General features: G+C 40.2%; 4 protein-coding genes across 9 annotated transcripts in view; 2 read left to right on the top strand and 2 right to left on the bottom strand.

Annotated features, from left to right (window-relative positions):
• The window catches only part of LOC136882355 (organic cation transporter protein), a 113,764-nt gene extending 22,958 nt beyond the window's left edge, over positions 1-90,806 (bottom strand). For both annotated transcript variants that reach the window (XM_067154959.2, XM_068229502.1), the window contains exons 1-8: positions 90,737-90,806; positions 37,743-37,925; positions 32,726-32,954; positions 28,159-28,262; positions 18,079-18,233; positions 17,827-17,995; positions 13,352-13,585; positions 6,283-6,497 (exon numbers count right to left, since the gene is read on the bottom strand). In XM_067154959.2, the coding sequence (XP_067011060.2) occupies positions 6,283-6,497; positions 13,352-13,585; positions 17,827-17,995; positions 18,079-18,233; positions 28,159-28,262; positions 32,726-32,954; positions 37,743-37,885 (1,249 nt within the window). In that variant the 5' untranslated portion in view covers positions 37,886-37,925; positions 90,737-90,806. The remainder of the gene's footprint in view (positions 1-6,282; positions 6,498-13,351; positions 13,586-17,826; positions 17,996-18,078; positions 18,234-28,158; positions 28,263-32,725; positions 32,955-37,742; positions 37,926-90,736) is intronic.
• Positions 90,807-125,552: 34,746 nt separating this feature from the next.
• Positions 125,553-280,417, top strand: LOC136882002 (HIG1 domain family member 1A, mitochondrial). 5 transcript variants are annotated; one of them, XM_067154487.2, is made up of 4 exons: positions 125,553-125,638; positions 226,602-226,802; positions 267,441-267,549; positions 278,738-280,417. In XM_067154487.2, exons 2-4 carry the CDS (start codon positions 226,764-226,766, stop codon positions 278,947-278,949), a joined length of 360 nt encoding a protein of 119 aa, XP_067010588.2. In that variant the 5' UTR covers positions 125,553-125,638; positions 226,602-226,763; the 3' UTR covers positions 278,950-280,417. The 5 variants fall into 5 exon arrangements, with proteins under 5 accessions (XP_067010588.2, XP_067010587.2, XP_067010589.2 ...); XM_067154486.2 differs by lacking the exon at positions 125,553-125,638 and adding an exon at positions 209,109-209,235; XM_067154490.2 differs by lacking the exons at positions 125,553-125,638; positions 226,602-226,802 and adding exons at positions 267,016-267,121; positions 267,327-267,353.
• LOC136882000 (protein TFG) lies at positions 156,829-208,984 on the bottom strand. Its single transcript, XM_067154483.2, has 8 exons — positions 208,711-208,984; positions 208,070-208,171; positions 199,481-199,622; positions 194,756-194,992; positions 187,846-187,977; positions 183,280-183,579; positions 173,208-173,358; positions 156,829-158,468 (listed from the first exon to the last, which is right to left on the bottom strand). Exons 2-8 carry the CDS (start codon positions 208,148-208,150, stop codon positions 158,261-158,263), a joined length of 1,251 nt encoding a protein of 416 aa, XP_067010584.2. The 5' UTR covers positions 208,151-208,171; positions 208,711-208,984; the 3' UTR covers positions 156,829-158,260.
• Positions 209,245-209,994, top strand: Alg14 (ALG14, UDP-N-acetylglucosaminyltransferase subunit). The gene has a single exon (XM_067154485.2). It carries the CDS (start codon positions 209,259-209,261, stop codon positions 209,889-209,891), a length of 633 nt encoding a protein of 210 aa, XP_067010586.1. The 5' UTR covers positions 209,245-209,258; the 3' UTR covers positions 209,892-209,994.
• Positions 280,418-288,358: the final 7,941 nt, after the last annotated feature.

Raw genomic sequence — 288,358 nt, 5'->3', positions numbered from 1 at the left:
AGCAGAATATGATTTTGAACATATGCCATACTGAGTAGAACAATAATTGACAATTGCCATCTGACTCATCTGGTTGCTACCAGATAAATTACACAGCAAAACATAATTTGATTCTCATTCATCATTTTTATAAAACAGACTTAAATGTCCAAAGAGTGTGTAAAACAAAGTGAGAATAGGTGTTCATCCAGTCATCCAGTTTGTTTTTGTTCCAAGTTTGAGAGCTTTAATATCGTGTATGCCCTCTGTAATCATTTATCACACCCTGACACCCATGTGGTATACTCCATTACTCCATACAAGTCTACGGAGGTCACTCTGCGATATCTGTTCCCATTCTTCAACGAGAGCCTGTGAGAGTTCCTGGAGTGTCTGTAGCACAAAAGGATGACCATGAATACATCTGTTAAGCATACCCCTACACATGCCCAATGACATTCAGGTTGGGACTCACCGCTGGCCATTCCATCACATGAATGTAAAACCTTCTTAAGACATATTTGGTGTCACCCGCTACATGCATCCTGCCAGAGTGTGAAATCTGAAAGAAATGGTGGAGGAGGGGGGGAGAAAGATCATAGGGTCTAACTACGAGTACTATTGTTTATTTCTGGCAGTACCCGGTAGGGGAGGTAGTATATAATTTCCCAGTAATTAATTTATCCCCTTCCCCAGATCTTTTTTGTTTGAATTCTGTTGTTATAAAAAGAATGATTGGAAAGTTATTCTGTTGTACACTCCTTAAGTGAATATTGTCCTATTGGCTACCTATCAGAAACACATCCTCTCCAAGAAATACAGGCATAGTATAAGCTAGAGCTACTTAGAGCCATGAAAAAGGAGGAGGGCTTCAAGTAGTTTATATTTTTGCCTGGGTTTCAGATGGATTTGCAAGAGTGAAACATGAACAGTAGGTTGCAGGTGTGGAGTTGCCACCACTACATTGCTTTATTGCTCAAAGTCTGGGACTCATTCCATTATTTCTATATTATGCGTATTATGGTTGATGTTTTTATGAAAATATGCACAGCAAAAACCATAAATTTCAGTAATATATGTGTTCTACACTTTCCTCATTATTTCATAATGAAAGAATCCCCTCACCATGCAATTTTAGTGGAGAGGAACCTTTGAGATAAAATTGTCCGTGGGGTGGGGGGGGAATCCTCCCTTTCTGTCCCGCAATTTCGCACCCTGCGTCCTGCTAATGTATGCATGAGAAAGAATTCAGGGCCAACAACCAGCACATAGTAAAACAAGATCTGGTTGATGTACTCCCTGATGGTAAGGCAGGCATGGACAACGAAAAGGTCTATATGGCTGTCGACGCTATTGCCACCCCACAGCATCACAGAACCTTATGGAAACTTGGCCGCTTGTTGTGCAACACTGGGCAAGTAAAACTCACCAGGGCCTCTCCATACACCTACATGGCCACCACTTTGAGATGATATAGATGTTGATTCCTATAGGGAACCTGAAATATTTGTCCCGAATGAGTAAATTTATAACACCAATATAGTTGGTCCATTTATTTATTTACATTTTATGGCCTTCATTGGACCACTCTAGTCAACTTTATACAAAGAATTTTTTAGTTTCCTGTCCTCCATGGTATGCACTAACCATGCGTCTTGGTGGGTGTACTATTTACCAACTGATGAGCCCAAGTTAGCACAGTGGGGCGAAATGCTGGCAACCAGGAATGAGTGATCTGGAAAATTTATAATGTCAAATAAGGGACCAACTATACTGGTATCACCACTCTGAGTCTGTGAACAGCACAGTTCTCCAATGGTGAAGTTGCCAAGTGATGTGGCTTTTTAATTTTATTTTATACCTGTTAGGTCCTTCAGTTTGCCAAAACTAATTTTGAATAAATACATTTGTGAACCACCTGAACGAGAAAACATATGGTAATAGAATTATACCTGAAAAACAAAAACAGAAGGAAAGGAATCTTTGGGGTCTTGGAGTCTTGGGAATGGAGACCTCAATTTGATTATGGCATCTTCTTTGTTTCTTTCTTGAACTGGATGGGCATTAACTCCAAGTTGAATAAACCACAGGCATCTACTTTTCCCTATGATTTTCTGGTCTTTTTCTGGTATAATTCGATTACAATATGTTTTCTTTTTCAGATATTTTATACATTCATTCATTTATTCAAAATTAGTTTCTGGAGACTGAAGAAAATAACTGAAACTGAAAAGAAATGGCTTCAGACATCACAAATTGACAAGGTTACGGGTGAACAAAAGGCAAGCTGCTTAATGTTGCCGCACTAAGCGAGGCACTCAGACAGGCTGTCTGCATCGTAAGTTCCTTTTGTGTAGCCTGTTCCTTACAGTCTGATCAGATACTGTGACACCTGAGGTCTTGTTGCAGTTCTCTGGCAGTGGCCAACTCAATCAGTGGTGAAACTACTTGGAGTCATTTGTGGCAATGCCTACCCTAAGAAATATGATTAAATAATATAAATACCGTAACATTTATCTGCTGTTGTTATTGTGCTAAAACTACAATAAACTCTATTTAATAATTATCTACTACATGGTTGACAGCAGGCTACGTGCTTTGCTGATCGCTTGCTAGATGGTAACAGCGGACTACTTGCTCCGACACGGAGGCAGCAAATTACGTGACTCACCCAGGAATTTTTGTTTTGTTTGTGTTTCGCCAGCTTGGCGATTGGGAGCGGGATGGTGGAGGAAAGTTAGGTTACCGCCCGTGCCCCTCTCCCCGCTAAGTCTAGGGCCTGTTGAGGCATGCCTCTTCTGCTATTCAAGTGTGTAGAAATTCCTAGCGAGAAGGAGACAATGAAGTATATATTGTTAATTGTGTAAGTGCGCATGCTATTCTTTCGAGTTAGCAGGCAATCAGTGCATTATTAGCAATATTAGTGACAATTCAGACATTGAAACAACCAGTTCAGTTTCTGTGTTTCTGTTGTGTAAAACAAGACAAGACTGACATCATCTGGTTTGAAGCAGGCCCTTTTGGGTGCACTAGGGGAAGCATGTGCCTCCACTTGTATAAATGCCTGCCTTTGGCCTATACTTATTAAAAATTAAGGTTCCTAGAAGGAAACCATCACTGCATTGTCCTACATAGGAGGCTTGCAGTGGTGTCTCAAGGGTACACTAGCGCCAGCATCTTGGAAAGGTGTAGCGTTCCAACTCATGACTCAACTGCTACACTAGGGTGAAACACTGGTAATTTCTTGATTGAAAAAGCCTAAAGACTTAAGCTTAAATATTTTTAACAGTTGCAATCGATGAAATTAAATTTTTAATAATAATGTTCTTTGCTTTACGTCCCATTAACTACATTCAATAATGGACCATTATATTGGTATTATAAATTTACTCATTCGGGACAAACAATTCAGATTCCCTGTAGGAATCAACATCTATAATGAAGGATATTATTACGTGTTTTGAGCTTTTTGGACAGATTCATAAGATGTTGTTTGTAAGATAGTGTGCAATCAAGTGTAATGCCCAAATATTTTGGATGCCAGTTGTGCCGAAGTTCACAATGACAAAAACGTATGTGAAGCTTAATGCCAGATTGGCGATTATTCATGTGAAAACATGACACTTCTGTTTTGTTAGGCATAGAATTCAGTCGCCATTTCTTGAAATACGTTTCAAGTGAAATAAGGTCTCTATGTAGCATTTCTTTTGTCACACTCAGGTCACGATGTTGAGTGGCTAGTGTTATATCATCAGCATACCAGAATTTTCGTGATGATGTTTCTGGGAGATCGGAGATATACAAATTGAACAGTAGGGGAGACAGTACTGATCCTTGAGGTAATCCATTTTTGAGCTTCCTTTCTCTACTCATACTGTTTCCCATACACACTCGAAATCTTCTGTCACTGAGCATATTGTTTATAACCTGCACGATGGTCCTACAGGGTACAATTAGGAGAAGCTTGTAAATTAATCCTTCCCTCCAGACTGTGTCAAATGCTGCTGTAAGATCAATGAATGCAGCTGAGGTCTTGAGTTGTTTCTGGAAACCTGCTTCAATGTGGGATGTCAGTGAAAGCACTTGATCGCAGCAGCTGCGATTTGGCCTGAACCCGGCTTGATCAACTGGAATATGCTGAAAAATAGTTGCGCTGATTCTGTTGTAGATTAGCCTCTCAAAAAGCTTTTAACAGCAACTAAGAAGGGCAGTTGGTCTATAACTGCTTGGGTCATTGGCAGGCTTACCTGGTTTCAAGATGGAAATCACTTTCGTTCATTTTGTTCATGGGAATTTAGAATTTCCATTTGAATTCTGCCAGGAGTTGTCCATTCTGTAGAAGGTCGGTATAAAACCTTGCCAGCCAACTTCTTGCATTCCTTCCCTAAATGAATAAGAAATTCTGGATGAATGCCATCAAAACCTGGAGCTTTATTTGGTTTAACGTCTTTGAGAGCAGCACTGATGTCTTGCACTGTAAACCGTTGTGAATACCTTGATGTGGGTGGTGCTTCTGATTTCAGAGTTTGGAGCTGGCGCCATATGTATTTAGTATGTTTCTTATCTGATGGAGTTTGGGAAGTTGTGACGATGTGAGATGCTACTTCATCCAGAGTAACTCCAGGCTGTTGCTTCATCAAAGGTGTGCTTCCTCCAAGTTTTCTGAGGAGTCCCCAAGCTCTTCTACTGGAATGAGTTAGGTAAATATTCCCCATTGTTTCAATCCACCGTTCTCTCCGGGTAGTATCCATGCTGGAAAGAAGTTCATCAGCTATGTCTTCATCACCACTCTGCAGATATTCGTTATAGAGTGCATCAGTCTCAACATTCCAACCAGTGATGTATTCTTTTCTATGGCCTCTAGGCATACTCTTCTTAGCTGCTATCATGACTGCACCTACGAAACGCTTGTAATTGTTGTGCTTGGGAGCAATCCACCTAACACATTTATCCAGTTCAGTGATGAATGTTGACCAATTTGCTTTTCTGAAGTTCCACCGAGCATGTGGTATTGACCGTACAACAGGAATTTTGATGCCAATATCCACTATAACGGGGCGATGTTGACTGTGGGGAAAATGTCTTAACACTTTACGACTGGTATGTAAGGGCTGTCCTCCCTCATTGCAGCTAACAAAACACAGGTCAGAATAGGAATCCCTGTTCCATGCAGCTGATTGGAAAGTACCAAGATCTTTTGGGTCAAAAAACAGATGGAGATTGTTTATTTCTGTCCATTCTAAGAGTTTCGTTCCACATTCATTGTTATTTGAGTACTTCCATAGTTCGTGATGGCTGTTGAAGTCACCTATATAAACTGCAGGGTGTTGAGCAGTAGGTAGAACGATACTTGGCCACTGTGCGTTTGGGGGTTTATAAATGTTAAAAATAGTAACATCTGCCACTCGCACAGCAACACAATGGATGTCTTCGTTTTCGTTCTGAAAGAGCAGTGAGGCATCTTGGATATTATTACGAACATAAGAAACTATACCATGTGCACTGTGATATGTTGCACCAAGAGCTGTGTAACCATTAATGCGGCCCCTTTTCCAAAACTCTTCTTCATAGGCTGTATGGGTTTCCTGTATAGCCACAGCATCTATATTATTATCCAGGAGAACTTTGGATAGGTAGTCACATTTTGCTCTGCTCATGCTTTCTACGTTAAGCTGGAAGACACGGATGAAAGGTCCAATGTTTGTTGTCTGGTAGCTCTGAAAAGAGCTATTTCCATGAAATACTCTTGTCACTGCTGGGAGATCTTTAAAAAGATAGGTCCAGCAGCCACAGTTATTGCTTTCTTAACACCACCCAGGGGTTACGTGTAGGGCACTTTGTGGTTAATACCTACGGACGTGAAGCAATGTCGACCCCGCCCTAAAGATATTACGACTACACTCAGTTTTAGGGTCGTCCCGCTAGGTGCGCTGGGAATCAATGTCTTGCGATATCTCGCAAAGTGTCATGAATTCTCTATAGTGTATTTGACTATACCGCGACAAACACAAACACCCAGTCCCCGACTCAGGGGAATTAACCAACTATGATTAAAATCTCTGACCTGAAAGGAACCGAACCCAGGACCTTGATCATTCTGCCAAGTAGTTGGATAGATTAATACTACTAGTGCATGAAAAATATATATATTCTGAATCTGCAAAATTTTTGGCAGAACATCAACTCATCGACAGAAGATTTCAAACCCCATATATATATTTAAAAAAATGTTCTTCTGAATACTTGCCCATAACAAATCATTAACAAAGTGAGCAACAGTAGTTTCTCACTGGTTCTGAATACCTGTTGGAATGAAGGGAGTCAATACGAGGGCTAGGCCTGCAAACAGCATACATCCCACAAGAATCTTCTTCCGGCCCCATCTGTTGAGCGTCAGCAGCAAGAAGAGGTAGGCAGGAATCTCCACAGCTCCACAAATGAAGAAGTTAATGTACTGGTTCCCTCCAAGGTTTGAAGTATTCCATGATAGACCATAGTAGGTAATGTTGTTGGCAAACCTAAAACACTCAACGGATATGCAAGTTCTTTTGATAGCATTGTAAAGATCAGTGTCTTTCAGAACAACATTTTAAAACAAATAAGTTAACAAATATCATCATTATAATATACTAGTGAACCCATGCAGCATTCCTTATAAATAGGTCAGATAACTTGTCTTGAAATGTTGATGACATTGCTGGAAAAGCATACAGATCGTTACATGTCATAATGAGGCTACTTAAAGGATGCAATAAAGAATTAAAAGAAAAAAGTTACTAAGTATGGTTCGTCCATTATTGGAATATGCAAACAGTGCTTGGGATCCTCACCAAGAATACCTAATAAAAGAAATAGATAGTGTGCAGAGGAAAGCAGCAAGATTTGTAACAGGGGATTTCAGGAGAAAGAGTAGTGTATCAGAAATGTTAAAGGAACTTGTGCGGGAAACTTTAAGTAAGAGAAGGGAGAAAACTAGACTTATAGGATTATATAGAGCCTATACAAGAGAAGAAGCATGGGGAGATATCCGTGAGAGGCTTCGGTTGGAAAATAATTATATTGGCAGGACAGACCACAAATATAAAATTAGAAGGAATTTTAGCAGAAGCGATTGGGGTAAATTTTCATTCATTGGGAAGGGTGTGAAGGAGTGGAATAGTTTACCAGGGGTAGTGTTTGATCCTTTTCCAAAATCTGTACAGATATTCAAGAAGAGAATAAACAGCAACAGAGAAAATAAATGAAGTGTTAGAGGACATTCGACCAGTGCAGGTTATTGTAAATAAAAATTTAATTCCATCCCCTGGTCTAAGGAGTTTGGACAGTCAAAGTAGGGGACTGCCTGTAGGAGTGAAGTACAGTGGGGACTTCGAGGGCCCTGGGACCGCTACGGTAGCTGTGAAGGCCCTTCAGGAACTCTGAAAAGTGGTGGCAAAAGGGGCTCTGGTTAAGATGCAGCAGGTCATTATGCTACTTAGGTTCCAGAATGGGTAAAAATAAAATAAAATAAAAAATATAAAAAAAAATTATTATAATAAGTAAATAAATGCAATGTAAATTTTAATCTTATACCAGTTGTATAGTATCATTTTTGACTATATTTGTAAGTAGTACAGGAGATATTATAAGTAGAATTTTGTAAACAATATAAATTTATTAAGGATGAGCTATGTGTTTAATAGAAAAAATTGTTAGCGTAAATTGTATAATATTGTATTATAGGAAAATTTTCTTCTCTTGTTAATTTAATATTTAGTGCTTGACAATAATGTATTTTAGTGTACCGTTTGCCACCGAGGTAGACACCTCATTTGCAAATAAAGAAATTTTTGATTTGATTTGAAATGCCTATCGTAGTCGTATTGTTTCGCCTGCCCTTTTCAGTAGTTTTATGAACATTTAATACCAGTACATAACAAATGATCCATTCATAATTTAGTTTATATCACTCCTTTCCACACAATATTCTTTGTGCTTCGACCATTCGACCTTATTTGGATCTTAACATTTTCGAACGATCTTGCCCGAGGTAGTGCAACATATGATTGGCCATAGCTAAATACTGGTTCAGGTAAAGAGACTACCCACTTTTTCAAGCGTTTGTCCCTGTGTTTTACTGTATTAATAGTCGTACAGTTGACTAGTCGACTTGATACCTTCCCGTCTGTTTGTACGTAGAATGTTTTCTCTTAGCAGCATGTTAGTTGTTAGGAAGGTTCTGCCATCTGTTGAGTATATCCAGAAGCTGGGCAAGATCAGAGAATCAAAGAGTATCAGCAGAGAACAGTATTCTTCCATCATCAGAGGAAGTGTATACTCTCTGGCTTCACAGGTAGGAATCATTAATGAAAGTGTTAGTCGCTTAGCAACGTGCTAACTACAGAATGTATTGCGTGTTAGGGTAAGCCTTCCCCTGCAATTATTGGAGTGTAACTTAATGATTTGATCTTGAAAATAAATACATTTCCATTGACTTTTCAAGAAATGCAAGATTTTTCCTGTACTACTGGGATGATTTGGAAGATTTTGGTACAAACTGCACCTTTTAACTCCCTTTGGTTTAAGAGCTTGAGTTTTGTAAAACATGCACAGTACCATAGTCTTTCAGAGCTATGACAATGACAAAGATGTCAGTAGCAATTGTTACTTCATAGTAACTAGACTCAAGATAGAGAGACCCTGTTAGAAATGTAGTTCATTTCAGGACCTCCAGAGTCAAGGAAAAAGGTGTTGAAGAGTTATCTATGGAGGGCAGGCATGATCTACTCAGTATATAGCCATCTTTTTCAAGAAAATTATTAGAGTATTTAGCAATTTCTATCACCTCATGAATGATTCTATGTATAAATTGTTTCTATTTACAAATGTCACAATCAATTATAAAATGAAGGTTTAATCCTCTTTAAAATATGAAATGGTACACATTTTGCCCCTTTTAAAGGGCATCATCAGCCATATCATCACCTCAAATACGGAAGTAGATTAGATATGAGAAAAATTAACATATTGATGATCAAATTTTAAACAGGTACCTGGTTTGGTTTTGAGGTGATGATATGGCTGATGATGCCCTTTAAAAGGGGTGAAACATGTACAATTTCATATTTTGAAGAGGATTAAATCTTGATTTTATGATTGACTGTATTAGATAGGTGGAAGAAAAATAAAAATAAAATACTATTTTTTATATAAATTTTTATATTTTTCACATAAATTACTTTCAATACAGATTTCACAATGATTCTTATAACTTGCAAATGACACAAGCTGCATTAAAAATGATTTGATGGTCATTATGTATGGCATGTTTTGCCATAGCAGATTTCTCTGGCTATCAAAGACGTAAGGTGCCTTTGAGTCTGGTCTTCCTGCCATGCATACAAACTGTCACGAATAGGATTGGTAATATTCTCAGAAGACACAATATCGAGACCATCTTTAAGCCTAATATCTTCATAGGCAATTGCTTGCGATCTCTTAAAGATTCTATTGGTTTAAACTGTGCCGGATTATAAGTGATTCCTTGCTCCTGTGGAATGGTTTGTGTTGGCCAAACACGTAGGAAGGTAGCAACGAGGGTTAAGGAACATTGCAAGTACTTATGTCTCAACTTCATTTTGACTGCTGGAAAGACATCTCCAACATCGCCGTCCAGGCATCCTGGATGGTCTATGGAAAGCTTTCAGGGAGAAATTGGACAGAATTGTCATTTCTGAGCTCTGCAGGAGTTTGTTTCATGGGAAACTTTGATGTCAAGCAATAGTACACAGTGCTGGGGGTGCAATAGAGCGAGGAATCTCATAAGGAGAGTACGCTTGAAAATCAGTCGGATATAAACCAAATGACCTCCTGTATATCCATGGTATCTATCCCCTGCCTGTTGTAAGGGATGATTTAAAGTGGGGACCCCCAGGGGCTCTCAGTTTGGGGGATTGAGATCCCTACCTGCGACTAGCATTGTTTCTACATATTTGAGCCAGCCTCCATACTTTTATCTTTCCTATCTGTTCTGACCCTGACAGCAATGTTAGGTGTGCGAAGCCTAGATTGTCTTTCATTTTCTCACCCTTCATAGCCTTCCCATTCTAATGCCGATACTTTCATTCTTCAAAGGATCTGACCTCTTCCGTTATCTCCTCTGATTAGTGTTAGGAGAGAATGGTTGCTCAGTTGTGCATCTTCACCACCACACCAATCTTGAGATCTGGAGGTCGACACCCTACCACTCATCACCGAGCAAGATGGCTACATGATTTGGGCCAGGTAGCATTCAACTTGCATTTGGGAGATGGTGAGGTGGAACCCCACTATTGTCAGCCCTGAAGATATTTTCTGTGGTTTTCATTTTCACACCAGGCACATGCTGGGGCTGTACCTTAATTAAGGCCATGGTAGCTTCATTCCAAGTCCTAGCCCTTTCCTATCCCACCTTATTCTTCATCCATTCCCTTTTCCAGATTTTCTCTGCCCTCCACCTAGCTGAATCTTTCCACCATACCCCTTCCACTGATATATTGCTATTGACTCCTCTAGTTTCAATACAGTCCATTACAGAGTTCCTCCATCTCATTCCAGGCCATCCCCTAGGCCTCTTTATAGTCACTGTATCCAGGAATGATCTCATTGGAATTCCCTCCTCTGGCATTCTCATCACGTGTCCAAACCATTTCATCTTTGCTATGTCAATCTCATCTTGAAGTTTATAAACTCCCACTCTTCTCCTTATTTCCTCATCCTGTCATATCTTTCCCTGTATGCTCCTTGAAAACTCATTTAGACTGCTTGGACCTACTTTCGTTTTGCTTTTTCAGCATCCAGGCCAGGCCAGCATCCAGGTCTAAAATAAGACGAGTATAAAACCTTCTTGATCTTCATTGACAAATCCTTGTTCCATACAATGTCTGTCACACACAGGTAGAAACTTGTAGAATGCTGTATTCTTAAATAAATTTCTCCACACAAAATTTTATCTTGTGACATCATGCTGCCGAAACCAAACCAAACCAAACCAAATCCCATGGCACAACAGCCTCGAAGGGCCATGGCGTGCTAAGTGATGCCTGCTCAGCCCAAAGGCCTGCAAATTACATATGGTTGACACGACAAATACTCTCGGCCATTATTCTTGGCTTTCTAGACGGGGGCCGCTACCTCACCATCAGATAGATCCTCAATTGTAATCATGTAGTCTGAATGGACCTTGAACCAGCCCTCAGATCCATATAAAAATTCCTGACCTGGCTGAGAATTGAACCCGGGGGCTCCAGGTTAGAGGCAGTCACGCTACCACTGCATTGCAGAGCTGGCTTACACATCATTCTGCCCAAATATTTAAAATCTTTCAGTACTTCAAGAAGCTCTTTTCCTATTTTTATCACTCCCCTGGCTGCTCTATTACCTGTCGTCATACTTTCCACAGCACCAACCTTTGTTCCAAAATATCTTATCTCCTTATTCCACAAATCAACTTGTACATACTTGTATATATATAGATTTTACTTCCTCTCCCATCATCTTCTCTTTGACATTGTGTAGAATTCTATCCATGAGATAATGAAGAGTAATTGGGACAATACATTTCCCATCTTAAGCATTTCTCAACTCCAAATCATTTGGTTTGACCTACTTTGGTTCTGACACAGGTTTCACAATTTTGATATAATGCTATTACAATGTATGAAGGCATATCAAATGTAAATGAGAATTTGAAAATCCCACTGCTGTTAGTAATAATTCTGAGGCAGGATTTGCGAAGAATGTTGGTGGCAGTGTCTGGAGGAGGATTCGCATGCATGAATGATGGTGGAGAGCTGGGCTGCTTCAGTACGCTATGAGTGAGCAAGAGGTGCACATGTCTGTTGCACAACTGATCGTTATAAAATTTCTCGCCAAATAGAGCACCAAACCTTCCAAAATTTTGTGACGGCTCCGTGCACAGTTTGGGGAAGAAACACTTCCTCAGACTCGAGTGTATAAATGGGCTAAAAATGTTTTGGCAGGAAGAAAGGCTGTAGAAAATGAACCACATGAAAGGAGACCACGGACAAGCATCACTGCAGACAACATTGTTGCCATTTGTTGTATTATTGGTGAAGATCGGTGAATAAAAATTTTGCAAATGGTTTTAGCCATAGGAATAAGTTACGGAAGTGTTCAAACCATCATCCAAGATGAACTCCATTTCAGAAAATTGTCTGTCAGGTGGGTTCTTTATCTCCTCAACCAGGAACAAACACTTTACACTAGGAAGTTTGTCAGAGACTCTTGCGTCACTACGAGGAGGAAGGAGAGGATTTCTTGCATCGTATTGTGACTTGTGATGAAACTTGGGTGCATCATTACACCCCAGAGTTGAAGCAAGCAAGCAAGCAAGCATGGAGTGGCGGCAAAGAGAAGAAGCAGGTCCGGTCAAGGCCAAAACATGCCCATCTGCTGGAAAGGTGCTTGCAACTGTTTTCTGGGACTCTGCGGGTGTTTTGCTGGTGGATTTTCTTCACAAAAAAAAAAAAAAAGGACAATTAATGCAACCTATTACCGTTGCATTTTGGATGAAGTAAAAGCTGCATATTGCAACAAGCGATGCCGGCAACCGATCTGAAATGTCATTCTTCTCCATGACAACCAGAGTTGAAGCCAGCAAGCATGGAGTGGCGGCAAAGAGAAGAAGCAGGTCTGGTCAAGGCCAAAACATGCCCGTCTGCTGGAAAGGTGCTTGCAACTGTTTTCTGGGACTCTGCGGGTGTTTTGTTGGTGGATTTTCTTCACAAAAAAAAAGGACAATTAATGCAACCTATTACCGTTGCATTTTGGATGAAGCAAAAGCTGCATATTGCAACAAGCGATGCCGGCAACCGATCTGAAATTTCATTCTTCTCCATGACAATGCAAGGCCACATACTGCTGCTTTAACGTGGGAAAAACTGGAGAAAATTCACTGGACACCTCTGGAACATCCTCTGTACAGTCCAGATTTATCGCCCTGCAACTACCATTTGTTTGGACCACTCAGAAAAGACCTGGGAGGACAGTGGTTCAATGATGATGATGTAAGTGTAGAAGAGTTTGTGAGCAAATGGCTTCACACATGTCCCCCTTCTTTCTATCAGGACAGCATCAAAATCTTACCAATCTGATGGAGAAAATGTGTATCGAAGGCAGGACGCTATGTAGAAAAGTGACCTCTATATGTGTGTTATTTTTGGTTGATGCAGTCAATTAAAAAAAAAAAAAAAAAAAAAAAGTCCTGTTTATATTTGATCCGCCCTCGTACATTGCCAAAATACTGTCTGAAAAAAGTCTGCCACTGATCCAGGTAGAAACTACCACTACTTTTTATCCATCTTATGAATTAGATTCATCATTAGGTACATACCAATTAAAGAAGATATTTAGCGTTCTCTTCCTCATGTTTGGGTGCCGAAACAAATCGAGCACAGTAGCAGTCTCTACAGGCGGTTGCTCCTTCTCGCTTGCAGAGGGAAGTAGTCCTTCCAACATCTCATCTGGAATTGTCACGTTATTCTCCTTTGCTGCAGACAGGAGCACCTTCTTTGCTTCATCAATACGACCCTTGGTGATCAGCCACCGCGCTGACTCTGGGATGAACCTGTGGATGACAACATTGGTGTCTCATATACATGAAATACTGTTCTCTATGAGTGAAAAATAAAAAATAAACATAGGTGTGCTCAAACAATACTGAAATAATCTAGGCTGTAGTCGATTGTTGGGCATAAATATGTATAAATTGAAGGGCTTATTTCCAAAGTGATGCATCTCTTAGAAACACAATTTTTTCAGTCCTGAAGGCCTTACATCCTTACAGGCACGATGGCTGTAGCAGAACAGAAAGAGCAACGGGTGATCAGTTGTCTCTCTCCACCAAGGCAGGTTGATGTACATTGGGCTCCTTAATATTTCAACCATCGGCTGAAGAACAGTCAATCAGCGACCACCCCTCTAGCATGGCGGACCAATAGGCAAGCAGCGCACCGCAGTCTGCACACTACTTCATTCCACTGCGAGTTTCACTACTATCGAAGTCAGTCGGAACCCTTGATAATATATGGAAAATAAAGGATGCCGCCTAATCAATACTTTTTTATTGTACTTGTAATTCTTACAGTACCGGTTTCGGGCTATTGGCCATCATCAGCTGGTTAGTGTTAATACCTTGCATTAATTACATTACATAGTCTGAAGGAGGATGCCATCTTTGATTAGCATATCCGGATATGTCTAAAGGGGCATATAAGTTGTTGTGATTTTATAATTTAAATTGCAGTGTGTAATTGTAAATGACTTTGGAGTTTGAATTGCAATTATAAAAAACCTAAAGTTAAGAACTATTCAGTTATACAAACACATGAAACACATTAAAATATGCTAAAAACATGTATAAAGCACTGATTAATTTGTATGTTTTGTCTTGCCTATATCTCCTTGTTTCTAGGTAGAGTCTTATAACTACTCCCCACTTTTATCATTCCTTTTCAACCTCCCTTGGTCAACTCTTGTTCTTTTACAGTATTAGGTTTGCAAGGTCTAGGGAGTCTTTTTCATATTCACACCCTTTGTGGCCCTTAACCCTTAAATGCACAGCACTGTATATATGCAAATGATAATTTACTTGCTTGTCATACCTACTTTATGATTTTACGAGTGTGCATTTACTTCTAACATGCAGATGAACGTGCTAGGAGTCACTAATGTATTCAAAAATGATATTCCTTGCTAAACAGCAGGAGCAAAGTATACAGTTTAAAACAGTTGAGGTAAAACAAATAAAATATTGATTACCTCAGAAAATTTGTGAGCAAGGTTTGAAGTGTGGCATTAGCTACAGAAATCATAGAGCTTTGCATATACCGGTGTAAAAAATTCAAAACTCAAACCATTTTAACTGATCCAAATAAATAAAATACATTTATTTTGACAAATAATTTTTAAATAATTTTATGATAATTATGTGGGCTATGGCTATGGGAGCAGGAATTCAGAAGGGGAACATCTCCTAGACTTCTGCATAAGAAACTGTTTGGTAGTAAAAAAAGCAGTTGGTTCAACAAAAGTGTCAGTCACAATATTACCCGTTACAGCTGGAATGGAAAGGACAAGACAGTCATTGACTATGTCATTACAGACAAAGAAAGAAGTATACTTGTGACTGATGTCAAGTTGATTCCAAGTGAGAACCTCAATAGCGACCACCGGTTATTAGTTTGTTTTTTTTTTTTTTTTTTTTTGCTAGTTGTTTTACGTCGCACCGACACAGATAGGTCTTATGGCGACGATGAGACAGGGAGGGGCTAGGAGTGGGAAGGAAGCGGCCGTGGCCTTAATTAAGGTACAGCCCCAGCATTTACCTGGTGTGAAAATGGGAAACCACGGAAAACCATCTTCAGGGCTGCCGACAGTGGGGTTCGAACCTACTATCTCCCGAATACTGGATACTGGCCGCACTTAAGTGACTGCAGCTATCGAGCTCGGTCCGGTTATTAGTAGCAGATCTAAAAGACATTAATGTACTAAAGATAACAAACAGAAAATTACCTTAGATTAAGGTGGGGAAACTACAACAGATTGGAAAAAGAGGACCGACTATCATGATCGTATAAGAGAACAACAGCCTACGGAAGAAGTAGAGAGTGGTAAGGTAGAGTGGGCAAGATTTAAAACCACCTTGATAAAAGAAGCAATAGAGGTTTGCGGGAAGACAAGTCCGAGAGTAAGGGAAAGAGAGACACCCTACTGCAATAAAAGAGTAAGATCCTCAATAAAGGAAAGGAACATAGCACGAAAAGAATGAGATAGAGAGAAATTCAAGCCAGAAGAGGTAAGAGACGAGGGGAAGATCAGAGACCTCGAGCAAGTTTACCGGGACAGCAAAACTGAGAGTTAAAAAGAGTAGTAGAAGAGGAGAAGATAAAATGCTGGGAGAAATTTACTCAAAAAGGAAGACAGCAGAGGCAATATGAAACTATTGTTAACAGTGATCAAAAACAAAAGGAATTCAGTTGAAACCATCAAAGCAATTGAAGATCCTAATGGAAACCTGGCCAGGAAAGAAAAGGACATCAGAGAGGTTCTGAGGAATCATTTTGATCATGCATTGAACAGGACACAAGCAGATCAGAGAACAAAAAAAATCAGCTGTTGAAACCTGCACAGAGGAACCTCCCATTACATGGGCAGAAATAGAAGCAGTGGTTAAGAAGATGTCACAAGGGAAATCCCTAGGATTCGAAGTCAGCACGGACATGATTAAAGCGGCAGGAGTCCAGGGTTTACAGTGGCTGCACAGAGTGCTTAATGCAGTTTGGAAAGGTGGCAAGATACCTACTGATTGGAGCAAGAATGTCATTATCCCCTGTTTAAGAAAGGAAATCACCAAAAATGCTCCAACTACTAGTGAATAACACTCCTTTCTCATGGGCTTAAGATTCACGACAAAATCTTAGAGAGCAGATTGCGAGTCATCTTAGAGCCACAATTTGAAGAGGAACAGTATGGCTTCAGGCCAAGTATTGGGAAAAAGGCAAAGATCTGTTTATGGTTTTCCTTGACATTGAGAAGGCATATGACAGCATTGCAAGAGAGAAGATATGGGAATGGCTGAGAAAAAGGAATGTGCCAGAGGGACTGGTGAGGAAAGTACGAGTACGAGTATTGCACCAGCTGTGTGCGATTGGGTGATGGACATTCATCCTGGTTCAAGACCGAAAGTGGAGTCCAGCAAGGCAGTGCACTATCCCCATTATTGTTTATCACCATCATAGATGTCATAATGAAGAACATCATTATTATGAACTTTTAACTCACTACTTGTTACCATATTTAAAAACTGGACATTCGTAAAAACTATAATAAGGATTGATTATAAGACTTTGTCATAAGAGTACTTATAACTACTGTCTTCCATTTGCTAGTCTGTTTTAGACATTTGTACCTACTACAGTATCCTATTATTTATATTTTAAGCCTTCGTTAAAATCTATGAATAAGAACAATCAGGATCCTGATTATTCATTCTTTCAGGTATGAGATCTATTTCTTAAATTTAAATAAAAAACTCATTTATTGAATAGGTGGAATTTATAATCTAGTATTATTCTTTGACTTTACAAACCACTTAGTCGAGCAGCTCGTCTTCTTTCTCCCAAATCTTCCCAGCCCAAACTTTGCAACATTTTTATGATGCTACTCTTTTGTCAGAAATCACCCAGAACAAATCAAGCTGCTTTTCTTTGGACTTTTTCCAGTTCTTGAATCAAGTAATCCTGATGAGGGTCCCATACACGGGAAGCATAGGCCTACTCTAGATGGGGTCTTACTAGAGTATATAAGCTATAAGCACTGAGGCTACCATCAGTGGCCACTGTCTCAGATGGATAGGACATGTCCATCGCATGAGTGAAACCAGGCTTCCTCGTCAACTTCTGTATGATGAATTCTGTTCTGGCACAAGACCACATCAAGGCCCTTTCAGGCATTTCAAGGATCAGCTAAAACTACTATGAAAAGAGCTGCAATTAACACTCAATCCTGGGATACGCTTGCTGACAATTATACACATTGGTGCCACCCTGTTTCTACATCAGTTTTGGTGTTTGAAGAGGAATGACAGAGGATAAACGACAAGCACTGTTGCTCCGTCAAGCTCAGTTCTGCCCTCCCCCAACCATTTCATGTGATCTGTGTGGATGTATGTTTCATGCCAAGATTGGGCATATGAGTCATATGATACATATTCACAAAGCTTTGTGAGTTTGAAAATGTAAACTGCTGAAGAGTATGTTTACTTGGATATGAGTTGCACCAGTCTTTCAATTCTCCTGCAATACATACCACCAGTAGATGAGGAAGACAGTTCCTGGGAGTGTGAGGGCCACCTGCAGAATCCTCCAGTCCTTAATGAAGTAGGCAAGAACTGCAGTAAAGATGTAACCCAGGGTGAAGAACATCTGAACGACAACTCCGGCAAAGAGTCGCTTACTGGGACCCACCATCTCCATGGCTGCACAGCGGAAGAAGAGGTTCATATATATATATACAAAAGTTTATAAAAGTAAGAGACTGTAGGCCGTGAGTGAGACTCACCTAGGACGTAAGCGACGAGGAAGACGCCCGAGGAGGACAGGCCGACCACCAGACGTAAGATCAGGAAGGAGATGTATTCTGGGGACAGGGCTACTAACGTTCCAGTTACCACTTGTAGCACCAGCGAGACGAAGAAGATGGGCCTACGACCATACCTGAAACAGGAAAATTAGTCTTGTTTGGAGGATCAGAAGTATTGCAAGGGTAGCACATTCCTGTTTCTTTCTTGGAGCTCTGGGTTTGATTCCTGGTCGGTCCTTCCCATGTGGGCGTGAACCGTAGAATATATCTACAGCATTGCCAGACTTCCAACTTGGGAGTGAAAGTTGGCGATCATGGTTCTTCTAGCTGAGTCGGAAATTGCCTCCACTCACTTGAGGCAGCCTCATCACTTTCATCTTTCATTTTTTTTTTTTTTTTTTTTTTTTAAACATCGCAACGACACAGATAGGTCTTAAGGTGATGATGGGACAAGAAGGGGTCACCCATCACTTCAATGCAGATTCTTCCCAGCTTCCTAGATTAACTTTCCTACCAATAGTCTTATCGATCAAATTTGTGCTCACTACCAGTGATGCAGTTCTACAAAGAAAAGTGCCCTGGCGCTCTAAATTGTAAGATGTAACCATAGGAAAATCTTGGTTGGGGGTTTATTGCTCCTTTCAAATTATTATTATTATTATTATTATTATTATTATTATTATTATTATTATTATTATTATTATTATTATTATTATTATTATTATTATTATTATTATTATTATTATTATTATTATTATTATTATTATTATTATTATTATTATTATTATTATCATCATCATTATCATGATTATCATTATTATTATCATTATCATCATCATCATCATCATCATCATCATCATCATTATTTCGGCTATGTGAAACATTACAGTAATCTTAATAGACCAGCCTAGAAAAAGAAGTATTATTCATTTCTTAAGATCATGGAATCCTCAGTGGGAATATACTGTTTCATTACAGATAAGAAAATAAAAATCTGTCTATCTGTTGTTTGTCCAACCCTTGTCTCGTCTCTCTACGGGGTCAGCTATGAGGCGAGATGAATCTGTCATGCCCTTTCTAACGTCAGCCTCAGAGAGTTAATTAGATCAAAATATAAAATCAAAATCTCTTTATTTGCAAATGAGGAGTCTACCTCGGTGGCAAATGGTACACTAAAATACATTATTGTCAAGCACTAAATTTTAAATTAACAGGAGACAAAGAAAATTTTCCTAGAATACAATATTATACAATTTACGCTAATAATTTTTTCTATTAAACACACACATCATCCTTAATAAATTTATATTGTTTACAAAATTCTACTTATAATATCTTATAAACATAGTCAACTCATATACAGTACGGTATGTGAAATTCTAATAATACTATACAACTGGTATAAGATTAAAATTAACACTGAATTTATTTACATATTTAAATTTTACCCATTTTGGAACCTAAGGAGCATAACGACCTGCTGCGTCTTAACCAGAGCCCCTTTTGCCACCACTTTTCAGAGTTCCTGAAGGGCCTTCACAGCTACCGTAGCGGTCCCAGGGCCCTCGAAGTCCCCACTGTACTTCACCCCTACAGGCAGTCCCCTACTTTGGCTGTCCAAACTCCTTAGACCAGGGGATGGAATTAATTTAATCACACACATTTTTTATTTACAATATCCTGCACTGGTCGAATGCCCTCTAACATTTAATTTATTATCTCTGTTGTTGTTTATTCTCTTCTTGAATATCTGTACAGATTTTGGAAAAGGATCAAACACTACCCCTGGTAAACTGTGATATATGATAGTAGGAAGGGAGAGGGGTGAAACCCAGTGTTGGCACATAATCTACTCCTGTCGAATAACACCAAGGGGTCTGCCCAAGGCTTAACGTTCCCATCCAACAGACGAATCACCATGAACAGTGTCATATGCCGTCACTCCATATGAGCACTGCGGAGAGGTTTGGAATTTAATCCAAGCTTTTGTCATGCAATCTAGTGGTTAGAAACTCTATACCACCACCTCTCCTATCCTGCTGGCCAACATTCTGAAGGTGAAAATTTTTTGACCAACGGGCCTAGAACCGGCTAACCTCGGTGTCAGACCGTTTAGACTTCAGCACCTTAACAATCATGGCCACCAGGCAGACTTAATAGTATATAATTTATTATTACCTGTAAATATGATGTATAAATCTGATGTAATGTTGTGCAACTCAGGGTAAGTTTCTAGAACAACACACCTTTGTCACTCGAGTTTTATAGAATATTCCATCCATTTGTACATAGGTTATTGGAGACTCGAGAAGATACAAGAAAGCATGTTGTGTCATACTTTTCTAGAAGCCTGGCCAGGCAATGTATATAAAAGAACAGTCTTTGGTTGTTTAGACGAGTTAAGTATGTGAACTCATGTTGTGGTTTTACAATTGAAGTGGTTACATTCTGAAGGTGAATTTTTTTCGACCAACGGGAATTGAACCGACTAACCACGGTGTCAGACCATTTAGACTTCAATGCCTTAACGATCATAGCCACTAGGTGGGCTAAAAAAAAAATCTATCTATATACACCGGTATATAAAATAAGAGTTTGGTATGCACATTGCTCAGAATTTGAAAAAACATGGTATTTCTGTATCGGTAGTGTCTACAGTAACAAGGAAATGCATTTTTAAAATTTTCTAATCATCTCTGTCTGCCTTATCTGTATGTACGTGCCTCCTGACTGCTAGAGCAGTTGACCAGAGTGAAAGGGTTAATCAAAACTTACCAGTTCAAAGTAAGGCCCATATTTCCTCTTTATCTGCACAATAATCCTTGTTTTGAGAGATGAGTTTCCATTTATTTGATTTGGTTACATGATGCTCCTGAAGCCAAGATGTTACATATGGCAACACGTTCCACTTAAGTATAGGGGCTCCATTTAATTTAATGAACATCAGAGATGTAATTCTGTTCTTTTTATCTGTTAAAATGTTGTTATAAATGTTGATTCTCATAGGGGATTGGTATTATTGTTAAAATGTTGTTCATTGAACTAAATCCACATTTGCATTTCGAGGAACTACACAGAAGTGAAATGATACAGTCCATCAGTGGCTTTAATTGAGTTGGGTATTTATTTCCACAGTTCTGTAGATAGTCCAGGGGAATGCTTTGTCAAAAAAAAATTAAGGTTTAAAAATGTTTCATTCTGGAAATTCAGATGCCAATGCATGAAAATCACTATGATAATTACACTGTGACTATTAGGTAGCTATTGCTGAGCCCAAGCACAGCTCTATACTGACTGGTCTGGCTGATAATGTGTGTTGGTAAGTAAGGGTTACAACCTAACAATGATTGCCCAATAAGTGGTTAGTCTGGCATTGCTACAAGCCTACAACAATAGATATCCTGCCTATACAGGGAAACCATTTGACCTGCAATATCTGCATTCCTCTTCAGTTTGAGATAAACTTGAGTGAACATGTCTGAGCATAAATTATATTTTCAATTTTTATCTAAAAGTAGTGTCCTGACACCACCAGGCTAGGGCCATTCAGCACTGATACACACCACAATGATCATAAAACTGATCTCCAGTCTCCATCCACACTCATCCTCATTAAATCAATTATGAGGCTAAAATATTTTTATTTTATTTTTTATGTTTTTTTTACAAAAATATGTATTTTTAAGATGTGGAAAACAACTTTTTAATATTTGAATTTAAAAATTGAATTCAAATTCAATCTTTTAATCCTTCTAAAGTTGAGATTAAATATATATTCATTTTTTCTGTTCTAGTGCTTAAAGTGAATGATGATTTATTCACTTTATACTTTGAAACACAGTCTCTGCTGGATCATCAATGTCAGTTGTAATAGGTAAGTATAATTCAATTTCTGTAACTAATGGACCCTTCACCTATTGAAATTTTCCAAAAAATGACCTAGTTTGATCATATTGTTGCATGGTTGTACTAGCCTACACATCTTGTTTACTTGATGCATATATTCTACAGAACTTCCATAAGGAGATACTGTATCTTGTTCACTACAGCTCTGACCTGGCATCAAGCAATATCCATCTCTTCAGACCATAGAAAAGTACTGAATAAATGTCGATTCATGACTGGCTCAGTAAACTTAGTCGAGTTTTACTTAAACTGCTTTCTTCTATAATTTTTTTATTATTTTATTTTATTTATTTATTGATAAATAGGGTTCCAGAGAGCAAGAGCTCTGTCAAGAGGAACAATACATAGATAATCACAACAATGGCAGATTAACGCATAAGGTCTAAACATGAAAGATTAATTATAGTGGTTTTACATATACTTTAAGTATCACAATTTACCTAATGGATAGGATTATATTAAGTGGATTATTATCAGAGTAACAATACAGGAGGATTTCTTGGTATATCATATAGGGACTATGAGAAAAATAATCTTAATCAATTATTGTTTTAGTGCTGCAGGGTCAGCTTTTTGGGTCAATGAATGCTATTTTGTGTGGTCTTGTACATCCTTGGGCTTAAGACTGACTCTTTAAGTCTTAACACTTCGAAGACAAGCGCCGTGTGTCGATGATAATGTTATATATATGCTTATATATCCGCTTCAACGTACTACAAACGTTAGCAGAGTGCTGGAACTCATTCTGCAGTGGTTGTAGTTCATTAAAAACTACCAGGTAGCAGCACATCATCGGAACCTAATTCTATTATGATACTGATGTTTTTAATATGCATTATGAAAATTTAAAAATATTTAAAGTAGAAAAAAGGTTTTGGATTTATTTATAAAAGTTAGTGGTTTTGCTCCAATTTTGAAAAACAAGGTATGCATGCATTGCTCAAATGTTGCTGAATCCAATATAGGTTTGTGACTAAGTAAAGTTATCAGTTATTTGTGTATAAAAATGTGAAAACGCACTAAAATGCTCAGTCCACAGTGTAAGATCTAACTTCACCTGCTCAGTCTTCCATGTGTTAATTCACTGTATATTGCCTGTCCTTCTTTGTCATCCTTTGTGGCATTGGCCTTTAATATCCAAATGGAGGACAGAGTTGGAAACTGTGCCAGATGCTGCATGCTGAACATGGCCGTACCATCAGAGGTGGTTCTCTGTCAATTTTTCCACAATTGGCCCTCTATTCATCTGTTGCTGAATTTTGTCATTCCTGACGTGGTTGATAGGGACGATGCCTATTGCTCAGTTAGACATTCTTACTTCCATGGTGAGTAGCTGACATTCAAGAGCTTTTGTAGGCTGGTTGGCCTTCAACTTCATGCAGTGCAGTGGTCATACAACAGCCTGATCTATCTTTGACTTGAGGCAAAGTGGTAACTTTTGGTCACAAAGGACGCCTGTGATCTCATTCCAATCACATCTAGGTTGCATTTATCCTTGCTCCCACTTCATTGCTGATGCTTCCATCACTCTGTTGATGACATTCAAGGTACCCAAAGCTTTATGTTTTAACTAGATTCTCTCAAGTGTCCCCGGTACTGTTGCTCAGATTAGTGCCTAGATAGGGTGACCAGATGCAGATAGATATAAAAAAGAGGTAAAAACTATTTTAAAAGGAGGACAATGCTAGAAAAAAAAAGAACACAAAAATCCTCCAGTGAGTGTCTGCATTTAGACATATATTCCCATTTTCACATACATAAACATAATTTATCCCTTTCCATATTATAGGTAAATTCTTACAAAATTTAAACAATTAAACTAATTTACACACCTTGCTGGTACTCTTCTGAAGATTCAGTTGCCTTCAGGAGTTTTGCTGTTTCTAAATATCTCCACATATATATAAAACGCTAACGTGTATGTTTCACAGAACTCAAGAGGAAGTTAAAAGATGCGGTTTGTACTAAAAATCTTCCAAATCGTCTCAATAGAACAGGGGAAATCTTGCATTTCTTGAAAAACCAACAGAAATATATTTATTTTATTTTATTCATTTAATTACAAAGACGCACCAAGATTTGGATCCACCTTGATGGATAGATTGTCACTAGACAACAGCGACTTACTCTGTATCATGACATTCCGGTAAGAAATGTTTAAATAGGAGGATGGAAACACGCCTCCATGTTTTATGAAGAACCTTTCTTGGTAGGAGTTTCATGTAACTAGGCAACTCATTGACAAGGAATCTGTTCATTTTCGCACCAGATGGAAAAACAAAGAATGTAATATATTCACCCGAGTTGCAATGAACATCATGCAAATAAATCGCCATTTACCTATATAAGCATATAGAAATGGTCTGATCAAATTAATAGACATAGGAATGAAAAAATAGAACATATTTACAGTAATTATTTGTTTTGTAAGTCAACTTATAAGTACGGTAAATGTAATAAGAAATATATAAAATTAATAACAAAACATCAAAAAGTAATGAAATAAAAATTGCATAAAGTAGAATTAATTAAAAAACACCTTTTATTTATTAAGGCATAGCAGTGCATGCTGAGTACTTTTAAAATGATACACATGTAAATTCCTTTAGATTATATTCAACCATTAAGAGGATTTTCACAGATATCACTTTGAAACAGTTCCTATTGTCCGTCCATTGTGCTGAAATCTTTTTATAATTGTATTGTGGTCTGGTATAGAAAAAAAAAAATTCTTCAAATTTTAATGACTCTGAACCACAATCAACTGACTTAACATGAATTGACATCCTTTGCCCATTTCTGAGTGCAAGGTAACTTGTTAAAGTCAAAGTCATTACTGCTCTCATTCAAGAATTGTTTGAAACTGCAGAACTGATATCATCATCAATAATGAATTTGAAGGAATTTAGACCCAGTTTGAATATCCAGAATAAATATTGCAACAATTAAAAAAATTCAAATGAAAATTAATTAAATGTATTTTCTTATTGTCCTCGTGGATTAATCTGTACGCTGAAACTTTGTGGTTTTCCTACAGTTAGGACAGCTATCCATAGTGGATTGTCCCTTAATATCACTTTTCAGCACCATTCATTTAAAAACAGGATTCCTTCAAACCCTGGTTATCTCCTATCGCTTGTCAGGCCGTCAGCTGTCACACATTAATGTAGCAGTGTTCTGACGGGGTATTGCTGAGAGAGGAGAATGCAGTATACAGAGTAATAGATAGTGTCTATTGTCACAATACAAGGCATGCATAGAATAATCACATGTACTGTATATCCGTAGTCACATTTCTGTATATCGATACTGATGCAATTATGTAATGGAGTAGTATAATTTGAAAATAATTCTCTAAACCCATGGATAAATAGTGAAAATATTGAGCTCAATTAGTAGGTGGTGCTATTATTATTCTGATTTGTGTGGTGTGGCTATATACGCTGGTATTTCGATTTATGAAATTGTTTACGTCTATTATTATTATCTACATAGTTATGTATGACAGGTTGTCAGTACAGACTTTATTTGTTATAAATCATGGTCATATAATTTATTATTTGTGTGTTGTATGATCTGTCTTGTGTAACAGAACGTGTGGGGTTATGTCACGATACTTCTGCTGTATGTTTTTTAATACAAGTTTATTTAATGTAAGGACACGCAATTAATAGTATACAATTTATTGTGTTTGTCCAACCCTTGTCCCGTTTCCCTATGGTGTCAGGCATGAGGTGAGATGAATCTGTCGTGGCGGGTTTTTATGACCGGATGCCCTTCCTGGCGTCAACCTCATCAGAGGAGTTAATGAGAGATGAAATGAATGACGTGATATATGATAGTAGGGAGAGGGTGAAACCCGGTGCTGACACATAGCCTACTCTTATTGAATAGCACCAAGGGGTCTGCTCAAGGCTTAACATCCCCATCTGATGCATGAATCACCATCAACAGCGTCGTACGCCCTCACTCCATATAAGCACTGCGGAGAGGTTTGGAATTTAATCCAGACTTTTGGCACGCAATCTAGTGATTAGAAAGTGTATACCACCACCTCCCCTACCCTGCCGGCCAACATTCTGATGGTGAAAATTTTTTTTGACCAACGGGTGTCAGACCGTTTAGACTTCAGCGCCTTAATGATCATGGCCACCAGGCGGGCTTAATAGCATATAATTTATTATTACCTGTAAATATGATGCATAAATCTGATGTAATGTTGTGCAATACAGGGTAAGTTTCTAGAACAACACTCCTTTGTCACTTGAGTATTATAGAATATTCCATCCATTTGTACATAGGTTATTGAAGACTCGAGAAGATACGAGAAAATGTGTTGTGTCATACTTTTCTGGAAGCCTGGCCAGGCAAGGTATATAAAAGAACAGTCTTGGGTTGTTAAGACGAGTGAAGTATGCAAACTCATGTTGTGGTTTTACTGTTGAAGTGGTTACGTTGTGTTGGTACCAGATGTGATCTTGTTCAGTGTTCCGTAGTCGATTGAGTTCAAGCTGGTGGCTCATTTGATGTGCAACTATTAACGTGTATATAATTTGTAAATAAAACAGTGTACACAAGTGACAGCATCTCGTGTGTGAGTCTTTGTGAATACAACAATACAACATCGATGATTCCGTCGCGTAATGAAGAATACTCATAAAAGCGAAGTAGTAAAACAGATTACCCCAAAATAAGCAGATTAAAAAAAGGAGGACTTGTCCGGATAAAAGAGCGCGTCTAGATATTCTGTTTTCCTGATGTTCGTATGAAGGTTAGTTTGGGAGAAATGGTTGTTCCTTTCTTCAACTTGGCATGCAGTTTCATTTGGATGACATCTGTGAGTGCTACATTGTCTGCATACAGGGGGGTCCAAGGAACGCTCTGTCACAGATTAGGTAAGAATATTAGCCCTCTCAGAGGTACTAGCCAAGAGTGCCACACACTTTTTGTCTTATTTGCAACTCTCTGGAAAAAAATCATTACTCTCTCAATTTATACCAGTTTTCAGTAATTTTTTTCTATGGCATAAAAGGAATGTCTGTTTGAATTAATGGAACTTTTATATATAAAGTATTTATAGTTCAAATTAAAATATATCATGAATTTTTTTTAAAAATTCAGAGAATGAAAATCCACATTTTAAGGTAAATGTGTAGTTCTAAAAAATTGGTATGACATGCTAACTGTTGATATTTCTTGTAGTACACCCTCTTGACTGTCATCTTGGATCAAATTATCTCATTTGGAATGATAATACGTAGAAAAAATCAAAATTTAAGCTATACGTTGAACATCATGGGGAGGGACATGTTTTGGTAGGTACGGTAACTGGAGAAAACGGTGAGATGGTTGGTATGGAAATCGCTATCAGGGGTAACTTCACTGAATAATGGCAATATGCTGATATTGTTAACACTGATATTATCATGGAATTCTTTGTTACTTTGCAAATTATCCTAACCATGGCAATTAGCGGTTTGCCACTTAAAAAATCATTTTCTGAACCACTCTTACTGACTATAACCTCACTAGAAGGGTCTTGAACACTATTATGAAGTCCAGTTCACTTGGAAAAATAAAAAACATAATCATCACCATTCCCTGAACTATTTATGTAATACCTAGATCAACATCGTTTGTAAACACTTCGTCACCTACATCCACTATCACTGTTTACACGTGCGAGAGATGTGCAGACACAACCTTCACATATTTAAATATTCGTCACATGAAAACAAATAATTTTATGTGGCTCCTAGTGGTAAATTTGGAGGCCACACACCTTCCTTGATAAGAATATACTGATACATGCTACCATATATTGGAAAAGGAAGAACTACTACGGTTTCTAAATGAGTCAGCACAAGGGATGAAATATCATTCCTGGCACTTCCAGATAGTTCATGGACTAATGAAAAATCATTCCTTGGTGCTCAAAGAGTTAATGATCACAATAAAGAGCAACGTGACAGTGCTGAACCTTGGCAGATGCAGGCATTTACAGGAAAGTATTATTTATTGATGAATTATATTTACCTATAACCTTGGTATCTAATTTATTGATTTAATACATTCAAATTACTACACAGAGCTCAGAATATCCAAAAATCTGTGTCTTGCAATACAATGACTGTCGAAGGTGGAGAGACATACCTGTCAGAGAGTGCACCAAAGAAGGTAGCCCCGAGCAGAACTCCCGCCATGACAAAAGCATCGGCTGTTGGTCTCAACCACTCACGGTCACACACAAGATCCCACTGAACAGTAATGAGATAAACGAGTGTTAACGACTGATGATTCAAGACTAGAATGTTATAAGAATGGTTTGTTTTGGGAGGGATTTGGGATATGTTTAGAGGAACATCACCTTCATTTTTATATGTCTGAGCATGAGAAGATACACAGTTAAGAAAAGGGGGAAATAAATAAATTACATGGCACCTTAAAACCATAGCACCAAATAAAACATGAGATGAACTGCGCCAATACAAAAAAAATGAACATCAGGTTGGGCAACGTGACTACTAAGATAAAGGAATGTGGAGTGGGTCTGGGAAACCTACCAGGGCCATTGGGATATGAAGGCTGCAGGTTTCCAGAAAAATCAACGGTGATCCCTTGATTCACAATGTTATTTTCCAAAAAAAAAAAAAAAAAAAAACATTACAAAGAAAATTTGGAACAAAATCCATCTATCCAAATAATCCAGTTACGATATTTCCAAAATACAAATTAGATGTAGTTACCAAGAGCTTTCCTCTTAGGCCAAGAGGTTAACTAAAGATATCTTAATGTAATGCAACTTCTACAATACAATTTTGAGGCTAAGAGGGACCACAGGATACAAATACAATATTAAATGAAAGTTAACACGCTCTCTGCCAATAGCGCCACATAATGGAAATAGGGGGAAATGAGAAATATTTAAACTTGGCGCAGAGGCCAGTTCAACTGGCTCCCATACCAAAAACACTTCTGATGTGGGGCAGAAGAAAAACTAGCGTGCATCAAGTGGTACGGGGTTACTAGAGGCAAACCCTGAGGGAAATTAAATTAATCTACAAATTACATGTTTTGCAAAACTAAAGGAAAGGGGAATGTCTCCAAAGCAAACAGGCAGGCCCAGCTGAAAAGCTAAGGCATCTGAGTAATTGAGTGGCAAGTCCGGGCGAGTAGGGTAAACTCCTATGTGAAAATACAAGAGAACATTAAATATAAATTAAGGTGGAACTGAAACCAACAGTGCTTACTCCAAGGTAGCCCATCCCGGAGGATTCGCTGATGTGCATCTGATCACTGGACTGATGAGGAAACAAAAGACCCTGAAATCTCGCCTCATTCTCTTAAGAAGACAAGGCTGGCCCTGGTGTGATCACCGAGTGACCAATCAGAGCACAGGAGTTTTCCTATCGCCACCCAGATCCACCAATCAAAATCCTTTATCATGTCGCGATGTTTTCACAATATTCTAGAACCTCACCTAACTCTAATCGCGAACTTTCCCATCTTCCAAAATTAGTAAAGACATGCTTCTAGAATCGACAGGGGCCGACACACGCTGTTCTGGAAGTCTGCGTGACAAAATTTTCCAGAACATTATAGAATATCACACAATAATAATAATAATAATAATAATAATAATAATAATAATTTACAATCTAGTAGTTACATTTCCAAATTTAGGTAGATAACGGGAATACAAATAAAATATTATACAATAATATTTTACACCCTGCTTTCCATACTTCCACCCAGTTGTAAACTGTTTTCCATGAAGGTGCTTGTTCTCCACAGACTGCCACCAAGTCGTATAGTGATATATATCTCTCTCTCTCTCTCTCTCTCTCTCTCTCTCTCTCTCTCTGTGTGTGTGTGTGTGTGTATGGTACAAGTCAGCCCATGCAAAATAGGTTGATGTTGCCTTCAACAAGAGGTGCGGGATTATTTCAGGTTGTTTGAGGCCAAATCCCATCAATAAAGTGAACTATCTGGTTGGGATTGCTGCATCTGATATCAGAAGAGAAGTGGCTACCAACAATGAAAGGAGAAAATCATCTAATATGACCTCACACCCGCTCTACGGATATCAACCTGCTGAAAGGAGATTAAAATCGAGAAAGAGCTTCCTAACAACTACTCAACCGTTACAAGGAACAGTTGCAAAAGCATGAGTTGCCATGTGGAAGGAGAGAACTAGTAATTTGAATGGGTGGAACCAAAGGAATCTCTACCTCCTGGCCACACAGAGAACTGGCCAAGCTGGAAGTCCCTGAAAAGACTGTGAGCTGAAGTTGCAAGAATAAGGGACAACTAATGTACTGTAAGTGGCATTTTCCGACCAAGACAATTCTATGTAATTGTGGTAAATTTCAAACAATACAACATCTCTTATGTTGTCTGTTGTGCCCATCCAGACGTATAACTAATGATTTGACTCAAATTAATCCAAATCCTCTAGAAGTGGCTAAGTTTTGGATAGGAACTGTTTGAAGTTACCTGATGAATACATGTTTGTGTACTTGTGTCCATTTCATGCTTCTTAATTTTTATGTTTTCATGCTTCATATTTTGTATTTCTGACACAACTCCACCATTGTCCAGTCCCAAGTCTGGAATGGGAAAAGAGTGTTAGCTGGCTTGGCAACCAGCTGTAAAAACTGCTAACCCAGAGTATCGAGCAGCAGTAAATAACTCGACCCCCATAAGGGCCAACGGTTTCGGGCGGATGAACCACTTTGGGTGGGGTGATGATCCCCTCAGTGTAGGAAATGACACTGGAACCCATTATCTGTATCTTTGGCCCAACAGAAAAATGGATTGAGGAACCTCCTTTTTGTGGTTCTCATTGGTCGTGGAGGCAGATGAGGTCATGCCAGATGGACTGGCTGTGAAGGTGCAACTCAATGGCATTTCGAGTCTGTGGCAGTCCGTTGCAGTTGTGGTACTAGAACCTGCATGTCGCATTTCATTTGTGCCGCAGGCTATAGTTCCGAGATCATAGTGTGTGGGTCAGTTCCTTGCAAGCTGCGATCCACCTTAAACAAAATCCCACTTGTGGCAATTTTTCCTGCTGTCACGCCCTTCAACTCAAGTCCAACAGCGATAGGATAAGGATGGTGGAGGCAGGAATTCGGGTGAAACTGTAAGCCTCTAGTTCAGACCTGCACGTTGGCAGCAGATGTGTGATGGTCATCTTTCTGAGACCCCATGACTACTCAGGAATTTGGTTCTGCATCTGTGTTTGGGCAGGCCCATTTAGGATCACCACTGCCCACCCTGAATGGGAAAGGTCCTAGAAAATGTGGGCTAAACATCGGTAGTCACACTCTCAGCTGGCTGGGAGGCCGCACCCAGCAGGTCACACCTTATGTGGTCAAAAAATGAAGATTACCAAAACTTTGATTGTAGGAACCTGGAATGTTTGAACCCTACTTGATTTGAAAGACAATAACAGACCTCAAAGAAGAACAGCACTTGTCACTCATGAGCTTGGACAAATGAACTTTAATATTGCTGCCTTAATTGAAACCAGACTGTCTAGCGAAGGTAAACTTATAGAGTTCAGCTCAGGCTACACAATCTTCTGGAAGAGAAAAGATGAAGGAGAACACAATATTCATGGTGTGGATTCGCTGTGAAGACCACATTGGTGAATGATTATCAGCTAACTCCAACTGCTGTCAGCAGAAGAATTATGACTCTCCAAATTCCACTCTCTGGAGCCAAATCTATGACACTCATCTCCGCATATGCTCCTACCTTGGATGCTGATATAGAAGCTAAAGACCAATTCTACAACCTGCTGAGCACTACCATCACCAAAGTACCACCAAGAGACAAACTCTTACTACTTGGCGTTTTTCACTGCTAGAGTTGGTGAAGATCACCATCTGTTGGGCAATGTGATGGGAAAACATGGACTTGGCAACTGTAATGCCAATGGTCTACTGCTCCTTAGTTTATGTGCTGAACATGAACTCCTTATTACTAATACTCAGTTTCACCTGCCTAATCGCTACAAGACCACTTGGATGCATCCTCGCTAAAAGCACTGGCTCATCCTTTATTATATCAACAGGCAATGTGATAAGAACGATGTCCTTGTTACAAGGACTACAAGAAACATCGATGACTGCTGGTCAGATCATAAGCTCCTTTTTTGCCGGCTGAAAATCTCAATCTGTTGCAAACCAGAAAGATCCATCCTCAACCTGCCCAGAAAGAAATTCGATACTTCTAAACTCAAATTGAATCCATTGCTACAGGTTACAGAAATGCAACCTCATACAAACTGGCTAGTCTTCCAGTCAGCAGTAATATTACAAATCAGGAATGGGCGACGCTTCAGAAGGTCATCACTGAGTCAGCTGAGGAAGCAATTGGTTTTGTGAGGAAAAAAAGACAAGACTGATTTCATGAAAATAATGAAGAAATTACATGATCAATGCCAAACAGGGAGCCCATGTATTCTGTCTTCAAGATCCATTAGATAGGTCAATTGTGACACCATGATTCCAGAGAAGCTCAATCAGTTTGCAGTTGGGGGTTTGAGAGGGGTACATCATGTTTTTCAATTTTCTCCTCTGCATGGAGTAAGTTGAGTGATTAGAAGCAAGGAAAGAATTGAAAAACATGTTATACCCCTCTCAAACACCCTTGACAGCACCACAGCCCACCCACTTGCTTCGTTTTATAGAATCCCAGTGCCACTAGTTCTCACCTCAGTGACAGCACTACTGGAGAACTGAGAGTGGTCGTATACATAATTTTCACACTTCACACTGCTGCTGGCTGGAGACCCACTCTCCATGTACTGGCGACTGAAGTTGGCATCCAGTCTCCGACATGACGACCAGCGTTTTTTCTTGCTGTCCCATGGCAATGTCATGTTGAGCTCCCACCCAGGCAAATTATACGTGGCATTCTCCCCTTCATATGGTAACAAACATCTGCAATATAAAATATTCTTAGTAATAATAATGATAAAATATCAAACAGAGAGGTACTACAAGGTCAACTGGATTTGTTGAATAATAGAAAGGATAGAAATAATGTACAAATCAAGCCATATTAAAGAAAAATAGGAGCATCGGAAGGAATACATACAAACACAATAAACATAATGACATGAACACAATGCAATGACAGGTCAGTGCGGGAAAAGGGGGAAAGGGAAAGAAAAAGGACAAGGAGTTCTTTTTTTACAAGTTGCTTTTTTTGTTGCCCTGACATTGATAGGTCTTATGGTGACAGTGGGATAGGAAAGTGCTAGGAGTGAGAAAGAAGTGGCTGTGGTCTTAATTAAGACACAGCCCCAATATCTGCCTGCTGTGAAAATGGGAAAGCACGGAAAACCATCATCAGGGCTGCCGATAGTGTGGTTTGAACCCACTATCTCCCGAATGCAAGCTGAAAGCTTCACGACGCTAATCGCACGGCCAACGTGCTCGGTTCGACAAGGACAATCTCCGCATTTTCATACACTGCCATCTTCAAATAGATCTTGCTTCCTTGATGCCCGTAATGCTCCTCTTTATTTCATTGTCTAAGAGCGTGTAGTCCATCATTGATTTTCTACACGACACTCTACTGTACCAGGTTATTTTAAGGCTCTCTTTCTTTTTGAACTAAGAGTTTCCAACTGTTGTGTACAACATGTCAAAAGTACAACATGAACAATATTTGATAATACCAATAAAATTTCTATAATTTTGCAAGTTGGACACAAAGTGCTGTCTTGAAATACTTCTGATGGGTAATAAATACACTATTTACAAAATTCTGCATTGCCAGGACATAAACAAAAAACAAGAGTCTGTTATTCTGTATAGAGTAATATATAAGTTACAAGATTGTGAGCAACTGCAAAATGACCTTGATAATGTTGTGAAATGGACAGTAGGCAATGGTATGATGATAAACAGGGTTGAAAGTCAGGTTATGAGTTTCAGAAATAGGTGAAGTCCTCTCAGTTTTAATTACTGTGTTGATGGGGTGAAAGTTACTTTAGGGGATCATTGTAAGTACTGTACCTAGATGTTAATATGAGGAAAGATCTTCATTGGGGTAACCACATAAATGAGATTGTAAATAAAGGGTACGGATCTCTGCACATGGGGTTGTAGTAAGGATGTAAAGGAGGGGCCATACAAATCTCTGGTAAGACCCCAACTAGAGTATGGTTCCAGTGTGTGGGACCCTCACCAGGATTACTTGATTCAAGAACTGGAAGAAATCCAAAGAAAAACAGCTCAATTTTCTTGGGTGATTTCCGACAAAAGGGTTGCAACGTTTGGTCTGGGAAGACTCAGGGAAAAGGAGACGAGCTGCTCGACTAATGATATGTTCCGAGCTGTCAGTGGAGAGACGACGTGGAATGACATTAGTAGATGAATAAGTTTGAGTGGTGTCTTTAAAAGTTGGAATTCAAGAGGACAAATTGGGGCAAATATTTGTTTATAGGAAGGGGAGTTAGGGACTGGACTAACTTACCAAGGGAGATGTTCAATAAATTTCCAATTTCTTTGCAGTCATTTAAGAAAAGGCTAGGAAAACAACAGATAGGGAATCTGCCACCTGGGTGACTGTCCTAAATGCAGATCAGGATTGATTGATTGTTTGATTGATTGATTGATTGATTGATTGATTGATTGATTGATTGATTGATTGATTGATTGATTGATTTTCATTATGTGACCACATTATACAAAACTGTCTTTCTTAAGTAGTGTTGGTAGCACAAAAGGGTCTGGGAGTTGGTCCCTGAGGATGGCCACGCAGAAAGCAATCAGGAGTGGACTGAGGTTATTCATTTACTGCCAAAAATTTTCAGAAAGTCATAATAATTCTGTAAATGCTATGCAACAAAATGTATTAAAATATGTTAAATAATAGTGATAATAATAACATCAGGCGGGTTGGCCATGCAGTTATGGGCACGCAGTTATGGGCACGCAGTTATGGGCACGCAGTAGTGAGCTTGCATCCAGGAGATAGTTGGTTTGAAACCCACTGGGTTTCCATGGTTTCCCATTTCCACACCCGGCAAATGCTGGAGCTGTACCTTAATTAAGGCCATGGCCTCTTCCTTTCAACTCCTAGGCCTTTCCTTTCCCATCGTTGCCATAAGAACTATCTGCATCGGTGCGACGTAAAGCAAGTTGTTTATTTTTTATTTTATTTTTTTTTTTGCTAGGGGCTTTACGTCGCACCGACACAGATAGGTCTTATGGCGACGATGGGATAGGAAAGGCCTAGGAGTTGGAAGGAAGCGGCCGTGGCCTTAATTAAGGTACAGCCCCAGCATTTGCCTGGTGTGAAAATGGGAAATCACGGAAAACCATCTTCAGGGCTGCCGATAGTGGGATTCGAACCTACTATCTCCCGGATGCAAGCTCACAGTTGCGCGCCTCTACGCGCACGGCCAACTCGCCCGGTCAAGTTGTTTATAAAGAAATTAGGGAGGAGAGTAGAATTCAAGCTAGCGAAATGAAATATCTAGGAAGTATGATAGGAAAGACAGAGTGAGAAACAAAGATGCAGAGAGGAAGTCAAAATGAAAAACCTACATGAGAGAATTGATAGGAATAAACTAAGATGGTTTGGACATGATGGAGGAGAAAAAAATACCAAAGCAGATGATGGAGATGAAGTTCGAGGGAAGGAAAGTGAGAGGGAGACTTAGAATGAGGTGGATCAATACAATAAAGGGGATTGGACTGTGACAATGATGGAAGAGGAATGGTGGAAGGAGAGAGGAAGGTGGAGAAGTGTCATAAATGCTGTGACCCAGCAGGAGCTGGACAAGGGGAAACAACAACAACTACAACTACTACTACATAGCCCAAACCAGGAAGCACACAATTTGCCACAATGTGCACAACTATAATTGGAATGTTGAACGAGAAACTTCTTCTCATAACTTCCCTTTCTTTCCTTCATTGTCTCATGTCAATCTTAGTGTGTCACCATACCAGTGTTCTCCAAGATGTGTGGTTCAGAGATGATGCCTCTCAGTTATTAATCTGATAGTGCACCTCATGATATTTGCTTTAATCACATATTAAAAGTGGTTTCTTCGAGCTCCGATATCACATTTACCCAGTGATAATTCAGAATATAGTATTTGTTTGGGAAGGCAGCAATGGTGGTGGTGGTGGTGGTGATTATCGTTTTAAGAGGAAGTCAACTGGGCAACCATAGGCAAGTAGACCACCTGACCTTTCCAGCGCAATTGCCGTTGTACAATCATAGCTTCAACAGTTGAGGATTTGTTTCATCCAAGACACTGACATTTGTACGTTGTCTTGCTAAGTTATTCTAGACATAATTGGTGATACTGTTCCAGCCTTTTTAAATGTAGCCTATAGGTTGTCTAGCATTCACACCTGTATAACAAGACAGGAATTACAACTGAATTGTATACAAGAATTTTGATCCAAATAACTGGTGCAGAAACAAAGTGAATAGAATTCTTTGAGATGCATCGATACCACAGAATGTTGAAGGCGAGATGCAATGGTGTTACATTAGGGTCTGCAAGGTATGCAATGAAGACAGGCCCAGGGCCCATAAATAAACAAATAAACAATTAAACAAATAAATAAATGAATAAATAAATAAATAAATAAATAAATAAATAAATAAATAAATAAATAAATAAATAAATAAATAAATAAATAAATAAATAAATAAATAAATAAATAAATAAATAAATAAATAAATAACTAACTAAATAAATAAATAAATAAATAAATAAATAAATAAATAAATAAATAAATAAATAAATAACTTTACCCTTCATAGAGGTGACATTGTGATGTGTTTGTAGAATGGGCTGAAAGCGCTTTAAAAAAAAAAAAATTTACAGTGTCTTTGTAGAGTAATAGTAGGATGGTTGTATCTGCCTGCAAGTGTTATCGTTATTGTTATTGTGTTGGCTCTAAGACAGCTGACTCAGTGGCACGCTCTCTCACAAATATTTGTGCCAAGTTATTATTAAAGAAGCAATGAAAATTGCTATTAAAATATCAAATTTTAGACCTAATTATTTCTGTTGCACTTTCTGCCAAAAAACTATAATTGAAATCACCAATGGCTGCATCCCAGATAGTACACTGTATAGTCCATTTTCCTCAGAATCAAATGGAAATACAGTAAAGTTTTAAAAATGTAAGGTTGAAAGATAGAACATATATTTATTTACTTTGACCCTACAAAATATTTAACTATCAAAATAAAATCTATGAATATATTCATTTGTTTTGTAATCTTGTAGGTAATCCTTTTTATATATCAAATGGATTTACACTGGATTGAAGTATTTGCTGTAGTTAAATTTGTGTGTGTTATTGATAGGTGTTATACAATTTCTTTGAGGGGTCCAATTTTGTTTCCTGCAGGCTGGCTCGTATCATATTCATTATGTCTCTGGTGAGATGGGTAGATTGGCTTACAAATGAAGAGATACTGAATCAAACAGGTTAAGAGAAGAACAATTTGTCAAAACGTGACTGCACAAATAGATTGTTAAGAGATACCTTTGTGAGATCAAGCACCATGTCTTCATCCTGGTAAAGATCTACCCAGTACCAAAGTCAGATCAAGCCATCATTTTTTCCTATGACATTCAGACTTCTTCAGATTTCCTGGCATGACGAATTTTGCAGCCGCTCATTGTATCTTTTCATGCAGAAGAACTCTTCAATCTATCCTCATTTAGAGTAAGAGATACTCACCTGTGATCTGCCTTAGCCTGGAGAAACACTCCAGAGAGTTTGTGTAGAGCACAAGATATAGCAGGTAGACATAGCAGTAGATAGATTCTCTGCTGATACCTGCCGAACTCCCCAAGCCGCCGTAAGATGTCTTCGTAGGCCATTCTCAAAATCTGCTCATATTTGTACAGGGGTTCTCATTTCCTGAAAGAGAAAGGCATTTGACTTCAAGAGACTATTATTGTCAAGTTCTTTTCTCTGAGTTTATAAGTAATAGAAAGGGTCAAACAAGTGATGAAGATAGTCATATATATAGGCTTATAGTACTCATGTCCTTCATTACACATACACATCAGTGAACTTAGAAACAAAATTCAACAATAAATGTATATTATCAATTTTTCGATCAGTCACTACTGATCTGCATTTAGGGCAGTCACCCAAATGGCAAATTCCCTGTCTGTTGTTTTCCTAGTCTTTTCTTAAATTATTTTTAAAAATTGGAAATTTATTGAACATCTCCCTTGGTAAGTTATTCTAATCCTTAACTCCCCTCCCTATAAAAGAATATTTGTCCCTTCTCCCCTTGAATTCCAACTTTATCTTCATATTGTGACCTTTCCTACTTTTGAAAACACCACTCAAACTTATTCGTCTACTAATGTCGTTCCATGCCATCTTTCCACTGATAGCTCGGAACATATCGCTTATAACAATTTACAATCTTCATCATGTGTGTCTGTTAAGTCATCAGCCCAGAGGCTGGTTGGATCCTCAAATAGCATCACCAAAGGCTATGCAGTTACAAGGAAACTGCAAAAATCAATGGCAGAGCCCAAATGAGGCGTACTAGGCAAGATGAGGAGTGAGGTAGTTTGCCATTGCTTTCCTTTTAATCTTGTGCATTTTCATAGAGGTTGAACATGCTCTGTTTCTTTGTTTCTTCATCCAAAAAAGCGGCGATTGGGAATTGGAAGTGCGGGGGAGGGAGGGGCACAGGAATGTATAGACAATAACAAGTACCGGAGATCTGGGGAATACCGTTGGGGTTACACAACAAATTGGTAAAGATAAAAAGCTACAAAACGGTAGATTTTTTATGCTCTCTGAGCAAATTTTGACAGAGAATTAAAGAGTGGTCTGTGGTGTAGTGATTAGTGTGGCTGCCAGGCCTGAGTTCTATTCCCGGTCTGCCACAAAATTTGAAAAGTGGTACGAGAGCTGGAACGGGGTCCACTAAGCCTCGAGTAGAGGGGCTTCGATTCCCACCTCACCCACCCTCAAAGTGGTTTTCCGTGGTTTTCCACCTCCCCAGGCAAATACCGGTATGATACCTAACTTAAGGCAATGGCCGCTTCCTTGCCCTCTTCTTTGTCTATCCCTTCCAATCTTCCCATCCCCCCACAAGGCCCCTGTTCAGCATAGCAGGTGAAGCCACCTGGGAAAGGTACTGGTCTTCCTCCCTCGTTGTATCCCTCGACCCAAAGTCTCATGCTCCAGGACACTGCCCTAGAGGTGGTAGAGTTGGGATCCCTCACTGATTCCGAGGGAAAAACCAACCCTGGTCGGTAAACGGATTAAAAAAGAAAGAAAGAAAGAAATTAAAGATTGACTATTTGCCAAGTTAACTGCGATAATAATAGTTTATCTGAGATTTTGATTTGATAAAACTTTCACCAAAGGAACAATAACAAATGTGCACAAAACTAAGGTTTAGTGCCATCAAATACAGTAGAGACAATACGCGACACTCTGCGAGATATTGACGGACAGCGATTAGAGCTCTGTCTAGTGGAGTGACCTGGTAGTTACTGATTCTGTCATAAGAGCACGTGTATTTTTTTGTGAAGTTTTTGGTGTTATTTATATGTTTGCATTAAGTTGACATAAGTAAATAGTAGCGTGTCATTCCTTAATATCTCCTCTCAATATGAGTGGAAAGATATATGCTACGTTTGGTTGCAATTATTATGAAGCACAGAAGGATTCGTGGTCTTTCTTCAGTTTCCCTCGTCACAAGAAAATGTAAGTACATATTGTGTTTGCATAGATATTCTTCCAGTTACAAAGAGATTTGTATAGTACTTCCAACATTTCTGACCTGCGCGATCCATATTTTAACTGGTTTAAAATATAATCTTATTTTATTTTATAGTGCAGCAGTTTGTGTTCCAAGTTACCCCATTTGGAATGCCGTAATGCGTTGTGCACTGAAGGAAATATAGGTGATTTAAGAAATTTATATATTTTGTTGAAACATTATGACGATGCAAATTTGCTTTACCCTAATGTAATGGCAAGTATTGCTTATAGGGAAATTTTGAATGTTCTTGAGGGTAAATTTATAGATTTTCTTTCTGTTAGTAGGCTTCAAGTTAAAAAAGGAAAATTGTCCAGCTCTTAAATATTAGTTTGTGTCTTAATGTGGATACAATGCTTTTAAATGAGAAAAAAGACAATTCTAGCCGTGAAAGTTCAGGTAGGAATACTAAAGCTAAAAAAGTAATGCATAAATGAAAGATCAAGCCATTTCACAGCAGTCCATTTCACATCTTGGTTATATGTCTAATTTCAGTCTTTAAATAATAACCTGTTAAATAAATTTTCATTTATTTATCCAGAATTGCTTTAGTGACACTTTCTTTCTAGACGTAATTTATTTATCCATTTCCGTATATGCATTTCCATTGATATTTGTTTTTAGCGTTAATTATCAGGTCACGCCACTAGGAGCGCCACTTGCGAATTGTCTCCCATTTTAACAAGGCTAAATCCGGAAGTGTCGCGTATTGTCTCTACTGTATTTGGTGCCATCGAAAGAGTACCTCAGATACTAATCGCGCTCCTACTTGCTGATACACTAGTCTCCACTGCTTGCTGTGACGCTGTACGTATCGGTTAACTGCGCGAATGGCATTCTGTGATATTTCCGCTTATTTTTTTTAATATACAAAGAAATTAAAGGAAAGAATTAGCTGCCGGTAATAGACAACCGGGTTTGTATAAATTCCTTTTTTTATAATATTTCCTCATTTACGGTGGCTAAAATAGAATACATTTCTTATTTTTCTCCAAAAAGTGAGAGAGGAACCGATTCCCCCCCCCTTCCGCCCTAATTGTAATTATTTAAGAAAAGACTAACAACATATAGTGAATCTCCCACCTGGGCGACTGCTCTAAATGCAAAATGAAATGCGTATGGCTTTTAGTGCCGGGAGTGTCCGAGGACGCGTCGTGATGAGGATGAAATGATGATGAAGATGACACATACAGCGAGCCCCCGTGTCAGCGAAATTAACCAATTATGGTTAAAATTCCTGACCCTGTCGGGAATCGAACCCGGGACCCAGGTGGCCAAAGGCCAGCACGCTAACCATTCAGCCATGGAGCCGCCCTTAATGCAGATCAGTGGGTTTGACTGAACACACGAACGTGTAATGAAAAGTGGCAACAACGCATTCTGCTTGATGCGCCGCTTGTTAATAAATATTCTAATGCGCGATGCAGTGGCTACATTATTTATATAGTATACATAGTCACTGTAATACGCGATAATAGAGTTCCGCTTCATTTCATCATCATCATCATCATCATCATCATCTGTTTACCCTCCAGGGTCGGCTTTTCCCTCGGACACAGCGAGGGATCCCACCTCTACCGCCTCAAGGGCAGTGTCCTGGAGCTTCAGACTCTTGGGCGGGGATACAACTGGGGAGAATGACCAGTACCTCGCCTAGGAGGCCTCACCTGCTATGCTGAACAGGGGCCTTGTGGAGGGATGGGAAGATTGGAAGGGATAGGCAAGGAAGAGGGAAGGAAGCGGCCGTGGCCTTATGTTAGGTACCATCCCGGCATTCGCCTGGAGGAGAAACGGAAAACCACTTCCAGGATGGCTGAGATGGGAATCGAACCCACCTCTACTCAGTTGACCTCCCGAGGCTGAGTGGACCCCGTTCCAGCCCTCATACCACTTTTTCAAATTTCGTGGCCTCCGGAGGTGGCAGCTAATCACGCTAACCACTACACCACAGAGGCGGGCGCTTCATTTCATCGAGTGCTAAAAACGACTAAACGGTCCACAGAGGACATCTGGATTGTGGAACGATTAGGAAGTTCGAGAAAGGGTCGAATATGACACGTGTGGTTCCGGGGTTTGGTATAGTCTAAAGCATAGTATCTGAGCAGAACGACGGACTAGCAGATATCGTCCACAAAAAACCACTCCGAACGAGGACCGCTATATACTCGTAATAGTGAAGAGCAATAAATACTACACTGCGTGTCACTTTGCACAAGAGCAAAGCGGCAGGGAATTCAGACTGTCGCGGTTTACTGCAGCCAGAAGACAACGCAGAGGTAGCTTGTTTGCCTGACGACCAGAACAACATAGCCCTGTAATACGTTTACAGTGGGGCAGAGTACACAAGGACTGAACATCAGAGCGGAGTGGAGCAGTTGTTTTCGTTCTTTCTCCGGAGACCTCCGGTAGTCCTCCGAGCCCGTCTCTGTGCTGGATTGAGCAGGACGCACACTGCTGGACGTCGGGCAAACAGCCCTGATGTTCTGAGCCTCCGGTACACAGTTTGCCGGGAAACGGCAAACCCTGAGACGGCTGCAAGCTCCGCTGACAATTGCCTTGCAGATGCACTCCGATTTCGTCGGGCTGTTATGGCCAGATATCGGTCCAGCTGTGGGGTGGTTACCCTTGGTCGACCTGGTACTGGCCTACGACTAACATCTCCTGTGTCTCGAAATCGTCTCCAAAGCCTGGAAATGACACTTTGTGGCACATTCAAGGATACGGCGACTTCGGTCTGTGTCTGGTCTGCTTCCAGGCGGCCGAGTATTCTACCATGCAAAATGGGGTCCAAATGGCGTCGTTGTGCCATTATGTTATCACGTTCACCATTAGACTACACTCCGCACACTATAAAAGGGCAAACACGACTGAGGGAATATGAGGCTCAGGCACTGGCTGAGTTTACCTTGCCGCTACGCCGCTAGTCAAAGCAGGGAAGACTCCTTTCTTATACAGAGCGAACACATAAGGTTGGTAGGTGCATACAGTATGTCGTGCGATTTGCGGTCTATTTCCTGTTGCCCTGCTTACTCGTAACTTATGCTTAACTTTTGGACAGTAGCGTAGTGTGGAGATTCATAACTGGTTATAATTGTTTGTGTTTAAAGATGTGTGTGTGTGTGTGTGTGTGCGCGCGCGTGCGTGCATTTATTAGGCCATCCAGAAATAAATTAGAGTAATGAAACAAATGGAGTTTTATTCGTAACAGTATCATCGGGTTTCCTAGCGCAGTTCTGCTCGGAGACTCCAGCTATCCTTTAAAATCTTGACTTATACCACCAGTAAACCAAGATAGTGGTGGTGATGATTTTTGTTTTAAGAGGAAGTACAACTATAATAGGTAACCATCATCTATATAACACTAACCAGATAGAAAAATGGAAGGGATCTGACACTTCGAAAAATGAAGTTATCGGCCAAAGAAAGAGAAGGGTGCCAGATATCAACTCAGTGACCCATGGTCGCCAACCCGCGCTCCCAAACTGAGAGCCCCTGGGGCCCCTTTTAGTTGCCTCTTACGACAGGCAGGGGATACCGTGAGTTTTTTCCTACCGCCCCCTCCCGCAGGGGGTAATAAACCAAGATTTTGCTAGTCCACCTCAATAGATATGTTTAAGAGCACATGAAATAAAAAAATAAAAAATATAACAAGGAGGGTTATAGTGTGCAAAAGTCTGCGAATAGTTGACGGTTGAACTCAATCACTTTCCACAAACAAACTTTCTTCTCTCACATTATTTTCACTTCTTTTATCCATTCTCATATGTATCAAAGTCACAACAACGAAAATATCAAGTGAGCCTATCGAACATATGGATTAAAAGCCGGTTGTAGTCAAGCACTAGCCTACTGCTGGGAACAAGCACAAACCGAGAACATATTATGCATCAGACCAATTCTAACCTCCATTTGCATCAGCTGACTAACAAATAATATTATGAGTGAAGATATTTTATTAGTCATGTGTAAATCTTTATGAAACAGAATTTGGTTAACTAATGATTATTTTTATGAGTTCTAATATTATTAGGTAATAATATTAGTTAGTTTTATGAAACAGGGCCCTGGGGATATTAATATAAATTAAAGAGTTTTACAATCATGTATGAAGGTCTAAAGTTGAACATAGGCCCTAGTACAGATTAGAAATTTTTTCATTGGTTCCTTTGCCAAGGTGGTCTTTTCTGAAGACAGGGTGGCAAGTATGTGAAGAATAACATATCCCTGGTGCACTCACAAGCCTACGTTTAACAGGATGTACGGTAAGTCAATTCGATGAGTACAAATACTGGAGAGGATGCGATTCTATTATGTAGGTGCTTGAGCTGAGGGAGCTGAAAATGTGTTCAGAAAAGGGTTTCTAATGGTGTAAAGTAGAAGTGCGAATTTAGGCCAGAATGGGTGGTTAGAAAGTGAAGAATGAATATTAGATTTGCTGCGCCTTGTGAGAACTAAGGGTCTGTTGTAGGTGTTGATATTTACAGTAGTAATGAAATGGTAACAGACCGAATTAGATCATCGACTGTAGGTGATTGAAAAAGGGATATAGGTGGATCAATGGTTCTGATAGGGGCTATGAGTTCTGGTCGATTTTGAGGAGGCATACGGCAGCGGCAAGTATACACTGCGTGATTACCTCCACAGGTATGAGTTTTGTGCGTATTGGGTGTAAAGTGATCTTGATTGCAATGTCTGTATTTAGGAGTCTTGGCGGTACACTGAATGGTGGTATAATTATCGTAGATGAAACAGGGCTCACACCAGATGGCTTGTGGAGGTGGGGCGCGAGATGATTCCACTTTATGGTAGTGTCTATGTATGGAGACTCTTCTGGCCAAGACACGTTCGACATCTTCGGGCGATGGCAAAAGAATTCTTGATTCTAAATGCTTTCTTGACTGGAGTGCCTTCAGCGTGGAGTTCGGAGATTGTTTTTTCTGTAATAGAGAGGTCAACACCTCGCATTACACGGTTAAGAAGGCTGTAGCGTGGTGGAGAGCGGGGAATTTTGATGGGTTGAGGTGGGAGTAGTTGAAAATGGGTACTTGATTCAAGTTAGTGAGATCCTATTGCAGTGGTGAATTGAGTAGTCGCGGTGTCCCATTAACTTGAACGATGACTCCAGTTGTCGTTCGTCGGATGTCCACTATATCCTAACGGTGCATTTTAAATCTGAGCAGGGTGGAGAAAATGGCGTGGGGAGATTGGAACTCGGCGGCAAGGTTGGAGAGTAGAAATGAATGCGTTCCTGAGAGTATATGCTGGAGCAAACGGGAATGATTGATGGGGCGTCCCCCAGTGAAGCTGGTGACATGGGAAGAAATCTGGCCTGGTAGTCAGGAGCGGCCGAGTGGTAAGCTGCTGCGGCTGTTTGACTGAATTCAGTAGCGGCGATGGTGGTGGTGGTGGTCGTCGTCGTCGTTGCTGTAGTGGTAACTGGGCAATAAGGTGAATAGCGAAACATGACGGAGATTGATTTTACTGGAGTCTGAGGAAATTCGGTATTGCTGACGATGGGCTCGCCCTAGGTTATACCTCTCGGAGGTTCTTCTGTCCTCCTGGTCAGACCACTTTTTAATAGGGAATGCTCTGCGTGTCTGAGTTACGGTGTAAAAAAACCGTTGGACGGCGAAGTATCTCATCGAGTTCTTCTTTACTCCCATTGAATAGGATTGCGGTGTTATCCATATATCTGTGATAATGTATGATTTTGTTTATAAGTGGGTGTCCTAAAGTAAATAATGTTTTCTATGTCAATGAAAATGTCTGTCAGGTATCCTGACAAGCTAGATCTCTTTGCTCTGGCAAATTATTTAAATATAGCATATGCTTAAATAGTATATAAAATGCTACATTTTGTCGTCCAATCTCGTTATCCTACGAATACATTTATTGAAATGGTCCGCATTTATTGAATGAAAACAACATTCAGACACAGCCGTGTGGTTGAAACGTACCTGCTGCACTGCTACAGTTAGTCTCTACTTGCTGAACCTGTAGTTATATGTTCTACCGTGAACTACCATGCATGCATGCACTCTAGGCATTCTGGTACCATTTGAGCCTGCCATAACTGGTCTAAAGTAAGTCGGTAGATACAGAGTGGGTCTCGGCCCATAAGTGGCCACGGCTGGTCCGTGGTCCAACAGCTCTGCATTCTGACCGGCCAGCCGAGCAGAGGAGGGGTGGCCACGGCTCTACCGTGACTCTACGTCTCTGCATTCGGGAGACGGGACAGGGCTTGACCTCACGGCTGGCCGCAACCGTCGGCTGTCCTGAGAATGGTTTTCCGTGGTTTTCCATTCTCCTGCACTAAGGTGAATGCCGGGACAGTTCCTAGTGTAGGCCACGGCCGCCAACCCCCTCACCTTCTCCGAGCATCTCCTTCACCCTAACAAATATCCCGGCCTGAGAGACGGCGTTACCGTCTAGTAGTAGTAGTAGTAGTAGCAGTAGTAGCCTAAATTAAGTGGGAGAGAGTATTCTGTAGTCTACGCACGCTATTCTGAGTTCGAGGTGTTCGCTTAAAAGAGGGATGTTTGACAGATGTTCCGATGAGAAATAAAATCGGTCTTTTGAATAAGGCCCGTTTAAAAAAGTACGGAGTTCATCTGGGGAAATTCCAGCAGTGCTTTTGCTTTTATCGCTGTAGTACCGTATTGTACTTAATGTTCACTTCCTTCGTAGGAGTTCGTTATGGTTCGGAAACGTGTCGCTTAGTAATTGCATTTTATCGGCAAACATGATTACGAAACCCTTGTACTTGCGGCAGTAAAAATAGTTTAAAACTGCAAACAGAATTGTGTAAGAAACTGATCTAAGGAAAAAGAATCAGCGCATTTTATTTAGGGATTATGGAAATAAATGAATGGAATTTTGCTCCTGAAGTAATTAATTACATCTAGACTAATAAATGGAAATATAATTGTAGCATTCTACAAATATAGACATACAGGATACTGACATACTGCATAGAGTAATCAATAAATTACCGGTAGAGGATATATGCCCAAAAATAAGGACAGTACGTTTAAGATAAAGACAACACCAAAAGGTTGAAGCTTTCAGATATTTAAGAGAGTGGCTTGATATGAGGAATGATAAAAAAACAGGGTGTGGAGGCGAGATTAATGAAAATTAAGGCAGCCTGCATTTAGACTCTTGAGACGTACGATAAGAGAGCACTATCATGGGGAGCTAAGACACTACCAGGCTGTTGTAAGACCAGAGATTTTATATACTGTAGGTCAGAAACGCTGGGCTTGAGAAATAAAATCTCAAAACGAGACTGGAGAAACTAGAACGAAGGATAGGTAGAAAGATCTTAAGGACGCATTAAAAAAGGAATGAACATGGAAGCTCAGAACACGAAGTAGTGCATAACAAGGTGGGCAAAGTAACGGACGTCATCAGGAAAAGGAGGCTGACTTTCTTCGGTAATCCTAGATGGCACCAGGCAGTGGCCGATGATTTGAGGCTGAGCGGGATAACGGAACAAGATGTCCTAGATACACATATTTAAACAAAAATTCCAGAATTTGATGAGTCAAAACGACTTCCCTGGTCAGAGGGCAGAAGAAATGCTCACATTAAGAGAATGAAGGGCATGTGGACAAGGATACGTAAACATGGTTGTAAACTTGAATGAACGTTCTCCAATGAGGCCGTAACGATGTTAATTTTTTTTAGAGGATTGTGAGCAACTACAAAAAGAACTCGACGAGATGTGAGATGGACGGTGTGCTGATAAGAGGGGCGAAAAGTCAGGTTGTAAGGAAAGTCGCTTCAGTTTAAATCACTGTGTTGGAGTGAATGTACCTCGGTGTCAATAGGAGAAAAGATCTTCATTGGAGTAATCACGTATTCGGGATTGTAAATAAAGATTACAGATCTCTTTGTCCGACTCGTTGGCTGAACGGTCAGCGTAATGGCCTTCGGTTCAGAGGGTCCTGGTTTCGATTCCCGGCCGGGTCGGGGATTTTAACCTTAATTGGTTAATTCCAATGGCACGGGGGCTGGGTGTATGTGTTGTCTTCATCATCATTTCATCCTCATCACGACGCGCAGGTCGTCTATGGGAGTCAAATAGAAAGACCTGCACCTGGAGAGCCGAACCCGTCCTGGGATATCCCGGCACTAAAAGCCATACGACATTTCATTACAGATCTCTTCGTATGGTTGTCGGAGTATTTCGGCTTTGTAGTAAGGATGTGAAGGAGGAGGACATATAAGTCACTGGTAAGATCACAATTGTGGTATGGTTCCTGTGTATGGAATCCTCACCAAGATAACTGCAACATATCCAAAGGAAAGCAGCACGATTTGTTCCGTATCATTTCAGACAAACGCGTAGTGTTACGAAAATGTTGCAAACTTCAGAATGGGAAGACTTGGGAGTAAGGAGACGAGCTGTTCGACTAAGCGGGATGTTCCGAGCTGTCAGTGGAGAGATGGCGCCATTCATTTCGTCTCATTAACTCCCGTGATGAGGTTGACGTCATGAAGGGCAACCGATCGTAAAAATTCGTTTCGAAGATTCATCTCACCTCGTACCCTACCCCGTATCCACAAAGTCCAACCTCGGTACAACATAATTTCTGGGGGCTGGAAAGAAACGTATCATTTGTTACGATTAGGGAGTATACTAAGAACTGAGTACAAAACAATATTATATGCTATGAAAGGATATTTTATTATCATTTATTTATTTATTTATTTATTTATTTATTTATTTATTTATTTTTCTTTCTTTCTTTCTTTCTTTCTTTCTTTCTTAATCGGTTTACCCTCCAGGGTTGGTTTTTCCCTCGGAGTCAGTGAGGGATCCCACCTCTACCACCTCAAGGGCAGTGTCCTGGAGCGTGAGATATTAGATCGGGGGTATACAACTCGGAAGGAGGACCAGTACCTCGCCCAGGCGACCTCACCTGCTATTCTGAACTGGGAACTTATGGGGGTGGGAAGATCGGAAGAGATAGGCAAGGAAGAGAGAAGGAAGCGGCCGTGGCCTTAGGATGAGGTACCATCCCAGCATTTGCATGGAGGAGAAGTGGGGGAACCACGGAAAAGCACTTCGAGGATGACTGAGGTGGGTATCGAACCCCCCCCCCCCCCCTCTACTCAGTTGAGTGGACTCCGTTGAATGAGTGTATAACGATGCATAACTATACCACGTCCGTTGGTATAATTTGTACGAGGACGAGCAGATTTGCCATCTTTAAACCGTGATAATTCGAGACTTGGAATTACATCTACTCATCTTGTACATGCAAAGTCGTCCCATTAGCCTCTTGAAATTCACGCAGTTACGCAACCCACCTAAAACTGATAATCCTTAAGGTCGATATTGCGCTGTTTGTTTCTTATTAAGTCAGCAAAGTAAAACCGAGGCGGAGTAGCTAAAACGGTAGAGGGCTGGCACTTCTGACTCCCAAAGTTGGCAAGTTCGAACCTGACTCAGTCCAGTGCTATTTGAAGGTGAAGTACGCCAGCCTCGTGTCGGTAGAATTACCGGTGCATGAAAGCACACCTACAGACGAAAATTGCTACAACTTGACGTCTCCGAACACTGTAAAAAGTAGTTAGTGGGAAGATCAAAAGATTAACAATGTAAAGCGAGCACTTGCACAGAAAAGCAAAGTGTCAAGTTTCAATTTGGGAAAATCGAATGATCATAATTATGTCTTTCAATAACATCAATACCCCACATCACAGCCATCTGTGCGTATCAGTCATGGCCTGCACGGTTGCTAGGTAACATTGCCTTGCCATTCATGCAAACAGGGTCTTCTCTCTTATAAACCCAGACCGAACTCACGGTGTTTGTACTCTGCGCTACGGCAGCTGCCTCAGCTAAACTTACGTTGCGTGCCGCCGCCCTGCTTTAAGCGAGTAACTTATACACTCTTATACAGGGTGAAGCGTAATTCGCGCACTCGGGCGTCGCAGCGCGACTCCTCACATGCCAGCAATAAAAAAATGTCTGTTACAAAATTTCGTCTTCCGAGTATATTCGGCAGAAAAACGACGTTGAAGAGTAGCAATCTGGCAACACCGTAACCACATGTAGGGTAACTACCTCTGTCAGCAGAAGTTAGTCGTACTGTACAGTTGGTGCAGTTGATAGCGTTTCGGGTTAGCATGCAGGAGGTCGAGTGGTCGATCCTGCGTTGAGGCGTATGTTTTTTATTTCGTAAATGTAGTCCGGGTGGTATGGTATCTGGCATCTTAAATCGTCAACAGCGATTGCAGTGGGTCCTCTAGAAACCATTTGCACTTACATACTACGATTCTAGAAATGGACGAACAATCGTTTTCATTGGTCAGCTTTGAAAGGCGCCCTTTCCACGTCGTGGGCGTGAATTTATTCGCACCACTTCATCTACTAGATGTGAAACCTGTTTGTTTCATCTGTCTATTACTTATTAGTCTAACCAGGTATTTGTTGTTTCAGCGTTACAAAATGTTGTAAATGTAGGACACGTGTGATCTCAGAAACGGTGTCTTACTGTATTACAGTAGGTAATGTCAGATGGAAATTAGCAAATAAAAAACGCGCCTCAACCCAGGATCGAACCATCGACCTCCTGCATGCCAACTCAAAACTCTACGCACTGCACCAACTGTACAGCACGACGAGGACGTGCTGACAGCAGTAGTTACCCTACATATGGTTACAGTGTTGCCAGATTGCTACTCTTCAACGTCCGTTTTCTACGTGCTTTGCTGGCGAGATGTAGTGTTTATAGTGCACTATGTCTTCCGGTACGGGCTGGAATAAATTTGTTACTTTCATTGCCCTGTCTCAGTCTCATCCTTGGCTTTGACAATATGAAAGTGACTGAGGTATGAGTGATGCTAGTAATACCATTCCTTATGCAGCCAGTCCCTGTTATGAATGGTGTGAAAATATCGCTCATAGGGTCAGTTGGTGCATGCATTTCAGTGGGCTTGGCAGACTGATATGTAATAGCAACTTCTGGCTCAGTGAGGAAAGCAACGGGAAACTACCTCATTCCTCACTTCCCTAGTATGCCTCTTCAGTGACGCCTAGGCTGTTTATGGCAGCTGTTGGCGGAGCTGTGGAGGATCAAACCAGCCTTCGGGCTGAATACCCAACATACATACATATTCGCAAGACGAAAATTTGTAAGATACATTTTTTTATTGCTGGCATGTGAGGAGTCGCGCTGCGATGCCCGAGTGCGCGAATTACGCTTCACCCTGTATAGAACATAGAACATCTCTTTATTGCCCACCCTAGTTTACACCATCGGCTTACAGACAATAAAGGCAGAGCGAAACAAAAACACACAAAAGCAAACAAACAATATCTACTATCTCTCTTATAAACTACTTAACTACATCACTAAATCTACTGAGCTGCCTCTAACATGGGCGGATATCCTAACCGCTTGTTAGGGCACCCCCTACATCAACTCTAACGTGCTAACTATATATACACTCTTATATGAAATCTTACCTTGTAAAAGATGCTGGAAGTGTCCTTCCTGGTAACCACAATCTGACTGACGCGAGTGAGTTCTGCCACTGTAATGTTTCTGATTTAATTCGTAATGTTTTCTTTCACTTCCTCCAATGTGTGAGTATTTGTTCGATACACTTTTTTCTTCCAGTTTACCCCACAAGTGAAAATCATACCCTGTTAGATTTGCAGAACGAGGGGGAAATAGACCAGTACTGATCACTCTGTCTGCAAACACTTCCGAGACTGTAAGAAGGGAATCGTCTGCTGTATGAGCAGGGGCTGAATCTTGTTGAAACCACCCACGCGATTTTTCTTCTTTCGTTAATTGATGGCGTCAAAATGTCATCTTGGGTACCTCTCTGCATTTATTGTCGTCTCGAAAAAATAGGCCCAATTATTCGTCCTGCACTAACAGCACACCAAACACCAATCTTCCTGTCATAAATGAGGGACTTCATAAACACCATTAGGATTTTCTGCACACCAATAGCGAGAGTTATGAATGTTCACAAGACCATTAAGATGAAACCAGAACTTTTACATACGAAAATGCGGTGTTGCCATGATAACTGTCTCACCATGTTAACAGCTGAGATTCCGACTGACGACTTGCTTGCCAGGTTAAACACGTACAGGCTGCTTGCAAGGTCAAGAACTATGCGCGCGCCTCTCATACTGCGGCTGCCGTAGCCCAGAGTACAAACTCCGTACGTTCGGTCTGGGTTTATAAGAGATACCCTATACTTACATCACAGCCTGCACGATTGCTAGGTTACATTTCCGTTACACATTTTGCGACGGTTTTCTTCAAGCGACCCCCGGCTATTGAAACATAATATTTATGTCAAAACAACTATAATGCAATCTTCGCGCCATGGTGCAAGGGCCATTCCACAAACATACTGTTTATTGCGTGCTTTCGTAATATAGCATGCGGCAAAACAGACCGTACTGAAATTATATAGCAATTTGCTTTACGTCGCACCGACACAGATAGGTCTTATGGCGACGATGAGGTAGGAAAGGCCTAGGAGTGAGGAGGATGCAGCCGTCGCCTTAATTAAGGTACAGCCGTAGCATTTGCATGGTGTGAAATTGGGGAAACCACGGAAAACCATCTTCAGGGTTGCCGACAGTGGGGTTCGGTACTGAAATTACAAACATGCTCCGATTATAGAGATACGCCATTATAAGATGCAACATGGCGACGGCAATACGTATCTAACTGCGTCGGTATGGAATGTGTACAAAATGTGTACCCGTCACGCAGGATACTGTAGATTGTCGAACATATTGATGAACGCAGATTGGTCTAAGGGTACAAAAAATTACTACTCCATCTCCCGTAAACTGGGAACATTCCTGACCGAAAAACGGAATCTTTCAACATGCCCCGAATTAGGAAAGATGGTATAGTCATTTTTATGTCCTTGCGGCGTAATTTACATTCCCTTCCGTTAGTACATTTTATTGCTGGGAGCTGCATGCAGTATTTGCTTCTCATCTATTATAAACTCTAGAAATTCAGGACAGCTTAAATAAAAAATTTAAAAATAAATGTGAATTACTATTTTCAGTTCTACACTGCACTTGTTCCACTGATGGAACAATCATTATTTGGCAACAATGTATTTAATTCGTGGATAACAACAAACCTAATTCGGGAAATTTCACACCCCGAAAACCTTTCACCTGGGACGCAGCGAATGTTGCCCAGGTTCGAGAACATTTGGGAGAGGGGGCAAGCTTATGGTGGGTCGAATGGAAATCTTAAAAGTGTAATACAAATTCGAAATGTCGCGTCGTGGTTCTGTCCGTTGGTAGTACTGTTGCTAAGGCTTTACCGAATATCCTATAGACAGCATCGTCCAGACAAGCAAACACCATGGTTGCGTTCACAAAATACTACTCTCCAACTCCGAGTAAACTCGGAGTTAACTCTATCCGTTCATAAAAGTAAGGAGTTAACTCTACAAGGCGTTCAGAAAATGCTTTCGAGTTAACTTAGAGTATACTCTTTTTACTCTGCGTAAATAGGTGGGTAGATTTAACTCGACATGCGCAGTAATGCATTCATTGGTAGCGGTGAAAAATATTAACTGCGACTATATTGACATGGCAATGAATTCAAATTATTTTCTAGTTGTTGACAAAGAAGGGCGTTATGTATTGAATAAAGAAGGGGATATTTTCGTTTAAAACAGGAAAAATAGGCACCGTGCCAATTTTAATAAACGGCGGAAATAACATGATTGAATTTTTATAAGAATACCCATGTTATGAATGAGCAGCTGATTTAATAACTTTATGAGATTTCCTTGGGAAAATGCAACCAACTTTTTAATATTTTAGATGACCTTCTGAATTAAACCATTTAATTATACGATCAGAAATACCACACAGTGCATTTATAATTCTCACGAAACCGATCTGTACGAATCAGGTGCTAAGAGCCAAATTACAACCAGAATTTTGTTTTGTTTTGGGTCTTGCAATGGTCTTCCTCGTTTCCCGATTTTGGATTTAGAAAGTTTAGGGCCAATGACTCTGAGTAGATGTTCGAATGCTGATCCGGCAATCGGAAATGTTGTTTAAATTCAGTTTCGTCGTAGTTGTTAACAACATAATCTTTACAGTTAAGTTGTCCTAAATGGCTTATCGTGCACCAGTGCGGAACCGATGTTTTGGTATTCATCATCAATGTAATCAGATTGTTCCTACGAGGTAAAGAATAACGGATAGTGTTTTAAGGCACAACTTGGTGAGGAAAGTAGTAATAACTCATATAGCACGCTGCTATGAAGAAACTCGCCTGGAAATTAGACATTAAATTCCTCGCAAATGAGGTTATGGTAAAACAAATAACGTCCTTAATTGATTAGCCATATTCTGTTACTCTGTATTCACTCGAAGTGTTCACAAAATACCGTTACTCAGAGTTAACTTTACCAGTTACTCCGCGATACTCTACTCTACTCCAACTCTACTCGGAGTCGTATTTTGTGAACGCAGCCCATGAAGTATACCAGGGTAACAATGGCCGCCCCCATTCAGACATCACGAAAGAAGTATAGTGGTCTATTATTCGGTTTTTGTGTAGTGAATACACGAAACTTATTGAAATTCATCGCCAAATGTCGATTCAGTATTTGAGCACTTCACATTGAACAAAATGAACTCTAGCGGCACCATCTTTTCTCTTTGTGTTTTGGGGGTTGAGAGTGAAGTTAAAATCAAGCCACACAAAGGAAAATGAATTTCCCATCAACTAAAGTACGAGATCTCATTAGGTAATGTTATTGTGGCGGATATGTACTTACAACGTAGAACATCCACCATATTTACCAGACGTCGCCCATAGTGATTACCACGCGCTTGGGTCACTCAGGGAGGCAAGGGAGGAAAGCCGTTTCGTTCGGATGAAGAAGACGGCGATGCATGACTGGCTGTGCAGAAAACCAAAGGTTTTTCTTTTATGATTTGCTTTACGTTGCACAGATAGGTCTTATGGCAACGATGGGATAGGAAAGGGCTAGGAGTGGGAAGTGGCCGTGGCCTTAGTTAAGGTACAGCCCCAGCATTTGCCTGGCGTGAAAATGGAAAACCACGGAAAACCATCTTCAGGGCTGCCGACAGTGGGGTTCGAACCCGCTATCTCACAGCTGCGTGCCATTAACCGCACGGCCAACTCGCCCGGTGGTTTTATTTTTGTAAAGGAATCCATGCACTTTGTAAGTGCTGGCGGACTTGCATTGAACGCAACGGTGACCACGCACAAAAGTGATACAGTTCTGTGCCATTTTCGCTCAAAATGTTTGGGGACTGTGTCGAAGCCATGACCGGGTTATTTGGGCGTACGACGCGTCAGCCGAACATTTAATTAACGGTATAGTTAATTATTGCTGTAATTGCAGTCAGTTGAGGGACATGCCCGAACACGATGGTCATGCGCCGCCGCTGGCTCTAGCTTCCACACCTAACACCCTCACAGAGGCACTGAGCCCCTACTCTGTTCAAATCCATACAAGTCTGTCAATTATATCAGTTAATATTTTTTGATGCTGTTCACGACAAGTGAGTGCCTAAGTTTTTAGAGAAATAAAAATCTATGGCCTATTCGGTGTAACCTGCTACCCGATGTAAAGAAAACCAGAGTATCCTGCCGCCGAGAAAACTCTTTGATTATTTAGAAATGTCTTGCCACGTGGAGAGGTGTACAGTGAACTACGAAATGTGGAAAGAATGATATTCATTCGACGATATTATCCGTACGAACTAATTGCGTAAAAGCGACAATTTCGTCGAGATTGAACCTACAATATTACATTCGCAGAAACAAACCGCACAGAGCCACGTGATGGAGTCTTGTATTGCCAATATAACTCTGAATAAATAGCACAAGGATAGACAGAAATGACTCACAAATTATCAGTACACTCAATGTACGTTCGCCTCATTTGTGGTCTTCCATCAGTGATGCCATTCGCTCCATATGCATCCTCACATACACTTGACGATGATGAAGCATTTTCACTAATTATGAACTGGTCAACTAAACCAAACCAAACCAAACCAAATCCAACCCCATGGCGCAACAGCCCTAGAGGATCATAACCTACTAAGCGACCGTTGCTCAGCCCAAAGGCCTGCAGACTACGAGATGTCGTGTGGTCGGCAAGACGAATCCTCTAGACCGTTGGTCTTGGCTTCCTGTACCGTGGAACTGGTCAGTCACAAATTCCTAATCCCGAACTCATCAAATTGTCCCTCTACCTTCACGACATGTTCGATACACGCCTGCCCCTTCTCAGCTGTAACATGAGATAGTCCTTCGTTAACTAAGGCATGTAAGTGCCTTAACCTAAAAGGTGCGTTGTGCTCGTTAACATTACTTGTTGATACTCTGGTCAATTATGCCGTAACGAATTGATTTCTTGCACCGCTAATGTCGGATACTTTTACAAGAAATGTTGGAACACGTTTAAAACCAACTGTTTTTCACTACTTTTACAGGCTTGCCAGACCGATGTTTCTCAACTTCCGTCATCTTAACACAACGACCCTATTGTTGATTTAACACAAATGTACGCTCAGTTTGATTTGATGCAATATTTTACATACGAAACAATTCCCTCTTCCCCCACTTAAAAATTACTAACTAAAGTTATAGTACAAATGTAATATTCTAGAATGCATTTAATTAAGTTTAAAAACCGTAAATTTTATAAAACAGACAATATGAGTTGAACAACGCTGCAGAGCCGGCAGCCAATCAGATTACGACCTTTTCACGTGTATTTGTTTACATCGGGCAGCTGGTTACATCGAACAGATTATACATCAAACAGTTAACAATTATTTGATAATATTTGTCTTCAAATTCGTAAAACCAAGAATTATGTATGCATAATTGTCTATGTGTCTGATTTATGATATAATACGTATATAAATTCGATTTAAAACAGCTTAATTCACGTCTGCCAATCGCATTTGGACCTTCTGCATCGGAGACGTCGAGAACCTAGCTACAGTGCTGGTAACAGTTTCGAATATTTAGCATGTATTCATTTTTCAAGATGAAGTAATACAACCATACGGCAGTTAATAGAGGATCTCTCAAAGTGGTTTTAAATGTCCTGCGAATAAATGAATGTCTTTTTCCGCAGTTGCAGATGGCGTGCAGAGTAGGCCTTTGGTGTGACAGAGTTTGCTCGACCAAATTCAGTGACGCAATCAATACATTGACGTTATTTCAATCAATTACAGTCACTACTGATCTGCATTTAGGGCAGTCACCCAGATGGAAGAGTCCCTATCTGTTGTTTTCCTAGCCTTTTCTTAAATGATTGCAAAGAAACTGGAAAATTTTTGAACATCTCCGTTGGTAAGTTTTTCCAATCACTAACTCCCCTTCCTATAAACGAATATTTACCCCAATTTGTTCTCTTGAATTCCAACTTTATCTTCATATTGTGATCTTTCCTGCTTTTAAAGACACCACTCAATCTTATTCGTCTACTAATGTCATTCCACGCCATCTCTCCACTGACAGCTCGGAATATTCCACTTAGTCGAGCAACTGGTCTCCTTTCTCCCAAGTCTTTCCAGACCAAACTTTGCAACTTTTTTTAACGCTCCTCTTTTGTTGGAAATCATCCAGAACAAATCGAGCTGCTTTTTTTTCAGTTCTTGAATCAAGTAATCATGGTGAAGATCCCATACACTGGAACCATATTCTAGTTGAGGTCTTACCAGATACGTATATGCCCTGTACTTTACATCATTACTACAACCCCTAAATACCCTCATAACCATGTGCAGAGATCTGTACAATTTATTTACAACTACATTTATATTATTACCCCATTGAAGATGTTTCCTTATATTAACACCTAGGAACTGTCACCCCCATCAACGCAATAATTAAATCTGAGAAGACTTTTTCCTATTTCCTTTTTTCCTTTTAACCCCGTTTGTCATCGTACCATTGCCTACTGTCCATCTCACATTATCGAGGTCATTTTACAGTTGCTTACAGTCTTCTAACAAATTTATTATTCTGCACAGTATAACATCATACGCAAAAAGCCTTATCTCTGATTCTACTTCTTTACTCATATCATTTCTATATATAAGAAAACATAAAGGTCCAATAATACTGCCTTGAGGAATTCCCTAAGAATGTTCCATCCATCTGGGAAACTCTAATGAGGTCTGGCATTGGCTACGGATGTCGTGGATGATCAAAAACAACCGTTTTCGACCTGTTCCATGTATTCACAATGCAGTCCATGTCCGGTGAATTTGCTGGCCAGTTCATATACTGTAATTGATACCCGCCTGTCTCACGAAGCTCATCACTCTTGCACCTTGATGAGAGCGAGCATTGTCGTCGATGAAAATTAATTCAGCACCATATGCATGCCTGAAGGGTTGTGCAAATGGTCGAAGAATTACATCGGTATACCGCTGGGCAGTTAACGTCCCTTGAATTGATATCAAAGGTGTACGGCAGCCATGCATAATCCCAAGAGCAATACATTACCTCCAAATGCATGCATCTCTTGAATATGCTAGTACATTCCACCGCGTCCTTTATGTCTCCACACCCTTTGTCATCGTGTATCTGGTCTAGGTTATATCCGTGTTTCACCTGAAAACATGACGTTACGCCATTCGTCCAACCTCTAATTTATATGTTGGAGGGGTTGTCTCAACGTGCAATGCCAAAAACATTGAGAAGGTACCGTGAGACCAATGATGTGGCTGACAGACCGAGGAAATGTCGACCAAGGGTGGAAGCGCCACGTCAAGGTCGGAATACCCGCGTAACAGTGCAGAGAACAACTTCGACTTCTCAACCATTACGAGATGACTTCTTGAGGGCAACCGGGGTCCGTGTATCTTCTCAAACTGCATAGTGCCTCCTCTCAACACGATGACGATTCTCTGGAGGAACACGTCGAATCGGTCGAAATGACCTTAATTGGGCATTATGTAGCCAACAGATTGAGCAAATACACGGACCCCGGTTGCCCTCAAGAAGTCATCTCGTAATTGTTGAACAGTCGAAGTTGGTCTCCTCTGCACTGTTATGCGGATATACCGACCTTGACGTGGCGTTTTCACCGTTGGTCGACATTCCCTCGGTCTGTCAGCCACATCATTGGTCTCACGGCACCTTTTCAATATTTTTGGCACTCCATGTTGGGTAACCCAAACAAGGCGTGAAACTGCTGCTTGTGTATGTCCACCCTGAAGCAATGCCACAATTCTGGCTCGGTCAGACTGGGCAATATGCAGTGCAAATGGAATGTGAACATTAGCTGAAGATCGTGCTGCGCTATGTACAATATTATCGGTCTTCGCCCCAGGAATACAGACCGTGGGCGGTGTTAGCTGTAAACAAGCAATTACGTTACTTGTGTGTATACAATTCTCTCTACAACTTGCAACATACACACACCCTACACACGACGTGCCTAATCCCACAATATTCAAAACTTTTAAAAAATGGATCTGTTTTGGGGCTGGGGTCTATCTGGAATTAGCGTCAGTAATTCTGTGGTGTTTGGTCAGAAGATGTTATCTCCGAAAATGCTGTTTTGAGATATAAGCATTTTTGTTTTCCATTTTAATTTGAAAATCAGAATTCTGGTAAAAATATAAATGCAAATGAAAATGTTATGCATTAGCATGTTTTTAATTATATTCATGTGATTATGTTTTTATATACACTGCCGGAAAAAATAGTACACACTCTTAGAGTTTTCCAATTCACTCAAGATTTATTGTTGAAACAGTGCATATTGAGTATATGAAATGATTGCATTTGCAGATCAATAGCTCAAGCGGTACTGAGGTACCAGGTGTCGATCCATGCTGAAACACCTGTATTAGTACGGGGTATATCTTCCACGGGCGGCAATGCAAGCTCTGATTCTGGCATTCATTCGATCATACTGTCTTGGGATACACTATTCTACGCCTGTTCGACCTGTTCACGTGGTTCTGCACGAGTTGTGGGTTGACGAGTCTCACGTGTCAGTTGTCGTCCCATCATATCCCACTTGTGCTCGATGGGAGACAAGTCCGTAGGACGTGCTGGCCAGGAATGTTGCTGTACGTCTTGCAGAGCACGTTGAGTTTCACGCGCAGTGCGTGAGCGAGCATTATCCTGTTAGAACAACACATCACCTTCCTGTTGCAAGAATGGCAAAGGAACGGGTCTTACAACATTCTGCAGGTACCAAGCGCTGGTCAGCGTTCCCTCCACAATTACCAAAGGTGAACGAGAGTTGAAGCTTATAGCACCCCACACCGTAAGGCCTGGGGTGAGGCCAGTGCGTCTTGGACGAATGCACTCGACGAAACAGCACTCGTCAGGTCTACGTCGTACGCGCGAACGACCATCACTTGCGTGCAAGCAGAATCTGCGTTCATCGCTGAAAACCACGGCCCACCATTCCATCTTCCAAGTGATCCTCTGACGGCACCAGTCGAGCCGTCGATGCTGTGGCGTGAGTGGAAGACGGGCTATAGGTGTGCGTGCCCGTAGTCCCACTGCTAATAACCGGTTGGCAACAGTTCGTGTTGACACTTCTGGACTCACAAACCCTCTTATCTGCGCTGTGATAGCTGTACGATCTGCCACTGCTGCCCTTACAATACGACGATCTTGACGGACGTCTGTGCTGCGTAAACGTCCAGAACCTCATCTACGGGTGTGAGAATGTTCACGTGACCATGGCAACCAGCATCGTTGCACAACTGACGCAGCACGTCCAACTTGTGTGGCAACTCTTCGAAAGGACCATCCCGCCACTCGGAAGGCCACAATTTGATCCCTGTCAAACTCTATCAGTTGGTTGTAGGAAGCACGAGTGCATCTCCGTGGCATGGCGCCTGTTTGCTTCACTCCTTTACATCACACTGAGCCTTATGGTTGTAAACATTCCCTATTAAAGGGTACACGCAGATGGCGCTCTAGCAGCTATGTCACTGTGCTGTCTGTTGGCGCACGGCGTTGAAACCATTATCAGTACATCTACTATCGCCCAGGTGGCATCTGCCGTCATCGGATCAAAATCGATGTCGTCTTTCCAGGTGTACTTTTTCTGGGAGTTGTAGTTTCTAAATTGCATTAATTAAAAAGAAATGGAGTAATCATGGTCTCATCAAATTATGTTGTCCACGATCAGAATATGTTATATCCATCTTTATTTATCTTGTTAATACAAACTGACTGTTGCAAATCACGTATAAGTGGAACGCAATATAAAGTGGAATGAGCATTGTCATTTTTGTATAAAATTACATATATTTCACTTTTAAGAAGCCTACATGCTTAACAACTTTCAATAATTGTACAGTATGTCCAACTGAAAGAAAAACGAAGTACTTCGTTTCAAATTAACTCTTCATCACTATCACTCACACAGATAGTAGCATTTCTGAAGCACGAAGTTCCTGGTAGAATCTATGGTACAGAAGATCAATAAGCCTTTTTTTTTTTTTTTTTTGCTAGTGGCTTCACGTCGTACCGACACAGATAGGTCTTATGGCCTAGGAGTTGGAAGGAAGCGGCCGTGGCCTTAATTTAGGTACAGCTCAAGCATTTGCCTGGTGTGAAAATGGGAAACCACGGAAAACCATCTTCAGGGCTGCCGACAGTGGGATTCGAACCCGCTATCTCCAGGATGCAAGCTCACAGCCGCGCGCCTCTAACCGCATGGCCAACTCGCCCGCTTAATAAGCTTTAACATGGACAGCAGATCATCATACTACTTCTTGTGAATCACTAGTTCCTCATATGCAACGGGTAAATGCATGTTTTCCTTTGACAGTTGTCCTCTTCTGTTTATAGTACAATTTCTGAAAAACACCCCATTCTGAAGTGAATACTTGAATTTAAATTCTCTAATCTCCTTGGTGACATGCCGCCAGAAAATATTACTACAAACAAATAGATTTTTTATGTATTAATCGTCCTAGTGAAATTTAATATTCATTTTTATCCCGTCTAGTATTTGAAGAAATAGATTACTTACCAACAGCTGCTTATTGCTGCGGCTTTTAAGTACAGCCTCTACCATTCTTTTACTACGAAAGAAGTCGCTCATTATGGATGTTAAAGCAACATATGAATCACAAACAAGAAGTCTTAACAAATGATTGATGCTATGACCTAAGAATGCTATGTCTGACAACTTAAAATAAGCAATGCCAACCTATGTAGTAACATTTAATTTGATCCTAACATAATAACTCCCTTTGGTTATATTATATAAGGTGGACAATGGTTTCGTCTATATACATAAGTGCTCTTGTCAGGATATCACCAAAACGAAATTGCAATATTGACAGTTATCACGTTTAGACCAACGCTGTAGTGAGGGCTTAGGAACAGATAGAGATATCAGGTCTATACAAAACGAAGGAGGATTGTTTAATTCACCTAACTACTGTCTTGGCACAGAAAGGCCATTTTTGGAGTTATCATGTTCTGACAAAACGCCACAGAATTTGGCGTAGACAATTTTGCGTGGACAGAAAACCAACACTATAGTCATCTACATCAACAGCATCACCAGCAAGTACAGCAAGAAAAACCGCTACAACCCCATTCGTCCACCAACTCACCAGTTTCTGTAAGTAAACACGTACTTCAGCCAGCTCGCCTTAGATATGTTTCCAATGATACCTCAGTACACAGTGTTGACGATAACATGTCTAGTAAAGAATGACGTTTATTCCTATAACGAACACACAAACTTCATCAGTGTCAAATGAATAGCGCCGCTCACGTTCACCACCAGAAACGCCATCAACCAAACGTCACTGCCTGTTTGCGTCAACGCAGAACGGAAGGCGCTATGTAATAGACATTCCGACTCATAACAGATTTGAACCGCTTAATGATCTCAACTACGTGAGTGACTTAACTGCATCGCAAACAACTTCAGTTCTCAAAGAAAAAATTCCACCGATATGCTTATCTGAGATTAACAGTCATCAGCTATTGATAAAGGACATTCGAACCGTTGTACACTATGACTTTCATGCGCAACTAAATGGGAAACTAGTGAAAGTATTAACAACAAACACAACAACAACAACAACAGATTTACATTCGTTAACTGCCTGCTTCGATTCTGTTAATCAGTAATATTACACTTACCGTAATCCAGCCGATTATATGTTTTCGGTCGTCATCCGTAACGTACCTTTACATAAGGTGACACGATTTCTAAACAAAAACATACAATCACCCCACTGTGTGCAGTTGAACTCGAAAACAATAATGACGGCAAAGTGATACTAAAATTAACCAAACTTACTCACAACATTGTAAGAGGTGAATTACGTCATTACAATGGAGATATTCCCCAATACGCACGTTGTAAAAATTATGGGCACACAAAAAAATATTGCTTCTTGGAACCGACGTGTGTACGATACGCAGGTAAACATCATTACTTCGAATGCCATATTCCAACATTCGAACCCGCACAATGTGTGAACTGCATCCAAAATCATTTTTTAAAAAGAAAGTAACTGTGTCGTACCGAAACCAACAAAATTCACCCGACTGGCAACGATTGCAACTGGATCTTTCACACAAATAACAACCAGAACCAAGAAATCGCCACCGAAAACAATCACACATTCAACCCTCTCCCCCATCCCCAAATAGTTTCTCCCCTACCCCATTCCTAAGCACCACCATAATCCAACCCTTTACCTCCAAGCAATAATTCCTACGCCTCTACCATAAGCTCATCACCATTAAGGCAACATCAACATAGGCAACCTGAACACAAAGCACAAATTCCACCTCCTAACCATTCTCAACCCGATTTTTCTCCCAGTTTACCAGCATCCTCCAGTCTTTAATCCTGTCTTAGCTTCCACAACTTCCAGAAATTATCCTATCTAGTATATAATCCATCTTCTATCATGGATAATAACCTCCGTCGACCAGTTACTCAGTTAATTCTCCTAAATTGGAACGCAAATGATATACGAAAAAAATAAGCAACATTCGCTAACTTTATACGCACTCATCACACTCATTATATTGATGTAGTTTGTATTACAGAGATATATCTCTTGCCAAACGAAGTTTTCCAAAATCCCTGGTTACTCAATTATCGCATGAACAGTAAATCAGAAATTGCCTCCGATGGAGCAGCAGTTCTCACCCGGAAGAGTATTTCTCATGACAGCGTGTAATTACCATATCTCCCCAGTGTGGAGACAGTTGGCATTAAACCCCTTTGTAGCGATAATCCGGATTTGGGTTTGATTAAGCGCCCATAAACCACCAAAGCATAAACTTAACGAAAAACTCTTCGAATTACTACTCACCAAATACAGTCCTTAAGAACCTCATTAACAAGCTCTCGCCTACTTCGCTTCAGTTTTAAAAACAGCGCATCGACTCCACCACTTTCTTACATCCTGGAAAGTGTCAGAAATTATATACAGTAGTTTTCTGTGAACCCAACAAACTGCCCAACAACCCTTCAAGCTATAGACCTATCAGTCTTCTTCCAACTTTGTGTCAAAACTGTTCGAGAAAAGTATTCACCGGAGAATATCTAACTATGTTCATCATAATATCTTACCAGAGATTCAGTTCGACCTTCGCTCTAAACACTCTACCGTTCATTAACTTTTTGCGAGTCACTGAAGCCATTACTGCTAATTACAAACACAAGGAATACACGACCGCGATATTTCTCGACATAGCCCACGCCTTTGGTACTGTATGGCACGATGGCTTTAATTTGAATCTATACCGCACTGGCCTTCCTCACTATCTAATCACTATCATCGAAAGTTTCTTGACAGACCGATAATTTGTCGTCCATGTTGGTAGAATTAATTTAACACCCAGAAGAATAACAACAGGAGTACGACAGGGACCAATTCTATCCCCACTTCTCTTCCATGTTTTCACCTCATATATTGCTGAATTTCCATACTTTTGCACAGTAAGGTATGCCGATTACACCGTGATCTGCAAAATACTGCAAACACATTACAAACATATTTTGCTTAGTTGACGATTTGGTTCACGAAGTTTCCTTAATGCCACAAAAACAGGCGCAAAAATACTCCTCTTCAACCGTACAATGAAAGTACTCATTAACTATCCGCGGTGACTCCTGTAAAGCACCTCGGGTTAGTCCTAGATACACGTCTTACTTGTCATGCTCATATTACAAGACGTACCAGCCTGACAGACGCTCGTCTTCGCAAACTGTATCCCTGAAATGAAATGGCGTATGGCTTTTAGTGGCGGGAGTGTCCGAGGACATGTTCGGCTCGCCAGGTGCAGGTCTTTTGGTTTTACACCCGTAGGCGACCTGCGCGTCATGATGAAGACGACACATACACCCAGCCCCAGTGCCAGCGAAATTAACCAATGATGGTTAAAATTCACAACCCTGCCGGGAATCGAACCCGGGACCCCTGTGACCAAAGGTCAGCACGCTAACCATTTAGCCATGGAGCCGGACACTGTATCGCTTACTTAACACGAAACTCTCACTCGCAATGGACTGATCAATTCTATTACATAAATCTCTCTTGCGCCCCATCAAAATATGCCTGCCCGGTATGGGGAGCAGCGGTAGAACTCTAGGATATACCGACGCTAGAAAATAACACATTACATGGCGACTTTAGATATATACACGTTACCTTAAAATGCTTGTAGAGGATAGACGTGTTCATTATGAATGACATGAACACACCTAGCCCACCCCAAAGAGTACATTTACTTTTATAACCTAATGAAATGTTGCACGCACCATTGTCCATTAGTTGAGGAGCTACTAGCACTGTCATTGGCTGACATCAATGGGAAATGACGTCATTCCTAGAAATCAACACTCTCAGACCAGTACCGACTAATACTACAGGCCTTACAACAGATGTGTCGTGAGGTATGTGACGTCACGGGGATAGGCAGACGTGGCCAGTCGACGACCCAGCGTTTAGATCACAGCAAAGAGAGAGATTCCTTGGCGGTGAAAGGAGGAACTAAGCATAGTAGAGGTGCCAACGTCTATTATTTCACCCCACGTATGGAATATTAATTCCACGCTCAGCATCGTAAATAAATGTGATTATAATGAACTACAAAGAACAGCGAAGTTCATTAATGAATAAAAACGGTTAAATGTATTTCGAACCAATTTATTTTCCCTTCCCTGCCTCTTCACCTGGAGAAAAATTGAAGTTTCCATGTTGGCACCCCTATTGTAATGAGTATCATCAAACATGGCTGCTATGTTGAGTTGTGCGTGAGGAACATGCGACTAAATAATGCTGTGCTGAATCTGTTTAATACTGGCGTATGGTCGAAATAATTAGTGTAGTGTACCGGTATTACAGTTCGTAAAAGAATGGTGTTTAAATGTTCCGTTCCCCGCTGCAGGGGAAATTATGATAAAGGATCCCGTGTAGCTGTGTTTTCCTTCCCAAGCGATGAAGGACTTCGCAAGATATGGGTTAACGCAATACGCCGAGACAATTTCCAGGTCACGCAGAATTCAAAGGTAAGCTCAGTACTTTTATTTTGAAAATTCTGTTCGTTTTAGGTTGTGAGCTCTTATTTTTCACTTAAAGGTCTAGGAAGCTTGTTATACCGTATTCATTATCTCTCAAACTGAACCAGGTGATAAATGTGAACATTTAAGATTTATAATATTTGAGTCTAAGACCACCCTAATTTGAACCACACACATCAAGTTGCTGTCCTGTTCCACATTTTAACTGCCCACCTTGAGATGATTATCCGTAGTTAATTAATTACCTCACTGTTTTCTAAGGTACTGGCATAACAAATTAGACTTTTCTTTTTCTTTTTAAGGTCTGTGAACTGCATTTCAGTGAGGACCAAATCCTGAGGCATAGTGACTGCTATGACAGTAAGACTGGAAATAAGTATTGTATACCTCTTCAGAAACCTCGTCTGAAACAGGGAGCAGTGCCAACAATTATGCCCAACTGCCCCTCTTATCTCTCTTCCACTTCTTCGTGTAGAGAGAGTGGTGATCAAAGAAGAGAAAGGTTGGAAAACAGGGATCTTGAAACAGCATTAGCAGAAAGTTTGAAAACCCATGCTCAGTACCAAGACAAAAGGAATTTCACAGACTTTCAAGGTTTTCTTCAATGTCTCCCTAATATCCAAATTTTAGATGACTGGATCTGTGTTAAATCAGAATCTAATGTTTCATTTGTCCTACTCGAGACATGCAATATTCCCACACTCCTAGCCTCCATTGTGGTAAAAAGTGACCTGAGTATGTCCTTACATGTGGGGAAAATGGAACTTAATAACCTAGATAAAAGAAAGTTTCCTATAATAGTTAGTAATATCAATGATGTAGCAGACAGTATGTTCAAACATGATAAGATTGGACGATTAGAAAATCAGGATTTTATAAAAGATCATTTTCAGTTTATTAAGGACAGTTTAATGAAGTTATCAGAGCTACTTAAAGGAGAAGAATCTAGTTTGATCAACTTTATATGTGAACAGTTACTGTCATTTAATTTACCCAAGAATCATTATTCTTATTCATCAGATTTCCTCATTTTTTGCAGCATTTTATTTTCTATTTCACCTCATGCATATAGATTTATGAGAAGTTCAGGCTATTTGATACTGCCCCATCCCAACACACTGCATAAAATTTGCTCAGCATATAATACCAAATTGACAAGAATTTTCTCCTTTATATAAGGCAGAAATATAAATTTCTTAGTGTATCAGATAATATTGTTTCACTAATGGTTGATGAAATCCATCTGAAACCTTACCTAGATTATACTGGTGGTAACATACTAGGTGCTGCATATAATTCCTCAAATGCTGCTGCTAGTGCTCAAGTTTTTATGATTCAAAGTTTATTGTCATCATTCAAAGATGTAGTACACATACTTCCAGTCAAGAACCTCAATGGTGAGGGTCTGTTTCAATTTATTAAGAAAGTGGTTTGTGGATTACATGCAATAGGTTTTAAGGTCATATGCATTGTAACTGACAATAATGCACTCAACAGAAGGGCTATGTCTTTTTTTGCCTCACCACCAAAATTATCAATTGTTTATAGGCACCCATGTGATGACAACAAGCCTCTTTTCTATGTGTTAGATTCTGTTCACATTCTCAAATGTATTAGAAACAATTGGCTTAACCAAAAAGATGTTGATCAGTCGATAATGTATCCCTCATTTGAGACATTTCCACAAGACACTGAGTTAGCAGTGGCCAAATTCTCAGCCATTAAGACACTTCATGACATTGAGAGTACTCAGATTGTAAAATATGCCAACAGGCTGAACTTGAAGTCACTATTTCCTACCAATCTTGAACGTCAAAATGTAAAACTTGTACTGAATGTTTTCAATGAAATGACTATTCAGGGGCTGGAAGCTCTTGGAGAAAGCAACAGAATTGTAAATTTTAAGGCAACTGCCACTTTCATTAAATTAATTTGTACATGTTGGAGAATTGTAAATGTAGGATCACCTGGTAGAGATATTCGTTTTAAGGATATCTGTCAAAAACCATTGTCAAATCCAAGTGATGAAAATTTCATATTTCTGGAACGTTTCTTGTGTTGATTAGATTTCTGGAAAAATTTACCAAACCGTGCAAGTGCTCTGTCAAATGAAACACATCTAGCCATATCACATACTACTCATGCCCTTTTAGAAATCACTAAATACTGTACTCAAGAGCTGAATTTCAAATACCTTTTGCCAGGTAAAATTCAAACAGATGCACTTGAAGCACGATTTGGTAAGTACAGAACAATGGCTGGATCTCAGTACCTAATATCTCTGCGACAAGTATTTGAAATTGAATCAAAGATAAGAATTCAAACTCTATTGTCATTGAAAATTGCATCTAATGCTTTTGGTGAAATTGATCTGGACCTGGATTCATTTGAATGTGATCTCAGACTGGATGACTTTGAGGCTAGTCCCCCAGATGTTGACCTTTACTGTGTAGATGTCAGTGAAGACCAGCTTTTATCCATTCAGGAATATTTGCCTGTTATCACATATTTGTCAGGATATTGTGTAAGAGCAGTTCTTCGAAGGTTGAAGTGTGAAATTTGTAAAACATCACTCGTTTTGGATAGAACGTTATCATTAACAGATGATCAAGGTAATTATGAGCTTATAAAAAGTGTTGACAGGGGGGGGGGGGGGGCTGCATTGTCCCAACCCAGAAGTTGTTAATGCCATTATTTTCACTTACTTGACTGTCAAAACCTTGGTATCTGAGAAGTATGAATACTTGTTTATGAAGCACCCATCACAGCAAAATTTAGTTGTAACATTGGCAATGTCTGTGATTAGAAAAGAAGGTGTACTTCTTGTGGAGTTGCCATGTACTCAAGATGACCATACTCATGAAAAAATTCTCTCTTACATTGTAAAAACAGGATGTAACATATTCCTTAATAATTATGTTAAGAAACTTAATAATGTCCAGAGTCGCATACATACAAAGAGGAGGAAGCTTAACAGTCTCATAGGTTAAGGGTACTAAATTATCTTGTAATAGAGTGGTTCTACAGTAAGAGGATGAAATGTTATAATGTAGGCATACCCTGTAAACTTGGCTATTATGTTGTCATATTCCACCCTTTAGTCAGTGATAAACTGGTTCAGATATTTTCATAAATGCAGTGTAGTGTAATTCAAAAAGTGTCATATTTTCAAAGTGTTCTTCAATTAATATAAAGTGTTCATTCCTATCAGAATGGCAACAGAACCAGAAGATGTATGTGTTCCTGCAAAGGAGAAAAAAATCTTTAAATTTTAAAGTACTGCCTTAGTGAAAAACTTAGTAGTTCACTTTCAAGCTCTATGCCAAGGTTGAAATTGAAATTAAATCACATCATGTTTTTAATGAACCTAAATCTTTGCACAGTTTCATTAATGAGTTTCCTTGAAAAATATTAGGTGCTTGCATACCCTTTTAAATGTGTCTTGTAATTTTAAGAATTAATATCTTGCAGTGACTATGGTTTGGATGCATGATTATATTACCATGTATGCTGTAAATTATTTCTTAAAAATATATACTCCAAACCTTTGCATATTTCTATTGACAATGAAAAAATATTTTTCAAACATTATCTAAATGGCCAGTGGTACTTTATAGCCAAGTTAAAATATTTTCAAATAGATACTTTTAATTTTTGACATGTTGAGTTTGAGAGTACATAATTTAGTATCAGTACTTCCATGTAATCTGAATTTAATCAGGCATTTCTGGGCTCTAATTTTGTGATATTATTAAGCCCATGTACTCATATTCTGAGTGTATTGTTGTTGATTCACTGTTTCAAGGTTAGTCTATTGCCATAAAAGACTTTACTTCCATAATCCTAATTGTACGCTAGTCTCTAAGTTAACTTGTCTTCAACAAAACATATTTAAAAATTTTCTTGTAATCTGAGAAAAATTTTAAATTTCTTATGCTAAGATTTTTTTTTTCCATATTATGCTATTTTCTTAGTTAGCCAGCCTAATTTGTCTTCCACAAAAAAAAATAGATTTAACATCTTTCTTGCAATTTGTGCAAAATATGCACTTGTTGGAATGTTTAGATTTCTTTTGCTTAGAATTTTTCCTATGTTATGCCAGTTTCTAAGTTAAATTGTCTTCCATAAAAACATATTTAACACTTTTCTTGCAATTTGAGCAAAATATGTTTAAAACAGTGTGTTGGAGAGAAAGAGAGCTTTTACATTAACGGAATGTGATTGACAGGGTATTACTTGAAAAGTAAAAAATTAAGTTAATTACTGCATCTTGCCACTAATGGAGAAAAGAAATACGGAACATCTAGGACAAATGTCAGATTATTTCACTGGAAGACTTAAGGAAAATTTCAGTGGATTTTCAGTAATGTTTGTGGAATTATTATATTCTCATTCTTATTATTAAACATTGAAAATTTACAGGATTTAATTTCACCTAAATAAACAAATGAGTTTAAAGAAGTTTCTGTGAGAAAATTCCCTTGATTAAGAGTTAACAGTTCAGAAATGTGTATTGATGTAATGTTTGTACAGAAGAATTAAGTTATTTAACTAAAACTATGTTATTATTGTTAAATTGTTGTATTTCCTGTTATGAATTCCAGCATAATTTCTTCATCCTCTGTGAATCATTCCCTCCTTTGTATTCCATTTTTCATTTGTAACTAATTATTTCCATTATGTATAATATCCGATTTGTTTCTAAGTCAGCACTAAGACAGAAATATTTACCAAAATAGTAAAAATAAAATGTTCTAAATAAGAAATAAAGGGAGGTTTCCGGCACGTTAAAGAGTCTTAAATGGGACGAAATTCCAGTTTACTTTGGCTTATAATTAGTAGTATATACGAAAGACCTTGATTATTAATTAATATAATTATTTTATTTTCCAGTAAAATGTTAACTGATACTTCATGAGTAAAACGTTGGTTAATTACTAATCACCAAGGGTCATAAAATTATTATTAACTAAAAAATGGTAACAATCAAATTAAAACCCCTTATTGTTATTTACTATCAATCTGAACTTTTACGAAATTTCCAGAAAACGGAGTGCGCCATCTCTCCGCCTTTCTTCTGCTTTAATTGGTCTCGGTACAACTGAATGTGCTTTAATACCCTGAAAGAGCATCTTTTGAAAACGTTTTGTAAAGCTCACAAGTTCTCATCATCAAAGTAATTCGTTCAACAACCACTGAAGTGCCGTTGCGCGCTTCAGGAGTGACTGCCTATCCTTGTGACGTCATCAGCCGTGCTGTGAGGCCTGTTGTATTAGTAGGTACTGCTCAGACAGTAGCGTAGCCAGGATCGGCCAATGGGGGGGGGGGGGGGGGTTTACAGTTACAAAATTAAGATATAACATAATGAAAGTGCTTGTGCTTGTGCGTGTCTGGTACGCGCATGCATGACTGTAATAAGGATACTGATACAAGAGTGAATTACTGTATGTGATATTCAGATTGCAATACACTACAAAATTCTTACTTTAAAATACAGAACAAGAACAATATGATCGAGGTCAGCAGTTTTATCTCAAACGGTATGTTCAGTTTACAATCTAAAATCTAATTTTCGAGGCTTCCTAGAAAATAAATTTAACACATCTGTTGGTTTTACAACTATGTCTCTGTGAATGTTCAAGGGAGCCAACCCGTTGAGTCGACTTTCACTTGTGGTATTTCTGAGGTAGGTTTTAAGGCGTCTTAATGTTGAAAATGATCTCTCACTGGCTGCAGTGGTGACAGGTAGGGTGGCAAACACTCTCAACAAGCAGTAGATTGCAGGGAGTTTATCTTGATCACATAAAAAATGTTTATTGTTTACTGTCAGTTTCTATTTATTTTCTTTTTGTGAAAGTTCAATGGGGGGGGGGTTCTAACCCCCAGTAACCCCCCCTGGCTACGCCCCTGCTCTCAGATACCGTTACTAACCCGCGGAAAATAAAAACACAAGTAAATAAAAGCTGTAAATAAAACAGTGCGGAATAGAGAACAAGAATATTTAGATATGAAACTTATCCGGCATACTTAATTAAATGAACTCCTTTCACTCTTTTACTCTAGGACATGCTAGAGGCCTAAGAGCGGCAACTTCACTAATTCAGTTTTTCGCCACTATGCAACGTAGAATGCGCTGCCGGACCTAGGCAAGCTAGACTAATCAATGTCTTTGTCACTATACGGCATATTTCGTTAATTCAGCTTTTCGCCACTATGGAACGCAGAGTGCTCTACTCCCCCCCCCCCCCTAGGGAATACTAAGTCAGGACAATGAAGGAAATACACCCCCGTTCACTTTCACTAACCAGGAGTGCGTGATCCAATGGCTGACACGAAACGCAGGGCTCACTCCCGTCGAGAGCTTTTTTGTTAAACGCGTTAGACTAATTGCTTTTTGTCACAAGCCAGGATGTGCGTAAATTAATGAAGAAAATGCACCCCAGATCTTCGAAATTATTCTGGAAAGGAATGAAACCAAATGCACTATAGAGAATACGTGCCATTTTGCGAGATATCGCAAGACATTGATTGCCAGCGCACCTAGCGAGACGGCCTTGAAACTGAGGGTAGTAGTGCACTATACATTATGAATTATGCCGAAAGTGTCAGGTTCCAAGTCGTCTTTAATTAAAAAGTCGTAACAGGAGTTACCCCATTTCACATCGGATGGTAAAATTATATTCTGTGACGTTTGCAGCAAAAAGGTGACAAAACTTGTTTTATATTTCCCACTAACGAGTTATTATCAATTTAGCAAAATAAACATGGTTTTTAATTGATGCTTATTAAAATACGTAAAATTTAAGCTGCCTAAAAATTATCAGAACCTATTTGAGAGTATATTTTAGGCAGCCAAAATAACTTTTAAACACTTAATAATCCGAGGTCTAGTAATCCCTGTTGCATGTTTCTGTGGTGGTTGGGTGTGTGTTGTGTTGCCTGAATATGAAGAGAAACGTGTTGAACAAACACAAACACCCAGTCCTCGAGCCAGAATAATGAATTAGACGCGATTAAAATCCCAGATCCGGCTGGGAATAGAATACGGGACCTTCTGAACCGAAGTCCTCAACGCTGACCATTCAGCCAAAGATTCGGACAAAACGAAATCATTATTGAGTTTCATTACTTCTATTCAACTTTCGTAGTAGAGCAAAGCAAAACTCATTATTTGGTTTCATTATTTCTACCAGTTTTAAAATGCAACTTTTGTAGTTTCAATCTTGCCGCCTGATGTTTAAGGTCGGGCCGCCAGGTGCGCCGCTGTCAAAACGTATGTGTCTCAGTTTAGTACGGGAGAATACGGAAGTGTCCAGTATTGTCTATAGGCCTTGACGAAACTACCAATCCTCAACTCGCAGCCTCCACACACAACCATAGCCATTGTCGAGGTAAGCAATTGTCAGCCCCATCCTACAACAGTTACTGTAGTAAACACCTAATGTCGCCCACAACGGCACTCCTGTGAACTATCAACAAACGAACATCACCCTGCATCGCCACTCTCGTTGCGGAAGAAGACTGGTCTCTGTTTCCCAGAGTTGTGATGGAGCAGGATCGCACAGCTATTTACATTTTGCTTTAAGTCGCACCGCCACTGACAGGTCTTATGGCAACTATGGGATAGGAAAGGCCTAGGAGTGGGAAGGAAGCGGCCGTGGCCTTAATTAAGGTACAGCCCATGGGCGCCCATGCCCGGGGCAACGTCTCCCCCCCCCCCCCCCCACTAGCTCTCAGGGAAAGGAAAAAATCGAATATAGTCAGGCGTTTTTCTTTCAAGAAAATTATTTAAAAATCAGTATTACGTAGAAGTGATAGGGGATACCGTGTGTGGTATTCTACAGTGGAATGCAAGTCGCCATTCATCTACCCTCCCACCCCCTACAAACGATCCTATGGGCGCCCTTTGTACAGCCCCAGCATTTGCCTGATGTGAAAATTGGAATACACGGAAAACCATCTTCAGGGCTGTCGGCAGTGGGGTTCGAACCCACTGTCTTCCGGATACAAGCTACCAGCTGCGCGCCCCTAAACCGCACGGCCAACTCGTCCGGTGCACAGCTAACTAAAACGTCTACAGACTTTCCAAAATGAAGTATTCGGCATAATTACCAGTGTTCCCCGGTTTGTACGTAACCAACAACTGCACAAAGAAACGGGTATTTCACCAATTCATAAATACGTTCGATTAACGGTGAAAAAGAAGACGATGAAGTGACGAAAGACTCCCTTGATCTCGGATGCCCTACTTTTGCCGACCCGGAAGAAACCTAAATGTGATGTCCTAAAATGTCCTAACCCATAAAACTCATCAGCAATAACATTGTACTGATTATTATGGTTACTTGTACCCATGGTTTTATTTTCAGAGTTGGAGTCTGACAGTTGAGTGGCATAGCGCTGAACTACAGCAAATAAGCAAACACTACCAAACAATGTTGACAAGAATAGGCAGTGAATCATTCTATCTTTCATTCTCTAAAGCTTTATTATATTTTCAAAATACTGGAACGCACGCGATAGCATGAATAACATATTTTTGAGTTTAAAGCGATGATAAAAATTCGGCTGTAAGTTCAAATATGTCGTAATGCCTTTCCTCAAAAGCTACATAATTGTGATCAACAGACTACGTAAAATCATAACGGGAATATTTGACGAGGGACAGAATAATTAAATGCTGGGAACCACAAAGCATATTTTAAAAAAACACAACCAAAATAACCAGTTCATAACTCAGTGACAATCACTACCAACAACAACTAAACTCACCTAAAAGTAACCTTCAAACAATAACTATGAATAAACTAACAGTAAACTAATTATGGATGGTGGAAATTATAAATCTACACATGGAATGAAATAAAAAAAATCTCTGATAATACAAATACTGTATGCACACACAATGGTACAATCATTACAGGAAACGGGTATAAAACAGAATTTGCCAGGAAAGGACACCAAGGGACAATGAGAAATAAAAACTCGATTAAGCCCCATAAACATGTTACCATGACAATAACACGCCATTTCCCAAACACCAGCCAATGTCAAACTCCAACTCTTGAAAAAATACCTCTAAATGTGCTATGTCTCTTCTGCTGCCACTCATATTCGGTAGATTGCATTACTGTTGCAATTACAAAACAACGGATACGCAACAGCTTATCCGAGTTAACAACCAAGTATGGAGGGTGTTCAGCCAAAATTATAATTGTATTTATATAGATATGTCAGTTATTTTGAACTTCAAATGCAATTTATTGAAACATCACCTTAACAAATAAAATATTAACGGTAAACATTTGACATTTCTTGTTTTGACCCGGTATTATACCAGGTGTATGCATAAGTATTTTCCGGTTTCAGTAAGAGATTGCACCAACGAACAGTTCGCAGCGTATGAATTTGATACATACGTCAGTTTGCTCATCTGACAATAACCTACCAACACACGCAAGAGTGATAACCATGCTTTGTGTCTGGTGGGACCAGGGCGGTATTGTGTATTATGAACTGTTGAAGTCTGGCGAAACTGTTAATGCACAACGCTATCGCCAACAAATGTGATTAATTTAAATCAAGCATTGATCAAAAGACGACCGGAATGGGCCAGAAGACATGGCAAAGTGATTTTGTTACACGACAATGCGCCGTCTCACACAGCAAAACCAGTGAAAGACACCTTGAAATCGCTTGGATGCAACATCCTTCCGCACCCGCCGAACTTCCCCGACCTGGCGCCACCTGAGTATCACCTATTCGCATCAATAAAACACGCATTCGTAGAGCAGCACTTCAGTAATTTCGAGGAAGTTGGAAAATGGCTCGACGAATGGTTTGCCGCACAAGACAAGCAGTTTTTCTAGCATGGTATTCTTAACTTACCTGAAGGAAGGGCGAAGTGAGTAGAAGCCGATGGCCAATATTTTGAATAAACAAAAAATGAATTTCCCTTGAGAATTACGTGTTTTCTTTACCACAAAAACCGGCAAAAACTTATGTATATACCTGGTAGCTATGGCACTGCCAATCAATCACCACTGATCTGCACATATGGCTGTCGCCCCGGTGGCAGAGTCCATATCACCTGTTTTCTTAAACTATTTCAAAGAAGTTCGAAATGTATTCAACATTTCCTTGGCAAATTATTCCAATCCCAAATTCCTCTTCCTATAAACAAATATTTGCCCGAATTTGCTTCCATATTATACTATTTCTTTCTTTCTTTCTTTTAAAAAACTCGAGCTTATTCGTCTACTAATGCCATTCGAAGACATCTCTCCACAGTGTAACTTTTCGATGGCTACCCATAAATAATAATGAAATATCATCAATAAATTATATAAATAAATAACTGAATAAATAAAATTGAAATAAATTAAATTAATAAGCATAATTAATCGAGTTGTCCATAGTATGGGCGCCAGAGTTCACCAGAATGGATCCCTCGAATTTTGATAGAGCATGATAAACTTTATATCCCAGGGCGTGTACATATGCTGCGTACTGGTACATCTGCTGCAGGCCTTACCTAACCTCCTGAAAACAACTAAATAGGTAGGAACTGCACCTAGGTTCATCAATAACTCCACTGATTCTAAAATAGCTAACTATATTCTTAACAACATCCGTGCATGAGCACCTCATCAACACACAAAATTATACATATAATACACGCATAAAATATTGCTGGAAGACTCCATATTTACAACAACAACAACAATGAAAAACAGTGGGAAAACGAAAGCGAGAACTAAACTACCATTTGTAGATAGTCCGATGAACAATGTACATATATGAAGATAAATACCCTTCACTGTCTCTATATCAATTCGACTTACCGATTCTCATAATCGGCAGTTATCACATCACACAGATACTGTACCTCGTAATACTGTGTTCACAGACTTTAACACTTGTAAAGATACATATATTTTAGTAACACACGCTTGTCGATCCTCAACATAATTTATGGAAAGTCTGAGATAGCTTTCACCAACATATAATGCCAGACCTCCACAAGTACTACAACACTTAATGCGTACGCCCTCCACAATTTGTTGATCAGCCACTTCCCACGAACATAACAAGACTACGCTCCACGAACGTTTGAAGTCCAGTCCATTGCAGCCGTGTCACTCCAGTACCGTGTATCAGCACTACTTCCTTCCCGTACAGTGTGTCAGTTGTGGTTCTTGTCCGTACCGAGTGGTTCTCTTATACAGTGTCACTGGTTATAGTTGTCTTCCTTCTCGTTCCTTTACAATGTCACCGGTTGCCGCCGTATGATCAACCTGTATAGACATCAACATCCCCCTCCTCTCAGATGATACGTCTGGATTGGTGCTTGCCAGCCAATCATGAGTGAACCTCTTGTAAAGACCATGCCCTGAACTTCTCCTCTCTCCCAAGAGATAAACAAACTCTGGGGTTTATTACATGAGTCAACGAAATTCCCTAATACAACAACAAGCTCATCTCATTAGGCTGGGATATATACATGACTCATGGAATATCCCGACACAAGCACATCACAACAAACACTGGGGTAGCCACATGACTCATCCAAATTACCAGAGTTATTAAAGCAATGTTTTCCCACTCGTGCAAAACAAATTACTCATACCTACATATGTGGATATCTTCCAGCTTACAAATATAAATGGCAAAATATACAAATGAAATACTGATAATAATAATAATAATAATAATAATAAATCGAATACTGACAATAATATCTCTAACTGCTACATATAATTCGGGGGTGTGATATATGTACTATCACAACTGACAGCACGCAACATAACGCTTAGCCGAGCAGCTCGCCTCTTTACTCCCAAATCCTCCCAGCCCAAAGTTCGAAACATTTTCTTAACACTTTTGTCGGAAGTCACCCAGAAAAATTGCTCTGCTCTCCTTTGGATCTTTTCAAGTCCTCGAACCAAGGACTCGTGTTGAAGGGTCTATATTTTCTAATTGGGGGTCTTATCAGTTACTTATGCACCCTCTGTTTTACATCCTTATTATAATTCCCAAATACCCTCGATAACTATGTGAAAAGATATGTAACCTTTACTAGCCAACGGCCATACAACGTTGAATACACCGGTTCTCGTACAATCACCGCAGTTAAGCAACATTGAGCGTGGTCAGTATTTGGATGGGTTACCACTTGGGAAGTGTAGGGGACAACGCGTCCGCCTGTCACCCGGCGGCCCGGGTTCGATTCCCGGCAGAGTCAGGGGTTCTTAATTATAAATGATTAATATCCCTGGCCTAGCGACTGGGTGTTTGTGTCTCTCTTAACGTTCTTTTCCTCACATTCAACACTCTACACTTCCGCAATTACAATTACACGCAGGGGGGTTGCAAGTAGTGGCAAAAGATCTACAGAGGTCGACGCCACGAACAAATATATTTTTATAAAAATAAAAAATAAAAAACCACCTTTATTAACAACCTCATTAATGCGGTTACCCCAATGAAGATCTTTCCTTAACTATTTCCAGCGATCCTGGAGAGCTTCTTTCAACCCATCGACACAGTAATAATCCGAGCTCGACATTTGCATTAGTTACCCATGGGTGAGAGAATATTGTTTTCAAGTTATATCTGTTTATCACACTTGCGTCAAACCTAATTTCTAGTTTCAAGACAAGCTGTTATCTGTTTTCCCGTGATGTAACGGACACAAAAATTGAACTGAACTCATATTCGACTTTTGTATATCCTACATAGTCTGAGATGAAAACGAAGGATGAGTCAAAATTTCGAACTGTACAGATAAAATATAATAATTTTACTAATGTAGATATAAACAGAGTCCGTGCAGAGGGTGTTGAATTCGAGTTCCGGGGATTTTAGCTACGTCTGATTAATTCCTCTGAGTCTGGGACTTGATGTTTTGTGTTTGTCACGATTCAGACGTCTTCATTCACACACAGTCTACCTCCACGTTAGCTCTAATAGCTGCCGTCCTTGGAGGCCCGGGTACGATTCTCGAGACTGCCAGAGATTTAAGATTGGCACGAGAGCTGATGCGAGGTTAAATAGGTACTGGCAATTCATCTCCATCATACGTGTTCCTAATAAGAGCAGCACCACTTTAAGGAGCGCGAAGACACGAGTTCATTATTTTCATGCAATCTACTGTATAACTGTGAGGTTTTACAGTCTGTTAAAGCTTATTCAGAATAACAACAATTATTTGAAAATACCTGTAAAAACAGATTATAGGGCCTACCTGGAAGATATCATTTGATTTAAAACGGAATGACATGTTTTGTTCTTGAAAGAACAATCAGATTTTTTCAAATCACACATTATTATTATTATTATTATTATTATTATTATTATTATTATTATTATTATTATTATTATTATTATTATTATTAGTCTGTTGTTATAAATTGATGAATTTTTGGATAACTGTAAAGACATTTATTTTTAATTTCTCTGTACACCTCTCTTATAACATTGTTGAAATGTTTGAATTATAATGATGTATTGATTCTGTTTTTCCTCCTCCTCAGTCGTCCTTCGAAGGTGTGCATAGAATTTGTATATAAATATCTCCACACTTGTTCACAATATTCAACAATTCATTAATTTTTTAAAAAGTGTGATTTTAAATGTTTTCTTTCTCAGATATTTTCTAAATGTATTTATTCTGAATTAGTTTCGACAGACTGAAATCCGACTCCTTAGCTGAGTCGTCAGCGTACTGCCCTTCGCTTCAGATGGTTCCGGTTCAATTCCCGGCACCGTCGGGGATTTTAATCGCTTCTGATTAATTCTCCTACATCGGTGACTAAGTGTTTGTGTCTGTCCCAATACTCTCCCCTTCATATTAAGGCAATACACGGCATTACCAACCACGCAATAGTGATTACATCCCACCATACTGGTTGATGTCAGGAAGGGCAGCCAGCCGTAAAACAGGGCCGGTCCACATGTATGACGCAGTTCGCACCTGCGACCGTACAGGTGTGGGAAAAGCGGTGGAAGGAGAAGTTTCGACAGAGTGAAGAACCTCACAGTTGTAGAGTAACTAAATGGAAACTGAAAAGAAATGGCTTTTACTTTAACAAACATGCAATGATGGGAGAAGTAGACGAAACAAGTAAGTGGACTGAATTACAGTTAAATTAGAAAAATTTTACTGAATTAGAATTACAAGTTATTTTTTCAACAGGTAATCAGTAACATTACAATTATTTTACAGAACGCTAGTCTTAAAGAAATCGGTGACTTTTTTTTTCATTGGACTGAAATAATACGAAGTTTGCAAGGAAAATGTATTACTTCATTTCGTGATTTTTTTTTAAAGCATAGGTACATTATGCCTGGTGTCCGGCTCCATGGCTAAATGGTTAGCGTGCTGGACTTTGGTCTTAGTAGGCATATCACTCATATTGTCGAAAATTAAATCAACGAAAGCCTCAATATCCGCTCTTTTTCCACCTTTCTCAGACACGATCAGGATCAGCTGTTCCCTGATTCACTGCCACTTTGATGCCTTTGCTAGACACTAAAGAGGATAAAATCGACACCACACTGAACGAATCAATGCGGCAGTGGTCACTAATTGCGCTATTGCCAGATTTATTTCCTTCTAGGATCTTCAATCAGTAAACTGGAGAAAGTTGATCGGGTTTAGGTTTTCGGCAACGCACTCTGGAATTAAAGTTGATTGGCAATCAGCTGATCTGCCATTAAGGACTGATGTGATGGACCTTTCTGCAACCGGGCATTTGTGACTTCCATCACTAGGTGAGACTACACATAAGGATGTAAACGATGTAAAGGAGATGGCATATAAGTCTCTGGTAAGACCTCAACTAAAGTATGTTTCCAGTGTATGTGACCCTCACTAGGATTACCTGATTCAAGAACTGAAAAAAATCCAAAGTAAAGCAGCTCGATTTGTTCTGGATGATTTCCGACAAAAGAGTAGCGTTACAAAAATGTTGCAAAGTTTGGGCTGGGAAGAATTGAGAGAAAGAAGAAGAGCTGCTCGACTAAATGGTATGTTCCGAGCTGTCAGTGGAGAGATGGCGTGGAATGACATTAGTAGACGAATACGTTTGAGTGGCGTTTATAAAAGTAGGAAAGATTACAATATGAAGATAACGTTGGAATTCAAGAGGACAAACTGAGGCAAATATTCATTTATAGGAAGGGGAGTTACGGATTGGAAAAACTTACCAAGGGGGATGTTCAATAAATTTCCAATTTCTTTGAAATCATTTTAGAAAAAGCTAGGAAAACAACAGATAGGGAATCTGCCACCTGGGCGACTGCCCTAAATGCAGATCAGTATTGATTGATTGATTGATTGATTGATTGATTGATTGATTGATTGATTGATTGATTGATTGATTGATTGATTGATTGATTGATTGATTGAACAGACGGGCTGTGTTAGCTGAGTTAGTTGTTGCTGCTTTATGTATTTACATGTTTGTTTTCTGAGCACTATTTTCGTTGTTCCTTTATTTTTTGTAAGTTAAACAGTGGCTAGTTGTACAGTTATATTATGTATTGAATATGTGCATTTGTTGAGCTTATTATCAGAAACGGATGAATTTGTTGGTGATAATGGAATCTCATATTTATCGGCAACGGAGCGTTCTGTCTTAAATGCTCTTATTATTAGCACGAGCTTACGAACGGGTCAAAGTTCATCAATTGCATTAGGCCTACATGTTTTATTAAACACCCAGCCTGTATGAAAGGGCGATGTGCCGCAGATGGAGGTAACTATGACAACGCAGCGTACTTCGTAGTTACTACTTTCGCCGCTCAAATGTCGGACTCCAACTCTCGTGGGCCCAACTATAGGAGTGGGAAGGAAGCGGCCGTGGCCTTGAAAAAGTTATCTTCATCATTTATTCTTTCCCCGTTTCTGATTCCCTGCGATGAATCGTGTAACAATTATTAGAATGTAACGATTATAATTTTACTTGAAAACCTACAACCTGTTTTCCAGTCAGTGACCGGGTCAGGGATGGAATGAATGAAGCCCCATCTTACAGCGAGGATAGGAATTGTGCCGGCTGCCGAGGCCTGTCGCACTCCTCTGGGGCAATGATTAATGACTGACAGATGAAATGAAATGATAATGGAGAGTGTTGCTGGAATGAAAGATGACATAGAAAACCGGAGTACCCGGAGAAATACCTGTCCCCCCTCCGCTTTGTCCAGCTCAAATCTCACATAGAGTCACCGGGATTTGAACCACGCAACCCAGCGGTGCGAGGCCGACGAGCTGCAGCCTGAGCCACGGAGGCTTCTATAATTTTACTTCAAGAAGTAAATTACAATTTAAAATAACATTTTGGAAAAAGTAACGATTATAAGTAAAAATTATTAGGAATGTAATTGTTACTAGTACCGGGCGAGTTGGCCATGCGGTTAGGTGCGCACAGCTGTAGGCTTGCATCCGGGAGATAGTGGGTTCGAACCCCACTGTTTGCAGCCCTGAAGATGGTTTTCCGTGGTTTACTCTTTTCACACCAGGCGAATGCTGGGGCTGTACCTTAATTAAGGCGTTGCCAGTAAGTACTCCATTACTTCCCAACTCTGCAAACATACCATACTATGTGATAAAAAGATCCCTGTGAAACTTACCTGACTTATATCGCACTGTTGTAATGCCTGGTGTACACCATCAGTCTTTTCTTTCTTTCAGTTAATTCAATACTTCACAAGAAAAATTGTCAAATCTTGTCAAAGACTGTTCAAACTGCTCAAGGTTTGACAAGATCTGAAAAGATTTGGCAAGGTTTGATAGCAGTTTGGTTTAACATGGAGGAAAAGCAAAGAGCAATTGTGGTTCTTGGACTAGCAGTGGAACGTATTCTTAAAAAGAAGATAAACATGCAATAAACCATACTTTACATGGAGAAAATATTAATGCGATTATCTTCATCATAATTTTTGTAATGTATTTACTGCAGAGGTTACGTTATATTGCAGGTCAGTGGCGTTGTACGGAAGCGAATGCTGACCAACTGTTAAGATCATAACAAAAAAATTACATGCAATGGAAATGAACGTGTTAAATGCTAGGAAGGAAGACTCCATGATAAGGGCACGAGCGGAGAGCCCAGCCCACTTGTGTGTCAGCAATAGCGTTCAGCTTTTAGGTAAATAGGAAAAGACCTAGAGGAAGGCGAAAACAAAGATGGATAGACACAATCAACAGTGATATGAGAGCTACAAAGCTAAGGTCATCTGATAAAGTGGAGACAGCTTTCTAGAAGAACAGTCCTTGGAACTCGAAGCGGGAAAATGCCAGGAATAAGAAGAGAACACGCTACCAACCACCACAGCAACACGCAATAGTGAAGACATCCCTGCACATAGGGTTGGAGTCAGGAAGAGCATTCAGCCGTAAAACATGAGCAACCCTACCAGTGTGTGGGAAATGCAGCAGCAGAAGAAGAAAAAACTGACAGACTTACTAACAGTGGCGCCTGGTGCATATGGTCACAGGGTCACGTGCCCTCCCAATAAACATGAATATTTTAATTTTTTCTTCTCAAGACATTATACACAGGAGGACGCAGGTTTTAAACTCATAAGGAAGGGGACTATTACTTTTAAACTGCGAAATCTGGCTTCAGGATAGAGCGTACTTTTGTATAAATCAGCTCCCGGTCACAACACCCCTGTGACCGTAGAGCAGTACATTGTCTCCAAACGTAGCCGCTAGCTGTGTTTCTTGGGGAAGAGGTCTGTTGTAATGAGAGAGCCTCGGTCACATGCAAACAGCGACCGAGAAGTGTAGCAGGTAGTTTTCTGGGAAAAAAGAAAAGAAAGCTGTACAGTACACTGACTTTTCTTATTTTTATTTTTATTAATTGACCTTTGTTGGTACAACATTTGGCCATCCTCCATGTACAAGGAACACTCACAGCACACATGCAAAAATATATATAAGAATGAAAACCAAATTGCCAGTCTTCAAGTAGAGAACACTACACTGAATCTCTCTTCAGGGAGAAGAGGGGGATAACAAACAAAACACAAAACAAGTCCACTGACTTGTATTTCCGAGTGTGCTGTTGAAAGTAGTACTACAATGCTACCAATGACTACTGTGAAAAGAGAAAGATTTTTACCGAGCGAGTTACCCGTGCGGTTAGGGTCACACAGGTGTGAGCTTGAATTCGGGAGATAGTGGGTTCGAACCGCATTGATGGCAGCCCTGAAGATGTTTTTTCGTGGTTTCCCATTATCACACCAGGAAAATGCTGAGGCTGTACTTTAATAAAGGCCACTCAGCCAGTTCCCACCCCTCCGTCAATGAAAACCTTCAATGAAACAATGAAATGGCGTATGCCCGGGAGTGTCCGAGGACATGCTCGGCTCGCCAGGTGCAGGTCTTTTTATTTGACTCCCGTAGGCGACCTGCGCCTCAGCCCCCGTACCAGCGAAATTAACCAACCATGTTTAAAATTCCCGACCCTGCCGGGAATCGAACCCGGGACCCCTGTGATCCAAGGCCAGCACGCTAACCATTTAACCATGGAGCCAGACAAAATCTTCGATGTGTAAGTGCGACGTTAAACAAGTAACCAAAAACAGAAAGGTATATCTTTACATTAGATAGAATAAAGATATTCCTGAGTAGTACACTGGCAAGTGAGAGGTAAAAATCGAGACATTTGCTACAGCTAAAGAAAGAAAGAAAGAAAGAAAGAAAGAAAGAAAGAAGGAAGGAAGGAAGGAAGGAAGGAAGGAAGGAAGGAAGGAAGGAAAGTGGGATATAACGTTAATGATAAGATAAGGATGGGTGTGTTTTGGCATAAAGTCTTTTGTTGTTTGTACTTACATGTGTAAATATGTGTGAGTATTTTAGAATTAAACCGTAACGTGACCCTCCTACACGGAACTCGACGAGCCGCCACTGCTTACCGACTATCTACATGATACATATACAAATAGTACTTACAGTTAGTATAATAAAGCCAAACAAACCAAAACACGCACAAAGAGAAAAGCAAACTCAGAAAACAAATTTTCACAAGTACGTAAACTGGTATAAAACTAAATCCCTCACTCATACCTGCAGTTCCCTTAAACATGTTTCTCTTATCTAATCGCAGTTCGCCACTTAATTAAGATTAATTACATATGCCCTTCCGGCATCATTGATCCTGCCTGATTGCACTTTTTTTTTTTTACTTTAATGTCTGTTACGTTGACACATACTCAATTTTATTTTATTATTTGCAGAAACGTCAGTCACTTCAACAGACATGGCAGAACACTTTTTAATGTTATAGCATATCAAAATATGATTTTAGGATTGTTAAAAGAGGTTAAGACCGGCGCCATGGTCTAGGGGTAGCGTGCCTGCCTCTTACCTAGTCTCCCCATGTTGGATTTCCGGGCAGTTCAGGGATTTTTATCCGGGTCTGTGTGCTGATTCCAGGGCCACTCAGCCTTCGTGATTACAATTGAACAGCTACCTAACCCTGATATAACTGTCGCGGTCTAGAAAGCTGAGAATAATGGCCGATAGGATTCGTCGCACTGACCACGCGGCACCCCGTAATCTGCAGGCCTTCGGGCTTAGCAGCGATTGCTTGGTAGACAAAGACCCATCAGGGCTGAGTTACCATGGGGTTTGTTTGTTTGTTAATAATATTATTGTGTTTACGTCCCTCTAAATACTTTGAAGGTTTACGGAGACGCCGAGGTGCCGGAACATTGTCCCGCAGGAGTTCGTTTACATGCCAATAAATCTACCTACACGAGGCTGACGTGTTTGAACATCTTCAAATACCACCTGACTGAGCCAGGATCGAACCTGCCAAGTTGAGGTCAACCGGGCGAGTTGGCCGTGCGCGTAGAGGCGCGCGGCTGTGAGCTTGCATCCGGGAGATAGTAGGTTCGAATCCCACTATCGGCAGCCCTGAAGATGGTTTTCCGTGGTTTCCCATTTTCACACCAGGCAAATGCTGGGGCTGTACCTTAATTAAGGCCACGGCCGCTTCCTTCCAACTCCTAGGCATTTCCTATCCCATCGTCGCCATAAGACCTATCTGTGTCGGTGCGACGTAAAGCCCCTAGCAAAAAAAAAAAAAAAAGTTGAGGTCAGAAGGCCAGCGCCTCAAACGACTGAGCCACTCAGCCCGCCTTGTTTGTTTTGTTTTGTTTTAAAGGAGGTTAAAATTGTAACTTTAATATTAACAGATTCTTGAAGCACAGCATTGCAATTATTATTTCAGCATCACCATAACAAATGAACTCGCCAGTGGCATTAGGGACGCTACATCAAAAGGTAATCAAAGTCTCCTGCGAATGTCACAAGCACTTCCAAGTCTAACTTGAGCTTGAGTGGGATGCATAAATGAGATGAAAATGGTTGTTTATTGTCATCTGTTGTAGAATGTAGTCATGGTCATTTATTTTAGTTACTAGCATATGTAGACCGACCCGTTCTTCGCACGGGAATCGGTAATCTATTTCATGATTCCTTAATGAATTTATGCTAAGTTACATGCCTGAATTCAAACGTTGAATACGGCATGTTAAACTGATATTCTCCTATGAAAGCACGTGGCAGTAACGTGAAATACGACAAAGCTGAACAAAGTGGAGACAGAATGGGGTAGATCATAGAGTTTGTTGAACGATACAGTTCCTGGTCCGAAGCTGGGCGTAATTATCCCTATTTCTCGGTTACATATTGTTCATCTGAAACTATCACTGTGGCTGAAGAATCATGAAATCAGTCGTAGACGATGACCTCTCTTATTATCTGTTCTATCGTCCGACTCGTTGGCTGAATGGTCAGCGTACTGGCCTTCGGTTCAGAGGGTTCCGGGTTCGATTCCCGGCCGGGTCGGGGATTTTAACCTTCATTGGTTAATCCCAATGGCTCTCGGGCTGGGTGTTCGTGCTGTCCCCAACATTCCTGCAACTCACACACCACACATAACACTATCCTCCACCATAGTAACACGCAGTTACCTACACATGGCAGATGCCGCCCACCCTCATCGGAGGGTCTGCCTTACAAGGGCTGCACTCGGCTAGAAATAGCCACACGAAATTAAATTTTTATCTGTTCTATCGAAAAGAGTAAAATGGCTCTTCAGTTAAACTATTTAACCCAACCTGAAATGATATGACACCCTGTAAAAAACAGTCCATTAATGATAACTCCCTTGTTATCCTCCCATCGTAAAGGTGCAACGAGAAAAAACGTTTTAGGAATTGGTTACCATTAAGGCTGGTAGATTGCCATTAAGTTTGGTTGTGTATATCGTGTGGGAGTGCAAAATCACGGTTTCGGTTTCCAGTCATTTCAGGGATTTAGAAACAATATTGGCCCTAAAACCTACCCAAGGACAGGTGAATTCTTAATATGAAGTTTGGTATTTTTTTTTCTATTTGTTTTACGTCGCACCGACACAGATAGGTCTTATGGCGACGATGGGATAAGATAGGCCTAGGAATGGGAAGGAAGCGGCCGTGGCCTTAATTAATGTACAGCCCCAGCATTTGCCTGGTGTGAAAATGGGAAACCACGGAAAACCATCCTCAGGGCTGCCGACAGTGGGGTTCGAACCCAGTATCTCCCGATTACTGGATACTGGCCGCACTTAAGCGACTGCAGCTATCGAGCTCGGTAGGTAGAAATTTTTATCCATTAGTTTTCAAGTTATAAGAACTCGGACAAACAGACACCAAAGCTAAAAAGTATGCAGATGGTCATTATTACACCTGAAACGGATAACAGAATGAAAATTTCGCCAAATTAGTCAATGTACAGACACACGCTCGTTACGATTTTATTTATATAGAAGAAGGTTTAATCTACTCCAGAATATTCTAGGTTTGCCAAATGATACAAAACAAAACACAGTAAAAATTTTGATGAAAGATGATAAAATCAGATTAATCTTAAAAATAATATAAGTTATAATTAACCATGTTAAGAGACATGAACTCCATATGAATGATGTCGAAGAATTTTTAGGTTATATCCTTTACGGATTTTTTTTTTCATTTTATCGTAACCGTTCTCGTCTCTAATATAACGGTCACCGTTGTATTTCTCGGGGACTCGATTTTGATTCCCGGTAGGCACTGTCAGAAATGTAATATTGGCAGGAGGGCTGGTGTGTGGTTAAACAGGTCCACTTTTATTGGCGGGCGTGTCTCAGAAGAGCTGCACCACCTTACGACGAGGAGACGAATTTACGTTCAAGTTATAATTTACTATTTCAGCACTGATATAGGCCTTGCCAGTGACAGTGATTTAATTCGTAATAGTATTAGTTACTTAATAATGAATTGATATTTTAATTTGAATTTAGTCTTCTGTTTTACATATTGTTCTTACAACGTTAATATTGCCTCTTTAAACAATTTTAAGAATTTGCTTTTACGTCTTATAGTCTTAGGGCGAAGATAGGGTAGGAAAAAGGGCAAGGGGTGGGAAGGAAGCGACCGGGACCAGAATTAGGACACAGCTCCAGCATCTGCCCGGTTTGAAAATGGGAAACCACGGAAAACCGTCTTCAGGGCTGCCGACAGTGGGGTTCTAACCCACTATCTCCCGAATGAAAGCTCACAGCTGCGCGACCCTAACCGCGCGGCCAACTCTCTCGGTATTGCCTATTTCATCTTGATTGTAATATCAGTAGTACTAATCTCACTCATATGTAAGTTTATATACTCGTAATCACGTTTTATGTTCTGGTTGCTGTAAAACAAAGTAGCTTACTCTGTAATGCATGGAAAATAGTGAAATCTAACCAGCATATAGCAAGAATTGATCCCACGAAGTGGACAAGGGTGGAAACTGAATGGTACCGCAGAGAGGCACGAGATGCATTCATACGGGTTGCGGGATCAGTTTGGATGAGGACTACACGTGAAAGAGGAATTTGGAAGAAGCTGCTGGAGGCTAATATGGATTTTGGACGTCAAAATGTAAAATGTCGTTTTGAGTTTTCCAGCAATTATGATTCTTTCATCCATTCTCAGTTCTTAATAAAATATCACATATAAAACATTTATCAAGAATATTGAGCCTGTAGTTTTGTAAGCCATAGTGTTAAGTATTGGAAATATTTAAGTTGTGTTTGAAACTGTACATGATGCTGGATTTAGAATGAGTATTTCGTGTAATATATTTTCCCCCCATGGAACTGCTTTTCGTACTCGAGTTGTTGTGTAGTATGTTTTTAACTTTACTTTATTATCACTGGTAGTGTTAAGCTAGTATTAAGTTCAACCTATAGTATTGTGAGCCGTAGTGTTAAGCACTGTAAATACTTAAGTTGTGTGTGAATTTGTATATGATGGTGCTGGATTTAGAATGTTAAACTAGTAGAAATTCTTGTAATATTTTCTTTCCATATATTTGCTTGTTGTACTCTTGTTGTTTGCCTGTTTGTTTGTTTGTTTGTTTGTTTGTTTGTTGTTGAGTAATTATGTTAACTTTACTTTATTATTACATTACTTTAAGTGACCATTGCCACCGGGAATTTTCCCATTTGCAATGTATTTGTTAATAATAAATAGGAAGGTCAACTACTTTGGAGCTTCTGGATTTGTAATGTCTTCGTTTATACTTTTGCCGTAACACAATTGAAAACATTTTTCAATAATAATAATAATAATAATAAAATGTCGTATGGCTTTTAGTGCCGGGATACCCCAGGACGGGTTCGGCTCGCCAGGTGCAGGTCTTTCTATTTGACTCCCGTAGGCGACCTGCGTTCGTGATGAGGATGAAATGATGATGAAGACAACACATACACCCAGCCCCCGTGCCATTGGAATTAACCAATTAAGGTTAAAATCCCCGACCCGGCCGGGAATCGAACCCGAGACCCTCTGAACCGAAGGCCAGTACGGTGACCGTTCAGCCAACGAGTCGGACATAATAATAATAATAATAATAATAATAATAATAATAATAATAATAATAATAATAAAAGAAAAAACAGTTTTATTTCATTATAAATATTCGAGATCTGACAGGTAATGATACCAGTTACGTTGCAAAAATGTCTGCTACCGGTTGAAAGTTAAGTTTAAGAGAGGAGAACCATGAGTAATACAATCATGTAACTAACTAACTAACAAACAAAACAAAAAGAGACATAACCTATATTTTCCTTGCAATCAGGCCATGCCCTCCGCGCCTATGAATGTGCCTGTTAAACTGTTTCTCTTCACTTCTAATCTCCCGTGTGTGTGTTCGCGTCCTTGCCTCAGTAATCTTTCCTTTATCCAAGTAGATTAGTAGTATTATGTGTTAATGGTTGCCGTCTTGTGAGCACCCATGACAGAACATGCAGTATAGTGTGAGTCTTTTCTTTTTTACCTTGACAGGAGTAGGCTAGTCCCGTTACTGGCTCCGGTGCGGTGCGGAACTGACCACGTCTTGCCGGGGCGAGACCCAGGTGTACTGTAGTCAGCTGTATACGTGTGGCGCGACGTATCGAACGCCTCTTGTCTGCTGCCTTGCTGACGATAACACGTTCAATGATTTACAGCACGGGATCTACGCTGATGGATGTTTAATACGCCGGTCTTAGTCGGAGAGAGTGTATTGCTTCAGTCGCACGGTTGCCTCCTCTTCAATGAACTGTCCTATTGTTAAAAAGTGACGTCACAGCGCATTGAAAATATAAACCTAACATGTGCAATCTTCCAATTCCAAATCGAGTTAGGACAATTGTTTCACTTATTGTTTCGTGTGCGGAGGAGTACTACCAATTTGCCTGCCTCACAGTTTCGTCATGTTTCACTTCATTATTATTATTACTATTGATGCTTTTGAAATCATCCCGCCCTGTAACAGGACATGTCCGGGATGGAGTCTCGTGAACATGTTGCTTCGGTCTTACGGTTGACTCACCTCCAAGGAAATTTTTATTTTTACAATTGGCTTTACGTCGCACCGACACAGATAGGTCTTATAGCGACGATCGGATAGGAAAGGGCTAGGAGCGGGAAGGAAGCGGCCGTGGCCTTAATTAAGATACAGCCCCAGCATTTGCCCGGTGTTAAAATGGGAAACCACGGAAAACCATCTTCAATGCTGCCAACAGTGGATTTCGAACACACTATCTCTCGAATGCAAGCTTAGAGCTACGCGCCCCTAAGCGCACGGCCAACTCAGTTAAAAAGTGGTGGTGATTATTGTTTCAAGAGGAAGTGCAACAAGGCAACTATCTCTTCTTATATTTCTTCTTCTTCGTCTTCTACAACAGCATTTCCCACACCTCTGGGGTCGCGAGTGCGAACTGTGTCGCACATGTGGATTTGGCCCTGTTTAACGGCCGGATGCCCTTCCTGACGCCAACCCTATATGGAGGGATGTTACCACTATTGCGTGTTTGAGCAAAGTGTTGGGACAAACACATATACCCAGTCCCCGAGCCAGAAGAATTAATCAGGCGCGATTAAAATTCCCGACCCGGCCGGGAATCGAACCCGGGACCGTCTGAATCGAAGGCCACAACGCTGACCATTCAGTCAAGAGTCGGACAACAAGGCACCTATCTCTATTAACACTAATTAGAAGGACAATGGGAGAGGTCTGACACTTCGACAAATGAAGGTATCAGCCAAAGAAAGACAAGGACCACGAAGAGCGTGAAAATCAAAGACTCTGTAGGCCTCGGAAAGCTAATACCATCGAGGTTAGAAAAGAATAAGAGTTGGCCAAGGGAGGTCGGATAGGATAGACTTAACGGAACCGGGAAGTGTGATAGGCTCAAAAATGTCAATTTTTGCTTGTCAGCGTAAAAAAATCTCTAATCTTTCCTGAAGAATTTGGTGTATCAATTATTGTGCTGAAGTTACATTTGAGGCAATAAAATTAGGTTTAAACATAACTCTGCATGCTGGATATCATTAGCTGCCAACTACCAGTCAAACATTCTTTTTGGATTCTCCGTAAGTCATATTTTTTGAAACTTTGTGTACCTTTTTCTCAGAAACTATGTCATCAATGTATTTGAAACTTGGTAGACTCTATATAGATTTTTTTGTGGAAGTAAATTTTATCAGACATCTTGATTAGTTCATGGAGGCCAGCTTGAAGAGTACTGAAAATTTTACAGAAAATTTCAGTTTCCAACTAGGATACCAAAATAATAATGTCTCAACTCCTGTAAGCAATAGGACAATAATTTTACTTCAGCAGCTCAAATAGGGTTTAAATATTGCATGAACATTTTCTTCGGCCTGATTTGAGTATTTTCTCAGGAAAAGGTACAAAAGTTGAAGGAATTTTTAACAATATTATTTAAAACATTATTTTTATAATGTTCTTTCTGGTACAAAATATTGAACATAGAAGCTTCATATTCTACCCAAACAATTATGAATGTGTTCTGAATATATCAAAAGAACATTCAAGAAAATACCTCTTTTATTTCTGAGATGTGTAACTAAACATCAGAAGTTACGTTTTTCTATCGTTTCACACTTCCCGGTTCTCTTAAGTGAGGAGCCTAGCACAAGAAAGTGGAAACAACACCAGGACTCAGCTAAGGGCCACGTGGTCGCCAACACAACTTAAAAGCTCCTGGGGCCCCTTTTAGTTACCTCTTACAAGAGGCAGGTTATACTGTGGATGTTGTTCTACTGCCCCCATCTATTGTTATAAAGTGACTTCACAGCGCATTGACAACCCTTGGCAGTGTGGATTGATGACCACGGATCCCCTAGATGAGTCTGGCGTAGCTTCCACTTACTTGCATCAGGTTCCTCACATGCATCTATCCTATCCGACCTCCCTTGGTCAACACTCGTTCTATTCTGGCTCCGATGCTGTTATGTTTGCGAGGCCTGGCAAGCTTTTACCGGAACCTTCATTTTTCGAAGTATCGGACCTCTTCCATTTTCTCCCTGATTAGTAGTAATAGGGTACTTCCTCAAAGGGTAATTGCTTCATAATAATAAATATTGTTATTGGCTTTACGTCCCACTAAATACTTTTACGGTTTTCGGAGACGTCGAGTTGCCAGAATTTAGTCCCGCAGCAGTGCCAGTAAATATACCGACACGAGAATGACGTAGCCTATTTGAAGTCCTTCAAATACCACCGGCCTGAGCCAGAATCGAACCCGCCAAGCTGGGGTCAGAAGGCCAGCGCCTCAACCCTCTGAGCCACTCTTGTTGTGTCGTGCGTGGAGGACTGGTGCCAATATGTCTGCCTCAAAATTTTGACATTTTCACTTTATTATTATTATTATTATTATTATTATTATTATTATTATTATTATTATTATTATTATTATTATTACTTTCTTTCTTTATCTGTTTACCCTCCAGGGTTGGTTTTTCCCTCAGACTCAGCGAGGGATCCCATGATTACCGCCTCAAGGGCAGTGTCCTGAAACGTGAAATTTTGGGTCGGGATAAAACTGGGGAAGAGGACCAGTACCTCGCCCAGGTTGCCTCACCTGCTATGTTGAACAGGGGCCTTGTGGGGGATGGGGATATTGGAAAGGATAGGCAAGGAAGAGGGAAGGAACCGGCCGTGGCATTAAGTTAGGTACCATCCCGGCATTTGCCTGGATGGGAAGTAGGGAAACCACTTCGAGGACGACTGAGTGGGAATCGAACCCCCCTCTACTCACTTGACCTCTCCGGGCTGAGTGGACCCCGTTCCAGCCCTTGTAACACTTTTCAAAAAATACGTGGCAGAGCCGGGAATCGAACCCTGCTATCCGGGGGGTGGCAGCTAATCACACTAACCACTACACCACAAAGGCGGACATTATTATTATTATTACAGATGTTTCACAAATCCTCCTGAATTGTAACAAGGTGTGTCCGGAACGGAGTCTTGTGAACTGGTTACTCCTAACGAGCCTTCAAACCAGGGCCACCCAGTTCACTTTTTATTTTATTTTATTTTTTGGTAGACGACTTTGTTCGAATCAGAAGTTTTCACTTAATAAGAAAGGCATACAACGTGTAGAATGAACGGAATACTCTTATCCTTAACAACATAATTTATTTCAACATTACATTCGGTAAGAAAGTTTGGAACGGATAAAAGGCTGAAAATAATGAAGTTCATTATTACAAAACAATAAATACCGTTTGGTCTTCTTAAAAATGTATTATTATTATTATTATTATTATTATTATTATTATTATTATTATTCGAATAACCCTTTTGACGGTACGATAAATCAACAATGGTTACTTTTCTTTGCATTTAACGTTCTTCGTTTCCAAACTTCTTTCAGTTTCTGATAATGTTCCTTTTCCTCTTGAGTCCATTTTCTTTCACTTGTTAATTTCTTTCTGTCCTGAAATCCTGCCTTTCGTGTTACTTCTCTGAAACGTGTTTTGTTTCGTATCGGATCTACTTTAATCATCATCATCATCTGTTTACCCTCCAGGTTCGGCTTTTCCCTCGGACTCGGCGAGGGATCCCACCTCTACCGCCTCAAGGGCAGTGTCCTGGAGCTTCAGACTCTTGGTCGGGGGATACAACTGGGGAGAATGACCAGTACCTCGCCCAGGCGGCCTCACCTGCTGAACAGGGGCCTTGTGGAGGGATGGGAAGATTGGAAGGGATAGATAAGGAAGAGGGAAGGAAGCGGCCGTGGCCTTAAGTTAGGTACCATCCCGGCATTCGCCTGGAGGAGAAGTGGGAAACCACGGAAAACCACTTCGAGGATTGCTGAGGTGGGAATCGAACCCACCTCTACTCAGTTGACCTCCCGAGACTGAGTGGACCCCGTTCCAGCCCTCGTACTACTTTTCAAATTTTCGTGGCAGAGCCGGGAATCGAACCCGGACCTCCGGGGGTGGCAGCTAATCACGCTAACCACTACACCACAGAGGCGGACATCTATTTTAATTCCAGTGTTTTTAATATCCTTTTCAGTTTCAATGAACCACGTTGGCTTGGATTTGTAACTGGTCAATAAGTTGAAGATTTGTTTAGTTAGTCTATTGTTATTCACTCTATAAATGTGTCCTAAAAACTGGAGTCTTCTTTTCCTCATTAGTTGTCAGTTTTTCAACTTTTAAATATAGCTCTCTGTTTGATCGTAGTCAATTCGGCATTGTTGTTCCTATAGGTCCCAGTATTTTTCTCAAAATTCTTCTTTCAACCTTTTTTCTAATTTTTCAAGATCCCCCATTCTTGTAAGTTTAAGACTTTCTGCTGCATATACCATTTCTGGCCGGGTCACTGTGTAATAATGTCTTAATTTCAAGTTCCAGTGCAGAGATTTCTTATTGTATACATTTTTTGTTATATGAAACTTCCTTTCCATTTTGTTTACTCATGTATCTATTATTATTGTAGGCCCGTAGTGTAGGGGTAGCGTGCCTGTCGCTTATCTGGAGGCTCCGGTTTCGATTCCCGGCCAGGTCAGGGATTTTTACGCGACCTGAAGGCTGGTTCGAGGTCCACTCAGCCTACGTGTTTAGAATTGAGAAGCTATCTGACGGTGAGATAACGGCCCCGGTCTCGAAAGCCAAGAATAACGGCCGAGAGGATTCATTGTGCTAACCACACGACACCTCGCAATCTGCAGGCCTTCGGGCTGAGCAGCGGTCGCTTTGTAGGCCAAGGTCTTTAAATGGCTGTAGTGCCATGGGGTTTGTTTGGTTTGTTCTATTATTATTATTACTGTTATTATCATTATTATTATTTCTTCTTCTTATTCTTGGCTCATTTCCTAAATTTATCGGGGTTAGAACTTGATGTGTATACATCCGAATTTTTAGCCGGACAACCTTCCTGAGCGTCAGCTGGTGGCCATGGGATTCTTAGCTGAGTCCTGGCATTTCTTCCACTTACTTGTGCCAGGCACCTCACTTTCTTATTTCCTATCCGGCCTCCCTTGGGCACTCTTGTTCTCTGCCGACCACGACGTGTTAGGTTTGAGATGCTTAGGGAGTCTCACCTTCACGCCCTTCGTGGCCCTTCCCTTTATTTTACAAATACCTTCGGATCTCTTCCATTTTCTCTCCGGTTAGCGCTAAAATAGATCGTTGCCCAGTTGCACTTCCTCTTAAAACAATAATCATCACCACCCCACCAGGACCATCACTGCTGATCTGCATTCACCGAGCTCGATTGCTACGGTCGTTTAAGTGCGGCCACTATCCAGTATTCGAGAAATCGTCGGTTCGAACCCCAGTGTCGGCAGCCCTAAAGATAGTTTTCCGTGGTTTCCCATTTTCAGGACAGGAAAATGCTGGGGCTGTACGTTAATTAAGGCCACGGCTGCTTCCTTCCTACTCCTAGCCCTTTCTTATCCCATCGTCGCCATAAGACCTATCTGTATCGGTCTGACGTAGAGCAACTTGTAAGAAAAACACTACACCACAGATCTGTATTTAGGGATGTCGCCCAGGTGGCAGATTCCCTATCAGGTTGTTTACCTAGTATTTTCTTAAGTGATATGAAAGAAGTAGGAAATATATCATCGACCAAGTTGGCCGTGCGGTTAGGGGCGCCCACCTGTGAGCTTGCATTCGGCAGATAGTGAGTTCGAATCCCACTGTCGGCAGCCCTGAAGATGGTTTTATGCGGTTATTCATTTTCACGTCAGTCAAATGCTGGGTCTGTACCTTAAACAAGGTTGCTTCTTTTCCACACCTATCCCTTCGTCGCCACCTGTGTCGGTGCGACATACAGCAAAAAAAAAAAAAAAAAAAAAAAGTATCTACTGTATAGCCCGCCTAGTGGCCGTAATTGTTGAGTTTCCAGTCCCGTTGGGCGAAAAATGTCACCATCAGAATATTGGCCGGTAGGGTAGGAGAGGTGGTGGGATGCTATTTCTAATCACTACATTCCTTTCTCATCTGTCCATTGAGTGGATACAAGAGGAAAACCTTACTCTATCTTCGCATTATGCGTAGGAATACGAAAATATGTTCTGTAATTTTACTGTCTGCAACCATAACAATTACCTCCAAAAACAAATTGTCCATGCGGTCAAGCTACTTACAGATTTATTCTTCCTTTCTCGACAAAAATATTTGGCCAGCCTTCTTTATCAAGTTCTGGAAATGGTTCAGTTTACCAAAGGACACGATTTAGGACCTTGTCACATCTGTAATACACGGCTCAGTGGGTATAGTGAGATCTCACATCTACAACCTGTGACCGTCATTTATAACGCACCTTAGTTCTCAGCGTTGTAGCTTTTGGGTTTTTCATTTGCTTATTTGTCAGTTGTTGGCAGCCCATACATATGGGAAGTTAATGGTTTAATAAATCATATTTTCCCTGTGGCTTTCTAAAAAAGAAAACAGGAGGACATGTAGGAATTTTATGAAATTCCTCCCGGATGCCGGACAGGAAGTTACATTGTAGAGCACGTCTGGGATTTTCTGGACGTCTGATAACCCTGATAAAATTCTATTTTCTGTCTTTTGTATCCGACAGAGTTTTACCATTCTCCCTATAATAATATAAATTCGTTCTTCTTCTTCTTCTTCTTCTTCTTCTATCGCCTTCCCCACATTTGTGATGTCGCGGGCTATATTATTAGAAATGGTATTATTATTTATTCTCCAAGGAAGGTCGTACTATTTAACCTAAAAGTGTGTTAGGGCTATCGTTTATAACAATACAATATTAAAGGTTATTAATACACCAGTTGAGAAAAATACTGCATAAGAATGAGCCTCCGTGGCTCAGGCGGCAGCACGCCGGCGTCTCACCGCCGGGTTCCGTGGTTCAAATCCCGGTCACTCCATGTGAGAGAAAGAGCATATGACGCTACTGATGGCGATTCACCCTTTGGATGGGGACGTTAAGCCTTCAGCAGACCCCTTGGTTTTAGTTGACAGGTGTAGTTTATGTGATAACACCTGATTTTAACCTCTCCCTACTTCCTCATCATCATCACCTCACGCCTAGGCGCGCAGGTAGCCCGTGGGAGTCAAACTGACCTGAATCAGGCGAGCCGAACATGTCCTTCGACACTCCCGACACTAAAAGGCATACATTCTAGAGGCATGATTTTTCGCATTAATTTATGACCGATTTCGCGAAAAGGAAACAATTTTTCGCGTCATTTCGCGAAACAGGGCTGACCCCATCGCTGTAATAATTTCCTAAAATTATTCATAAAAGGTTAAATACGTAAAATTTATGAAATTATTCATGAGAAAGATGAAATGGAAATGGCTATGGTTTTTAGTGTCCGAGGACATGTTCGGCTCGCCAAGCGCAGATCTTTATATTTGACACCCGTAGGCGACCTGAACGTCGTGATGAGGATGAAATAATGATGAAGACGACACATACATCCAGCCCCCGTGCAAGTGAAATTAACCAATGATGGTTAAATTTCCCGACCGTGCCGGGAATCGAACCCGGGATCCTGTGACCAAAGGCCAGCACGCTAACCATTTAGCCATGGAACTGGACTATAATAAAGATAGATAAATACAGAGAAACCATACTGATAATCATTCATTATTCCTTATGTAATCCTGATTATTATAGCACTAATCAAGATTACATAACAAATTACCCTTTCATCTTACATGGCCATAGCTTTCAGGGATTTTAGAGAATATTAATATGAATATATTTTTCTGTCGAATTGAGAAATCACCGGGCGAGTTGGCCGTGCGGTAAAGGGCGCGCATCTGTGAGCTTGCATCCGGAAGATAGTGGGTTCGAACCCCACTGTCGGCAGCCCTGAAGATGGTTTTCCGTGTTTCCCAATGTTCACGTCAGGCAAATGCTGCGGCTGTAACCTTCCTTCCCACTCCTTGCTCCTTCCTGTCCCATCGGTCGCCATAAGACCTATCTGTGTCGGTGTGACATAAAGGAAATTGTAAAAAGAAAAAAAGAATTTTGTCTTCTGTTTACCTTCACACATGTAACATTGGAATACAATTTCAAGATGGTTATTTTTCATGAATTTCGCTCCAGTTTTCTCATTTATCACAAAATTAAAAAAATGTCGCTTTAAACTGGCCTTGTCGCTTCAATTCACTGTAATTCGCGAAAAAAAAAAATCACTAATTTCTTAACCAGAATCATATGACTCGTTATCTCAAAATCGCTTCAAAATATTTTTGTCGCGTTTATTGTTAATGCGAAAAAAGTCATACCTCTGTATATATGTCATTTGAGGCCTGAGCTTTCAACTCCCTCCTACTATTTCACTCACGTTTCGAGTGATCATTCCTTTATGTTTTCCTCCTCATTTCGAAGGTCATTATTCTATTGGTGATCAATAAAAACAATCACGACTAGCAGAGGGCAAATTGGGGCAAATATTCATTTATAGGACGAGGTAAACGAGACTGGAATTATTTATCAAGAGAAATCTCTTTTTTAGAAAGCCAGTGCACTCAGTGGTTTAAAATTGTATTTTCCAATCACGAAAGGAAGAATAAATGTGTAAGTAGCTTGACCACATGAACAATTATTTCAAGGGTCTAGGTTGTTCCTGCGCATAACGCAAATGTAGAGTAAGGTTTTTAACCGATATCCGCTCAATGAACAGATCAGACAAACAGACTATTGATCCTACTCTGTGATGGATATCCTTTAGTCAAATATAACCTTTAAACCCTTAAAATGTCCCGAGTTTTATGATTATGTTTTAAGGAGGTAACGTATCTTGCAGCAAATCAATATATTTCTTAAATATGAATGATGTTTTACAGTAAAATAGGACTGATTTTGGTCTTGGTATATTTCATGTGACCTGTAACACGCATTAAATATTGCTTATGTCCATATATTGTTGCTTTCAGTGTATACATTTTCCTATGCCTGACATTTTCCTAGAATGTCGTACATGTTAGAGCATGAAGTCCTAGATTCTACTGAAACCATACAGTAACCCTAGATTTTATACTAGTTAAAAAAACATAGTACAACAACCCGTGAAGGGCCGTGGCTTGCCAAGCGACTGCTGCTCAGCCCGAAGAATCCTCTCGGCCACAATTCTTGGCTCTCTAGACCAGGGCCGCTAATTCACCATCAGATAACTCCTCAATTCTAATTACGTTGGCTGAGTGGGCCTCGAACCAGCCCTCAGATCCAGGCAAAAATCCCTCGCCTGACCGGGAATAGAACCCGGGGCCTCCGGTTAGAGGCAGACACGATTCCCCTACACCACGGTGCCACCTTTATGCTTGTTACAGCCTATAGCTCATTCCATGTTAAGAAAACAGTACGGTTCTTTGGACCTACAAGAAGTGAACACCCCCCTTCTGAGATATCCATAATTCCTCGTGATTAAGGGATATTATACTGTACTTTGTAATGTATTATGAAAGATAAATAAAAAGGATGAGGCATTTTTCCCTGCGAGTTATTAAAATAACAACATAACATTTTCTTTTTCATAAATACATTTGTATGGAGGAATCACAATGGCGGAAACAACCATCACTTCGTTGCCTTCATTTTCCTTCTGTGTTGCCCTGGCACAAGCCTCGTGGAGTTCCTCACTCTGTGAACAGCCGGCAGCTCACTTCTGTAGTGAAGTCATCTACAGTCTTTATTTGTTGCGTGCGTGTTTTTAGGCTTTAAATCAGTGCGTAATTGGCTTATGTTGAATGAGAGTTATGCAATAATCCTACGTGTGTGATTTCTTTCTTTAACATTAATACTGTGATCTTTCGTAGAGTCATCTGCAGTATTTATTTGTTGCGTCTGCTTTCTAGACTTTATTGCCTGGAGAAATTTATTAAATGCTATTACAGTAAATGCATCCCTCACCCCTCGAGCCCATAAAAATTAATTATCTATTATCTCCCCCGTTTTGGCTTACACTTCAGTCCTGAGGTTTTTTACGTGCCGTAGTTCACCTCTGATTCTGTACAAACAAAAAATAGCCCCTGTAAACCCCCGTCCCCTTTAGTTCATAAAAATAATTTGTAGCTTAGTTTCTTCCACTTTTTATCTTGAACTGAAATACTGAAATTCACGAATTTTTGTGCCGCCGTCTTTCCGTGATGGTGTTGAGTAGAACCTCTCGATATGACAAACCTGTTGTCATAAGTGCAATACTTTTCTCTTAACATGAAATGACCTATATACATTTTTAGACAGAAATATTTTCGGAGATATCTTGGAAGTTTGTGAAAGCCATAATAATCACGAATATCCCTGTTGTCATTCCTTACACAGTGAAAACGCGTGGAACCTAACAGATCAGAAATTATATTTTGACAGCGTTTATTATCTTATACTGAAGGCGTTGCCGTTCTTTTCAGGCACACCACCAATGGAGGAGAGTTGCATGGATTATTTTATACACATACCAGCCCTCCTGCCATTCATAAATCTCTGGCAGTAGCGAGAATCGAACCGGGCCTCTGAGGACGTCAGCTAATAGTCCTAACATTTACACTAAGGAGGAAGATATTTCCTAGACTATTCACTATTTATTATGTCGGTCAGGGATTGATTCTATTTTTTTTAAAAAAGGTCATGACATGCTATATTCAAAATTAAATTTTTGTCTGAAACATTTCTATAGTGATGGGATAATCGGAAACGAATCGCTTATTCGCTTACCTCACTTTATTCGATTATTCGATTATATTTCCCATTCGATTATTTTTCGATTGTTCATTCGAATGAATGAGGCAATAGAATAGTGAATATTTGTTCCATCCGATTATTTTTTCGACTATTCATTCGAAACTCCATTCGAATCAATGAGACACTCGAATAATGAATTTTTCCATTCCATTATTGTTTCGATTAATCATTCGGAACTGCATTCGAATGAATGAGGCAATTGAATAGTGAATGCTTTCGAAATAATCTAATGAAAAGTGATGTTATTAAGACAGTTAATTCACTGATTTAGTTTCAACATTTGGAGATACGTTTGAAAAAATGCGTATTTCTACTTTTCACAAGAGTTCATATATTCGCTTATTTCAATCCATTATCCATCCGACACGCTTAAACCGAAAAATTGATTTATGACGCATCAGAATATTCTATGCGATACAACTAAATGATATTTGAAACACATTCGATTATTTATTCGATTATCTAAACAATCGGATGGAAGTTATTCGAATATTAAAAATATTCGATTATGTCATCACTACAACTGAATGATATTTGAAACTCATTCGATTATTCTGTCCCATTATTTATTCGATTATTAAAAGTATTCGATTATTCCATCACTACATTCCTAAATAAAGCTAATCGTTTTCAAATTATAAGAAGAAATCGTATATTTACATACATTTACAACGTATCTGCATTTAGGGCTGTCGCTTTGGTGGCAGAGTCTCTATCAGTTATTAACTAGCCCTTTCTTAAGTAATTGGAAATCTATCGAACATTTCCCTTGGTAAATTATTCCAGTCCCTAATTCCTCTTCCTATGAACGAATATTTGCCGCAATTGCTCTTCTTGAATTTCAACTCTATTTTCATATTATAATCTTTCCTACTTTTTTAAATCTCCACTCAAGCTTATTCATCTACTAATGTCATTCTACGCCATCCCTCCACTGGCAGCCCGGAACGTACAAGTTTGAAACATTTTCGTAATAGTACTCGTTTGTCCGAAATCTCCCAGAACAAACCGCGCTGCTTGGATCTTTTCCACTTCTGGAATCAAGTAATCCTGGTGAGTTTCCCTTACACTGGAACCATACTGGAATTGGTTTCTTTTTTACATCGTTACCACACCCGGTAATTGTCCTCATAACAATATGGAGAGATTTTTAACCTTTATTTACAATTCCGCTTGTGTGATTACCCCAATGAAGGTATTTCCTTATCTTAACACCTAAGTACTTACAATGATCCCCGTGAGTTGCTGTTATCCCATCAACACAGTACTTAGAACTGAGAGGACTTCTCTTCCTTGTGAAATTTACAACCTGCCCTTTCACCCCATTTACCATCATGCCATTGTCTGTTGTCCATCTCACAACATTGTCGAAGTCTGTGTGCAGTCGCTCACAAGACTGTAACCTATTTACTACTCTGTACAGTATAACCATCCGCAAAAAGCTTTATCTGTGATTCCAGTTCCTTACGCATATAATGTTCATATATGTAAGGAAAAACAGAGGTACGAGAACCATCCCATGCGGTACCCCAATCTTAATTATTACAGGACAATACTTCACGTTGGGTCTAATATAATTCTCTTAGTTCAGTTTTTAGAAGTTTTAGCCACCCAGTAATGAGTTTGATGTAAAGATTTAAAAACGATTCTATCAGCAGAGGATTGTAGCTCAGTATCTAAGGTAACACAATATCCAAGAGCCGAAGGTGAGGTTTTTACGTATGATTTGATGTTCAGCCGGAATTTCAAAACGAATACACGGAACATTTTCACTCTTGTGACGTACAGTATTTTATTTCCGATATAAAGATGACACATTACTCATCGCTGTGGATGATGGAGAGATGGCAGGGCTACTGGACCGTGTCAGAGATGAAAGCTATAAATTGGACCTGCAAATCTACGGGCAAAAGACCATAATGATGACAGTTAATACACCCGGCAAGTTAACTCGCCTCCAGAGAAAATAAATTGTTTCTCAAATTTCGGGTAATAACTATCACTGTGATATGAAGATCAGTAAACACAAAGATTGTACTCCCTCAATCCTGCTAAGAATATCAAAAACTCAACTGTCTCATATTTGGAAGGATGCCTCCTTTTCTATAAAATAAGACTAGTCTGTACACCTGTATCCCCAGTCTTCATCTACGGTGCTGAAACAGGGACTCTGCGAGCTGGAGATTGAAGAATGAAATGTGGTGGACGGAGCAGAAGAATGCTTCGCGTACCATGGAGGACAGTGTTTCACACCAAAGAGTCCATCCTGACGGAGCTGAACATCACCACCAGGTTTTCGGCACTGTGTGAGCAAAGGATTCTCGAATTATGTGGTCACGTAATGCGACGTGGTGAAGAGAGCCTTGAAAGACACATAGTATTAGGAAATGTGCCAGGGAAGAGGGAATGTGAAAGAGCCCGCTGCACGTTGGACCGACTGCATAAAACGCAAGCAATTCATCTAGCAGAAGACCGTGAAGAATGTCGACGGGCACAAAGAAATATCCTCAGAGATCACGATTCTCAGTATTGAAAGGACATCAGAGAGACAGAGAGAGAGAGAGAGAGAGAGAGAGAGAGAGAGAGAGAGAGAGAGAGAAAGAGAAAGATGAATACACTACGCTCAATTAAGGGCCCACTGTTCAAACAGTATGCTCTGTTCAGGGTCTACTGTTCAAACAGTATGCTCTGTTCAGGGTCCACTGTTCAAGCAGTCGCGTCGACGCCATCCATGAAATAATCGACATCATTCAAGAATCAATCGAAAGATGTACTGACGCAGTGCAGCCATCTGGTAAATATCTTAAGTAACTGTTTTACATAAATATCGAAAAAGATTTGTAATGGAATGTTTTTATATTGTTAGAAGTTGGGTGCGGTAACTAGAGAATCGTTAAGTTCCACTTTTCATATTATTTTAAAGAATGAAAACATATGTAATTAGCAACGAAGTCCTCTTTCTAGCTCGTTGGGATCTGTACTTTGTCAACCAGGCGTGACAGGACCTGATGCGCATGCCTCATTCAGATATAGTACTTTTTCTAGGTCGTTGGTAGTTAGCAGAGTTGGGAAGGAGCCTACCTGAGTAAAAGCAATCGAATTACTTGTAACGATTACATTCTTAGTAATCTTACGTTTTATTTAATGTAATGTTTACTTGTAATCGTTATATTCTAGTAATTGATATACAGCATATCGCAGGGAAGCAGGGACGGGAAAAATAAATACGGTACGTAATGATGAAGGAAGCCGGCCCGCGGTGTAGGGGTAGCATGCCTGCCTTTTCCCCGGAGGCCCCAGGTTCGATTCCCGACCAGGTCAGGGATTTTTACCTGCATCTGAGGGCTGTTTCGAGGTCCACTCAGCCTACCTGATTGCAATTGAGGAGCTATCTGACGGTGAGATGGCGGCTCCGGTCTAGAAAGCCACACGACACCTCATAATCTGCAGTCCTTCGGGCTGAGCAGCGGTCGCTTTGTAGACCAATGCCCTTCGGGGCTGTTGCGCCTTGGGGTTTGGTTTTGGTTTTAATGATGAAGGTAACATTTTCAGGTCTGTTATGACAGAACCGGTAGCTTCACCATTTCTGGATGAGATAATTTCTCTACTTCTCCAGTACTTTCAAAGACGTCATACTTTCCCCAACGATATTCTAATAAGTAAACACAGATATTCTTTCAAGTGCCCCTGTAGGGCGGCTGTTCCGTAAATGCAAAGATTGTTCTCACCACGCCCTGCTAAGACGTTGAAGATTAGCGATAAGACTTACCTATAGGAATCAATACATTTGCAAAGTAAATTGCAAATTGCTCACCTTTGTGGTGTAGTGGTTAGCGTGATTAGTTGCCACCCCCCGGAGGCCCGGGTTCGATTCCCGACTCTGCCACCAAACTTGAAAAGTGGTACGAGGGCTGGAACGGAATCCACTCAGCCTTGGGAGGTCAACTGGGCATATAGGTGATGTGGGTTCGATTCGCTGGAAGTGGTTTCCGTGGTTCCCACTTCTCCACCAGGCAACTGTCGGGATGGTACCTAACTTAAGGCCACGATCGCTTCCTTCCCTCTTCCTTGTCACTCCCTTCCTATCTCCCCCCCCCCCCCACAAGACCCCTGCTCAGCATAGCAGGAGAGGCCGCCTGGGCAAGGTACTGTTCCTCCTCCCCAGTTGTATCCACCAACCCAAGGTCTCACGCTCCAGGACACTGTCCTTGAGACGGTAGAGGTGGGATCCCTCGATGAGTCCGAGGGAAAAACCAACCCTAGAGGGAAAACGGATTAGGAAAGAAAGAAAAATTGCGAATTATTTGGAACTAAAACAAAAATAAAAAGTATGGGAAAAGATCTTTTCGGAAATTCCAAGATATTATGCTTAGTCTCACCTAGTCATGAGTCACTTGATGTCTCTATGTTAAAAAAAAAACCCACAAAATGAGGTAACTTTTTTCTTGCAAACTTTTGTATTATTCCAGCCCCATACGAAAAATATCCGTAATCTCGTTAGCATTCTGTAAAGTAATTGTAATTCTACTGATTAATTGTTGAAAAAATCATTTGTAATAGTAAAATATTACTCAGGTAACTGTAATTCAGCCCAGTTGCCTATATTGTGTGCTTTCCCCATCACTGCATACATTAACCACATGGTGCAACAGCCCCCAAGGGCCATGGCGTACAAAGCGACCACTGCTCAGCCCGACGACCTGCAGATTATGAAGTGTCGTGTGGTCGGAACGATGACTCCTCTCGGCCGCTACTCTTGGCTTTCTAGACCAGGGCCACCATCTCACCGTCAGATGGCTTCTCAATTGTAATCACGTCAGATCTAGGTAAAAATCCCTGATCTGGTCGGGAATCGAACCTGTGACCTACGAGTATGATGCAGGCACGTTACCTCTACACCGCGGGGGCCGGCATACATACATACGACAGTGAAATTAGTGTTTAGATTAAGGAATTGAGAATGAAATGGCGTATGGCTTTTAGTACCGGGAGTGTCCAAGGACAAGTTCGTCTCACCAGATGTAGGTCTTTTGATTTGACTCCCGTAGGCGACCTGCGCGTCATGATGGGATGAAATGATGATGAAGACGCCACATACACTCAGCCCCCGTGGCAGCGAAATTAGCCTAACCAATGATGACTAAAATTCCCGGCCCTGCCGGGAATCGAACCCGGGACCTCTGAGACCAAAAGCCAGCACGCTAACCATTTAGCCATGGAGCCGGAATATGGACTTGAGAGCTTACGAAAATGGCAGAGTGAATAGGATCAAGCAACAAAGAGTTCGTTAACAAAATAATTTTTTTTCCCAGTTCAATAGACAGACTTTCCCAACGAATTTATTTAACGCCAAATTTTACCGCAATAGTCACGTTTAACGGGAAATTCATATCTCATTTCCATCGTTTTAAAATGTTTAGATCGTCCTATATAAGTCCACGCATTGTCAGTCATCAAACAATGGACCATTTATTATTTCACTGTGAATTACTTCAGAGAGAGAGAAGCGTTTTAATTAAATACTGTGCTAGAGGACCCGCGCTGCTCCGCAGCATTCGTTATAAACAGGTGAGATAACTCGTCTAGATATCCTGTCGTAGTCATATTGTTTTGTCTGCCTTTTTCAGTGGTTTTATGAACATTTAGTAAGAAGCGCGTATGCCTTCACTCTTTCTAGTGTAGCTAGGTTATCCTTCGATTGGTGTTCCCAGATATGTAAGACGTATGCCATGATGAGGTCTGTTTGTACGTAGACTTTTTTCTCTTAGCAGCATGTAAGTTATTAGGAACGCTCTGCCATCTGTTGAATATATTTGGAAGTTAGGAAAGGTTAGAGAATCAAAGAGTATTTAGCAGGGAATAGTATTCTTCGGTGATCAGAGGAATTATTTACTCTCTGGCTTGATAGGTATATAGTAATCAAACATGACTGCATGCAATGACATTACTGAGGATGAGAATCACATACTCGGAATATTAATGAAAGTGTTAGTCGCTTAGCAACCTTCCAAGTAAAGAATGTATTGCGGGTTAGTGTAAGCCTTTTCCTGCAATTATTGGAGTGAGGTGGTGGTGGTAGTGATTATTGTTTTAAGAGGAAGTACAACTAGGCAACCATCCTCTATATAACACTAATCAGAGGGAAAAAATGGAAGGGATCCGACACTTCGAAAAATGAAGGTATCGGCCAAAGGAAGACAAGGGCCACGAAGGGCGTGAAAATGAAAGACTCCCTAGCCCTCGCAAACATAATAGCGCCGGGGTCGGAAAAAACAAGAGCTGACCAAGGGAGGTCGGATAGGATAGATGAAAGTGAGGAGCCTGGCACAAGTAAGTGGAAGCAATGCCAGGACTCAGCTGAGGGCCCCGTGGTCGCCAACCCACGCTCCAAAGTTCAGAGCCCCTGGGGCTTATTGGAGTGATCGTTTAATGATTTGATTTTATGATTATTCAAAGTTGACTGAATGAGACCTATTCATGTCGGATAGGATAGATGAAAGTGAGGAGCCTGGCACAAGTAAGTGGAAGCAATGCCAGGACTCAGCTGAGGGCCCCGTGGTCGCCAACCCACGCTCCAAAGTTCAGAGCCCCTGGGGCTTATTGGAGTGATCGTTTAATGATTTGATTTTATGATTATTCAAAGTTGACTGAATGAGACCTATTCATGTCCCGTGATTCACCGGCAGGAAACTCGCGAGAGAATAAAACAAAAACGAAGCAAATAGGTCCAGCAGAACGGACGGACGGATTTGCAAAGTTGTTTTTGTAAACTCTGTTAATATATAGATATTTTAGGTACAAAGTCATGGCCAGTGAACAAAAGCAGGTTAGTCAAAAATTGTTTTAAACAATTCTTGCGTTCCACGAACTAAATCGTATTTGAACTCGATATAGTTTTAGTTGCACATTTAAATTTGCATCATAACATCCATCAAATTATGAATGTATCTCACACGTATTTAGGAAATTAAGTTAAATTTTATAATATGATTACTCAAAGCGTGTAGTATTACTGTCATATAATGGGGCATTATGTGAATAAACGGTAAAAATAATACATAGATAGATAGATAGATACAGACAGACCTTGAAGTGGCGGTCTGTAATATCCTTATATAATATGGAAATGTATTTTACCAAACCCAAACCTCACGGCACTTAACCCCCTTGAAAGGGATTTGGCCTGCCCAGCGACCGCTGCTCAGCCCGAAGGCCCTGAAGATTACGAGGGGCCGTGTGGTCAGCACAACGCATCCTCTCGACCGTTATTCTGGGCTCTCGAGACCGGGGCCGCCATCTCACCGTCAGATAGCTCCTCAATTCTAATCATGTAGCCTGAGTGGACCTCGAATCAGCCCTCATGTCGAGAGAAAAATCCCTGACCTGGCTGGGAATCGAACCCAGGGCCTCCGGGCAAGAGGCAGACACGCTACCCCTACACCACGGGGCCGGTGAAAATGTCTTATAGTCGGACAAAATTATAATTTTTCATCATGAATAGACGAAACTTGAATCATGATTTTAGAGATTATACGAAGAACATAGAGTAGATAAGTGTGTTCAGAATATTGGACTCGGTAGGAGGATTATGAAGGGAGGGTGTAGGTAGAGAGAAGTTGTTGGGTTTTGTTTTATTTTTTAGTTGTAATCGTTATTTCTTTAGGTTTTACAATTGGAACTTTGAATAATATTGTGTTGCCCCGGTTTATTTGTGGAAATCTGTACGGCCATCCTTCAATCATTACACTAACAGTTTTGAATTCATGAGAGAAAGTCCCCATGCATCGTCTCCAAAGGAATCAATTTAAGTAAACAAATGATCTCCACGTCACCAACGTAATCCGTTAGCGACAGGTACGGAGGCTAGTGTAATCCAATGTAAAATAACGCACATCACGAGACACGTGAACATCTGTCTTATCAGACGTTTGTACAAGGATTTAAAGAACAAAAAAGGAGGCCATGGTTGCAATAACATTGATAAATTTATGTTGGCATCCTTCCTCAGTCTACTGTGCATCCCATTAAGGCCTGCGGCATGTACATAGTTGAGCCAATACAGAATGGCACACTGTACCGGCAAAAAATATATATGCAGTATATATATTTGTTTTTGCGTACCGGGAAAAAATACACTCCGATATATAGGGATGCAAGATTTTAGAAAGGAATAACAGGAACACATGTATCGATACTCAAATTTCGATACCACAAAGAAGCGATAGGTCGATGTTACGTACCAATATGGAAATAAAGAAGGTAACAGTGACTTCTGGCTCAGTGAGGAAAGCAACGGGAAACTACATCACTCCTCATTTCCCTAGTACGCCTCTTCAGTGACGCCTGGGCCATCCATGACGGCTGATAGCGGAGCTGTTGTGGTCCAAAACAGTCTCCGAGCTGAACACTGAACATACACACATCTTGAATAGTCAAATACAGTTCTGAATTCCGTTGAAATGAAATGAAATGGCGTATGGCTTTTAGTGCCGGGAGTGCCCAAGGACAAGTTCGGCTCGCCAGAAGCAGGTCTTTTGATTTGACGCCCGTAGGCGGCCCGCGCGTCGTGATGAGGATGAAATGATGATGAAGACGACACATACACCCACCCCAGTGCCAGCGGAATGAACCAATTATGGTTAAAATTCTCGACCCTGCCGGAAATCGAACCACAAATTCCGTTAAGTCCTGCCTACAGAACCAAACACCGTTATGTCAAAACATAAAATAATTGCAAATTAACTATCAAAGTATGATTTCAGGACTATGTGTAGATCAGAGGAGAGAAAAATAATATATAAGAATTTAAAAAAATTGCACAGGAAAGAGAATTAAGGAACAAATGGTAGTTTTTTTCGGTTCCCGTAAAATTTTGTTCGAAGGTATTAACGGATTAACGGATTTTAGGAATGGACGACTCAATTATTAACTTATGGAGGCCGTGAACAATAATTAAACGAATGCAGAAGTTGTCTGAACAACAATCAATCGACTTTTTATAATGCGGTTCTGACTCTTGCCATATAAAAATCCTTCTGAAAATAAGAAGGGAATTTCTCTACCTAAAATATTTATTTGCGGACCCTCAGAAAGAATTTCGGAAGACTTCTGGATGTCTGTGGACCACGCTTTGAGAACCACTGGTTTAGAATATGAATTTTCATAATTATTCTGCCTGCCTTTAATTTATTATAACTGTATACTTTAGGGATTTATCCTGAAACCGCTGTTTCAGTTGGCTGAGACGAGTTAAATTTTGAATGTTGCTGTCCATTATCTAATGATAATACAAAACATGATTTAATATTCCGTTACACTGGACGAAATTTCAAAACCACAGCACACAAAACACATCAAAGCACTCAGGAAAAGCACAGAACATGTCTCTGACGCACACAGTATTAGATAGAGCAATTGAATGCATAATATATACAGTACATTCGATGGATTGAAACAATTTGAACCCCTTCCACTGGGGTGGTTCTGTGACTGGGATCTTCTCTTTTCCTGCTTACTTGTGTAAATACACCGTTAGAGCTGTTGCCAAACCGCCCAAAATCTATATACGAGTATTAAAATCTATAAATATTTTAAAAAATATATGAAAATTTAAGTCAGTCAGTCCGGCCATTCTATCAGGTCCATTTCCTTCATTCTTTTTTTTTTAAACTGAAAGCTATTCATGCACAGATTTGTCATCAGGTACTATAAATCACTTAACTTCCGCCTCCCTCAAATTATTTTTTTAAAATTTTGTTTTTAATCTTTGAAGCAATCATATCTTTGGTTCTAACTGAGGTATGGAGTTCGTTTTGGCCTAAGAAAACTCAGTGGATCAAGCTCTTTCATTTCAGCCCTTAACTATTGAAATTGGTTGATTCTGCGGAAAGTTATGAGTGCGCATTCAATTTGATATCTCATTTCTTCAACATTTTTTCTCATTGAAACAATCATATCTTTCGTTCTAATTGAGGTACGCAGTTTGTTTTGGTCTAAAACACTCAGTGGATCAAGCTCTTTCTTTTGAAGTAATAACTACTTAAATTGGTAGATTCTGAGAAAAGTTATGAGTATATTTGTCTCCACGACGAAGATCTTTGAAGGATTTTTTAACAGTTGAGTCGGGCGAGTTGGCCGTGCGCGTAGAGGCGCGCGGCTGTGAGCTTGCATCCGGGAGATAGTAGGTTCGAATCCCACTATCGGCAGCTCTGAAAATGGTTTTCCGTGGTTTCCCGTTTTCACACCAGGCAAATGCTGGGGCTGTACCTTAATTAAGGCCACGGCCGCTTCCTTCCAACTCCTAGGTCTTTCCTATCCCATCGTCGCCATAAGACCTATCTGTGTCGGTGCGACGTAAAGCCCCTAGCAAAAAAAAAAAAAAAAAAAAAAACAGTTGAGTGCGTAGTGTTGTTCCAAGGAACGTTTAATTCAATTTCTTTGTGTGATGTATTTTCAAGTGTTTTGTTGACATAATATTACATTCTATTACCACAGAAGATCATGTGCTTTGTTTCTTTAACTCGAAACTTTGCAAATACAACCGTGAGGATAGTAACGAACAACACCATACTTTGTACAATGCGGGCGGAGCCAGCAGGAAACTGCTAGTATGATTAAAATATAACACTTTTACCAAACATTGCTACAAATATGATCTATGTCGAAATAAGATCGGAATGTGCATTTACTGTAGGCTATATGACGAGTAGAAACCACTTATTTGTGAGGAGACTCGCCGGATTTACATTAAAAGCCACTTAGGCGGGGAACCGAATTATAATACTGGATGAACTATGAACTACGAAATTTCGGTTGTATATTTAGAAGGTTTTTACTATCTTCCTTTTTAGTTTCTCTTGTAATTGAGGTGAATACGGTAACATTTCTTTAACAGGGTCTGCTAAGTCGTCACGCCGGGGTCTTGGAATCTCAAATTGCGTCACCAGAGGTTATACGGTTGTGGGGAGACCCCCAAAACCAACAGCGATGCCATTATGAGGCATGGTGAGGAGTGAGGTAGTTTGCCGTTATTTTCCTCACTGGAGCCGAAAGTGCTATTGCAGCACGACTAGCCCTACGAAGAACACCTTTCATAACATACGGACCCGTTAAATATGGTCCTGTTGCTTCAGTTGATGTGGAACGCTCTTCTTCGGTTCTAAAGTGAATTCTGAATGATGAATGCTATTGGTTTTCCATGGAAATCATTGAAAAACCGCTTGTCATCTATTGTGAGACAAACTACACTGTAAAGAAAAATAATTATTTAATTCGTATGGAGACGTTCGAAGTATGGAAGTAGCCTGTGTGTTAGTTTCTTTGGTACATTGTTATTTTGTTTCATGCGTTAGAAAATTATTAGTGTCTGTTTTACATGTTATAGAACCTAAACAGAGCTGCATAAAAACTATCTTAGACACCTACAATGCCAGTTTTTAGAGTCTGACGTTCTGATGTCCAGTCACTACCACTCCTACCTTAGCAGATTCCGTACAGTCTCAGCCATAAATGAGACTGAGTCCTCGGAGGAAGCTCTAGTTTGCTCTGGTCTGTGCCAAGACTCTGGTCTGTGCCAAGAGACTGATGCAAAAACAAATTGCATCCATCAAGAAATAGCAGTCTTTACCATGGATGCGCGTTTTATACAAACAAACAAAAAAACAGGTGCACGAAGATGAAGAAAGAATTAAAGAGGGAAAATTGATGCAAATATTCATTTATAGGACGAGCAGTAAAGGGTTGAAATAATTTGTCGAGGGAAATATTCGATAAATTTCCAAGTTCTTTGAAAACATTTAAGAAAAGGGTAGGTAAATAATTGATAGGGAATTTGCCTCCTGGGCGACAGACCTAAATGCAGAGATCATTGATTGATTGATTGATTGATTGATTGATTGATTGATTGATTGATTGATTGATTGATTGATTGATTGATTGATTGTGCTGAATATTGTTTAAAGGGAAAGTACAACTACGGAAACATCCCCAATTAACTCTAATCAGAAGAAGAAGAAGTGGTGATATTATTTTACGTTGTGTTGCACAGGATAATTTGAATGCTGCCAAAGGAATACACTGACTGAGCAAATGTCTTGGGATAGCGGAGCACTGATGCGCAGGTGTGTTGTCTGCGCACCACACGCCCCCTGTGTCAGCAGCAGTTGTATAGGAGACTTTGTGAGCAATGGCTGTGCATGTGACAGGTGTAACATGGAACGTCGTCGTGAGCTGACACCGTTCGAACGGGGTATGGTGGTCGGTGCCCGACGGATGGGAAGTGCGATTTCGGAAGTGGTGCGGGAATTCGGCTTCACACGATCAACCGTGTCTAGGGTGTATCGTGAATGGTTGAATGCGAGTGTCACCGTCCACAACAGACGAACGACCGGCCGTCCAGCCACCCTCGATGACCGTGACCGGCGACATCTGAGACGGATTGTCAATAGTGACAGACGGGCAACTGTGCAACATATCACAGCTCACTTCAACACAGGTCGTGCTAGACACGTCTCCCAGTGGACAATCCGTAGGAACATGGATTCTATGGGGTATGGGAGCCGGCGCCGCACACGGGTGCCACTGTTAACCCAACGTCATCGTACACAACGACGCGCATTTGTCGCCAGTCACCAGGGATGGACACTGGAACAATGGCGTAACGTGATATGGTTGGACGAATCACGATTTCAACTGCACCAAGCCGATGGGAGGCACCGTGTATGGAGCAGACCGCATGAAGGGATGGATCCCGCCTGCCTCGAAGGTGGGGTCCAGGGCGCTGGTGTCTCTGTTATGGCCTGGGGTGCATTTTCCTGGTATGGAATGGACCCCCTAGTTGTTCTGGAAGAGACTTTGAATGGTACGCGGTATGTTGAGCTGCTCGGAGACCATCTCCACCCATTTTTGACCTTCCAGCGCCCAGACGGTTCTGCGGTATTTCAAGATGATAACGCGCCGCCACATCGCTCCCACGTCGCCCGGAAATGGTTCCAGGAACATGCAGCGGAGGTCCAACGACTGCCATGGCCACCCAGGAGCCCCGATATGAACCCTATCGAGCATATCTGGGATGTCCTGGAACGCAGGCTCCGTGCCATGGGTCCTGCACCCACGAACAGACCAGCACTGGCGGCCGCTCTGCAAACGATTTGGTGTCAGCTGCGTCCAGAGGACTACCAAGGACTTGTCGACTCACTTTCACGGCGTCTCACTGCAGAGGAGGCGCCACACGCTATTAAGTGACTATCCCATGACATTTGCTAAGTCATTGTAGTTCGTGTGACTTCTATTCACTCCAGTTTTGCATGACCTTCTCTTGGTTAAAAATTATGATTTTTGTTTAAAACTACAACAACAAGGATCAAAGCTCGTAAGAGGGGATGACATACAGAAAATTGATTTATAAACCAGCAATGTTTGAACAAACAAACCAGTAGATCCGCAGGAAAGATAGACAAGAAGTAATTGTCGTAATGATGCTATTCTGTATAAGGAAGATATCCAATTACATCGCTTGATAGCATGAAATAGTATTCCCTGCCCCTTCGGAGCTGGTGCGCCATGGGGTTTGGTGAATGTGGCGGGGGCGGGGGGTGTTAAACTGCATGAAACTTCTGTGTATCTTTGAAAGTCAATAGCAAGGCTGCATATGATATCGAATCTGCATGGGATGAAAGCCCCATGATTTATTTATACAACTTGTTTTACGTCGCACCGACACAGATAGGTCTTATGGCGACGATGGGTCAGGAAAGGGCTAGGAGTTGGGAGGAAGTGACTGTGGCCTTAATTAAGGTACATCACCGGGCGAGTTGGCCGTGCGCGTAGAGGCGTGCGGCTGTGAGCTTGCATCCGGGAGATAGTAGGTTCGAATCCCACTATCGGCAGCCCTGAAAATGGTTTTCCGTGGTTTCCCATTTTCACACCAGGCAAATGCTGGGGCTGTACCTTAATTAAGGCCACGGCTGCTTCCTTCCAACTCCTAGGCCTTTCCTATCCCATCGTCGCCATAAGACCTATCTGTGTCGGTGCGACGTAAAGCCCCTAGCAAAGAAAAGAAAGAAAAATTAAGGTACATCCCCAGCATTTTCCTGGTGTGAAAATGGGAAACTACGGAAAACCATCTTCAGGGCTGCCGACAGCGGGGTTCGAACCCACTATATCCCGAATACTGGATACTGGCCGTATTTAGGCGACTGCAGCTATCGAGTTCGGTGGTTAATTTATATGCATCACTGTGCGGTGACAGACTTCTCAAGAAACCTTATGGGCAGATGTATTCCTTTTGGAGAAAAAATAATCTTACTTGGAGTCTATTTTAGACAGACCTTACCAGTATTTCCTTATGCCTCTAAACAAACAATAATTCTAAGTGTTATTAAGTTTTATCCAGTTTGGCTAGAATTTCAGGTAATTCAGTTGTTTGGAAACTGGTAGACATAACTAGAAGATGAACTAGAATTCTCTGATGTACTTCAAATTGGTAATGGAGATTACTGTCACTTAAACGCCGCATCTTCAGAAATCTTTTTGAACGACGTATCTTCAGAAATCTCAAGCGTTACACATTTACCACCCAGAATAATACCAGAAGTAGACATTGTTTCAGAAACTTTTGGAAACTTTGGAATTTAAATCTGCAAATGATGTATGGAATTTTTCAAAATTTGCAATTATAGTCCTCAAAAATGAAATATCGATTTAATCAATGTTCGTTATAAACCTCATACCTGAAACATACACCGGTTTAAGCGGTCTAATAACAGAAGAAAGGGAAGAACACCTTTAATTCCCAATATAATTTTTAAACAGTTTGAAATTAAACGGTTTGACGCCACATACCTTCATATTACAAACCAGTTCTATTGTGATTTCAGTAAAGAAACTGACATGATTCTCGGTGCCTATTAATTAGGATGCGACTAATTGAACAAAATATGTATAACAACTGTTTTGACATGGAAATTGTAACAAGTGAATGAATGTCAAAGGATTCTTGATTCCAAGAATCGATATAATACCATCAGACACAACACTTCCTATTTCGTTAAAAGACGACAAATTCCTATTCGTCATGCTTTTTATCCGACGATTAATAAAGCACAAGGGCAAATTTTAAATCATGTTGTTATCTCTACCCCAGTCAGTATTTACTCGTGGCCAGTTGTACTGTATATACCAGTGATTCCCAACCTTTGTGGGCCTGCACCCTCTTTACATTCGTACATTATTTCACGCCCCCCCCCCCCCCAACCATGAATTATTGATTTACAAACGTTCTAATTTTCTGTTAGAGTTAGCATCTCAATAATGTTTAATATTCTTATTATTATTATTATTATTATTATTATTATTATTATTATTATTATTATTATTACGAGTGCTAAATACATATTTTAAATAATAGTTATAATGTACACTGACTGACAGAGCAAATGCAACACCAAGAAGGAGTGGTTCGAAAGGGATGAAAGTTGGGGAAAAAACAGAGACGGCACGGACGAATAATTGATGTTTATTTCAAACCGATATGCAGGTTACACAATGCGCACGGCATCGACTCAGTAGGATGTAGGACCACCGCGAGTGGCGATGCACGCAGAAACACGTCGAGGTACAGAGTCAATAAGAGTGCGGATGGTGTCCTGAGGGATGGTTCTCCATTCTCTGTCAACCATTTGCCACAGTTGGTCGTCCGTACGAGGCTGGGGCAGAGTTTGCAAACGGCGTCCAATGAGATCCCACACGTGTTCGATTGGTGAGAGATCCGGAGAGTACGCTGGCCACGGAAGCATCTGTACACCTCGTAGAGCCTGTTGGGAGATGCGAGCAGTGTGTGGGCAGGCATTATCCTGCTGAAACAGAGCATTGGGCAGCCCCTGAAGGTACGGGGGTGCCACCGGCCGCAGCACATGCTGCACGTAGCGGTGGGCATTTAACGTGCCTTGAATACGCACTAGAGGTGACGTGGAATCATACGCAATAGCGCCCCAAACCATGATGCCGCGTTGTCTAGCGGTAGGGCGCTCCACAGTTACTGCCGGATTTGACCTTTCTCCACGCCGACGCCACACTCGTTTGCGGTGACTATCACTGACAGAACAGAAGCGTGATTCATCGGAGAACACGACGTTCCGCCATTCCCTCATCCAAGTCGCTCTAGCCCGGCACCATGCCAGGCGTGCACGTCTATGCTGTGGAGTCAATGGTAGTCTTCTGAGCGGACGCCGGGAGTGCAGGCCTCCTTCAACCAATCGACGGGAAATTGTTCTGGTCGATATTGGAACAGCCAGGGTGTCTTGCACATGCTGAAGAATGGCGGTTGACGTGGCGTGCGGGGCTGCCACCGCTTGGCGGCGGATGCGCCGATCCTCGCGTGCTGACGTCACTCGGGCTGCGCCTGGACCCCTCGCACGTGCCACATGTCCCTGCACCAACCATCTTCGCCACAGGCGCTGCACCGTGGACACATCCCTATGGGTATCGGCTGCGATTTGACGAAGCGACCAACCTGCCCTTCCCAGCCCGATCACCATACCCCTCGTAAAGTCGTCTGTCTGCTGGAAATGCCTCCGTTGACGGCGGCCTGGCATTCTTAGCTATACACGTGTCCTGTGGCACACGACAACACGTTCTACAATGACTGTCGGCTGAGAAATCACGGTACGAAGTGGGCCATTCGCCAACGCCGTGTCCCATTTATCGTTCGCTACGTGCGCAGCACAGCGGCGCATTTCACATCATGAGCATACCTCAGTGACGTCAGTCTACCCTGCAATTGGCATAAAGTTCTGACCACTCCTTCTTGGTGTTGCATTTGCTCTGTCAGTCAGTGTAATAACTTTAGAAAGAAAGTCGTGAATAACACAAATAATAATACAAGAGAATAAAACTAATTACAGTGAATATATTACGCAAGATTCTGCACTCACTGCAATCAACATTTCAAACTACATCATTTGATTTGATTTTGTAAGAACAGAATTAATGGTTAATGAGAGGGCTGGCACTTGTTTTCTTTCACAACTTTTTAAATGTTTCGTTCCCATTGTGATAGTGCACACCTCAGATCACTTTCAACATCTAGCCGTGCTCGGTATTTTGATTTGATGTAAGCCAGCGTAGAAAACCCAGATTCACATAAATAAATATGTTGATGGAAACTGCACAATACTGTACAATTTGAAAAGAAAACGAAAATGTTAAAATTATTTCCTGTAAATTTGTCATACATTCATATTATCTGTTTTTTTTACTTTATTTTCATTTTTGTCTTTTTATGACATTTTTTATTCACGTAGAAAGAAGTTTGTGTAAAAAATAATAAAAATGCAGTAATTTTTACTATACTTCATGATAAAATTATTGTATTTTTATAACTTTTTATATTTCATTACACAATTCATAAACGCGTATTCCTTGCACCAACGTTATTATAAAATATAATAACTGTAAGAAAAACTTTTCTCTACGTAAAAGATTTAGCGGTGACGAAGATAAGTTTTTATAGTAAATTATTTTCCTTGTCACGAATTTTTACTGTTCAGAAAATGCATGTGCATTTTTCATTACTTACCACGCCCCCTCTGAAATTTTCCAATGCCTCCCCAGGGGGGGTGCGCCTTCCAGTTTGAGAACCGTTGGTATATACTGTCTGGAGCGTGTTCTTCAATCATTTGAAAGTGCATACAGTTACCTCAAAATCATACTGCTCTCAGTGTGGTCAAAGAAGAGCTTTAAAAAGAACAACGGACGCAATGAATCCGATATCTGTTGTTTATCATTTACAGAAAACGATAAGCCTATCATTTTATCATTGCAAATATGCTGTTTATTTCTGCAGTTTCAAAAGAAAAAAAAACATCCGTTGAATTTCGACGGGGTCAGTATATGATGATGATGATGATGATGATGATACCAGAGGCTTTGCATGCAGCGGAATGCCTTGATGTGAACAAGAAAGACCTGATAGAAAAATTGGAAATTAAAGAAAGAAAAATGTTTTTAAAAATTTGGCCCAATTAAAAACGAAGATAGATATAGACGTCAGCATACCCATGAGTTGTATACGCACGTCCGTAGATGTCATGCAGAGAAGGAGGATAGCATTTTATGGCCACTTGCTAAGAATGAAATCAACACGATTATCGAACCGGATTTCTACCTACTTAAGCAGATCCAGCCAAGTTGGTTCAATGAGATGAAAGGAGATGGGGATTACTTAATGAAGATATACAAGAATGCAGCCCACTTAGGAGGAAACTAAAAGACCATCACGGTTTTTCAGAAAGGCCAAAATTGAAGATGGAAAAGTCGTGGACGGAGGAAAGAAAAGATCAACACGGGCAACGAATGAAGGAGCGCTGGGCAAAGATCAAAGCCCAGAGAAGGCAGCTGAAATAATGTGGTCGTTAGTAGGCCGATACAAATATAAAGAAATGAGTTTTAAGTTCCGGTAAGTACTTGATTTTCGGAGACGCCGAGGTGCCGGAATTTGATCCTACAACTTGTACATGGCGATAAATCTACTGACACGAGGCTGACCTATTTCAGCATTTTCAAATACCACTGATCTGAGTCGAGATCGAACCGGCCACCTTGAGCCTGCCAAATGCACAGTATGTATGTATGTATGTATGTATGTATGTATGTATGTATGTATGTATGTATGTATGTATGTATAGTAATTGCCACGTAAGGAAATACCCCAGAAAGTAAATATCGCCGCCCGATGCTCTTCTTTTCTCTTTTTTGTAATGGCTGATCACTGCTGCCAACCTGCCTGGTTACATATTAAAATCATCAGACATAACCATAACAAACTAACCTCAATGTAAACACCGATAATGAATGTTTCCCTACCCTAGTAAATGATAAAAGATAAATGTATCACTAGTGACTTTAACGGCGATGCGGTGGCAACACGCAATTCACGCTAGAACAGTGATTGAACGTTGCCAACGTGCCAGATTAACGGTTAATGTAAGACGTCGTATCGGCAAGTAGGGTCCCTAAACTGTATGGTTACCGACACTGAAAAAGACCCAACAGCAAGAAAAGTCACTATAAATCAATATCTTAATATTACAGGGGAGAAAGGGTAAGGTTGCACCCTTAGGGTACGTCATTACACGGAGAGGACTATATGTATGTATGTATGTATGTAGGTAGGTAGGTAGGTAGGTAGGTATAAAACCTTCACCCTTAAACCGCTTCTAATCTTAGGGAGAGGAAATTCCAACGCATTCGTCCAATTCTGAAGCTAAGATTGGGTAAAGTATTGAACTGTGAAGCAATCTGAGTAACGAATTATGAAACCTTTGTTATGATGGTAAAAAATAATAACGTGATCTTGACATTTGTTTGTGGAGAAGAAATCGATTCCTCGATACGACCTATTTCTGAGAAACGGGCTCAGTTCTTGACATATTTGTCAATAGCGCGAGTGGCCTCTAAGCAGAAGTAGACATCAACGAGTTGTATCGTCTGCGCGTTATATTCATCGCCAAACTCATGAAGTATATTGTTGTTTATCAGTTCGTTTACTTGTTAATTCGTTTGGTTAATGTTCGAGGGACTGATGATCTCGAAAACCAATATGATAGGTGGTACAGAGATAACCTATAAAACCCAAGGCATTATTGCCATATTACTAAGTAACTTATGTTATTCATGTAAGTGAACCGGTGATTGGTGGTGATATTTGCTTTAAGAGGAAGTACAACTGTGAAACCATCCTCTCTTAACAATCTTCTTCCTTTTCTTCTCTTAACGTACCATCTTCTAGCGAAGTGGGCTACGACCCAACAGCGGCTAATTTTCCTAGTCTTCACAACTCTGCATTCGGGAGGTGGAGGGGCTGGCCACCATCGTCGGCTGTCCGGAAAATGGTTTTCCGTGGTTTTCCATTCTCCTGTACTAAGGGTACGGAATTAAAACATTTTAGTAATAATAGGGCTAGTAGTTAGATGCACGGCGCAGAACGGGGACATAGTGCTCGCCGCCATCATGTGACCAACAGGTGCTAGAGGGGGAAATTCTTATTTAGGAATGAGAAAAAGCACGTAAAAATAATATAAAACGATGCCCGAAGCAACAAAGAGGAGAAATCCTTCCTTCTTGCTTGTCACAGACCCATTGACTCGCCCCAAGAAATATTCTTACTTATACAGAAAAATCGAAAGAGAGACTATGTACAGTAAATGTGTGAAATGCGACCATTCTTTATTAATAATGTTATTTGTTTTACGTCCCACTAACTACTTTTTTTAAGGTCTTCGGAGACGCCGAGGTGCCGGAATTTAGTCCCGCAGGAGTTCTTTTTACGTGCCAGTAAATCTACCGACACGGGGCTGTCGTATTTGAGCACCTTCAAATACCACCGGACTGAGCCAGGATCGAACCTGCCAAGTTGGGGTTAGAAGGCCAGCGCCTTAACCGTCTGAGCCACTCAGCCCGGCCCATTCTTTATTGGCCAGCTATAATGAAGAGAAGTCTTGTATTGTCTTCAATAGAGCACGTATAAGGTCTGACCACATTTCGTGAACATAAGAAAACTGCGAAGTTAGTCAACGTTCATTTTTTCAAGTTTTGTCAGCTGGCGAACGTTAAGTGCGCAGCTCTCCAGGGGATACTAGAGGCATGTAGCTGTAAAGCCTCTTCGCTTACGCCCCCAGACCCCACTTCCTTGCCGTGCAAGACCGACATTTAACCTAACCGAACCTGACCAATGGTCTTGTCCATTGATCTCAACATAATATAGAGTAGGATAGAACTCAATGGACTTGTCACTCGATGGATCTAACCAAACCAAACTAATGATCTTGTCACGTCGACGTTGGCAAGCCTTGTATGCTGTATTGTGACGCGAGCCGCGCCTTGCTGGGTTTCTAACCTCATTTTTTGCACCCCCGATCATAAAGTTTTGCCCAACAGGGAATGGGAGCCGAGGTTGCCACAAGGGTTTTTACTAATGGTACCCATAGCTAGTGTCCTTGTTAAAACTATCTATTTTATGTGGAAAGGAGCTGGAATATTTTGAACACGATACTGTATAACGACCCGAAAATACGCGTGCTCTGCTATTGCTGATATGTCTGACTGATATTTCTTTCGTGTTCCTTCATGCGATTCTCAGTGCTTTAGAATGTTTGACTAACCAGTGGCATGCGGTGAACACATTCGTGACCCCAGCGACAAAAATTATTTTTAAATTTAAGCAATCGTAGCCACACTACACTCTCTAAAGTCAAAATTACCATTTTATAAGGCTGCATTTTCCGTGGAAAGGTCTGCCGGTACCTCAGAAAGGTTTCCACATCGATATTCACGGCAGTGACCGCACCATCATAACTTAATCTATTGCAGAGTTTAAACAACATACTTATAGTTCCATCCGGTGACGCTTCGCGATAGTACAGTCATAGTTTTCACAAAAATACACTGGGACTATTTGTTTTTTTACTTAAAAATCCTAATCTAAACTAATCAACAAAATTTAACTGGTATTTTACCGTCGCAGAAGTTTTATAGTTTCACTCGCATGCTGAGTGTACGTGCATCAACGACAAACGAGAGAAAATATTTGTCACGACGTATAACACACGTTATATTCATGAAGACTGGCATAGAACTCGCGAAACCTTCACTTATAATCCAAGAGGAATACTACAAAAATTCATTACATACCACCATCACAAACAACTATTCGCGCTTAACTCTGTGTTCATGCTGGGCAACCTGAATGTTTTTCTGCGGCTATCGGAACACATATCCTACACGTCGCATCAATGAATTCCTCGAAAAAACTGTATACATGCCGAAACCCAAGACTAAAATATATTCTTCTATATTACAATTGACTTCATATACTGGCTCTATTTTTATTAGCAAGACGATGTGCAAGTGGCTATACTGTTAAGATGTTGCTATTTTATTTTATTTATTATTATTATTATTATTATTATTATTATTATTATTATTATTATTATTATTATTATTATTATTATTATTTGCAGTCTTTTGTGTGTGGCACTGAATACTTCCATACTAAGCTAGCTGGCCTTCGCCGTAAATTGCTGTCGGGGGAGGGGCCACAGCTCCGCCTCGAAGAAGCTTCAAGTGCACGCGTAAATTTTGCTGGGGGTAGCTCTCTATCGCGTCGATAAGGAAACCCAGCTCGCTGGAGAAGCTGAACTGCGGTAGTGCGAGCGGATTGTCGAGACAGCTGTACTTGGCTTGGCTTAGATGTTCGCAGTTTTTGAACTTCATAAAAAGCGTTCTAAGGAATAATGAGAAAATGTAAATACAAAGTTCTTTAACCCACCAGCGCCGGGGTAGATGGGGCTCAGTGCACGCCACTGTGACCAACTTATTTATTTAACAACCTTCTGCATTTAGGGCTGTCGCGCAGGTGGCAGATTCCCTATTAATCTTTTCTTAAGTAATGTCGAAGAACTTTGAAACTAATCGAACATTCCCCTTGATACATCATTCTTCTTCCCATGAACGAGTACTTGTTCTAAGTGGCCTCACATATTCCAACTTTACCTTTATATTGTGATCCTTTCTACTTCTTAAAAACTCCACTCAACCATATTCGTCTAACAATGTAATTCCACGCCATTTCTCCACTGAAAGCCCGGAACATACCGTTTAGCTGAGCAGCTCGTCTCCTTACTCACAAATATTCCCGACCCAAAGATGGTAACATCTTCGTAAGACTCTTCGTAGCCCAGATCAAATCATGATGCTTTTCCACCATCCCTAAACTACAGTGAATTCCGTACGCCCTAGGGTGTATCAGTGGGGGATAATTGTACAATTTAAACTATTGGACATAATATTTTTAACATGTGGCCTGTAAAATTCACCTCTTTATCAAAATGGTAACTCACAGGCGTCAACAAAGAAACGAAACCACTTTTTCCTTTGCGAAAATAAAATAATCATATACATGTCTCCCGGTCATGGTCATCCAACAAGGGCTGCTAATTTCAAATGGCAACCAGCTATAAGACATATTTATGTCAAAACTTGCACCAAGATTCTCCAGAGGCCTTAGTACAGTATAGAATCACCCCGGTACCAGGATGTGTGAGTTGTACATCTGTTTAACAACGCAGTTAACAGCACTGCTAAATCTCCTGCCCATATCGTTTACCTTTTTAATTCCGACAACATTCACAGTAACATTAACACTTGCTGGAAATTTTATGAGCTCTACACTTCTTATGTTCTTAGCTCCTTTTTCCTCTGCACGTAATCTTGTTTTACAGCTTTTTGTCGTTCCGTAACACCCTTCCTGGTTGATACATCGCTATCTGGAAGCAATCAATCTAACAATCCTCCTGTTCCAAGTCTAAGCCAATGGCTTTCAGGATTTTTTGGAGCGAACTATATGTTATGAGGTGGTGGACGATCCGGCAGCTGAGAAGGCTGTAATTTATTTAAGAAGAACAATTACAAACACCTTCCAGTAAATGAAGTCTTAACAGAAATACGCAGCAAAGACAATGACCTTAGTGCAAACATTTCTAATCGCACTGCCCTTTGTGCACCCTGATGACGTACTAGATTTTTTCGATCCTTTGTATGAAGAGTAAGTGATGATATAGAGTCCGTTGCGAGCTTCATAGGATGCATTTACATGAATGAGGCCCGCAGAAGGAGTACCACTACGTCTTGGAAGAACAGCGCACAATATAGGAGGTTAGTTTTCACATTTTTTAATGAACGATAACCATGCATCATGCCACGGTCATTATGTACTTAGAATATATTGAAAAAAGATCAGATGGATATTGCCACTGTTTTGAAACACAACTCTTGGCTGGACATTGAATAATAACATTCAGTTTTTTGTTAAAGTTTTATTTGTACAACTGTAGGTTGGGTAGAGATATTGGTCGTTTATTATCGACTCTGCACATTTCAATAATGGAATATCGCATCTCCATATCACAAATTATCGAAGAAAGTTGCTGGTCATAGGGATGATAAAGAAAAAAAGTCGAATTTGATACTTTTAAAAGTTCGATGGATGAAGGCGGTGTGTTCATGTGAGGTCAATCGTAGATTCAGTCAAGGAGGGTAGATGGTGAGAGCGGCGATGGTGATAATTGTTTTAAATAATCATGCCATCTTAGGAGAAAAATGTCCAGCTCCATGGCTAAATGGTTAGCATGCTGGCCTTTGAGCCAATACCTCTGTGTGCGGGGGCGGTAGAATAACACCCACGGTTTACCCTGCCTCTCGTAAAAGGCGGCTAAAAGGGGCCCCTGGGGCTCTTAACTTGGGAGCGTGTGTTGGCGACCACAATGGCCCTTACCTGAGTCCTGGCATTGCTTCCACTTACTTGTGCCAGGCTCCTCACTTTCATCTATCCTATGCGACCTCCCTTGGTCAAATGTTGTGCTTTTCCGACCCCGACGGTATTAGGTTCCGGAGGCCTAGGGAGTCTTTCATATTCACGCCCTTCTGACCCTTGTCTTCCTTTGGCCGATACCTTCATAAGTGTCTGATCCCTTGCAATGTTTTCCCTCTGATTAGTGCTATATAGAGGATGGTTACCTAGTTGTACTTTCTCTTAAAACAATAATCACCACCACCACCTTTGACCCAAAGGGCCCCCGGTTCAATATCCGGGCGGGTTGTAGGTTTTAACCTTCATGGTTAATTACAACGGCTCGGGGGTTGAGTGTGTTTGTCGTCTTCAACGTTAGAATTCATCACATAGACACGCAGGTCACCCACAGGGCGTTAACTCGAAAGACTTGCACCAAGTCTCTTAGGAGGCCACATGCCATTATTGTCCCACTGTGAGTGCGGGCAGTAGAACACCCACGGTATCCGCTGCCTGTCGTAAGAGACGCTAGGTCCCCCTGTGGATCCAGGCGGTAGAAAACCCACGGTATCCGCTGCCTGTCGTAAGTGACGACTAGATCCCCCTGTGGGTGCGGGCAGTAGAAAACCCACGGTATCCGCTGTCTGTCGTAAGAGGCGACTATAAGGGGTCCCAGGGGCTCTTAACTTGGGAGTGTGGGTTGGCGATCACGGGGCCCTTAGCTGAGTCCTGGCATTACTTCCACTTACTTGTGCCAGGCTTCTCACTTTCATCTATCCTATCCGACCTCCCTTGGCCAACTCTTGTTCTTTTCCGACCCCTACGGTATAAGAGCACCCGAGACCTAGGGAGTCTTTCATTTTCACGCCCTTCGTGGCCCTTGTCTTTCTTTGGCCGGTACCCTCATTTTACGAAATGTCGGATACCTTCCGTTTTTCTCCGATTATACAGTAATAATAATGATCACAACCATTCCTTTTGGGGATCATTGTAAGTATCTAGGTGTTAATATAAGGAAAGATCTTCATTGGGATAATCACATTAATGGGATTGTAAATAAAGGGTACAGATCTCTGCACATGGTTATGAGAGTATTTAGGGGTTGTAGTAAGGATGTAAAGGAGAGGGCATATAAGTCTCTGGTAAGACCCCAACTAGAGTATGGTTCCAGTGTATGGGACCCACACCCGGATTACCTGATTCAAGAACTGGAAAAAATCCAAAGAAAAGCAGCTCGATTTGTTCTGGGTGATTTCCGACAAAAGAGTAGCGTTACAAAAATGTTGCAATGTTTGGGTTGGGAAGAATTGAGAGAAAGAAGAAGAGCTGCTCGACTAAGTGGTATGTTCCGGGCTGTCAGCGGAGAGATGGCGTGGAATGACATTAGTAGACGAATAAGTTTGAATGGCGTTTATAAAAGTAGAAAAGATCACAATATGAAGATAAAGTTGGAATTCAAGAGGACAAACTGGGGCAAATATGCATTTATAGGAAGGGGAGTTAGGGATTGGAATAACTTACCAAGAGAGATGTTCAATAAATTTCCAATTTCTTTGAAATCATTTAGGAAAAGGCTAGGAAAACAACAAATAGGGAATCTGCCACCTGGGCGACTGCCCTAAATGCAGATTCAGTATTGATTGATTGATTGATTGATTGATTGATTGATTGACTGATTAACCATGTCATAGTTAATATTATGATCATAGGAGAAAAAGGAAGAGCCACGAAGGGCGTGAAAATGAAAGACAACCCAGGTTTCACACCACCCGTGTCAAAAGTGAATAAGAGTTGACCAAGAGTGATCGGTGCACATATTTTAGAGAACTGAAAATAGTGACAACATGTAATAAAAAAATTAAAAATAAGTCCAGCAAAGCAGAGTAAGAATCTGCAATATTTCACTGTTGAAATTCAACCCTCCAAGTTATCTAAACTTCTTCTTTAGTTGACAGTTATTCACATACCTGAATTGCTGTATTAGGAGGCATGTAGTGTAGATAGTACGTCACCAATCACTTCTATATTAACAGAACTTCATGATCTTGTTGAGCTGTCAAGTCTGTGCAAATGATGGAAACCCGCCACAAAAGATAAAATTCACAATCTTACATCAAAGGTCATTTAATATAGTTACTGTATTTTATTGATATGTATTCATATGAGTCACTTCATCAAGGCCATCTTTTACATCTAAACTTAGGATACTTTTCGAGATAAAATCATGCAGTTGAGATTGGATGGGGATCCAAAGTAGGCCTAATAGACAACACCCTCACCATCTACCCTCCTAGGTTGAGACCATTATTCTTCTAGGTCAGCGTTTTTCACTCGGCGGTACTGGTACTAAAGGTATTGTACGGTCAGGGGCGTAGCTAATAAGGGGGGGGGGGGCGGTACTGGGGGTTAGAACACCCCCATGGAAATTTTACAAAAAGAAAATAAACAGAAATTGGCAATAAATAATATACTAAATAAACATTCAGACATAATTGTAGAACCAACAGATCTGTGTAATCTGTTTTCTAAAAAGACTCGAAAATTGGGTTTTAGATTGTAAACTGAACATGGTGATGTTTTTGTTCTATATTTTAATGTAAGGTTTTATCCTATATTGCAATCTGAATATCAGCATAATTCACTTGTATCAGTGTCCTTATAATGACGAGTCTTGCATGCGCGCACCGCACACGCACATCATCATTTCGTAACTGTAAACGCCCTCCACTCCCATCGGCCCATCCTGACTACGCTACTGTGTACGGTGATGCTGGATACATTTTTAAAATAATGAATGATATCATAAAATGGTACTAGAAAAGTTTATGTTTATCTCTTAGCATGTGTATGATTGCATTTCTGTCGCTCCCTCATCTTGCTGAGATTCTGACGCACGTAGCTGGACAACCTCTCCCTGGCGGTGGCTTGTCGTGGCGTACTCGTTCTCTGCCTCTTTCTGGCACTGAACAGTTTCATCCTTTTTACATTTGATCTCTTCCAAAAGCAAGTATACGCTCAATATTTAAAAAGTACAGAGAGATATCTTAAAAACGTGGCCGGTATGATCACCGTACAGTTAATTAAACTCTTGGACTTCCGCCACTGATATTTTCTTTATTTTTTTACTGCACTGTATCAGAAAAATGTAAGAATCAAGAAGTTTGCAACTGATATTCTAAATCAATTTTGTCGTGAGCAAGGGCGCCCATACCCGGGGGCAAGGTGGGGCCGCGCCCCCCCCCCCTCTAGCCCTCAGGAAAAGGCAAAAATCTAGTGTAGTTACATGTTTTCCTTTCAAGAAAATTATTTAAAAGTCAATATTACGTAAAAGTGGTAGTACCGTCTCCCACCAACAGGCAGGGGATACCGTGGGTTATTCTACCGCAGAATACAAATCGCCATATAACTTCCAAAATATTAAAATTACTACGTACCCCCAGGTCTTCGCCCCCACCCTAGAAACTGTCATATGGGCGCCCATGGTCGTGAGCAATTTTCTTGTAAAACTAACGGTAAGAGAGATACATCGATACATGCATGACCTGCCTCCACCCCGACTCTCTGAACCCCCTCCCTCCCCTCTTGCTGAATTTTTTAAAACAACTTATAGCTAAGATTTCACTTGCCCTTATCCCAGACTTAAAACACAAGTTTCATGAAAATTCCGCCATCCATTTTCCCGTGGTGTTGTAACAAAGAAAACAAACAAATAAACATTATATGTTCTCTGATATAAAATGAAAAAATCTTCATACATCTATGAAGACAGGTGAATAAACTATAAGCAGATATTTTCAGTTTGCTTAATAAACTCAACAAAAATTTACAAGTAAAGAGCACTACTACTTTCTTGGATAAAGTGAACGCCGTAAAAAAGCATGCAAAAAATGTGCTTTCATCAGTCCTTCAAGAGTTCGCACAAGAAAAGAAACTTCGCACTGGTACATTTTCTCCACTACACGGAAAAGCGTAGAAGCATGGATATACTGTACGTTTTGGCTTAGAGCGAATGAGTAGCCTCTTACGACTTCCAGGGGGTACAGATAATGCATCAAAATATTTTTGAATAAGCAACTTTGGAAGACGCTCGTTTTCAAACACCTTACTCGGCACGCTGGAAGGGCAAACCGATGATGATGATAGTTCAACATGCAGTTCTTTCCTAGGCTTTTGACAAAATTTATCGTCACACACGTTTCCGTATGAGAACAGCTGATGATAACTATCAAGCTTACACTCGTAGTTACTGGGACGTCGCACACCTCGAAGCACACTAGAATCGGTTTCGAGAGCGTTGCCCATCACCCCTGCTGAAAGAATTGGAGCTAAGTTGGACATTTTATATTACACGTTCCACTCATATGTAATTATTTATTTCGTGTCAGAGTGTTGAGAAACTTAAAAATATAAATAAGGTATTATATACAAATAAAACAGAATACATTTTATGTCACAAAACATGTTTCACACAATGTCTGCCCAGAAATCGGCAACAGAAATTCCCTCTGCAGTGGCTTGAATCAAGTCTTGAAGTGTACAACGAACAGGGCAGGACTGACAGTCATACAGGTGTTGGGTAGTTTGTTGCTCCCCACAATCGCAGAAGTCTGACTGATCTTTCAGATAACCCCATTTTTTAAGGTTATCCTTGGATTTACCTACTCCACTCCTCAAACGATTAAGTGCCTTCCAGGTTGTCCATTCCAAATGATGACCAGGGGGTGGAGATTCAGAAGGCACCATCCAATCAGAAAGATGCTCCATTTTTGCTCGCCACATATCACAACGTGCTGTTCTTGCTGGTTTATCCAGAGCCTTGGAGACATTGAGGAAACTTTTCCTGGACTTCAGTCTTCTGGGTGGAGGTCGATGTCCAAATAACGGGTGGTTGCTTGTGAGATCCACCTTCGACCTCTCTTGCCTTGCAAACACTTCTCGCCGAATGTCTGGAGGAGAAATACCAGCCAAGCAGTAGAGTTTGTCAGTGGGAGTAGGTTTCAGACACCCAGTTACTATTCTACATGTTTCATTAAGGGCTGCATCCACCCGCTTCGAATGGGCTGACCTAAACCATACAGGACACGCATACTCAGCTGCAGAAAAACTCAGAGCAAGAGCTGAGGTTCTTAACAAAGTTGGATGGGCTCCCCATTTGCTTGAGCCAAGTTTACGGAGGATGTTATTTCGGGCTGAGACTTTCTGTCCAGAATTAACACAGTGTTTCTTGTATGTTAAGGTCCGGTCTAAAGTGACACCCAGGTAACTAGGTGTAAAACAATGCTCCAGTTGCTTACCCTCCCACGTCACGCACAGCTGTCTAGTAGCTTCTCGATTTCGAAGATGAAATGCACACACCTAGGTCTTAGTCGGGTTTTGTAGTAGCCGGTTCTTCTGATAGTACACTGAAAGTTCCTTAAGTGTATTTGAGAGCTGCATTTCAGTGGTTTGAAAGTCGTCGCACTGGACAGCTAAAGCCAGGTCATCGGCATAAATGAAGCTTCTTGTATAGGAAGGCCTTGGCTGGTCATTTGTGTAGATGTTAAAGAGGATTGGCGAGAGGACACTGCCCTGAGGAAGTCCGTTCCGTTGGTAATATGTAATGGGGGTTGCATATGTAGCAAACCCCGTCTCAGGTTCGAATAATACACGCCTCTAGTATCCAAGTAGGTGTACATCTTAACTACAGTTATTCACAAGTTATGCATGGTTATTCAGTTAAGATGCCCACCCCAAATAAGTCGTGAATAGTTTAAGATTCTGACATTCTGTTTTCACTTTCGTTAATGGTATTAAGGGGTTCATAGTTGAACATGCAGTAATTTTCCAGGTTCTTGACAAAATGTATTGGCTCACACGTTTTCATATGGGAACGTTATTTCACGCAATAACTGCCAATGATATACTATCACGTTTACAGTCTTATTAACTGGTACGTCGCACAGCTTGCACTACAGGAGGATCGGTCTCGAGATTCTCGCGAGAGTCTCGAGATCTGCGACGTCAGTCTCGAGAGTCTCGAGCGAGAGCGTTGCCCATCACTATTGTAAAGTCGACTCTGCATCTAGAGAGTTTCACATTTTACTACCCAGACATTGTACACACTTGTATATTTTTATATGTGTCATTTTACATTGTGTTCATTATTACCAGGGCCTACTGAATTCCATAAGTGTATACATTTTTACAACACAGAGCACCTTATTTGTACTTTTATTCCATACTTCTTAGTATGTATTAATTATTACTCACCTGCATCACAAGTAATATCTCCCATTTTCTTTTGCAACATTTCAACCACACACTTCATATTGTAAATTTAATATATCCATAAGATTCTTACCGTTAAAAAACATGTTTTAGGATTTCGCCATACATTGTGTACGGTATGTTTTAATATGGCTGATGATGACCCCGAGGAGGGTTGAAACTAGTGCCATGTAATGTCAATATTGTAAATACATCTTAGTATTGAATAGGTGGAAATCTCTACTGTGTTATAATTCATATGTTATTCTCAGTTCAATACGGACCAACAACATGAAATGCATAACCCTTGAAGACATGTCAGTAGCTAACTTATGACGACTGACCATCGAGGCAATCCATTCAGTATCTGCCGCAGATTGGGAGGGGTATAGCAGAAAGGCGAAATAACTGGAAGAGGAATACTGGAGGCACGACGGTGTCATGGAAATATAACCATGGGCGAGATTGTAATTAATAGTACTGCAGATAGCAGTGACGATTGTGAAAGTGATATTTCTGAAAAATTATGCTAGGAACAAGATTCGCATCGGAAAATGTTATATAATGTGTGTGACAATTGTTGGCTTAAGATAATAAAGGTTTTGGAAATTCATATCGATCGACCATACTATCAATTCAATTCAGATTTAATTTCCATTCAGTTGGCAGTATTACCGCAACCGGGGTAGCTCCCTCCTTACTCCTCAACCGCGTGAGACGAAGTATGATTAAAAGTTTGACGGATAATACGTCTGCCTCACTGGTTTGTTACATTTAGTGTAACCAAACAAACTGTAATTACGTTACACAATGAGAAATATACATCCGAACTTTGTGATAAAGTTTGAACACGGTATTTTAAAATATACGGGACGATTCACGAAAAACGGGACAATATGCATCCCGTATATCTTTTGATGGGAAAATGGGACACTTTAGAGAAATAAGGGACGGCTGGTCACACTAGCGTAACATATATTTATGTAGGTACCGAATGAGAATGTGGTAAATATTGTCTAGAGGAGCGAGTTGTAAGAGACACACATACTTGTGTGCCACCTTAATTTAACTTCTTTAATCCTTGCTCATAAATCCGTACGAAGAACGGGTACTTCAGCTATTTATTGATAAGACTGCCAGTTAACCTGTTTATCGGCAGACCTGAAGATGGTTTTCCGTGGTTATCCATTTTCACACCAGACTGTACCTTAAGGCCAAGGCCGCTTCCTTTCCACCCCTAACTCTTTCCTCCCATCGCCGCCATTAGACATATCTATGTCGGTGCGACGTAAAACAAATTGTAAAAAAAAAGTTTACCCGTTAGTTTGCTTTTTATTGGGTAAAGTATGCGCCAAGACACAGAAACCCATTTTACCGGAATATTATCAGAAAGGAAATGCATATGAACTATGTAGAAAATTGAATTCTAATTAAACCTGACCAACGTAATTTTTGATAGGACTAACAGTTCAGGCAGCGTATTCACTGTAGGGGCCACAGATGCAAATATTTCCGACTTGCTCTGCTAAACGATATGCCTGCTCCCTTGATAAGTTTAATTATACTGTATATAGGCTATATTATCGGAAAGAAATGAGATTTCTAATGGTCAAAGAATTATTGAAATCTCTGGCCGTTTCCCGAAATTACCCTCCAGATACAAAACATAAATATTTTTCTTTATAATGGATTACTATTTTGTTGATTTTTAACTGTCAGTTCAGTTATCAGGCACGCTGTCACACCTTCGGCTACCGTCAATAGTTTTATGACACACTTATCTTCTAATGACTCACTGTTTTATCCGAGCTCCAAACCAAAGCTTACTCGAACTATTCAAAGTTCATTTGAGTGGGTCCTGCATGAGTTGAAAATGAAGTGAGCTCTTCAAGGACAGATGCAGGAAATTACCAAATGTAAAACAAGCAATCTACGAGCTCGTTTAGAGTGACTCAGTAAGAGCCCAATATGAAACTTCCTCTTCATTCACTGACACGACGTGTTTGTTTCGTCTTCACCGACTTCCATAGAATTAGACTAGAATCAGATTAAACTAAATAACCTCGTAATCCTCGTATTAAGGACACGTTTTACCAATAAAGAGAACATTTTGGGATTATTCCAAAACAAGATTGGGTAACAGTAGGCTAGAGTACAATTTTCACGAACCAACTAATCACGTGCTTGAATGAAGAAGATACTATGATATCCATGCAAGGAGTAGGCCTAGATATTTATGAAAATGAACGAAAAGCTGCAACCATTTTCCAGTCAGTGACCGGGTCAGGGATGGAATGAGTGAAGCCCCATAACGTAAGGCAAGCTGATATAAGTACCAACATAGTTGGAGATGTGTGGGATCTGGTAAATGCAGCAAGGGTGAAGTTTAAGAAAGCAGAGATTGTTATTAGTGGAATACTGTGTAGGAGGGATACTGACTGGAGGGTGATTGGGGATTTAAATGAGACTATGGAGTGGGTATGTGGGAAACTGGGAGTGAAATTTCTAGATCCTAATGGGTGGGTAGGAGATAGGGTTCTGCGCTCGGATGGCCTTCATTTAAACCGCAGTGGTACGTATAAGTTAGGAAATTTGTTTGGAAGGGTAATAGGGAGGTACATTCAGGGAAACGGGATGGCCTAGGGAGCGGTGATAAGGGAACAGGGAACTGGAAATCAAGTAGGGATGACATAAAATTGTTAGTGTTGAACTGTAGAAGTATTGTAAAGAAAGGAATAGAATTAAGTAATTTAATAGATATATATTTACCAGATATTGTAATAGGAGTTGAATCATGGCTGAGAAATGATATAATGGATGCAGAAATTTTCTCACGGCACTGGAGTGTGTATCGTAGAGATAGGATAGGAAAGGTGGGAGGGGGAGTTTTCATTCTGGTGAAAGAAGAATTTGTAAGTTACGAAAAAGTTAAAGATGAGACACATGAAATTCTAGGTGTAAGGCTCATTTCTAAAGATAATAGGCAACTTGATATATTTGGAGTGTACAGATCGGGAAAGGGTAGCACTGATGCGGATTCGGAATTATTTAATAGGATAGTCAGCTATGTGGGAAACGACATGGAAAGAAATGTGATTGTAGCGGGAGATCTGAATTTGCCAGATGTCAATTGGGAAGGAAATGCGAACGACAGGAAGCATGACCAACAAATGGCAAATAAGTTAATATGGGAAGGACAGCTGATTCAGAAAGTGATGGAACCAACCAGGGGGAAAAATATCCTGGATGTCGTGCTGATAAAACCAGATGAGCTCTATAGGGAAACTGAAGTAATAGATGGTATTAGTGATCATGAAGCTGTTTTTGTGGTAGTTAATAATAAATGTGATAGAAAGGAAGGTCTTAAAAGTAGGACTGTTAGGCAGTACCATATGGCTGATAAAGCAGGTATGAGGCAGTTTCTAAAAAGTAACTATGATCGGTGGAAAACGGTAAATAAAAATGTAAACAGACTCTGGGATGGGTTTAAAGAAATTGTTGAGGAATGCGAAAACAGGTTTGTACCTTTAAGGGTGGTAAGGAATGGTAAAGACCCACCTTATTATAACAAAGAAATAAAGAGACTAAGAAGGAGGTGCAGACTGGAAAGAAATAGAGTTAGAAATGGCTGTGGAAGTAAGGAGAAATTGAAGGAACTTACTAGAAAATTGAATCTAGCAAAGAAGGCAGCTAAGGATAACATGATGGCAAGCATTATTGGCAGTCATACAAATTTTAGTGAAAAATGGAAGGGTATGTATAGGTATTTTAAGGAAAAAACAGGTTCCAAGAAGGACATTCCAGGAATAATTAATGAACAAGGGGAGTGTGTATGTGAGGATCTTCAAAAGGCAGAAGTATTCAGTCAGCAGTATGTAAAGATTGTTGGTTACAAGGATAATGTCGAGATAGAGGAAGAGACTAAGGCCAAAGAAGTAATAAAATTTACATATGATAACAATGACATTTACAATAAGATACAAAAGTTGAAAACTAGAAAAGCGGCTGGAATTGATCAGATTTCTGGGGATATACTAAAGACAATGGGTTGGGATATAGTACCATATCTGAAGTACTTATTTGATTATTGTATGGCCGAAGGAGCTATACCAGATGAATGGAGAGTTGCTATAGTAGCCCCTGTGTATAAAGGAAAGGGTGATAGACATAAAGCTGAAAATTACAGGCCAGTAAGTTTGACATGCATTGTATGTAAGCTTTGGGAAGGCATTCTTTCTGATTATATTAGACATGTTTGTGAAATTAATAACTGGTTCGATAGAAGGCAATTCGGTTTTAGGAAAGGTTATTCCACTGAAGCTCAACTTGTAGGATTCCAGCAAGATATAGCAGATATCTTGGATTCTGGAGGTCAAATGGACTGTATCGCGATTGACATGTCTAAAGCATTTGATAGGGTGGATCATGGGAGACTACTGGCAAAAATGAGTACAATTGGACTAGACAAAAGAGTGACTGAATGGGTTGCTATATTTCTAGAAAATAGATCTCAGAGAGTCAGAGTAGGTGAAGCTTTGTCTGACCCTGTAATAGTTGAGAGGGGAGTTCCTCAGGGCAGTGTTATCGGACCTTTATGTTTTCTTATATATATAAATGATATGAGTAAAGGAGTGGAATCGGAGGTAAGGCTTTTTGCGGATGATGTTATTCTCTATAGAGTGATAAATAAGTTACAAGATTGTGAGCAACTGCAAGGTGACCTCGAAAATATTGTGAGATGGACAGCAGGCAATGGTATGTTGATAAACGGGGCTAAAAGTCAGGTTGTGAGTTTCACAAATAGGAAAAGTCCTCTCAGTTTTAATTACTGCGTTGATGGGGTGAAAGTTCCTTTTGGGGATCATTGTAAGTATCTAGGTGTTAATATAAGGAAAGATCTTCACTGGGGTAATCACATAAATGGGATTGTAAATAAAGGGTACAGATCTCTGCACATGGTTATGAGGGTGTTTAGGGGTTGTAGTAAGGATGTAAAGGAGAGTGCATATAAGTCTCTGGTAAGACCCCAACTAGAGTATGGTTCGAGTGTATGGGACCCTCACCAGGATTACCCGATTCAAGAACTGGAAAAAATCCAAAGAAAAGCAGCTCGATTTGTTCTGGGTGATTTCCGACAAAAGAGTAGCGTTACTAAAATGTTGCAATGTTTGGGTTGGGAAGAATTGAGAGAAAGAAGAAGAGCTGCTCGACTAAGTGGTATGTTCCGAGCTGTCAGCGGAGAGATGGCGTGGATTGACATTAGTAGATGAATAGGTTTGAATGGCGTTTATAAAACTAGGAAAGATCACAATATGAAGATAAAGTTGGAATTCAAGAGGACAAACTGGGGCAAATATTCATTTATAGGAAGGGGAGTTAGGGATTGGAATAACTTACCAAGGGAGATGTTCAATAAATTTCCAATTTCTTTGAAATCATTTCGGAAAAGGCTAGGAAAGCAACAGATAGGGAATCTGCCACCTGGGCGACTGCCCTAAATGCAGATCAGTATTGATTGATTGATTGATCTAGCGGCGAGGATAGGAATTGTGCCGGCTGCTGAAGCCTGTCACCTGGGGCAATGATTAATGACTGATAGATAACATGAAATGATAGTGGAGGGTGTTGCTGGAATGAAAGATGACAGGAAAAACCGAAGTATCCGGAGAAAAAGCTGTCCCGCCTCCGCTTTGTCCAGCACAAATCTCGCATGGAGCGACTGGGATTTGAACCACGGGAACCCAGCAGTGAGAGGCCGACGCGCTGCCGCCTGAGCCACGGAGACTTGCAGTAGGCCTAGATCATGAGACCTATATACAGTACTAGGAACTAGCTATACCTATTACCCGGCGCTGCCCTGACACCTTTATTGATTGTTTGCTTTTAGGTATTTTATTATCGGTACCTGTTATTTAATTGTATGTGAAGCGGATTTTTGTAGATTTCTTTATCGTGACGTTAACTGATATTTTAAGAACTGTTTTGAACTTAAAGAGTTATTGTTATGAGTTTAATTTCAAGTTTTAATTATAGATTTTGTTTCTCGTTAATTAAGCTAATCTCAGTCAGTGGCGGTTCAAGCATGAAGGGCTATTGGGCGCCGCCCCTCCACCTTTTCAAAAAACGTTCAACGTTATTTCACTCTGTAACTGGTTACATAAAGAGACGGACGAATGTAGCGAAGTCCAACTTATGTGGTGTGCTATTCAGTTATACAATGTTATCTATATTATTTCGGCTGTAAGCATTTTGCTTTTCTTTTTTCAATGAAATAGCAAAAGCTTCCAGACCGTGGCTGCCGGCTAGCAAGCACGATGTTTTCTCTTTTGTCTTGAGGCGCGCGGGCTGTGGCAACAGAGCCCTGAGTAGGTCCCCAGACTTAGCAACTGTGCGGGCTGAGGGAGGAGCCTCGAAGGACCGTATGGACTAGTCAGGGGCAGGAAGATTGCAGGCGAGTGTAAGTGTTGAACGGCGGAACCCTCAGCAACATTGCCAACCTCTTTAGAATGTACCTTTTACTTTTAGGATTTGTATTACCCGTTTCAGGTGGCTTTTTCTTTTTAAGTTTTTTTTTTTAATTGTGACGTTAACGGATTGTTTATGAACTCGTTTGTAGATTTAGAAACCTTGTTATGTGTATAATTTTATGTTTTAGTTTAAGATTATTTAGTTTTGCATTAAAGTATTTCCTTGTGGCAGCCCAGATTGTCTGGGAAAGTAGTTGATCTCCTTTCAAACAAAAAGTTATAACGTAATGTATTTACACGCCGCATTATAAGATATGTTATATACGATTCCAACTGTGATTTGGACTGTCAGCCGAGGGACCCCGAAAACTGGGTCAACACTAATCTCGTCCAATGTGGACATTTTCTTTTTTCACCCCCTTCTGAATCACCATGCCGATGTGTATCAATGTTCACGTCAGTGACCTCGAAAACTATGAATTCGACAGTAATATTCGGTTTCGATTATTTTTAATGTCATCCTCTCCGTTAGGTGTGCTAGGTGTCTCTTACCCCACATAATTTTATTTTTCAGTCATGTGTTCACCAAGTTTAGTTGACAGCTATGCTGGAATATAACACTTACATCCATAACCTCGGCCATTTTCGACGTTCTTTTTCACCCCTTCTCAAGCTCCATTCCGACTGAACATACATTCAACCATAATCTGTTATTTTGGATATTTTCAGTCTCACCTCCCGTGCTGATGCGGCTGAACTTGGACTTGAACGACATCTGGAGTGTCACTATTCATCTGAGCGACCCCGAAAACTATGGATTCTACTCTAATATTGGTTGTTTCCTATTATTTTTATACTTCACCCCGTAATATAAATATTTGAGAATTAAATGTTATGGCTTCCTCTGAACTACCATCTCAGTCAGCGTGAATAAAATTTTTTATGGCCTAGATTGTAGCGACCTATATCCGACTTTGCATACCGATTTTCATTAAGATAGGGAGACTAACAACATATATTTGAGAATTACATTTTAGGCCTTCCCCTACAGGCCGCAGGGGCTCAGAACTTGGGAGCGTGGATTAGCGACCACGGGGTTCTTAGCTGAGTCCTGGCATTGCTTCCACTTGTGTCAGGCTCCTCACTCATCTATCCTATCCGACCTCCCTTGGTCAACTTGTTCTTTTCTGAACTGGACGGTATTAGAGCACTCAAGGCCTAGGGAGTCTTTCATTTTCACGCTCTTCGTGGCTCTTGTTTTTCTTTGGCCGATACCTTCATTATTCGAAGTGTCGGATCCCTTCCATTTTTTCTCTCTTATTGGTGTTATATAGAGGATGGTTGCCTAGTTGTACTTCCTCTTAAAACAATATCCACCACCATCACTACCACCACCTTCTCCTAAACTATAATTTTCTTCAGTGTGGATACAATTATTTATGGCCTATACTGTAGCGACTTATTCCCCTACTTTGCGTACCGATTCTCATTAAATTCTCTTCAGCCATTTTCTCGTGATGCGTGTCCATACATACAGACATTACGGAAAATTAAAAAGTGCATTTCCTTGTTGCTGTGGACATGACCAATACAGAAATACCATCCTTTATAAATTTTGAGCAATGTAAAGACAAAACTCTTAATTTATATACATAGATTTGCATTGCTAATCAATGATACCCTGTAACAAATAGACCTCATGACCAAGCAGAAAAAAAAGTTAGGAGGCAGGAAGCTTATATTTGCTATGCCATACCCCTGATATAATAATGGTGGGTGATCTCCAAAGAAACCTGGGGCAGGTCTTTTGAGTTGACGCCGTATAGGCAACCTGCACATCCGTTAGGGTGGGCCCTACCTACCATATGATGAATTCTAATGACGAAGATGGCATACCCACAGCCCCCAAAGCATCGGAATTAACCAATGAAATTTAAAATCCCCAATCCGACTGGGAAACGAACCCAGGACCTCCTGGACCAAAGGCCAGCACGCTAACCATTAGCTATGGAGCTGTTCATACCTCTGATAAAATAGTGTTAATAACCACAAGCACTGTTCTATAAAGAAATGTAACTGGTTAGGAGAGAAATCTGGAATTCTGTGCAACAAGAATATATTGTTACCTTCTTGGGCTAAATTTAATGTAAAAAGAAAAAAAAGCCTCATTAGTACACCTTGTATTATTGGAGCAGCTTCACCAGATTGTAGTCCGCCTCCGTAGCGGAACGGTCAGTGTTATTAGCTGCCGTCCTCGGGGGCCCGGGTTCGATTCCCGGTACTGACAGAAATTTAAGAATGGCAGGTGGGCTGGTATATGGTTGAAATGGTACATGCAGCTCACCTCTATTGGGGGGGTGCCTGAAAAGAGCTGCACCACCTCAGGATGAGGACAAGATTTTTTTTACCAGATTGTAAAAACTCGCAATGGAGATTCATCTCTCTTCATACCTGACCCCGTAAAGAAATGACACACACACACACACACACACACACACACACACACACACACACACACACACACACACACACACACACACACACACACACACACACACACAGACAGAGTATATACGGAAAACCAAATGACAAATACTGTATAACAGTCAAAGAGCCATTGTTCTTGGAGAATACTGAGTCTACATTTGGATTCACTGATACTACCATATTGATTGGTGTTCTGGGAGAAAGATGACAAAGCTCAGCAGACACCAGAAGAGCACTTCAATACAGAAATAGTGAAGACCAGCATCGAGAGGGTCTAACTACAAGTTGAGCCACATGGACGATATATCTAAGCAGGGGATTCCACACTCCACGGGAAGATTCCCTGCCGACTCTGTGGTATGCCCTGTTCCCAATAACATTTGCTACAGACTGGTGAGGAAAAATTCTGTTCACGTATGTTATACCTATCCCATTATCCGAACACATTGTACGTAATATATTCTGGATCTGTATGCAAATAACTGATGAAGGTTCCAGAGGGTTAATACAAAGGCACACAATAAAGCTGCCATCTAGCTGGCGAGATGAATGAGTTGAGAAGGCGTAAGAAACTCCATGGAAATATCTGCCTTTTTTTTTTTTTTTTTTTTTTTAATACAAGGTGAAAATTTTAACACCAAAAAGTAGATTTTTTAAGTATGTATGTTTTTGTTGAACAACATACAGTAACAATCTGTAATCTTTGATAAGCATACAAGATCTTATATAATATAAAAATCTCACGTTTCAGAGTTTTGCATTAACACAGCCCGGCCTATTCCAGAAGAGAAACATTCTGTTTTACACAACTAAATCACAACATTTATATTGCAACCTCAGGAATGTGAATATCCGTTTCAAAAAATTTTCTTTGGTCACTATTCAGGCCATGGCTGCCTCTTATAGAGCTGGACATCTTTCTACCTGGAACGAACTTTCAATTCAAGATTAAATGAAAATCAATATAGTCGTTCTGTCCAACAAGGGGAGTCTACAGTGTGGCAGAAACCAATTTCATTGAGCTTTGGTGAGGTTTATTAACATAGGTACAGAATTAATACGGTACCTGTTAGGAAATCCTCTCAAATGGACATAAAAATATGTCATATTACACCAGCATTCAGGAAAACAGCCTCATGCCATAAGGTTCATGGGTTGTTTTCTTTGTCTTTTCTTCTTCCTTATATTTCAAAACTGTTAGGAGAATGCTCTCAGTATGAGCTACTCATCGACAGTGATGTTATGATTAAACACAAGAATGAAATAAATCCTCAATAGAAGGATGTATGAAAACACACAAACAATTAAAACAGAGAAAAAAAATAATTTTAAAATTGAATTTAAAAAATGACTGGATGGCAGCCTGAACCCACGCACATTACATTACAAAGCCAGTGGCTTGACCACCATGCTATGAGAACACAGGATGTGTCTTATAACAGGTGTTCGAAGATTGAAACATCAATCTCGAATATTAAGAGCCCATTTGAGAAAATTTCCAAACAGGTATCAATTTTGTACACATACATATTAGCCTCACAAAAGCTTGACAAAATTGGTACCCACCACAGTACATATAAACTCATGTTGCAGAATACCTCAATATATACAGATCTTTCTGCTATGACTATATTTTTAGTAATACCAGTAGTGTTCATTCGTATTAAGTAATCATTTCCCAACAGAGCAAGGCCGGGCCATTTTCTCATATCATTTGCCATTGGTTGTGGCACCATACGCAACCACTAACCCAGCTCAAGGGAGATAGAGTCATCTTCCCTATCCTTCACTTGAGTAATTCTTGTCTGGCACATCCACGTTGCAAGGGTGGGTATCTTCCACATCAGTAGGCCAGTGTGAAGGAGAGGTAAGTTCAGGCAGGGACCCAGTCTCATGGGATATAACGTGGAACCCATGCCCAGGGTTATGGGTGAAGACCTTAACAGCATTTTAGGCACAGGAGACAACCTTTGGAATGGCGAAGATGGTAGATGAGACAACCCATCCTCTCTGGGGAAAATTAGAAGAGGAAACCACTGCCTTGTGGAGAAGAGGGATCTTCAAAGGCTAAGGGAATAAACCCCGAAAGAAAATCCTCAGATGCATTAGGCTTAGCAGGTCGGCAGATGAGTAAATTTGTACTTGCTTTCAACTATAATACAAACCTTGGATGGAAGTTTAAAAATGGAAATAGAATTGACAAGTCTCTGGCTACAGTTGCACCGTATGATGGTAATCCTGATGTTTGTGCAAGTGTTAGATCAGAGGACAAAACCCGATTTGGAACAATAAAGATTTTAACAATGAATGGGAAGGAAAATGAATTTATTGACCTAATGGAGAGAAGAAAACTGGACATCCTGGGATTAAATGAAGTAAAATGGAAAGGGAAAAGAATGAAGAAACTAACATAGGGGTACACCTTGTATTGGATGGGTAACAGTAAAGAGAAAAGATGATGATGATAATAATAATAATAATAATAATAATAATAATAATAATAATAATAATAATGCTATTTGCTTTACATCCCACTAACTACTTTTACGGTTTTCGGAGACGCCAAGGTGCCAGAATTCAGTCCCGCAGGAGTTCTTTTACGTGCCAGTAAATCTACCGACACGAGGCTGACGTATTTGAGCACCATCAAATACCACCGGACTGAGCCAGGATCGAACCTGCCAAGTTGGGGTCAGAAGGCCAGTACCTCAACCATCTGAGCCACTCAGCCCGGCAAAGAGAAAAGAAATGGAGTGGGATTTGCAGTGAATCAGAATGTTAAACCAATAGCTGAAGTTGAGTATGTAAATGAAAGAATTATAATAATGCACATACATGTAAACAAGGAACAACTGAAGATAGTACAGGTGTATGCTCCACAGACAGGATGTGGCGTGGAAGAAAAAGAAGAGTTCCTCAATGAACTGGAAACACACACTGTTGGAGATGGGATCATGATAATGGGAGATCTGAATGCTCATGTGGGAACTGATAGAATGGGATATGAGAATGTTCTGGACCCACATGGGTATGACGATAGAAATGAAGATGGACTTTTGTATCAGAAATAACCTAATAATAAAGAACACATGGTTTATGAGGAGGAATAGCCATAAGATCAGCCAATATAGTTGGGATGGACAGTATGGAACACTCATCGATTTTATAATAGAGAATGGGGAAGATACATCATGAATATGAAGATAATCCCCAGTAAAAGTATGGAGGGTGATCATAGATTATTAATTGTGGAATTAAAACAAGTAAAAACCCCTAAAATTGTATTGAAGAAGAAACCAAAGATCAGGATTTGGGAATTGGATAAGGATGATAAAACAATGGCATTCCAAGATTGTATATAAAGGAAGTTGCCTAACACGGATATACAAAGTGGAGAAGAAGAGTGGAAAATTTAAGACAGACATTTGTGGAAGCAGCAATTGAGGTATGCGGGGGGGGGGAAAGGCAAAGTTTAAGGGAAATGAGACATGGTGGTGGACAGATAAAATAAAGAAGGAAATGAAAGAAAGGAACAAGGTGAAGAAAGAAAAGGATAAGGAAAAGCAAAAAAAACATATCAGAGGGATGAGAATAAGATAGAAAGGTTACATGTGGAATACAAAATATTGAAACTACACGTAAAGAGGAGTATCAAGGAAGAAAAGGAGAAATGTTGGGAAGAGTAATAAAATCAAAAAGAATAAATCAACAAAAAATCAAGGCATTGGACAGAGAAGATGGATCGATAGTACATGACGAAAGGGTCTTGAGAAGGTGATGGCAAAGTATTTTGAAAAACTTTATAATGAGAATGACTGCTCAGAGGGGGAAGGAGATAAGAAAATGGAAATAATAGATGGAGAAAAAGAAAACTTGAAAGGGCAGTGAAAGCAATGACCAAAGGTAAAGCAAGTGGAAAAGACAAATTCAATGTTGATATGATTAAGGCACCAGGAAGCATTGGACTACAGTGACTATACAGAGCCCTCAATGCCATATAGAAGGATGAAAGGGTACCTGAAGATTGGCAACAAGGAAGCATTTTACCATTGTTCAAAAAAGGAAATAAGAAGAAATGTGAAATTTATAGAGGTACTGTATAACCCTATTATCACGTGGGCTAAAAATAATGGAGAAAGTCATAGAAAAAAGACTGAGGGATATAATGGAAACACAGTTGGAGGAAGATCAATATGGCTGTAGACCAAACAGATCAACAATGAACTTGATATTTACAGTGTGAACGATAATGGAAGAACATCTGGAAAGGAACAAGAATATCATCTTCGTATTTTTGGATTTGGAAAAAGCTTATGATACAGTTAGAGAAAACATTTATGGGAATGTCTACTGAAAAGGAATGTACCAAAATCATTAATTAACAAGATAAAAATGTTGTATCATGAGAGTAAAAGCAGTGTACAAGTGGGGAGTGGTGACTCTGAAGCATTTTATATATATATATATATATATATATATATAAAAAAAGGTCTCAAGCAAGGAAGTGCACTGTCACCATTATTGTTTATTATATTGGATGAAATCATAAAAAGGTGTAAAAACAGAGTATTGGTAGTGATGAAGTGAATGCTTTGGTATTTGCAGATGATGTGGTGATTTGGGGAAAGGGAGAAGAGGAAGTACAAAGGAGACTGGACGTTTGGAATGAAAATCTGAAGGAGTTAGGAATGGTAATTAGTAAAAAGAAAACTGAAGTCAAGGAAACGAGAAAAAGAGAAGCCAAGTGAACATAGACAGAGAAAGGTTAGAGAATGTAGAGCAGTTTGCATACCTGGGTAGCATTATTAATGGAAGTAATGAAATCAACCATGAAATTAATAACAGATTAAGTAAAGGTACAACATTTTATCACCAAGTCAAGAGAGCTTTTATGGGATGAAAAGTACCCAAGAGAACAAAATTATCATATAAACAGTATTTCATACCAATTGTAACATAAGGACGAGAAACGTTGGTAACTAATAAGAGACAAGATAGTAAGATCCAAGCAGTAGAAATGAAATTTTTAAGAACATCGGTTAAAGAGACAAGAGGAGATAGAATTCAAAATATTAAAATCAGAGAAGAGCTAAATATAGAACCGTTAGTACAGAACATACAAAAAGCAAGACTGAGATGGTTCGGACATGTAAAAAGAATGGGAAAGAAACGGGTAGCAAGAAGGGAATTGGAAAGAGACCAGTTGGAAGACCGAGAAGAAGGTGGATGAATCAGATTTGGAAGGACATTAGAGAAGTTGGATTGGATGCGGCAGAAATAATGGAGCAGAAAAAGTGGAAGGACAGAAAGGAGTGGAGGCGGCTTGTTAACCACATCCGGGTGACTGGAGTGGGACATTGATGATGATGATTATTTGCTTATACTAGTAAATAATGGACTAGCAGCCATTTTGTACTTTGACTCAAATGAAATCACATCTTATTCTTCCCTTAAAAAAGATGCTATCACTTGCTTCTCCATGTTGATTATCAGATCAAAAGTATTTAGACACCTCTCAGTACATGTAAACTAGAGGCTAAATTAATAATCTTGACCATACTGCCCTCGATGTCGAGGCTAGATGTCATTGCAACCTCTGCTGCTAGTATAAATCGTTGCCAGGTGACTGATGTTGTTCAGTGAAGAATGGATGGAGTAAGGGGGCTTAGCGACTGGGAATGGTTATCGGTTGCCACACCAGTCAGGGCATTTCCACCCTTGTCCAGTTGCCCAAGTATACTGTTGGGGATGTGAATGTGAAGTGGAAACAAGATGACACAAACACATCAAAAGGACTGCTGGGCAGGCTATGCGTGTTAACAGATAAGGACCATGCAGCACTGAAAATAGAGGTATGGAGAAATTGCAAGACATCATATGATACCATCACCTATGAAGCACACATCAATTGTGCAAGCTAGCTCCACGACAATACACTGGGAGATGAGAGGACTGGCCAGCCCACAGTCTCGACCTCAATCCAATCTAACATCTCAGGGATGAACAAGAATGGTGATTTTGTTCTAAGATTCTTCTTCTTTCTTCGAATGGGCCAACTAAAGACCAAAATGTTCAACTTTTCTGCTTGGAAAGGGACATGATATTTGCCCAGTACTCGTGCATTCTCTGGCTATGCTTGTCTCTTCTTTCCTTTGTCCAAAGGGCGCCTCTTTTTTTTACATGATGGTCTGTCCTCAAACCTCTTTTGTTTGATTATTCTTCTGAGAGGTGCTTGGTTTCTGATGTCGTTTTTTAGTTACTTTCAGTTCCTGCATGTTTTTCTTCACTTCTGTAAGCCATGGTGCCCCTATCTTTCTGTTTGCCCAGTAGTTGAAAACCCAGTAGGTCATCCTCGTGACGTGTCCATAGAAGGTCAGACGCCTCTTCCTTGGCTACGTCTATTTTTTTCAGTATAACTGTATAGCTTCTGGTTTGATCACCTACTTTGATCGGTCCTAGAATCTTTCTCAAGATCTTCCTCTCCTAGACCTCCAGTTTGTCCAACAACCCTCTCCAGTTCAGTATCAAGCATTCTGTGGCGTATAGGGCTTCTGGGCGGATAAATGTCTGGTAGTGCCGCAATTTGGTGTTGCAAGAGACATTTCTTGTTAAAAATGTTCTTGGTCAGTCGACATGCTAACTTTAGTTTGTTAATCTGGGTTGTTAGCGCTACCCCTTCCGAGATATTTGGTTCCAGCCATTCTCCCAGGTACTTAAATCTGTTGATTTTCTCAATCTCGCCCTGTTCCAACTGCAGTTTGCTAGGAGTATCACTGATATTGGTGAAGTATTTTGTCTTGTAATTCCACCTTGGCAGCCTGGTGTTTTAAGTGCATTGAGTTGTTTCATTGCTACTTCTACAAAGTTCTCCAGAAGTGCCAGGTCATCTGCGAATGCCAAACAGTCAATTAGTAGCTCCTTCCATTTGTGTCCCAGGTAAATACCACTTGGTATCTTTTGTTCTTCCGGTTCTTTCCGCCACTCTCGGATGACCTTGCCCAATGAACAGTTTAAGAGAAAGGGGGGAAAGTCCGTCTCCCTAACTCCTGTTTTAATTTCAAAACTTTCCGAAAGTGTTCCTCTGAATTTTACTCATGATCATGTATTACTCAGGGTCTTTTGGATAAGGCTGTTGGTCTTCTGGTCCAGGCCCATTTCCTGCAGAAATCTCATGAGGGTAGTTCTGTCCACTGAGTCGTATGCTTTTGTAAAGTCAACAAAGGTGACTACATACTTCTTGCCTGCTAGTTTAACTTGCATAACTCCAAGTTAAGGATCTGTTCAGCACAAGAACATCCTTTTCTGAAACCACCTTGGTATTCCCCCAATTGTGGATCCAAGGCCTTAGATAATATCTTGTAGGTAACTGGTATCTTATTTTTTACAAGTTGCTTTACATCACATGAACACAGATAGGTCTTATGGTGACTAGGGGATAGGAAAGGGCTTGGAGTGGGAAGGAAGTGGTTGTGGCCTTAATTAACCTTTTAAGTGCTGAGTTACCAGTTGATTGATTGGTACCTCAGTGCTGAGTTTTTTCATTCGTATGTAAAATAATTTGTAGAAGCCTCAATTTTTTACTTATCAGTGGGGTGATTACCTTAAAATGTTTATAAATGTTGGTTCTTTATAACTCTAAATGCAAATGGAAAGTCCTACACTTATGTTTAATATTATTTTGAGAGAAAACAAAATGACACCTTTGTGCCCATGTGTACATTATCTCTATACAAAGTAAAAAGCCCAAAATAATATTTCCAAAAATCTGTAGGCAACTTATACTTGTAACTTCTTAGTAGTACACAAGTTGATATTTTAAACCTGGAATGTGGTGACAGCTCAATGTTTTGTAATGGTTGTTTGGGATACCAATTTGTTCAACTATCTGCACCTGGTGCACAAGTTTTTAAAAAATCAATGATTTTCGGGTTGTCAAACACTACTTGGCTCTCAGAGTCTGTGCCAGTTACCTGAAAGCCTGGTGGAGAAAAGTAATCCATCCACCATGAAAATAGTGATAAAACAGCTTTTGAACTCACTGTGCTTTTCTTCTCTCGTTTAGAAGGAGGCTCTGTTTCTTTCTCACATACAATATTTTCGGCACTCCCTGTATCACTCACACTTTCAAAATCGCTTAATAATTCATTAAAATCATCATCTCCATCATCACTTTCCACTGTGGTTAATAACTGAAAGATTCTTTGATCCGAAATAACATCGCTACAAGAGCAACTAGATTGTTATTCCGCCATGTTTGTTTACATCACAGATGAACTCACAGACGTCTACAAAAAGCTCTGTAAGTTACTTCCCGAAGGTATAATCTGATCATTTAGTTCTACATACCGTATTTACACGAATAATCCCCCCACCCTAACTTTAGAAAGGCTGGTTTTGAAAAAAAGCTAACATTGACTCAAATAAAACCTGCACCCCAATTTCGTGCCTCAAATTTTAAAAAAATATGCGGGTATTATTCGCGTAAATAAGGTAACACTTAACAGATGGGAGAACATGTTAGAGATCAAATTGCCACTCGCGAGTGAACCGGGAAATTAAAAAATATTAAAGTTCTTGCACACCGTCTATAGATGGGCGTAGCAGTGCTGGACCGGCCGCGTCAGCTCATCTATAGGCGGGCATAGCACTCACCAGGTTCAGGAACAGACCCAGTATTCGTCTGGTGTGAAAATGGGAAACCACAGAAAACCATCTTCAGGGCTGCCAACAATGGAGTTTGAACCCGCTATCTCCCGAATGCAAGCTCACAGCTGCACGCCGCTAACCGCACGGTCAACTCACTCGGTGTTCTAAGATTCTGAATAAAGAGGTGGATCTTCCTCCCCCCCCCCCCCGGTCTTTGTTAGCGATCATTTGTCAACACGGACTGCAATGAAATTTATTACTCATGTTCTAAGATTCATCGGCCCATGTCACTAACTACACTTACTGCAGCACTGCAGGAAGAATGGCCTGCCAGACCCCTGGAGATATTCCGACTCTTGGTAGATATTCTCCCCTGCAGAGTTCGATCCGTAATAAAGGCCAAAGGTGGGGTAGTCCCCGGATTAATATTCAGTTCTCCTTCCAGCTAGATTTTCCTCCATGCCGAGGAATCGTGATCTCATGACTTAATTTTCAAGTGTAAACTATGGTTCGCCATTCGAAGAAGAACTGAACATTAATAGGTTGAATAGATGGGATAATATGAAAACATAGCAAACCTTGGTTGACAATACTGAGTAGCCTCTTTGAGGCCAAAACGCTTCCCATTCAACACAGAGTATAGTACTGTGATCTCAGCAGATACTGATACCCTGTGAAAGTATTGCAAGTTCGATAATGAGCCCAACATTAACACGTTTAGCTGTCATACTTCTTTTGGCTACTAAGCCTCCATGGTTCAGGTGGCCTCTCACCGCTGGGTTCTGTGGTTCAAATCCCGGTCACTCCATGTGAGATTTGTGCTGGACAAAGCAGAGGCGATACAGATTTTTCTCCGAGTACTCCGGTTTTCCCTGCCATCTTTCATTCCAGCAACACTCTCCAATATCATTTCATTTGTCAGTCATTAATCATTGCCCCAAAGGAATGCGACAGGCTTCAGCAGCCGACACAATTCCTATCCTTGCCGCAAGATGGGGGCTTCAATCATTCCATCCCTGACCTGGTCAACGACTGGAAAACAGATTGTAGGTTTTCATTTTCACTACTTTTGGGTAACACCCCTCCTCAAATGCCATTTTGACAAACATGGTATTTCCTAATTTATTATTTTATCATATACACTGAAAAAAATGGAAATTGCAACACCCAGAAGGAGTGGTGCTACATTGCTGCAATTGAACATGCAGGACGAGTGCTTGGTTGTGATTCGATGATTACATTTTCAGGTCCCTCTGACCGCAAGTTTGGACAACAATCAATACAGGATGTGCCCACCACGAGCTGCAATACACTGATGAATTCGTCGAGGCATGGGATCAATAAGGCCCTGGATCGCTCCCAGAGGAATTGTGGCCCATGCTTGCTGCACTGCACGGGTCAGTTTTTCCCGAGTTGTGGGTAGCTGAGGACGGTTGGCCAGTTGTCGACCCATCATGTCCCACACATGCTCAAGAGGACTGAGGTCCGGGGATCTGGCGGGCCATTCTAAGGTTGTGATGTCGTGGAGAGTTTCTCTGGAGATGCGTGCAGTGTAAACATGGGCATTGTCCCGCTGAAACATCCCATTAGCAATGTTCGCCATCGTAGGGACAACCACTGGATTGAGTACCCTATCAATGTACTGTCGAGCAGTCATAGTGCCCTCAACAAGCACTAATTGTGATTTCACATTAAAGCCAATTCCTCCCCAGACCATAATGCTTGGTGTTGGCCCTGTGTGCCTCTCTACAATAAGATCTGGGCGGCCCCTCTCCCCGGTACGTCAGCGCACACGATTCCGGCGATCGCTGCGGGCAAGACAGAAGCACGATTCATCACTAAAGACGACCCTATGCCATTCGTCGACCCACGTCGATCTTTCTCGACACCAGGCCAGCCTTACACGTCGCTGTTTTGGGGTCAATGGAACACCTTCTGCAGAGACATGGGCTCGTAAGCCAGCTGCACGCAGGCGATTACCAACTGTTTGTTGTGTAACGTGGGGTGCCACAGCTGCTCGAATTTGCGCTGCTGTTGCATGGGGTTCCATCCAGGCCATCCGAATGATGCGGCGATCCTTTCTCTCACAGTTGTCGCGCTGGGTCTGTACCAGGTCTACGAGTGTGGGGACCTTTATTTGACCACTGCTGCCATACACGTTGTACCGTAGATGCCTGTCGGCCAACACGTGCAGCGACATTCCTTAGCGATAATCCAGCCTCACACAGCCCAATTATCCAAGCCCTCTCAAACGGGGACAGTTGTTGATAGCGTGCTCTTCTCTGTCGTCGAGGCATGTTTGACGGGGAACACTTCACTGCACAGACTGCAAGTCAGCTACGCTACACCAGAGTCCGTATACTGGAGTTGATTCCACCGCGTCCAATCACGTGGGGAGACATCTAGCAACAATCCAATGGGTCTGAAACTTTGATCGTTTACATACCTACATGGCATCATTCCATATCTTGAAAATCAACACAAACGACCAATGCCTTCATGGTGTTGCAATTTCCATTTTCTTAAGTGTATTTATATAGCCAATAAACCAACAAGAAAAAATGTTAAAATACAGGGGCTCTCAGCTGCTGTGTCGACCAGTTTGGCACATTTTCTTTTCGTCATTACAAGCATTTAAAATTTGATCTGCCGATACGATCAGCCACTGGGCATCGTTCAACCTTTTGCAAGAGATTTTATTTCTCTTGTGCATCACATTGTTGCCATTTGGCATGAGAACTTCAGGCTTTGATAGTCGTTCATTTTCACTGTGTCAATGCCATGCATACTGGAATGTATGGAGTTTGCATTAATTTATTTATTTATTTATTTTTTGCAAGAAAGTAGTTGGTGAAGAAAAGGAATTTACACGAGTTGAAAGAGGATGGGTAGAGTAGTAAAAGGTTGCTATATAGATTTTTGAGAAGAGAAAAGAATTTATCTACACAATCGAGGTGCAAGGGAGAGAAGGAAAGATAATATCACAGCCAGAGGAGATAAGGAAAAGATGGAAGGATTACTTTGATGACTCCTGAATGTGAGCAGGGATGTAGACGAGATGATAGAGGTCGAGAGTGAGAAGACAGAATCTTGAGAGAGAAATCACATTGGAACAAGTGGAAACTGCTGTTAAACAAATGAAAGTGGGAAAAGCAGCGGGTATGGATGAATTGTGTGTGAAAATTATAAAAGCAGCAAGACCTCTTCATCTACAATGGCTACATAGGCTATTTAGATCTACTTGGAAAGAAAAATCTTTACCAAATGACTGGAGTAAAGGAGAAATAACTGAAAGGGTACTAGAAAACAGAATGAGAATTATTTTTTTACAATTTGCTTTAAGTCGCACCGACACAAACAGGTCTTATAGCGACGATGAGATAGGAGAGTACCAGGAGTGGGAAGAAAACAGCTGTGGCCTTAATTAGGATACAGCCCCAGCATTTGCCTAGTGTGAAAATGTGAAACTACAGAAAACCATCTTCAGGACTGCCGACAGTGGGGTTCGTACACACTATCTACCAGATGTATGCTCGCAGCTGCTTGCCCCCTAACCGCATGGCCAACTCGCCTGGTAATGTGAAGAAAGGTGGAATGACAAAAACAAGAAGTTCAAAATGGAAGATCAATTTTAGACCCAACGTTCAGTATGAGAAAGTTAATGGAAAAACACTGGGAATATGACGATACATTCCTTGATTTAGAAAACAAATGTTAGAACATGTGGAAGCAATTTACAAAAATTACTGCATCAGCGTCTAGACAGTTGGGGAGAACAGAGTGATTTTGGTTCCGAAACTAGACTAGGATAAGAAAGTGTGCTGTTACCAATGTTATGGACACAATGGCGCAATGGTGAAATATAGGGACAGGTAACTGAAGGTAATCTGGTGTAGGGAGCAAACAGAGAGGAAGTACAAGGGCAACTCGACATAATGAACAAGATTATTTAAAATGATGGAATGAAAATCAATGTGGAAAAGAATAAGTCAATGGTGGTGACTAGAAGAGAAAGGGAAGGCAATTACAAAAGTTTAAGGCACAAAAACCCTTGAAATTGGGGAGAGCTTCAAATATTTAGGAAGCTAACTGATGTAGGATGCAGGGCTGGATATGGAGATCAGCAAAAGGATCCATCAGGGAAATGCATTCTATCAGAGTGTGAGAAACCTGGTGTGGAGAAAGTATCAATTAAGTGTAAAGAGGTGATGTATCAGATGTATTACTGCCCAATACTGACATATACAGTAGAGACCCAGACACTAACAAAAAGATGGGAGAATAAAATCCATGACAGTGAAATTAAATTTTTAATAAGTATGATAGGAAAGACTAAGAAAAACAGAGTAAGAAATGTGGACGTTAGGAAGGAAATCGGAGTGGAAAAGCTTTGACAGAATGGAGAGGGATAAACTTCGATGGTTTGGAAGCAGGGAAGGAAGCAGATGATGGAAACCCAGATAGGAGAAGGGAGGGCAAGGAGACGACCCAGACTAAGATGGTTGAAATTATCAAGAATAGTACAGTTAGGAGAAACCTAGATTGGAACATATTTAAAGCAGAACAATGGTGGTTAGATAGAGGAAGATGGAAAGGTGCCATAAACATCCCAACTTGGCAGGAGATGGATGAGGGAAATGGATGACGATGATAAATTTAGTTAATTTTTCATCTTCGAATGCATACAAATCCTACTGGTATGGTTTTCGACTGTCAAATTTGTTCCAATTCTCGATATAACCTTTGTCATTATTTACGCCAATCCAACTGGGCCAATAAACATCACAAATTGCTTCATTTTGCAGGTATTCTACGCTGTGAAGACTAACTAATTAGGCGACACTATTATGTAACTGGCTTATTGCGAGTTTCTCAAAACACCGCGGTTCCTCATCATTTCCACACTAAAATGTGTTCAGTTGGTATAGGAGATCTATTTGTAATTTTCTAGCAACCATCTGTTGCCGGCCCACTAAGACTAGCGTAGTTAGTCATGAATACATATGCTGCCAGTCTGATCGGACCCCTATGACAGTTAATATGTTAATATTAACAAAAGTATAACTTCTTTACAAGTTATTTGAGGTGAACAGTTTAGCTGACTCACCTGTACATCAGCAATTTTGAATCAAAAATGAAGGATAGGAAACAAGGATACCAACAGTGCAGGGCACTCGTGACATAAAAGGGTTAATATAACAAAGGCCGTTCCTTTATTAGTGCAACAATGCTGTATGCTCACCAGGAAATGAAACGAGTGTCTCTCGCATATACCCATGTTAAGGTGGTACCCAACCTAGTTCAGAGTACATAGACTAGTCCATCTAACGCTCCGCGCCTGCACTGTGCCTGTAAGAAAACTGTTAGTATCAGAGATGTTCTAAAACAGGGACAATGCAGCTAGATTGAAATTGGCAGGAAGGTTCTTCATAGAGGCATGCTGGGATTTGGCGTTGCCTTACAGAGCAGTGGCTACGTGCAACAAAGCCTTCAATGATGGGCAATAGCGTGTGGCTGAGATTCCCCAACTGGGTTGCCCTGGTATTAGTGACAACTATGCGTAGCTTGCTGATGGGTTGCTGAGAACGGATACAACCCAGAAAATTATGAAGTTTATAGTTTATAATGATTCACAAGTTAGCCCAAGAGGCACACAGAGCCCCTAAGACTGTGCTTCATATCCTGACAGAGAGCCTTGGGATGAGATAAACTGCAACGTGATGGGTTTTGCACCATGGAATCGCAGAAATGGGAACATTAAATTGCTGTACAAAACCCACCTGGCACAACACTGAGTGCAAAGATGATGTTTTCCTATGCCTTATCATAACGATGGAAGACACATGTGCCTGATCATATGAGTCCAAATTGAAAAGTAAATTGAACAAATGCCATTATTATGCGTCCCTACAAAAAGTCAAAATGACCTGCCATTGTGCTTGTCGTATTCTCTCTCTGGAAACTGATGGTGTTATCTTAAATCATATCATAACCGAAAGACAGACCGTGAGTGCACAGTATTACTGTTCATTTTTGGAACATCACCTGTGACCAGCAGCGCACAAGCAATGGTTAATTTTTATGTTCAATCGCCCGGCTCCATGGCTAAATGGTTAGTGTGCTGGCCTTTGGTCACAGGGGTCCCGGGTTCGATTCCTGGCAAGGTCAGGAATTTTAACCATCATTGGTTAATTTCCCTGGCACGGAGGCTGGGTGTATATGTTGTCTTCATCATCATTTCATCCTCATCACAACGTGCAGGTCGCCTACGGGGTTAAATCAAAAGACCTGGCAAGCCGAACCCATCCTGGGATCACCCGCCACTGAAAGCCATACGCTATTTTATACGTTCAATCAGGATCGGAACTGCTCCACCATCTCCCATATTTCGCAGACATATGCCCTTGCGATTCTGATTTGATACCAAAGATGAAGGAACCACACTGTGGCATCTGCTTTTGAACTGTTCCAGAAGTTCTGCAGGCATCAAACTGCTCCCTTCGACCATCCAGAGAAAGCACATTGCTACAGAGATACTAACGGCTTCCACATCGCTGACAACGGGTCCTATCCTACGCTGGGCACTACGATAGGGAACAGAATATGTTTCATCGAGATACGTCTTTTGTATCGGATGTAATTGTTAACAGTTGCTATTAATAAAGAAACAGCCCTTGTATTCATAAGAAACAAGACTTTTCAGCTGGTAATTTCCCTTTTGTAACAGTGTATGTTTGGAACCTTGAGACTATACAGCAATAATTCAATTTCTCTCCATTATCTACAACACAAAGATTAAAATTCGCATTATAACATTACCAAGAACAGTTTTAGTTACAGAACTGAAACTTCTGTGCTTTTCAGCCCAATGTAATTGTTTAAATAACATTTGAGACTGAATCACAAGGCCTACTCAAGATACAACTGAACTTTGAAAATACCATAGAAAAACGAAGTCTTCGTGGTTTCCTGGAAGTAGTACTTATAGTGGTATCCTTCCTAAGTAAGTAGTCATTTGCATCTCATTTCTGAAATAATTAGTTAGCGATCAGTAACAGTTTGAAAGTATCTGTTGCGATTATCGAGATGTCTGAACACTATGAGCTGCCTACCATCATTCGCTTCTGCTTAAAACTAAGAAAGACATTTACTGAGACATACATACCAAGAGATTAAGACGAAAATACAATCAGCACTGCGGTGCTGAAGAAATTCACCACGATCAAAGAAAGTAAGGCAGGTTAGGTTGACGGCAAAAGTGTTGATACTTTTTGATATCACTAGTGTTCTGCACGATGAATTCCTACCAGAAGATCAAATGATGAACCATTTGTATTACATCAGAGTCTTGAGATATTTGAGAGAAAACGTCAAGAGAAACAAACCAGACTTGTGGATAAACAGCTCCAGGATCCTCCATCCTGACAATGCACAAACTCTGGCATTGCTTGTTGATTCATGAATTTTTTATGATGAGCCTAATCACTTGACCTAGTCCCAGCAGACTCTTTTCTATTCCCCAAAGTGAAATTCACCCTGAAATGATTACTGTTTCTGTCAATACTTCCACATAAGAGCCCCTTCAGATTTTTTTTTTGTCAAAAACAAAATTTATTAATTGTAATTTCAATCAACTGAAGAAACTGCAGGCAGAACTGAGTATGATCCCTCATCAGGAATAACTGGGAACAGCATTGGGAGCACTGTATTAGAAGTACTTCAAAGGATTCAAAGCTCACTAGGCTGCAGGTAAGCCCCTTCAGGAAACATTTCCAAAGTTCAGTAACTTTTTTGAAAAGGCCTTGCATTTACTCCTGCACGCATTTGACTCATAGGCAACAAACATGATAAAATATATAACTTATGTACACTGAAGCATTTGGCACCAGTTTCAATTGGAGCCAATCTGTGAAAATTCTACAGAAATGCACGATAACTATTTGTTAAAATATAGTCTTGAATTCAGAGAAATATAATATAATCATTCTCATTTTACTATAAAATTGAAGAGATAAAGAATAGGCAGCTCTTAGCTCACTCCAGCTTCTTACACTGATGAGCATACATGTTATGATGTGGACTTAAGTTCTTGCCATTTCGTATGTAAGACACGTCTTGCCGAGCGAGCAGTTGGCACACTATCTACTGATAGGCAGGCTGAGTCGGAGGTCGGTTAAAACCCGACCCTTTGCTGCTGTAAGGATTGCCACTTGGCTGCTGAGGCATGCCTGGATATGCATAGGCACCCTGAGGTACGCTAAAGTCTTGAGGGTACGTCTGTGGAACTTGAGCCTGTTGTGAGGGGGTTGGAGGACGATACCCAGCTGCGCCTTGCGGTCCCGGTGAGTATCTACAACAATGATGACAACCATTTATGGATATTTGCCATTAAGAAAAGAATCGACCTTATAAACACAGATTTTACACAAGGGCTGAAAATTTCTCCAGTATCCAAGTGTAACTAAGACAGAAAGGAACACAGTATCAAAGGTAATATCTGTACCTGGGAGCTAAATCAACTTAAGTCACATTTTATTAAACTTAGAGCTGTATAAATTTAAGTCCACAGTCATTTTACTTTTATGGCCATAAAATAATAATTAACCATTTTAAGTGTAAATTATATTAGTGAAAGTTTAGCGATCAAAATTACACAAAATATATCAAGAATAATGATGAACATTTATTGCCTAAGCCATAATGCAGCAAAAATACTCTTCAACTGACATTTCTCCTCTTTCCTGTAAAACGGCTAAAATGTGACTTATGTTGGTTTCGCTCCCAGGTACAGATCTGTACATGTATTTAGTTTCTCTCTTCTTTAACATAAATAATAATAATAATAATAATAATAATAATAATAATAATAATAATAATAATAACGTAAACCGGGGTTACTTTGTGACTGCAGGGGTTGCTTTGTGACAGGTGCGCACCAAATAATAATTTCATATTTCACGGGATATGCATCGATGGTCTGACAATGAACACTATGTTTTCACTCCTCAATAATGCTGCTACCTGAGTGTACAATGATAATGTCCTAAGTGTTGGATTGTTGGCAACAGAGAGCCTTTTGGTGTAGTGTACTGAGCACGTGATTTTGTGAATAGCGGGAAACTTTTGTCGGCGACAGAAAACGTTAATGAGGTAAACACATCAAAGTTAGTGGAAATCTTAATTTCATGTTTCCTGATAAAAATGCACGATTCTCATGACGCTTTGAGCTTTCTTTCAATTATTTATGTTAAAATAAAAAAAGAGGAGAAGTGACAACAATGACTCTGCCACAAAGTAACCCCAGTGTTCTAAAATTGCCTTTTTTAGTAATGTGGAGTGTGAAAACGATGTTCCACTGTACTGAAGCAAGAATGCCCATCTCTTGTTAAGATCTATTTGAGAACTAGTTGAAAATGGTCTGAATAATCTACGTTCTTGATGCAGGAAATGTAGTATTTGCCCTCTAAGCCAGGAAGAAGTGCTGAAGCACATGTTTAACAGGGCAATGGATGTAGAAGGTGATGCTGTGAAACAAGCTGTAAGTAAGTTTCATTGAGCACCTGAATCTCAATGGGGGTAAGGGAACAAATAATGGGTGAAGAAAGGGAAGATGTATAGATGTGCCACCTGGAAGAGGTATGACAGCTTCAGATTTTGACACTGTAGATGAGATTCCTAGCTGTAGTGGCACCGACGGGAACTGTCCCTCAAAGAACATTAAAGACACCCGAAACGAGAATTCAAGTAAAAATGACAATGATGACATCTGTACCGAGTCAAAAGACAACTCACTGCGTGAAGAAGAATTTAATTCTGACTCTGAAGAACTTCTTATTCGTGAAAATCGTATCTTGGAATCCGATGATAAGATTGTTAGGACACTATTTAATTTATTTTCCGGGTTGAACCGTGTTGTACTTATACGCATATCACGTACAGTTTGCCGATGTTTCGAATACATTGCAGTATTCTTTGTCAAGGCGACTGAAATACCCCTACTCGATCCGAGGTAATCAGTCTCCCAGGCAGAAATTACACTACTAGAGTGGCCTTGATCTTGGCCTTTTATATCCTAGCCTATCTGGCTGACGTAAGCCCTGGCTGTCTCGCGAGGCTTCTGGAAAGTTTATGTCACAGCCAGGTAGTGGGGGCTTGCCCGCACTGTTATGTAATGGGGTTGCGGCCCGTGTGTTTATGTTGTGGTCTGTATGTCTTAAACTATGAATGATGGGCATCCAAGAATTACTGATTTTGTATCCTTCTTCTAAATTTATGTTATTCGGATGTTTCTTGATTTCGATAGCCTCGCGGATTTTCCTTTCCAGGTTCCAAGATCCTAGCAGCTTCCCATATAACTAACATTTCCACTACAATTAACCTATCTAACACAACCTTCTCTAATCAAGAGATGAATCTATTAGATAAGGGCATTAACCCTTACCCCTCGAATTAAAGTTCTCTGTGTTGCCTCTACTTCTCGTATTTTAAATGTACATTTTTATCTTATATGACCTGCATTAATCTTTCACGATTTGGGAGATAGCACTTGGTTTTAAATGATGTAGTTAGGCTATGCACGTTTACAGCAAGCTATACGGGAGCAAATAAAAGCAATATGTGGAATTAAAGACGAATTATTTTGCATTATTATTATTATTATTATTATTACCGTTATCGCATACCGATTGGTTTCTTTAATAATTTAGTGTACAAATTATCGCTAAAAAGCAATTGAAAAACTCTTATTCAGTCTCTGTTTTCATACCTCGCGGTAGTGTGTAGGCTGAAACCACTGTAAACGGCAATTTCTTGAAATCTGAATCTGTTGATTTATAATTGTGCCAGCCGTCAGCTTCAGGTACATGTTGGGTTACGGTACACAAACCGACCATCGTCTGTTCACTTTTAGGCATCGTGAAATGCTATTAGATATATTCATTAGGAGCAGAGGTGCGAAAATACTGAGGTTTTGTGTGTTGCCTGACATATACAACATATATATGACTAGAAGAGCACATGGCGGCCATGTTTGTTTACTATGTGCGTGATTTGACAGCTGACGGCTACACTGCCATCTAAATAATGGATTTTTGACTGATTGTCGAATAGTATCTGGATTCTACAAAGTTCCACGCGGAACCAAAATATGGCAGTACAGTATAACATCGTGTATTTTGTCGGCTAAGAGACGGCAGACGAGCAGTGGGCGATAAAATGCCGTGTCGGGTCTCCCCCGACATGCGACCGGAACGGGAATATCGTAATGTCGGGCCTCACCCGACAGACGAGTGGTAAAGGTTAATAGTGCTAGTAATATTAGTTTTCAAGATAAAACATTGAGCTAACAGACTACTACACGATACATGTTTGGATATCAAAGATATGTACTCCAACATTCCTATTGTAGATACTATAAAAATAGTAAGAAAAATTTAATGCAACACAGCATATTAAGTAAGGTGGAAATTGAAGAACTTTTAACATTACTAGAATTTACTTTGGAAAATAACTATTTTGTTTTTGACAACAAAATTTGCAAACAGTGTAAAGGCCTAGCTATGGGTTTGCCGGCTTCAGGTATTTTAGCAAACATATTCATGGATTACAAGTATGTTTATGGCTGAGATTTGTAGACGATACCTTCATAATTTTCGACAAAAATGTCACTAATAGTGACGAGATCTTGGAGTCCCTAAACAAAATTGACCCCAATGTTAAGTTTACTAAAGAGGATGAGGTTAGAAACTCATTAAACTTTTTGGACTTAACTATTACACGCGGACATAATACCTTCGATTTTCGAATATACAGGAAACCTACGCACTCTCCCTTAACTATTATGAATTCATCCCTACACCCCAAGTCCCAAAAACAAGCCTCTTTCTATAATTTAATTTATATAGCTTTAAAAATTCCTCTTTCTCCCAACAATTTAAAAATTGAACTGAAGTACATAAGGAATCTTGCTCAACTCAACGGGTTTAAAATAGATATGGTCAACCGTTTGATTAATAAAATCAAAATTAAATTGTCCACTAACCTCATCCCAGAAAAACCTAAAAAAAACTAGTTTCGCCACATTTACATATAACAACCCAGCCGTCCATCAGATCGCAAATACTTTAAAGAAGCACAATATCAATATAGCCTTCAGGACAGTTAACACTAATCGAAACATATTTTTTAACCACAACAAGGTCAATCACAATAGCAACCATTATTCAAGGTCTGGCATATATAAACTAACATGTACACAATGTGGTTTTTCTTATATCGGACAGACTGGCCGCAGCTTTAACATGAGATATCTGGAACATTATAACGCTCAAAAACACAATAAATACTCAGCGATGAGCCAACATGAGAGAAACGGGCCATCACTTTACATCCATAGAGAAAGATCTTACCATCATTAGAAGCATAGGTAAAGGGAAATTAATGAATGAACTGGAAAACCTACACATCTTTTTAGACCAAACCTACAATAAAAATGAAAATCTCAATGACGTCAATGAAATTAAAAATCCTTCGTACGAATTAACACCTAGATTAATTAATATCGTGAATTCAGATCAAAACAAAATCCCTCAATTATTTAAATCTCCACACTCAAATGCTTCATCCATCATGCCAAAAGTTAAACCCGCCCATATTGCTTCTAGAAACTCCCCTCCAGCAACAGCACACACGCCCATAGACCAGCCTACCCCCACTCTCCCTCCATGCCCCGCCCCTCCATTACCGCACCAGTACAACACCAGGAGTAGAAATGGTGACAAGACAGGCGCTGCCGGAACAGACAGATCCATCTAGTATTAACTGAACAAGTAAGTCATTTTACAGTTAAGAGGTGTTAATTTAATACACTTTATCACAACGCGTGCTCAAAAATTTTTTAATTCAAAATTATTTTTCTACTTCATTAAAGATATTCTTAAGATCCCTCCCAAAGACCAAGCAACACATCAACGGGAACAATTTTCACACAAGACTGTATCAAGTGTCTAGGATGTTTCTTCCCAAATAAGCAGCAGCCTAAAACTATGAAACAGCTAAATATTGTACCCTTGTCAATTCCTTGACGTTACATGAGACCCAAAGTCAAGACGCTAACAGTTTCATTCACAACGTTTTTGACCAGTCTACCTACAACAATCGGCTTTTGAATCTCCACTTGTGCACGACAACACATTTAAATATTAGTTACGTCAAGAACATGAAAATGAAAATCGTGGGTCAAACAAGCTCCAGTTTTAATATCACCCCTTCTCAAGAAAAAAGAAGATCCGTTTCATTTTATTTTTAGTTTTGAACATTTTAAGTTAACCAGAATAGAACTGCCAAGTTAAAAACACATTTAATTTAAATTTATATTTTCAATCTTGACCAACCTACAATCAGTTCAAATCTCCACTTATTGTTGACGACACATCCTGTCACCAGACACGATACGTCAAGAACTTAATATGATATAGGGGTCACATAAACCCCGATATGCAATCCTCTTCACCGAAAAGAAGATCCATTTTAGTTTTGGACATTTTCCATATTAGATAGATTAGGACCAAAAAACTTTACTGTATTGACTTATGTTTGTATATATTGTATATAATGTATATGTTGTATATAGTGTATATATTGGTATGTTTATATTGGTTAAAAAGGTCCCAAACCTTGACCTAAAGGTTGTTTACAGGCTGAAGATGCCCAAAATAATGGGTGAAACATGTACCTGACCAAATAAGTCTACATAAAATCATGTAGATAATAACCACATTAAACGTGGAAAGTATTGAATAGGTGGTTTTTTATTAAATTATCCTTGATATCTATGCCTATATTCATGGATTACATGGAATATGATAAAACAGGGGATAAAATAGATGGATTGATTACACGGTTGAGATATTTCAATGATATATTTGTTATTATCAATGAACAGAAGGTTAAACCTGATGGTATATTAGAGTATTTAAATACTTTGGATAAACAAGTGCATTTTACGATGGAATCTGAAAATGATAGGACTTTAAATTATTTAGATTTAACAATTACTAGAAATTCTGGTCATTTCGATTTTCAAATTTTCAGAAAAGCTACTCAAACAGATACTATTATCAGAAACGACTCCAATCATCTGGGTCAACATAAAAAGGCAACATTTCACAGTTTAATTAAATAGAGCTATGAACATAGCTATGTCTAAGAAGAATTATAATAGAGAGATAAATATAATCCATCAAATCACTCGTAGCAACGGATATTCCAAAAGATTTATTAATAGAATGATAAATAAAGTGAAAAATGAATGAAAAACAACTTTAATTAAAGAGCAAAAGGAGAAAAAGATATCTGCAGTTCTAAATTTTCAAACTAAGCACTCTTATCAACTGGCTAAAATTTTCAGGAAAAAGAACTTCAATGTCGCATACAAAACGGATAATACTAATAAGATAATTTTCAATTCAGATAAGATAGAGAATAAATGTATATTTAATAAATCACGAATTTACAAATTAACATGCCAAACATATAAACAACGATACATAGGACAGTCTGGAAGAAGTTTGGCTATAATGTACAAAGAACATGTTAATGCAGTCAAACATAAAAGATATTCAGCAATGGGAGAACATATGGTTGAAAAGAATCATAAATTCACAGACATTTCTAACAACATGAAATTATTGCATTCGGCCAAAAAGGGAAAATGAATTACTGTTTTGGAAAGTTTGAAAATTTATCTTACACACAAAAAATAATTCTGAATCAAGTTTAAACGAGAGAAGTGCGGAAGATAACCCACTATATAGACTAGCATATGATCGTTTAAGGAACAAAAAGAAGAAAAACTTGGAGATCGTAAATTTATATAGTATTCTCATTCAGTACAACAAGATTTTACGTATTGATCATTTTTATAATATTTCATAAGTTTTCTTTACTCATTGATATGGTATATTAGGACAATACTTTTTTTTTTTTTTTTTTTGCTAGTTGCTTTACGTCGCACCGACACAAACAGGTCTTGTGGCGAAGATGACAATACTTCTTTGAATTGTAAAAACAAAAGATTGTGTTATGGTTTTTATTCTTTAAACCGACCACTGATGAAGGAAATGGTTGAATGCCTGAAACATGTTTGGTTGAATAAATATTTTTCTTTCATTAATAAGTGTATTGACAAGGCTGATTCAAATATATTTTAAATATTTCTGCATTCATGTGATAGCAATGCGGAAGAAAAACAATTACCTCTTATCTCAAATTGGCAATGCAGATCAAACCCCAATAAACTTCGACATGCAATGCAACACTACCATCAACAAGAAGGGAGAATCTAGTCTGCCTGTATGTACAACTGGGTGTGAAAAATAGCGTTGCACTGTCATGCTAGCAATAGTGGCAGATGGAAGAAAATTACTACCGTACGTTATTTTCAAAAGAAAAACAGTGCCTAAAGCAAAGTTTCCTAAAAGCATTCATGTACGGGTTCAAGAGAAAAGATGGATGGATACAGCTCTTGCCGAAAACTGGATCCGTAAAGTGTGAAGAGCAACAGCCAGGGGCACTGCTTCGACAAGTAGCAATGCTAGTGTGGGACAGTTTCCACGAACACTTGGTGGAAGACACAAAAAAATTTCTTCAGGAAATGAAAACCAATCTCGTTGCACTTCCTAGTGGACTCGCACATTGTCTACAGCCCTTAGATAATTCCGTCAACAAGCCCTTCAAGGACAACATACGTAAATTGTATGCCGAATGGATGGCAGGAGGGGAGCACGAGCTAATGCCAGCAGGCAAAATAAACAGGCCGTCAGTTGAACTTGTGTGTGATTGGCTTACGCCGCCATGGGTCATGGTTTTACAAGATAAATGTCATTTTTGATCTGTACTGATGATAATTGATTGAAATAATAACAATAAGTTAATTTATTAATTTGTCCACCTAATCAATACAATAAATCTTGACTTTGTTGAAATACATTGATATGTGTGTAGGATGCTAAATGGTTTATTTTGTCACCTATTCAATACATATAAATTTTACATTTAGGAATTTATTCTTAATTCCGCTTGAGACATGTTTCGCCCTTCATTGAGGGCATCATCAGTCAAATTACCTCCTCAAGGCAAAAATCAGGTACCTGATTAGTATTTAACCTGCACAAATTAATACACATTACACTGGGAAAATTAAGTACAAGAAATTCTTGTACAATGGTGATGGTTAAACAATATAAGTTTAAAGAATAAGAAGTCGGCACCAATGCTTAAAATTACTGGGTAATTATAGCAGAGTTCAGCAGTGGTGCTCTGAAGAATAATTGATGCACTCATAAGAAATTATAAAGTTCGGGGGGAAAGGGTATAGTGCTCAACGTCAATGTTTTTAACAAAAATTACTGCCAATGGTTGGTAACTATACAGTAAATTTACATTATCCAATTGAACAGTTGAGAATTTACAGTTTATAAACATATTTACAAGAGAGCAGCTTGGTGAGCAAGGATATAAAAAAAGTATATTACCAAGTGCGTCCCGTTGCTTTAATCGCTGGAAGATGATTGTAGCATTGACATATCAGAAATATGCAGAGTGGTTTAATCTTAGTTAATAATCACAGGGGGCAGGGAAAACATTCCATAGCCAAATGAGGTTCTATAGGCCTCAAACAGAAAGTTGTCTGGTTGAAGCACCGGGTTCGGTACGGTGAACTGGTCAGCGTGGACGGAGACTCAATGGGTGTCATTGGGTAAACAGTGCATTTGAATGGCAACAATGATGGCAGTTATTTGTAGGTAAATGTATTACTGGGAATATGTTGGAGGTTGAATCCTTTGCTTTTTCTTAGTTGACTTCTTGTAGCTTGGAATGATGTGTGAAAACATCGGTGTGAGATGCCGGTGAGACTTGAATTGATATTTCGTGAATGAATGTATGTATGAAGGACCTCAGCACAAAGTTACAGTTTTTTGTTGCTGGTCTAGTGAAATAGAATGGAGACGCTTATGCTATGAACTGCAGTGGAGAGATTAGAATGCATACGGTAACTATAGAGTCAGAGCGATGTAGCTGGGACGAGGCATCTCTTCATTTTGTAGCGGCACCTGATTTACATATAAATAAGATAAAACTAATTTATAAAAAGCCTTGAAGAGACTTGAAAGAAAATTTATATTATGGTAAAAGACTAGTACAATGTTGGTTTTACAGACAAAGCTATAAGTGAGAAGTTTATAATTGGGGAAAGTATTTACAGTAGTAACATTAATAAACTCTTGATACGAGTAAAATGAATAAACTAACAGTTTGTTATAGACAAGTGGTAAAATTGCTGTAAAATGATGTTGACTGACTAGCGGTTGGAACTAGAAAATAATGAAAATGACAATTGGAATCATATTTATAAAACATAATGTTGAATAAAATAAAATTGAGATATGGTCAAGTGACGTGTGATAATTTGTTTACATAAGTTAAAAGTCAACAGTCAATAGCATATGGTGATGTTGTAGTTCACTTTGATGAAGAAGTTTGAGGTTGTCGTTGAAGGTTAATATACAATGTTTATATTGAATCTCTATGGGCCATCTCATTTGATATGATGTTACAATGTTGTTGAGAATATGAGTTGGTGGCAATGTGACAGTAGAATGTAGCTAATGTGTTGAATGTTGGATCAGAAGTAAAATCTGTAAAGGGAATCAAAAGCGTGGTGTTAATTGTATGAAAAAATCGTAATAAAACTTTTGGGTGAAAATCGTGTGCACTTACCATTTGACGATGGTGAGGATAACTTGTTATGTTATGAGCTAAAAGTCATTGACGACTGTCGAGCTCTTACTACGTGTGTTATAGCTGTAGGTTTGAAATGGAGGGGAATCTGTTTCCGAAGGCGTGACTATGGGCTTGTTTGTAGTACTTGGAGGGGAGCTGCTGTTGGTGGGGACGAAAGAAGAAAGTGTATTGCTGCACGTATTGTAGCGGTGGGATGCCGTTGGAGGGAGCGATATTAGAGTGAGTGTAGCTATAGGTCTATTAGTTGTATTTGAATGGGAGGTACTAGCGGTGAGGGGAAGGGAGGGGAGCGTATTAGTTATAGAGGAGGTGGGAGTGCTTATTAATTTAAGGTTGAAAATTTTTAAGAATACATTGGTGAGGGAAATTGATTCTAGTAATAATAAAAAAATCTGTTCGTGCAAGGGGCTCTTTTTATCAATGACATTGTTTAAATTCTTATTTTTGTTAAAGTGCTGGCCGAGGAATATGAATCAATTTTCGTATTGTCATGAGTTTACTTTTTTCGATTCTTTTGAGGATATGAAGGTCCTGTTCTATTGTAGTGAATTTATGCCCTGTGTCCCTCATGTGGTTGACCATTGCAGAGAATTTGTTGTGTCTTAGTGCATTGTAATGTTCGGCATATCTGGTTAAAAAGCTGCGGCCAGTTTGGCCAACATAAGAAAAATTACATGTAGAGCATTTTAATCTGTATATACCTGATCCAGAGTAACGATTATCTGCGACGTTAATAGAGTTATGATTAAAGAATAAGTTACGATTAGTGTTTTTTTTGTAGTATAGGTTATTTTTACATCGTTAAGGGATTGGTAATTGGATATACTGTATACTATGGTTAGTGAACGTGAATTTAGCGTATTTTGGTCTTCCCCATTCAAAATCTAATGTGACTCAAAAGATAGTAAACAGCATATGGTTAAAAAATGAAATCAAGCTGTTATACAAGAAGAAATCTCTACTAAACTTACTATTATATAGGACAAATTTGACTATCTCTCAAAAATGATCTCCACTTGAATGGAGTTCATATTTTAGGTACACTGACCTTAAACTATCATACATATTAGATAGGAAACAGAAAACCCTAAACCATAAATTAATTTGTTAACAAGAAAACAAACTCAAAACATCTGACCGAAATATAACCAATAAAGTGTCCACTTCCCATATAACTAACATTTCCACTACAATTAACTTATCTAACACAACCTTCTCTAATCAAGAGATGAATCTATTAGATAAGGGCATTAACCCTTACCCCTCGAATTAAAGTTCTCTGTGTTGCCTCTACTACTCGTATTTTAAATGTACATTTTTATCTTATATGACCTGCATTAATCTTTCACGATTTGGGAGATAGCACTTGGTTTTAAATGATGTAGTTAGGCTATGCACGTTTACAGCAAGCTATACGGGAGCAAATAAAAGCAATATGTGGAATTTAAGACGAATTATTTTGCATTTTTATTATTATTATTACCGTTATCGCATACCGATTGGTTTCTTTAATAATTTAGTGTACAAATTATCGCTAAAAAGCAATTGAAAAACTCTATTCAGTCTCTGTTTTCATACCTCGCGGTAGTATGTAGGCTGAAACCACTGTAAACGGCAATTTCTTGAAATCTGAATCTGTTGATTTATAATTGTGCCAGCCGTCAGCATCAGGTACATGTTGGGTTACGGTACACAAACCGACCATCGTCTGTTCACTTTTAGGCATCGTGAAATGCTATTAGATATATTCATTAGGAGCAGAGGTGCGAAAATACTGAGGTTTTGTGTGTTGCCTGACATATACAACATATATATGACTAGAAGAGCACATGGCGGCCATGTTTGTTTACTATGTGCGTGATTTGACAGCTGACGGCTACACTGCCATCTAAATAATGGATTTTTGACTGATTGTCGAATAGTATCTGGATTCTACAAAGTTCCACGCGGAACCAAAAGATGGCAGTACAGTATAACATAGAAAAAAACACAAAACTTTTTTCAAACGAAACGTATAGAAAAAACACTAAACTTTTTTCAAACGAAACGTATACAATAGTTAACAAAGACCCAGCAAACAAAATACAGTGCAATTTAAAGAACCTTCTTAAAAATTCTACCTTCATTTTAAATGATCAAGATTATCAGAAATGAACTATAATGAACCAAAAGATGGCAGTACAGTATAACATCATGTATTTTGTCGGCTAAGAGACGGCAGACGAGCGGTGGGCGATAAAATGCCGTGTCGGGTCTCCCCCGACATGCGACCGGAACGGGAATATCGTAATGTCGGGCCTCACCCGACAGACGAGTGGTAAAGGTTAAACATAATTGGCCTAATCACAAAAAAGCAGAGGACAAAATCACTGCCATTGCTGAAACCGAAACTAATATTAATAAGCAAATTCCGATTGACAAACAAAACTACGTACATTATGAAGTAAAAAAGAAACTTCCAACATTGATTAATGAGATAACATCTAACAAACACTACGTCTTGAAACAAATTCAAAACCTGAAATCCAAAATCCATAATAGCAACGTAGTAATAACAAAAGCAGATAAGGGCAACACCATAGTAATAATGAACAAGCAGGATTTCATACAAAAAAACACAAAACTTTTTTCAAACGAAACGTATACAATAGTTAACAAAGACCCAGCAAACAAAATACAGTGCAATTTAAAGAACCTTCTTAAAAATTCTACCTTCATTTTAAATGATCAAGATTATCAGAAATGAACTATAATGAACCCAAAATTACCTACAATAAGATCATTACCCAAAATTCATAAAAAGGAGGTCCCTATTCGACATATAATATTATAAATAGTCCTACCAATAAAACTTCTCAATTCCTACACAAATTCCTAAAAAAAATTCAAATTCCACAATTCCAACCCCATAAAAAACTCGATCGAACTTTGCAATTCTCTAAATAAATTCAATCTGCAACCAAACCACGTTTTATGTTCTTTCGACATCACTAACATGTATATAAATATATAAATATTCCTATCAATAATACTATCATCATAAAGAACAATCTGGTAAAACATAGCACATTAGGTAAAATCGAAATTGATGAATGGTTACTCACTTTCGTATTAAACAATAATTACTTAACTTTCAATAAGAAAATTTACAAACAGGAAGATTTGGCGATGGGAGACCCGTTATCTGGAATATTAGCTGATATATACTTAGATAATCTCGAACACAGTAAAATAATTAATAACAACAACGGACTCTGTCTTTGGCATCGCTATGTCGATGATAACGTAGCAATCATAGATAAACAAATCAATAACAGTGATATATTATCATTTCTTTAAATTTGGATAACAACATTAAATTCACTAAAGAACACGAGATCAATAGCTCTTTAAACTTCCTAGACATCAATCACATGAATATCAAACAAATTCGACTTCCAAATATACAGAAAACCCACCTTTTCTCCAACTACCATGAAAAATGAAATTCAATGGATTTAATACTGATATAATTAATAAAATCATCAACAAAACCAAATTAAAACTAGCTAGAAATTTAACTCCATTAAAACCCGTCAAACCAAAATACGCTAAATTCACGTTCACTAACCACAGTATACATTACAGTATACAGAGACAGAGTAGAGGGAAAATTGGCAGAACGCCAGTATGGATTCAGAAGAGGCATGTCCACATTTGACCCAATATTTACATTGTGTCAAATGATGGAAAGGTATTGGGAATATGGAAAGGACGTGGTAGTAACGTTTCTAGATACTGAAAAGGCATATGACAGTGTCCCAAGGAATTTGGTATGGAAAATATTGACAGAGGCACAGATTGGGAATGAAACAATGCAGATGGTAATATCATTGTATCAAAATTGTGAAAGCTGTGTTAGAACCAAAGTGGGTCAAACTGAAGAGTTGCGACAGGCTTAAGACAGGGAAGTGTGTCTCCCTTACTCTTCATTATCATCATGGATAGAATTCTACATAATATCAAGGAGAAGATGATGGGGGAGCAAGTGAGGTCTATGCTCTTTGGTGATGACGTAGTTTGAGGAGATAATGCAGAGGAAGTAGAGAGACAAGTCGATTTAGGAATGAGGAGATAAATTTTGGAATGAAGATTAGTACTGGGAACAGTAAGACTCTGATCATGACAAGAGACAAGAGAAAATCCAGGCGAGTGATAAAAACAAAAAATTAATCTCTTGAAGTAGTGAAAAATTTTAAATATTGGGCAGCATGATATCACAAGATGGAAATTCGGATGGAGAAATTGATTTAAGAATACAGCAGTCTGTAAGTTTCTACCAGTGTGTGAGAGACACTGTACGGAACAAAGATGTGCCATGAAGTGCAAGAAGGTTTTATACTCATCCTATTATAAACCTATACTGACCTATGCTTCAGCAGCCTGGACATTAACTAAGAGGAACCAGATACAAGCAGCTGAAATGAGGTTCTTGAGGAGCATACAGGGAAAGACAAGACGAGATAGAATACAAAATGAGGAAATAAGGAGAAGCGTGGGAGCGTGTAAACTTCAAGAAGAGATTGATATAGCAAAGCTAAAATGGTTTGAACACATGATGAGAATGCCAGGAGAGAGAATACCAAAGAGAACATTCATGGATACAGAGACTGGAAAGAGGCCTAGGGAATGTCCTAGAGTGAGATGGAGCTCTGTTGTGGAGTCTATAACAATAAACTACTAGCAGAGGAATGGTGGAAAGATCGAGTAAGGAGTAAGGAGGGCTTTGGTATACGACCCTACCCGGTGAGAATCTGGAAAAGGGAATGGATAAAGAAGGAGCCATTAAATCGAAGGGAAATACTTTCACACCATTCATCACAGGGACTGCGTGCATAACAAGTGGTATTATCAACATCACTCAAACCTCTGTCACGTTGATATTGTCAAAGCCAGGGATGAGGCTACCCATGCCAGGCTGAGTAGCTCAGATGGCAGAGCACTGGCCTTCCGAGTTCAAGGTGGCAGGTTTGATCTTGGCTCAGTCTGGTGGTCTTTGAAAATGCTCAAATATGTCAGATTCATGTTGGTAAATTTACAGACACTTGTACAGAGCAAAATCCTGGTACCTCAGCATCTCCAAAAATCACACAAGTAGTTAGTGGGACATACAACCAATAACATTATTACTGAGACTAATGGTATGATAATGAGCTTGTTCTAGCCCATACCAGTATACACTGTTAACATAACCTCACCAGAGACAGCTCTAACAAGTTTTAATCCACAACAGTAGTATTATACATACGTTTGCTGAACTCCAGGGTAAGGCTGGTAAGGGGTACGGAATGCATTCTGAGGCACAGGCTGTTGTCCAGGACCCTGGACCATCATCTGCGGCTGCTGGCCCATGACAGATCCACCAACATAGCCAGTAGGAACTGGGTAGCGAGAGTAGCCTGAAACACAATAGCAATTCAATATACAAACAATCCACATTTATATATTCAGTAGCTAAACATTTCTTCCTGCGGGTGGAGACAATAGAATACACCCACGGTATCCCCTGTCTGCCATAAGAGAGAAGACCTCTGCCAAGAAGAGTCGATTTCTCACCAATTTCTAACTGAAGTTAGCCTACACAAGGATAACAACAGGAGAGTCAATCAAATATAATGAAACTCCTTCAAAGCTTTTAGTTAAATTGTTTTTAAATTTTATTTCTTTAACTACGTAGGACTTATGTTTACCAGTATGTTTGACTTTAAAAATGATTTTATTCACAAAATCTCTGTAACCATTACTTCTAGCAGTTATATGGATGATGTTTATTTCTTTATGAAGGTTTTTCTGAGATAATGGAATGTTAAAAGTTCTATGTTATAGTATGTAGAGCTGTTTAATTTATTTAACGAACAATCTTAAAACAGCCTTCGAAACTTATAGCATTTCTCTATTTTCCATAATTCAGTGTCAATCAATAACCCTAACAAATATAACAATCCAGGTACCGTATTTACGCGAATAATCCTTGCATATCTTTTTTTTTTTAAAGTGAGGCACGAAATTGGGGTGCAGGTTTTATTTGCGTCTATGTTGGGAAAACGCTCCTAGCTCACCTAGTCTCCAATCATGGGTGTACAGTTACGCTTTGTGTAACCGTAGACAGAAGAAAACTGCCCCATATGTCATATTTAAATGGAAAATAATTTGACTTTTAATTTAAAACTGCCTTTACATTAAAAAAGTAGTATTTTTCACAGTAATTTAAATTCAAAATTTCTCCGTGTCACGATAGAATGTGTCTTACGAAACGTGCAGGGGTACTTTTTCGCACTTTCACTCGCTTCGGTGTGTTGACAGTTTGTTTCATAGCTGCTAAGTTCGAGTGAAATAATTCTTTTGTATTCAGCGTTTTAAGGAACGTCACAGTATCACGTAAAAGACAGTGTGCGAAGAAGCAGAAACCACGAACACTGGTGATTCTCTTTGGCGATGCCGACAGTTGGTGAAAAAGCGTGGCTCATAATTATAATCATTTTGTACTCAACGAACAATATTGTCAATGCCAATGAAACTGCATTGGTTTTTTTTTATGCCTAACCCAAACAAACTTTTTTAAAAGGAGATGGGGTCACTGTACTGTGTTGCAATGCAGACAAAAGCGAAAGACTGCCTCCCCATGTCATAGGAAAGTTCGATAAGCCACGATATTTTAATAATAATGTTATTTGATTTACGATCCACTAACTACTTTTATGGTTTTTGGAGACGCCGAGGTATCGGAATTTAGTCCCGCAGGAGTTTTTACGTACCAGTAAATCTACCGACATGAGGCTGACGTATTTGAGCAGCTTCAAATACCACCGGACTGAGCCAGGATTGAACCTGCCAAGTTGGGGTCAGAAGGCCAGCGCCTCAACCGCCTGAGCCACTCAGCCCGGCACGATATTTTAAGGGCATCGGGTACTTTCAGTGCAAATACAAGGCATCTAAAAATGCATACAGTCCAGTAATCCAATGAATAAAGTACTTGCACAGGGGAGCCAGCATAGACCTCTCGGCTTTGAACTTTTTTTTTCTTCCTTTCGTTGCGTGAGGTTATGTTTGTCAGTGAGTTATCCAAGTGCATCATTTGAATTCTGTAAATGTACCTCATAGGATATATTTGGGAAATAGTTCTTTTCCATCACATTTGAAAGGTTTACACTGTGAATCAATATTAATTGCAAGCAGTAACGGAAGTTAGAATATTCTCTGATGCGGCAAGGGTTGGCATGTCTGAAGTACGAGTTGGCGGTTAATTTGAATTCACGTAATTAGAAGTCCAATATTTGGGTCCCAATGACTTTGAATTAACGAGGTTTTACCATATCACAAAATTAACATCCGAGTTTGCTGGTGTGTGTGTGTTTAAACTGTTTACATTGCACGAAAAAAATGTATCCACCACCGGTCGTGTTAATATCCGCGTAAAGAAAAGACCACATGTGAAAAGTGTTTTAGACATGGCGTATAACGAATTTGTAAGTAATTTAGGAGAGGACACTAGTGATGCAAGAGACAACTAATCTTTCGATCTACAAGGAATCGAGCCTACTGCAAGTTCAGATTAATGAAATACCTAGGCCTACTTGATAATTTTCATGGCAAATCTATTTTATAACAGTGATAATGTATTTCTCAAATATGTTCAGGCAAAGCAGCTATATCCATAAATTTACACGTTCACATTTGCGAAAAGACCACGTGGACCTCGCGGAGTGATATGAAATGTTTGTTTATGCCTATGTTATGACTGCTTCACTCATTCTATTACCTCGAAAGAAACATAAACAGCTACTTAAGATTTGGATAGAAGCTCCCCCTTTTAACTACAATTACATTAATACAATCTGCTACCAATGGATATTCAAGTCGCAATAAACAAGAACTAATTATTCTAATACTTTCACTGATCAAATCACCAAACTGCAGCAAGCCTCGAAAATTCTAGAAGCTGGTCTCCAACGGTTCCAAGATTTTAATTTTTAGAAATAATTGCATTGGAGATCACAATTATTAACCAAATTCTCAATATCGGAAGTTACTGTGTTCCAGAAATCAATGGATTTTAGAAAAAATGGCTCCTATATTTCAACCTTCAGTTTATATTTATGACTCAAATTTAAAGCCATATTACAGTTGATTCAATCAACCACAGCATTGTGAAAACAATTTTAGCCAAAAAATTTTTAATTGTAATTACTATGTTTTGGACATCAATGTATTTTAGAATTAAAGGTTACTCCAATTCAACATTGTAATTGTGAAAACAATTTCAACCAAATTTTTAAATTGTAGTTGCTATGTTTTGGACGTCAATGTATTTTAGAATTAAGGGTCACTTCAATTCAACATTGTAATTCATACTGTCATACATTTAATGTGTACATAATTCCTATGTTTTTTACATATTATTACTAAATATGGATTTATACTCAAGCAAAAAATTTGTAAAAACAATCCAAATATAACAGGTCTTAACCTTGAGACAATTATGTAGGCTGAAGATGCTTGTAAATAAAGCAAAACATGTCCCTGTAAATTCGTGTTGTAATATTATGAACTAGCAAAACAAAACCAATTTGTATTGAATAGGTGGATTAAAATAATCACTATATTGTAAGCATTTATAGCAAATTTCAATACGGGTCTAATCATGAGATTAGTTACATGTAAAATCCATCAGTGGCGGCTGGTGGCATCTGAAGCTGGGTGTTGCTCCAACATTTCGTTGGTGCCAGGACAAAACCTCCTATGTGAAATATTTTACCTTAGAACTTTGGCCGGTAAGGTTCTGTCATCTAAGGTGTAATATTGTATGAATATCGTCAAGGCATTCTCGCTTTTCATAATGCATGTGCTGCAGGTCAGTATATCTCCAAAAATATTATCACATAGGGAGGTTTTGTCCCAGCAACGACGATTTTCAGTGTCACATTTTTATACCATACAGAAATAACAAGAAACTATCATCGTTAAGTAATGAACTACATTCCTCCTAAAACTGTAATATATATGGCAATTACAACCAACGAAATAAGAGGCTAATTATACACTGCAACTACAATTACTCTTAATAATAATGCTATTGACTTTACGTTCCACTAACGACTTTTTAGTTTTCGGAGACGCTGAGGTGCCGGAGTTCTTTTACATGCCAGTAACTCTACTGACACGAGGCTGACATATTTGAGAACCTTCAAATACCACCGGACTGAGCCAGGATCGAACCTGCCACGTTGGGGTCAGAAAGCCAGCGCCTCAACCGTCTGAGCCACTCAGTCTGGAACAGTTACTTTTGCCTCACTTTAACTGAAAATTTGCTGCTCTGTTTTTCATCGAAGCAAGACGTTGGCAATATTGTGGGTGATCTGGTATGGCGTGGAAAAGAAATTACCCAGCAAGTTGGCCGTGTGGTTAGTGTCACGTAGCTGTGAGCTGGCATTCAGGGTATAGCGAGTTCGAACACCACTGTCAGAAGCCCTGAAGATGGTTTTCCGTTATTTCCCATTTAAACACAGGCACATGCTGTGGCTGTGCGTTAATTAAAGCCACGGTCACTTTCTTCCAACTCATAGCCCTTTCCTGTCCCACCGTCGCCGAATGACCCATCTGCATCGTTGCAACGTAAATTAAATTTGTAAATTTAAAACAAGGAAACGAATTGCCTTTGCGAGAGGAGAGAAAGTAGGAATGAAGTAATATCCGCAGAGTGCCGAAATCTAACAGGGACGTTTGGAACTGTTTCTCGGTAGGGGACTTGCTAGTTTCGTGCAACTCCCTGAGACCAATACGAACGAGCATGCTACCTGATGCTATGCAGGCTTAGGCTCGTCCTTGCCGAGGTACATTGCACCGCACTGTCCGCTAGGGAGTTGCCGTAGGAAAGAAAACTCCCTGAGTTTGATTCGAAACCAGCAATGTTTGCTGGTCCATTACAAAGCATTAGTACAGCGAATGGCCGAAGATGGTTGATTTTAACATGTTTTGGAATACACGTTAGATTTATTAAACTAAAACAGAAGAAAAAACAACAAATGAAATGCAATTTTTTTTTTTTTTTTTTTTTGCTAGTTGTTTTACGTCGCACCGACACAGATAGGTCTTACGGCGACGATGGGACAGGAAAGGGCTAGGAGTGGGAAGGAAGCGGCCGTGGCCTTAATTAAGGTACAGCCCCGACATTTGCCTGGTGTGAAAATGGGAAACCACGGAAAACCATTTTCAGGGCTGCCGACAGTGGGGTTCGAACCTACTATCTCCCGAATACTGGATACTGGTCGCACTTAAGCGACTGCAGCTATCGAGCTCGGTACAAAATTATTGGAAGTTGTGCAACCCTGCAACAATACCATGCACCGCCCCTGTCAGCCATTACTCTTGGCTTTCCAGACAGGGGTCACCATCTCACCCATCAGATAGCTCCTCAATTGCAATAGCGTAGGCTGACTGGACCTTGAACCAGCCCTCATATCCCGGTAAAAATCCCTGTCCAGGCCGGGAATCGAACCCAGGCAGGCATGCTACACCTAGACCGTGAGACCGACTGTAAAATTGTGACAAAACTAAAACTGACATCTTCATTTACTGAGGGTCTGGTAGTTGTGTGCACATTTGTATCGAGTGCAGTCATTCAGAAACTTTCACCTCAGGCATATCTGACAGATCCCAATACCCTGGAAGCACTACTGCAGAAACTTCTGGGACTTAACCTAAAACAATGTGGTGTGTGTAGCAATATAAGGAAAAATCCCTTCCCTTTTACATCTGATTACGAGTACACTCAAGACATTCTACCACACATCCTTGGCAAGGCCTATACAGTAAAACCTCATTAATTCGAAGTCGTTGGGACTCAAAAATCGGACTTCGAATTACGTGATTTCAAATTAACCGCCAATTCGCAATTCAGAAGTACCAACCCTTGCCGCGTTACTAAATATTCTAACGCCCGTTACTGCATGCAGTTAATCTTGATTCACAGTTTATACCTTTCAAGTGCCATGAAAAAAGAACTATTTCCAAAATGTATCTAAGAAGGTGCATTTACAGTATTCAAATAATGCACTCGGATATCTCACTGGTAAACATAACCTCGCGCAACGAAAGAAAGGAAAAAAAATGCACGATTCAAAGACGAGGAGAAATCTATGCTGGCTCCCATGTGCAAGTGCTTTATTAATTGGATTACTATAACTGTATGCATTTTAGATGCCTTGTATTTACACAAAAAGTACCCGATGCCCTTAAAATAGAACTTTCCTATGACTCTATCCTTGTACGATTTCCCGCCATGGCACTTCTCTCGTACCGTACTTCAGAAATGTAAACACTTGCCGCATTACAAAGTATTCTAAGACCTATTAATACTTGCAATCACCTCGATTCACAATTTAAACCTTTCAAATGCCATGGAAAAAAATATTTCCGAAATGTATCCAACAAGGTGCATTTACAATGTTCAAATAATGCACTTGGATAAATCACTGACGAACATAACCTCACGCAACGAAAGAAAAAAAATCACACAATTCAAAGACGAGGATAAATTATGCCAGTTCCCCTGAGCAAAAGCATTGTTTCTTGGATTTCTGTACTGTTTGCATTTTTAGATGCTTTGTACTGGCATGGAAAGTATCCGACGCTCTTAAAACATTGTAGCTTATCGAACTTTCCTATGATGAGGGGATAAAGTATCTTGCGTCCATGTGCATTACAACGCACTACTATGATCCCCATCCCTCACCCTTGTACGATTTCCCGGCTGGCAATATATCTTTTAAAACCATAAGACCGTTTGGGCTCGCATTAAAATAAAGCAATGCAGTTTCACCGGCAATGACAATATTGTTCGGTGTCTACGAATTTATTACATGAGCCACGTTTTTCGTCAATTGTTGGCATCGTCACTGTTCGCGGATTCTGTTTTCCCGCACACTGCCTGTTGCGTGATATTATGGCGTTCCTTAAAAGGTTGAATACAAAAGAATTCCGATTTCATTCAACTTAGCAATCATGAAACGCACTGTAGACCCACCGAAGTGAGTGTAAGTGCGGAAAGCTACCCCTCCACGTTCCGGAACGCGCGTTCTATTATGTCGCGGAGCGGATAAATTTTGAGTTGAAATTACTCTGTAACATACTATTGTTTTAAAATGTAAAGGCAGTTTCGAATTAAAAGTCTGAATTTCGGTAATGAGGCCGACATTGTACTTCGAATGATGAATTATGCGTATTTCGAATTAAACAATTGAAATAACATGCAAAACTGTACCTCATGTTTCCGGAAACGAGAGCTTCTTCGAATTAGGCAGGATTTTGAATTAACCGATTTCGAATTATCGAGGTTCTACTGTATTTATTAGGTAAAATTTATGTCTGAATCTGAAAATTATAACCCACTTCATGTTAATTTCCCGGAAAATAAGTTTTCTTCCTAAAATTGGACATGCAGTTTGACATTTGTTATCAATTTAAAGATAAAAACTTCATTGTTCCGTATTGAAATTATTGATGTTAAAAATTAAATAATTGAAAAGGAGGTTCAACCTATTCAATACTTAAAAGAAGGAAATGCAGTAATCACATTCCTATTTAAATGGGACCGGTTTCGACCTTAGTCCAGGTCATCATCAGCCGTAAAAAGATGTACAATGTTGATGAATATTGGAGGTCAGTTTCACACTTTGATAGGCACAAAGACACGACACCACATTCTGTATGCACAAAGTCACAACACTATCAACTAATATACGAAGATCAAAAATAACTAGAAGTCGCAGACGAATAGATTTGTAGTAGAAAGCCGCTAGCTCCTGGTGATCAGCGCGGCACATTCAAGGTCATGCGATGCGGTCGAACGCCAAAGTAGAGTGGAGAATGTTTTCAAGGTCTAGAATTTGTCACGGTTGCGGGAAGTTAAGTACGCATATAAAAATATACGACGCAAATCAGAATAATTGAGTGAGTACGTACTCACTCAATTCGTCTGCGACTTCTAGTTATTTTTGATCTTCGTATATTAGTTGATAGTGTTGTGACTTTGTGCATACAGAATGTGGTGTCGTGTCTTTGTGCCTATCAAAGTGTGAAACTGACCTCCAATATTCATAAACATTGTACATCTTTTTACGGCTGATGATGACCTGGACTAAGGTCGAAACCGGTCCCATTTAAATAGGAATGTGATTACTGCATTTCCTTTTTTTAAGTATTGAATAGGTTGAACCTCCTTTTCAATTATTTAATTTTTAACATTCGTTATCAATATCAATTCAGTAATCCTTTCTAAACTTATTGCTCGTATAAAGGGGCCTAACATCTAGGTAATCGGCCCTCTTTTCTAAACAATTTAGTGTAATATTAAAATAACTGGCTTTTATAACTATGGGGGGGGCGGTATTATGTTCCATCATCTTCAGCCTTGCAAACTGGGACGTAAACCAGGAGGCATTCCTAACAAAGGCAATGTAAATAGGTGTGACACTATGAGACATGAGTATGTGTTCTAATGTCCAGGCATTTGGCTAAGAGTCCATAAGCTATGATGATTGGTTATACGCTATCGTGCGTGTACAACTTCTGGTTACTACTGTAATTACTCCTCGCCTCAGAGGTGACAAGATCATTCCCAGTGTTCTCCCTAGGATTTTTTTTATGGCAAAATCCGCCCTGGCCTGCCGTTTTTACAGACCGCCCGGCTAGCATAATCTAGATATGTGCTACTTACATAATATTAATACATATTTGAGTCATTGGGTGTTCCAAATCCTGTCTATTTACATTGGCCATGACAGGTTGTACGCTAAGAATACAACCTTTGACACTAATTAATGCATCAAATTATTGTCAAGTTTTTGGGTTTTGGGTCATAAAAATACACTGACTGACAGAGCAAATGCAACACCAAGAAGGAGTGGTCAGAACTTTATGCCAACTGCAGGGTAGACCGACGTCACTGAGGTATGCTCATGATGTGAAATGCGCCGCTGTGCTGCGCACGTAGCGAACGATAAATGGGACACGGCGTTGGCGAATGGCCCACTTCGTACCGTGATTTCTCAGCCGACAGTCATTGTAGAACGTGTTGTCGTGTGCCACAGGACACGTGTATAGCTAAGAATGCCAGGCCGCCGTCAACGGAGGCATTTCCAGCAGACAGACGACTTTACGAGGGGTATGGTGATCGGGCTCAGAAGGGCAGGTTGGTCGCTTCGTCAAATCGCAGCCGATACCCATAGGGATGTGTCCACGGTGCAGCGCCTGTGGCGAAGATGGTTGGCGCAGGGACATGTGGCACGTGCGAGGGGTCCAGGCGCAGCCCGAGTGACGTCAGCACGCGAGGATCGGCGCATCCGCCGCCAAGCGGTGGCAGCCCCGCACGCCACGTCAACCGCCATTCTTCAGCATGTGCAAGACACCCTGGCTGTTCCAATATCGACCAGAACAATTTCCCGTCGATTGGTTGAAGGAGGCCTGCACTCCCGGCGTCCGCTCAGAAGACTACCATTGACTCCACAGCATAGACGTGCACGCCTGGCATGGTGCCGGGCTAGAGCGACTTGGATGAGGGAATGGCGGAACGTCGTGTTTTCCGATGAGTCACGCTTCTGTTCTGTCAGCGATAGTCACCGCAGACAAGTGTGGCGTCGGCGTGGAGAAAGGTCAAATCCGGCAGTAACTGTGGAGCGCCCTACCGCTAGACAACGCGGCATTATGGTTTGGGGCGCTATTGCGTATGATTCCACGTCACCTCTAGTGCGTATTCAAGGCACGTTAAATGCCCACCGCTACGTGCAGCATGTGCTGCGGCCGGTGGCACTCCCGTACCTTCAGGGGCTGCCCAATGCTCTGTTTCAGCAGGATAATGCCCGCCCACACACTGCTCGCATCTCCCAACAGGCTCTACGAGGTGTACAGATGCTTCCGTGGCCAGCGTACTCTCCGGATCTCTCACCAATCGAACACGTGTGGGATCTCATTGGACGCCGTTTGCAAACTCTGCCCCAGCCTCGTACGGACGACCAACTGTGGCAAATGGTTGACAGAGAATGGAGAACCATCCCTCAGGACACTATCCGCACTCTTATTGACTCTGTACCTCGACGTGTTTCTGCGTGCATCGCCGCTCGCGGTGGTCCTACATCCTACTGAGTCGATGCCGTGCGCATTGTGTAACCTGCATATCGGTTTGAAATAAACATCAATTATTCGTCCGTGCCGTCTCTGTTTTTTCCCCAACTTTCATCCCTTTCGAACCATTCCTTCTTGGTGTTGCATTTGCTCTGTCAGTCAGTGTACATAAAAACTAAAACTGCGGCATGTAGTTATCTTACCTGTTGCCTGGTAAGGAGGTTGTGGCTGTTGTTGCTGCTGCTGCTGCTGCTGCTGTTGTTGTGGAGGTTGCTGTGTAGCTTGTGTCTGTTGTTGGGAAGGCTGTTGCTGTTGTTCTGTAGGCTGGAAGCCTTGGACCTGTGAGGGAGTCTGCTGATATACTTGCTGTGACTGTTGTTGACCAGGTTGAGAGGGTGCTTGTGGGGGTGGTTGCTGCTGTTGTGGCTGACCAGCCTGCTCGAGGCCTGAGGAAACACGTCGTGAACCCGAACTGCCAATACTGTCAGGAGTGTTTACCCGACCTGCATCCAACATACATCAAATATTTCAGCTAGTGTGTGATGAAGGAAACTGCACAGGAAAAGAAGAAATGATGGTACAGTAACAAAATGTACGAACATAATAAAACATTACATTCTGGCTAATTAACATTTCACAATTATTATTATTCCCAGCTCCGTGGATACATGGTTAGCATAAAGGCCTTTGGTCCAAGGGGTGCCAGGTACAAATCCTGGTTGGGTGTTTGTGCTGTCTTCAACATTAGAATTCTATCATAGGTAGGGCCCCATCCTCTCTAACCCGCAGGTCGCCTATAGGGCGTCAGCTGGAAAGACACCAGGACACTCCAGAGTCCACATGCCATAATACTAGTAGGTTACATGTAAAATTATCAGCAGGGTTAAAGTGGGTGCATCCTTCTATTGTTCAGTTTCCCCAACTATTTTTTATGGGGCAAAAGCTTCCCCCAAAAAGCAGTGTCACTTTATAAGACATACCTGCAATCCATTCTGATCTATGGACTGAGCAGTAGAGACAACCGAATATTCAAACAAAAGGAATGAATTTCCTTAAGTCGAGTATACGGAAGACCACAAGGGGCAAAAACAGAAACGAATCAGTCTACCTCTAACTTGGACTACAAAAGAGTGTGCTTGACAGTCTAGAAGAACCATGACAAATGGTTTGGCCACATTATGAGAATGGAATAATCCCGGCCACCGAATAATCCCTGCACCCTAACTTTAGGAAGCCTGATTTTGAAGAAAAAAAAAAAAAAAAAAAAAATACAACACTGACTCAAATAAAACCCGCACCCCAATAAAAAGATGCGGGTATTATTGGCATAAATACGGTATTTCTGTAAAAAGAGTGTGGGTTTTATTCAGAATTATATGGTATACGGAACGAAAATGTCAATTCGTGGAAGAAACGAAATAGAAATTTTAGACAAACAACCCATTTAAAGTATGATTTATAACAGATTTATATCTTCAGGCTCTGGTGTTTGCAGACAATGTGGCAATATGGGATGAAACAGAGGAGGGAGTGCACAATAATCTGAATGCATGGTGTAAGAAGTTTGATGATTATGGAATGAAATTGAACCCACCAAAAACAGTAGCATTGAAAATCAGCAGACATAATACAGAATCATCATCATCATCATCATCATCAGTTTTCCACTCCAGTTGCCCGGGTGTGGTTTACGAGCACTCTCCACTTCTGTCTGTCCATGTACCACTCTTCTCTCAAGACGACATCCCAGCTGATTCCTCTTGTTCCTATGTCCTCTTTCACTTGGTCCAGCCACCTCTTCCTAGGTCTTCATACCGGTCGTTTTCCGGCCACGACTGTGTGTAGTCATTGTTTTGCTGTCGTTCCATCGTCCATTCGTTTGACATGGCCAAACCATTTCAAACGGGCCCTTGTCACTTTTTCATTCAGGGATGGGTACACACCAGCTTGCTCCCTTATTCTTTCATTCCTTACCCTGTCCCTTTTTGTCTTCTGTACCATAGTTGGTAGGAACTTCATTTCTGCGGCTTGTAGTTTGCTGTCCACTTGTTGGGTTGTTGTGCAGGTTTCTAGGCCATATGTTATTATGGGGGTGAAGTATGATTGGAATAGAATCTGCTTTGATCTTAAGGGAACTTGTTCGTTCCAGAGGAGGTTCCGAACTTGATGGTAAAACTGAGCTGAATTTTGAATGCGGTTGTTAATCTCATGCTATATTCTGTTATCACTTGAAATGATGCACCCAAGATATTTATATTGGTCTACTGTTTCCAATTGTGTACCTTCCAGCATTATTTTTCCTTTCTTCTTCTGCCTGTTGACAGACATAGTAACAGTTTTCGATTTATTTATTGTTAATCCGTGTGCTTTCAAATGTTCATTCCAGGTGTTCAGCCTCTCTTGGACTTCCTTCTCTGTATTTCCCCAAATTACTACATCATCTGCAAATGCAAATGCATTGATGTCCATATTGTTTTCTGCTTAATTTCTTTCATGACTTCATCCATGACAGTGATAAAAAGTAATGGTGAAAGGGTACTGCCTTGTTGCACTCCTTTAGTGGTTTGGAACCAATCAGAATTACCGTTTCCTATCTGTACGCAACTGCAGCAGTCTTCGTAAAGCATTTTAACTTTCTGGATAAGCCCTTTGGGTACATTCTTCTTTCTTAAACATTCCCATATAGTCTTCCGTTGAAGTAGTACACCAATTCAGTTATTTAGGAAGCGTAATGGCTAGTAATAACAGAGCTAAGATAGAAATAACAAACAGAGTAACCAAAGGCTCTAACTTTTACAGTATCGTTAGACACCTACTATGGGATGAGAAGGTCCCACAAAGAACAAAAATGACCCTGTACAAGTCATGGAATGGATGGAATTGGGAATGTCTTGGACAACGAAATGTTTTTGAATAGGCAACTTTGGAAGACGCTCATTTTCAAACACCCTACCCGGCTCACTGGAAGGGCAAACCGGTGATGATGATTTATATCAGAAGACCATCTGAATGAGCACTTCAGTGCTTTCAAAAATCCAAATTACTAACGTCCTTTTTTGATGAAGGCAAGAGAATCACAGTACAGTAGCAGGTAATGCCATCAAATTTTAATGCCTTATCCATTCCAGATGTTTGCTATCATCACAAGGAATTTACAGATTTGGCGGCGGCATTGTGGAACCATTCTCCTGGCGACATCTGATGCCAGTCTGTCCTGTTCCTTAATCAGTATCCTCTACCTCTCTTCCCGAAGATCTTCTCTAGCATGACGAGCTACAGTAGCTGGTACATTCCTTCATCCGTTATAATATATACCGAATTGTTCTAGCTTCCTTTGTTTTTCAGAAGCTCTTTATTCATTTGGTTCAATATGTTTTGGTTAGTCACATGACCAACCAATGATGTTTTAAGTAGCCATCAATAAATCCAGATTTCAAAGGCTTTGATCTAATTCCCAGAAGCTTTGGCCAATGTCCAGGAATAAACTCCTATTTAAAACAAAACCACACACACAGTATTTAGTTAGCTATTCAATCAATCACCACTGATCAGCAGATTCCCTACAAATTGTTTACCTGGTCTTTCCTTAGGTACAGCCCCAACATCTGCCTGGTGTGAAAATGGGAAACCACTTCACGTGGGGTTTGAACCCAATATATCCCAAATGCAAGCTCACAGCTGTGTGCCCCTAAACTCAAGGCCAACTCTCAGTACTACCCAGAAAGCTGGTGCTTTAATGAAGCTTCTCTGAAACCCAAATCTACCAAAGCTTTAGAACGGAACATGGCTTCAGGCAAAGTCTTTGCAATCAAATGTCATTGAGGCCACAAGTTTAATAGGGACTGCTGTGAATGAGACTGTTTATATCACAAATTCCAATTATTCCCATCACATTATCCTTTTGAATTAAAACATCTCCAATTCCCTGTTAAGATTTACTTCGCCAGGACTACAAACAAATCACCGAGACAATTGCTGAAAAAAGCGGTATCGATGTCTGAGAAAATTGTTTTTCACCTGGGTAGTTTGATGTAGACTATTCGAGGGTTAACAAACCATCTTACCTCTTTTTTTTTTTCTTTTTTTTAAATAATAACTTTCATTCCATACGTGATAGTGTGCGGCAGGCTGCCCTTTCTCAGGCTGGTCTAACCTCGTAATTTTAGCACCATGTGGAAGAACATCCAACATAGTTTACCATGAGGTATTATAAACTAAACAAATCCTGTTCAACCCAGTTCTTCTGAAGTAAAATTTGAATTTTGAGTTTCAACGACCCTAACTCATGATTATATTTGGTAGTAGGCAAGGGGATCTGCCAAAAATAAAACTCATCAGAAACGTGGTATTTGTAGCAGCGCTAAGAACCATGCTATTAATCTTCAGCAGCAGGCAAGCAGGCCTGCCAAAAATAAAACTCCCCAGGCAGTAGGCAAGAGAGACCTGCTGAAAATAAAACACCCCATGAGAAAATATACATGGTCACCTCCTTACGCAGTTCCTTGAATAGCGCTAAGAACCATGCTAGCTTCAAACAAAAATTCTTCATTTTTGTCCAAAAATAACACAATATCCCACACGAAGAATCAGCATTCAGCTAGTGAATAAATATGTAAGTACAGATATATCACCACTATTACAAAAACAAAATCAATGATTTATGTTTAATCAAAATTATAGTCATTCTCAAAGCAATTCCAATCATAACTTGGAATCCTTTGTATATCTGCTCTTTGATGCTCAATCGAGATTTGCGATGGACCACTCACCATCTGTTTGTGGTTCTTCTTTGGTAGCAGACTCCCTGTCGGCCACTGCCTGCCGTTGGGCCTGTTCCTGCAGAGGGTCAAACTCCCTGGAGCTCAGGTGGGACACAACGTGGTTTTGTTCTGCAGCATTAGCTGCAACATCACAAGTTACTACAGATTATACATCACAAGCTAGTGGCAACAGTGGATTAAAGAACAACAGAAAGATGACAGAAGTGACTAGAAAATTAGAGTGTACCTACAAACTGGACAAGTGCATGAACAGAAGGATCAGAGATATGAAAAGAAAATAACAGCAAGGATTGGACTGCAAAGGAAGCTTTCTGAAGAAAATAAAAACTGCTGACCAACTGAACAATGAACTTTGGATTAAGAAAACAGCTGGCCAAGTTATATCTGGAGTTTGCTGTTGTACAGATCAAGAAAAATGAAATACAGAGACGTGGGTATGGAGTTCAATAAGAACAGTGATCAAAAGGAAGAACTGAATAGGCCATAACTTCAGAAGAGAGAGTTTGTTGAAGGAAGAATAACAGAGGATGAAAGAGGACAAAATTCACAGATGTGAAAAAAAATTATGGGAACATGAAGAAAAGCAAACCAACTTAAGAAAACTTAACATACTGGACCTGCAATTGTGCAGAATGCCAATTATGATGATATAACAAGTGCACAAAAAGAGCCAACTAAACATCTGCCACAAATTAGAATTAGAAAATCTTTTTAAAATAAAGAAAATGATCAGTGCGTTAGGCTTGGGAAGGAAGGAGTTTTTATTTTTCTCTTAACCAGTTCATTTTATCACATCTGAAGGAAAGCCAAGAAAAGCTATTTTTCATGCAAACTGGCTCTATGGGTTATCAATAATAGATTAGAACCATACGAAACTGCACGTCTGTTACGAGAGCAAATTTTCCAAAGTTTGATGATGATGATGCTTGTTTAAAGGGGCCTAACATCGAGGACATCGGCCCCTAATGGTACGAAATGAAATAACAAAGTTCAAAAAGTTCAAATTCATCCAACGACCAAAATAAAATTTAAAATGTCATGAAGAATGAATGGATGGACATGAACCCAACAAAGCAAACAAACAAACAGTGGATCAGACTAAAAAAAAAAAAAAAAAGATCGTAAATAATAGTATAACTGACCAAGCGACCACTTATAAAGCACAATGATGCTTGATGTCTAAACGGGTGCAAAATGCATGTCTAAGGCTCCACAGAATGGTACATGTTGCAAGTAAAGTAGAACCATGGTATTTGTCATGTTGGAGTAATAATCATAAGTAGCGAAGACTCACGGTGTTCCACACAAGACAGTACTACTCACAAGTATTGTACTTCGTACAGGGAACGCAGACCTATGGAGTTTCTCACACAACAGAGCCACTAACAGCCAACGCAAACCGATGAGCCTCCTCACCTAGGTGTACTAATCACGGGCGAAGGTATTCCCGTGGTGTTCCTCACATAGTGGGCACCAATCACAGCCAACGCAGACCAACGGTGTCGCTCATATAGCGGTACAACTCACAGGCTACGTCCAGACCCGCGGTGTTGCTCACATGGGTACGACGCATGGGGACTGGAAACCCCCAGGTCAGCCTCTTTACTGCTACTAATCACAAACTTATTTTGAACCCAATTTAGTGGTACTACTCGCAAGTAGAGGCAACCCATGGTGTTCCCCGCATGATGGTATGAATCAAAAGTAGTTTCATGGTTCTAATTCAAGCATCCCTTGGTCGCCCTTTTAGTCGCCTCTCAGATGGTGATTATTGTTTTAAGAGGAAGTACTACTGGGCAACCATCCTCTATATAACACTAATCAGGGGGAAAAATGGAAGGGATCCGACACTTCAAAAAATGATGATGTCGGCCAAAGAAAGACAAGGGCCACGAGGGGCGTGAAAATGAAAGACTCCCTAGCCCTCGCAAACCTAATAGCGTCGGGGTCGGAAAAGAACAAGAGTTCACCAAGGGAGGTCGGATAGGATAGATGAAAGTGAGGAGCCTGGTACAAGTAAATGGAAGCAATGCAAGGACTCAGCTGAGGGCCCCGTGGTCGCCAACCCACGCTCCAAAGTTCAGAGCCCCTGGGGCCAGTCGCCTCTCACGACAGGCAGGGGACACCGAGGGTGTATTATTCGTCTGCGTCCCCCACCCACAGGGGGTAAAGAGAGAGACAAAAGAAGAAATCCGTCACTTCGAAAAATTAACTAACAGACGAAGAAAGACAAGGGCCACGAAGGGTGTGAAAATGAAAGACTCCCTAGGCCTCGAATGTTCTAATACCGTCAGGGTCGGAAAAGAACAAGAGTTGACCAAGGGAGGTCGGATAGGATAGACGAAAGTGAGGAGCCTGGCACAAGTATGTGGAAGCAATGGCAAGACACAGCTAAGGGCCCCGTGGTCGCCAATCCACACTCCCAAGTTGAGAGTCCCTTGGGCCCCTTTTAGTCACCTCTTACGATAGGCAGGGGATACCGCGGGTGTGTTCTACATGTGCGTCCCCCACCTACAAGGGGTAGTGTGTTTGGTCTGCGAGAGGTATTTTATTTCCCTCAAGTTCGCCGGCAAGCCGGTTAGGACCCCTCTATCCGCCACCTGGGATGCGCCACGTGGAAGTATCACCTCTCCCTCTGCTACGCCAGCACAGTAGGTTCGTGGTCCAAAGTTTGGAAATGTGCTTAAGTTACATAATTATTGAATATGAGCCTGTGTGGTATTTTATTTGGTCGAAGCATAAGTTCGTGCGGTATTCTTTTGGGTTGACAACAATGCGGCATGAGGAATTGCTTATTATTATTCCGTTGTTTTAACTGAGTTTAGAGTTTGCGTGATGTAAACACAGGTTTCCTTCATTGTGAACGTATTATTTGTGTATATTTCAGACAAATGGATATGGAATGTCAAGTTGAGAAAAGAGAGCATTTCAGACACATTTTACTCTTTGAGTTTAACCGAGGATCCAGTGCAGCAGGAGCTGCGAGAACAATTTGTGAAGTGTACGGGATTCAAGCAATTGCTGAAAGAACAGCACAAAAAGTGTTTTCCCGCTTTCGAGCAGGACGGTTTGACTTGTCTGATGATCCACGTTCTAGAAGACCTTCAGATTTTGACAAAAATTGCTTGAATGAGTTGCTTCATTAGAATCCTTGTCAAACAACGCGGGAAATGGTGCAAGTTTTTGAATGTGATCAGTCAACCATTGTACGCCATTTGCATTTGATGGGTAAGGTAGAGAAACTAGGTACATGGCTACCACATGTGCTAAGTGACAGTAACAAAAATTAACGAGTAAACATATGTTCGTCATTGCTTGCCCGGCACTGGTTGGCTTGTGATAGGCACGAAGCATTCCTTTCAAACACTGCCACCGGCGACGAGATATGGTGCCTGTATTCAGGCACATTCAGGGGTAAGTGTTTCCTGACGAAGCTTCTCTTGACCAATGGCTAACAGATTTCTTCCATTCAAAACCAATACAATTCTACAGGCGAGGCATTCAAACTGCGACATGAACGTTGGCAGAAGGTCATGGAGAGTGGGGGCAAATACATCACTGAGTGATTGTGAGTTATAGTGCGTAACAGTGACAGTAAAATAAAATAACCGCACAAACTTATGCATCAACCCAATATCTGGATGAAAAATAACCTGAAAACGTATTTATGGAAAAATACAGGCATATAAAATTTAAAAGAATGTATATTTGTAGACTATTATTTACAACTTCATACAGCTGGGCTGCATTTAGTTTTCTGTTACGATGAAAGAAGCAGAAGATTGTTTCTAAACGTTATACAGGTCTGTTCTCTGGATTTAACTCAATGACTGACCTATTGTTCCATTCATGGAATTTTATTCCTCGTCAGAGAAGCACTCAAATATCCAAGTTACTGAATTATCCCGGGGTGAGCAATACTCTAGATCAGGAACCAGTAAGGATCCAGTTTTGAAATCATCCTGTGTCCATGTTAAGAGGACTCATGACTTTTTTCTTTTTTTTAGGTCCTTCACGCGGCAAAAATTCTCTTCAAGGGGAACATCACATTGTTTAACACATTCGTGGCTGGAAATTATTTTGGTTAGTGCGCGCAACTGCCGCCCTGTAAGACCGTCTATGAAATCCCATTCATCCTCCCTTGCAGAGTCTTCACCAGAATGCACAGTCACAGTGTTTATGTCCCTTATATCTTTGTCATCACCTTCCAGTGTATGTAACACTTCCTCCTCCAAGGTGAAGCCACTGGAGAGAGAAACTAATTACGAAGTTACTATGCCTGAACTTCTCAACACACCGTAGCTCTTGAAATTCTAATAACAATCTAAAACAGAACCTCAATCATTCGAAATCAGTTAATTCAAAATCCCGCCTAATTCGAAGAAGCTCTTGTTCCCAGAAACATGAGGTATGGTTTTGCACGGTAATTAAATAGTTTAATTCAAAATACGGATAATTCGTAATTGAAAGAACAATGTCGGTCCCATTACCAAACTTCAGACTTGATTCAAAACTGCCCTTGCATTTTAAAAAATATGGTATTTTACAGAGTAATTTAAATTCAAAATTTATCCACGTCATGATAGAATGAGTCTTCCGGAATGTGCAGGGGTAGCTATCTGCACTTTCACTCACTTCAGTGTGTCTACAGTGTGCTTCAAATTTGCTAAATTCGAGTGAATTTGTAATTCTTTTGTATTCAGCCTTTTAAGGAACGCCACAATATCATGTAAGCAGGCAGCGTGCGGAGAAGCAGAATCCGTGAATTCTGGCAATGTCAAGAGTTGGCGAGAAAACATACCAAACAATGTTGTCAATGCCGATGAAACAGCATTGTTATTTTTAACACCGAACCCGAATGGACTTTTGGTTTTAAAGGAGAGATGTGCCAGCTGGGAAACTGTACAAGGGTGGGAGTCATTGTACTGTGCTGCAGTGCACACAGAAGTGAGAAACTTCCTCCTCTCGTCATACTAAAGTTCAAAGGGTACAGAAAGTTCCACCTATTCAATACCATTGGTACTGATAGTGATCAATTGTCAATATGGACCACAATGAAATTCATAACTTATGAAAAGGAAAGTTTGATAAGACATGTTTTAAGGATGTCAGGCAGATTCCGTGCAAGTACAAGGCATCTAAAAAATGTAAACAGTACAGTATTCCAAAAAATAAAACATCTGCAAATGGGAGTCAGCATAATTTCTCCTTGTCTTTGAATCATGTTTGTTTTTGTTTTTTTCCTTTTGTTGCGTGAGGTTTTGCCAGTGATTTATCCAAGTGCATTATTTCAATAATGTAAATGCACCATGTCTAATACATTTCGGGAATAGTTCTTTCCATGGCATTTGAAGGGTTTAAACTGTGAATCAAGGCGACTGCAAGCATTAATGGGTCTTACGAATACCTTGTGACGCGGCAAGGGTTGGCATTTCTGAATTACAAGAGAAGTGCCGTGGTGAGAAATCGTACAAGGATACAGTCACTGTACTGTGTTGTAATGCAAACTGAAGTGAGAGATTTTCTCCCCTCATCATAGGAAGAGCCCTTGCTGGCAAGATGTAGTGTTTACATTGCGCTATGTCTTTTGGTATGGCCTAGAGCAATTTGTTACTTTCATTGACCCGTCTCAGTCTCATCCTTGGCTTTGATAATATGAAAATGAATGAGGTATGAGTGATGCTAGTAATACCATTCCTTATGCAGCCAGTCCTTGTTATGACTGGTGTGAAAATATCGCCCATAGGGTCGGTTGGTGCATGCATTTCAGTGCGCTTGGCAAACTGATATGCAACAGAAAATTATGGCTTGGTGAGGAAAGCAACGGGAAACTACCTCACTCTTCACTTCCCTAGTGTGCCTCTTCAGTGCCACCTAGGTTGTCTATGATAGCCTTTGGTGGAGCTGAGGAGGATAAAACCAGCCTCGGGCTCAATACCCAACATACATACATCATAGGAAAGCTGGATAATTCACAATGTTTTAAGGGCATCGGATACTTCCCGTGCAAGTACAGGGCATCTAAAATGCACGGAGTACAGTAATCCGATGAATAAAGTACTTGCACAGGGGAGCCAGCATAGATTTCTACTCGTCTTTGAATAATGCCTTTTTTTTCCTTCTTTCGTTGCTTGAGGTTCGGTTTGTCAGTGAATTATCCAAATGCATTATTTGAATACTGTAAATGCACCTTGTTGGATACATTTTGGAAATAGTTCTTTTTCCATGGCATTTGTAAGGTTTAAACTGTGAATCAAGGTTAATTACATGCAGTATCGGGTCTTAGAATATTTTGTGACGCGGCAAGGGTTGGCATTTCTGAATTACGCATTGGCGGTTAATTCAAAATCACGTAATTTGAAGTCCAATTCTTGCGTCCCAATGGCTTTGAACTAAAAAGGTTTTACTGTATACAGATTGTACTCTTACATTTATGTAACCTAACTTTTGTAGTAATTCACTTTGTTTTACAAAAATACAGAAGTAATGGAAAAACATGAAATGCTGCTGCAAAGAACATGTGGAACTGTATAGTACTAGCATATTTCTTCTCTTCCCAGATCAAGCTAATGGAAAGTTACAGTATTAATTTATATTTCTGACACGCCTTTCATCTATTACGAACAAAGCGCATGCATTGAAAGGTTTGTGCACAAAATAATGAAAAAATTTCCTTTTAACCAAGTTGCATTCGGGCAATCTTTGTCCAAAAGGGAGCATCATCTAGGCTGTTCTTACTGGCATGCATCAAATCCTGCTCGGAACATGACGGCTCTGACACATAGCTGAAAACTTCAACCTGATACTAATTTAAGAAGAATGAAGAGAGAAATGAAGCTTCATAACGTCTCTTCCGCTACAAAATTCAATCATGCTTAAATACTGTTTGTTAACTAACAGCGTATCTCTGCAGTAGAGCTCGACACCTCAGTAGCGCACGGCTCCAGGGAGTCCAAAAGATGGTTGACTTGGTCCCGGATCTTCTGTAGCTCCCGACGGATGCTTCTGATTTGGACTGGAGCGATGTTCTTCTGAGCCTCTTCCCCACCAACCAAGATCTGGAGTTTCAGAATGCGACTGTACTGCACGGCAAAAGCCAGGTCTGAGCTGTCGAAGATAGTGATGAGGTCTCCATCTGAGAAGACAAAAGAGTTTATTTCAAAACAAGCTTGATTATTCATGTTATAGTTCATTTCTTAAAATATTGTAACTAAACAGAGTTATTGTCAATACCTGTGATCCACGCAACTACTGTTCGAATAATAAAGCAATCAAGGCTTAACTAACACATGGACTATTCAGGTTTATGAGATCGTCTGGGAAACTACACTTCCATACTACAAAGTTTGATGCAGCACTCTATGCCACCCTAGCATGTGATAACCTTTTTGTTTCTACGTAACTATTACGTCCTAAATCCGCTCTAATCTGTCATATTCATACCTTAGTCTACCCCTACCGTTTTTTTCCTCCTACAATTCCCTCAAAAACTAAGTGAACAAGTCCTGGATGTCTTAAGATGTGCCCTAACATTCTATCTCTTCTTCTCGTCAAATTTAGCCAAATCGATCTCCTTTCACCAATTCGATTCAGTATCTCTTCATTTGTGATTCGATCAATCCACCTCACCTTGAGCATTCTTCTGTAACACCACATTTCAAAAGCTTCTATTCCCTTTCTTTCTGAGCTAGTTATCATCCATGTTTCAAAAACTTTTCTACTAAAACAACTTAAACATAGAAGCTGTTAATATCTGGATGATATAGTATGAAAGTAAAAAGTATATATCAGTGAAATCCAGTTATATCATAAGATTTCAGATGGATATCCTCAGCCTTATAAGGTAGTGCTGAAATCTATCAACGATCAAGATATTCTGATACAAAGATTGCAGAGATTTGGTAAGTAGTGTAAAAGTTCTGCAGAGTCGAGAAGGACAAGAGATTAGTAATGAAGAGGTGATAAATACCTTCCGGCTGGATCAGGGATTCAGGACAATACCGCAGATAAATCAATAGGATAAATAATGGCCGAGCAAAGTGGGAGGCAGGAACAGGGGTTCATTAAAAGGCAAAATATACAAAACAATGCAATTCCGAGTGTTTTAACACTGCACCGACTCAGTAAGGTCCTTTGGCGACAATGGGATCGGAAAGAGCTAGGACTAGATAGAAGCGACTGTGGACTTAATTAAGGTAAAGCCTCAGCATTTGTCTGGCGTGGAAGTGAGAAACCATGGCAAACCATCTTCAGAGCTGCCGACTGTGGGGTTCAACCCCACCATCTCCCGAACACGAGCTCACAGCTATGTGACCCAAACCTCATAGTCAACTTGCCTGTATACAAAACAATGGCTCATCCAACTATGCTCTATGGCTCCAAACATTGAGCAACAAAGAAAAAGGACAAACAGAAACTTAATGTTGCTGCAATGAGGCTCGTGGCGAGACCAAGGTGGATAAAACCTGAAATGCAATTGCTCGCCAATCCCCAAGAGTAAAACCTATCTCGGATAGTTTGGTCGTATTGGAAGAAGACTAGAGGAGTATGTGACTCATTCAGCTGAGGAGTGTTTTTCAACAAGAAAAATGAAGTCGTCTTGTTCTGATGCATCTTAACTTAAAGCGGTTCTTCAGAACCTGTGATTCTTCTTAATCTGGGTATCTCAATGTATATGTGTGAGGTAAACCAGCAGTGGGATGGCAAAACAAGACAGGATGTACTGGAGGAGAGCAAACAGAAAAACTGACTCCATATAACTGGGCCAAGGTGTATAAAAAGATTAAGAACAAGTGCAAGTTATGCACAAGACAATATAGTCAAAGAGTTATCAGTTAAATTACACACATATACATTATGAGACACCCAGATCACAGGTTGAGGAAAAACGCATTGGATACAACGCATCAAAACAAGATGATCTCATTTTTGTTGTTAGGACGATATGGGAAGAAAGGAAAATGAAGATGATGTAGTTATAGAACAATAAATAAGTTGCAGGATTGTGAGTGGCTGCAAAAAGACCTTAACAAAGGAGCGAGTTGAACAGCAGATAATAGTACGACGGTAAACGGTTAAAAAAGTTCAGGTTGCAAGATTCACAACGAGAAAAGTACTCTTAGTTTTAATTACTGTGTTGATGGAGTGCAAGTTTCTATTAGAGGAGTTTCGACTTGACAGTTAACCGGAAGACAGACAATGATGCCAAACTGTTACAAGTACAAACAGCTGATTCACAGCAAAAACACAAACAGAAATGTATATACTCGAAAGTAAGTCCAGAATCAATTATTCTTTGTAGCAACATGCATAACTCGCAAAAGATTAACAAAAACACACAACATACTTAGGATAAGGCTATAAGATGAAAACATATCAATGCTTGAACAGATAAAACTCATGAAAATGAAATTTCTACTCAGCATCTACAACAGTTCGCATTGCGAACAGATTCAATTCCTCCTAACGAAAGAAAAAAAAATCCCACATTGGGAATACACCGCTCATTTCTGAGTCACTATCGGCATTGTCATCGTCTGTTGAGGTTTCATTCTCGCTTGGCCGTAACGAGAACGAAATGTCTTTAACATAATCGTCTGCAATAATTTCCTTCTCTCAAGTTTCACTTATCTCGGATTGTCTCTCACAACCTGCACTTACAAGGCCTACGGCTTCCCAAAGAAATCTATCAACTTCTGACCTTCAACCACTCAATCACTCATTATTTCTAGCCACCATTATTGGTGCTTTGTCAAGAATGACTGAGTGAACTGACAAAGACCGCAAAGAGAACTGGGCACAACACAACATACAGCTGATAGTACGTGTTTACAGTAAACAACAGATCGACAACACTGGTAACCAGAACTAGAGTCTAACGCGCTCTATCCGAGCGATCGGCTGCATATGACTGGCTGTTTATTACTTCACCTAACCTCCGCCAAAAGGAAGCGCTCAAATGTCGAGTCGAAACTCATTAGAACTGAACTAAAGGTGTCAATATAGGAAAAGATCTCTGTCAACACATTAATAAAGTTGTAAACAAAGGTTGCAGAACTCTTCTTATGCTTAAGAAGATATTCAGATATTGTAGTAAGGATGTAAAGAGTCTAACTCATTGGCTGAATGGTCAGCGTTGACACTTTCATTTCAGTGTCCCGGGTTCGATTCCCAGCCGGGTAGGAGATTTTAATCGCCTCTGATTAATTCTTCTGACCCGGGGACTGGGCGTTTGTGTTTTTTCCCAACATTTTCCTCTTCATTTTCACACAACACACTATACTACCAACCACCACAGAAACACACAATAGTGATTACATCGCTTCCTATAGGGTTGGCCTCAGGAAGGGCATCCGGCCGTAAAACAGGGCCAAATACACATGTGCGACACAGTTCGCACCCGCAACTCCACAGGTGTGAGAAAAGCAGTAGAAAAAGGAGAAGAAGCAGTAAGGATATAAAGAAGAGGTTGTATAAGTCACTGACAAGACCCCAATTAAAGTATGGTTCTGGTGTATGGGACTAACAGGGATTACTTGACGCAGAGAACTGGAAGAGATCCAAAGGAAAGCAGTACAATTTGTTTTGGGCAAATTCCGACAAAAGAGTAGCATTACAAAAATACTGCAAACTTTGGCCTTGGTAAACATGGGAGTAAGGAGACAAGCTACACGACTAAGCAGTATGTTCTGAGCTGTCAGTGGACAAATGTCATGGAATGACATTAGTAGATTAATAAGCTGGAATAAAGTCTCTTATGAGCAAAATTAAAATGTATGACCACTGTCTGAGCTGCATTCAGATAGATGGTTTGTCACAAGTAAAGGACTGCATCTCTCACTCTGTAAAGGTGTGAAACAGAATGCCAACAAAAATGTCAAGACATTTGCTTTTTCTGATTGTGGTGATATGGGAAATCACAGAAGTGAAACAAAAATTATACACTTGGAACCATCAATTCAAAGAGCCTGGCCTAAAAATTAGTAATATAAAAACAATTGTTAAGCAAGTCAGCAGGTAAAGATTACACATGAACACTGAACAGGATGCAAATCAGATGATGTGATGCCAGTAAGCTAATCATCCACAGCATCTTGGTAGTGTTTTAATAAAAGATAGTTAGTGCTCAGTTTTAAAATCAAATCAGAAACCCCCCCAGGAAAACCAAATTCCTCTGAGAACCAAAATAGCCATTATCAGGCTTGATCCACTAACAGCAGAGATAATAGCAGGCTCCAAGCAACGGAAATGAAGTTTGTAAGGTCAATGCTCCAGAAAACGAGAAGAGATCAGACCCAAAATGAAAAGTTATCAAGAAATCCACATTCTCTGTGAAACTGTACCTACATCAAGGTTAAAATGGTTTGGAGCAAACAGACTCGCTTGAGAAAGATCTAGAAGGCAAGAAACCCAGAGGTCAACCAAGGAAAACGATACATCACTCAGCCAGAACAGGAACTGAAGGAAGAGGAGTGGAATGGTGCAAAGTCCAAGAGGACTTGATCGTCAGAAATGGAATGGGCTCTTACACAACACCCAGGCAACTGGAGACAATTAAATTATTATTATTATTATTATTATTATTATTATTATTATTCAAGACACCTACAAACTAAAGGTTTACCTTCATCTTTGTACTTGATAGTAATATCATCGGAACTGCTGAGTTTGGAGCGAAACACTCGCTGCATCATAAGCACCAATTCATCGTAAGTGATGGCTTCGTTGTGTATGGGGATTCTGCGAACGTCATCTCCTAGCTGGGCCTGAAATTAGAGATAAAGGAATATACCAAAAACAGACACTAGAAAGGAAGAGAAATTAATTCAGGCAAGGCCTATACGTATACATGTAGTGTAAATTGACAAGACATATTTAATCATCATGCCTTTATCCGTATAAGCGTGAATAATTGCTGGTACAATCAGATGGGAACAATAGCAGGAGGGTACTCGGAATTAGGAGATAAAGGCTAAGTTAGGAAGGAACTCTATGGATGAAGCTGAACGCATAAACGGTAAGGGGAAATATAGATGCAGCAAATACAGTATGAAATTTAACATATCCAGGTATTTGATAGGGTGGACCATGGAAAAGTGCTGAAAAAATTGGTACAATTGGACCAGACACAAGAGTGATTAAATACGCTGCTGTATTCCTAGAACAGAGAACTTAGGAAATTAGAGTAGGTGAAACATTATCTGATCCTGTTATGATAAAGAGGGGATTTCAAAAGGCAGTTTTACCGAAACGTTTTGTTTTCTTATATATATAATATGAGTAAAGAACTGAAATCAGACATGAGGCTTTTTCTAGGTGTTATACTGTACAGAGCATTTAATAAATTATAAGATTGTGAGCGGCTGCAAGAAGACTTCAAAAATGTTGTGAAATGGACAGCAAACAAATGTATGATGGTAAACAGGATAGAAAGTCAAGTTTTAAGACTCGCCAAGAGGAAAAGTACTTCACAAGGATTTCTATACGTACCTATGCATTAACATAAGGAAAGATCTTCGTTGGAGTAATTACTAACAAGGTCGTAAATAAAGATTATATATCTCTTGATATGGTTATGGAAGGGAAGATTGAGGAGAGGAGAGGAAAATGCAGGAGAAGGACTTCCTGTTCTCTAATATACAACAGTGGACAGGTCATAATCTAGAACTGTTTGATGATGTTTGTACTTTAAAGGGGCCTAACAGCTAGGTCATCGGACCCTAATGGCACGACGTGAACGAAATAAAAATTAAAACTTCAAAATGTATCCACTGACTAGAGTCTAAAATGACAACAAAAAAAACTGTGAAACAAAAGCAATCACTGGATCCTATTCACAATGCCTTACATACTGGGATGATACTTATCTAAACAGGTCCAAAATCCAGGTCGCCGGCCCCTCATAATGGTACTAATCACAGGTAACACAAACCTATGTTTCGCACATAAAGGTATTACTCACAAGCAATGCAGAACCATGGTCTTCCTCACATAGTGGAACTAATCACAGGCAATGTAGACCCACGGTGTATCACACATTATGATAACGCCCACAGTCAGCTCACACCCTTGGTGTTCCTCACATAACGGTATTACTCTCCAGTACACAGACCCATGGTTTTCATCACAGTGGTACTTATCACGGGCGCCAGTCAAACCCGTGGTTTTTCTCACAAAGTGGTGCCAATCACAGGCAACGTAGAACCATGGTGTTCCTTATAAAGTGGTACTACTTATAGGTAATGCAGATCCATTTTGAAACCAGTAGAACCTACCAGTGGAATGCACACTATGACATTTATCACAAACAACGCCCAGACCCGAAGTGTTCCTCGCATAATGGCACTGTTATGTAATGTAGACCAAAGGTTTTCCTCACAAGGTGATACTAGTCGCAAGTAACGTTGACCCATGGTGTTCCGCACGTAATAGTACTAATCACAAATAATCACATGGTTTTAATGTCATCCCTTTTAGTTGCCTCTTACAACAGGCAGGGGATACCGTGGGTGTATGCTTCGTCTGTATCCCCCACCCACAGAGGGTTAATCTACAACTCCTAATGAAGACAGCTTAGGACAGAAATGCATGTGCCATAATAATTGCCAACCTTTGTTAAAGAGACTGTACTACAAGAAGTAAGGATGTAAAGGAGAGGGCATGTAAGTCTCTGTTAAGACCACAATTAGAGTATGGTTCCTCCAGTGTATGGGACCATACCAGGACTACTTGATATGAGAACTGGAAAATATAAAAGGAAAGCAGTGCAATTTGTTCTGGATGATTTCTAACAAAAGAGTGGTGTTACAAAACTGTTTCAATCTTTGTGCTGGAAAGACTACGGAGCAAAGAGGCAAGCTGCTTGACTTAGCAAGATGTGATACAGATGTTGACTCCCATAGGAAACCTGAAATATATGTCTCGAATGAGTAAATTTATAATAGCCTACCATATAGTAGGTCTGTTATTGGACATTATAAATTTTCCACTACCAACTGATGAACCCAACTTGGCACACCGAGGCAAAACTCTGGCAACCAGGAATAAGTTAGCTGGAAAATTTATAATGTCCAATAAGGGAACAACTATTTTGGTATTAGCGGGAGGTTCCAAACTGTCAGTGGAATGACATTAATAGACAAATGAGCTTGAGTAGAACTTTTAAAGCTAGGAAAGATCATAATAAGAAGATAAAGTTGGAATTCAAGAGGACAAATTGGGGCACGTATTCATTTATAGGAAAGGGAATTAGGGATTAAAATAATTTATCAAGGGAAAATTTGTTAAATTTCAAAGTTCTTTGAAGTCCTTTAAGAAAAGACTACGTAACCAACTGTTAGGGAATCTGCCACCTGAGTGACAGCCCTAAATACAGATCAATGATCGACAGAAAAATTGGTAAACAGACAAATTAAATCAGTTGAATTCTTTTTATATTTTATTCTAGTCATTGTGTTGACCTTTCTTTCTTTTCTGGCCCTTCTTGTTCTTGTGCTTGCCAGGTTTCCTCATCAGAAATTTTCCACATCAAGAATCAACCTCTCAAAAATAACTCCTCTGCAAATGCAAACACTAGTAATCAGCAGCAGATTTGAAATACTTTCATGTACCAAACATACTGATGAAGTAGATGTAAAAAAAAAAAAAAAAATGAACAAGGTGTGGGAACAACATGAAACAGACAAGAACTATCAGGACCAGATACGAGGTCAGCTGCCAAAAGATGAAGAGAAGATCACAAAAGATGAATGGGCTACACTGAAAAACATCTTGGTAGAGAAAACAGCTGAAGTTGTGGGAGTTCAAGTGTGTGAGGGGGAAGGAAACATCACAGTGGAATGGCATAGTGAGAGCAGCCATGCAAGAAAGGAATGTACCTTAGAAAGAAGAGACCGAGAGAAAATAAAATCAAAATTCATAAGGGATGACTCAAAGATCAAAGAACAGGAGTATCGAGATAAGAAGGTGAAGTTCAAAGGGATAGTTCAAGAAGAGAAAACCGAGTTGGGAGATCTTCAAACAGAAATTGGATGAAGACAGCAGAGGTAATATGAAATTACTAGGTTCGGAAGTTAACGACCTAAAGAAGAACAAAATATGCCCTAAAAATCAGCTAAATATGACCTACAAACTCAGATATGACTCAGTGGCGGTTTCTGGTTTAGCGCAATGGAGCAATGAACCTCCAGTTTATATCAAACTGTACTCAACTACTTAATATTCATAACTCCCTTGTCAATCTCAAAGCTCTTGCTTAGCCCATCTATCCGTAAAATACTCGTACTGGCTTTCAATTCATGTGAACTGCGCATGTCCCATGGCTGGATACTTGTCTGGAATGAACCCTCTTGGAAGGCGATCTCTCCGTCTGTACCTGGGCGAAGGGAGTGGCGAGGTGCGGGGGGGGACATCGGCCAGCACGTAGACAAGACCAGGATATCGAAAAAAACAGATATCTGTGGTTTACGCATGCGCAATACGCCACTCTCTCAAGTCGTGTTGTCGAGGGTGTTGGGGTAAGTATGTGCCTGCCATGTGTTACCCTTACAGGAATTCAACTACGTAGCAGAAAATAGTGCACATAATTAGCGCTAGTGTTGAAGAGCATTGTTACTACCAGCAGACACATTAAATTGCAAAATTCCTACTGATGTCTTTTCCCAAATACATCAATACTTACTAAACATATATTCATTTGACTTCTTTGGAATAATTACTTTTTGGAGAGAAAATTAACTTAAAAATCGAGGCAAAGAGTAGCGGGAATGTAATACCAATGAAAACACTAATTGCCTAGCCGTAGGAGTTCTTAAAATTAAGTTACCAACATAGTGAACAGTGCGAACATACATCCCTAAAGTTTACTCGTGTTTTTCAAGTGTGATGCTAGTGTTTACACAAGTTTGCAATAGTCATCATAATTCGTAATATTACTGTACGCTGTGCAAGCGTGTGAGTGTTTTTCTGCACTGTTGTGCAGTTCAGAAACTTAATTTTGTGCGTATTTTTGTGCACTGTAGTTGCATCCATAATCTTGTTCCCAGGAAAGGTAAGGAGCTACACAATGACTTTGAACAGTGATGTGATACTTAAGAAGCCAAACTTTTCTTCTCTCTCCCTCTTGAGCGTAAATTTAAGATTAAGGATGCCGGACGCCCAATGCCTGATCTTGATATAACAAGGCATCTTAAAAGTAAAAGTAATGAAATCATGCGTAAATTCAGAATGGATATATATAAAAGAATCTAGTGGATCTGTGGGTGCGAAATTACTAACATGATGATTTGTTTTCCTTTTTTACAATTCATGAGTGATGAAAGTGAAGGGACTTGGACCAAAGTCGGAGTGGTAGATTTAGGACATTTGTCTCAAAATAATAAAGAAACACAAAAGTTCTAAATCTCATATGCTTGCCCAGTTACAATTCGATCTCCTGGGAAGACACGATAACCGTCAGTAATTTGACTGTGCCTACAGACAGTCTGTGGAAAGAGACAACGATCAAGTACGGAAAAATCATTAAATGCTGTATAAAGTTCTGTGGCGCGTTTGAGATGACATTGCGCAGGCATGACAAAACAAGTGAATCATCAAATCCTGGCATATTTTGAGGCCTCGTTAATTTTAGTTCTGAAATGACATTGCATTAAGAGACCATCTGTCCAAAGCTACTATTTTCAAAGGCACCTCGAAAGACATTCAGAAAGAAAAGAAGATATCACCACAGCGCACTTAATTTCGGTAATTGCAGATGACACCACAGATATATCAACTACAGCACAATTTGTTATTGTTGAAAGATTCTGGGGTTTCCCTCACCCTCTAGTCATGATGCTAAGACAATAGCAGAATATTTAAAATTTTCTTTGAGCGAAGTTGTGGATAATCCAGATAAGTTGATTTCACAAGGTTACGATGGAGCAAATGTAATGAGTGGTCACCATTCAGGGTGCAAGTTCTCAACAGGGAAGATTTTAGGCATGCACATTATATTCACCGTTATGCCCCTTCTTTGAACTTGGTCATGGCACAGGTGACAGGGGGGAGAGGAGATAATGAGGGGGAGATTTTTCCTCCTGTTGAATCCCCAGTGACGAAAGTCACGTGCCGCCACTGATATGACGAACATTTTAGAGATAGGCAGCAAGTATTAGATTACTACTAACATTAAACGTGACAAATAGTGATAAGTGATAATACAGCAGACACAATCACAAAAGTGACAGAACTACAGTAGGTAAAGTAATATTGTATGCATTCATTCAGTATCACAGCCCTGAGGCGCAGTTCTCTTTCAGTTTTCCTAAAAAAAACAAAAAATGAAGCATTAGCCTTCTTTTTGCTATCTAGTGGCATACGTTCATACAGCATCTCTTTCTAAGAATCACGTCCTGTAAACTCGCTACCTATCTCTTTCAGGAAAAGAAAAATACATCTACTACAGAATTTTGAAAGCCTGTGTTTGAAAACAGACGCAGATAACATGTACCCTGTAATAAACGATGCCTCAATATGAACAAAAATTCTCAAAATATGACCTTATATCACTAAAATGAGCAAAATATGACCAAACCAATAAAAATGGCCAAAACATGCATTTATATGCAACATAAATTGGCCGTAAATGGGGTCAGGGACCCATCATTCACAGTCATTTCTCAGATTTCAGGTAAAATGACCTCAGGGATGAAATATGAGTTTTCCTTAACATCCGAACCTTAGAAATGACTATACAACATGGTTAAAGGCAAAATAAAACTGAGTGATATCACCAAGGCATCTGAAGATGAAAACTGGAATAGCCAGAAAAGAATGTGACATAACAGATGTCCTGAAAAATCATTCCAACCACTTGTTAAATGGAGCAGGAAAAAAAAAAAAAGAGAGAAACATACAGCCTGCTCACAAGGGCCCGCTATCACCTGGACAGAAACAGAAGCAGTGAATGCAGACATGATCGACGCTGTAGGGGGTACAGGGTCTGTAACGGCTATACAGCGGGCTTAAATGCAGTGAGGAAAAACAAGGTACCTGCAGGCTCGAATAAGAGGCTTTCCTTTTCTTTTTTTTTTTTGCTAGGAGTGGGAAGGAAGCGACCATGGCCTTAATTAAGGTACAGCCCCAGCATTTGCGTGGTGTGAAAATGGGAAACCACAGAAAATCATCTTCAGGGCTCCCAAATACTGGATACTGGCCGCACTTAAGCGACTGCAGCTAACGAGCTTGGTTCGAATATGAGTGTTACCATTCCTCTGTTCAAGAAAGGGAATTGGCAAAAGATAACCCTCCTGTGACAAAGGCTGAAAATTCTTAAGACCATAGTTGAAAGAGGAGCAGTATGGCTTCAGAGGTACAGGTCAACTATAGATCTCACATTCAGTGCTAGAATGGTTTGTATATTTTCTATTTCTTTTACGTCTCACTGACTTAAGACAGATAGCGACGATGAGTACAGGACAGGGCCAGGATTAGAAATGAAGCAACTGTGGCCTTAATCAAGGTACAGACCTAGCATTTGACTGGTGTGAAAATGGAAAATCATGAAAAATCACCTTCCGGACTGCCAACAATGGGGTTCAAACATACTACTTTACAAATGTAAGCTAACAGCTTTACAACACATAACGGTGTAGCCAGACTGCTTGGTTCAGAGCCAGAATGCTGATAAAATATTGGGAGAAAAGCAAGAACTTAATCATAATATTCCTGGATATTGGAAAGGCATAAGAGTGTCACAAGAGAGAAGATCTGGCAGTGCTTGTGTAAGAGTAAAGGTGTCTGAAGGATTTGTAAGGAAAATCCAGATGTTGTACAAGGACTATACCAGTTGCATGAGAGTTCGAGAGGGGCACTCGTCACAGTTTATGACCAAGAATGGCATCCAGCAGGGCAGTGCATTGTCCCCACTGCTGTCACAGTTCTGAATATAATGAAAAACATTAAGGAAACATTGGGTGAACTCAACACATTTTCCTTTGTTGATGATCTAATTTGGGAGAAACAGAAGGTGGCGGTGATGGGTGATTGTTTTAAGAGGAAGTACAACTCGGCAAACATCCTCTATCAACACTAATCAGAGAGAAAAAATGGAGGGGGTTGACACTTCGAAAAATGAAGGTATAAGCCAAAGAAAGACAAGCGCCATGAAGGACATGAAAATGGAAGACTCCCTAAGCCTCGGAAACCTAATACCGTCGGAGTTGGAAAAGAACAAGAGTTGACCAAGGGAGGTCGGTTATGATAGATGAAAGACAGTAGCCTGACACAGGTAAATGGAAGCAAAGGCAGGACTCAGATAAGAGCCCAGGGTCACCAACCAACACTCCCAAGTTAAGAGATCCTGTGGCCCCTTTTAGTCGCTTCGCACAAAGGCAGGGGTTCCTGCGAGTGTTATTCTACCGCAACTCCTACCCACACAGAGTAAAATAGAATACTAGGTGCGGCAAAGACTTCACATGCGGAAAGCCAATGGGGGTGAGGGAATTGCATATCTTTAAGTTACTGAATTTGAATGTGATTACAGCACACCTCCTGTGGTCTCCAGTATTGTCAATATGTAATACAAGGTATGATTTACCTTCTAAACTACCATTTACGGTGGGGCTTATGATAGTATTAGTTAGTTTTACCAAAACAGAAATTCAGCTGAAGTTAGATGTTTTGTACATCTATAGACCTACAATATGCATGCTATATTTTCAGAATTTTTGTTCCAACAATTACAGAAAATCAAGGTTTTCAACAGATACATCAATTGGAAAACAACTTCAGCCTTTCAAACTTTTAACTACAGAGAAAAATAATCTACTAAAACAATGTACAGCCTAGTACAAAGTACATTAAAACTGTACATGAAACTCCTTTTTTGGCACTATTCTCGCATTGCAAATGTATTCCAGCTAGGCTGAGTGGCTCAAGACTGTTAAGGCAATGGCCTCCTGAGCCTAAATTGGCAGGTTCGATCCTGGCTCAGTCCAGTGGTTTTTGAAGCCCTGTGTCAGTAAATTTACTGGCACGTAACAGAACTGTGGGATAAAACTCCACGGCAACTCTGAAAATCTTAAAATAGTTAGTGGGGTGTAAAACCAATATTTAAAAAACTATTCCAATGCTTTGCAACTTCATTGTGCAACCCTGTTGACAAGATTCCTTAATGGTTTTATCAGAGAATGAGTAACCACAATAAGTAAAACCACTAAACAGTAATACATGCCTTTATTATCAGTTTTCCACTCAAATCTAACTGTGGATATGACTGGTCCTCTCCTACATTCTTGCTGAATGAGGAATTCATATTCAGCCTTTTAAGATGTCCCTGAAACAAAGTGATGATTTTTAAGATTAAAATGATAATAAATGTAACTTACCGCACAATAATGCTATAAATAACCCTGCAAATACACAACAAAATGCAAGTTCCCTAGTCTATATGTTTGATATTCTCCTTTTATAGAGAATAGGTTTGTTTATTCGCAATTTGCGGCCTAACGTGTTTATAGCTCTCCTCCTAAATGTCATCACTACAAGTAGTTATTACTACCCCATAAAAGGAAGCTTTCCTCTTTCTACGTCATACAAAATATTTCAAAGAGCAGCCTGGATAATGTAAATGGTCTATAATAGAAGTGAAATATTGTGTTCTAAGCAAAAAGCATAAGGGTATATTCCCCCCTAATAAAGAGCTGACCTTTGCCCATTGACAAGTTATGAAGGTTAATTCCAGATATCCCAAATTTGACAGATGGAAGAAGCGTTTCCGGCAATCAGCTATTAACTCTCGATCGATAACTAACGAACTTGTTAATATAAAATATTTAGTGAATTAAAAGGATAGTAAAAATGATTAGTACTTACGTTTTGCCTCCTAATATCACTCTCACTCCCTCACAGTAACACGAGACCCAAGCTGCCCTGCCAACACCACAGAATTACAGTAAGCGATGACAACGATGAAACCGGCATGTGCACTTATTCTCTTTGGGCATGTGTAGGTTGTCACCTAGTGACTCACAGAACGAGGTTTTCTCGAATCCTCTATTTCACAGAGTAGCAGAATTTGAAATATTGGGAAATGAACAAAAATTCAGCAATAGTACAAAAGTTCAGCCAGTATATAAAACGTTTACTATAAATACCCTCCAAAATTGTATGTAACAGACAGCGCAGTTTCACCCCAATCTTTTAGAAATGTCAACCAACACCAAACCCAAGCAGTGTATGTTGGCTAACTTGTTCATGAGTAAGGTTACCAACATTTGGAGAATGATGTAATATCCGATCAGATGTTTATGGCATTATGGATGAAATATGATCGGAGATCGGGTGACCGTCACAGTTGACACGTGTTCAGCTGAACAGAGTTGCGACTTGGATATTCTGGTACATTGTTTTGAAATAATACGATGTTAATATATGTGCTTAGTATTTTTGTTGCCATTCTTTGTGTCAGATTTGTGTTGCTTTTGTGGAAGATACATAATGAACCTAACCTTAAACGTGAAGGTTATGATTGTGTTAAGACTGCCATTATCATTGGATCTGGAGGGCATACCTCTGAAATGCTTCGTCTTACATGTAATCTTAATCCTAAACGTTATGACCCTCGGATCTACATCATGGCTTCATCAGACGTGTCAAGTGAGGTTAAAGTGCGTGAAGTCGAGCGAGAACGAAATTCCAGCTACATTATCATAAAGATTCCTCGTAGTCGGAATGTTAATCAATCTTACATCAGTTCTATATTTACAACAATTTATTCCACACTAGCTGCTCTTCCTATTATGTTTTATCACCGGCCAGAATTAATTTTGTGTAACGGGCCTGGGACTTGTATACCCATTTGTGTAATAGCATTCTTGATGAAGTTGTTATGGATTACTAACACTACTATAATATTCGTAGAGAGTGTGTGTCGCGTGAAGACGTTATCCTTATCTGGTAAGATCTTACTATTGTTCGCCGATGCAATATTTGTCCAGTGGCCTCAATTACAGGAGCGATATAAGAGAACAAGATATATTGGAAGATTAGTATAGTATTTATACTACAGACCTCATTTCATAAAACTCTCAGTGCCTATTGTATAGTGGTGATGATACTCAAGAATTAAGATACACTGATTTCATTGCACTTACTGAGGTAAACAAGTTACTTTGTTATTTATATTATTTATCGTACGGTATTTACAAAATACAGTAGTGATCTACAGTTATATGTCAAATATATACAAGTATGTTTGTGTATATATACTTCTTGCTTTTTACCGTAACCCCTCTTTCCACTTCTCTCCTGAACCAGCTTTGGAATCAAGAACCTACATTTTTACATGTCTCTCTGCCACTCTTTTCTTGTTTCCAGTATTTCTTCTATCTTTCCTCTCTTGTCTATACTCTCCTCCACTGTGTATATCCTCTTCCGGCACCCTCCTTGTGATTTTATTTTTTCTGTGGGTTTCTCTAGACTAAATATAGTACTTTCTGTGAAACTCTGTCTTCTCCCTTTTACATCATGTGTCCATACCATTTCAGTTTGCTTCTTTATATCCTGTCCTGTAATTTTGAAACTCGAGTCCTCTTCCTAATCTTTTCATTTGTGATCGTTTCTTGTCTTCCATTACAGTAACTCTAAGGAATTACATCTTGGCCGCCTGAGCTCTACTTTCATCTCATTTTGCTGTTGTCTGGATGTAAATGCGCATATATCAACATAGGTCAAATACAGAACTTCTTTGCATTGGTTCCACAGTATATCCCTCACACTCGGGTGAAAGCAATTTGTTTGTTGTACTCTCTTTCCCGTCTCCTCAGTTACCTGTCTTATGTTGTTACACTTCCCAGGTATTTGAAACCTTTTTCAACTTCTTTTTGGTTTTCCATTTACTTTTCCCCTCCACCCCCTTTTCCCTTCATTTTCCTTGTCATCACTCCGACTTTACTCTTCACATTTATTCTCATTCTAAATTCTTATATCATTATGTCATTTGTAAACAAAATGTTGTTAAACATCTAGATCATTCAGCCAAGACATTGCTTGAGAAGAAACCCTCACCAGGTTGTTCCAGTAACCCCCAAATTGTTGATTTGGTCACTCGCAAGATTATTTGAGTAATTGCCTGCTCCTGAGCACCACTTTGCAGAATCGAGTATGCTCCACATGTAAAACAACACATTACGCCTCCCATGGTCAGTTTGTGCATGGTTTAGTCAACACCAACAGTCTTTCTTTTCGCATCCTTCAGCCTCTCCTTAGACACCCTTTCTCTCCCCCCCATACCCACCCTTCCCTTTCACTCCCTGTCCACTCTCCTTTGTTTCCATGGTCTGCCTGCTTCCTCCACCATTTCAGTGTTCGTTCTACATTAGATATTATATATACTGTACCTTTCACTACCGGTATAGAGATTTACCTCATTGCCTGACATTGACTCAACTTAAAGACATCATATTATGACAAGAAGATCACAACCATAATTTTTGTTATTCTCTCTTCTTCTTCCATTCCCTCTTCCAGATTCTCTCTGGGTAGGGTAGTGTAGCAAAGCCCTCCATCTTACTCGATCTTTCTACCATTCCTCTTCTAGTACTTTATTGCTATCGACTCCTCTATTTGCAATACAGTCCACAACACAGTTCCTCCATCTCATTCTAGGCCGTCCCCTAGGCCTCTTTGCAGTCTCTGTATCCATGAATGTTCTCTTTGGTATGTCAGGAGAGAGAATACCAAAGAATACCAATTTTTATTATATGAATTTTAATGTTATAATTATTCCTGGAAGCCTCCATGGCTCGCGCACCCTGGCCTCTCACCGCTGGATACCGTGGTTCAAATCCTGGTCACTCCATGTGAGATTTTTGCTGGACAAAGCGGAGGGAGGACAGGTTTCTCCAGCTACTCCAGTTTTCCCTGTCTTCTTTCGTTCCAGCAACACTCTCCTATTTCATTTCATTAATCATTGCCCCAGAGGAGTGCGACAGGCTTCGGGAGTCAGCACATTTCCTATCCTCGCCGCTAAATGGGGGCTTCATCCATTCCATTCCTGACCCAGTCGAGTGACTGGAAACAGGCTGTGGATTTTCATTTTCAGTTATTCCTGCAACATTGTCTTTGTCTTGTATATATATCTGTTTTAGTTATCACATGATCTGTTTAATTTTTATTTTGGCTGAAGATGCCCACTAAGTGGCTGAAACTAGTCCCAAGACTGATGTAACGTTATTTACGTGATATATATTGTATTGAATTGTCAGTTTACTTCTTATAATTGCACTTCAGTATGGAACAAAACAAATTTATAGCTCATAAAAAGAGTAGCATTACGAAAATGTTGCAAAGTTTGCGCTGGGAAAACTTGGGAGAAGGGAGAGAGGAGACGAGCTGCTCGACGAAGTCCAATAACGGACCAAATATATTGGTAAGTGGTATGTTCCGAGCTGTCAGTGGAAAAATGGCGTGAAATGACATTAGTAGACGAATAAGTGTGAGTGGTCTTTTTTTTTTTTTTAAGTAGGAAAGATCACAGTATGAAGATGAAGTTGGAATTCAAGAGGACAAATTGCAACAAATATTATTTTATAGATAGGGGAGGGGATTGGAATAATTTACCAAGGCAGATGTTCAATAAATTTCCAAATTCTTTGCAATCATTTAAGAAAAGGCTAGGAAACAACAGATAGGGAATCTGCCACCTGGACAGTTCCCTAAATGCAGATCAATGTTGATTGATATTGTCACCATGTGGCACTTGACAGTTGAATTCCATGAAGAGGTTGAGTGGGTTCATCTAGATGGATTTTTCAGAAGGTGGGATTGTCTTTCCACATTTCCTTGATCTTGATTGGTTCCAGTTATTTAATAGTGTCCTGAGGCTCAAAATAACTTCTTGGATGTCAGATGTGTTTGATGGATTGCAGAATATTTAATAAGTTGGCAGGTATGGAACTGTGCTTCCTCCATTCAGAGGTAGCTGCTTGCTGTTTCCTAGGTTTTGGTGGAAGTATTTTGGCCAGTTAAATACAAGATCAAAAGTGTTGATCTAATGGTGCCTGTTATGATCCTCTTGGCCTTGAGTTGTCTGTCGAATTTGCTTACCTGGGCACATCGGTAGCATATTGACCAACATTAATTGGCAACAATCGGCTTCTTCAACTGAAATGCTTGTCACAAGTTGCAGCAAACTACATGCAAGCACTTACCAACATTTAAGAACTTTAATTTCTGATACATAAAGGCAACCAAAAATTGTAAAATATACCGTTGATCATTTTTGTAGTTACATGCTAAATTGAAAAGTATTTTTTTAGCTGAAATAAGTTTTGGGATTGTTTTGAACCTAATCAGTTGGAAGTTTCATAAATAACATTATGATGTAAGACTTGTTTATTTTCAGAGGGATTACAACGTATAAGGCTCATCCCTAAAGATAATAATCAACTTTACGTTTTCGAATGTACAGACCTGGAAAGGGTAACGCAAATGCTGATGTGGAATTGTTTGATTTATGATAATCAGCTATATGGGAAACAACACAGAAAGGAACGTGATTGTAGCGGGTGTTAAGTGGGAAGGTAACACGAATGAGAGGAAATGTGGGCAACAAATGTAAATAAGTTAATTTGAGAAGGCTGAATCAGAAAGTGATGAAGCCAACTAGAAGGAGGAGTATTCTGTACAAGATGCTGGTAAGAAGGAGATGAGCGCTATAGAGAAACTGAAATGATAGGTGGTATAAGTGATCATAAAGCTGTTTTCGTTGTAGTTTAAAAAATCTGATAGAAAGGAAAGTTGTAAAAGTATGAATATTAGGCAGTACCATATGGGTGATAATGGGGCTTACTGCAGTCGCATCCTAGTTCGAGAACCATGGGCAACGGCCGAGTAGATTAGTAAGCGGTCCCGAGATTTGGCGGGCGTACCAGTTGCTTTGGAATGGGAGTAGGCATCTTGAACATGCTCTTAAGTTATGGCCCTCGCATGTGTTCAGGCAGCTAGGAATATACAATCCATTAATGTTCCCTAACCCGTTAAAGAGGATAAATCTTCAGTGGGACTATGTGTAAGTAGGGTAGCATCCCGCTACACAGAATTTACCAAGCTCAGGGCGAGGGACTCCTTGGCCAGTGAAATGGAATTCAATGGGGAGCTATCAATATTACTGGGGCTTATGGAAGAAAGAAAGTAGAACTGGCTAGGTCAGCAAAGAGGATGTGTCTGGATATGTTAGAAGTTAATGATATTCAGGTAAGCAGAAATAATGATGAAGAGCTACGAGATTATGAATTATTCTTGACTGATGTTAAAAAGGGAAGGGCAGTGTGTGGGGTAGGACTGTTCGTCAAGAATACTATTGCATGCAACATAGGCCCCGAGTTTCTGTTAGGCACATAAATGAGTGAATGAAGTGGGCAGATTTAGCTGTTGGAGGAATTAGGATGAGAAATGTCACAGTCTGCTCACCATGTGAAGGTGCAGATGAGGATGAAGTTGACACGTTTTGTGAAGCACCGAGTGACATCATAGTCAGGGTCAACAGCGAAGTTAGGATAGTGCTAATGGGCCATTTCAATGCGAGAGTTGGCAATAGAACAGAAGGATACAAAAAGTGAAAGGTAAATGTGAGAAAGATTTGGAATTTAATCGGAAGGGGAAGCATTACTGGACTTCTCTGCTAGTATGGTAGCACTTTTTCTTTTTCTTCTTTTTTTCTTTTCTTTTTTTTTTCTTTTTTTCTGCATTGCACCGACACACATAAGTCTTATGGCGACGATGGTATAGGAAAGGCCTAGGAATGGAAAGGAATCAGCCATGGCCCTAATTAAGGTACAGCCCCAGCATTTGCCTGGTGTGAAATGTGAAACCACGGAAAACCATCTTCAGGGCTGCCGACAGTGGGGTTCAAACCCACTATCTCCCGGATGCAAGCTCACAGCTGTGCGCCCCTACTGCACGGCCAACTTGCTCGGTAGCAGTTTTGAATACATTCTTGAACTATAAGGCTCACTGCTACACATGGGAGGGTAGGAGAGTCAGATCCATAATAGACCACCAAAACCAACTATGAATTCAGGAAATCTGTTAGAAATTTTTTTGGTGATCAGACCATTATCTGATCTGTTGTGAACTAAGTATCTCTAGGCCTAGGATAGAGAACGTGACATCTGTCTGCAGACAAATAAGGGTAGAAAATCTCCTGGGTGAGGACATTAGACAGATGTACATGGATACAATCAGTGAAAAGTTTGAAACAGAAGACAGTAAGCAGATTCAGGATATAGAAAGAGAATGGTTGGCATACTGGTATGCTGTAGTAGAAACTGCAAGGGAATGTCGACGAACAACTGTGTGTAAAGATGGGGAAAATCCTACATCTTGGTAGAATGATGAAGTAAAGACTACTCGTAAAGGTAAAATGGTGTACCAGAAATAGCTCCAAACAAAGGCTAATGCAGACAGGGAATTGTTCGTAGACGAAAGAAACAGAGCAAAATAAATAATTGTTGAATTCAAGAAGAAGTCGTGGGAAGATTTCAATAATAATCTGGAAAGGCTAGGTCAAGCGGCAGGGAAACCTTTTGTGGAACGCAATGAAGAATTGTACCGTAGAAATTGGGAAAAGGGAAGTGAATGGTGTTTTGTGTAAATCAGATGCACTCATAATAGATCCCAGGGAATTACTGGATATATGGAAGGAATATTGTGAAATATTTCTCAGTATAAAAGAAAATCTTTCTGGTGACTTAGTGAACAACCAAGCTCATGGGAAAGAGGACAAGACGAATTCTGTGAAATTACGTGTGAGGAAGTGGAAAGGATGGTAAATGAACTCCATTGTCATAAAGCAGCATAAATTAAATCAGACCTGAAATGGTGAAATGTAGTTGGAGAGGCAGGGATAAAATGGCTCCTTAGAGTAATAAAATTAGCAGGGAACGTTAGTAAGGTACTTCCTGATTGTACGAAAACAGTAACTGCACCTATCTACAAGCGAGGGAACACGGAGGATTGAAACAACTCTTGAGAAATTTAATTTATACCAGGCAAGGTGTTCACTAGCATTTTTTTTTTTTTTTTTTTTTTTTTTTTTTTTTTTTTTGCTAGGGGCTTTACGTCGCACCGACACAGATAGGTCTTATGGCGACGATGGGATAGGAAAGACTTAGGAGTTGGAAGGAAGCGGCCGTGGCCTTAATTAAGGTACAGCCCCAGCATTTGCCTGGTGTGAAAATGGGAAACCACGGAAAACCATTTTCAGGGCTGCCGATAGTGGGATTCGAACCTACTATCTCCCGGATGCAAGCTCACAGCCGCGCGCCTCTACGCCCACAGCCAACTCGCCCGGTCACTAGCATTTTGGAATGGTGGGTGCGGTTAGTGGTTGAGAGCAAGTTGGATGAAGACCAGTGTGATTTCAGACCAAAGCAGGAACTGTCAGGATCATCAGGTCCAGATTTTCAGCATGTGCCAGATAATTCAAAAATGCTATGAGACTAATAGTTATGTTTCATAGCTCTAGAGAAGGCATATGACAGCCATCATCATCATTTTCCAACTCCAGTTTTCCAGGTGTTGTGTACAAGCGCTTGCCACCTCTTCCTGTCTTCTGTTCCAGGACACCTTCCCATTTGAGACCTCTCTCTCCTTCACATCTGATTTCATTGTGTCTGTCCAGTATTTCCTTGGCCTTCCCGTTGATATTTTCCCTTGGACAGTAAGGGTGAAGTATTTTCTGGCAGGTCTCTTGCTCTTCATTCTTATAATGTGCCAATACCACTGAAATCTATGTTTCTTTATTACACTGGTATTAGCGACCTCAGAGTCAGCCGCCTTCCTGTTTACTTCATTCGTGAATTTGTCTCTTCAAGTATGTTGATTCAGAGTCCTAATGAATCTCATTTCTGTTGCTTGAATTGTGCTGTAGTCATTGTTCAGTAGAGTGCATGCCTCTAAATCATATGTGAGAATCGGTACAAAGTAAGTATGATACAGAGTTGGTTTTTTTTTGCAGTCCCGGAGATTTATGATTTGATTGTAAAAGTTTGATGCTTTCTGTGTCCTGCTGAGTAGAGTATTTCCAGCAGGATATTTCAGATTCAGGAAGTCAAATGGACTGTATGCTGACGACATAAACATAATTGTTAATAATCCTGTCTACAGAAATTACAGCAAATGCAGTCGCTTAATTCCGGCCAGTATCCAGTATTCGGGAGATAGTGGGTTCGAATCCCACTGTCGGCAGCCCTGAAGATGGTTTTCTGGAGTTTCCCATTTTCACACCAGGCAAATGCTGGGGCTGTACCTTAATTAAGGCCACTTCCTTCCCACTCCTAGCCCTTTCCTGTACATCGTCGCCGTAAGACCTATCTGTGTCGGTGCGACGTAAAGCAACTTGCAAAAAAAAAATAATAATAATAAAAAAATGCAGTAGTGTCTAAATTTGATTCATGGTTCAGTAAAAACAGATAAACATTGAATTTAAAAAAGACCCAATACATGGTATTCAAGGCTTCAAACCACCATGATAAAACTGCCAAAAATTACAGCCTTACATTAAATGCAAATGCAATTAAAGATGCTGATCATAAAATGTTAAGGTGTCCATATAGATGAAAAATTAAGATGGGATTGTCACATTTTTTTTTAAAAAAAGGAAAATCTCTGAGTTCTGTTTGCTTTGCCTAAAGGATTGTAGTGAAGAATATGTTAGAATAGCATATTTTTTATATTCAGTCATCTCTTATGCTATTGGTCTGTGAATTTCCTGCAAATCAAACCTTGACTTTAACTTTTGAATACAGAAAGGATCCATCAGAATTATATCGAGACATAACAGGTAGACCATTATTTAAGAGACTAAGAATTCTCCCAATACCAAGCACAGGCCTATACTATCTGCGCCTGACGAGAAGTCGCGGCAGCTTGTAGGTACAGCACGAGTAACAGATACTACACTAAGCTACAAACATTAATCGTGATAGACAGTGTGAGCTCTCTGTTAAACTGTTCATTATGTAATACTGTAAATATGTAACTAAAGCACACCTCAATTCATAAGTCACCGCGGACGGAACAAATGTTTATTGTCAGGCCTTGAGACTTGGGATTGGCACATGCGTACTAGCCATGCTTACTCCTCATATCCTTTACGGCATCTACGCGACTTCTCGTCATGCGGCCATAGTAGGCTACATCACGCCATGCACTCTACATGTGAAGTAAAATATCGATTGCTTCACAAAGAACTATGACAGTCACAATTACCAGAAATGAACAAGAAATAATAACTTTATTGGACACAAAAGTAAAACTGCTGCCTTGACACTTGTAGACTCAGTTGGAATCAGATTATAATAAGCTTCCAAATAAGGTCAAGGGCATTAGTCCCTTCAGTTTGTTTACCACAGTATTAAAAAATCTCCTGCTGTGTAACTGTTTCTATAGTAACTTACTGAAGAAAACATGAAATGTTAGTATGATGCTGTTATAAATTGTAAACCTTATTATCTTGTAAATAGCTTTAAAAAGGGCATTGGTGTCTCATTGGTTATGTTCTTACTGCTAATTCCTCCTTCATAGATGCTTATTTTGTTTCTTGCAAATATTATTTATTGCTGTTAATTAATATGTTCTGTTTTAATATCAGTATATTTGTTTATTTACAAAGTGCACACCATTGTGCATAAATTATTGTTAATTTTAAGAAAATATTTGACAATTCCTACACTGTTGGCATATTTTGTAATATGTAATTGTGCAGTCTATGGAAGCTAAATAAAGAAATGAATCAATGGTAGGGTAAATCATTGAAGATTACCTACAAAAATCAGGGCAACTGAACTAAACAAGAGTGACTGAATGGGTGGCTTAGAATTAGAATAGGTGAAAAATTATCTGATCGTGTAATGATTAAGAATGGAGAAACCTGAAGGCTATATTTTTGGAGCTTTATGTTTTCTTCTTATGTAAATGATATGAATAAAGGACTGGAATCACAGATGAGGCTTTTTGCAGATGATATTATACGGTATATAGTAAGAAATAAGTTACAGGGTTGTGAGCGACTGTTGATAATGTTGTGAGATGGACAGCAGACAATGGTATGATGGTAAATGGAGTGAGAAGTCAGGTTGTTAGTTTCCCCATGAAGGAAAGTCCTTTCAGTTTGAATTACTGTGTGATGGGGTGAAAATACCTCATTGGGATCACTGTAAGTATCTAGCTGTTAATATGAGGAATAATCTTTGGGACCTCCTGTGTGTGGGTGACACAGATGAAGAATATACCCGCAGTATCCCCTACATGTCATAAGGGGCGACGAAGGGACGATGGATCTTGAACCATGAGATTATCTGTGAATAGTACCATCATGCAAGGAACACCATGGGTTTGTGATTAGTAGATAGATATCTATATTTTCTCCAGATGGTTATGTTATTTTTCAACCTATTCCTTGAGGAGAAAATAGAAAACAACGAAACAAATTAAGACAATCAATACTGGTAAAATACAAAACACTATAAGGATACAAATAATAAACAACCCTATTAAAGAAACCTCAGCAACAAAACCCCAACACAGAAGAAAAACAAAAGAACAATAGCCTACCTGTTAAACCCTGGTTGAATCAGCAAGTCTTATCCTCCAACTCTAAACTCTACATTCACAGACCACGACCTAGAACAATGCATAACCTTGTCCTTGAATCATATTTCATTGATTCTCGAAAAGGCTGCATGCTCCAGGCTCCGACCTGCCTCACCATAATCTAAGACCTTTGCTGATTCAACCCTCTTCCCTCCCGTATCCTGCTGAGTCTCAGTGCCCTATAATCCTCATTTCCTCTTACTTTCTTACCTAGAAGCCCAATATCGAACAACGCAAGTTATCTGACCATACAAAACCACTATATCAAATTCCTACATACATATCTAATTTTATGTCCAAGTGTCTCTTGAGCATTACTCACACGTCCACTTCCTTTATTTTCTTTACACGTAATTTTTTCACTGCACTTAAATACCAATTTAAATTCCTTACCGGTACCCTACTCCATTCTTTTATCACCCATCCAGTAATTTTCTGGTCATTGCCATTCTGCTTTAATAATTCTTACTGACTTTCACTCAGTATTTTCACTCTCGCTTTTTTTGTTTCTTTACATCTTACTAACAAATGCAAGTCTTCCCTCATTTCTCCGCACATAATGTATTATCCTTTTTTCGAATCCACTCCCTGTTTTTGTATAGGCCAAAAATCCACCGTAATAAAACTCTTCTCGCAGCTCTATCTACATTACTACTTATCCTCGATACATGCCTTATCCTTGTCGCCACGCCGAGTGTTGGACGGCGGTAAATAGCCTGACCCCCTATAAGGACCAACAGCTAAGGGCGAAGGAGTCCTTACAGAAGGGAAATGGACCCTAAGTGGAGGAAATGCCACTGAAACCTCGTATCAACTGTAGCGTCTGTACTCCGGAGGAGCGGCTACGAAAGGCGTCTGTTCTGCATATTAGGAGCGGCCTACAAGTTTCGGCTGGGAGTGGCGAGCCCATCGTAATAAAAGCCTGTATGATAAGTGTGCTTAAGCCTCGGAAAATGCTAGGGCGTTCCCTATGAGCGACGTGCAAAATGCTAGGGCGTTCCCCACAAGCGACGTGCAATGCTTTTGATGATGGGAGAAATGGGCGACCAGCAACCAAATACATCAAGATAGCGACCATCAGTGTAGTGACACTAACAGAGAAAGTGGAAGAAATTGTAGATTTTATGGTTGACAAAGATATAGTATTGCTGGGAATCAGTGAGACCAAGTGGAGAGGAAACTAAAGAAAGGATACACCTTAGTCTATACTATATTGGAGGAAGAGAAGCCAAAAATGGTGTAGGTCTCATAATTAGAAAAGAACTAAAAGAATACCTAGAATTGGTGGAAAACATAAGTGACAGGTTGATTAAGGTCAGATTGAGACTTGAAACTGGTGTTACAGATATAATTCAAGGGTATGATCCACAAACAATATTTGTCTTACCACTTAATGTAATCTTTGATTTTGAAACATTTTTGGTATCCACTTGAACGGAAGCAAATGCAAGTGCATTAATATACTGACGAATGTTCCGGAAATAATTTTTGGTTTTACTATCGTTCTTTTCATAACTGATAATTACAGCATATTATGACATAAAACAGGCGACCCAGTGGCCAAAATGTGAAGTGGACAGCAATGATGGCCCGTATTTTCCTACAGCAACTGTATTTGCAAATCGCGCACTTCCTACAATTTTTTAACTCATTTTAAAAAGAAATTATCGATATTTATGAAATGAGAGTGCAATTCGTCACTGCTAATGTCTATCCTCTTTCTTTTGAATGCTCATTTGTCACGGTCGGTTACTTGTGAGCGCCGCAAAAGGTCTCTATAGGCTACTACTGAAATGATATATATGATGGGTCGCGGGCTGGGTGTTTGTGCTGTCTGCAACATCCCTGCACTCACACCACACATGGCAGATGCCGCCCACCCTCATCGGAGGGTCTGCCTTACAAGGGTACCCGGCTAGACATAGCCACACGAAAGTAAATTATTGTATTGCTGTCCAATAAATGTTCAGCAAAATTTGTGCATAATACGATAACTGAAATATGATATTTTGGTATCAATTTTCATTGCTGTAATTTTTCAATAATATGCTGCTATTCTTTTGTGAGGTGTGTGTCGCGGTGTTGCGAGAGTAAGGGCCGTGCTGTGTTACACTCGCTACAACAAACTGCTGTTAGGTGCAACCAAGTGGCAATTCCTCAACGCACAAATGTTTAAAAATGTAACTGCTTGGACAGAACCACCCTAATCATTTCTATGCAAAGTGAAATTTATTAATATATTATATTTATTATTATTATATTTATTATGGAATTAAAGGTAGATTATTAAAATCAATCAGAGGCATTTATGTTGACAATTGGGCTTCAGTGAGAATTGATGATAGAATGAGTTCTTGGTTCAGGGTACTTACAGGAGTTAGACAAGGCTGTAATCTTTCACCTTTGCTGTTTGTAGTTTACATGGATCATCTGCTGAAAGGTATAAAATGGCAGGGAGGGATTCAGTTAGGTGGAAATGTAGTAAGCAGTTTGGCCTATGCTGACGACATGGTCTTAATGGCAGACTGTACCGAAAGCCTGCAGTCTAATATCTTGGAACTTGAAAATAGATGCAATGAGTATGGTATGAAAATTAGCCTCTCGAAGACTAAATTGATGCCAGTAGGTAAGAAATTCAACAGAATTGAATGTCAGATTGGTGATACAAAGCTAGAACAGGTCGATAATTTCAAGTATTTAGGTTGTGTGTTCTCCCAGGATCGTAATATAGTGAGATCGAATCAAGGTGTAGTAAAGCTAATGCAGTGAGTTTGCAGTTGCGATCAACAGTATTCTGTAAGAAGGAAGTCAGCTCCCAGACGAAACTGTCTTTACATCGGTCTGTTTTCAGACCAACTTTGCTTTACGGGAGCGAAAGTTGGGTGGACTCAGGATATCTTATTCATAAGTTAGAAGTAACAGACATGAAAGTAGCAAGAATGATTGCTGGTACAAACAGGTGGGAACAATGGCAGGATGGTACTCGGAATGAGGAGATAAAGGCTAATTTAGGAATGAACTCGATGGATGAAGCTGTACGCATAAACCGGCTTCGGTGGTGGGGTCATGCGAGGCGCATGGAGGAGGATAGGTTACCTAGTAGAATAATGGACTCTGTTATGGAGGGTAAGAGAAGTAGAGGGAGACCAAGACGACGATGGTTAGACTCGGTTTCTAACGATTTAGAGATAAGAGGTATAGAACTAAATGAGGCCACAACACTAGCTGCAAATCGAGGATTGTGGCGACGTTTAGTAAATTCTCAGAGGCTTGCAGACTGAACGCTGAAAGGCATAACAGTCTATAATGATAATGTATGTATGTATGTATGTATGTATGTATTTATTTGTGAGGAGTCTGAAAGGCCCGGGCCCGCCTGCATTGCAGGCCTAACATTACGTCCCTTATTACATACAAGCACTTGCATTACTTTAGGGGATATGACTATATTTATGAAACACGAAAAGAAAGCGCTGGGGTTAACGAGGAAAGTAATATGATATTATACAGCACATAAAATTAACATAAGAAAAAGTTACACGCAGATACTCCAAATTGCTCAAACGTTAGGGGACTTAGGTTCACCCGTCGAATTGACGTCATAGCCTTCAAAGACCACCGAAAGGGCTTTCGTGGTATACCTGCTAGCCCTAATAAGTGTTGAGGAAAGAATGTCAAGTTTACCCCTACAAATATAGTTGTAAATTGAATTTTTAATCATTGATGCGACGATCAGATTCGAGACATCCGAAACACAACTCAATGAGGTACATGAGGAAAGAAAAGCATCATCGTAAACAATCATCTCAATCTATCTACAAGTATACCCAGCAGGATGATACCGAATGCATAGGATTAATGATTGGCGCTAGAGGAACCATTCCTCTCTTTTTCGTCCAGTTCTTCAAATCATTTAACCTCAATCAGGCATTAATAGAAGAAATTGCAGTGACTGCCTTGAAATATTCCATCCAAATCCTGAAGAATCATATCTTCCAAACTTTTTAATGCAACAACATACAGTGTGTCAAATGTGCTAACCAACTCATAATTAATTTTAATATTCATCTTGTCCTTTTGTATACTGTGTCCTCAGGGGCTATCTCTAGTTTGGGAAAGTCGAAATAAATAAACAATGAACATAATAACACTCAGTAATGCTACGACGATATCGAAGCTGTCAGTCCACGACACTGTTAAATATTACAAGAAAACCAAGGAGTTGGCTGTGCGGTTAGGGTCGAGCAGATGTGAACCTGCATTCGGGATGTAGTGAGTTCGAACCTCACTGTCGGCAGCCCTGAAGGTGGTTTCCCACTTTCAAGCCAGGCAGATGTACTTTTCTTAAGGCCACAGCCGCTTCCTTCCCCCCACCGTAGCCCTATCTGTGTCGGTGTGGCATAAAGCAAATAGTAAAAATTTAAAAAAATGACACGCAGCGAGAGCAGGATGGGGAAATTCGCACTCGTAGATTTTCCTCCGCTTTGAAAACGAGAGAGCGAGTTCATATTAACAATTCTATACGAGGAAATATACGTAGAAGTACGAAGTGCGTACAGGAGTGTATCTATCAATCGATCGATCTTCTGGATGGGGGCAGTAGAATAACACCCACGATATCTCCTGCCGATCGATCGACCTCCTGGGTGTGGCAGTAGAATAACACCCGCGATATATCCTGTCTGTCAATCGATTGATCGATCTCCTGGGTGGGGGAAGTAGAATAACACCCACGATATCTCCTGCCTCTCAATCGATCGATCACCTGCCAATCGATCGATCTATCTTCTGGGCGGGGGCAATAGAATTAACACCCACGATATCTCCTGCCTGTCGATCGATCGATCTCCTGGGTGGTGCAGTAGAATAACACCTATTGTATCTCCTGCCTGTCAATCGATCGATCTATCTCCCCGGTAGGGGCAGTAGAATAACACCCACGATATCTCCTGCCTGTCAATCAAACTATCGATCGATCTGTCTCCTGGGTGGGGGCAGTAGAAAAACACCCACGATGTCTCCTGCCTGTCAATCGATCGGTCGATCTATCTCCTGTGCGGGGGCAGTAGAATAACACCCACGATATCTCCTGCCTGTCAACCAATCGACCTATCTTCTGGGTGGGGACAGTAGAATAATACCCGCGATATCTCCTGCCTGTCAATCAATCGATCTATCTTCTGGGTGGGGACAGTAGAATAATACCCGCGATATCTCCTGTCTGTCAATCGATCGATCTTCTGGATGGGGGCAGTAGAATAACACCCACGTATCTCCTGCCTGTCAATCAATCACCACTGATCTGCATTTAGGGTAGTCGTCCAGGTGACACATTCCCTATCTGTTGTTTACCTAGTCTTTTCTTACATAGTCGCAAAGAATTTGGAAATTTATTGAACATCTCCCTTGGTAAATTATTCCAATCGCTAAATCCTTCCTATAAAAATATTTGACCCAATTTTTCTTCTTCAGTTCCAACTTTATCTTCGTACTTCCCTACTTTTAAAAACACCACTCAAGCTTATTCGTCTACTTATATCATTCCACGCCATCTCACACTGACAGCTCGAAACATACCACATAGTCGAGCATCTCTTTACTCCCAAGTCTTCCCAGCCTAAAGTTTGCAACATTGTACTAACACTACTCCTCTGTCGGAAAACACCAGAACAAATCGTGCTGCTTTCCTTTGAATTTCCAGTTCTCGTATCAAGTGGTTCTGGTGAGGGTCCCATACTCTAACTGCTGTCTTACCAGAGACTTGTACGCCCTCTCCTTTACATCCTTACTACAACCTCTAAATAGTCTCATAACCATGTGAAGAGATCTGTAACCTTTCTTAACAACCTCCTTGATTACCCCAATATACCTTGCCCTGTACTATTCGTTAGTTCATAGTCAAGCAACCAGTAGTAACAACGTTAATATTGCGGAGAATTACCTCCAGAAGACCAAAGCTGAATGTTTGTCCAGATGTGAAATTCGCCATATCAGTTACTTCTCCTCTACCAGACGTAAAGATTATGGGAGCTTTAATATAAGTGTAGAAACCCCTGGTCATTAGATTTAATTTGCCTTGTTGGTGGGGGCAGTAGAACACCACCCTCCATATCTCTTGCATGTCGTAAGAGGCGACTAAAAGGGGCTCCAAGGACTCTTTAACTTGGGAGCGTGGGTTAGCGACCACGGGGTCTTTATCTGAGCCCTGGCATTCTTTGTACCAGGCTCCTCATTTTCATCTGTCCTACCCGACCTCATTTGATCAACTCTTGTTCATTTCAGACCCCGACGGTATTAGGACACGAGGTCCAGCGGATCTTTCATTTTCACGTCTGTCGTGGCCCTTGTCTTTCTTTGGCCGATACCTTCATTTTTCTAATTGATGGATCCGTTCTATTTCCCCCCCTATTATTAGTGTTATCAAAGGATGATTGCCCAGTTGCACGTCCTCCTAAAACAATATTCACCACCACCTCTGTGACAACAATGGTGCGGCACCACATTCTCTATGCGGTCCGTCCTTATTGTTATAACTGGCGGCTGCAATAATATCCTAATTTGAAGGGGGTATGCGAAGTAGCTCCTCTGGGAAGAGCTTTCGCATTACTGGCCATCCGCATGGTCGTTTGCAAGACTACTTTTTATTTATTTATTTATTTATTCTCTCTCGACAGCGCGTCAACATTTCTGTTTTATTTTATTACCTTCTCCATTTTCTACCTTGAAAGCCTTGCAGGTGGCCATGGACCGGGGGTGACAGTGGCTCTTGAGCGGCAGTGGTCTAGCGCCGGGGATGTCTTGGTATGACCGCGACAGGGTAACCAGTGCCGAAAGGAGATAAGGGATTGCCTGGTGGGTTTAGGGAGGTTTCTCATAACTTCTCCTTTACGGAGGGGTGGAAGTAGCTGGCGGAAGACTAGCCTTTGCACCTCAAGTTATTCTGTACTCTTGTACTAGGCTATGTTCCTTCGTTAGTGCTCGCTTGTCGGTCATTTGTCCAAACAGGTAGGTCACCACGGGCTGTGAGGCGGGGCGGAGCCTCACGGCACCTTTCCCCCCACAGCAAAAAAGTCACATACTAACACAGTTCTATTCTCTTTCTCACCTAGAAAGAAGCAAACCTTGTCGAACTGGGCTGAGCAGTGACCATCCAACCAGGCCTCCAGTGATTTCTATCGCCTCGGATCGTTGATGAAGCACGAGGATAAGCAATTGAACGTCATGGCGTGGCTTCAGAGACTGGAAGCAGGATTTCTGTCTTGCCACCATTGATGTCTTGGTGCAGAGGAACAAGTGCTTGGATAAGAGTAGTGAGTATGTTGAATAGTTATGTGTATCAGTGTTCTACAACTATGTATTTCTTTTATTTACCTGTAAAATAAAGTTTCTCTGTGCAAGGTCGTGTTTCCTTATTTTTTAAAGATACATTGTACTAATAACAATGGTGCCTTACAAAGGCCACGAACCTGCTACGCTGGCGTAGCAGGGGGGGGGGGGGGAGGTGATACTCCCACGTGGCGCGTCCCAGATGGCGGATAGAGGGGTCCTAACCGGCTTGTCGGCGGACTTGAGCGAAATAAAATACCTCTCGCGGACCAAACACACAACCCCCTGTAGGTGGGGGACGCAGACGAATAACACACCCACGGTGTCCCCTGCCTGTCGTAAGAGGTCATTAAAAGGGGCGACCAAGGGATGATTGAATTAGAACCACGAAATTACTTGTGATTCGTACCACCACGTGGGGAACACCATGGGTCGCTTTTACCTGCGCGTAGTACCACTATGTTAGGTACACAATAGGTTTGTGATTAGTAGCAAAAGAGTACGGGGCCGGCTTTTACAGTACCTGTAATTGGTAGCACTATATGCGTGACACCATGGTTCGGTCTTGCCTACGATTAGTACCCACTGTACGAGGAACACCACGGGATAGCGCGAGTCCCTGTGGTTAGTACACATACGTAATGAACATCATAGGTTTGCGTTGCCTGTAAATGGCGCCGGAATGTGCGAAACACCATAGGTCTGTATTACATTTGCGAATAGCATTACCTGTGAGTAGTAGCATACTGTGTGGAATACCGCGAGTCTACGCTACTTTTGATTAGTTACCGCAACATGACAAATACCATGGTTCTACTTTTATAGCGATAAGTACCATTATGAGGGTCCGATGACTTGGATTTTGGACCCCTTTAGACTAAAAGCATCATCGATTCAGTATTATGCTATAGACTCAGTCCCTTGGTCAGTAATCCGGTGGTATTTGAAGGTGCTGAAACACGACAGTCTCGTGTCGGTTGATTTACTGGCACGTAAAAGAACTCCTGTGGGACTAAATTCCGGCACCTCGGCGTCTCCGAAGACCGTAAAAGCAGTTAGTGGGACGTAAAGCAAATAACCATTATTATTATTATTATTATTATTATTATTATTATTATTATTATTATTATTATTATTATTGGTCAGTAACACTATTATTTCACGTCAGTTTCTGTGAATGCGAGATATTACCTGTCGGATCCACTGATTGTTTTAAATTCATATCCTCTGTTCATTCTTCGTCCTCACGTTTTGAACTCTGGTCAGTGGAGGATTTTGGAGTTTTAATTTGTCATTCCATTTCGTACCATTAGGGGCTGATGACATAGATGTTAGGCCCCTTTAAACAACAAGCATCGTCATCAACCTTACAAAGGCTGCACCACCCTTAGTAATAAGCCATACAAAATACACCTTGGGGTGTACAAAATTACCTGCACTTGCGGCAAAGTATACACTGGCCAAATATACTGGTTTCATTGGTACCCGTATCAAGGAACAGCAACGTAATATCCGTCTCAACCAGCCAGACAAATCAGCAATAGCCGAGCGCGCCCTCTCAACGGATCATGATGTCGCGTTGCAAGATGTTAGACTACTACTGACTACTAACATGTCTTCATTCCTTCCTTGAAGGAGGAGGTGAGCCTCGTAGACGGTGACGCCGTCTCTCAGGCCAGGAGAAAGTGTGGGGGTTGACGTTTGTGGCCCATACTAGGAACTGTCTCAGCATTCGCCTTAGTGCAGGAGAATGAAAAACCATTGTCAGGACAGTCGAAGGAAGGGACCAGCCCCTCTCTGTCTCCCGAATACAGAGGCGTAGAGCCGTGGCCATCCCTCCTCTGCTCAGTTGGTCGGTGGTGCATCCGCCGACCAGATGTTCGAACGCTTACCCACGCTAAACACTCCAGGTCTGGGCAGTAGTGGCGACTGGGAATTAGAAGTGGGTGGGGAAGAGCAAAATATTTACAAACAACAAAAAATACCCGGGTTTGCGGGGGGAGTATATACATCAAAATTTAAATAAAAAACAAAAAAGCTACAAAATTTTGAGTTTCCGATGCTCTCTGAGCAAATTTCGACAGGGTGATTAAGGCTGACAGTTTACCAACTTAAGTGCGGTAATAATAGTTTCTTGAGGTTTTGATTCAATACTATACAATAAAACGTTCACCAAAGGAACAATATTACACAGCTATTACCATTAAATATACTTACGGCGTGATTATACAATTAAAAATCATTTAGAATTTGACTACAAACTACGAAACTAACAGACTCTGACAAGACTGCCAGACTGACGAATGTGCGCGACAAGCGGGTGAATAATACCTCAGTGTTCATGAACTTGGCAAAAAAAATATACCCATGCTACCCTTCCTCATAGCACATACCCCTACTTGCTGTGGTGCTATGCACATCGATTTGCCAAGACGAACGATATTTTGTGCGTATTTTCACTAATAATTTTGTTAATAATTAAAGAAACTAAACGAAAAAATTACCTGATAAGACAACAGGGCTTGTACAAATTGCTGTTTTATTTTAATAATTCGTAGTTTCAGCTGGCTAAAATGGAATAAAAAGTGTGCCCCCGTAATCGCCGCTACTAGTACGACGCGCGCCTCTTACACATTCATATTTCGCGGGTTCCCTTCCGTGCCCAGTGTCCACTGCTATTCATTGCACCCAATGACTACTGCAGTTTCAAAGAACATCGAAGCCAGTGTAGAGAACTATAGCGCTCACGTTCTCCCGGAGTCGGAACAATCAGCCAACAGCGAGATTCTCAACCACTGTCCCATGGACCCATAGTATACAATACGTGGCGCAATCACGATAGAGTACAAGTGCAGGCGATACGGAACACTGTTATTTCGGAACAGGCTGTTGCGGCGTACTGTTCATTTTAAGAATAGTTCCGGAATATATATATATATATATATATATATATATATATATATTTTTCATCTGTGCTCTGAACCGCAAACTTAGTTTAAAACTGAAAAGGTTACGTTCATAATTACATTTGTTTACCGTTTCTGCTTCCGAGCTACGTCTACCGATTACTAGAAAGTAACGATTACAAGTAAAAATTACTAAGGAAGTATTCATTACAAGTAATTCGGTTGCTTTTACCCAACACTGTCAGTTGTCGGTAACAGAAGTATGGCCTCCTCACCCCGGACGTGGCGCTCACAGCCTTCCACCAGTGTCCGGTTGGCCACTGTAGTTCTATACTGTACTTTAATAAGCTGAGAGATAGAGAACATATTGTAAAATTTTGTTGGTTGATACACTACAAGATGCTAGAGAGACACCTTACCAAATCCATCATAAATAATTACAATATTAGTTAATTTGTATGAAGTAACATAGGTGTTGAACAATCACTGCAGTGTAAGCGACAATACTCGCAACAAAGAAGCGGTTTTTTCTTGTTTTTATACCGTACCTATAAACAGCTATTCGCCATGCTATAAAGACAGTAAACCGAGCTCGATAGCTGCAGTCGCTTAAGTGCGGCCAGTGTCCTGTATTTGGGAGATAGTGGGTTCGAACCCCACTGTCAGCAGCCCTGAAGATGGTTTTCCGTGGCTTCCTATTTTCACACCAGGCAAATGCTGGGGCTGTACCTTAATTAAGGCCACGGCCGCTTCCTTCCCACTCCTAGCCCCTTCCTGTCCCATCGTCGCCATAAGACCTTTCTATGTCCGTGCGACGTAAAGCAACTTGTATTTAAAAAGAAGAAGAAGACAGTAATATTATCGAGTAATCGTTTACCTCGCACCGAGTAGGCTGTGAAAGCTAAACATTCAACACTGCTGTTACCGTCTATATTGGCTGTTGCCAAAAAAGTTGCATCAGTTTTGATTTGTGAAACTTTCCTGTTCGTTTTCCGATGTTGTCTTTGAGTGAAGTCTGTCTCGTTATAACAAGGAAAAAAACGACACGTCTTTCCATACGGTAAATCGAGAAGGAATGAGGAAAAAGCTACTCACTGGTCGTTAAATATGCCACCACATATGCGTGATATTGAAGAGATAAGCGACCACTTATAGGGAAACACATGTTTAATAATTTCCCTTATCATGCACTTCGTTACTGATTGCGCAGAGCCAGTCTGTGTTTGATCTCTACTCTCAACGAGAATGAATGACACTTCAGATTATGAACGAAACGACTACGTCATCGTCAACCAAACAACAGTCTGTCTTAAAGCAAGAATCATGTTTTTGCTAGTGTGACTTCGAATGATATGTAATCGTCTGTGCTGTTTTACTATTGACCCGACACTTGGTTTTTAGTCCTGGCGGTGGCGGGATGAATAATAGTAGCCTCTGTTGGGTTCCGTTTATTTATTTTTTTTGTCTGTTACAGCATCATGAGATAATGTATTAGTGGATTTTCACGATACTTGGTATTTGACTTTAGGATAACAACGAATAGGAACTTAGTTTTAATTCGCTCAACGAAATCGGCTGGAGGGGGCAATAAACATAAAACTACCGAGCAAGTGGCCGCGCCGATTGGTCACGTAGCTGTCAGTTTGAATTCGGGAGATATTGGTTTCGAACCCCACTGTCGGCAGCCCTGAAGATGGTTTTCCGCGGTTTTCCATTTGCACGGCGGGTAAATGCTGGGACTGTTCCTTAATTAAGGCCACGGTCGCTTCCTTCCCACTCTTAGCCGTTTCCTATCCGATCGTCGCCATAAAACCCGTCTGTGTCGGTGCGACGTAAAAGCAGACTGTAAAAGAAAAAACATTAACCCGGAACCCTCTGAATCGAAGGCCTCAACGCTGACCATTCAGCCAACAATTCTGACTTTTTTTTTCTTTCTTTACGTCGCACCGACACGGATAGGTCTTATGGCGACGATGGGACAGGAAAGGCCTAGAAATGGGAAGGAAGCGGCCGTGGCCTTAATTAAGGTACAGCCCCAGCATTTGCCTGCTGTGAAAATGGGAAACCACGGAAACCATCTTCAGGGCTGCCGACAGTGGGGTTCGAACCCACTATCTCCCGGATGCGAGCTAACAGCACGGCCAACTCTCTCGGTGACCTGCATTTTGGACCCCTTTATATAATAAGCATCATCCCAGTAATTAAGACATTGCGCATTGGATCCACTGAATGTTTTTGTTTCACGATCATTTTCTCATCACCATTCGTTTAAGATTCTAGTCAGTGGATACATTTCGAAGTTTTAGTTTGCATTTCGTTACACCTCATACCATTAGGGACCGATGACCTCACAATGGTAAACAACAAACATCATCATCATCATAATTTGCCTGATGTGAAAAAGGGAAACCACGGAAAACCATTTCCAGGGCTTCTGACAGTGGGGTTCGAACTCACTATTTCCCGAATGCAAACTCACAGCTGCGCGCCCCTAATCGCACGACCAACTCGCTCGGTGAAAAGGACTTATTATTAAAATTATTATTATTATTATTATTATTATTATTATTATTATTATTATTATTAGTATATTATTAGCAATATTATTCTCAGTTTCAGGCGGTTTGAAACTGAGGAAGAGGAGCATTCTATTATTTTTACTACAAATGCATTTTCCTGTACCTACAGTCAAGACGCTATAATGAAAAAAATCCATCCGCATTTTTGTACTTCCTGGTATTTCGCGTCTCTCGATCAATCAGTTAACATTGATCTGTATTTAGGGCAGTCGCCCAGGTGGCAGATTCTTTATCTGTTGTTTTCCTAGCCTTTTCTTAAATGATTGCAATGAATTTGGAAATTTATTGAACATTTCCTTTGGTAAATTATTCCAATCCCTAACCACCCTTCCTATAAACGAATATTTGTTCCAATTTGTTCTCTTGAATTCCAACTTTATCTTCATATTGTGATCTTTCCTACTTTTAAAAGCACTCAAGCCATTCGTCTACTAAAGACATTCGACGCCATCTCTCCACTGACAGCTCAGAACATACCACTTACCAATATAGTTGGTCTGTCATTGGGTTATCTGGTAACAATGAGTCTACTGTATGATGCTGCTTGACCCTGGTAAGAAAACGTGAGATAAGCTTATCTCGATCAATAGCAAACCAATCTTAGCAGCTGTGGGTTTTGCTAATCATTGTGCAAGGGAGAGGAGTTTGATCGTTGAGAGAAACGATATAATTATACGTATGGTCTGCAACATTCCATTTTCTATCTTGTAACGGGGTTACAAGTCAGGTTGTACGTTTCACAAATAGGAAAAGTCCTCTCGGTTTTAATTACTGCGTTGATGGGGTGAAAGTTTCTTTAGGGGATCATTGTAAGTATCTAGGTTTTAATATAAGGAAAGATCTTCATTGCGGTAATCACATAAATGGGATTGTAAATAAAGGGTACAGATCTCTGCACATGGTTATGAGGGTATTTAGGGGATGTAGTAAGGATGTAAAGGAGAGGGTGTATAAGTCTCTGGAAAGACCCCAACTAGAGTATGGTCCCAGTATATGGGATTCTCAACAGATTTACTTGATTCGAGAACTGAGGGGAAAAGAAGAAGAAGAAGAAGAAGAAGAAGAAGAAGAAGCTCGATTTGTTCTAGGTTATTTCCGACAAAAGAATAGCGTTACAAAAATGTTGCAAAGTTTGGGCTGGGAAGACTTGGGAGAAAGGAGACGAGCTGCTTGACTAAGTGGTATGTTCCCAGCTGTCAGTGGAGAGATGACGTGGAATGACATCAGTAGACGAATAAGTTTGAGTTGTCTGTTCAAAGGTATGAAAGATCACAATATGAAGATTAAGTTGGAATTCAAGAGGACACATAAGGGCAAATATTCGTTTATAGGAAGGGGAGTTAGGCATTGGAATAACTTACCAAGGGAGATGTTCAATAAATTTCTAATGTATTTGCAATCATTTAAGAAAAGGCTAGGAAAACAACAGATAGGGAATCTGCCACCTGGGCAACTGCCCTAAATGCGGATCAGTATTGATTGATTGATTGATTGATTGATTGATTGATTGATTGATTGATTGATTGATTGATTGATTGATTGATTGATTGATTGATTGATTGATTGTATACTGGGCACGAATTCTAGAAATTTGTGGCTGCATTGTCAGATTCCTAAGATATTTAAAGCTCGGATGTTTTGCATTTTTTTATCGCTTAATCGCCTCAATTACTCATAATCTGACGATTTCCTAGCCCCTTATATTTACAACTGATCTGACTTTACTTAAATAATTTCTTAGAAGTTGGAAATTTATCGAACACTTCCATTGGTAAATAATACCAATCCCTAATTTCTCTTCCTATGATCGAATACCTGCCCCAGTTAATCCTCTTGAACGGAGCAATTGGCTGCGGTTTTTTGTCATGTAAGTACAGCTTTCGTTCGGGATATAGTGAGTTCGAAACCCACTGTCGCTAGTGCTGAAGATGGTTTTCCGTGTTTTCCCATTTTCACACCATGCAAAAGCCGCGGTTGTTCCTTAATTATGGACATAGTCTCTTTTCCTCCCACTCTTAGCACTGTCCCATCGTTGCCATAAGAGCTATCTGTGTCGGTGCGACGTAAATAAATAATATAAAAAATTAGGCCTCTTGAATTCCAACTTAGTTGAGCACCTCGTCTCCTTACTCCCAAGTCTTCCCAGCCCAAAGTTTGTAACAGTTTCGTAACACTACTCTCTTGTTCACTATACTGGGGGACCATGGAATTAAAGGTAGATTATTAAAATCAATCAAAGGCATGTATGTTGACAATTGGGCTTCAGTGAGAATTGATGGTGGAATGAGTTCTTGGTTCAGGGTACTTACAGGAGTTAGACAAGGTTGTAATCTTTCACCTTTGCTGCTCGTAGTTTACATGGATCATCTGCTGAAAGATATAAAATGGCAGGGAGGGATTCAGTTAGGTGGAAATGTAGTAAGCAGTCTGGCCTATACTGACGACTTGGTCTTAATGGCAGACTGTGCCGAAAGCCTGCAGTCTAATATCTTGGAACTTGAAAATAGGTGTAATGAGTATGGTATGTAAATTAACCTCTCGAAGACTAAATTGATGTTAGTAGGTAAGAAATTCAACAGAATTGAATGTCAGATTGGTGATACAAAGCTAGAACAGGTCGATAATTTCAAGTATTTAGGTTGTGTGTTCTCCCAGGATGGTAATATAATAAGTGAGATTGAATCAAGTTGCAGTAAAGCTAATGCAGTGAGCTCGCAGTTGCAATCAACAGTATTCTGTAAGAAGGAAGTCAGCTCCCAGACGAAACTATCTTTACATCGATCTGTTTTCAGACCAACTTTGCTTTACGGGAGCAAAAGCTGGGTGGACTCAGGATATCTTATTCATAAGTTAGAAGTAACAGACATGAAAGTAGCAAGAATGATTGCTGGTACAAACAGGTGGGAACAATGGCAGGAGGGTTCTCGGAATGAGGAGATAAAGGCTAATTTAGGAATGAACTCGATGGTTGAAGCTGTACGCATAAACCGGCTTCGGTGGTGGGGTCATGTGAGGCGAATGGAGGAGGATAGGTTACCTAGGAGAATAATGGACTCTGCTATGGAGGGTAAGAGAAGTAGAGGTAGACCAAGACGACGATGGTTAGACTCGGTTTCTAACGATTTAGAGATAAGAGGTATAGAACTAAATCAGGCCACAACACTAGTTGCAAATCGAGGAATGTGGCGACGTTTAGTAAATTCTCAGAGGCTTGCAGACTGAACGCTGAAAGGCATAACAGTCTATAATGATAATCTATGTATGTATGTACTCTCTTGTTGGAAATCACCCACAACAAATCGCGCTGCTTTCCTTTCGATTTTTTCCAGTTCTCGTATCAAGTAATACTGGTGAGGGTGCCATACACTAGAACCCTACTCTAATTGAGATCTTACCACAGACTTATACGTTCTCTCCTTACATTTTTATTATAATCCATAAATACCTTTCTTTACAGCCTCGTTAATGCGATTATCGCAATGAAGATCTTTCTTTACATTAACAGGTACTTACAGAGATCCCCATATGGTACTTCTACTTCATAAACACAGTCGTTAAAACTGAAGGACATTACCTCTTGCTGAATATATACCACCTGACATTCTATTGGCACAAAAGCTGAGCGGCTTCTTGAGCTGAAGAATCAGCGTCAAGCTTTCGATCTCTCCCCGTCTTTCGTAGTAAAATATTTCTTGTGTTTACACTTTAACGTACGTTTGTCCAGTACAGATTTTACCAGTAAACTTTGTTACGTTAGGAAAGTGACATGCGGCGCTTAGGGCAGTTTATAGTGATTATCAATGAAACTCATGCCGGCCTCGTGGTGTAGGGGTAGCGTGCCTGCCTCTCGCCCGGAGGCCCCGGGTTCGATTCCCGGCCAGGTCAGGGATTTTTCTCTCGACCTGATGGCTGGTTCGAGGTCCACTCAGCCTACGTGATTAGAATTGAGGAGCCGAGGATGCGTCGTGCTGAACACACGGCCCCTCGTAATCTGCAGGCCTTCGGGCAGGCCACGGTCCTTTAAAGGGCGTCACGTGCCGTGGGTTTTATTGTTTTGGATCAATTAAACTCATTCTAATAACGTAATCATATTTACTGGCAAAATGTAGGTATACATCTGTGTGTTAAGATGGGTCGTGGATCTAAACTGAAGTTCGGGTGGAAAAAAAAAAAAATTATCTGCATGTCACAGATTTACACTACTGACCGAGCGAGTTGGCCGCTCGGTTTGGGTCACGTTGCTGTGAGCTTCCTTTCGGGCGATAGTGGGTTCGAACCCCACTGTCGGCAGCCCTGAAGATGGTTTTCCGTGGTTTCCCATTTTCGCACCAGGCAAATGCCGGGACCGTACCTGAATTAAGGCCATGGCCGCTTCCTTCCCACTCCTAGCCCTTTCCTATCTCATCGTCACCTATTTGTGTCGGACCGACATAAAGCAAATTGTAAAAAGAAAACCTGGTGATTTTTTTCTGAAAACTATTAAATATATTAACATCATTGTTGAAATTTTGCACACTTTTTCCGACGACCATTTCACGTGACTTCAATTTTCGTAAGAATAAGATAAGTTATCTCAATAACTATTCCATCAATCAACTTGGAATGTTGATAATCTGTTGTGAATTAATCTGATTAACAATGATAGTTGTAACGTGTTGGAGAAACGTAACTTGGACGGAAATCGTGGTTACCTGTATGACATTTTGGGAGGAAGAAATGTTTTCGGTGGGAGACTTTAAACAATATACTAGGAATAACTCATTGGTTTGCAGTACAGTATGTGCATTTTCTCTCTGTGCGCCTAATTTAATACTTAACCCTTTCATAGCTGGCTCGGTAATTACCGACCCTCCATTACAGTCTTTTTGAAGAAAATTTTCAAAAATTGTTTATTGGCCCGTATTAAATTGCGTTTTCTCTAGTTTCCAGAAATGTATAGTTTATACGTGTTATCTTGTTGTTTAGATTATTTACATTCATTTAAATTATTATTTCGCACGTTTTCCTGCAGCTGTCACTTTGACATCTTGACATTATTTGTTCAGTATTTCAATATTGTTTCATTCAAAGCGCGGGGGAATGTGTTTGAACGATTTATTTCTCATACTCAGAAGTTAGTCATCCTGATGGCCAGCAGATGGCATAACTAACCAGGTTGTATTCTTGGCCAAGGATCATATAAGAGAAAGTGTTTACATGGGAAAACATAGGATCCCAATGAATCGTTCAACGGCTTGATTTGTCAACGTTGCCCAAAGGATGTGTACTTAAGGACGCAAAACCCTACAGCTTAGAATAATCAAGAGTATTTGCCATTTTAAAAATGGCATTACGTCAGAACTGGACATCCTTAAAACGGCTGGAATGAATCCTGGCAGGTATGTAGTATCCGGGGGAGGTGCCACAGATAAGGAGCGCCTCAGTCTGGCTTTGAAGCAGTGTACTCCGGAGTAAAAATGTGCGAGGCACTTATGAGCCAGGAAAAATCACATTAACCTAAAATCTCAAGAATGTGGCGTCTCCTATGCAGCAGGGAGGTTTTTAGGAGTAGAAAAATAACCGGCTTTACTCTTGATGTGTACCTCAGCTTAGAGAGACTTTTTCGGACATTTCATTTTTTCGATATTTTTCATTATTTGGGCAAATTAAAAGCCCACTTAAAATTAAGATATTAGCTTAATTTATAAACGAAAATGAAGAAAAATAATGCAGCTATGTTGTATGCCAGAATGTAATTATACTGTATTGAAATTGAGGGTCTGGGTCCCGCCCACAATTAATAATTTTTCTCCCTGAAAATAATTTAATTTATAAAAAAAAGTATTGATAAATTTGCCCGTATCAAATCCACAAAAACTATTCTGCTCTACAACACTCAGAATAAATTGCTACAGTAACAGTGAGTCCTTTATTTTAAATAGGAACAGAAACACATAATTCTAAAAATGAATGTTATTTTAGTAGACCTAATATATTTTTAAAGTCCCCCCCCCCCCAGATGCATTAATGTTTAATTATTTTATGCCAGGAATCCACTAAACTAGTGGCCAGAAGAGAAGGAACTTGAGCATTTTGCAGAAAAAGAGATCGAAACATTAACACAGCATTTTAAGAACCATATTGTAGGTGCTGCCATGGACTTAGTAAAATAAAAACAATGCGCTCCCCATGAATGGTATGAATTCAAAGTGCTTGGCAAGGGAATAAAGTTAAACAGGATTTTGAGCAAAGTTGTGTCAAAAGAAGCCAGATTGCCGATTGTAGGCAAGTTGCTTCGTATTGTGTCAGTGTTGTCTGCGCCGTGTGTTTCTTGTGAGAGAGGCTTCAGTTTAATGAACCTAATAAAGAACAATTTGAGGTCATGCATGGGGTTGAACAGCCTTAATAATTTAATGTTTATTAATATGAATGACCCATCATTAGAGAATATTGATCCATCCAGAACAGTGAAAAACTGGTATCTTAGTGCTCAAAGTACGAAACATGTGTATGGAGAGATAAAGCCCACAAAACACACACTGTTGCTTTGTAAAACCACTTATATCGCCTTTATTGTCTATGAACTTGTACTTTTTAAACCAGGAACGAGTGAAGCAATCCTATTTTTACGTGTAATCTTAAGAGGATCGAATTAAGAGACAAGCCTATGTACATGGAATTCGTAGATCTAGACAAGGCATTGATTGGACCAAGCTCTCTGAGACTCTGAAGGTGATCAGAATCAGATACCGAGAAAGAAGAATTATCTACAATCTGCATGACAATCAATCTGATAAGAATCTGGGGCTTTGAAATAGAAGCAGCAATCCAGAAAGGAGTGAGTCAAGGCTGCAGTTTGTCCCCGACCCTCATTTTCAATGTTTATATAACTTAGAACCGCAGTAAGGGAAATTAAAGAGGAATTTGGAAATGGAATGATAATATAAGGAGAGGAAATCAAAAACTCTTGAGGTTTGCCGATGATATTGTTATTTTATCTGAGACTGCAGAAGATCTGGATAAATTGCTGAATGATATAGACGTAGTCTTGGGAGTACGAGTTGGAAATAAATAAATCCGACACAAAAGTAATGAAGTGCAGTCGAATGAAGTTTTTTTTTTTTTTTTGCTAGGGGCTTTACGTCGCACCGACACAGATAGGTCTTATAGCGACGATGGGAAAGGAAAGGCCTAGGAATGGGAAGGAAGCGGCCGTGGCCTTAATTAAGGTACAGCCCCAGCATTTGCCTGGTGTGAAAATGGGAAACCACGGAAAACCATTTTCAGGGCTGCCGATAGTGGGATTCGAACCTACTATCTCCCGGATGCAAGCTCACAGCCTCGCGCCTCTACACGCACGGCCAACTCGCCCGGTGAATGAAGTTTTAAAGAAAGTAGAATAACTATTGATAATGGCAGAATTAAGGAGGGGATAAAATGCAGATTCTCTTTAGGCTTAAGGCGCTGGAGCTGGGCCCCAGTCTGGTTTCTAGAGTAGGCTTAACAACGGGGTGAGGAAGGAGCCTGAACGGTAATGAGGACTTGTCAGGAGAAGGAAGAGTGCAGGCAGGTCTGAAGGCGGTCCAACCACTTAACAATGCACCTAGGTTTTTCTCCGCTAGCTCTTACATCAAATACTGATTGTCTACCCCTTAGCCCCGCTTCTTAATACGGAGTCGGTATGAGATGAGATTAAAATTGACTTTTTTACGGTCCGATGCCCTTCCTGGTGTCAGACTCAATTGAACATCTAATAAATGTCACAACCTTTGCTGGCGGGACCTTGTACTTACAGTGTACTATGTCTTCTGGTATAGCCTAGAGCAATTTTGTTACTTTCATTGATCTGTCTCTGTCTTATCCTTGGCTTTGACAACATGAAAGTGACAGGTATGTGTGATGCTAGCAATACCATTCCTTATGCAGGCAATCCCTGCTATGAATGGTGTGAAAATGTTGCTCATAGGGTCGGTTGGTGCATGCATTTCAGTGGGCTTGGCACACTGGTATGTAATAGCAACTTCTGGCTCGGTGAGGAAAGGAACGGGAAACTACCTCACTCCTCATTTCGCTAGTACGCCTCTTCAGTGATGCCTAGGCCATCTATGAGAGCTGATGCCGGAGCTCTAGGGCTGAGGATTAAACATACGTACACAATAAAGATCAAATGGTGAATGTAATTGGGTTAGGAGTTGTAAGAAATCGGGTGTGGCTTATGACTAGGAATTGTCTCAGCATTCGCCTGGAAGTAATAATAATAATAATAATTTCGTGTGGCTATTTCTAGCCGAGTGCAGCCCTTGTAAGACAGACCCTCCCATGAGGGTCGGCGGCATCTGTCATATGTAGGTAACTGCGTGTTATTGTGGTGGAGGATAGTGTTATGTGTGGTGTGTGAGTTGCAGGGATGTTGGGGACAGCACAAACACCCAGCCCCCGGGCCATTGGAATTAACCAATGAAGGTTAAAATCCCCGACCCGGTCGGGAATCGAACCCGGGACCCTCGGAACCGAAGGCCAGTACGCTGACCATTCAGCCAACGAGTCGGACCGCCTGGAAGTGAAAATGGGAAACCACAGAAAACCATTATCAGGACAACCGACGGTGGGGCTAGAACCCACGTGTCTTCCGAGGGCGCGTTATAGCGCGGCCACTCCGATCGGCGTCTTAATTATTAGTGATACATTCCAAAACATTGTATAAAATAATGCATTATACTCAGTATAATAAAGATGCTAATATTAAGATTTAGAATGTAACTAGCAGGTGCCCGCGACTTCGCCCGCGTTTATTAATTCAACCGCGTTAGATGTTTCTAACTATATTTATTAGCAAACATCGTTTTCACTTTTAATATTGGTCGTTTTCTATTATTTTAATATTTCACTCTCTTCCCACCACCGCCCGTAGGGGTGTCTTGCCCTACAGTTTTCTTTCGCAAACAGTAAGTCATATGTGTACCACGTTTGCTTGAGAGCTATGCTGGAACATGCATACGTACATCCATGATCTCGGTCATTTTGGACATTCTTTTCACCCCTTCTAACCCCCATCCGGATTGGGAATGAACTTTGGCTCAAACGGCGTCCAGACTGTCACGGTTCATCTCAGCTACCCCAAAGACTCACCACTAATATCAGTCATTTTTCGGATTTTTACATTTCACCCCTTCCTTTAGGGGTGCTAGGGTTTACTTGACCCTACAGTAATTTTTCCCGATAGGCCTAGTAAGTCATATGTGTATCTAGTTTGGTTGAGAGCTATGCTGAAACATACACACACATTCACCCGTAATTTCTGTCATTTTCGAAATTTTCTTTCTTCACTCCTTCTCACCCACTATGCCATGGGAACTGAACTTAGACTTTTAATTTTTTATATACCGTTTATAGAAGAAGAAAAAGAAAAGAAGATAAGTTAAACATATCTTCACATACTGTTGGTTAGGCAACCCGCTGATTATATCTGTCATGCGGTTTACTTACCTTCCCCTATTTTTATTTTTTTTCACCGTTCTCACACCCTATGCCGAATTACCCATCAGATTTCGTTCAAACGACTTTCTAAACCCTTCCAGGAGTAATAAGAACAAAGTAATAAGATCGGTTCATTCCAGACATACATACAAACAAACATTCATTTATATATAATGTATAGACTGCTAGGTGATAGCACCATTGTAGGTTCGTCAGATTGTCATATATGTCTTCATGCTTTGAAATTTCAGCGAAATTTCACATTTCAGATGTGTGTCAAGAACAGATAAACTGAGCAAGTGGCTGTGCGGTTTGGGAGATAGTGGGTTCGAACCCCACTGTCGGAAGCCCTGAAGATAGTTTTCCGTGCTTTCCCTTTTTTACACCAGGCAAATGCTCGGGCTGTGCCTTAATTAAGGCCGCGGACTTTTATTTCCCACTCCCAGCCCTTTCCTATCCTATCGTTGACATAAGACCTATCTGTGTCGGTGTGACGTAAGGCAAATAAAAATCTACAACCAGTTTTCCAGTCAGTGGCCTGTTCAGGGATGGAATGAATGAAGCCCCCCATCCTGCGGCGAGGATAGGAATTGTGCCAGCTGCCGAAGCCTGTCGCACTCCCCTGGGGCAATGATTAATGACTGACAGTTGAAATGAAATGATATTGGAGAGTGTTGCTGGAAGGAAAAATGACAGGAAAAACCGGAGTACCCGGCGAAAATCCTGCCCCGCCTCCGCTTTGTCCAGCACAAATCTCACATGGAGTGACCGGGATTTGAACTACGAAACCCAGCGGTGAGAGGCCGACGCGCTGCCGCCTGAGCCACGGAGGCTTCTCACGAAGTAAAGCAGGTCGTAAAAATGTTTTCAAAAATTCTTGCCTTGTTTAGGATATATTTGTTTTCGTGAATGTCGTTAGAGATCATCGAAACGGTGCAGTGCCACAGTAGTCGTGATTGCAGTAGCTCTTAGCCTGTTAGAGAGAGTGTGTGTTTAAATGTCATTGTAATGTTAATTAATTACTGTAGTAATGCAAGCGTTCAGTAGCTAAAACTGCAATAGGCCTACTGTTTTCAATAAAAATCAAACCAAACCCCATGGCGCAACACCCCCGAAGAGCTATGGCCTACCAAGTGACCGCTGATCAGCCCGAAGGCCTGCAGATTACGAGGTGTCGTGTGGTCAGCACGACGAATCCTTTCGGCCGTTATTCTTGGCTTCTCTACCGGGTCCGCCATATCACCGTTAGATAAGCTCCTTAATTGTAATCACGTAGGTTGAATGGACCTTGAATCAGCCCTCAGATCCAGGTAAAAAATCCACGTCCTGGCCGGAAATCGAACCCGGGGTCTCCGAGTAAAAGGGAAGCACACTACCCCTACACCGCGTGGCCGGCACTATTTTCAATAGCAATATAAATTCTACCTTCAGTATTTAAGTCTTTGTGTGTTTAATTTTTATCTGCATAGTTGAATACTAAATGTTAGTCTTGATTTATTCTGTAGTACAGATATTTTACGAAGTGGTGATAATTTAAGGTCCTCCTCTGCGGTATAGTGGTTAGTGTGATTAGCTGCCACCCCCGGAGATCCGAGTTCGATTCCCGGCTCTGCCACGAAATTTGAAAAGTGGTACGAGGGCTGGAACGGGGTCCACTCAGCCTCGGGAGGTCAACTGAGTAGAGGCGGGTTCGATTCCCACCTCAGCCATCCTGGAAGTGGTTTTCCATGGTTTCCCCACTTCGCCTCCAGGCAAATGCCGGGATGGTACCTAACTTAAGGCCACGGCCGCTTCCTTTCCTCTTCCTTGTCTATCCCTTCCTATCTTCCCCTCCCCCCACTAGGCCCCTGTTCAGCATAGCAGTTGAGGCCGCCTGGGCGAGGTACTGGTCATCCTCCTCAGTTGTATCCCCGACCCGGAGTCTGAAGCTCCAGGACACTGCCCTTGAGGTGGTAGAGGTGGGATGGCTCTCTGAGTCCGAGGGAAAAACCGACCCTGGAGGGTAAACAGATAAAGAAGAAGAAGACAATTTAAGTCTTAAGCATAGGCTGGAATTGAAGTTAGGGCCTCCTCGGCCGAATTTAAATATTTGATAAAAACATAAGGGTTATAACAACTAAAAATGCATACAACAGGAAATGTAGTCAATCACTTTCTATGTGTTCCATCGAGAGACAGCTGTTGGCCGTCCCTGACTCCAACGAGCGTGTCATCAACCACTAATTTGCGGAGCGGGAGAGGAGAATTGACTTATCTGCGACTTTGTCGCTACCGTTCGTTAACTTTTAATTATTTTTTCCCCCGTCACGATATAATCTCATTTTCGCTGCGTGAAAATTCCGTCTCGAAAGTAGATTTCTATTTAGGCAGCATGATCGGATTGTTATTCGTATTACTGTATATAAATGGTCCTATTTCGTCTAAAATATCGTGGTGATAATAAGTGAAAACTGGGGTGGAGGGTTGAGATGGCGGCAGAGCCTTTATAGTAGACTGTCACGAACCGCCAATGACCTCAACTAACCCGATAAAAAGTTTGCATGCCACGAGGAGTGGGTATTCAATTGTGATGTCACCTTGAGCTAATGGCTTGTGCACACACTTCTCGAGTCTACCGAGCAGTGTTGCCAATTGAGAAATGTTCCCACCAAATTTGGTGGTTTTTCTTTTATGTCGTATGGAAGTTATATCTGCCTAGAGGCTTGTGAAAATGATGTTGAATTTGTAAAATCAACTAGAGTTTTAATAAATTCTTGTAGTTATTAAACCTCAGTTTGTCCGGTTCCGCAAAAAGAAGTCAAAGAAATTAAGGAATGCGATTTCCTTTCTGGATTGGTACATAGCCCTGAGGTTCACTCAGCCTTCACCAAAAATGAGTTACAGGTTAAATCCTGACGGCAAAGGCGGTCGGGCGTGGATTTAATCACTCTATCCCACTTAGTGTCGAGGCTACGGATAGTGGAAGCTTTTACCTTCCACCTTCATGGCCTGTACAAGTTGCTGGTATTTTTTACAAAAGAAAGGTCATACTATCAGGAATATTGTCGGGTTAACGTACATATGCCACCTTAAATCTTTTACTGTCGACACCGCACGACGTGAAGTGACGAATGGATTTCTTTGGGCCCTTGAAAATCTGACTACCTCTACTGGATTTGACCCACGATATTGGGATGTGGAAGCGGACACTGCCCCTAATCCACTCAGCGAATTACTAGAAAGTATGAAGTTTACGCCCGGGTGGAAACTTACCGTACGTAAACTCATAGACCATAAATAGATTTCTCACCAAGCAATTAGGGCCTAGACTAATTTAGTTAGAATACAGACGATTATTTGTACCAAGAGGCGTCGCCGCGCTACGGCTATGGAGCCAAGCTCTGCATTCGGGAGAGCAGTGGGTTCGAACCGCACTGTCAGATGTCCTGTGGTTTCCCATTCCTGACCCCAACTTGGCAGGTTCGAGCCTGGCTCAGTCCGGTGGTATTTGAAGGTGCTCAAATACGTCAGCCTCGTGTCGGTAGATTTACTGGCACGCAAAGGAACTCCTGCGGGAGAAAATTCTGGCACCTCGGCGTCTCCAAAGACCGTCAAAAAGCAGTTAGTGGGACGTAATAAAATTATTATTATTATTATTATTATTATTATTATTATTATTATTATTATTATTATTATTATTATTATTATTTCTCCCTCACTTCTGGCATTGTTAGTTATTCATACTACGCAAGTAACAATATTAATCTGCTGACTTCGTTCGACTACTCTCCGTTACTTTTGTTTTGGACTTATTTATTTTCATCTCGTACTTCTTCCTCAAGTCTCCGTCCATTCCATTCAGCAATTTCTCCATATCTTCTGCAGACTCAGATAAAGTAATAATTTCATTGGAAAATCTTAGAGTTCTGATTTCCTCTCCTTGGATTGATTCCCTTTCCAAATGCCTCTTTGATTTCCTTTGCCGCCTGTTCTGTATAAACATTGAAAGAAGGGGAGACAAACTGCAGCCTTATCTCACTCCTTTCTGGATTGCTGCTTCTTTTTAAAACCCCTCGATTCTTAACCCTTTAGATTGATTTTTATACAGATTGTAGATAATTCTTGTTTCTCTGTATCTGATCTCGATCACCTTCATAATCTCAAATAGCTTAGTCCAATCCGGTCCAATCAACATTATCAAATGCCTTTTCTAGATCTACGAACGCTATGTACGTGGGCTTGTCCTTAATTCGGTCGTGTATCATCGCCGTTCAACTCTTTAGGTACCATGTAGATTGAACAATATTTCTATGTCGGCGATGTTCGACGTTGATGGTCTTCGGGCTAAAAATCCAAATTCGTGAGTAACTCTGTTATTATTGCCCGTGGGGTAAAAAAAAACTATGAGACGTAGGAAGTTGTAGTTTCTCCAACCTTTTTTTGTGTGGGCACTACAGGTTTAAGATGATACAAATGGGAGATATTCGAAAGTATGTTAAAAATGTAATAATCCCGAATATCTCCGGTAATGGTGCATATAACATAAAAGTTAGAAAATTATATTTTCCGCAGCTTTTATAGTGTAAAGTGTTTGGATGCAGGTAATATTAACGAAGAAATCTGATATATCCAGTTTTAGTCTCCTTAATATTGCTACGCCACTGGGTACTAATTAAATAATCTATAGCCTAGTGCACTCTCAGGATATCCGTGCACTTAAGAGTAGTGGTGGTGGTGATTATGGTTTGAAGAGGAAGTACAACTAGGCAACCATCCTCTGTAAGACTCATCAGAGAGAAAAATGGAAGGGATCCGACACTTCGGACAATGAAGGTCTCGCCCAAAGAAACAGAAGGGCCACGAAGGATGTGAAAATGAAAGACGCTCTAGGCCTCGGAAACCTAATAGCGTCGGGGTCGGAAAAGAACAAGAGTTGAAGGGAGGTCGGGTAAGACAGCTGAAAGTGAGGAGCCTGGCTCAATTACTAAGACTCAACTACGGGTCCCATGGTTGCTAACCGACGCTCCCAAGTTGAGTACCTGGGGCCCTTTTAATCACCTCTTACGACAGACAGGGGCTACTGTGGGTATTATTCTGCCGTCCCCACCCACATTGGTCTGCACTTACGAAAATGCAGGTTTTAAGAAATTCTGTGCAGCCGTTTTCACGCGACGTCCACACAAATCCCGACAGACCTAGGAAAAGTTTTACCTAGAAGGTAACACCTTCTCTCTGGCAAGGAGATTCAGCGGGTTTGCAGGTTTGATGGAGTAGGGAGATGGGTTATGGTGATTTGACATGGTGAAGGAGATATAGGGAGGGATTTTGGCCTCTTGGCTATGTTTTATTTAAACTTCCAGCTTTTATAATTTGTTATTATATTACGATTTGTGGTTATAACTTCTTCTTCTTCTTCTTGTACTTACTGTCTTGGTCTTGGTGCAATGAATACACACATTGGGAGAGTAATTACAGCTAACTTGGAATAGTGATCAGATTGTTACAAAGTATTTGACAGTCTTCAGTAGCGGTGATTGGGAGCTGCAAGTGGGGGAGGGGGCACAAAAATTTATAGACAGCAAAAAGTACCTTGGTTCAAGGGCTATAGTACAGGGGTGAGGGGAGGACATAAAAAAGTAAAAGAAATATAGCTACAAAATAAGTTATTTTAATGCTCTCTGAGAGAATTTCGATAGAGACGTAAAGATTGAGTCTACCAAATTTAGTGCGGTAATGAAAATGAAATGTCGTATGGCTTTTAGTGCCGGGATATCCCAGGACGGGTCTTTCTATTGGACTCCCGTAGGCGTCATGATGAGGATGAAATGATGATGCAGACAACACATACACCCAGCCCCCGTGCCAGTGGAATTAAGTAATTAAGGTTAAAATCCCCGACCCGGCCGGGAATCGAACCCGTGACCCTCTGAACCGAAGGCCAGTACGCTGACCGTTCAGCCAACGAGTCGGACAGTGATAAACGTTCGGCGTGATTATACCATTAAAATGTGATTTAGTATTTGACTACACAGTAGCAAAGTAACAGACACTAGATAGAACTACACAGACACATTTACTGAGTGAGAGTGCCAGAATGACGTATGCCCGCGGCAAGAGGGTGAATTATACCTGTATGCATGGCGTTGGCAAAATATGTACCCCAGCTACCCTTCGTCGCAGTACACGCTGCTGCGTTGTATGAATCGCTTAGCCGAAACGAACGACATTTTCTGAGTATATCCGCGAAGTATTTGTCTTAATAATTAAAGAAATTTAAGGAAGGAATTAGTTGAAAAAATAGGGATTGTACATTTTTTATATAATTTCTGGTTTCAGGCGATTATTTAAATAACTCTTAGGTTCATCAGGCTGTCGAAACTTAAAAAAAGTCAGGTGGTTAAAATGGAATTAAAAATGTCTTAAAAATAAAATCCCCCCCCCTCCCGCATAATCGCCGCTACTGATCAGTATTTTAAATTTAAATTTAGGTTAATTACTTCTTTTACAATTGAGAATGTAGTAACTTTCATAAAATTGGGTACGTTGGCATTGATATGTAGGGCCTACAAGAAATTTTCTAATTTGATGATCTTTTCATACAATTGATATGTACACTTTCATTAAGATTTTTTTTTTTACATGTAGGATATTCGTTTTAAGAATTTATCCTTTTAATATATCTAATTTATTTAATCTTAATTTAATCTCATCAGTCATCACTCATCACTCATCATTCTAGTAGTGAAAATTGAAAATCCAATAATAATAATTAATGTTATTTGTTTTACGTCCCACTAACTACTTTTTAAGGTCTTCGGAGACGCCGAGGTGCCGGAATTTAGTCCCGCAGGAGTTCTTTTACGTGCCAATAAATCTACCGACACGGGGCTGTCGTATTTGAGCACCTTCAAATACCACCGGACTGAGCCAGGATTGAACCTGCCAAGTTGGGGTTAGAAGGCCAGCGCCTTAACCGTCTGAGCCACTCAGCCCGGCAATTGAAAATCCACAGCCTGTTTCCAGTCATTCGACCGGGTCAGGAATGTAATGAATGAAGTCCCATCTAGTGGTGAGGATAGGAAATGTGCCGGTTGCCGAAGCTTGTCGCACTCCTCTGGGGCTCATCATTCTTGTATTATTATTAAATGAATTTGTATTAATTCTAATTATTGTAAAAAAATGATACAATGTAATATATGCATATTTCAGGGTATTGTGATGTACCATACATTTTAAAATGCTATTTTTTTAAACGAATTTTGTAAATGTAATCCGAGAAACGAGGTATGAGGCAAAAATATCGATAGATTTAGATAAGGACGTTTAATCTCACGTTAGACATATTATCATTAAAATAAGTAATTTTCTAGTATTATTGAGTACTTTCTAACAAGATTCTGGTGGATTTCTAGCACGAATTTAGTGGAAATTGGTACTTGTTGACAACACTGCTGCTGAGATCTGCTCTTGATTGAAGTGTACGTGCAAGCATAGCCTAGCCTTGCACACACGGCGGAAGCCGTAGAAGCTACAAGTGTACTTCTACTGTACGATATTTTTAAAACGAGAGTTTGATAATTCGTTTAGGAAAGAACTCAAAAAGGCATGCCCGAGTATAAGGAAAATGTAAGTATTTAGCAAATACGTAATATTCGTAGTAGGCCACATCTCAATTGGTAAGTTATTCCAATCCCTAATTCCCCTTCCTATAAACGAATATTTGTCCCAATTTCTCCTCTTGAATTCCATTTTTATCTTCATTTTGTCAAACTTATTCGTCTTCTAATGTCATTCCACGCCATCTCCCCACTGGCAGCTTGGAACATAACGCTTAGTCGATCAGATCGTCTCCTTTCTCCCAAGTCTTCTCAGCCTAAACTTTGCAACAACTTTTTTTTAAATCACCCGAACAAATCGAGCTGCTTTTTTTATTTAAAAATGTGATCAAGTAATCATAGTGAGGGTCCCATACGCTGGAACCATACTCTAATTGGAGGCTTACCAGAGACTTAGAAGCCCTCTCCTTTACATCCTTACTACAACCCCTAAATACCCTCATAACCATGTGCAGAGATCTGTACCCTTTATTTACAATCCCATTTATGTGATTACCCAAATGAAGATCATTCCTTATATTAACACTGATAATTTCTGATAACTGATCACTTTTAAATATTTCTTTTTATTGATTTTCACTCAGATATACTCTAGAAATCTCGACAGGTCAGTCTTTCGTACCATTTCATGCAGTTATTTGTGCTTGTGTTGGGAAAATAGTGATACATAAAGTGCCTGGAGTCCATAAAGCCATAAATCTGACTTAAGCCTAAGAAGGAACAAAGGTTCCGAAAAAAAAAAGAGAACCTCTCAATATGTCTGTAGTTGTCACAAGAGGAAATCCCTCATAAATCTGTGACTGTAGGGGATCTGGTGCCAGGTATCAGGCCATTATTAACAGATCTAACCCTTTCAATACTTTGGGTGTAAAATAGTCAAATAGTTGCAATATCCGCGGATAACCATTCGCGGTTGTGGATGGGGAGCCAGTAACGGCGATTGGGATTTAAAAGTATAGGGTGGGGACGGGGGGGGGGGAGCAAAACAATTACTGACAAAAAAAAGTAACCGGGTTCCGAGAGGGAGGGGAGGGTGAGCGGGTGTATATACATCAAAACTTTAAAAGAAAAAGCTAAAAAACTGTAAGTTTTCCGATGCTCTCAGAGCGAATTTCGACAGAAAAATAAAGGTTGACATTTTACCAACTTAAGTGCGGTAATAATAGTTTCTTGAGATTTCGATTCAGAACTATACAATAAAACTTTCACCAAAGGAACAATACACGTGTATTACAATTAAATACATTTAGAATTTGACTACACACACTAGGTGCGTCCACACCAAGATGTTTCTGTTAACTTTATTAATAAATACTGTTAATGAACAATGTTCATGAATATTTTTGTATGTTAATAAACAAAATAGCGTGTTCATTAACTTTTCGAGCATGTTGATGAAATTTCTTTAACTTTTGTGAATGAAACTTTTCATTGACATTTCGTGTTTTCGTTGACATTTCGGTTCGCACATGCGCAAGGATGCAATTAGAGCACGCAGGTTCATAGCGCGGAATACGATGTTTTCTTCTAAAAATTCACTATCAAATCGCAAGCGAAAATTCTAATATACAGTACGGTACCTTTAATTCTGTATGATGTTTTAGCTGTGTTCTAATGTAGTTTCATCTCCAGTTTCGCTCCTTGCTGAATAACCTAACCTCCCATAAGCGCTTGTATATCATTAAAAATAATACTTTCCTAACAAGGTAGGTTATATCAAAATTGTCTTTATTTCGTACCTTAACCAATTCCTTAATCTATATATTTAAAAAATTGATGAAAACTAAAGTCAGTCAGTCCGGTTATTCTATCCGGTCGATTGCCTTCATTCTTTTTTTTAATTGAAAGTTATTCATGCACAGATTTGTCATCGGGTACTATAAATCACTTAACTTCCGCCTTCCTCAAATTATTTGATTTTTCAATTTTTTGTTTCATTGAAGCAATCATATATTTGGCTCTAATTGAGGTACGGAGTTCGTTTTGGCCTAAGAATACTCAGTAGATCAAGCTCTTTTATTTCAGCTCTTAACTATTCAAATTGGTTGATTCTGAGGAAAGTTATGAGTGCACATTCAATTTGACGTCTCATTTCTTCAACATTTTTTCTCATTGAAGCAATCATATCTTTATTTCTAACTGAGGTATGCGGTTCGTTTTGGTCTAAAACACTCAGTGGATCAAGCGCTATCTTTTGAGGTTATAACTACTTAAATTGTTAGATTCTGAGACAAGTTATGAGTACATTTGTCTCCATGACGAAGATCTTTGAAGGACTTCTTATTATTCGTGTTTTTTTAATATACGTAGTTCGGCGCGTAGTGTTGTTCCAAGGAACGTTTAATTCAATTTCTTTGTGTGATGTATGTTCAAGTGTTTTGTTGACATAATATTACATTCTATTACCACAGCAGATCATGTGCTTTATTTCATTAACTCGAAACTTTGCAAATACATCCGTGAGGATAGTAAAGAACAACACCATACTTTGTACATTGCGGGTGGAGCCAGCGGGAAACTGCTAGTATTGTTTTATAAAGCTTCAAACACCTCAGACACATTAACTGAAACTGCTGGTTTTATACTCTTAGACAAATAAGTATATAAGTGAAATGTCACCAGTTGCTGGAAATCTTTAAAGTTATAGCCTGTCTATTAAAAAAATAGCCTGTTATTTGTGGAGCTGATGATGATGATGATGATGATGCTTGTTGTTTAAAGGGGCCTAACATCGAGGTCATCGGCCCCTAATGGTACGAAATGAAATAACAAAAAATTCAGATTCATCCACTGACCAAAATGGAATAAAAAATGTCATGAAGAATGAATGGATGGACATGAACCCTTCAAAAAAACAAAAACAAACAAACAAACAAACAAAAACAGTGGATCAGTCACAAAAAAAGATCGTGAATAATGGTATTACTGACCAAGGGACCACTTATCAAGCACAATGATGCTTGATGTCAATAGGGGTGCAAAATTCACGACTAAGGCCCCACAGAATGGGACATGTCGCGAGTAAAGTAGAACCATGGTATTTGTCATGTTGGGGTACTAATCAAAAGTAGCGAAGACTCACGGTGTTCCACACAAGATGGTACTACTCACAAGTATTGTACTTCGTACAGGTAACGCAGACCTATGGTGTTTTGCACACAATGGCGCCACTTACAGCCAACGCAAACCGATGAGTTTCCTCACCTAGGTGTGCTAGTCACGGGTGCCGGTCCCAAGAGCCCCGTGGTGTTCCTCACATAGTGAGTACTAATCACAGGCAACGCAGACCCACGGTGTCGCTCATATAGTGGTACAACTCACAGTCTACGCCCAGACCCACGGTGTCGCTCATATAGTGGTACAACTCACAGGCTACGCCCAGACCCACGGTGTCGCTCATATAGTGGTACAACTCACAGGCTACGCCCAGACCCGCGGTGTTGCCCACATGGGTACAACGCACGGGTACTGGAATCTACCAGGCCAGGCTTTTTACTGCAACTAATCACAAACCTATTTCGTACCAAGTTAGTGATACTACTCGCAAGTACATGCAACCCATGGTGTTCCCCGCATGATGGTACGAATCAAGAGTAGTTTCATGGTTCTAATTCAATCATCCCTTGATCGCCCCTTGTAGTCGCCTCTTAGGACAGGCAGGGGATACCGCGGGTGTATTCTACATGTGCGTCCCCCACCCGCAGGGGGTAGTGTGTTTGGTCCGCGAGAGGTATTTTATTTCCCTCAAGTCCGCCGGCAAGCCGGTTAGGACCCCCCTATCCCCCACCGGGACGCGCCACGTGGGAGTATCACCTCTCCCTCTGCTACGCCAGCGTAGCAGGTTCGTGGTATTTGTGGAGCCGGCTTTCCGATAATCTCTATCATTACTTGCAATTTCAGACACAATTACTGTCAACAAGAACTGAAAGTCATGTGGGGGCATTCTCAAGAGAACTTTGAAAGCCTGCTGTATCATGAATTAAAGGTTCTGACATATGTGTTCTTTCCAAACTTAATTCTACTCGCCTTTCCAGTAGTTTTCTTTGCTACACTTCGCGTCTGCGCTTTTCTCTAATTGTACTCACTAAAATAAATGAAAGCTGCAGCTGTATGTTCTTCTTCCTGACTCTACCAATTGTAACCTCACAAACAGCTATTTTGGTGTGGACACTGTTGAAGAAGTTTGTTAACAGAAGTTTATTAAGGGTTAGTCCACACCAAAGTTAATGTTAACGAAACAAATTTAATAAACAATGTTAATGAAAACATTTATCCACATGTTGCTACCCTTCCTCCCAGAACATGTTATACGCTGTGCACAAGTCTCCGCTACTTGCTGTGGTGCTATGCAGATCGGTTAGCCACGGCGAAAGATATTTTGTGCGTATTTCCGTTAATAATTTTGTTAATAATTAAAGAAATTAAACGAAAGAATTACTTTATAAGACAACAGGGCTTGTGCAGTACAAATTGCATTTTTTTAAAATAATTCGAATGATTCCTAGTTTCAGCTGGCTAAACTGGAATAAAAATGTAAGGTTTTCTCCACAATCGCCGCTACTGTACGGAGCAGATCCGGATGATATTTTGCAGGGGCGTATATAAGGGGGGGGGGGGCAGGGGGCCTGCCCCCCCCCCCCGAAAAAATGTATAAGCCTTGAAGAACCGGACCAAAATGATGGGAATTTTCGATCGTTGTTGAGATTCCGAGCCAACAGTTAGCAGTTTATGTGCCATACCTGGACGATTTTTGTAACTCACTAAAATAATGTTTTGAATCTCACAAGGAAATAGTTGCATCCTTACAAAACATCCTTCCACAATTGTGTATCGTAACAGATTTCGGTTCATTGGAGGCTGCTTTTAGTTTCTACGAAGGAAATCTGTCACATAAAGAGATTGTGCAAAGTGAGTTTATGTTGTGGAAAGAAAAGTGGAGTCAGGAAAATCCTTCAAATCTTCCCAAAATGGCTGTAAGTTCTCTAGAAAAATGTGACAAGACTTTCTTCCCCAACATTTATACCCTTTTCAAATTACTCGCCGTTCTTCCTGTTTCTATCGCAACCGTAGAAAGAACTTTCTCTAGCCTAAGGAGACTGAAGACTTACTTAAGGAACAGCACATCTGAAAGTAGGCTTAACGGGCTTGCTTTACTCTCTATCCACAGAGACATTATAGTTAGTGATGAAGAAGTTCTTGATAAGTTTGCAAGTGTACCAAGAAACCTGGACTTCGTTTTGTAACCATTGGTGTACTGTATGTATGTATGTATGTATGTATGTTTGTATGTATGTATGTATGTATGTATGTATGTATGTATGTATGTGTGTATGTATGTATTTATGTATCAGCCCAAATCAATGTTTCCTTTTTCCTTTCTAAAGTGTTTGTAATCGTCTGACCTCTTAAAATTTACTTAATCTAACCTTACATCAATCTTGCCCCCCCCCCCCAAAAAAAATATATTCTATATTCGCCACTGATATTTTGTATATCCGCGCAGGGCTCTACACAACCAGTATTGGGAACAGTACAAAATAAAACTAATTGGGCTGAATTGGTGTTACCTGAGGAACATTTTACTCAATTACAGATTACTTTTTCAATAAATAAAATCGGTAAAATTATAGTTACTTTACAGAGCGCCAGTCTTTAGGAAATGACAGACTTTTCTTCTCACATGTTTCGTTAATTCCCACTTTCACACCAGAGAAATGCTGGAGCTGTACCTTCGTTAGGGCCCTTTCCTACCCCTTGTTGCCATAAGACCTATCTGTGTCGGAGCGACATAAAGCAAATTATGTATATATTTGCACTTGTGCACCCAATTTTTTAATGAAAAATATGTCATCATTTGGTGTGTTTTGTTTTTCCGACAAAAGAGTACAGTTACGAAGATGTTGCAAAGTTTGGGCTGGGAAGACTTGGGTAAAAGGATACGAGCTGCTCGACTAAAAGTAGCATGTTCCGAGCTGTCAGTGGAGAGATGGGGTAGAATGACGTTAGTAGACGAATAAGTTTGAGAGTTGTTTTTAAAAAGTAAGATAGATCATAATATGAACATAAAGTTGGAATTCAAAAGGACAAATTGGGGCAAATATTAGTTTATCGGAAGGGGAGTTTGGGATTGGAATAATTTATCAAGGGAAATGTTCAATAAATTTCCACATTCTTTGTTAAGAAAAGACTAGGTAGACAATAGATTTGGAATCTGTCAGCTGAGTGACTGCTTTAAATGCAGATGATTGATTGATTGATTGATTGATTGATTGATTGATTGATTGATTGATTGATTGATTGATTGATTGATTGATTGATTGATTGATTGATCGATCCGTTTTTTAACATAGAGATTTTAAGTAAGACTAAACATGATACCTTGAAACTTTCGAAAAGATTGCTCCCAAACAAAGTTTGCGTTTCACACTCAATTTAAGTTATCATTATTTTGAGGGCCACCTAATCCAATATACAATATTTATTAAAATAGGGGAGTGGAAAAACCTTTCTCAGGTACGTGTTTCTTTCTGTTCCATTACCGATTACGTGCATACTCAGGAAGTCGTAGTACAGGATTAGACTATACAAATCTCTCTCAGCTGCCAGTGAACGAAAGAGTGCGCGGCGGGTTTTTTTTTTTTTTCCTCTCTTGCTGTGACGTCACGCGAGTACTGGGGCTCTAAAGTTGTACAAACTCTTGATGCGATCTATGTATGACGATTACTGGAAAGTAACGATTACAATTTTATTTCAAGAAGTAAATTGCAAGTAAAAACATTTTGTGAAAAGTAATGATTACAAGTAAACATTACTAAGAGAAGTATTCAATTCATTTAACTCAGATAGGCTACTTCCCAAGTCTGCTTATAACTCATTCCGTTATTTTGTTGAATACAAACTAAGGTTACTAATAACCGACGTGGACATTCAGCAGTAAATGCCGAATGAGTGAATTATTACAGGACAGGATATTATTGATAATGATTGTCGTTTTAAGAGTTGCCAATTTTAGGGAGTTAAAAGTTCTCGAAAACGTAATTTATTATTGCTGTTGTAGGCCTATAAAGGAGTGATATTTTAATGTTAATTTTTTACGTTTTAATTGATACTAAACGGATAATAAAAATAATAATGGTGCGTGTCCTCCGGGCTCCGAAGAGGCCTGGTGCAGGTCTTTCGAGTTGACGTCGTATAGACGACCTCCGCGTCTATGAGGGTGGGGCCCTACCTATGATGAATTCTAATAATGAAGACGACACACACCCAGCCTCGAGCCATCGGAATTAACCAGTGAAAGTTAAAATATCGGACCCGGCCGGGAATCGAACCCGGATCCATCTGGGCCAAAGGCCAGCACGCTAACCATTTAGCCATGGAGCCGGACAATAAAAATAATTATCACTGTCATGCTATTAATACGCTGCTCGCACACAGACCCTAGAATATTGTTCTTAGTCAGTGAAACTCCACAGCCTGTTTCCAGTCATTCGACCGGGTCAGGAATAGAATGAATGAAGCCCCCATCTAGCGGCGAGGACGGGAATTGTGCCGGCTGCCCAAGCCTGTCACACTCCTCTGGGGCAATGATAAATGACTGACAGATGAAATGAAATGATACTGGAGAGTGTTGCTGGAATGAAAGATGACAGGGAAAACAGGAGTACCCGGAGAAAAACCTATCCCGCCTCCGCTTTGTCTAGCATAAATCTCACATGGAGTGACCGGGATTTGAACCACGGTATCCAGCGGTGAGAGGCCGGCGCGCTGCCGCCTGGTCCACAGAGGCTCCTTTTCTTAGTCAATGAGTTCATTAAAATTGTAATTTTGATCATCATTTAATATGATGAACATTGTACGAGTTTCTTTCTTTCTTTCTTTCTTTCTTTCTTTCTTTCTTTCTTTCTTTCTTGCTTGCTTAATCTATTTATCCTCCAGGGTTAGTTTTTCCCTCCGACTCAGCGAGGGATCCCACCTCTACCGCCTCAAGGGCAGTGTCCTGGAGCGTGAGACTTGGGGTCGGGGATATAACTGGGAGGAGGACCAGTACCTCGCCCAGGCGGCCTCACCTTCTATGCTGAACAGGGGCCTGGCGGAGGAATGGGAAGATTGGAAGGGATAGACAAGGAAAAGGGAAGGAAGCGGCCGTGGCCTTAAGTTAGGTACCATCCCGGCAATTGCCTGGAGGAGAAGTGGGAAACCACGGAAAACCACTTCGAGGTTAGTTTAGGTGGGAATCGACCCCCCCCCCACTACTCAGTTGACCTCCTGAGGCTGAGTAAACCCTGTACCAGCCCTCGTACCACTTTCCAAATTTTGTGGCAGAGCCGGAAATCGAACCCGGGTCTCCGGGGTTGACGAATTTCTTTACATTCCCAATTATATGCTGTTACGGTGCCATCCTAATCCTGGATATTTGTGAGTGTTTTAGAATATTTCAGGAACTTTTAATAATTTTAGCAATATATTCTGTGATATTTTGTGAAGCCTCCGTGACTCAGCCGGCAGCGTGCCTTCCTCTCAGCGCTGGGTTCCATGGTTCAAATCCCATCACTCTGTGTGAGATTTGTCCTGGACAAAGTGGAGGCGGGACAGGTTTTTCTCCGGGTACTCCGGTTTTCCCTGTCATCTTTCATTCCAGCAACAATCTGTAGTATCATTTCCTTTCATTAATCATTGCCCCAGAGGAGTGCGACAGGCTACGGCAGCCGACAGAATTCCTATCCTCGCCGCTAGAAGGGGGCTTCATTCATTCCATTCCTGATCAGATCGAATGACTGGAAACAGGCTGTGGATTTGCATTTTCATATTGTGTGCTATTAGAATATGAAAAGATAGGATGAGAAGTAGTTGGCCTCGACGTGGGACAGGTATTGAAGTTCTGAGCATACATGGTTCAATTAACTTGTGTTGTGTACCCTCTCCATAACTCACTGAGTTGACATGAACAAACAATGGGACTACACCAATCAATAAGTTTCAAGAGGTAACTAAATACACATTTTAATCTACTCATACGTAGATCCTAGAATATTGGGCGGGTATTATCTGGAAATATCGTGGACAGAAAACTGACACCGTAGTAAGCCTTTAAACAGCAATAATCAGAAATGCGCCGATATTTCCTTCCTTGATGAATATCAGCGGCTTTACTTCTTTCACAGACCGAGCGAGATGGCCGTGCGGTTAAGGGCGCGCAGCTCTGAGCTTGTATTCGGGACACAGTGGGTCTGAACCCCACTGTCGGCAGCCCTGAAGATGGTTTCCCGTGGTTTCCCATTTTCACACCAGGTAAATGCTGGGGCTGTGCCTTAATTAAGGCCACGGCCGCTTCCTTCCCACTCCTAGCCCTTTCCTATCCCATCGTCGCCATAAGACCTATCTGGTGTCGGTGCGACGTAAAGCAACTAGCAATAATAATAATAATAATAATAATAATAATAATAATAATAATAATAATAATAATAATAATAATAATAATAATAATAATAATAATAATTGTACCGGGAGGTACACCTCAACTCCGCGCATTTAAAAGAAGCGCCTTAATGTACTCTATCTATCCAACAGAACGTGAAACTGCTATTGCATGAAGTTGGGACATTAATCAAAATATGTCACTACTGCATAATTGAAAAGTTTGTCATTTCTAAGTTTCCTAAACTGATTGGAGGTATTTTGTTTTGTTTTTGCTGTACATCAAGAAATTTGGACATTTACATCTATGGAGAAATGTGGTCATGCACTCTGGTGCAAGGTAAAGAAGTTGTTATTGAAAGAAATTTTGTGTTTATGTTTTTTTTTTTTTTTTAGGTAAATCAACTTTCATTTCTTTTCTTTATATTACAAGGTTTGTAACACTTCCTTCTCGTTCCGCCAGTTTTGAATCTGGCAAATTGGAATTTTCTGTAATTATTTTCCAGCCTATCACAGACTTCTTTGTGGTTCTTTGGATGTAACTTTTGAATTTGCCAATAAAATTGAGAGGGTGTGTCCTAATTAGTCTAGAATCCTCTCGAACAATCCCCTCGGGTATATAAGCTGAGGCTTTTCTGGCTACATTGTCTCATTGATCGTCTCCTTGTGTGTGTGTATGTGTGTGTGTGTGTGTGTGTGTGTTAATGTAGGAGACGGGGCGCCTCATTCTTCGTCAGGCAGTCCACCAGCCAAGGTAATGTCAACCAGGCTTATTTTTCTGTACCTACCTCCGCAGACTTACACGAGGGGAAGGTTCAGATTTCTAACTATGTGCCGAAACCTTCTTTTTCTAAAATGTAAATTTTCTTCCAGCTAATGTAAAGTTTCATACAGTCTTAAAACTGTAAATCGGGGATAGAGAGTGCGTAACCCTCTCAAGCTCCCCTTCAATTTAATTTGAGGTGGCTAACTTTTCTCTTTTGGTAAAGTGTTAAAATTAACCTTCACTCTAGTGACCTCCGTAGTTTGGGATTAGCCTCTGTATCATCGGGCCGAGAGCCCAATTAGGGTTTTAAAGTTTCTGGGAGTGCAAGTGTACGCCTTTGTCTTTCGGGCCATTAATTTAACCTGTTCTTTTTCCACAAAGGCCCACTAGGTTGGGTACTAAAAAAACCCTGTGTACTAAACTTTGTTAAATGGAAATTGTGCTTTGAGAGGTCAGAGATTGTAAGATTTTGATGTAATGTTGCCTTGAGTAGGCTGTAAGAAATTTGTTAAAGTTGGAGAGCATGTAGCTCTTTTCTGTGTTTTCTGAATTCAACTGCAATATTGAGGTGCGCCTCTGGAAGGCTGTACAGTTGTTGGAGCAATGTGCTCTTAAATTGGAATATTCCGGTTCTTGTCTAAAAAATTGAGATTTTTCAAAGTTTTGTAAACTGGATCCGATATCTCAGAATTTGTAAACTAAGGGCTTGAAGCCCCAAATCTGTAAAATTCCCTAATGTTGGGTTTTCCTGTTCTTTTTTCCAAGATTGCTATTTGTACCTATTACTTGATTATTTCACCAAGAGAAAAGTTTGTTAAGTTTGAGATTCTAAAAGAAATATAACCTATGTTAAAACTATAAATTAATTTTTTATATCGTAGTTCGACCCATTCCACCCAGCACCTACTTTCACCTCTTTCTACTCCACGGATATCTCCGTAATAATAATAATAATAATAATAATAATAATAATAATAATAATAATAATAATAATAATAATAATAATAATAATAATTTGAAGTTTCTCTAAAAATATTTCAGTCATAGACGCCCAAGAGTAATTCGGTTCTCTACCATCCAGTTGGCCTGGAGTAAAACGGAACGTCGAAATTGACGAACAGACAACCAGATGGCGTCAAATTTAAAATGTCTGTCCATGGTTCCTGAAGCCATACGATTATTATTATTATTATTATTATTATTATTATTATTATTATTATTATTATTATTATTATTATTATTATTATTATTATTATTATTATTATTTCCGCCTCTGTGGTGCGGTGGTTAGTGTGATTGGCTACCACCCCCGGAGGCCCGGGTTCGATTCCCAGCTCTGCCACGAAATTTGAAAAGTTGAACGAGGCTGGAACGGAGTGCATTCAGCCTCTGGAAGTCAACTGAGTAGAGGGGTGTTCGATTCCCACCTCAGCTATCCTAGGTGTGGTTTTCCGTGGTGTCCCATTTCCCCTCCGGGAAAATGCCGGAATGGTACCCAACGTAAGGCCACTTCCTACCCTCTTCCTTGTTTATCCCTTCCAATCTTCCCATCCCCCCACCCCCACAAGGCCCCATTTCAGCTTGGCAGGTGAGGCCCCTGGGCAAGGTACTGGTCCTTATCCCCAGTCGTATTCCCACGACTCGAAGTCTCACGCTCCAGGTGAGGTGGTAGAGGTGTGATCCCCCGCTGAGTCCCATGAAAAAAAAATACAACCCTGGAGGGTAAAATGATTAAAGAAGGAAGAAAGAATTGTATCTCAGTGTTTTCTTGAGCAAATGTTATGTCGTGTCGACGTAACCAGTCCCTTATTGGCATTTCTAAAACCTAAGAGCCCTACTAGTGACAGAACAGTTTCTGATCGCAATTCCTACTCGGATGTTTCCCAACATTTTGTAGGATTTAAGATATAACAACCATCTTATTGTTCCTCTATTTCTTGACTTGAAAGTGCGTATAGAACACCGGAAGCTGAACTTCCGATCCCCGAGCTGTATGACGTGAGTGTGACGTAAAGCATTCATCTGGGAAGGTGAGAATAAAAGTACTTATGCAGTTCTTGATCATACACTCCACCTTTACAATACAATATAAATTGCCTGCCTTTATTAAGACGACATTAAAATTCGATACATGTTTCGTCCTTTATCAGGACATCTTCAGTCGCAAAATAAATGCTGGGACCTTAAAATTGTAACAAGGATATTGAACATATTAATTGTAAAACTTCAATGACGATTTCGTGCTATGTTTCGCTCAGGCCTTTGTGGCAAGATGTAGTTTTTACAGTGCACTATGTCTTCTGGTATGGGCTAGAATAAATTTGTTACTTTCATTGACCTGTCTTAATCTTATCCTTGGTTTTGACAATATGAAAGTGGCTAAGGTATGAGTGATGCTAATAATGCCTGTCTTTATGCAGCCAGTCCCTGCTATGGATGGTGTGAAAGTGTCGCTCATTGGGTCGGTTGGTGCACACATTTCAGTGGGCTTGGCAGACTGATGTGCAATAGCAACTTCTGGCTCAGTGAAGAAAGCAACGGGAAACTACCTCACTCGTCATTTCTCTAGTACGCCTCTTCAGTGACACGTAGGCCATCTATGACAGCTAATGGTGAACCTGTTACGGATCCAACCAGCCTTCGGGCTGAATACCCAACATACATGTTACACTCAACGCAATAAATTGCTGCTGATCCAACCAAGTGACAATTCCTCTACGTACATATTGTAAAACGTCCGCCTCTGTGGTATAGTGGTTAGTGTGATTAGCTGCAACCCCCGGAGGCCCGGTTCGATTCCCGGCTCTGCCACAAAATTTGAAAAGTGGTAGGAGGGCTCGAACGGGGTCCACTCAGCCTCGGGAGGTCAACTGAGTAGAGGTGGGTTTGATTCCCACCTCAGCCATCCTGGAAGTGGTTTTCCGTGGTTTCCCACCTCTCCTGCAGGCAAATGCCGGGATGGTACCTAACTTAAGGCCATGGCCACTTCCTTCCCTCTTCCTTGTCTATCCTTTCCAATCATCCCATCTCACCGCAAGGTCCCTGTTCAGCATAGCCTGGGCGAGGTGCTGGCCATCCTCCCCAGTTGTATCCTGACCCAGAATCTGAAGCTCCAGGACACTGCCCTTGAGGCGGTACAGGTAGGATCCCTTGTTGAATCTGAGGGGAAAACCTACCCTTGAAGGTAAACAGATAAAGAAGAAGAATAATAAGAATAAGAAGAACAAGTATTTATGACAGTACCACAGAAAGCGTTTTCACTGTTGCTAGGAAAAATCAGAGGGAATTCTAGCGTACATTAAGCACATTGCACTGGAATCGCGTAAGGTCTAGAAGGCGAAAATGTCATCAGAGGGGGATGGATGATTCAAGAAAATCCACTCTGAAAAGCAGCTTTTTGGTGCGAAACAAGCTACAAAGAATGTTTTGTAACAGAACTAACTGGTAAAGTGCAAATTTTATGGTGTAATATGAAATACTTTAGAATAGATTGCTGTCGGAAAGGGCAAAGGTTTGTGTTTTTATCGAGAAGGTAGGAAGATACTTTGGACTTGACGCGAAAATTTTCTGAGGGGCGGCGTAGGGATATTACTGAAAACCCACTTCAGAGGTTGGCACCTCTGGGCTAGGGTATATTTATATTATTTTTTGCCAGAAGTCTGCGGAGGCCCGTATGGGTCCGGGCCTGGTTACGCCCCTGCTCGAGACATTTTGTCGCTGACAGTTTCGTCCAGTCCTGTGTGCGTCCAGCCTAAACAGACCTCCCACTCTACCTACATAACCACGTTCTGTCGGTCACTGGCTTACAAAGAGGTTACAAAGGATTTGGACTGTAGCCATGATGGTAGTCGTGATTGTTTTTGTAGGGTGCACAACTGCGTGACCATACTTAAGTTCTTACTGATCATTGTTAGTGGGCTCGTATCCATGTGCCTGGGCGTTCGAACTAATACATAGTCACGTAACACACAAGCAAAGAAATATTAAATTAAATCTGCCCAATATGTAGCTAAGTCACGGATGTTAGCTATGGCCATCGCTAGATCCTCCACCATGCATGTTCATGAATACGACCCTTAGCGGACACCTGCTGCAGTTCATGAGATCTTTGTTTGATCCTGTCCACAGTGAAGTGTCACAAGATCCGGAAATAATGAACAGTCTTCTCCTTTTAGTGGATATTGAATTTCTCATCAACTGCTGCTTTACGGACATTCTTTATATATGCTTAACTTCAGTATGATAAGTGTTACATGTCAATGATTTGACACACACAAATGCATTAGTGAAACTAAACAATGGACTGGAGTCGGGGAAGAAAAGCATGCAAATATCCAGTTCCCTTGAATTACAAATTGAATTACGGTGCAGTAAATATTATCTGTTCTAAGACACGTACAAATTATGCAGAATCTTCGTCATTTCGTTCTTTCTAAGAGCAGTGGCCTTGGAGCTGATCGTACTTATCATTGACCTGGGTCCAATTCCTGTCTTAAAAGAGTCGATGGATTATATACCTTGAAACATAGGTCTACCTGCATATAGCTCCACTTTAAATGTAAGACAAATCGTTATGAAAAATTTCGGGGAAGGTCAACAATGCCTTTGGAACCCATTTGAATCTTCAAGTTAATATCCCCTAGACTGTTATTATTATTAAAAAACCAAATCCATGGTACTACAGCCCTTGAAAGGGCTGGGCCTACCAAGCGAGGTGCCATGTGGTCAGCATGACGAGTCCTCTCAGCTGTTATTCTTGGCTTTCTAGACCGGGGCCGCTATATCACCGTCAGACAGCTCCTTAATTCTAATCACGTAGGCCGAGTGGACCTCGAACCAGCCCTCAGGTCCAGGTAAAAATCCCTGACCTGAGCAGGAATCGAACCCGGGGCCTCCGGGTAAGGGGCAGGCACGCTACCCCTACACCACGGAGCCGGTTTGTTATTATTATTATTTGAGAATAAACCCATTTAGAACTAAGGAAAGTACATACGAGGCGTTTGTTTACTTTCCTTTGTGCTACCGTACTTCTTTTGCTTTGGGCTTCTGTTTTCTCTATGGTCCAAGTAGTTCCGGTCGTTTTCTTCGGTTCGTCGTCTTCGTCATCTTGCCGTTCACGAATTTTAGACCTAATTACGTCTTCGTGAGTGGTTTCTGACAATTTTATGTCATTTTTTTATCTCGACAATCCATTTCATAGTGTGTGTCTACTTGGGGTTTTCTTGTGCTTTCATACAGTTAGACTATTTGTTTTGTAAGTCTGTCAGGTCTGTCTGCTTTTTCTAACATCACTATGAATATCTGTTTGTTTCCGAGTCTGTGTGTTTTTCACCTCTGGAAATTAGTTTTGGACCTGTAAATTTTATTATTATTATTATTATTATTATTATTATTATTATTATTATTATCATTATTATTAATTCGTTATTCCCAACTAAGGAGCGCGTTTGAACTTATTTAGTAAAATGTTTCTTCTCTTCTCTCCAATATCTATTCATTCGTTCAATGAACTCCTTTCTGCGGTCATGTTTGTGTGAACATTTATTTGCTTTACTAAAAGTAAGCTTCTATCATGAATGGTTCCTTCGGTAATACCAATTGATCGTACATCTTCGTTAATTTCCACTAATCAATTGTTGCATTTATTTATTTATTTATTTATTTTGCAGGGATAGTGCTAGATTTAAAAGTTTCTTTGTCAGCCTGTTGTTGTTACCAATCCTGTATTGGTGTCCGTTTAATTTTAATGGCCGTTTTGTGATTTTCTTTTCTATGACTTCATACATATCCTGTGTTTTATTCTTCATTTCCCATCTTTGTATTTCGGTCCTAGGACTTTTCTGAGATTTTTTTCTCTCTTGTTTTTCGTTGTGCTGTTTTTGTGACCTGCCGCCAGTTATCAGGATCTGTTCCAGATAATTTTGTAAGTTTTTGCTGTTTAGCAGTTCTTTGTTTGCTTCTTAATTTATCCCTGGTGATCGATTAATTACGCCTATGTACGTGAATTTATCTACTTAGAAGTTATTTTTCCGAATTTGGTGATTAATGGTTCATTGTCGAATCTTGATTTACTTCCTTCCATATACGGTACTGCGTCTTTTCAAATGAAATTTGGAGTCCGGTTTTGTCCTCTATTTCATCAAGTTTTTCTATGGACTGGATTGCTTTTTGTCTGTTGTTAGAAAAGATTTCAAGAGTATCTGCAAAAGCTAAGCAATCAAGGTGAATTTAGTTTTCTAAGAAGTTGTCTGCTAATATTTATCCCTGTAATTATTTTTTTCCATTCACGTATCACTTTTTCCAAAACTGGATTTGAAGAGTAGTATCCATCTTATCGGAAAACAGTTATAATTTTGAACGGTTCAAAAATTTCTCCCAGAAATTTAACTGAATTTACCTGTTCCCCTGTCGGGCACGTCCCAGATGGCTTACCGGACTTGTCCAGAGAAGGTCTGAAGGAAATAAAATACCTCTCGCGCCCCAAAAATAATCACAGCCAGAAAACATCTTAAGGCAACCTGATCTTCCCATTCTATATTATTACTATTACCATCGATTAAAAGGTGTGATTTGCGTCACTGCTGGCTTACCACCTGGACGGATGAGATTCGAACCCCATCGTTTTCTGAATGGGATTTTCACCTGAAAAAGGACTAGAGAGGGCGTCCGGTTCCAAATCACCGGCCAAAACAAGAATGATACAGGCAGACTCCTGCGACCCCAGAAGTTGAAGACAGTTGTATTATTAACAGAAACAAAGTCAACAGATCTAAAATAACCTACAAACCATTGTATTAATTCATTAACTAAACAAAAGCAATAATGTTTTTGCCTTACTGGTTTGAAATTTGAGATGAATAATTGTCTTATGTAATGCACATTTTTGCGCTTTTCTGTTAATAATAGTATCTTTATATATATTATTAGACACGTGTCTGTGTTTATTTACAGCAGTTAAGACAGAGGTCACGTACTAATGTGAGGTCGTATCAATCTGCTGTGGCCGACGTGTGTTGGATCACGAGAGCCACATGTGCCGGAGGGGACGTGCGACCTACATTGCACTGTACTCTCCCATATTTTATTTGTTTATGGTACCGCACTTGTTTCCAAACACATTCGTCATGTTTTCTTTCAGACTACCAGAAGTAGTTGTATTACACTGTATTTCTGAAATGTATCGGAGTACGTTTTTCATCATGATATCACAGTTTCCTCTTAATCCAGCTCGAGGTTGGTCAGACTTCTCGGAACTTTCACGTGACGTCAGCGTGATGCTGCACGTACACCGCGTCTATATAAGTGGGGATGACAGTAGTCGACCGCGAGTTATCTTGTGTTAACTGTTGGTGGACATTGAGTTAGTGACGGAGTCGTAGGTGATCAGTTCCTGTGATAGAAATGGCACTAAAGGTAAGCCAGCAGTGAATTACATTTTAGGGTTGGCTACTTTGACATGACGTAATACATTACCGTGACCATCGTGTCGTGGTTGCATCACGGGATCATTTTCGCGAGTCTTTCCTTGAACATCACGCCCAGCTGAGCGCTAGGTCGTTTAGTGTGCTGCGGGTCTTTTGTTCTTAGGTTAGTATATGTTCATGATTTATAATTAAAATAATAATTGTTTACAAGTAATATCTTCTTCATTTGAAGAGTGATATTGAAGCGATGCCAGTTGGATAGTATTTCGGCCGATAAACTGTCCTAACCTTGAAATTAGACTGGTATTGGAATTCTGAATTTGAAATGTGTTTATAATTATGTAATGGAATGTAATAATTTTGTGCAGGTCTGACGTGGAATCATGCCTGACGAGGTGATATTTTATAATATATTTGAATATGAAGGTGTATGTGGTATTGTCCTTGACCTAGTATCTCATTCTGCTGGTTATATTTTTCAGCAAATTAACGAACCAACGATGCCTGTCTCTCCCCTCCAACGATTTGAAGAGGAATCCCAGGGCAGTAGACTTGCCCGGAAGGCAAGAGAGGCACCATTCGTTCCTTTAGGTATGTTAAGTTTTATATTATTGCCTGTGATTTACATTAGACACACCCATTTCACTGTGTGAAATTTAGAACCTGTTGTAAATCCAGGTTATTGATGTTCGATATATTGTCAAGGAATATTTTCTCTTGTGTTAAAGTAGATGTAGTTGGAAATAGTGCAAATAGAAACTGTAGTGTGGTTTTGTCTTTTAAAGCATGTAGAATTCTAATTGATGCATGAAACTGTAATATTTGTGCTAGATTACATTTTACTTCAATTAGGGTTAGTGGACCTTTTGATTGAATCCCAGATGTATGTGCTTCCCCAGAAGTGGAAAATTCGTATCTGGATTTTTCTACTTCCTGACGGGGAATCGAATCCTCATCCTTCTACATGAACAGAGTCTTGGCATGTCTGCCTCTATTCTTTCTAGTAGCAGTTCCAAATCTTCACTGTGCCATATGAGAAGTCTTGAGAGAAAATTTTAATTGAAGGCGAGCTAAATTGGGTACTATATTAATATTTTAATAGAGGTTCATAGTGTATAATTCGGAAACTTTCAACCCGACACAGATAGGTCTTATGGTGACGATGGGATAGAAAAGGCCTAGGAGTGGGAAGGAAGCGGCCATGGCTTGAATGAAGGTACAGCCCCAGCATTTGCCTGGTGTGAAAATGGGGAAACCGCGGAAAACCATCTTCAGGGCTGCTGACAGTGGGGTTTAATGGTGGTTGTGTTGATGTTTGTTGTTTAAAGGGGCCTAACTGCTAGGCCATTTGCCCCAGTGGAGTTCGAAGTTTCTGAATTATACAGTTAAAGGATTTGCCTAAGACATTCCTCTTGACTACCCTTGAAATGCTTGAATAGCACAATCTATTCAGGGAAATCCAGATCTTGAGTAATATGTGAAATCCCCTTGCAAGCTTGGCAACTGAAAAGATATGTTGTTGCTTTCCACTGATCCTTCCATTCTTTGAGGGGGTTAAAATTTGTTATAAACATGTCGGTAGCATCATGAAGAGATGGGTAGCATGTTGGAAGTAAAGAGTAGGCAGATTTCTGTGCATAGGTAGTTCAAAATTTGCACAGACCATTTTATTTGTTTTAGAGTGCACTGACAAGGGTAGATTTTACAGTGACAATGGGATAGGACTGGGAAGGAAGTGAGCATGGCCTTAATTAAGCTATATAGCTATCAGCTTGCATTCAGGAGATTGTGGGTTTGAACCCCACTGTCGGCAACCGTGAAGATGGTTTCCCATGTTGGGGCTGTACCTTGATTAAGGCCAGAGACACTTCCTTCCCATACCTACGCTCTGTTATCCCATCATCGCCGTAAGATCTATCTGTTTCAGTGCAACGTAAAGCAGATTGTAAAAATAAAAAGCAAAAAACTTAAAACAGAACCTATAGCCCTCACTTTATGAAATTCTCTGAGGGGGATAGATCTGTGCAACTTGGGAGGCTTGATTCCTGTGAACAGTGGGAGCCAGTTCTCTGATGCAGGTCGTACTGCCACATATATGATGCACATTATTAACTTAATTGCTGTCTGGCTCCATGGCTAAATGGTTAGCTTGCTGGCCATTGGTTCGATTCACGGCCGGGTCGGGGATTTTAACCTTCCTTGGTTAATTCCGATAGCTTGGGGAGGGTGTACGTACATGCTGTCTTCGTCATTAGAATACATCGTAGGTAGTGCACCATCCTCATAGATATACAGGTTGCATATACAGTGTCAACTCGAAAGACCTGTACCAGGCCTCTTCAGGAGCCACACACCATTAAAAAAAAAACTTTAAAAAATATTTGCTAATAGAACGATGTAAAGTTTCCCTTTGGTTGATATGAAAAGAAATTACCTCTGAATAGGAAGATGATCTGCAGGTTACAGAAGTTACACAATTTGTTCATTTTTCATGGTTCATAACTCGGTCAAAGACTTAAAAGAGCTTGCAAGCAAATGAGTTGCTATACCGATTACAAAAGTTCACTTTGTCTAAATGAAAAGCAAATTCTTTCGATGTTATAAACCCCACAGGACTATTCTATTTGTGTCATGTTGATTGAGGACGCATTGCCATCCAGGCTGAGTGGCTCAGACTTTCAAAGTGCTGGCTTTCCAAGCCCAAGTTGGCAGAAACAATCCGGTTCAGTTTGGTGCTATTTGAAGGTGCTTGGATATGTCAGCTTTGTGGTGGTATGTTTACTAACATGTAAAAGAGTTCCTTAAGTGCAAAATCCTAGCATCTAGGGATCTATGAAAATTGTGAAAGTAGTTACTCGAACATAAAGCCAATAATATTACCATTATTATTATTATTATTATTATTATTATTATTATTATTATTATTATTATTATCTGTTTGAAAACAGTTTACTTTAAAACAGCTTTGGCAAGTCCGTCCATTCTACTGGACCAATTTTCTTCATTTTTGTTTTATTCTCTCCGAAATTACCAGCCGGTGAATCATGAGACATTGATAGGTTTTTAAGTTCAGCCAACTTTGAGTAATCATAAAATCAAATCAATTAATGATCACTGCTATGATTACAGGTGAAGGCTTACCCTAACTCGCAATGCATTCTCTACTTAGCAGGTTACTAAGCGACTAACACTTTCATTAATATTCTGATCCTTAGTAATGTCATTGCATGCAGCCATATTTGATTACCACCTGTCAAGCCACAGAGTATACACTTCCTTTGATCACGGAAAAATGCTATTCCCTGCTAGATACTCTTTGATTCTCTAACCTTTCCTAGCTTTCCAAATATATTCAACAGTTGGCAAAGCGTTCCTAATAACTTACATGCTGCTGAGAGAAAAAGGTCTATGTACAAACAGGCCCCATTATGACATATGCCTTAGACATGATCTGGGAACACCTATCGAAGGATAACCTAGCTACACGAGAAAAAATGAAGGCCATTTATCTTTAAAATGTTCTCTGCCTGGCAAAAAAGAAAACAACCTCTTTTGAGACTAACCTATGAGCTCACAAGACAACAGTTCCATACAGAAAACTGCGATAAAAAATACAGTTGTCTTCTACGACACAATATGAAGCTTTACATCAGGATTTGCAGGATAAAAAAACTAATATATGTAATGCCATCAGTTGAGAGTGAACAAGTAACAGAGTTAGCGTCTCAACCCTGTGAGCTTACATTCAGGAGATGGTGGTTTGAAATTCCACTGTTGGTGCCCTGAAAATTGTTTTCCATGCTTCCCCATTTCCACACCTTAATAAAGGCCAAGACTACTTCCTTTCCATTTCTAGCCTTGTCCCATCCTTGCATCACCAAAAATCTTCGATATGTCAGTGCGACAAACCACTAGCAAAGAGAAAACAATGTGTTCAGACATCTCTGGAATGACAGTGCCAGAGTGTCAAAACTCTACTTGATTCTGATTTGGTCAGATCAGAGATTGGCAAGGAGGAATGAAGTTGGAAGGGAAATGCTGGGAGTGCGATGTGGTGGTGGTAATGGTGGTAGTTTTAGGAGAAAGTGCAACTGGGCAATCATCCTCTTGTAGCTCCAACCAGAGGATAAAGGGAGGATCAGTCCTTCGAATAATGAGGGTATTGGCGAAAGAAAGGGAAGGGTTTGGAAATAAGATTCCCAAGGTCGCAAACCTAATAACCGTAGGGGTTAGAAGAGATGAAGAATTGACCAAGGTGAGTCAGATAGGAAGATGAAAGTGAGTGAGCTTGGTACAAGGAGAATAAACCATGGCTGATCACCTAGGGGACCCATATCCCTCTCTCAAGATAAGAGCCCCTGGGGGCAAAGTTTGATATAAAAATCGTAATTTTCAATGATTAAATGATATTGGCAGGGGAGAGACCTTCAAAGATTGAATCTTGGGTAGGACCCATTCATTTTCTCAGGATGTGTATTTTACCAGGATAGCAGTCTAGTGACAGTTGATAGTTTTGTGAGAGGCCAATGATTTTGCTTCATTCAGTTTCCTGGATAATTATCCTAGTAAAAATAAAAGTGCAACAGAATGCAGATGCATTATTAAACTTACATGAAAGTAATAAAAAAATGATCATTAATATGAACAGGTGAGGTCTCGCTCAGGGATTAGGTGTTTCTGCTTCTTGTAATGCACTTCTCTTCATCCACTTACAACACGCAACCCTATCAAGCACCACAGGAAAACATAACAGCGGATGCGTCCCTCCACAAAGTGTTTGCATCCGGAAAGGCATCTGCATGTAAAACTGGACCAGATTCACATCAAGAGCAGGCCCCAATAAATTTGGAAAAAGGCTGGGAAGAGTATGAATAATTGAAAAAAGAAAAACTGTTTGAGAGTATTCGTAATGGAGGAAGAGAAAGGTTTGCTAAAGATTAAATATGCTGAATACCAAGCTCGATAGCCGCAGTCGCTTAAGTTGCCGCCAGTATCCAGTATTCGGGAGATAGTGGGTTCGAGCCCCACTGTCGGCAGCCCTGAAGATGGTTTTCTGTTGTTACCCATTTTCACACCAGGCAAATGCTGAGGCTGTACCTTAATTAAGGCCATGGCTGCTTCCTTCCCACTCCTAGCCCTTTTCCGTCCCATCGTCGCCATAAAACTTGTCTGTGTCAATGTTACGTAAAGCAACTTTAAAAAAAAACTGAATAAAGATGTGCTTACGTCCAGGGTAGTTCTAGGCTTGAGCGTGATATGGCCATGTTTTATCTTTTGCTCCTTACAGATTGCTGATGTAATATCTGAAGGGTTCTTTTCTAGTATCATTCTACTTACTAGTGCGTGTTGGCAGAGTAAATGAATGAAGATTACCACTAGTACCTAAACTAAAATTTATTAACCAACTACTTAATCTTACAACCTAACACACAGGCATACCAGGACCACAACTTACACTCTCTCTTGGTTCTTACTGTTAGGTCTCACTCATACACACTCTGTCTTTGTTCAGTAACATATTTCCCTCTCACTCGTCTCATAGTTAATCATTCTGCTGGTATCACAGTCTTAAGTTCCCATCCCATGCACGTCAGTCTCACAGTTTAGGATGACATACGCTGTCCGTACTCCGTTAGGACTTTAACTGTCCAGTGATCTCTCCCTCGCTGCACCAGAGACATGACACTCGCTCACAGCAGCTGGCCGCAGAGACTCAACTTCACGGCGACAGACAATCAGAATGAACACTCAGTTTCCCCTTTTTTTTTTTTTTTTTTTTTTGTGATATTATTATTATTATTATTATTACGGTTATGCTTTTACGGTCTCATTGGACCACTTTAGTCGGATCATTTTCTGGTCATCTTGAGGATATCCACCTTTTCAATACAATTCTAATCACACTTGACAGTTAAATAAAGTGCCTGGTGAGCAACAACAGCTGCCAAGATCGCCCATGTCACTTGAGGGGCGTCAGCCATAAGAAGCGACAAGGGAACACTCCTTTTTGAATACCGCATTTCATGTATTCCACAGCAGTCTTCAGTTACCTGTAATAATCCAGTTATAAGCTACAAATTTCATTTTTATTCCATCAGCAACACACTCCAATATACTGTCATTTCATCTATCAGTCATTAATCATTGCCCCAGAGGAGTGCGACAGGCTTCGGCAGCCAGCACAATTCCTATCCTCGCTGCTAGACGGGGGCTTGCTTCATTCACTCATTCATTCATTCCATTCCATTCCATTCCTGACCCGATCAATAGACTGGAAACAGGCTGTGGATTTTCATTGAAGTGCAATTATAAGAAATAAATTAACCTTTTCAATGCAGTATATCGAGTAAATAATATTGCATCAGTCTTGGGACAGCCACTTAGTGGCCATCTTCAGCCAAATAAAAATTAAACAGATTATGTGATAAATAAAAAATATGTATACCAGACAAAGACAATGTTGCAGGAATAATTATAACATTAAAATACATATAATAACAAAAATTATGGTTTTGATCTTCTTGTCGTAATATGATGTCTTTAAAGGCAGAAACACACCACTGTCACTTCACGTGAACTCTCGCTGAGCTGAGTCAGCATGGAGGGGAGGTTGATGTCACTGCATGTGGTGTGAAGACAGGAAACACACTGTCCTCACGTTCGCAGATCACTGTATACTTCGTCCAATGGCAAGCTGTGACTGTACATCCAGTTAATCGGATTCTGATGATCTTTTAATTGTGTGTGCTGTTCCTATTGCTATGAGTACTGTCTGTCGCAAACTACAATGTGGACATGAAACTAAATTGCGGAGGGAAGAAAAGGGTGAATACCACAATTTAGTAATGTAGCTAAATTGGTATCCAGAAGGATTTCAAATGTACATCAGACTGAACAAAAATGAATTCAACTACTTGCATAATCTCATCAAGGGTGAAATTGTTGGCCGAAGTACGCTCTGCATTTTCAACTGATTCGGAGGAATCTTACACATGAGGCTTTTCAGATATGAGGAAAAAAAAAGAAAAAAAATACTTCATCTCACCTGAAGGCTCTGTGCCATGGCAATTACCAATCGTTTGTCGTGGAAGAATAAATTGAACAGAGAGGAAAAGAACTGTGCAGTAGTACAAACATTTATAGACCAATCTCTGAATCAACAGGATAATTTGCATTTGTAATTTGTGTAGTATTTAAATTATTATTACTGCGACAATAATCATAAGTACGAGTGACGAATGTTTTCAACAACTGAATGCCTATTAGAATTAGTACATTTTAGTGCTCGCCTGTGATTAATTCCTTACCTATTTCGTCCCAAGCCTCGTGCCGCTGTTGCCGATTTCTATAGTTAATTGAACCTATGTCATACAGATTCTCATGTACCCCTACCAATGCAATTAACATTTCTTCCATATCGCTAAAAGAAACTGCTTCTATTCACACCTCACGTGGCCAGATATATGCTAGAGCAGAAAAATGTGCTCAGTGCGAGGAGCGCTGTCACCAGATTCTACGTCACAATGGCGTCAGCCGTTGTGAACAGCCATGGCATAGCACATCTTTCTGGACAGGTTCGATTGCGTCACAATACGCGAATTCACGTGAAGTGACAGTAGTGTGTTTCCTCAAGTTGACCTAGGACCTCAGGCAAAGAAGTAAATCTGGAAATGATGGGCAGAATTAGGAGTGAATAAACATACAGAAAAGAAATTAAGAAGGAGAAAAATCATTTATGAGACTCACCTCTAATGTCCGATATAGAACAAGTAACGACGTGCTGAAGGAAGCAGGCAGGACATGTAAACAAAGGAAAGGTAGAGGTCCTTAGGAAGAGAGCACTAAAAATAATTTTCAAACTGCCCATTCTGACACCGACTAAAGATCTGTATAAATATTGCAATATATTATCACTTCCAAACCTCCGCATAAAGGCTTCTATAATTATGATCTATAAAATTCAAAACAAATTAGTCCGCTCAAACACATCAGTAATTACCAATTCACAGATTCATAATTATGAAACAAGAATTATTTATAATATTCACTACAATCAGATTCATTCCACTAGTTATGGTCAAAACTCTCTTTGGCATTTTTCTATAACTATGTATAACTCGCTTCCAAAAAATATAAAAATGTTACCAACTTTATCTATCTTCAAAAGTAATTTAACTAAATACCTGAAGTAGTATGGTAATTATGGTTAGGAAGCTTTGTCCTATCTTATCTCTTACACCATGTTAAATTATATACTTACTGTATTTTATTTTGTAATCAGATTGTGAATATAGCTGCCATTGTCATTTATTTGTATTGCACCAAGAAGAGCCTTGGCTCAGGTGCCTATATTGAAATGAAATAAACTAGATAGGGAGAGGAGGGGAGGGGATAAAGAAGGGATGGGAGAAGGAGAGAAGGGACGTGTATAAGGTGGGGCTGAAGGATGTGGAAAGAAAGACTGCCTCCACGGTATGCACTAGCCTTGCGTCTTGGGTGGTGTGCTAAGTCCCAACTGACGAGCCTAACTTAGCACACGAGGGCAAAACGCAGGCAACCAAGAATGAGTTAGCTGGAAAATTTATAATGTCCAATAACGGACCATTATATTGGTATTATAAATTTACTCATTCGGGACAAATATTTTAGGTTCCCTATGGGAATCATCTACATCAGGGGATTTTAAAGCGATTATAATATAAAGAATTCTTTTTATCTGAGGCATGTTTACTAAAGATAAGAATTAAAAGATCAAATAAAATGTTTGATTTCTCTGAAATTTCATTTATATTGAAGTTAGGATTAAAAAACTGTTCCAGATGGATAAAACATTTTTCCGTAATATTGAGCAGGGGGCCTTTTTGTATAACTTTGAGGAAAGTTTCATGAAAATTCTCGATGACAGTAGTTAGCGAATAAACCTGGAGTTTTTAAAACTGCAAAAGATCATTAATATGAAGATAAAGTTGGAATTCAGGAGGACATATTGTGACAAATACTTGTTTATAGGAAGAGGAATGCTGGGCTGAGGGGCTCAGACAGTTAAGATAATGACTTTCTGTGCCCAAGTTGGCAGGGTCGATTCTGACTCAGTCCGGTGGTATTTGAAGGGGCTCAAATACGTCAGCACCATGTCGGTAGATTTACCGGCATGTAAAATAACTCCGGCGGGAGAAATTTCCCGTGCCTCAGTGTCTCCAAAAATCATAATATTATTTGGTGGGACGTAAAATGATTTTTTTTGCTTTACGTCGCACTGACACAGTAGGTCTTGTGGCGATAATGGGATAGGAAAGGCCTGGGAGTGGGAAGGAAGCGACCGTGGCCTTAATTAATGTACAGCCCCAGCATTTGCCTGGTGTGAAAATGGGAAACCACGGAAAACCATCTTCAGGGCTGCCGATAATGGGGTTCGAACCCACTATCTCCCAGATGCAAGCTCACAGCTGCACAACCCTAACCACACGGCCAACTCGCCCAGTATTATAATAATGTTATATATTATATTGTAACATATTATTATTATTATTATTATTATTATTATTATTATTATTATTATTATTATTATTATTATTATTATTATTATTATTATTATTATTATTATTATTGGAAGAACAACTAGGGATTGGAATAATTTACCAAGGGAGATGTTCGATAAATTCCCAGCTCCTTTGAAATCATTTTTAAAAAGCTAGGTAAACAAAATTGTTTGGGAATCTGGCACTTGGACAACAGCCCTAAATGCAAGTTTGATTGATTGATTATTAAGGAAGATTGCAGTTGCAAAATACATTGGTAAGTGTATAAAGACAAATATATAAAATGTATTTGTCATGTTCAGATTAATTTACTTGGGACTGTGCAAGAGTGGAAAGATTTCAGGCAGTTGGTCACCATGGTGACGAAAAGAAATTTAATATTGGTGCCAAAAATGTTCTTAATCCAGTGTGAGGGCATCACAATATCCTAGGAATTTATATCCATTCTAGAAATAAATATATGTAAAAATTTAATTTGATGTTTTAACAATCTGAACAGTAATATCAGTCTTTAAAGTTGGTGTGTTTTTTCTTTTTTTGTTTCTGCCATCTCTTTAGCACATCAGAATCAGATTATTGAGTTTATATGCATTGGCTACAACTGAGCAGTGACTAGAGTCGATATATCTTGTGACCACCCGTAACCATCACATCGAGGAGCTGAGTTGTTGGTCTTGGTGTCGGTTCATTATGTTCTTTATGTACTGCACTATGATGTAGATAGTATTGTTTGGAATGTAGTATGGATGTTTGTGCTAAAATCAAATTTGTGCCTTTAATAGTGATTATTAAGGTGACATGTAGTATAGTAGAGCCTCAATAATCGGAGGTTAGGGGGAAGGTACCTTGGATTTGGAATAACTCGGACTACATGGAGCAACACACGGAAATTAATGAAACGTGTAAAAAAAACTAGCAATGATTGAAGATAAGATCCTGTATTGTCATTTATTACAGTGTTATGGCATGGATTAAGGTTATTTTTTGAAAAAGTCCTTAATTGACTTCTGTTTCTGAATGTTGCATCGTTTCTGTGCAGCAATGTCACGGCATCACTTGCAGAGCAGGGTGTTGATGAGAGTTGTCTCTGGTTGTTCTACGTAGTGTAGTGCCATCTCCAGTGCAATGAGATCCTCACTCTGAGACATATTTTGCACCATCTCTACTAAAACTTCCTCATTATCTTCTGTTGGTTCATTCGACATTTCAGTGATTGATGCGTTTGTAATTTCATGCTGTCCATCACTCTTCATCCATTCTGCTACTTTGACTTCACTAGCATTTTTACATCTTTGTGTCAGTGAGATTAGATCTGACAAGTTTGTCATCATCATTGTTGCCAGAGTTACTGTCAGCAGACACAGCTCTTCCTAAAATCTTCTTCCATGATTTTGCAAGTGTCTCTAGCTTTACTTCGTCCCATGATTCTGCTAACCAGTACACTACGTCCCTCATGGTTATCTGTTTGAGGATGTTTGTAATGTTTTCCTCATGTAGTGTTGTGCTTCCAGGATTGAATGTAGCAGGCGGTGCTAGTACTTCTTTTTTTAATAGATATTACGTTAGGTGTCAAAAATAAAGCATGAATTCCATCACATACTAGTTCATGTTTGTCTGGATTTGACCCTGCTGGTAACTCCAGATGCTATACACTGGATTGAAAAACTTGATATTCAGTTGTGAAGTACAAATTAGGCTACTGTTTCTCATCTGTAAATATGTATATATTGCCTGTATAAGCCTTATGCTAAATAATAACTGCTTTAATAGGCAGAACCTTCTTTCTCAAAAACATTTTAGTTTCAGGCACGACACAGATGCGCGTGATCTCAGTAGAGAGGAGGCACAGTGCAATGACATGATGGGAATAAGCAGGGAATGAAATGCTGTAGAAAACTCATGTTACATTTGCAAAAAAGAATAATTCAATAACGCTCAGATTAAATGGAGCCTTGTATTTCAGAGATTCAGATTTGCAAAACTCTATTGTACTGTAATTTATTGTAATAGTAATGCTGGTGGCTCTAAACAGTTGAAACTGACTTGTTTTTTATTAAAGCCCACCGATTCATAGAACGACCTGCCTCCTAGATTTTTTTTCTAATTTGTCCAAGCCCTGACTGTACAAATATGGCAGTGTATGAATAACTTACCTGTGAATTTTTCATGTTTGTGTTTTGTATGATACTCCCACAGTGTGGAAATCTTAAGTAAAAACGGTGCATTGTTGCATGTTGCAGGTCTGGCTGGCCTCACAGGTGTGGTATTGTATGGAGCCTACAAGTTCAGGACGCGTGGCCAGATGTCTACTTCTGTCTTCCTGATGCAGCTGCGTGTGGCAGCCCAGGGGACAGTGGTGGCATGTCTCACTGCTGGTCTCATGTACAGTATGGCCCGGCAGTACATCTTCCACACTGACGATCAGCACAAGGAGGAAACTAAGGAGCACTAGATACAGCCTCTTTCCTTTGTAGAAGTACTGTACCTTAGAAAAACACATCATGGGAGTAGATCGATGTTGTGTACCAGTCATTGTCGTTGTCTATTTCTGTGATGCACAGAGGAGTGGCTACCATGTAGTCGGCTAAGGTTACAAACCAAAGACAGTATTCATCAAGAAACAAGGCAAGGTTAAAAAGCTGAGGGACTTACTGTAGGTTGTAGCATTCATCCTGCTGTGTTTAGAAATCTGTTGCGATTTAGCTTTCTTTTTTTTCAAGAAAGTTGTGCATATTTTTAAAAGTCTTGGTAGTGGATAAAAGTGTTTCATTTATTACTTGTATTGATAAAGTAATAAGGTAATCAAAATTAAGTATGCATAAAAATGCACAGAATTTCTAATCTTTTGTCACAAACTCTTAATCACTTCTTGATCAGACAGTGCGTTTTACTTTGGTTAATTCCTTCTCTTTAACACAAAGTAGTTCTGAAGAGCGCTAATTTAAAAAGAAAATATCCAAGACAATAAATGTGTTCCAAATATCAGATATTAGCAAATACAAAATTCCCACTGCTCAGGTATTTTCCATTGTAAGCAAAAATGACTTTGAAGAACAGCTTATCAGCCAGCTGTATGGTGCAGTTGGTTATGACCCACTTCGTTAATTTAATTTGGCTCTCCTCTTCAGGGCAGAAATCTGTCATTCTTGTTCATCTCTTAAACCTAGTAGTAATCGAAAGGATGTTAAACCTTTTGAGCAGTATGGACAGTACATTTTGAACTTTTGGCACCTAAGCACTACCGATGTAAATTGACCTATTTTGAAGTTATTTACGGGAGCGCTGCATCCCTTGGTTACGCATTGGAACTTCATTTGATTTTATTCCAGTGTGCACGTACTGCATCTCGTATGGCACCTGCTGCAAGTGTACAGTTTTTGTTATTTTATCCTGACTGGATTCCCTTAGATAACTGCTGGTCTTCATGTGGAGAAGTAGGAACTTTGAAAAAAAATGTAAAAAAAAAACAACCCAATATACTGTATTTAAATTTGCATAAAATAATTGTATACCCCATAAAATTGATAACGGAATCAAAATATGACACTTATTACTATTACTGTAATGATGTTGATATGTAGGAAACAATACATTACTTGGAATACACTTTCTTGTTTTATGAAAAAGACCCCACTCTAGGGGTCCAGTCACAACTGAAGAAACTCTCTGCTCGAAAGGTTTTAACACACAGAGTTACATTTCTTTAAAATGTCTGATCTTCCTGAAAGCCCCTTAACTTTTCTAAACGCTTTCCTAGCTCTCCGTTGCTAGATTTCTGTTGCCTTGTTAAATATTTATGTATATATATCTATATTTTGTTCTACTCATTTTCTAGCTTTGTGATAATGTACAGAACCATGTTGCGAGTCTGTATTCATCCTCATGTTTGTTATTCTCATGTTCCTGATGAGTCCCTGTGTTGTGATACATTATAGTGGAGACTAAAGCTCTACCCTGATTGCAACACTGAGATGATATTGATATTGAAAAAATATTCTTAAAATAAAAAGTTTATTTTACATTTCATTGTTTTTCTGCACTTTTCCTTAAACTTAGCAGAACTTAAAAAGAGATAAAGAATTGTGTAGGTGTGAGACAAGATTGTATCCTCTCCCTGGTCCTTGTTATCTTGTACTCTAAAGCAATTTTTCGAATTGCTCTTGATCAAATTTATAACAGAATCTAGATCAACAGAAATCAAACACCACTCGCTATCAAGATGATGGCATGATACTTGTTGACAATTTTGAAGAATTGAAATTGCCCTTGAACAGCATCAAGAAAGTAACCAAGGTGTTTGGACATTCAGAAAACAAAATTCATAATGGTCAGGAAGCAGAAAATTGTAAACACTGTTATCACCCTGCACGGCAACACCACTGAATGGACAACACATTTCAACTACCCAGGATTCTGACTAACGCAAGGACAAGATCCGGATGTAGGAATTCATACCAAACTTGGCATTGCAGTAAGTATGTCGAACCCTTGTCCCATTTCTCTACAGGGTCGGATATGAAGCGAGATGAATCTTCGTAGTGAGTTTTTATGGCCAGTTGCCCTTCCTGATGTCAGTCTCATCAGAGGCGTTAATGAGATTACATAAATGATAGTAGGAATAGGGAGGGTGGAACCTGGTACCGGCACAGCATACTGCTGTCAAATAGCACCAAGGAATCTGCTCAAGGCTTTAAGTCTCCATCTGTTGGATGAATCAACATCAATAGTGTCATGTGTTCTCACTCTATATGAGCACTGCAGAGACATATGGAATTGAATCCGGGCTTTTGGCACGCAATCTAGTGATTAGAAATTGTATACTACCACCTCTCCTACCCTGCCGGACAACACTGCGATGAAAATTTTTTTTGACCAATGGGACTCGGACCGGCTAACCACGGTGTCATACTGTGTAGACTTCACGCCTTAATGATCCAAGGCCACTAGGCAGTAAGAGAGTTTCTAAAATTAAAACGTTACGTGCAGCCACAATATCAGATCAGGTCTTTCGAGTTGTGTGGTACTGGGGGTGTTTTTAATGTCAGAGGAAGTCGCTAGAGGCTTCAACAATGAACTGACTGCCCTTGACCTACTGTCGGCAGCCCTGAAGATGGTTTTCCATAGTTTCACATCAGGCAAATGCTGGGGCTGTGTCTTAATTAAAGCCACGGCCATTTCTTTCCCACTCCTAGCCTTTTCCTACCCCATCGTCACCATAACACCTATCTGTGTCCGTAAAACATCAAGCAACTAGTAAAAAAAAGTCTTTGAAACGTGAATGTCAGAATCTTCAAGATCGTATAGGTACACATCGCTGACGAGGAGGTGCTCCATCATACCAGGAAATCTTGTGAAGTCTTAACTTTTGAAAAAATGCAGATGGTTCAATCTTTAGAAATAACAAATACAGCCTTATACAAACTGATCACAGAATAGAAGCATGGACATGGGCAAAGATGATTATCCTGGGCATGGAATATCAGACAGTGGTTTGATATCCACAATATGGCAGCTCTGATATGGGAAATACAGAATATAAAAAATACTCATGATTGCTGACCTTGTGTTAGGAAACTGAAGCTGTAGTTGTCCTGTGTTCCAGTGAGGTAAGAATTATTGTATGCATGTTGAAATTATGAACAGGAGGTAAAGATGTTTGCTGTAGTGCTGATGAGTGCTTGGATGAAACTCTCTTCATCTTGTAGTGGAAGCTTCCATTAGAGATCATTGGTATGTCGACTCCTAGATCCCAAGATCATGGTTTAATTCAGCAGTGATAGTACATTTGATTGTTAATCTCCATGTAAAAGTGAAGGTTCTGTAGCTACAATCACGAATTAAACTGCAAGCTTACTACCTTCGTTTCGCTTTGGTTATACTTGATCGATAGCATCGTAAACTTGCAACCTAATATCTTGGAACAGAGGCTGACGTTCCCACTTACTTGTGGTAGGACACTTAACTTCTTATTAGCTGTGACTGTATACTTCAGATATACAGCCATATAGACAAATTTAATTTGTCTTTATGTTTATAGCAAATTGCAGAAATATTGTATCTGATATTTTGGTAAAGGGAAAGAAAACCAGTAAGACTTTCGTTTGATGTTGAATATAAAATAATGTGATTTTATGTAGAGTCCATTAGATAAATCAACCAGGTGAACTTTTACAATTAAATTAATATATTGTGGTTCCACTTATTCAATACAATAACACTTAGTAATGCGAGGTTTTATCGCAAGTCAATCACAAATGGTACTGGTTTCGACCCCACATCTGGGTCATCATCAGCCGATCGTTCAAAAGGTACAAGATAAAAGCAATACATAGATGAATGACAAGTAACATGGAAGAAATAGATTTTTTTTTTCTTCCTCAATACGAAAGTTTGTGTGTAGCTATAAAACACTTGAGTATAAAGCACTAGGTTTTACAGTAAATGTCTTTAAAATGCTGATGTGAAGATGAATAAATAGCTTGATGTTAAATCTTATAATCGTATGTTTAATATATTAAATGCAAATAGCTAGTTGTCTTGTTATGCAGAAAGGTTGAAATTTAACACCATTGTGAAGAGAAATAAGTAAAACAGAGTGCAGTATTAGAACAATTGAGAATCACAGTTGACAAACGAAGGTATCTTTAAGATAGACTAGAGTAGTTCTTAAGGTGGCGAAGAGATCAATTTGAAGGTCATCTTGTTCTGATCCAGGGTTGATTTTAATTCCCAGTTCGATGCAGAAATAGAAAGACAATGAGAGTAATAAAAGCCAATTTAGGTGAGGGAAAGATTTAAAGTCAATGAATTGATCGAGAAAAATATAATATGTAACTCACATTGCACAGCGTGATACAGTGAGGGGCTGAATTTGGAAATGTGTAAAGCCGCGTATACACTTGAGCATTCACCCCGAATGAGCATGCGTTTGCCCAGTTTTGCTCAGATGAGTACAAGGCAAGTGGAATGGATCCGCATGCCTCAGCCTGATCCGAATGTTGTCGGTACCTCAAAGTGAGTACGTGCTCAGTGTGGACGGTTGATGATGAGTGGGGTAGCCCGAACAGTATGAGCCGACTGCTTCCGCTATGCATATGCGATCTCGCTCGTGCAATTGAAGTGAAAGAAGAGTGTGCAAGATAATTTCCAGTTGAAATGGAATTGTCCTAGGATAATTCTCTTATCCTCCTGGGGTACTACCACAAGTATCCCGTTCTATGGAACCCCAAGGACGAGATCTAATACAATACCTTAGAAAAGGATGATGCTTGGAGTGAAATTGCTGCCCTCGTGCAATTTCCAAAAGATGAGTGCCGCAAGAAAATTGAAAGCCTCGAGGGTTCCTACCGGAGGGAAAAGGCAAGAATGAAAAGAAGCAACATGACTGGATTCGGTAAGCACTGCAGTGTTTCTTTGTTCTTGCAGCTGTGTTAAACAATAAATAAATAAAACTAAACTACACAAACTTTTGAGATCAATGACATAATCCTTTAAGCAGGCTACAATGCCTTGGGCTTGGCACACTTCAGGTATGATTCTGCCAATGGCTTGTTTCGAAATTTTGAAGAGGTACTGACAACTCATGTAAGGGTCTCCTGTAGCCAGAAATCGCAGTGTCACAGCTAGGCGTTCCTCGGCAGATATGGCTTTCGTAAATGTTGTGTCGTCCTCTCTCTCAATTGTAGCTATGATACTATGCGATATCCATTCAAAATCCTCGGATGGCATTCTCGTAAAATTTTTAAAATTGTCCTCTGTTTCATGTCCGATCGTGTTTAACAATTGGGCATTGCATCTCTCTTCATACAGTTTTCTTTGCCACCACCGCTTTCTCCTTTTTGTTTTCAAGGAATGCATAAATACATATAACAATAACTGGCGACGATCAATTTTTGATTCACCATTGTAGCCTCGGGTCAGGCAAAACATTACACTACACCTAAACACAGACGGTGTTCTGGATCCGCACAAGGTCCGAACAGAGTGGAAACTTGCTCAACAGATTGGCATGCGGGTTATGCTTGTGCACTCCCGCATCGGCAACGCATGCTCATTCGGGGCGAATGTTCAAGTGTATACGCGGCTTAAGAGGGAAAGGAGGAAAGGGGAGTGAATTTAAGGCGGAGCAGGTGGATGAGGTAATGGGGGTAAAAGACTGGATGGTTACTATGCAAGGCATGGAAAACCTGTTCTGTGCTGGTGAAATTATGTTTAGAATCATGTATATGCTGCCCTACTGCAGATTTAACATCGAGCTATTAATTCATCATCACATCAAGATTTTAAGGACCTTTAAAACCTAGTGCTTTATACTCAAGTGTTATATATCTCCACACAAACTTTTGTCTTGAAAAAATCTTTATTTCTTCTACGTTACTTGTTATTCATCTGTGCATTGCTTTTATCTTGTACCTGATGATGACCCAGATCTGGGGTTGAAACCAGTACCATTTGTGATCGACTTGTGATGTAACCTTGCATTACTAAGTGTTATTGTATTGAATAGGTGGAACCATAATATATTATTAATTTAATTGTAATCTCAGTTCAATACAGACCAAAAATGAAATTCTTATCTTTCAGGTGAACTTTTTTCAGAAACAGTTAATAGAAGTTATACCTATAACTTCGCCAACCTCGTAGTGTAGGAACTGGCTCTGTGGTGTACAGGTAACATGGTTGTCTCTTATCAGAGGCCTAGGGTTCAATTCCCAGCCAGGTTAGAGATTCTTACCTGGATCTGAGGACTGGTTCGAGGTTTACTCAGCCTACATGATTACAATTGACAGGCTATCTGACGGTGAGATAGGGGCCCCCAGTCTAGAAATGCAAGAATAGCTGCCGAGAAGATTTGTCGTGCCGACTACACGACACCTTGTAATCTCCAGGCCTTTGGGCTGAGCAGCGTTCGCTTGGTAGGCCAAAGCCCTTTGGGGCTGTAATGCAGTGGGGTTTGGTTTGGTATTCGTGGTGTAGGGGTAACGTGCCTGCCTCTCACCTGGAGGCCCCGGGTTTGATTCCTTGGCAGATCGGGGATTTTTACCTGATTTTCGCTTAACATTGCACAGAAACAGATAGGTTTTATGCCAACAATGGGAAGGGGCTAGAAGTGGGAAGGAAGTGGCCGTGGCCTTTATTAATGTACAGCCCCAGCATTTTCCTGGTGTAAAAATGGGAAACCACGGAAAACCATTTTGAGGGCTGCTGACAGTGGGGTTCGAACCCACTATCTCCCGAATGCAAGCTCACAGTTACCTAAATTTAGGCCTGGTTTGAGCCTACTTTTTTTTTTTTTTTCCGTTGTGGAACTAGTTAATGGTGAGATGGCAACCCCAGTCTGGAAGAGCAAGAAAGACTTGTCGCACTGACTATGCATGACTTCGCCATCTGCAGGCCTTCGGGCTGAGCAGCGGTCGCTTGATAGACCATGGCCCTTCGGGACCGTTGCGGCATAAGGTTTGATTTTTTTAGTTTTATAGTGAATAGAAAATCAGGCCTATGGTTTTTCTATTTATAGGCTACAATGTACATACATACTGTACAAAAATACATACGATTAAGGGGTGGTTGGGCTTTCAGAGCTATCAGTAACGGTAATAATTGAGTTCATCATTCTCATTTTTATGAAGGGTTTAATTATACTTCGAGATCTTTGGAGATATAGCATATTTCTGCTGGGAACACGTCTCCGTACTTTATCGAATAACCTTTCATTCTAGAAAGTAAGTTTAGGCTGTATTTAAAAAAATCAAAAGCATAAGCTAGATGCGTGACGTGCCCGTCAAGTAGCCCCCTAGAACCTACCCCAGGGCGCCTGACAATGTGCCATGCCACATATTCGGCTCACGGTCAGACTCATAACCTTAGTCAGCTGACATAATACAACAGTCCGTTGAGCATGCCAGAACTATTTTCAGAACTTGTCTGAAGGTTGTCTTACTTGCCTCACATGATACTGACGACCCTATTAATAAACTATGCATGTGTGCTACATGTAAAAAGCTACATCCGCCGAGGCAAGTGTCACGTCATTCTGCGAACTGGATATATTTTTCGCACATACGAACTGCAGTCGGCACATGCGGGCACCTGAAAGGATAATTTCGATATTTTTTTTGTTGAAATATATCCAAATGCAACTTTGGACACAAAAAATGGCCCTTAAAACTCCTGTGGTTGGGGGACGCAGACAAAGAATACACCCACGGTATCCCCTGTCTGTCGTAAGAGGCGACTAAGGGATGATAAGGGAACCATGAGACACACTTGTGATAAGTGTCATCGTGTGTATTCCACCGGTCGGTTCCACTGTGTTCAGAATTGGTCTGCGTTACGTATAAATAGTACCACTTTATGAGAAATATCATGTGTCTACATTGCCTGTGATTATGTGAAAAACGCCGAGGGTTAGGCTGTCGCCTGTGATTAGTACCACTATGTGAGGAAAACCATAGGTTTGCATTGCCTGAGAGTAGTACCATTATATGAGGAACACCGTGGGTCAGTGGTGACTTCTGGTTTCGGGGATGTAACCGGAAACAATTGCAAACATCAACGCAAACAGACTGTCATTCCAAAGACATTTTTCAAGAGAAAACAACAAACAAGGCCATCAGATAATTTTATTTAAGATCTCACATCCACTAATCCAATGGTCTGTTTCATACATATTTCTGTTGAAAGACGAACACACGACTTAAATTGTGTAGTTACGTTCAGAGATGGACGCGGTTGTCCTTCATTTATCATTTTTCTTTTCTCCGTAAAATAAACTAAATGGTTCTCTTGATAATCGTTCGATGATACAATGTTTAGAATTAAATTCGGATTGCGCGCTAGACACGCATGACCCTGGCACTCCTACATCCATGCCTGCTGAACTACGGTACTCTCTGATCAGTGTGATGTCATTTCAAGATCGCATAATTCCGCATTTTCTTTGTTTGATATTTACACTGCAAGCACACGAAACTGAATCATTCATATTACTACACCACACATTTGCCATACATCATCATTTATGGCACAAGAAAAGAATCATCCACAAGCAAGAAGTTGCTGTTTCTCGAAATAGCAAATAAATCCCGGCCATATGTGATAACTTTCAGGGTTCCGCCTTGCAGCGCCCTCCTGACGGATGTGGCTGTTCGTAAGTTTCGCCAGGACCGAGAAAATATTGCGTAGTAAACAAGTTTCCGCTATGAGCACGTTTTACTGTGTCATATTTACGACTTCTACAATATTTTTTATTTCTTTCTTTATCTCCCACGCGGATGGAGTCAGAGGATGCATTATCTGTACGCCCTGCATGTCGGAAAAGTCTACTAAGAGAGGAACAACCAAAGAATGTGTACTCGTTTTCCAAGCCCAAAAACATATCCACGATTCTTTGCTTTTCTGAATAGCGGAGAAAATGTACAAGTGCGGTTAAATTTAAAAAATATATATATAAACACGTATTTTAGTCAGAAAACATGACTTTGAGAGACAGTTATCAGTCTAACGCATCCGCGGCTAGCTGCAGTAATTTGCCTACCAACGAAAGAACACCGCATAGTTTGTAGTTATCAAAGAGGATGTGCTGTAATAGGTGATCTTGATTTCTCATATTTCACGAGTCCCCTTTTATTCAAAATAGCCACAGCAGTAGTTATCCAGTCACTGTACTCGGATAATCCGAAAAGGCTACAAATACAGTACATACCGTGTGATTCAGCCGCCCCTTCCAATGTAGTTTTATGTAACCCGCAACATTTATTCTGTCCTGAAAAGATCTGATCTGCCCTGCCGGTATGCCCAGACAACTCAACAGGATATCTTGGTATTTACCGCCTCACTATGATAGGGCGCCGTAATATTAT

The sequence above is a fragment of the Anabrus simplex genome, chromosome 10, assembly GCF_040414725.1.
Source record: "Anabrus simplex isolate iqAnaSimp1 chromosome 10, ASM4041472v1, whole genome shotgun sequence".
Taxonomy (NCBI): domain Eukaryota; kingdom Metazoa; phylum Arthropoda; class Insecta; order Orthoptera; family Tettigoniidae; genus Anabrus; species Anabrus simplex.
Note: the sequence above shows the minus strand (reverse complement) of the source record. Positions and strands in the feature narration are given on the sequence as shown.

Coding starts and splice junctions, on each gene's coding strand:
- LOC136882000 (XM_067154483.2), bottom strand. CDS start 208,150: ATGAATTCCTCATTCAGCAAGAATGTAGGAGAGGACCAGTCATATCCA. Junction 183,580..187,845: donor AGAAGAACCACAAACAGATG/GTGAGTGGTCCA, acceptor TGTTGGATGCAG/GTCGGGTAAACACTCCTGAC. Junction 158,469..173,207: donor TACCCTGGAGTTCAGCAAAC/GTATGTATAATA, acceptor TCATTGTTGTAG/ATACTCACCGGGACCGCAAG.
- LOC136882002 (XM_067154487.2), top strand. CDS start 226,764: ATGTCTTGGTGCAGAGGAACAAGTGCTTGGATAAGAGTA. Junction 226,803..267,440: donor CAAGTGCTTGGATAAGAGTA/GTGAGTATGTTG, acceptor TATATTTTTCAG/CAAATTAACGAACCAACGAT. Junction 267,550..278,737: donor GGCACCATTCGTTCCTTTAG/GTATGTTAAGTT, acceptor TGCATGTTGCAG/GTCTGGCTGGCCTCACAGGT.
- Alg14 (XM_067154485.2), top strand. CDS start 209,259: ATGTTAATATATGTGCTTAGTATTTTTGTTGCCATTCTTTGTGTCAGA.